Raw genomic sequence first — 225,000 nt, forward strand, 5'->3', positions numbered from 1 at the left:
ACCCCAGAACAGAAGCACCTAACCACTAAACTCAGAGACATGGAGGAGACAATCAAAGACTTCCAAAATCCTCTGGACATACCAGTGTGCTGGAAATAAAAGACAGTATCAAATTTATGAAATGCAAGAAGGCCGCGGGCAGTGACGGCATCCTGCCAGAGATGATCAAATTCAGTTCCCCAGATATACATGCAGCACTGGCAAAACTATTCACCCACATCCTGAGTGCTGGCTACTTCCCAAAAAGCTGGAATCAAGGTCTCATAACGCCCATCTACAAGAATGGAGACAGATATGATCCAGCAAACTACAGAGGAATATGTGTTAACAGCATTCTGGGAAAACTATTTAACAGCATTATTAACAAAAGGATCATCACCTTCCTCACCCAGCGGGACACCCTCAGCAGAAGCCAAGCTGGGTTCATGCCAAACCATCGCACCACGGATCACATCTACACCCTGCAAAGCCTCATCAAGACCCACATCCATAGAAAAAAAACAGGGGAAAATATTTGCATGTTTTGTGGACTTCAAGAAGGCCTTTGACTCAGTGTGGCACCCAGGTCTGTTCCTGAAACTCCTGGAGAGCGGAATAGGTGGCAGAACCTACGACATCATCAAGAGCTCATACGCTGAGAATCGGTGCAGCGTGAAGGTGAATGGAAAGAGGACGGCCTTCTTCCGGCAGTGCCGTGGGGTAAGACAGGGCTGCAGCCTGAGCCCAACTCTATTTAACATCTACATAAATGGACTGGCAGCGGCCCTGGAATCCTCCTCTGCCCCAGGTCTCAGCCTGCACGACCGAGAGGTGAAGATCCTGCTGTATGCAGACGACCTCCTGCTGCTTTCCCCAACCGAGAGAGGCCTCCAAGATAGCTTGGCCGTGCTGGAAACATTCAGCACCACATGGGTGCTGCCCATCAACCAAAAGAAGACCAAAGTCATGGTGTTTCAAAAGAGGAGTTCTAAAGAAACCTCCACTTCCTCCCTCACACTAAATGGTGCCACGCTAGAGAAGACAAGCAGCTATACCTACCTCGGTCTGGAGCTAAGCCAAACTGGGAGCCTCAAGCAAGCAGCAGAGACCCTGAAAGGGAAAGCATGCAGAACCTTCTATGCCATCAGAAGACAAATGTACCACCTCAAACCACCGGTGAGAGTCTGGCTCAAGATATTTGACAGCGTCATCACACCTATACTGCTATATGGCAGCGAGGTATGGGGTCCAGCAACCTATCCAGACCAGAAAAAGTGGGATTCCAGCCCAACCGAAGTCTTCCATCTGGAGTTCTGCAAATATCTCCTCCAGGTACATCGCAGCACCTCAAACATAGCCTGCCGGGCAGATTCCCCTTATGGCTCACTATAGTATGGCTCACTATACACAAGAGGGCGCTATCACACCAGGTGCATATACAGAACAGCAACCCCAGCTCCTACCATCATAAAGCCCTGCTGAGCCAGAGCCAAGAGCAAGCCAGGAACCTCGGCAGCCAGCTCAACCAAAGTCAGCAACACACCCTAACTAAAGCCCAAATAAAAGATCTCAGAGAGCTGCCAGATGCAATACATAGAGGGTTGGAAGAGTGAATTGGAGAACTCCCAGAAACTCACCATCTACCGGTCACTGCGGAGGGACTACACACTGGCTCCATACCTGGAAAGGCTACGCCACCCCAAAGACAGGCAGACCCTGAGTATATACAGATTAAGCGCCCACAACCTAGAGGTGGAAACAGGGCGGCACCGACAGACATACAAGCCACGAGAGAACAGACTGTGCCAGCACTGCCAGCAGGGGGCTCTGGAAGATGAGGTGCACTTCCTGCTGCACTGCAACAAATACTCAGCAGTGAGGGACTCCCACTTCCAGAAACTTACGACCCATACCCCAGACTTCCCATCCATGGACGAGGAGAGGAAACTCTGCATCCTACTGGGGGAAGAAGAATCAATGGTGGAGGTCGCTGCCCAATATGTCACCACATGTCATAAGATGAGAGGAACTAAAAACCTCCAAATGGACAATCACTCCCCAAATTTTGCCCCCAACACCCCATCCCCACTACCCTAATCCACTCCCCTGCCACACTTGTTTTCTTGCTTTGGCAACACTAATTGTATTTTGGTCCTGCCAATAAAGCCTATTTGAATTTGAGAAAGAGAGAGAAAGAGAGAGAAAGAGAAAGAGAGAAAGAGAAAGAGAAAGAGAAAGAGAGAGAGAGAAAGAGAGAAAGAGAGAGAAAGAAAGAGAGAGAGAAAGAGAGAAAGATTTTTTTTTTGTCCGGCACCCAGAAAGAATTTCGGGTTAAATCAGTGTCTGGAGGATCCGCCAGAGAAAAAAAACATTGCAAGCTCCGTTTTGAAATCTTTGAGGATGGTGACGGACAGCAACTTTTGGTGGATCCGCAAAAAAAAAACGGATGCAACGGACGGCAATCCGTCACAATCCGCCAATAATGGAAGTCAATGGGGAAAAAAACGGATCCTCAAAAGAATATTGCGAATCCGTTTTTTTTCAAAACCTGGCGGATTGTGACTGATTGTAAAAAACTGAAGTGTAAAAGAGGCCTTACAGTACCGGGCAGGTCACCCGGATTCGCCTTCTGGCCCCATCTGGGGCAGGTACCGTCGGGGGAGGCCAGCTATTTATGGGGGCTGCATGGGCGTCCCGGTGCTTCAAGGCCATTACGCATAATTGATTCACCAGAGCAAGCAGCATCGCCAGAGCACCCGGCGCAGCCCGGGCTCCCGTTTTCAGATTCAGGGAGCGACTCGGGGGAACGAAGATCAGATTCATCCCCTTCATCCTCCTCGTCCTCAGAGGCAAGAGCAGGTCGCCCATGTTTTCCATTTGACCAGATAAACCGGCTAGTGAAAGCGGTGAACACCACTATGGGGATCGAGGAGCCCCAGTCAAAGAGTTCCAAACAGGATCTTATGTTTAAAGGACTGGACAGGAAGTCTCATAGATCCTTCCCAGTTATTGATCAAATAAATTCCCTGATTTCGCAGGAGTGGAAATGACCTGAAAGAAAGGGTTCCTTACCGCCAGCATTTAAAAGGAAGTTCCCGTTCGAGGAAACAGCATCAGCCGCATGGGATAAAGCCCCAAAACTTGATGCGGCGGTGGCCAAGGCCTGAAAAAGAACCTCTCTACCATTCGAGGATTTGGGTAGTTTAAAAGATCCGCTAGACAGAAGGGCTGTGTCTCTTAAGGGTCTCGGGAAACTTCAGCGGGATCTCTTAGGCCAGCTATTGCAGCCACATGTACAGCCCGGTCTCTGATGGTGTGGCTAGATCGCCTAGAAGAGCAAGGTCCCTAGGGAAGAGATTCTATCCTCCCTCCCTATGATCCAGGGGGCAGGAGCGTTTCTTTCAGATGCATCAGCGGACTCTAAGGCTAGCGGCCAGATCAGCGGCCTTGTCTAATGCTGCCCGCAGAGCCATATGGCTGAAGTGTTGGCCAGGGGACATGCAGGCCAGGTCAAAGCTCTGCAACATCCCGTGTGAAGGTGGACACCTATTTGGCTCGGTGCTAGACGAGCTGTTGGAGAAAGCGGGCGACAGCAAAAAAACGGTTCCCTTACCTGGGAAGACCTTTTTACATGCGGGACTATAACAGAAGGTGGTTTGACCGAAGGTCAAATAGAGAGAGGAAAGGTAGAGGATATGTTTTCGTCTCGTGACCGCAGAAAGCTGCAATGACTGACGCACCAGGTCGGAGGCAGGCTTTTACACTTCTATCCGGCCTGGACAAATATTTTTGCAAATAGCCACTGGATCCGAAGCGTCATTTAGGCTATGTGCACACGCTGCGGATTTGGCCTCTGCGGATCTGCAGCAGTTCTGCAGACAATGTACAGTACAATGTAAGTCTATGTGATTTACATTCATTTGTGCACATGCTGCGGATTTTCAACTGCAGAAAAGCTGCAGTTTTGAATCCGCAGAAAGAAATGACTTGCCAATTCTTCCTGCGGATTCTGCTGCGGTTTGCCACCTATTCCATTGTCCAGGTGTCAAACCGCAGGGGGAAAACCGCTGGCCAATCCGCAGGTAAAACCGCAGGTCATTTTAGCTGCGGCTTTACCTGCGGATCCGCAGATACAAATCCGCGGGTGAATCCGCAGCGTGTGCACATAGCCTAAGACGGGGCTAAAATTTGAGTTCCGGGAAACGCCTATTAACCGATTTATTTTGACTCCCGTTCGTTCTTCTTCTGCAGAACAACCGGAGTTAGAGTCTGAGGTCCGGGAACTTCAGCAGACGGGTGTCCTGGTGAAAGTTCCAGAGGTACAAAGAGGTAAGGGATTTTACGCCCTCCCTCTTCTTGGTCAAAAAGCCTGATGGCTCCTTCCGTACCATCATAAACCTTAAAGGCCTCAATAAATTTATTTTCATTCGCACCTTCAAAATGGAGTCAGTTAAAACTGCCATAAAGCTGCTGTTTAACGGATGTTTCATGGTGGCTTTATACCTTAAAGACACTTATTATCACATCCCGATACACGTAGATCACCAGCGGTTTTTAAGAGTAGCGGTTTCATTGGGGGATTAGTAAGCCACTTCCAATTCAGAGCACTTCCCTTCGGGGTTGCTGTTGCACCACAAGTTTTCACCAAAATAATGGCGGAAGTTATGCCTCATTTACACGAACAGGATATTCTCATGCTCCTTTAATAAGATGACCTGCTAATTGTGGGACACTCAGAGTCACATTGCACCGCACAACTACGGAGGTAGTATCCAGCCTTCAAGAGTCGGGATGGATTATTAATTTAAAAAAAATCGCGGTTGCAACGCCTGGAAACGCAGCAGTTCCTCGGTCTTCTAATAGATTCCAGGTTACAGGAATGTCTGTTACGAGAAACAAAAGTGGACAGTATTCAGCGACAAACACTCAGGGCAATACAGAACCCTTCGGTCACTCTAAGGGGGGCACTGTCACTATTGGGCTCACTCCATGTATACCAGCGGTTCTTTGGGCCCAATACCACACCAGGTCCCTGCAGTGGGAAGTGTTACACACTTGTCGGCTAGAAGGCCAACTAGAGAAAAAATTTTTACTGTCCCACGAATCGGTACATTCTCTATGTTGTTGGACTCACATACCAAACCTGCGTAGAGGGGTTCCCTGGGTAAATCATATCTCCCGAGTCATAACCACAGATGCTATCCCCAAGGGTTGGGGTGCGCATATGGGGGAGATGTGGGTCCAGGGGGTATGGTCACCACAGGAGCAGGACTACTCATCTAATATAAAGGAATTACTAGCGGTAGAGCGGGCTTCAAGTGGTTTCCTTATGTCCCTACAGGGCCAACACGTCAGGCTTCTCTCAGACACTCAGTTAACCGTAGCCTATGTTAACCATCAAGGGGGAACGCGCTCCAGGGCATTAATGGAGGTGGCAAATCGTATCTTTCAGATAGCCGAGGTTCATCTTCTATCCCTTACAGCTCTCCACATAAAAGGGAAACAATATTACAGCTGATTTCCTAAGCCGCAACATGCTCAAACAAGGAGAGTGGGTACTAAACAGGGCCGTCTGAACAGATCAAGCGCATGTGGGGGGTCCCCAGAAATAGACCTGTTCGCCAACAGAAAGAACAGGCAGCTACATCAGTTTTGTTCGTTGGACCCCAGAGAAGACCCGCACGCAGTGGACGCTCTCCTGATCCGGTGGAACTTCGGCATGGCTTACGCCTTCCCCCCACTGAATCTAATACCGATAGTGCTGAGGAAGATTCGAGTAGACAAGGCCCGCATTATCCCGATTGCGCCATTCTAGCCCAGGAGACCGTGGTTTCCTTGGCTGAGGAAGGTCTGTGACCCAGCCATGGATTTTCCCAAATCTCCTCTCCCAGGGTCCAGTATTCCATCCGCATGTCTCCAATCTACATCTAGCAGCGTGGAATTTGAGGGGGCACTACTGAGTGGGAAGGGCTTCTCCCGGGGGTTAGTCAACACTACTGAAAAGCAGAAAACCTTCCACGACAAACATCTGTGTCAGAATTTGGAAAAAATTCTTGTCAGCCTCGGGGGCGGAGGTTGGTCAGAAAATCCGTATTAACCAGGTTTTGGAGTTCCTGCAGAAGGGGTTCGAGATGGGTCTAGCCACAAACACACAAAGTCCAGGTCTCAGCTCTAGGGTCACTATACAACTGTAACCTAGCGAGCAACTACTGGCTATCCAGATTCATAAAGGCAGTGGCTAGGTCCAGGCCAATCATTAAAAAGAAACTAATTCCCTGGGATCTGAACTTGGTGCCATCAGCTTTAACAGAGGCCCCGTTTGAGCCTATTGATTCTGCCCCTATTAGGATCCTATCCTTCAAAACTGCCCTACTGGTCCCACTGACATCTGCCAGGAGGGTTAGTGATCTACAGGCTCTCTCTAGACTTCCCCTGTATACGTAGTTTAGGGAAGACAGTCATACTAAAACCAGACCCCTTGTATCTGCCCAAGGTTGCTACAAAGTTTCATAGATTACAAGAGATAGTCCTTCCCTCCTTCTGCCTGAACCCTGTTAACCAGTCAGAGGAAAAACTTCACTCACTAGACGCAAGATGTCTCCTTACTTATATTAGGACCACAGACTCTTGGAAGAGGGACAAATCCCTATTCGTTTCGTTTCAGGGAGTTAGGAAAGGGCTTAGGGTGTCCTAAAACACTTTAGCCAGGTGGATTAGGGAGGCAATTTCTCTGGCTTATACAGCAGGTGGTGCAGAAGCTCCAGAAGGCGTAAGAGCACACTCCACTCGAGCTGCGGCGACATCATGGGCAGAATGCTCGGAGGTATCCATCGAGGACATTTTAAGGCAGCTATGTGGTCCTCTCCATCTACGTTCTTTAAACACTATAGGTTGGATTTGGGTGACTCCTCTGATCTCACGTTTGGGAGAAAGGTGCTTGGGGCAGCTGTCCCTCCATAGACTCTTTACATCTCTGTAATTCTCTTGTGGTGCTGTCGTGGCGACTAAAGAAATGCTTAGCTACTCACCGGTAGCGGTGTTTCTCAGGAGCACACGACAGCACCTTTCCATTCCCTCCCTTTCTTTGCTTTATCACATATGGATCAGCACCTTTTCTCGAGAGTTAGACCTTAGGCACGGTGTGGAGTATTTAGTTGGATGAATAGGTATATAAATTGCTACTAACCAGGGAGGTCTTCTCATGCTCTGTAATCCAACTGAAGCGAGGGAGAGGGCCGCCCTTTTTGTGTCTGTAGGTTTCCTGTCCCCGAAAGGGCAGATCCCCTCTCGTGGTGCTGTCGTGTGCTCCTGAAAAACACCGCTACTGGTAAGTAGCTAAGCATTTTTGTGCCCACAAAAATGATCATTTAGTCCCCAATTTTAAATTTTCCCAAGGGTAACAGGAGAGATTGGAGCACGAAAGTTGTTGTCCAAATTTGTCCTGAGTATGCTGGTACCCCATATGTGGGAAAACTCTTTAGGCACACATCAGGGCTAGGAAGGGAGTGACGTTTTGGAATGCAGACTTTGATGGAATGGTCTGCGGGTGTCATTTTCCGTTTGCAGAGCCCCTGATGTGCCTAAACAGTAAAAAAAAAAAAAAAAACAACCACACAAGTGACATTGTTTTGGAAACTAGACCCCCAAGGAACTTATCTAGATGTGCCCCAACTAATCTAATGTTTCCAGTAAAGTAATTTAGTAGTGCATTGAGGTGTGGTACAACTTAAAGCAATCCTTCATACACAGGCCAGGTTTTTCGGGGCAGGTGTCGCATGGATAAATGGTGTCCTTGCGTATTCCGTTTCTGTAACACACTCGCTCCTTCCAGAGTGCCAAACATCAAGGCGTTAACCACTACCTCCTGGAACTGAAGGTACGACTTATTGGTGTGGCATGCACATTGTGACAGCAGGAATGTGTTGAGCATTGCCATTTGGACGATGTGCACGGCCAGCTTTTTGTACCACACCTTGGCCTTTCTCAAAGCATTGTACGGTTGGAGAAGTTGATAGGAGAGATCAACGCCCCCCATGTTTTTATTGTAGTCCAGTACACAGGTTTGCTGACCTGTGCAGAGGTACCCCGTACAGTGCTGAGGGCGCTGCCATCACCGTGTATGGTGGTCAAGAGAAGGACATCCCTCTTGTACTTGACCACCAGCAGGGGGTCGCTACATGGGGCTCTGCTCTCACCTTTTTGGGGCATCTGCCCAAGTAGCGTCTTCGGGAGGCCTCTCTGATTTTTGCTGACAGTACCACAGGCTGTGGTACCTCGCGCAGAGAGGGATTTGTAGAGTGGGATGCTGGTATAAAAGTTATCCAGCAGTGGGTGCAACAAATCCCACACAATTTCCCCACTCACTCCCAGGACAGGACACTTAGGGCATTCAATCCTGGTGTCCTTTCCTTCGTACACTCTAAACCTGTGGGTGTACCCTGAGGTACTCACACAGCTTATAGTTTGATTCCGTACCTGGCCCTCTTACTGGGCAGGTATTCACGGAATCCGAGCCTGCCCTTAAAATGGACCAAGGACTCATCCACGCAGATGTCCCTTTGGGGCACGTACACGTCAAACTTTTTGTAGAAGTGTTCGATGACCGGCTGAACTTTGAACAGATGGTCAAAGTTGGGGTCATCTCGTGCGGGACACTGCATTATCGTTATAATGCAGGAATTTGTGGATGGCCTGAAAACGCGTCCAGACCATCACCATTCGGAACACTGGAGTGTTGTATAAAATATCAACACTCCAATATTGCCAAAGTTCGAGCTTCTTCAGGATACCCATGTGAAGGACCAGGCCTCAACTGCGTCTACAGGAGACCAGTTAGAATATGATGAACGCGGGTTTTGTTCCAAAAATTGCCAAGCGTACAAATTAGTTTGCTCCACCATGAGGTTAACAAAATCCTCAGAGAAAAAGACTTTGAAAAAGTCAGTTTTTGTGAGGCCGGTAGTGTCAAACTTGATTCCTGATTCTGCCACAAAATCAGGAATCAGTGGCTCGTAATTTTCAGGGGGCGAGGTCCACACAGGGCCTGTTGAATCAGCTGCGGGTATGGTGGGCGCTGCCTCATCATCTGTCCTGGAGCGTCTGTGTGGCGGTTCCGCAGGACCAGAGGAGGAAGATGAGGAGCGGGAAGAGGATGAAGAATCATAAAAATAAGGAAATGTGGGATCCTCTCCCTCACTATCAGTGTCAGGAGGCAAGGAGAGAATATGCCTCCTCCACTGAGTAGCGCTGTTGGGACGAACGTGATGAGCGGGACATTTTCTTTGTGCGAGTATGGTGCTTGGGTGTACTTTATTTATAACTGTATGTGGTGGGGGGGGGCTAGTGATTGGTGCAAACTATTTTGAAAAGGAAAAAGCTAAAAAGGAAGAAAGAGCAAATGGGGAGAAAAAAATACCTGTGGAAAAAAAGTCTAAAACAGTAAGCCCTAGCTCTGATAAGTGAACGGTGTCACTTATCAAAATTTAGTGGCTGCTGGATGTGTGCAAAGGGGTGGCGCAAAGGGGGGGTGAAACAGAAAAATGGAAAAGAGCCGGCACAAGCTTTGATAAGTGAATTGCATCACTTATCAAAATTCAGTGGCTGCTAAAGGTGCACACGGAGGCGGCGCAAAGGGGGGTAAAAAGAGGGGGATGGGGGGACTGGGGTGGATGAATAGAGATCGAGCAGGGATCAACAGTTAGGGTTGTAGTTAGGTGGCACAAAGGGGGTGAAAGATGAACGGCAGGCACAAGCTCTGATAAGTGACGCGCGTCACTTATCAAAGTTTTGCGGCTGCGGGATGTGTGCGCGGAGGTGTTGATCGGTGAACTGCGTCACTAATCAACGCTCGACGGCTGTGCTCGGAGGCGGCGAAAAAAAAGGGGGATTAGGGGCATGAAGATAGATTGGGCAGGGGATCAGTTAACACTTACAGTTGTAGTGTTCTTTTTTTCTCTCATTTTTCTGCAGGGATTGTGATGCTACAAGTTGTGGCACCACAATACCCAGCACAGGAGCTCTTGCTGTGTCTGACCTCTCTGCAGGAATCCTCAGCTAGAGTGAGGACCCCTGCAGAGACGTCAGACAGGTCACCTGCAGGTCAGTGACAGGTCACAGATCGGTCACATCACTGCTGTGACCTGTCATTAGTGGGATCGAATGATAACATCGATCCACCAATCCCTGCTCTGCCTGGTGACGATGGCAACTGCCTAGGATTGGAGCTCACAGCTGATGCAGGCCGGTACTGGCAGGGCACAGCAGCAATATTCCGCCACTGTGCCCTGCAATTGGCGCGATCGATTAGATCTGCGATCGCGCCAATCCGGGGGCTTTTCGGTACTCCATCCTAGCCTAGGACCTCGTTTCAGCCAATCTGATTGGCTGAAACAATGAGAAGCGTTGTGTTTGGCTGTTTGGAATTGAACAGCCAATCACAGCGCACAGGGGGGCTGGCCAGGGAGGAGACAGCCCAGGATGCTGAAGCCATCTACCCTAAGGTAAGATGGCGTCGGCATTTTAATGCAATCACAGCGACTTAAGTTAAAGGGCATGACGTACTATTCCGTCCATGGGACTTAGGTCCCAGGTCACATGGACGGAATAGTATGTCCCATGTAGGAAAGGTGTTAAAGCACCTTTATGTACACCAATTCGGTGTCGTCACTTTTTTCCTACACCCCTACTTAAAAATGACACCTACAACTTTTGTGCAATGTTCTATAGCTGAATATGGCTTTAACATTATTTGCATACATATTTATGCCCACTCTGACATGTAAAAATTGGTACAAAAGCCTTAATACATTTCTCACAAATGCCTAGGGTTAAAGAGGTGGTCCCTTTCATTAAAGGGGTTGTATGGTCCAGATCAGCAAATCTGCAGTCACTCTATATGTCTCCAGACTTATGAAACCCCCAGTGCACGCAGTTTCTGACTCAGGACCAGAGGATATATAGGAGTTCTCCATACTCCTGGCCATAGTCCATCTAGTGGGTGTGGCCTCGCACCATACACTTGTATTGAGCAAGGCCATAACCAGCCTACTGACGTGGCCATCCAATGGGCGTGGCTCACTAGAGGAAGCGGCCTCACTCCATACAAGTGTATGGAAGCTAGGCCATGTCCACTGGCCAGGAATATGTATAACTTATACATACCCTCCAGTCTCAGGTCAGAAATCGACAAAATCACCCCCAGCACTCAGCGGTGGACCGGAGAGGAGGCTTAAAACTTGTTTGTGTTGATAAACTGCGTCTGAGTATCATTCATTTCTGTAAAGGGACAACAAAATAAATAAAACTAAATTTGATAACACAAGTCTGCAAGATACTCTTTCTATATCCTTTTATAGGAAATGCTGGCAGAGAAAAGATTGCACGTGGACCAGATTCCAAGACATGGCACAGTTTTCTTGCAATGTGGGAGTACTGCAGAATATCTAATATGTATCAGAAAAGGCTACATACAACAGTGCTTAAAAGTAGTTTAATTTGTGCAGTAGAGTATACAGAAGCATTTCCCAATATGCAAATTCCCTTTAGATGCCAGACTCCAGACTTTGGAACAAGAATACTGATGACTGAATTAGAATAATGGCTCAAAGCTGAATGGAGTAAACTTGTATCCACTGCCAGTGTAGAACTTGTTCTGGAACTCCACCCTGCAGAAGAGCAAAAATAAAAAGATTTGTTTCACAGTATTATATACAAAAGGTATTGCCCAAACAATGCATTTATATATGAACGCATATTTGTTAAAAAAAAACAAACAGTTATCTATTCTACAGTATGTACAATAAGTAATATTTCTCTTTTGCGTCATTGGAGGACACAGGAAGCCATGGGTGTATGCTACCGCCACTAGGAGGTTGACACCATGCAAAAAAAAGGGTTAGCTCCTCCCCAGCAGTATACACCCACCAACTGGCAGACAGCTATTCAGTTTTAGCTTAGTGTCAGTAGGAGGTGGACAGGGGCTGCTCTCAGCCCCGTATCTACCTTTAGGTTTTGTTGTTTTTTATTAATGAGGTCTATTTTTCAGGTCCAGCTTGTGATTCGGGCGATGGGGTGTAACAGCTCACTCCGCTCTGCACTCTCCCCCCTTGAGACCGGAAGCACAGTGTGGGAATGCGTCACTACTGTACCCTCTCGTGTCTACCAGGCAGGACCCCATGCCTCATAACACTTCAAACGTGTTTGGGGCATCCGCAAGACTGAAGATACGGACTGGTCCTGGCTACTACCCCCCTACGCCACCTGCCCTCTATAGCCGGTCGCTCAGGGGAGGAAGACTGATTAGTTACCCGGCTACCGGAGATGCCCAGTGGCCCCGAGGTACACCACAGAATAGTCTTCCAGCTCTGCATCTGTGAAGAGGGATACATTTCCCGTCAGGACACGTATGAATGTGGCAGCGGGGGGCTCCTTTACAAAAAAAAAAAAAAGAAATATTATATATATATATATATATATATATATATATATATATATATATATATATATATATATATATATATATATATATATAAAATTTCTTTAAGAGAATATATCTCTATCTAAGTTTCCTGAGGTCTGGCCAAAGCTGGGAAGGTGTCCACAGGTTTCTCCTTTCCATATAGCCTCATTATGCTCCCTTTCCTGTCCCCTTCGGCTATCTGCAGCGCCTACCGCGCTTCCCCCTGCAGCCTCCTTTCACCAATTTTGTCCCTGGCGCCTACCGCGCTTCCCCCTGCAGCCTCCTTTCACCAATTTTGTCCCTGGCTTCACTTTGGGCCTACTTCAGCGCTAGGCCACGCCCCCGCCGCCTGGCCAATCACTGGCACCGACGCTCTGCCTGGCTCTGAAAACCTCTCCCAGCAGCTCTCTCTCCCCCACCTTCCCTGCAGCACTGCGCGCCTTCTCATTCTGCTGGTCATCTATGCGCGCCTCCCCTAGATTCCCCCCTCCATCCTGGCCTCAAATGAGCGCGACTTGTGTGCCCGATAGGCTCCGCCCACGAAACTGTGCCATTTCCTCTACGCTCCACAGCTCACTGCTCTGCAGCCCCTAAGCAGCAGCTCCTGGTCGCCACCTGCTCCAGCGTCACCTCTCATCGCTCTGCAGCCTCACAGCAGCAGCTCCTCTCATCGGATTGCTCCCGGCCAGGATCAAGGTCTGTAAGCTGTCACTGGGGGGGGGGGGGGGATGTCGTCTCTCATCCCTGGCAGATCTCCCCTGGCTCATAGCTTCTCTCCTTTCCATGTCTATCCTTAGGGAGCCTCTCTCCCGTCCTCCTCCCATTGTAGTACACTTTGCATGTTCGTCCTGTAACAAGAATTTTCCCTCTGGTCACACCTCATCCCTCTGCTCTAATTGCAGACAGACAATCTAAAAGGTCTTCCCAGGAGCCCCCCAATACTCGCACAGAGTGTACCCCCTCCCACGAGTGGGTGACATCTCTGTCTCAGTCGGTAGCTGACCTAACCAAGGTATCTCACACTTGGGTCTCGGATTTGAAACGGCTTCCTAATCCTGCAGCTGCTAGCGGGTCTCAACTACACCCCCTGATGCATCGGATGACAACCCCTCACATACCCAAAGGGTTTCCCCTCAGAGGAAGTCCAGCTCTTTGAGAAAGCGTGCCCGCATTGCCTTACCGTACAGCTCATCATCACCACCTTCCAAGGCACCAGTTTCCCCTCCGTCCCCTCCATCAGATGCTCCAGAGGCGCTAGAGTCAGACTCCCGTTCTGAGTCAGATTCTGATCTGGACTCAGCACAAGTTTCAAAACTGTGTGATAGTGAATAGTTTGAGTGTTGCTGTTAATGAGACTCTTGATATTAAAGACTCTGGGTCATCTCCTTCTGATCACACGGTCTTTCAGGAAAACAAAAGCACCCTACCCGTGTCTTTGCCAACCACGAGTTCAACAGGACCTTCGCTGTGGAATGGCAGCACCCAGACAAGTGCTTCCAGAGAAGACGCATGAACGGTCCTGTATCCTTTTCAGCCTGACCTGATTAAAAATTTTGTAGTGTCTCCTTCCGTGGACCATCCGGTCTCCCGGCTGGCCACAAAAACCATACTCCCTTTGTCTGACAGTTTCTCTCTAAAGGAACCCTCTGACAGACACATTGAGATTCTGGCTAAGTCCGTCTTCGAGGCCACAGGCTCTACCTTCTGCCTGTCCTTTGCCACCACCTGGGTGGCAAAAGGCAGTCTCCGCATGAGCGAAGCATCTCCGCCGAGGTATTGTCACCGAGGTTCAGGTCGACCACCTAGCTGATCTGGCAAACCAGATTGACCACACGGGTAAACATCTTGTGTCCGCGTTTCTGGATGCACCTGCCTGCTCAGCCATAGCAGCCGGCAACGTCGTCGCGATCCATATGGTCCTGTGGCTTAAGGCCTGGAACGCTGACTCTGCATCAAAAGAAGTCCCTCACAGGCCTTCCCTTCCACGGTTCTCGTCTATTTGGAGAAGAGCTGGACAAGATGATCTCCAACACTACGGAAGGGAAGAGTACGCTTCTACCACAGCAGAGGGTCAAGCCTATGCCACGTCACACTGTTCCTTTTCGGTCCTTTCGGAGGTTTCAACCACAGAACAACCCGCGACAAGACAGATTCCCTGTGCCTCAAAGGAATGGGCCCTCTTAAGCCGGCCCCGACCTGGTGCTCAAGACCTACCCAGCGCCGGCACCCCAGGTCAGGCACCAACAGGTTTTCGTCTGCATGACTGGGCGTCCCCACCTGGGAATCCTCTCAAGGTGGGCGGTCGCCTCCTTCAGTTTCGGGACGACTGGCTGTCAGTCGACGACGCCTGGGTACGGGACACAGTCTCCTACGGTTACAATAGAGTTTTCCGCTCTCCTTCGATCTCGCTTTTTCGAGTCCCGTCCACCAAGAGATACCTCTCTCATTCTGGGGTTTTTCAAGGCTATTGACTCCCTCTTCGAAGCCGGCATCAAAGTCTCCGTTCCCATACAAGAGCACTTTTCAGGTTTTTATTCCAACCGGTTTGTGGTTCCGAAAAAAAAAAACGGCTCAGTTCATCCCATTCTGGACCTCAAACTCCTGAACAGATACGTACGCCTGCGTCACTTCAAGATGTAGTCTCTTCCTTTTGTAATAGCCTCCATGGAACCAGGGGAATTACTCGGTTCGGTGGACATTCAAGATGCCTACCTACACATTCCCATCTTTCCCCCCACACAAGAGGTTTCGTCGTTTCACCATTCAGGGGGTTCACTTTCAATTCACGGCACTGCCGTTTGGCCTAGCCACCCCCCCAGGTTTTTACCAAGGTGATGGCGACAGCGATGGCCATTCTACGCAGCCGAGGCATTCTCGTCATTCCCTATTTAGACGACATCCTCATCAATGCCACATCCCCTGTAGCGTGTCAGGAGAGCCTGCAGATAACCCTGGACACTTACTCTGCTAGGCTGGATAGTAAACACCGAAAAAGTCCTCTCTGACCTCGGTCCAACGTCTTTTTTTCTAGGAATGCTCTACGACACTGCCCAAGCAAAGATCTTCGTACCCAAGGACAAATCCCTAGCCCTCATACACGGAGTTCGATCTCAGAGATTGCTCATCCCGCTTCCTCCTATTCTGCATGAGTGTGCTAGGCAAAATGGTTGCCGCAATGGAAGCAGTTCAATTTGCTCAAATTTCACACGCACCCTCTCCAACTCTTTCTTCTGGCGAGATGGTACAAGTCTGTTCGTTCCCTGGATCGGGTGGTCTCGATTCCACCACAGATAAAAACAGTCCCTGAAATGCTCGGCACACACTCAGTCGATCCATCTCGGGAGGTCCTTCCTCCCTATTCACTAGAAAATAGTCACGATAGATACCAGCCTTCTCTGCTGGGGAGCAGTCTTCCAGGATCTGACGGTCCAGGGTTGGTGGTCAGCTCAGGAATCCGCTCTCCCCATCAACATTCTGGAACTCTGAGCAGTATTCCTTTCCCTGGTACAATGGCAGGAACTTCTTCATGGATACCCGATTCGGGTTCAGTCCGACAACGCCACGGCGGTGGCGTACGTCAATCACCAAGGGGGACTCGAAGCCGGGCAGTGATGTCAGAGGTCGATCGGATCCTGTCTTGGGCCGAGCGGATGGAATGTTCCAGCGATCTCCGTGGTGCACATACCAGGGGCCGAAAACTGGGTGGCAGATTTTCTCAGCAGAGAAGGGCTGGTCACAGGTCGAATGGTCTCTGCACCAGTCAGTCTTCCGCAAAATTTGTCTCAGGTGGGGGGATTCCAAACGTCAACCTAATGGCGTCAAGACTCAACCACAAGGTTCCACAGATTGTGTCCAGATCTCGCAACTCACTGGCAATCGGTCGCTATGCACTAGCGATATCTTGGGCAGAGTTCTCCCTTCTGTACCTATTCCCACGTCTGTCGCTAATCCCCTGGGTAGCCAAAAAGATAAAAGCGGAAGGAATTCCCGTGATCCTCATCGCCCTGGATTCGCCTTGGAGACCCTGGTACGCAGAGTTAGTCAACCTCACAGTGGACACGCCATGGAGACTCCCGGATCGTCCGGACCTTTTGGCGCAGGGGCCGCTCTTCCACCAGAGTTATCCGTTTCTCAGTTTAACGGCATGGCTGTTGAAGCTGCGGTGCTGAGATCAGCTGGGTTCTCTGACCAGGTCATACAAACTATGATCAAGGCAAGGAAAGCCCTCGTCTTCCAAGATTTACCACCGAACCTGGAAAGCATATTTCTGCTGGTGTGAAGATCATCAAATCACTCCAATGGTGTTTCATCCTTTCTACAATCGGGTCTGGAATCCAGACTGTCTTAGTTCCATTAAGGGACAGATTTCAGCTCTCTCAGTGCTGTTCCAAAGGAATTTAGCCGTTCGCCGACTGCTTAAAACTTTTGTTCAGGGAGTGGGCCACTCCGTTCCCTCTTACCATCAACCAGTGGATCCCTGGGACATTAATTTGGTACTTGATGTTTTACAAGAGTCTCCATTTGAACCACTACATGACATCTCGTTCACATTCCTTTCCTGGAAGGTCGCCTTGCTGGTTGCGATCACTTCAGACGGGTTTCTGAGCTGCCGGCGCTCTCCTGTCGTTCTCCTCATCTGATTCTTCATTAGGATAAGGTGGTCCTGCGTCCAGTTCCTTCCTATCTCCCCAAGTTGGTTTCCAGCTTTCACATGAATGAGGACATCGTACTTTCATTTTGTCCATCTCCATCGAACCCCTGAGAGCGGTCATTGCATAAACTGGATCTTGTAAGCGCTATACAAGTTTATCTGTCCAGGACTGAGCCCTTTCAGCGCTCAGATTCTCTGTTCATTATCCCTGAGGGTCCTCGAAGGGGTCTTCCTGCGTCCCGGTCTACCATTGCTCGATGGATCCGTTCCACCGTTCTGGAAGCTTACCATCTAAGAGGTAGAGCACAGCCACTGAGGATTAATGCACACTCCACATGTTCGATGGGAGCCTCCTGGGCAGTTCGTCGTCAGGCATCGGCCTCGCAGCTCAGCATGGCTGCTACATGGGCCTCCATTCATACCTTTACTAAATTCTACAAGGTTCATACTCATGCTTCTTCTGATGCGAACCTTGGTAGAAAGGTCCTGCAAGCCACAGTGGCCTGAGCCCTGACTTTAGGGTATTATTCTTCCCACCCTTGGGACTGCTTTTGGACGTTCCATGGTTTCCTGTGTCCCCCAATGAAGCGAAAGAGAAAACTAAATTTTGGGTACTCACCGTAAAATCTGTTTCTCGGAGCCTTCCTTGGGGAACACAGTACCCACCCTTGTTTATGGTTTATTGTTTTTATCAGGTTCTGCTGTTATCTGTTACGTTCATTCTGTTATGCTCTTTGCTTCTCCTGCTTTCTCACTAACTGAATAGCTTTCTGCCAGCTGGTGGGTATATACTGCTGGGGAGGAGCTAACCCCTTTTTTTGTATAGTCTCAACCTCTTAGGCTATGTGCACACGTTGCAGATTCAGCTGTGGGTTTTTCCGTGCGGATCCGCAGGTAAAACCACAGGTAAAGTGACCTGCGGTTCACACCTCTACTATGTTAAAGGTGTGAAACCGCCCAAACAATTGACATGCTGCGGTTTGTAAACTGCAGCAAAACCGCGTGGAAAAAACCGCAGCGTGAGCACAGCGGTTTTGAAAAGCCATAGGGTTACATGGTACTGAACCATGTCAGCAGAACTGCTGCGTTTCCGCAGGGCCAAAACCGCTGCAGAAACACAGCAGAATCCGCAACGTGTGCACACAGCCTTAGTGGCAGCAGCATACACCCATGTTTCCTGTGTTCCCCAATGAAGGCTCCGAGAAACAAATTTTACGGTGAGTACCCAAAATCTAGTTTTATCACTCCTGCATGTTCCATGATCCTCATCTTTGGTTTACATTGGCTGTAGATGTCCCACTCTTCAAGTATTAACTGGTATAAAAACTGTCTCAGACGTGGCAGTTGCAGATCGTGTGTATTCTTTGCAAAGGGCGCTCAAAAGATAAGTCTTGTGGCTTGTGTTTCTCTGATCCTTCTTGCACCATCAGCGAAGCGTCTGTTTAGCTCGAAATTTTTTCTGCTTCAGGACAACAACCCCCAAATATATAACCAATGTGATTAAGAACCATCTTCATTATAAAAGGAGTCCTAGAAGTGATATGCCCTTATCTCCACAGTCTGTCTGGGATTGCATAAAGAGATAGAAGGATTTGCACAAGCCTACATCTACAGAAGATCTGTGGTCAGTGCTTAAAGAGGTTACAAACAACCTCCCTTCCAGTTTCTTCAAAACCTCTGTGCAAATGTAACTAGAAGATATTGTGCCATACAATAGTCATACTATCCTGCTATCTGAGTTACACAGTTCTGCCCTTAGGGGTTAGGCTGGTGTCAGAAGCAGCAGGACTATAGGAGAGTCATGCTTTCCCTGGAACACAGTGTCAACATAGATATTACTTGTATTCTTTCTACATTAGGTGCACTAACAGCATTACCACCAGGGCTGTGGAGTCGGTAAGCCAAACCTGCGACTCAGACTCCTCAATTTCCCTTACACCAACTCCGACTCCGGACTCCCACATATATTGCTTATATTTAAGTGAAAAATGTATTATAGTAAAATGTGAACATCAGACATTAAATCATGTGTATGATACAATAATCAGGATATTTAGATAGAACATAATTATTGGAATACAACTTTAGAACACAAAAAAACTAATAAATTGTAAATATGTAATACACTATATATATATATATATATATATATATATATATATATATATATATATATATATACACATACACACACATACACACACATACATACAACACAATGTAATGAACTATGTAAGTGGCAAAAAAACAGTTTTCAACAAAAACATACTAAATAACATTTGTGCAGTCTATGAATTTGTTCTAAGAAATAGAATTGCCTCCATTAGATCCTCCCTCATAGATGACCTCAAATCTGACCTAATAATTTTAAGGCTAGAGAACAACCTATCTACAATAACTTGGGTTGGAGGCAAAGCCGTAACCACACGGGCAACATCTCTAACAATTTCCGGGTATAAATTATTTGCCTCATGCACAGTCAGTTTTGATTAATGGTTGAATTTTTCTATTTCTTTGAGAGCAAGTGAAACATTTTGCTGAAATATGGTCAATCTGCTTGCTATAGGAGACTGAGTGAAATCTTTTTCCTTGCGGCAACGCTTTGCCTGCTCCATGTCATCCAAATACTTGTCAAAGTCAAACTCATCTGATGAGGATGAAGATATGGCAGCAGTAGCACTGTCAGGACCCGAGTCCTCTTGCGCCTGGCAGTCCTCCTGTAGGCCACTCATCCTAACTGCTACCTCAGTCAGAGCTTCTTTTCCTTTAGTAAGCTGTTGATCATCAAGCAATATACGATGATTTGGATCCACATAAATAGCTGCCAGAAAAATTTTATTTTCCAATAGCTGTGTCTCTCTCCATTTCATTGAAGTAGAAATGCCATCTGCGAGTAAACAGCAAAATAGCAAGTTCTTCCTCTCCCTGATGAAAATGCCAGAAGTTAAATCCTCAGCTTGTAATTTTTTTAGTCACAGTAAATGGGTGATTAAGCAATTCCTTCAATTCAGCCACCTGTGTCCATTGACCTTCATTTAGGGTTCCCTGAGGGTTCGCCATATCTATAAGAAACGGTTTTAGTTGATCAACAATTGCCCTTTCCCAGCACGTCTCTTCAAGATGGAATAAATTTTAGGGGTTCTGACGGCAATAACCAATTTCCTCACTTTTCCAATCAGATTTCCAGCATGTCCCTCTTGCAGACTATCTTATTGCCAGCTGCAGCGTGTGCACTAGGGTGACTGGATCTCATATGGGGGGGAAAAAAATGTCAGAATCTTGTTCGTCTGGACCCCACAAAATGATTCCCCTTTCCAGATATTGAGAGAGCCAAAATTTGAGCTCGATCAAACGACGTTAACCCGTGCCGCTCGTCGCTCAAAGTTTGAAAAAATCCAAATTGAGGTATTTTAAGATTTAGGTATTTTGCATAGTCTGTTAGACTATAAAGAATGTGACAACAACATTGCAGAAATAGCCCTGACCAAATTTTCGAACCATTTGTGGTATTTGAATGCAGAGTTGGTGGGATTATCGTTTTTTGATCCCACCATTACAGACAATGAAAAGTTGTTAATGGCTAATAAATTGCTCAGTAGCACAGATGAACCATCAGAGCACGCTAACCTACATGAGTTGATAATTTTACATAGTTATCTAATCTATTGTAGAGCTTTTGTTAAAGTAGTTTTTGAAACGTCAGAATATAATGCTCGGCATTTGCTTACAACTTGCAGGAAATATTGCTTTTGTTCTTCATCTTTTGTCAGAAGGTCGTTAAAGTCGGTTACTTCCTACCTCTTAATTTTTCTTTCCTAACTTTTGGATTTACAACCCTAGCATGCTCTGATGGTTCATCTGTGCTACTGAGCAATTTATTAGCCATTAACAACTTTTCATTGTCTGTAATGGTGGGATCAAAAAACGATAATCCCACCAACTCTGCATTCAAATACCACAAATGTTTCGAAAATTTGGTCAGGGCTACTTCTGCAATGTTGTTGTCACATTCTTTATAGTCTAACAGACTATGCAAAATACCTAAATCTTAAAATACCTCAATTTGGATTTTTTCAAACTTTGAGCGACGAGCGGCACGGGTTATCGTCGTTTGATCAAGCTCAAATTTTGGCTCTCTCAATATCTGGAAAGGGGAATCGTTTTGTGGGGTCCAGACGGACAAAACTCCGACATCGATTTTTTGCGGTCACCCTAGTGTGCACAACACAGCGCATGTGATGAATAGGAAAGTGTTTTGAAGTAGCTTCAAAAAGATCATCTTTTTCTACAGTATAATGTTGCTGTTCTTCTGTAGTAATAGCTGTTTGTTCCTCAGTTACATGAACAGCACTGTGTCCTTCCATCTCAAACATACTGAATCCTAAATGTTCCTCTAGCTGTTGTTCATTACTCTCATTCATCAGTGTAATTGTACTTATGTTTGAAGCATTATCCGAAGCATTGACCGTTACAATAGCAAGAACCTGTTCTTTTTTGAGTTCGTAATCTTGCAGAACTTTTTCCACTAAGGCCTGGAGAAACTGGCTGCTGTGATGAGCTTTAGTATCTTTTACTGCCAGCGTGTTGGTAGCAATTTTTGTTGTCACAAACATATCGAACATTGATGGCAAAATAGTTCACTCTGTGACGTGTGCAGGCATCCATTTTAAGAAACATGAAGCGTCTTTTGAGAGTTTTTAAGATCTTCCTTTTGGTTAAGGGCTTCTTCAATCACTAATTTTCTAATACTTTCTCTTTCCAGAGAAACACCAAGTTTGCGGCCATTTCTCCATTAAGAGCTGTAAAAGCTGGTCGTGCAAATAACGATAATGGTACACCGTCCTTCACAACAAGCTGTATGAGCTGTCTTTTAGACATATCTGCTGTCAGTTACAGTAACTTTGTCACTTACAAAATATCTTGTTAGTAATGTTTGAGACGCTCTTTCCTCCTCCTTTGCCAGGCAGAAAGTGCTAGTCTGTGTGCTACCCAGCTTTCATTCTTTTGGTACAGATACAATATGGATAGACAGATATGGATAAATGGATGGATAGAGCAGATTTCTAATCTGCTTTTGATATTGAAAACATTATCTATGAGCTCAAAAACCTTTCAGGTGATGCGGTTTTTTAAAAATCTGATCAGCTTTTGCAGCTGAAAAACGTATCCACAAAAAATGCAGCAAAAACGCTGTGTGTGAATGTAGCCTTAGATCAGGAATAGAACAGCCATTTATAGGACATTTCATAACTTTCCCAAATTCCTATGAAAAAATATTCAGCACATTCTGCATTGAACTACTGTACCCAATTTATTATATATTTTAGGAGTCGGAGTCAGTCCATTTTATACCGACTCCACAGCCCTGATTACCACTGTGAGATATGGTGTGTTACATAGGACTGCCGGTAGCATCTACCATATCTATTTTGTACTGAATATACATATTTATATATTTTTTATATTATACCTACACGTTAAAAAAAAACCATTGTGAATCACACAATACACAGCAAGTTAATTTTACAAGCTGTAAATTTTTCTTTTGTAAGGGCATGTGCACACATTAAGTATTCGCTGCAGACATTTCTGCATTAAAAAAAAAAAAAAAAAAAAGTCTCGACAGGAATAATGCCACATGAGAAAATATAAAATAAAGCAATTTTTTTACCCCCAGTCATTAGAATGGATAAAAAATGCTGAAAAAATTGATATGTTGTAGAATATGTTTAAATCTGCAAGAAAGAGATAAGCAATGTGTACACAATTTTAGAAATCTGATTCACTTTGCTGGGACATTAGAATGCCGTTTTTCTTGCACAGAAATAAACATGGTGTGTGCACATACCCTAGCACATGCAGATTTTGCTGAAGAGTTATGACAGCTTACCTGAAACCAAAATAAATGTAACAATAACTTACAAAAAAATAATTTTCTCCCACTTACCAATGTAGACGGAGCGCGTGTAGAAAAGCGGAGAGGCCTTCCATGACTAACAAGATGGCTACTGTCAGCACAGCAAAGAATGCAAAGACAGGTACTAGAACAATGCCCCATTTGTAACTTGACTCAATAAATCCAAAATGCATCACCATACTCCACAGCACTTCTGATAACTCTGCCGATGAAAGGAAAAAAAACAAAACAAAAAACTAAATATTAAGACCTGGTAATGATGCTGAACGTGTATTGATTTTCTACTGTAAACATGCATGGCTGGTTACTACACATGCCCCGACACCATAAACACTCCAATGGGAGCAAAGTAATGTAGGTTGCAGTTCTTTCACTTCATTCAATAAAAAAGTGTTAAAAGTGTAATAGAAGGCAGTGTCATCAGAAGGAGAAAGTCTGCAAGAAATAGATAAGCAACATGTACATGATTTTAGAAATCTATATGAGCCCAATACACTCATAACATGCGTTACTGACAGTAGCTTAGTGATTGACACTGTGGTCCTGGATTCAATCCCACCAAGGACAACATCTGCAAAGAGTGTGGGAGAAAACCCATAGAAGCACTGGGAGAATACACAACATACTGATGAGGACAATATCATTGTCCCCATTGAGGCTCACTATCTAATCTCTGTAAAGTGCTACAGAATAGGATTGTGCCATGTAAGCAAAATAAACACAACTAAAGTGAAATAGTAATTGATAATTTGGTAACATAGCCCTCTCGGTTGGCAGTATCCCAGAGGGAATTCATACTTTATGGATATTTATGTATTGTTTCTAACTAGCCCATTTTGTGTCATAAAACAGTGGAAGTGCTCTTTTCCGCCCAGAGCACTTGCAGAGAATTCCACTTTAGAAGTGATATGCAAACAAGTCCACAACAGATCAGTTTTTTTGTTAAAAAAAAAAAAAAAAAAGTTTGAATTCGCTTGTGTTCTTAAATATTGCACATTTAATCAGTTTGGAGGGGTCAGTACAAGGAGCTGACCGATTGGAAACCTGTTTTTTGAAAGTGGAAGACGAACAAGTGAATACTTGTTTAAAAAAGAAAAGATAGAATTAGTCTTACCGGTAATTCGGTTTCTAGGAACCTTCCACGACAACAGTTATCGGAGGAGGTCTCCCCGCCCTAATAGGTGACAGGAAACGCACAAGAGGTTAAATAACCCTCCCCTTCCTATTACCTCCAGTGTTTTTTCTGTACACACTAGCATGTATAGTTACCACCAAGGTGTAGGAATCATCCAGTAGAATATCAGGTAGGGAGGGAAATTAGTGCTGTCGTGGAAGGTTCCCAGAAACCAAATTACCAGTAAGACTAATTCTATTTTCTCTAGTCACCTTCCACGACAGCAGTTATCGGAGAAATACCAACAACTAATTTCTTAGGGAGGGACAACAGCCTGCCAAACGTTAAATCCCTGTTGAAATTTAGTCTATAGTGTCTGGTGAATGTGTGGACAGACGACCAGGTGGCAGCTCTGCATATCTGCTCTGTAGATGCATCCCCTCTTCCTGCCCACGATGTTGCTACAGAACGAGTAGAGTGGGCTTTTAATGATGTTGGAGGGGAAACATTCTGTGACGAGTAGGCGAGGCTGATCGCTTGCTTGATCCAATTGGCGATTGTATTCTTTGCCACCTTTTTACCTCTATTTCGGCCAGCAATTTGAACGAATAGGTTCTGATCAATCCTCCAACTTTCCATCTGCTGTAGGTAGAAGAGGACTATTCTGCGTACATCGAGGGTATGGAACCCTTCTTTCGCGTTGGAGGGATTTGGACAGAAGGAGGGTAACACGATGTCCTGGCTCCTGTGAAAGCTCGAGACTACCTTAGGCATAAAGGAAGGATCTAATCTTAGGATGATGCCATCTTCCATGATGGTTAAATATGGCTCCTGTATTGAAAGGGCCTGTAGCTCTCCTATGCGCCTTGCGGTAGTGATTGCTACCAGGAACACTGTTTTTAGTGTCAAGTTTTTCAACGTTGTGGAAGCCAGAGGTTCAAACGGTTCGGCCGTCAAGCTGTCAGGTTAGTGTCCCAAGGGGGAATCAGGCTACGGAGTCTGGGACAGATCCTAGACGCCGAGGTCATGAACCGTTTAATCCATCGACGACTCGCCAAGTCCTGATCATAGAATGAGCTAAGGGCTGACACTTGTACCTTTAAGGTACTTGGTGTGACTCAGATCTAGGCCGTCCTGGAGGAACTCTAAGATCTGTGTAATCTTGGGATGGAAAGGATCTGGAAGATTTGGGGAGCACCAGGACGAAAACTTCTTCCAAATTTTTCCGTGAATGGCGTTAGTCACTAGTTTTCTTTGTAGGGTTTGGATCACCCTGTCGGATAAACCCTTAGCTTTTAGAACTCCGGCTTCAGTAGCTAGGCCGCCAGGTTCAGTTTGCGCAGGTCTGGGTGCAGTAGAGGGCCCTGGCGAAGGAGGTTGTCCCTCTGGGGCAGGAGTATTGGACCATCCTGAGTCATGTTTTGCAGGGCTCCGTACCAGCTCCTTCCCGGCCACAAGGGAGCTATCAAAATTGTAGTGACTCGTTCTGCCCGTACCTTCTGTAGTGTTCTTGCTATCATGGGGATTGGAGGGAAGGCGTAGGCTAGGTTGAAGTGCCACGGGTGGGAGAAGGTGTCTATTTTCCATGCTCTGTCGGTGGGGCTGAGGGAGAAATATGTTTCTACCTTCGCATTCTGACCACTGGCGAACAGGTCCACCTTGGGATATCCCCATCTTGAGACCAGCGATGAAAAAATACTGCCTGGTCCAGGCTCCATTCCACGGGCTGAACGTCCCTCCTGCTGAGGAAGTCCGCTTCCACATTGTCCACTGCCCTTTGATGCACTGCTGATATGGACAGTAGATGTTTCACTGCCCAGGAGAAGATCCTTGCAGCCACCCGCTTCAGGTTGAAGAATTTTGTGCCTCCCTGGTGGCAGATGTAGGACACCATAGTCATTGTCTGAGTAGACACGTTCGTGATGGTTTTGGACGAGGGTCGCTGCTGCCTTTAGTGTCTCCTCTACAGCTATCAGTTCTCTTGTATTTGAGGAGCTGGAACTGACTTCTGGGCCCCAGAACCCCTGGAAGTGTGATTTTTCTACAGTCGCACCCCAGCCTCGCTGACTGGCATCCATGGTGATGATCTTTAGGGGCAGCTGATCCCAGCTGACCCCCTGCTGGAGGGTCTGGCGGTTCAACCACCATAGAAAGGAGGCCTTCACATGACCGGGAAGAGAAGTCTCTCAGGGTCGGTGCTCTTTGTTCCCTGAACTTGGAGATCCTCTGAACCAGGTCGAGTTGCCGTTCCCTGGGTAAAAAGGATGTTCGCCCTTCTGAGTCCAGGAGAATCCCTAGGAACTTTTTCCTTGTTGAGGGATGAAGGTTTGACTTCTCTAGGTTGGGGATCCAACCCAAGGATTTCAGAATCTCTAGAGATTTGTCTACGTCCTGGTTCAGGCGAAGCCTGGGTGGAGCTACTATTAGAAGGTCGTCCAGATATGGGACGATGCAGATCCCCTGTTGGCGAATGAAGATTATTGCCTCTGCCATCACCTTGGTAAATACCCGAGGGGCTGATGATACCCCAAACGGCAGGACGTTGAATTGGTAGTGTCTGACCTGGGACCCCTGAGATACCGCAAATCTGAGGAATCTTCGTGGTCTGGATGGATCGGGATGTGATAATAGGCATACCTTAGGTCTATTGTAGCCATCACCCAATTCTGTCCTATAAGAGGGATTGCAGTCTGGACCGACTCCATCTTGAATCGCCTGTATTTTACCACCTGGTTCAACGGTTTCAAGTTTATAATGACCCTGTGTTTCCCTGAGGGTTTTACCACCATGAAGAGGTGAGAGTAGTGGCCTTTGCCTATTTCTCATTGTGGAACCGGGGAGATTGCTCTTGCTTGCAGGAGTGTTTTTATATCTGGACAGCAAGGATCTTTGGAGGTGCGCTTGCAGAGAGGTTATTCTCAGGCATTGAGGAGGAGGACTCTCGAATTCCAATCTCAGTCCGTCACGAATAGTGCAGAGAACCCACTGGTTTGATGTTATGGATGGCCATTGCTCTATGAAATTCGAGTTGGCCCCCGATCGGAATACCGTCATTGCTTCTCTGTGTGGTTTTGTTATTGCTGGGACTGGGAGGCTAGAAAATTTCTGCCTCTTCCTCCCTTGGGATAGCTCCACCTGCCCGTTTTGCCTTTCCCTTTGAATTCTCTCTGGGAGGGTTGGTCACTGGGGGAAACGAAAAAATCGTCTTCTAGGTTTCCGCTGCTCCGGTAGCGACTTCTTTATCCGTGGCCTTCTCCAGGATATCATCCAGGGCTGGGCCAAATACGTACTTCCCCTGGAAGGGAATCGCACAGAGTTTTGACTTTGACGTGATGTCTCCTCCCCACGATTTCAGCCACAGCGTCCTTCTGGCTGAGTTGGAGAGGACTGCTGATTTTGATGCTACCCGAATGGACTCCGCAGAGGCATCGGCTAGGAACCCTGTTGCTTTTTGCAGTAGCGGCGAGGAATCGAGGATCTGTTCCCTGGAGGTTCCATGAGAGAGGTGGTCCTCCAGTGTACGCAGCCAGCTAAATAAAGGACCTCGCCACACGAGTAGAGGTTATATTAGCCTTGAGCAGGGTTGTGGTGGCATCCCATGATTTTCTAAGTAGGCTTTCTGTTTTACGATCCATAAGATCCATGAGTTGAGACGAGTCTTCGAAGGAAAGAGCCGTCCTTTTCGTCACTCTGGATACCTGCACGTCTACTTTGGGGGATCTCCCATAGGGAGCAATTCCCCTCCAAAGGAAATCTGTTCCTCATGTCTGATGGGGTAGTGAGCCTTTTTTCAGGAAAGGCTCATTCTTGCAGAACTAAATTTCGGATGTTCTCATGGATGGGGAACCCTTTTTGGTCTTTGGGTTTCAATCCCCCAAACATTTCATCCTGAACTGAGTATTCCATCTGTGTCTCCTCTAATCCCATGGTGCCCCTTACCATGCTAACTAAGTCCCCCATGTCTTCCAATGCAAAGTAATATTTTTTGTTATCGGGTCTGGGGGTAGAGGTGGAACTTTCGTTTTCCCATACATCCTCTGAGTCAGAGGCATCAATTTCGCCCGAATCTGAGTCCGACTCCGCCGGGGGCGCTTTTCTTTTCTTAGCTGGAGGGGGTTGTGGTGTGGGGGTTTGGGCACTCGTCATCCTAGAAGATTGCATTTCTTGCTTGATGAGGGATTTTATACTGTCCAGAAGGGAGGGTTGTTCTGCGCGGATTAGTTTTTTTTCTGTATGTTGAGGAGAGTTTGGTACCGCACACGCACTTGCGGCTTGGTTTCTTTATGGGGTCAGGGGCCTTGTCTCCCTAGAATAGAGAGAGAAGGCATACTAAGTCACCTCTTCATTTGGACAGAATAAAGGGGGACCGGTCCTGCTACTTACAGTAGGAGGGTGCACCCTGGGCTCCGCAGAAGCAGAACGAGAGGGCTTCTCACCGTCCATGGTCAGTCTGTCACAGTCACCAGTGCAGAAATGGCCTTACCTGGATGCCCTCTGCCAGGGTCTTAAATATCTGAGGCTCTGCAGCGTCTTCCGTGTTCCTCCTCCCCTGGTCCACAGGTGGGGGTAATCATGATCACCCCTCCTCACGTCCACTTCTCAGCTGTCCGAGGCCTGGGGACGCCGCCGCCTCAAACCCCCGGCCACTGCATCACCTTAGCCCCCTAGTGCCCATCCCTGGGGGGGGTGAACGGACGGCAAGTGACACGTCAGGCGGCGAGTGACTCAGGCGGGTGGGGGGGCGGGCAGAGTGCTGGGCGCGAGTTCTCTCGACTCTCCAGAGACGCCGCCCGCGTTCCCTGGTGGCCATGTTGGCCGCCGAAATCGGCAGTGCGGCGCCGCGTCACTTCCGGTGCGCGGATGCGACGTCGTGGGGAGGACAACGCCGGGGAGCTCTGTGAACACCCCGGCTGCACGTCACCGCCATGCTTTACCCCACGGAGGGGGGCAGGAAAGGCAGGAGAGGGGTCCCGAGTCGCGCCTGCAGGCGGAGACGGGAGCAGCCAGAACCGAGGAGGGAGGAAACGGACCATCTGCCACCCGGCTCCAGGTAAGAGATGAGGTGCTCCGGTCGCCGGCCACGGCAGCACCATCGGACATCTCATGCCCCCATAGGGGACAGGAAAAACACTGGAGGTAATAGGAAGGGGAGGGTTATTTAACCTCTTGTGCATTTCCTGTCCCCTATTAGGGCGGGGAGACATCCTCCGATAACTGCTGTCGTGGAAGGTGACCAGAGAAAAATCACAGCAGGTACTCATTCTCTCAGTTCTATTCTGACACCTGGAGGCTGCACCAATCTCTACATTTTCGCTGCAGTGGTGATGGAAGGACTCCAGTGCACATCACCACTGCAGCCAATCACTGAACTCAGTGGCTCTGTTGGAGGAGGTAGCATGAGCTGCTGGGCTCGTTGACTGGCTACAGTGGCGAAGAGTATTGTAGCTGCATCCATTCACAAATATCATGTGTATAATTATACCAGGTGAATTTTATGGCTTTTGATTATACAGGGGTTGGACAAAATAATGGAAACACCAAATTTGTGTTATGTGATATGTGTATGTAAATTAACTGTTTGTTTTGCAGAATTGTAAGAACATTGATGAGAACCTGATACCAATGGCAGACGTCTCGGATTTTCAAAGAGGCCAAATTGCTGGTGCTCGTATGGCAGGCGCTAGTGTAACAGAAAGTGCCCGAATGCTTGGCGTGTCAAGAGGTACTGTCTCCAAAGTAATGACTGCGTTTGAAAGAGAAGGAAAAACGTCCGCAGCAAAGCACAGGTCCGGCCGAAAGTCGAAGTAGACAGAGACCGTCGGACTCTAAAGAGAATTGTGAGAGAGGATCGCAAGACCACGGCTCCGAAAATCACCGCTGAGCTCAATGAATACCTACAGAACCCAGTTTCCACGAAAAATGTGCGTCGGGAGCTGCACAAATCTGGATTCCACGGAAGAGGTGCAATTAGAAAACCACTGCTCTCAATGACAAATGTTTCCAAGCGTTTAGAGTGGTGTAGAAAACTCACTCCAGAATTGGTCCCTCAAGCAGTGGAAACGTGATATTCTCAGACGAATCATCGTTTACGCTATTTCCGACCTCCGACCGGAGTGTACGTTTGGAGACAGCCGAAAGAAGCATTCCATCCAGACTGCCTTCTTCCAAATGTAAAACATCGCGGAGGTTCTGTGATGATCTGTGGTGCTATTTCGTGGAGATCCGCCGGGCCAATGATATCCCTTCATGGAAGAATTAACAGCCGCGATTATTTAAGCATTTTGGGCGACCAAGTGCATCCTATGGTTCAAGCACTTTTCCCGGAGGGGAACGCCATCTTTCAGGATGATAATGCACCAATTCATACAGCTAGAATCGTTAAATCATGGCACGAGGAACAATCTAATGAAGTTGAGCATCTCATCTGGCCCCGACAATCCCCAGACCTCAACATTGTTGAGCATTTATGGTCGATTTTAGAGATTCAAGTCAGACGTCGATTTCCGCCGCCATTGTCGCTCAAAGAACTGAAGGGTGTTTTTACTGAAGAATGGGCTAAAATTCCTTTGGAAACAATTCACTCCTTTTATGAATCCATACCTCGGAGAATTGAGGCTGCAATCTCCGCAAAAGGTGGACTTACACCATATTAAACTAACTTTTGTTGATGTTTCCATTATTTTGTCCAACCCCTGTACATTCTCCCTGCTGGGGATGCCACCTTCCAATGGGACTTTTTTTGTAATCCTTCATGGTCCAAAAAAAAAAAAAAAAAATTTTTAATAAAATATATATATATATATATATATATATACACACACATATATACATACATATATACATACATATATATATATGCATATATATATATATATATATATATATATATATATATATATATATATATATATATATATATATATATATATACACATACATACATACATATATATATACATATATATATATATATATATATATATATATATACATACATATATATGTATATATATACATATATACACACTCACTGGCCACTTTATTAGGTACACCTGTCCAACTGTGTGTTAAGACTTAATTTCTAATCAGCCAATCACATGGCGGCAACTCAGTGCATTTAGGCATGTAGACATGGTCAAGACAATCTCCTGCAGTTCAAACCGAGCATCAGTATGGGGAAGAAAGGTGATTTGAGTGCCTTTGAACGTGGCATGATTGTTGGTGCCAGAAGGGTTGGTCTGAGAATTTCAGAAACTGCTGATCTACTGGGATTTTCACGCACAACCATCTCTAGGGTTTACAGAGAATGGTCCGAAAAAGAAAAAAAATCCAGTGAGCGGCAGTTCTGTGGCCGGAAATGCCATGTTGATGCCAGAGGTCAGAGGAGAATGGGCAGACTGGTTCGAGCTGATAGAAAGGCAACAGTGACTCAAATTGCCACCCGTTACAACCAAGGTAGGCAGAAGAGCATCTCTGAACACACAGTGCGTCGAACTTTGAGGCAGATGGGCTACAGCAGCAGAAGACCACACTGGGTACCACTCCTCTCAGCTAAGAACAGGAAACTGAGGCTACAATTTGCACAAGCTCATCGAAATTGGACAGTAGAAGATTGGAAAAACGTTGCCTGGTCTGAGGAGTCTCGATTTCTGCTGCGACATTCGGATGGTAGGGTCAGAATTTGGTGTAAACAACATGAAAGCATGGATCCATCCTGCCTTGTATCAACGGTTCAGGCTGGTGGTGGTGGTGTCATGGTGTGGGGAATTTTTTCTGGGCACTCTTTGGGCCCCTTGGTACCAATTGAGCATCGTTGCAACGCCACAGCCTACCTGAGTATTGTTGCTGACCATGTCCATCCCTTTATGACCACAATGTACCCAACATCTGATGGCTACTTTCAGCAGGATAATGCGCCATGTCATAAAGCTCGAATCATCTCAGATTGGTTTCTTGAACATGACAATGAGTTTACTGTACTCAAATGGCCTCCTCAGTCACCAGATCTCAATCCAATAGAGCATCTTTGGGATGTGGTGGAACGGGAGATTCGCATCAGGGATGTGCAGCCGACAAATCTGCGCCAACTGTGTGATGCCATCATGTCAATATGGTCCAAAATCTCTGAGGAATGCTTCCAGCACCTTGTTGAATCTCTGCCACGAAGAATTGAGGCAGTTCTGAAGGCAAAAGGGGGTCCAACCCCTTACTAGCATGGTGTACCTAATAAAGTGGCCAGTGAGTGTATATTTGTGTTCTCATTTGTGGCTATGTCCTGTCACGCGGCGGCTGCCGCGCACTCCTCTCTTTGCCTCCTCCCGGCCGCAGCTTACCCATCCTCCGGTGTCCTGCTCCCCTCTGCGCCGGCGGCCGCGGTCTTCTCCGCGGTCCTCCCCGGCTCCTCTTCTCCGTCCGGCGGTCTCCGTCCGGTCTTCCGGACCGCGCCGGGTGCACGCTCCCGCCCCTCCTGCTCGGCGGGCGCGCGCACATACTGTGCCTGGGCACGCGCGCGCCTCCTCCTCCTCCTGAGGACGCGCGCCTGCTCCTCCTCCACTTTAGGTCACGACCCGGAAGTCCTCCTACTAGCCCCTATATCTGGCCGCCTCTTCCTGCCAGCGGTGCCTGAGTATCACTGCTTTTCCCTAGTGATTCTGGCCGCCCTCTATGCACGCTATCGCGTCCTGTCCATCCGTTGCTCGTTCACCTCTCCATTTTCCTTTCTCCTAGGTCCTGTGTCTCCTAGCCGTGCCCGCCTGTCCTGTGTCTCCAGGCCGTGCCCGCCTGTCCTGTGTCTCCAGGCCGTGCCCGTCCTGTGGTTCCCAGCCGGTACCGTCAGTCCTGTATCCCCAACTCGGCTCTAGCTGTCTGTCTGTCGTTACTTCCCAGGGTACCAGCTGCCGTGGTAATAGTTACCCGCGGGCTTGCCCCAAACGCTCCCTGTATAGGGGGTGGTCCACCTGGTCAGCTCGCCCCCGGGAGGTTCGTTGCCACGGTCTAGCGGGTCCACCCCAGGTGTACCTCACAGAATACTCAGGCCATGGATCCCGCTGGTACCCCGACCCCGACCCAAAAGGAACTTTTGTTCCTTCGTGAGAATCAGGCGAGGATCATGTCGTTCCTCAAGTCAATGGAGTCCAGACTTTCTTCTCTGCAAACCTCCGATCCGGGGATTGCCTCCCAAATCTCCGGCTTACAGCAGGAGCTTGCTCAGCAGCGCGACACCCAGGCCCATATTTTGAACTACATAGCCTCTGTAGATAACCGCCTTCTAGCTCTACAGACGGCGGCCGCTGTCCCTGCGCCAGCTTCTCAGTCCTCGCCCCGCTTGGCCAAACCCCCACGCTATAGTGGAGATCCCAAACTCTGTCGGGGGTTCATTAACCAGTGCCAGTTGCACTTCGAGCTGGCATCCCTGCAGTATCCCTCCGACCGGGCCAAGGTGGCCTTTATGATTTCCCACTTAGAGGGTGAGGCATTGGCTTGGGTGAATCCTTTGTGGGAGCGAGATGACCCGATAGTCTCCCAGCTCGCAACCTTCTTGGAGACATTTCGTAAGGTCTTTGATGAACCCGGCCGTCTGGTCTCCGCCACCGAGTCCTTATTTTGCCTTCGCCAGGGTGCTCTCTCTGTGGGACAGTACGCCATCCAGTTCCGTACGTTGTCTTCTGAACTAGGATGGAACAATGAGGCTCTAGTAGGGGCTTTTTGGGCTTGTCGCCTCGAATCAAAGATGAGTTGGCAGGCAGGGATACACCTACGTCTTTGGAAGATCTCATCTCGCTGGCAATGCGAATTGACCTGCGTTTCCGTGAGCGTTCCCGCGAGGTCGCCAGGGAGAGAAGACCCACTCGGTTTTCTCCTCCGACACGCAGTCCTCCCCGCTCTCGGCCTTCCACCTCGGCGTCAGCCCCTGAACCTATGCAGGTTGACCGACTCAGGCCCGCAGAGCTACGCCGCCAGGAGAGACTCACTCTTGGTCTTTGTCTCTATTGTGGCAGTGCTTCCCACCTTCTACGTTCCTGCCCTGTGAGGCCGGGAAACTCCTCCGCCTAGGACAGGTAAGAGAGGCCTCCCTAGGTGCCTTCGACACCTCTCTACCTTTGACCCTTTCTGTTTTGTTTATCCAGGGATCCAAACGTTTCTCGGAGTTAGCCTATATTGACTCAGGGGCTGCTGGTAATTTTATCCAACTCGAGGCGGTGAAGAGATTGGGGATACCTGTTAGGTCCTTGGAGGTTCCCCGGCAGTTAGCTTCAGTCGACGGCATTCCCTTGCGCGAGACCGTTACGCTGGTCACTGAAGAGCTGGAATTACAGATCGGGGTCCTGCACCGTGAGAGAATAGCCTTCTTCGTGCTGCCGTCTCTATCCCACACCTTGCTCCTGGGTCTTCCATGGTTGAGGATGCATGAACCTGTCCTGGATTGGCGGACCGGAGACATTCTTCGCTGGGGCTGCGTTTGCCAGACTAGATGTCTTCGTCCAGTACAACCCCTCAAATGCTCGTCTCCTGTCTCGGGCCCTGCGGATTTGCCTTCGGCCTATTGGGCTTTTTCGGATGTCTTTGATAAGAAAGAGGCAGAGGCTCTTCCACCGCACCGGCAATATGATTGCCCCATCGAGCTTGTACCCGGCTCGACTCCGCCCCGGGGGCGAATCTATGCGTTGAGTCCACTCGAGTCTCAGGCCATGTCTGAATATGTACAAGAGAATTTGGCCAAAGGCTTCATCCGAAAGTCATCTCCCGCTGGGGCTGGCTTTTTTTGTCAAGAAGAAGGACGGGTCTCTCCGCCCCTGTATTGACTATCGAGGTCTTAACCAGATTACCATCAAGAACAGATATCCTCTACCTCTCATCCCCGAGCTGTTCGACCGGCTACGAAGGGCGCGAATCTTTTCTAAATTGGATCTCCGTGGAGCCTATAATCTCGTCCGTATTCGCTCCGGAGATGAATGGAAGACCGCCTTCAACACCAGGGATGGACACTACGAGTACCTCGTCATGCCCTTCGGGTTGTGCAACGCCCCCGCAGTCTTTCAGGAATTTGTGAACGACATTTTCCGAGACCTTCTGTACTCCAGTGTGGTTGTGTACCTTGACGATATCCTGGTCTTCTCTCCCGATCTGTCCACCCACAGAAGAGATGTCCGCCGAGTACTGTTCCGATTGAGGGAGAATCGCCTGTACGCCAAATTGGAGAAGTGCGCCATTGAACAGTCCTCCCTTCCATTTCTGGGCTATATCATCTCCGACTCCGGCCTGCGTATGGATCCGGTGAAGGTCTCTGCCGTGCTCAACTGGCCACGTCCCCAAGGGGTGAAAGCCGTTCAGCGATTTCTCGGCTTCGCAAATTATCGGCAGTTCATCCCTCATTTTTCCTCATTGGCCGGCTCTATCTCATCTTTGATTCGTAAAGGAGCCAACCCGCACGTCTGGACCCCTGAAGCAGAGGAGGCCTTCCTATCTCTGAAACAAGCATTTGCCACGGCTCCCGTACTCCATCGTCCTGAGGTCAACAAACCGTTCGTCCTCGAAGTGGATGCATCAGCAACTGGAGCGGTTTTGTCTCAAAAATCTTCCTCCGGTAGGCTCGTTACGTGCGGCTTCTTTTCCAAGTCCTTCTCCACCCCAGAGCGGAATTATTCCATTGGGGACCGAGAACTGCTGGCCATCAAGTTAGCTCTAGAGGAGTGGAGATACTTATTGGAGGGCGCCGCACATCCCTTCACAATCTTCACAGACCATAAGAATCTAGCTTATCTTCGGTCTGCACAGAGACTCAACCCACGCCAGGCCAGGTGGTCTCTGTTCTTCGCTCGATTCGATTTTGATCTGCATTTTCGCCCAGGCAACAAGAACCTCAAAGCTGACGCCTTGTCCAGGTCCTTCCTTCCCGCAGATGTCGAAGAGGAACCCACGCATATTTTGGATCCATCCCGGCTCATCACGGTGGCACCACTTTCTCTTCTCTCACCTCCACCTGGCAAGACTTTTGTGCCGGAGAAGGACCGAGGACGAATCCTCCACTGGGGACATGCTTCGAAGCTGGCTGGCCATCTCGGGCTTAAGAAGACACTTCTCCTGGTGTCCCGCTACTACTGGTGGCCGACTCTTCCCCAGGATGTCCGGGATTTCGTCGCCTCCTGTCTCTCCTGTGCCAAGATCAAGGTGCCTAGGCAGCTGCCTTCTGGTCTTCTACACCCGCTTCTAGTACCCTCGTCCCCTTGGCAACACATTGCCATGGACTTTATTACGGACCTGCCCCACTCTGCCAACTGTACTGTCGTCCTAGTGGTGGTTGATAGGTTTTCTAAGATGGCACACTTCGTTCCTCTTTCCGGCTTGCCATCGGCCCCAGCCTTGGCGAAGATTTTCGTTCAGCACATCTTCCGTCTTCATGGACTGCCCCAACATATTGTTTCTGACAGAGGAGTCCAATTCACCTCTCGCTTCTGGAGAGCCCTATGCAGATCAATGGATATCACTCTCGACTTCTCCTCATCTTACCACCCCCAGTCCAACGGTCAGGCCGAACGGACAAATCAGTGCTTGGTGAACTACCTCCGGCATTTTTCCAATGTCCACCAGAACGACTGGGCTGAACTTCTCCCGTGGGCTGAGTTCGCCTATAATAACCACGTCAGTGAGTCTTCGGGCAAGTCCCCTTTCTTTGTAGTCTACGGGCAACATCCTGGTGTACCTCTTCCGGTTCCCCCTGCCTCGGGTGTACCGGCGGCTGACCTTCTGACCGGGGAATTCTCCAGGATCTGGCAGGAGACCAAGGCCGCTCTCGAGTTGGTACGTAACAGAGTTAAGAGACACGCCGACAAAAGACGCCTGGATGCTCCGCCATATCACCCTGGTGATCAAGTTTGGCTGGCCTCCAAGTTTATTCGCCTCAAGATCCCTTCCCATAAACTGGGTCCCCGTTATATTGGACCTTTTGAGGTCTTGTCCCGTATTAATGATGTCTCCTACAAACTACGGCTTCCTGCCTCTCTCCGTATCCCTAATGCCTTTCATGTGTCCTTGCTAAAACCAGTCATCTTCAATCGTTTCCTTTCTAAGGCCCCTCACTCGCCTCCGCCTGTCTCCGCAGACGATGTGTTTGAGGTTAAAGATATTTTGGCCATGAGGAAGCAAAAGGGGAGAACCTTTTTTTTGGTTGATTGGAAGGGCTTTGGTCCCGAGGAGAGGTCCTGGGAGCCCCAAGAGAACATCCAGGCCCCTCGAATCTTGGCTAAGTTTTTTTTCCGGACTGCGGAGGGAGGCGCGTAAGGAGGGGGGTACTGTCACGCGGCGGCTGCCGCGCACTCCTCTCTTTGCCTCCTCCCGGCCGCAGCTTACCCATCCTCCGGTGTCCTGCTCCCCTCTGCGCCGGCGGCCGCGGTCTTCTCCGCGGTCCTCCCCGGCTCCTCTTCTCCGTCCGGCGGTCTCCTCCGTCCGGTCTTCCGGACCGCGCCGGGTGCACGCTCCCGCCCCTCCTGCTCGGCGGGCGCGCGCACATACTGTGCCTGGGCACACGCGCGCGCCTCCTCCTCCTGAGGACGCGCGCCTGCTCCTCCTCCACTTTAGGTCACGACCCGGAAGTCCTCCTACTAGCCCCTATATCTGGCCGCCTCTTCCTGCCAGCGGTGCCTGAGTATCACTGCTTTTCCCTAGTGATTCTGGCCGCCCTCTATGCACGCTATCGCGTCCTGTCCATCCGTTGCTCGTTCACCTCTCCATTTTCCTCTCTCCTAGGTCCTGTGTCTCCTAGCCGTGCCCGCCTGTCCTGTGTCTCCTAGCCGTGCCCGCCTGTCCTGTGTCTCCCAGCCGTGCCCGCCTGTCCTGTGTCTCCCAGCCGTGCCCGCCTGTCCTGTGTCTCCAGGCCGTGCCCACCTGTCTCGCGTCTCTAAGCCGTGCCCGTCCTGTGGTTCCCAGCCGGTACCGTCAGTCCTGTATCCCCAACTCGGCTCTAGCTGTCTGTCTGTCGTTACTTCCCAGGGTACCAGCTGCCGTGGTAATAGTTACCTGCGGGCTTGCCCCAAACACTCCCTGTATAGGGGGTGGTCCACCTGGTCAGCTCGCCCCCGGGAGGTTCGTTGCCACGGTCTAGCGGGTCCACCCCAGGTGTACCTCACATGTCCCATGTCCTGGTTCCCATCTTGCGGCTTTTGTTATAAGTTGGTTTCCCCAACACATCCATTTACGCAATAAGGCTGTGTGCACACGTTGCATTTTTTTGTGTTTTCGCGTTTATCCGCTGCGGAATCGCCACAAAAACGCATCCCATGCAATCCTATGGGATTCCGCACATGCTGTGCTAATGCTGCGGATTTTTCCGCTGCGGAATCGCATAGCGGAAAAATCCGCAGCATGCCCATTCTTTGTGCGGAATCGCGGCGATTCCGCACCCATGGGAATGCATTAATCTGCCTACTTTACACATGTGGCTATGCCCACCATGCGCTAAGTAAGCGGATCATGTGCGGATGGTACCCAGGGCCTGGAGGAGAGGAGACACTACTCCAGGCCCTGGATACCATATCCCTGTAAAAAAATAAAAATTAAAAAAAAAAAAAAAAAAAAAATAGTGATATTCTCACCTTCCGGCAGCCCCCGGAGTCATTCCCGCCTCTCACCACATTCCCCACACCTTCCGGTCCCAGTAATGCTTTGCGCGAATGACAGCTGGTGACGTCACGCTCGCAACGTCATCTCCGGTCCTTCGCGCAAAGCATTACTGGGACCGGAAGATGTCGGGAGTGCCGCAGAGCAGATCGGGGCCCCATCAGAAGGTGAGAATATATATATATACACACACAGTCATGGCCAAAAGTATTGACACCCCTGCAATTCTGTCAATACTCAGTTTCTTCCTGAAAATGATTGCAAACACAAATTCTTTGGTGTTATTATCTTCATTTAATTTGTCTTAAATGAAAAAACACAAAAAGAATTGTCCTAAAGCCAAATTGGATATAATTCCACATCAAACATAAAAAAAGAGGGTGGACAAAAGTATTGGCACTGTTCGAAAAATCATGTGATGCTTCTCTAATTTGTGTAATTAACAGCACCTATAACTTACCTGTGGCACCTAACAGGTGTTGGCAATAACTAAATCACACTTGCAGCCAGTTGACATGGATTAAAGTTGACTCAACCTCTGTCCTGTGTCCTTGTGTGTACCACATTGAGCACGGGGAAAAGAAAGAAGACCAAAGAACTGTCTGAGGACTTGAGAAACCAAATTGTGAGGAAGCATGAGCAATCTCAAGGCTACAAGTCCATCTCCAAAGATCTGAATGTTCCTGTGTCTACCGTGTGCAGTGTCATCGAGAAGTTTAAAGCCCATGGCACTGTGGCTAACCTCCCTAGATGTGGACGGAAAAGAAAAATTGACAAGAGATTTCAACGCAAGATTGTGCAGATGTTGGATAAAGAACCTCCACTAACATCCAAACAAGTTCAAGCTGCCCTGCAGTCCGAGGGTACAACGGTGTCAATCCGTACTATCCGTCGGCATCTGAATGAAAAGGGACTGTATGGTAGGAGACCCAGGAAGACTCCACTTCTTACCCCGAGACATAAAAAAGCCAGGCTGGAGTTTGCCAAAACTTACCTGAAAAGGCCTAAAACATTTTGGAAGAATGTTCCCTGGTCAGATGAGACAAAAAGTAGAGCTTTTAGGGCAAAAGCATCAACATAGAGTTTACAGGAGAAAAAAAAAGGCATTCAAAGAAAAGTACACGGTCCCTACAGTCAAACATGGCGGAGGTTCCCTGATGTTTTGGGGTTGCTTTGCTGCCTCTGGCACTGGACTGCTTGACCTTGTGCATGGCATTATGAAGTCAAAAGACTACCAACAAATTTTGCAGCATAATTTAGGGCCCAGTGTGAGAAAGCTGGGTCTACCTCAGAGGTCATGGGTCTTCCAGCAGGACAATAACCCAAAGCACACTTCAAAAAGCACTAGAAAATGGTTTGAGAGAAAGCACTGGAGACTTCTAAGGTGGCCAGCAATGAGTTCAGACCTGAATCCCATAGAACACCTGTGGAGAGATCTAAAAATGGCAGTTTGGAGAAGGCACCCTTCAAATATCAGGGACCTGGAGTAGTTTGCCAAAGAAGAATGGTCTAAAATTCCAGCAGAGCATTGTAAGAAACTCATTGATCGTTACCAGAAGCGGTTGGTCGCAGTTATTTTGGCTAAAGGTTGTGCAACCAAGTATTAGGCTGAGGGTGCCAATACTTTTGTCCGGCCCATTTTTGGAGTTTTGTGTGAAATGATCAATGTTTTGCTTTTTGCTTCATTCTCTTTTGTGTTTTTTCATTTAAGACAAATTAAATGAAGATAATAATACCAAAGAATTTGTGTTTGCAATCATTTTCAGGAAGAAACTGAATATTATCTGACAGAATTGCAGGGGTGTCTATACTTTTGGCCATGACTGTATATATGTGTGTGTGTAAAAAATATATATATATAATAAAAAAAACTATTTCCAAGCGATACTAATCGCTTGGAATGCGCAAACATTCTGCAAGCGAAAAACGCTTGTTTTCAGCGGGAAAAACGCATGCGAATTCGTGGGTACATCGCCTAAAAGTAAGTAAAATGTAAAAGTAACAAATAGAAAAATATATTAATCATCATCAACATGTATCTATTATTTACAGAGTGGTAATATGACCTGCAATCAATACTCGGCATATGCCATGACAACTGCATTTAAAAGGAGGTTAAGGAAAAAGAAAAAAGCTACTCACGTGCATGAGCCAGGCTGAGCGCCCATAGTCGTAGGTAAGATGCAGTGTTGGAAATACAACCCAGGCAGTATTCTATGGTGTGAATCATCTGATGCATAAAAACCTCCCCTGCATCAAACTACAAAACAATGGATATTACAGATTATGTAAAAGCCTCGTGACTGGATACTTATGCGAGTGAACATCTATATATGGGCTACGCCTACAGTGTTATAAACAGTTGGGCTTCCCAATCTAACTTGTTAGGCTGCGTGCACACGCTGCGGATTCCGCTGCGTTTCCGCAGAGGTTTTGGCCGCTGCGGACCCGCAGCAGTTTTAGCTGCGGTGTACAGTACCATTCAAATGAATGGTATTAAAAAAACGCTGTGCCGACGCTGCGGAAAAATCCGCGCGGATTTGCTGCGGTTTTGAATCCGCAGAAAGAATTGCATGTCAATTCTTTCTGCGGAAACCGCTGCGGGTTCCTATCTCCACCATTGTGGAGATGGTGAATCCGCAGGACCAAACCGCAGTCAAAACCGCAGATAATCCGCAGGTCTTTTGACCTGCGGATTATCTGCGGTTTTTGCAAAATCCGTGCGGATTAATCCGCAGCGTGTGCACGTACCCTTAGGCTTCCTTTTCTGTAAGCGGAGAGCATATGCACAAGAGTATGGGACTAAATATTCATCTGTGGGTTGTGCTGCACCCATAACAAAACACAGGGCATGCTCATTAATATGGATTCTGTGGGGTCACATCACTCAAAAATGGAACTTAAAAGTAAAAATTTAAAGCCAGCTTTTTCTTTTAATTTTTTTTGCCTTAAATTTTTTTTTTTTTTTTTTTAAGTTCCTACTGATTAAATGTAAATGGTAAAAATACAAACATGCCTTGTGATTCATAGATCGCATGATTAAAGGATTCCTCTTAATATTACAAATAGTGCAGTCCTAAAAAGGTACATCATACAATACACATTTAATTGGCTTTTCAACCTCTGACTATTTCCTAATTAGCGGCACCCTCCCCTGGATGACTGACAGGTCATTAGCTCTGGCACATGGTCAATCAGGATAGGGTGCTACTTGGGAGGCAATACGACGAGACCGAGATGATAGAAGAACATTGTAATGACGTAATGCATTTCCAGACAACTATAAAAGACAATCGAGCCGTTCATGATCCAAAATAACTGCTTCTGTAGCAAAAAGTTGCATTTTGAGCTGTACAGTCACATAAATGATTTGGGAGGGAGGAGTTGGAGTGCTTTCTTTATGCAAACTAACATTTATGCAGCCTTTCCGGCCTTGGGGAATCCCCAGCGGTGGGTGGTGGGATTCCCTTGGCTTACCTTTACCGAATAATTAACAAACGACCGAAAATACGCACACTGTCTCCTACCCCAAGCAGTACAATATACAAAGTGTCCCCTTATTAAAACCTGCACTAAGATATACTGTGTCACCCAGCGTCGGACTGGAACACCTTGGGCCCACCAGAGAAAATCATTCTTGGGGCCCACTATGTAGCTACACAGAGATAAATACAAGACCACCAATTGTGTGGTAAAACACTCTAATATCAGGGTATAATATAAGGTAGTACACGTCTTAATTATGTAGCAGGGGTTGGGGTAGCCTCCCTCATAGAATATAAAGCAGCCCCCTCATAGAATATAATGTAGACCCCTCACAGAATATAATGTAGCCCCTCACAGAATATAATGCTGCCTCCCCTCATAGGGTATAATGCTGCTTCCTCATAGGGTATAATGCTGCTTCCTCATAGGGTACAATGCTGCCCCCCTCATAGGGTACAATGCTGCCCCCCTCATAGGGTACAATGCACCCCCTCATAGGGTACAATGCACCCCCTCATAGGGTACAATGCACCCCCTCATAGGGTACAACGCACCCCCTCATAGGGTACAACGCACCCCCTCATAGGGTACAACGCACCCCCTCATAGGGTACAACGCACCCCCTCATAGGGTACAACGCACCCCCTCATAGGGTACAACGCACCCCCTCATAGGGTACAACGCACCCCCTCATAGGGTACAACGCACCCCCTCATAGGGTACAACGCACCCCCTCATAGGGTACAACGCACCCCCTCATAGGGTACAACGCACCCCCTCATAGGGTACAACGCACCCCCTCATAGGGTACAACGCACCCCCTCATAGGGTACAACACTATTATATATATATATATATATATATATATATATATATAGAGATAGATAGATGATATAGAGATAGATAGATGATATAGAGATAGATAGATGATATAGAGATAGATAGATGATATAGAGATAGATAGATGATATAGAGATAGATAGATGATATAGAGATAGATAGAGGATATAGAGATAGATAGATGATATAGAGATAGATAGATGATATAGAGATAGATAGATGATATAGAGATAGATAGATGATATAGAGATAGATAGATGATATAGAGATAGATAGATGATATAGAGATAGAGAGATGATATAGAGATAGATAGATGATATAGAGATAGAGATAAGAGACAGATATAGAGAGACAGATATAGAGAGACAGATATAGAGAGACAGATATAGAGAGACAGATATAGAGAGACAGATATAGAGAGACAGATATAGAGAGACAGATATAGAGAGACAGATATAGAGAGACAGATATAGAGAGACAGATATAGAGAGACAGATATAGAGAGACAGATATAGAGAGACAGATATAGAGAGACAGATATAGAGAGACAGATATAGAGAGACAGATATAGAGAGACAGATATAGAGAGACAGATATAGAGAGACAGAGATAGACAGACAGATATAGACAGACAGATATAGAGAGACAGAGATAGACAGAGAGATAGACAGAGAGATAGACAGAGAGATAGACAGAGAGATAGACAGAGAGATAGACAGAGAGATAGACAGAGAGATAGACAGAGAGATAGACAGAGAGATAGACAGAGAGATAGACAGAGAGAGATATATATATATATATATATATATATATATATATATATATATATATATAGAGAGAGAGAGAGATATATATAGAGAGATAGATATAGAGATAATAGATAGATATGGAATAGATATGGGATAGATAGATATAGAGATAGATAGATATAGAGATAGATAGATAAACAGATATAGAGGTTGGTATGGGATAGATAGATGGAGGTAGATATAGAGATGGATAGATATAGATATAGAGATAGATAGATAAGGGATAGATAGATATAGAGATAGATATAGATAGATATGGGATAGATAGATATAGAGATAGATATAGAGATAGATATGGGATAGATAGATAGATAGATGGTGATGATGATTTGTACATTTTAGTGCCAATCTTTTACATTCTCAGGGTAACACCAAAAAGTAGCTTAAAATGGTGCCTAAATGTGGCCCCTGGGTCCCATATTTGACTTATGGCTGGATCATATGCACTTGCTAACAATGGTGGGGATCAGTCTGGGCCGTAAGTGACTCACGCGTCAGCATGGGGTGGTGAGTCACATAGGGACCCCACATCCCGATCACCTCTGCAAGAAGGAAACGCGGCCGCCGTCACCTAGCAACGGCCCAAGTCTGCATTCGGGCTCCGGACCCTCCCACGTGACGACAGCAGCGGGTGAGCAGCACTCCGGGCAGCAGGCACTGAGCGGTGAGCAGGCAGGTCCGGTGCACAAGACCATGGCACACACTGTCACTCTCAATGGCCCCTCTCCCCGAGGGTTCAGGCTGGTGGGAGGCAAGGACTTCAGCACTCCGTGCTCACCATCTCCTGGGTAAGTGCGCAGCTGTAGGAGCTGGAAACTTACAAGTAGAGGCTGTGGATGCCCAGCTGGCAGGGATCATTGTGCCGTCATGCCGTGCTCATCATCCTCCCTGGCATGGGCTCTGGGTCAGTTGAGGGCAGCGCCCTGATTTACGGCCGCATAGCAGCTTCCTGTGCTGGGGGGGCCGGGCCTCTGGGGGAGTGGAGACCATGAAATGATATTCACTGCTTCCCACGCCCATGTGGGAAGCAGTGAATATTCATTTCTCTTTAGCAGCGGGGACAGGGGCTCCTGCATCCTGTCACCCGCTGCTGCTCTGCTGGCACAGGGCCCCCACATCACTGGCTGGGGGCCCCTGGAACAGTGGGGGGCCCTAGGCAACTGCTGGCCCTTTATGCCAGCAGGTGCCAGGGCCCACCAAATGCCAGGGCCCACCGGAGAATCCTCCGGTTCTCCGGTGGGCCAGTCCGACACTGGTGTCACCTAAAAAACTAAAAGCCCACTCACCTGATCTTGGCTGCTACAGTGAGGGACTGAGTCCTGCCTGCTCTCTCTGCTGAATGACAGTGCAAGTATATCATTGCACGGCCAGTGTATTCTTAAAGAAGGAAGGGCCCCAAGCAAGCAGCAGGTTATGGTTTCTTGCGGCACCGCTACATTTATTTTTACTTGTGGTTTAAAGCCGTGGAGGCAATAGAAGAAATCAGTGGCGTTGCTATGAGCGGCTGCCAGTTTAGGACCTAGCGCTGCGTACATGCTACCATTTGTAACTTGGCGTATTGAGGCATCGCTTGGGCGTTTCAATAACATGCCAGGTTGTTGCAGCACCTTAACTTGGAAACACTGTATTGGAGCAATCTTGTGGCTCCTTTAAAGGGGTTGGCCACTACCTGGACAACCCCATCTCATTTCTAGCACTGATAAAATTAACATTATATATTATATTCACCTCTGGAGGCCAGCACTCGAGTTCCTGGTGCTCACGTTAGGTTGTTCTATTACGTGAGCCCTGCACTTAATCAGCGCCTGCTTCATTGACCCCCACCTTGATGTATTGAAAAATCAACAGGAAGTCAGGGCTGAGACAACTCTCAGACTTCCTCTTGATGTTAGATTTGTCCGAAGGAGGGGACAGTGATGCCAGCGCTGGTTGGGCCCAGGGCTCACGTGATATAACCTCACAAGAACCCTGGGAACGCGAGTGCCGACACTGGTGGAACAGCGCCAGAGGAGAGTACAAGCGTTTTCATTTTAACTGGGCCAAACATGAGGAATGAGAAGTAGTGGACTGACCCTTCAAATGTTCTCTTTTTGCTGAGAACTGGAAATATCACTCATGACATTAATACCTTCCAAAATAATAATGCCAAGCAGCATGCAAACAACTGGGGTAATCATCATCTATTCTGATGTAGGTGTGAGGGCATGGAGAATGTGCGACTAATAAAAAATTCTGCCTAGTTATATATGGTCCCTGTTGTCTGGTAGCCATTAGTCTCCCATCTTCTTCATTTATTAATTAACAAGTGCAGGACAGTAGAGGACTCGCAGCTTGTCATGTAAAATACTGAATCAAATGGAACAGAAATATACAACATAACATCGTATCAGTGGAATTTTAAGAACAGAATGGGTCCTGTGATGCCAAACACCTGGAAATCTGACAGGTCTACAAATACGGCTGAGCGAAAATAAAATTTAAGAAAGTTACCTTTTTACCATCATGTGTCCCATGTCCCCCATGTTCTGAATTCTCTACAGACTGCTCATCTTCTGCGAGTAAGCCGCTTTCGCCACCCTGAGATACATGAAGAAGCCATGGATACATGTTGCAATTTGTTTTTTCTCTTCCACACACTAAAAAGTAGTATTCTAAACTGTTATTTAACAGATCATACCTGCTCCCCATGGCTCTTGTTCTTTTTTCTGCGGTGTTTAATATAAAGACAAATTGGGTCACCTAGAAGAAGAACTGGAACACACAGCAGCGCGACAATCACAAGAAGCATTTGAACGATGTCCTAGAAAAATAAAAATATATATTTTAGGGATCCGACAATGGTATTACCAGGTAGGAACAGGTTTTGATGCATGGTGTAATTCTGGAAATGCGGACAATGTCACTGAAGACGTATTCTAGTCTCCATGTTGTCTTCTATTTAGTTTGTTTGGTGATAAGTTCTAATGATACCAGCTCAAGGGCGGAATTTGCATGAAGTTACATTCTCAAAAGAACATATAAGCCTGCTGTACCCTAGATTCCTTCATGAATGCTCACTGCATTCTGGCTTTCCAGAACAGGAGGTGATCTTCAGGGTTGGTTCCAAGTTGTCATTTCACTACATTAGCTACCCTAAGATTTCATCATTTACCGTAGACTCAAGAAAATTATTATTATTTTTTTCTTTTTACAGCATCCTCAGCCCAATTTATGCCACGGTTCTGTCCTTAATACCCACTTGTGTACACATGGGAGACATGTCACGCCCATGTAGTTTTACAGGTAAACTTACTTGTCCAGGGTAGAGATCTTTGTTAGTTGGATTCTTGGTGAACAGAAACATATCAATAAAGTGAATGAGAAGACTCGGTGCAGTCTGAGCATGTGTCACATCAAAGGCAAACCATTTGTAGAAAATCATGAATACTAAATATCCAAACAAGCACAGGAGGAACAAAAGCTCAGGAATGGAAATCACCAAAATGCGATATTTCTGTTTAAAATGTCTGAAAAAGACCAGATAATAGAATGGAAGATCTTTAAATAGGATGTCCGTACACAGATGTTAGGATCACCGACAAATAAAATAAATTAATAAAAATATTAAATATTCATTTTCACAAGACACATTGAATAGCCAAGCTTAACCAGTTCAGGACCAGGACATTTACCATTTTTCCTGACTGAAGCACATTTTACAGGTTTTTCATGGATGCAATTTAAAGGGAATCTGTCACCTATTTTTTGGCATATAAGCTGCAGCCACCGCCATCATGGGCTTATCTACAGCATTCTGTAATGCTGTAGATAAGCCCCCGATGTAACCTGAAAGAGAAGAAAAACTAGTTCTATTATACTCACCCAGGGGCGGTCCGGCGCCTCCCATCTTCTAGCAATGACATCCTCTTTGTTTCCCGTCGCACTGCTCTGCCCTGCTGAGGGCAGAGCAGAGTACTTCAGTGCGCAGGGAAAGGTCAGAGAGGCCCAGCGCCTGCGCACTGCAGTACTCTGCCCTCAACAGGAGCCACAACAAGAAGCAAGGAGGAGGACGTCATTGCTAGAAGATGGGAGGCGCCGGACCCGTACCGTGACACCCATCGGACCTGGACCGCCCCTGGGTGAGTATAATATAACATGGTTTTTCATCACTTTCAGGTTACATCAGGGGCTTATCTACAGCATTACAGAATGCTGTAGATAAGCCCCTGATGGCGGTGGCCACAGCTTATATGCCAAAAAATAGGTGAGATTCCCTTTAAAGAGCTGTAAAATGGCCTCTTGTTCAGATTCAGATATTAACCCCTTTCGTCTTCCCCAAGCCAAACTTCATGACTAGGCCAATTTTTACAATTCTGACCACTGTCCCTTTATGAGGTAATAACTCTGGAACGCTTCCATGGATCCCAGTGATTGATATTGTTTTCTCGTGACATATTGTACTTCATGATAGTGGTAAAATTGCCTCAATATGACTTGCGTTTGTTTGTGAAAAGATCAGAAATTTGGAGATTTTGAAACTTTAAAACTTATTTTTATGCCATTAAACCAGAGAGTAATGTTATAAGGGTTAAAAGTTGACCAGCGATCTCATTTTTTCAACAAAATTTACCAAAACACTTTTTCTTTTTTTTTTTTTTTTTAAGGACCACCTAACATTTGAAGTGACCGATTCGCCTATGCAACAGAAAATACCCAAAAGTGACATCATTCTAAAATCTGCACCCCTTAAGGTGCGCAAAACCACATTTAAGAAGTTTATTCCCTTTAGGTGAAAAAAATGAATACTTTACTTACAATTCTCCTCGAGTATGCAGATACCCCATATGTGGAGGAAAATTACTGTTTGGGCGCATGGCAGAGCTTGGAAGGTAAGGAGCGACAGTTTTGAATGCAGACTTATGGAATTATCTGCGGGCATCATATTGCATTTGCAGAGCCACTAATGTGACTAAACAGTGAAAACCCCTCACTAGTGACCCTATGTTGAAATTAATCTAGTGTTTCCTGGTGTATGATTATAATGTAGGTGCATACATGAGTAGTGTAGCGTGCTTCAGACTGGCATAAGTGAGAAACCCCCCCACAAGTGACCCTATATTGGAATTAACCTAGTGTTTTACTTGTATGTGAACTTCATGATGTGGTGGCATATACGTAAATTGTGTAGAGTGCATCATGTTGGCATGCATGAGTTGTGTAGTGTACGTCAGGTTGGCATACTTGAGTTGTGCAATTAAAAAATGAATTTAGTTCCTGAATGTGTGGTACAGTTTGAAGCATTCTTTTATATACAGGCCAGGTGTCGCATAGATAAGCACAATAGTTTGTTGTTTCCCTTCTATAACACACTTGGCACATTTTTGCAACCTTCCTTTCTTTGTGCTTTGAGGGACCTCACCTGGGAGAGGTTATCCTAGTACGATACGGGCACATTCAGTTCCGAAAGTACTGGAGTCTGCTCCTTCCTGAATTCCAAAGATTAGGGTCTTGATAACCTTCTGGATCTGAAGGTGCGTACAAGTCTGGCCCGCACATGATAGCTCGCAAGTGTTGTACATTGCCATCTGTACCATGTGCACTGCCAGTTGCTTGTACCACACCTTAGCTCTTTGCATGGCATTGTAGGGCTGGAAGACTTGATCAGAGAGATCAACTTCTCAATCTTCTTGTTGTACCCCAAGGGCAGTGTCTGGTTTGGGGACCTGTGTAGGAGGTACCTCATACAGTGGAGGGGGTGCTGCCATCACCATGTATGGTGGTCAAGAAAAGAACATCCCCTTGTCCTTGTACTCGGCCACCAGCATGTTGACGCTACATTGGGCTCTGCTGTCATCCCTTCTGAGCATCTGCCCAAGTAGTGTCTTAGGGAGGCCTCTCTAATTTTTGCAGACAGTATTGCAGGCTGTGGTAGCTCGCGCAGAGGGGGACTTGGCATGCTGGTATAAAAGTTATCTACGTAGAGGTGAAAACCCTGATCCAGTAGTATATGCACTGAACCACAGACAGGGACAAAAGAAAAAAGTCCTGGAAAACAGTGAGCAAGGGTGCGATCAGCGATTTGCGTCACTGATCAGCGCTCGGATACGAACATAGAAAGAATGGTCAAAAATTGAGCAATTAAGTACTGATCAGTGCTCGGAGACAGAAGGAGGGGTGGGGAAGGGGTTAGCAAAAGGCTAGGAACAGGTCTGGAACGTCATCTTTCTTCTTAAAGGAACAAGTACCAGGTTATGATCGGTGCTGTTACAGCACCGTTCTTTGGCTGTATATCAGCCAATCACAGCAATCACAGTTGCGAAGTGGGGGTGGTGGTGATGTCGGCACCACCCTTCTTGACAACTCCTGGTGCCCTGCTTCAAGATTCAGCAGGCACCTTAATGTGGTCGCAGTGCCACATTAAAGCTAGAACGTATCCATACGTTCAAGGTCAGCAAGTCCTCATCCAAGGCCGTAAAGGGATTAAAGTAACTTTTGCATTTTTTTTTTTTTTTCATGATACATGGCGCTTCATTTTTTGGGGTCCTTTTTTCTGCCGATAACAGGCAATCGGAAGGGAAATAAAAGGAAATACATGTGTTTTTCACGCTTTAGATTTTCTTCATGATCACTAAAATCCATTTTAAAATCTGCTGCCCCCAAAAAGTGCCACTGAAGTATGGATAAAATGAACTAAGATTCTGTTGGAAGGATACAGACATAACATACAATTGCACAGTGACAGGATTAGTTTTAAATTGTAGTAAAGCTTACATATAGTTGAAGATGCTTAGAAAAACTCCAAAGGACATGTGGCAAACCCCCAAAATGACAGACATTTTCATTTTAAAGGAGTTTAGGAATGTCAGGCGATTTGAAGCAAGACTCCAGATCTGAAATGAAGAGAGAAAAACACCATTAAAAATTAAGAATCTCTTTGGCTTATTATATGTACACTAGAAATTTCTAGTTCATGTGTCACCTATCGACCAGTCCAAAACTAGAACAACATGAACACAAACAGGGTAAACCATAACTCAGACTGCCCAGTTTTTTTATCGGTCTAACACTTGTTGTGGCAATACTACTTCTTAGGCCTCTTTCACACTTCAGTTTTTTTTACAATCAGTCACAATCCGCCAGGTTTTGAAAAAAACGGATCCTCAATTTTCTTTTGAGGATCCGTTTTTTTTTTTCCCCCATTGACTTCAATTAATGGCGGATTGCCGTCCGTTGCATCCGTTTTTTTTTGCGGATCCGCCAAAAGTTGCTGTCCGTCACCATCCTCAAAGATTTCAAAACGGAGCTTGCAACTTTTTTTTCTCTGGCGGATCCTCCAGACACTGATTTAACCCGAAATTCTTTCTGGGTGCCGGACAAAAAAAAAAAAAAAAAACACCTCTCTCTCTCGCGATTCCTTTAAAATTCTTCATTTGTCGGATCCGTCAAAAAAACGGACAGGTGGCATCCGTTGTCATCAGTACTAAAACGGATCCGCCATCCGTCCTTTTGGCGGATTTTGACTGATGAAAAAAACTGAAGTGTGAAAGAGGCCTTAGCTGAACACACTAAAGAGCCCAAACACCATAGACCAGGGATGGCAAACTCAAATACAGAGGGCCAAAATTAAAATCTTGGATAAAGTTATGAGCCAACCTTGATAATTATTCTAAAATAAAAAAAAGTCTACAATTGAGGAAGTTTTCCTCAACAAAAACAATGAATCTTTTTCATATGACACAAATGTAAAAAGGGGTTGTCCCAGGAACATTGTACATTTTAATTAATAGATCTTAAGAGTCCGATCACATGACCAGAGCATTGGGTATTTCCTAGTGAGTGTACATAGAAATCATGGGGCCCCCATAGCAAAAGTCCTAGTTGTCGTGCTTAAAAAAGGGAACCTTAACATTTGAACATCTCACAACTTTGCAGCCTTCGCAAAGTAATTTTTATCCCACTGAAGCGCCTAGATTGCCCCATAAAGTATGATTCCAACAAAAGTGTCCCCCAAACATGGTATGATACCCCCACAGTATGATGACCCTACTGTAACTCCCATTCAACCCCACCGGCAATGTATGATGCCCCAACTGTATGATTATAAAACCGATCCAGTAGTCAGATTTTAGCCAAACAAAAGAAGAGCAGGGAGAGAAAAAAATAATTGCACCTAAATCAGATTATGAAATCATTCAAGTCAATGGGAAACTGATTAGTTTGAAACAAATTCCAGTAAACAGAAAAAGGATCCATTTCAAGTGGATGATTACTGGACATGTGAGGGAGCCTTACATTAAAGGGTACGCTCGCATGGGCGTCAATTCGCTCTTGCAGAAGAATTGGGCCAATTATGCAAATGACACTCGGCTCAAACTCTGTCAGAGTTGGATCCGAGTGTCAGATTGTGATCAGATTCTCTTGCATGAGAAAAATCGCAGCACATGTGTGGAGGAGACGGAGAACGTAATTTCTCCATCTTCTCCATAGTCTCTGAGCGTACATCGGACTGCACTGGGATGTCATCCGAGTGCAGTCCGATGTTCCTCATGCACATGTAGACTTGTATGGGCGCCTGAGAGCCGAATATCGGAGCCACATGCAGCATGCTGCAATTGTTTTCTCATGCAGAATCAGCATGAGAAAATAATTGCAGATCTGCACAGACCCATAATATAACATTGGGCCGAATGCTATCCGATAAGACATCGCATAGCATTTGTTAAGAGTTATACGCTAGTGTGAGCGAGCCCTTACAGTGTTCTCTGGGGCAGAACTAATCTTCATTCACCATTCTTTTCAACATGCTCTAATAAGGTATTTAATAAGGGGCTATTTAAACCAAACAATAACAAAAACAGACTTCTAGTCCTTTCATGAGAGCATCCAAGCGCTGTAAATTTACTTTCTTTGGTCCTAGGCTTTAGCATATGCCATGGTAAAGGTTAACACCATGCTATAATCCAGCAGGAGCAGGACTATCCATCTGCTGTCAGACTCAAAAGTAGAGAAGTGGACCCTGGGGAGAAGTCAGAAGCTGTAACGAACAGCTTCTATCTTCTCTTTTGCCATCTACACAACAAAGTGAGGGCTATGCAGCGAACAGAAGCAAAGACCAGGTTTCTGCCAGCATATCAGAGCTGCAGTGTCCTAGCAGACCCAGATCAGGTGGTCCAGTGACACCTGGCAAAGCAGGATGCAGTTATCCCCTTTAACTAAGGTTTCTATGGATGCCCCAGTTACAGTGGGGATAAAAAAAAAAAATTACAGATATTCCCCAGAGACCTTATATGATTTCATGGAGTAATTTTATTAACACGTATATTTGCATAACAAAAACAAAAAACCCACACATCTATAAGAAAAGCCAAAACTAGCTGCAACCGGAAAGGGTTAAGGAAAATGTTCTCACCGGATCAATGCCAAAAGGGTATACTGCGTTGAATACACTGGTAATGTTGGGATCCAGAGGAGCAGGAGTGGATGTAGACAAGAATTCAATTCTGATTTAGAAAAAAAATAAGTTGTAACAAACAGCACAGACACTTGAAAGTGCTCAGAGCTAAAACAGCCTTACGTCCAGTTCTTCACATCCACCATTTTGGCCACATTCCAGGCTGAAGGGAAAATCACAGTGGCCCGGCTAAAGCACTCATTGTAAATAAATCCTGTGTATATAGATAACACTCCCATCAAGAGGACTAGGTAACGGCCACCAAAGCACATGGAAAAAATCTGGAAAGATAAGTTTATGACAAGTTGGAGGTCTCCTTTGCAAGACTTTGTCCACCCTACATGCTGAGGCTTCTTACCTCATTGTCAGAGTTTTTAAGCTTCGGGTTGTTCTCACCAAGAACCAACCAAAGGGCAAATAGGGCCATGAGGAGTCCATGGCCGACATCTCCAAACATCACAGCAAATAGGAATGGAAATGTTATAATTGTGTAGAGAGCTGAAATAAGAACACAAGCCTTCTTTAAGCAAATTCAGTTTCCATTTTTTGACTGATACTGGTTAGGTTTGGATTAGAAACCATTTTGTGACTATATTTCCTACTTGTGATATCTACAGACACCTATTATCTAGATAAACTAATTTAGACATTCTAAATCCATTGTGGTTCGGGCAGCATGCATCAGCTGTCAGTTTCCCTTTAAACACACAGTCCAACAAAGACTAAGTTTTTCTTGTTCACTCTCCCTCTGCCCTCCTTCGCACCCAGCCTCACAAACCAGTTTCTAGTTTAAGTTTCCTTTGCATCCTAAGACATCACATTTTGGACTGTGATAAGATTATCCACAAGGAAAGAATCAACAGAATTCCCTTTCTTCCCGTTATGTAATCTTGCAGATATTCTCCCGCATACATCCACAGGACAGTAGTAGCTGAGGACTTCTAATTCTGGAACTAGCATGTTAGACTCGATGCAGGCCAGTCAGATCACGGTCGATTCTCTTTTGCAAGTTTGAGACATTTCTGGAGTTGGGAGAGTCCATGCTATGATTAAATGGCAGATATTGCTGATACTGGCATATTGTACATACAGGTCTCGGGGGGGGGGGGGGGGGGGGGTGGAGCGGCTGGAGATGTCAACACTGTGGTCATACAGAAGTTATGGCTTCCGTAATGTGTGGGTGGTCAGATACCACTGTCTGATGTAGACAATTTAGTGGGGGATGTGAGGTAGGGTTATAAGCAGGGCTGTGGAGTCGGTAAGCCAAACCTCCGACTCCTCACTATCCATGACACAGACTTCTCAAACCTGGTTATAAGACTGTTTAGGAGATGATCCTAGTGGGGAATGGATGTTACTGGAGTTTAATCAATTAACAAGGGTGATTAATAAGCTGATTATTAATGTACAGGGCTTGACATTGATGAATATAGCAAGAGCTTATCTCACATGGGAGGTTTTTTTTTTCACTGAATAGTAAGTGAAAAAATGTATTCTATTAGGCTATTCATATTTTCTTTGCATACTCTGTACATATGGTCTGAACGTACACATGAAGAGGAAAAATAAACATGACATGTTGACCACAGCCATGAAATAATCACCTATCTGCTACATTGCAAGCCATTTGGTGGTCTTTAACGGCCCGCTTAGACCAGCTGACCACATTCCCATGTAAATAGAACAATCCATAATATGATCGTTCTGCTTGATCATAATGATGGGATGCTGCAAAATACTTAGATCGGAAAAAGAAAAAAAAAAAAACAAACCACAAAGCCTCATACTTTGCAAGAATGTCTATATAGTGGGTACAGAAAGTATTCAGGCCCCTTAAAATTCTCACTCTGTTTCATTGCAGCCACTTGCTAAATTCAAAAAAAAGTTCATTTCTCATTAATGTACACTCTACACCCCATCTTGACTGGAAAAAAAAAAAAAAAAAAACAAATGTAGAAATTTTTGCAAATTTATTAAAGAAAAACTGAAATATCACATGGTCATAAGTATTCAGACCCTTTGCGCAGGCACTCATATTTAAGTCACATGCTGTCCATTTCCTTGTGATCCTCCTTGAGATGGTTCTACTCCTGCATTGGAGTCCAGCTGTGTTTAAGAGCTTAATTAAACTGATAGGACTTGATTTGTAACGGCACACAGGTGTCTATATAAGACCTCACAGCTCACAGTGCATGTCAGAACAAATGAGAATCATGAGGTCAAAGGAACTGGCCAAGGAGCTCAGAGACAGAATTGTGGCAAGGCACAGGATCTGCCCAAGGCTATAAAAGAATTTCTGCAGTACTCAAGGTTCCTAAGAGCACAGTGGCCTCCATAATCCTTAAATGGAAGAAGTTTGGCATCACCAGAAGTCTTCCTAGACTTGGCTGTCCAGACAAACTGAGCAATCGTGGGAGAAGAGCCTTGGAGAGAGAGGTAAAGATCACTGTTGCTGAGCTCCACAGATGCAGTAGGGAGATGGGAGAAAGTTCCACAAAGTAAGCCATCACTGCAGCCCTCCACCAGTCTGGCCTTTATGGCAGAGTGGCCAGACAGAAGCCTCTCCTCAGTGCAAGACATACAAGAGGCAGCATAGTTTGCTTAAAAAAAAAAAAAAAAACACACACAAAGGACTATCAGACTATGATAAATACGATTCTCTGGTCTGATGAGACCAAGATAGAAACGTTTTGGTGATAATTCTAAGCGGTATGTGTGCAGAAAAACCAGGAACTGCTCATCACCTGCCCAATACAATCCCAACAGTGAAACAGGGTGGTGGCAGCATCATGTTATGGGGGTGTTTTTCAGCTGCAGGGACAGGACGACTGGTTGCAATTGAAGGAGACATGAATGCGGCCAAGTACAGAGATAGCCTGGATGAAAACCTATTCCAGAGTGCTCTGGACCTCAGACTTGGCCAAAGGTTCACCTTCCAACAAGGCAATGACCCTAAGCACACAGCTAAAATAACAAAGGAATGGCTTCAGAACAAGTCTGTGACCATTCTTGACTGACCCAGCCAGAGCCCTGACCTAAACCCAACTGAGCATCTCTGGAGAGACCTGAAAATGGCTGTCCACCAACGTTCCCCATCCAACTTGACGGAACTGGAGAGGATCTGCAAGGAAGAATGGCAGAGGATCCCCAAATCCAGGTGTGAAAAACTTGTTGCATCATTCCCAAGACGACTTATGGGTGTACTAGCGCAAAAGGGTGTTTCTATTCAATACTGAGCAAAGTGTCTGAATACTTATGACCATGTGATATTTCAGTTTTTCTTATCAAATTTGCAAAAATGTCTACATTTCTGGGGGTTTTTCAGTCAAGATGGGGTGCGGCGTGTACATTAATGAGAAAAAAAAATGAATTTTTTTGAATTTACCAAATGACTGCAATGAAACAGAGTAAAAAAATGTAAAGGGGTCCGAATACTTTCCGTACCCACTGTACCCCTGTTATCAGCCCTACCTCTTGAGTGTATGTACACACCAAATTCCCAAAACATATTCTGGACAGCTTAGATCTCATTTGCCAGTCCAAGAAGGAAGAAATGCACCAGCTCAAAGTATACCGAAACCACAGGAGGAAGAAAAGAGCCAAAGGTGTCCTGAAGATAAGTCAAATTTTTATTTTACAAATATTCATAGTATAAGTTATTATGACAATACACAGATCCCAGTGAAAAAGCAGAAAGGGAAAACTAACCCCAAGTGCCGCAATGCCTTGTAGGTAAGTAGAAAAGCATGACACATAATTATTGTGAACCTAATGAGCCATAGTAGCAAGTATTATCCAGTGAAAGAGCAACAGCCATGGCGCAATGCGCATCAGGCGTTATGTAGCAGCAAATAAAGGCTCAATATGTAATGATGCAAATAGTCCAGCTTACCAGGCAAGGACAGAGGGCACAAATAGGAGGGAGTGATGCTCCCCGACGCGCGTTTCGCGGCCTCAAAGAGCCCTTCCCCTTGAGGAAGGCATTGCGGCACTTGGGGTTAGTTTTCCCTTTCTGCTTTTTCACTGGGATCTGTGTATTGTCATAATAACTTATACTATGAATATTTGGAAAATAAAAATTTGACTTTTATCTTCAAGACACCTTTGGCTCTTTTCTTTCTCTTGAGTGTATGTGCCTGATGGTCAGCACAGATGAAGCCTGTACCTAGCCTTAAGCTGGAGTCACACATAGCGACTTACCAGTGATCCTGACAACGATATCAACGTTTCAGGATCGCTGGTAAGTCACTATGTGATCGCTGGTGAGCTGTCAAACAGACAGCTTCACCAGTGATGCCGAGCGCGCAGCATCGCTGTGTTCGATGCCATATTCATGTCAAAAATAGAATTAAAATAAAAAATATTGTTATAATTCTCACCTTCCGGCGTCCCGCGCAGCATTCCCGCCTCTCTCCATGCTCCGGTCCCAGTAATCCTTTGCGAGAATTACCGCGATGACGTCCGTTCTCGCGGGATCGCGAAGTCTCGCGGTCATTCTTGCAAAGAATTACTGGGACCGGAGCGTGGAGAGAGGTGGGAATGCTGCGCGGGACGCCGGAAGGTGAGAACAACAACATTTTTTTTTTTATTATTATTATTTTACAGCTGATCGCTGGTCTCCCGCCTGTCACACGCAGCAATGCGTGCTGGCCAGTGGGAGATCAGCGACAAAAAAAAAAAAAATGTCCAGAGGTTTCTTGCAGCGATCAGCGATACCGGCAGGGGGGCCGGTCGCTGATCGCTGTCACACACAGCGATCTTGCTGGTGAGATCGCTGTTGTGTCACAAAAGTTGTGACTCAGCAGCGATCGCTAGCGAGATCGCTATGTGTGACGGGGCCTTTAGAGAAAGTTCATATTTGCTGGGTTTTGGCACCTCCTGCACACGTTCACATCAGAAGCTACAATTGCTTCTTGTCGTGTGTTGCCCTTACATATTTATTTCAAGGACAAATGCATATAAATTTGTATATTGGTGAACAAAAGGGGGACATGTACTGGGATATAGATTGCTGTACAGTACAGAGACCATTGTAATTTTCTGTATTTTGCTTTTGTTTTTAGTTACAGCAGTTTATCACTATTAGGCCCTGATCACACGTTCAGTACTTGATCAGGTTTTCACATCATTGTAAGCCAAACGTGAAAACAAGGTCTCAGGCTAGTTTCACACATCTGTTTTTTTCTAATATGGGAAAAAAGGTCCTTTTTGAAAGCCAGATGATCGATCTATATGGCTGAGGGGCCACTTGGGTTCACACCACTGCAGACTGGCCGGAGACTTCACTGGCTGTGAATTCATTGTACATTGGTTAAGGGGTTGGGCGTAGAGTTGAGAGACTTGATGGGGGAGAGCAGTTGTGTCTGGGGATCTGAAGCGGAAAGAGCAGAGTTAAGGCCGCTCCTGGAACCCATGAATGGACTATCGAACTTGGAACTAAGTTCTCGGGCTTCGGTCGTGAGATCTATATTCCCCTAGGAATTATCCCATGGACTATTTTTACTGACTTGTTGCTGATCCCGTGGACTGGGGGCATTACATTGGGGTCATCTACCTGGACTTACTGAAATGCTTGTATGGATACAAATAAAACTTGTTGCATCGTTAACCTGCCTAGGTGATTACTAACACCCACAACTCTAGATCTTCCACGGCTCAATAGATAAATATATTCAAAGGTAAAAGGTGTCACCAAGAATAAGGGTGTATGAGGCATGTACTCTAATTTTTTCAAGTACTAGGTTAGCAGACCATATTTCAGAAGCAGAAATTTTTCGGCAGTCTTGAATGTTAAGAGTGAACTCGCACGCAGATGAGGAGCAGGTGCTCGGCAAACAACGATAGAAGCAAACTATGGAAGAACAGGAAAACACTCTACAGGTTCATCCTATGGCACTGGAGGGTGGATCCACTTACAACTGGAGAGTGAAGAGTGCTGCAGGGCTTCATTGGCAGCGAGATATTGGCAAAATGGGCAGATTTACTAATACTATGGTTACATCAGCACATATAAAATGTACATAATTATTAGACCGCATCACGAGTCTGGTAACAATCCTTTACATCTAACTAATAGGGGACACTCACCAGGGTTGACTTCTTGATAACTGGCTACACCATATGAATCCACGATTCCTTGAAATCCAGAGGTGAACTTATTGGTGCGAATTAAGGTGGGATGACTGACAGAACAGGGGATCCGGTGACAAAACGATTCTCCTCCACCACTATTATCCACCTAGAAGGGCATCAACATATACTTTCGTTTACCATGCAAAGGCCGTACATACCACCTAGACCTATGTCTACATTTTATGTGTTTCTTCATAAAATCATTAGACCTGGAGAGACCAAAAGAGTCAGATTTTACAGTGGAAAAAAATCACATCTTGCATTTGTCCCCTTATTAAGTAATAACTATGGAATACCTTAAATGGATATTCCCATCTCCAAGATCTGATGCCAATATGTAGTAGGAATAATATTTATTATTAATACACCTACTATACAAAGAGATCGGATCTTGGAGATTGGAATAACCATTCAACATTCGCTTTGGCTCGGAGTTTTTTTCAGGATACATTGTACGTTACGTAAATAGCAAATTTAGAACACGTTATGTTTAAAAAGGTCTTAAAAATTGATACTATTTTAACAATTTTTTTTCTTTTATTTTTACAGCATTTATTTTATCGGGACATGGTTGTTTGTACACAATATTTCCAACTTATTTGAGGGGGTCAATTGAGTTCAAGTTTTCTTAACTCCCACCCACCCTAACAAATCACACCAAGAATAAAATAAATCGTATTCCCAATCGTGTTTAGCAAGTTTGGCAATTTTAATTTAATGCAAAGTGGAATTAATTATTTTTTTTTTCCATTTAAATTTAGTTTTAGCTCCAAATTTTACATTTTCAAAAAGAAAAAGACACCATGATACAAGTATAATGTATTTGGAGTATAGAAATGCCCTATGTGATGTCATATACTACTGTTTGGGCACACAACAGGAGTCAGAAGGTGAGGAGCATCATTTAGAGCTTAATTATGTTGGAATGGATTCCTGTCACCATATTGCAGCGCACAAGGTATTTGTACAGAGGAATTACCCTAGAAATTACCCAATTTTTGGGAAACTATCCCTTCAAGGCATTTATCAAGAATAGTGACGGACACAAAAAAAATGAATATGCAGCAGATAGGAAAAAGTGAAAATGGTTTCCCTGCCCCAGTTAGAGGGCTGCCTATGTGACAAGTCATTAGTACCTTTCTTTGGTGGGTCAGTATGGTTAACAAAAGTAACAACTTTACATAGTTTTATTCATGTTTTCCTAGGTTTGCACTATATTCCTGGAAAAATGTCCTTTTAGCTTTTCAGCTGATTGAGCGCAGCAGTATGAAGACTTTTTCTTTTAATGAAGAACAAGGTGAAGTTTTTATTGGCATTACTGTGGTGTATGAACGATTCCATCTTTTGTGAGACAATGAAAAGCAATGAGACAGAAAAGAAAACCTTCACTAGGTAGGTTAACTAGTGTGCTCATGTTATAGTCTGGCTCCTTATGGACACGACAATACCGAAATATTTATAATTTATTCATTATGGAGGAAAAAACCCCACAAGTGTTGCCATATTTTAAGAGCCATGTTATTTTGTTGCTGGTGGGAGTATATGCTGTGCCTGTTTATGCAGCGACAAAATGTAATTTTGGACTGGTGACTTTTTGATTGCTCTTTATGTAACTATGATAAGGCTAAGTGGCCAAACATTGGCAATTCAGTTTGTTAACCCCTTAGGGACAGAGCCAATTTGGGATTTTATGACCAGGCCAATTTTTACAATTCTAACCACTGTCACTTTATGAGGTTATTACTCTGAAATGCTTGAACAGATACGCCTGATTCTGAGATTGTTTTTTTGTGACATATTTTACTTCTTGATAGGCCGGGGTCACTCTTGCGAGTGTGATGCGAGAAACACACGCGAGTCTCTCGCATCAATACCCAGCACTCATAGAAATACATGCAGCAGCACACTCCAGTTCCGAGTGCCGGCGCTGGGTGTTGATGGGAGAGTTTCTCGCAAGTGTGACCCCGGCCTTAGTGGTAAAATTTCCATCCATCCTTCACTCCTGCAAGATGGCTGGACCTTCATTGTAAATACACCATTGTAAATACACACCTGTACTCTGTATCTCCCTCACCTCATTGTAGATTGTACGCTCTCACGAGCAGGGTCGTCTTATTTCGTCTTATTTTGCTTTAATTATTGTATTGTTAGCGTTGTTACTTATGACTTGTGTTTTGAAACTGTTAAACTGTAAAGTGCTGCGGAATATGTTGGCGCTATATAAATAAAGATTATTATTAAAATTTCTTCGATATAACTTGAGTTTATGAAAAAAACAGAAATTTGGTAACAATTTTGAAAATTTTAATTTTTGTGCCATAGCATTTTATTTAAATATTTGTAAAAGAATATAAATGAACAACCATAAGACACAAACAAAGCACTCCTGAAAAAGGTGGTGCCATCATGCATGTAAATAAACTCAGCAGAGAATTATTTCATATATGTTATTTTAAAGCAGGCCCTATCAACATTATGACCTCTAACCAAATACCCCTACCTAGTCAAAGAAGAAAAAGGAAACCCGACTATTGCTAAACAAGTTTTAGCTAGAAAATAGTTCCAAGTCCAATACTTACATTAAAGATGGTAGGTGAATGTACCGGGGTAGAGTGTACATGTGCTGGCCCACCAGCCCCAATGCACATTTCACCCAAGGTTTTCATCAGGGGGCATGTATCATACAAGGAGAGAGAAATTAATTGGAAATCGGGACTTTTTTGCAACACTGGGGAAGGTAATAACCGACCCGAATCATGTTCTCCAGCGCCTCGGCAAACCCTGGTAGCAGAGACCCCGGAGATTCTCCGACGCTGGGGGGGGCGCTATAACCTTATTCCTCTCGGCGCTGAGGAATAAGTACCCTTAACTGCCGTCGTTAAGGGGTTAACTTTAGGTGAGAGACACACCATTACTCTTACACAGGGACAAACATCTCCGTTCTGGCCCTGCAGCCCATTTGCTCTTGCACATTTCCCTTCCTGTTTGCTGAATTCAAGGGGAGGAGTGGGATTTCGACAGACTCCATTTCAGATTTGATCGCAGCTGCAACAGTGAGCTTCTAAGTGAGTTTAAAAAAAAAACAAAAAAAAAAAACAACAAAACACACACAACAATCTAAGTCACAATCCAGCCTAATATGTCATGAGTTAAAGTGAGGGCTACATGTGTCTGTAGCAGTCATTCCAACCTCACTATGAATATTTGGTCAGTATTTTACCTCAGTAGTATTTGTAAGCCAAAACCTGGAGTGGTGATAAATCCAGAAGTGGTGACATGTTTCTGTTAGACTTTTCCTCTGATTGTTCCACTCCAGGTTTTGGCTTACAGATACTGAGGTAAAATACTGACCAAATACTGAACGTGTACATATGGCCTAACGTGTAATATTTTTGCCTGGCTCATGACTACGGCAAGAATCTAAGCTTCAGCACGAGCCCTGGATCACTGCTGAAGCTGAGCTATGGCCATTAGTCACCAGGACATATCGCCAATGCGTTTCTTACTGCAATGGACAGACTGGTGTACAAAACGCTAGTCTTAAAAGGAACTGCTGTATGGTTTCCGAAGTATGTAGTCACAATGTGACTGCAAACTTATGAAGACACTGGCCAGTTTAAGAGCAATAACAGGTAGTTTGAATTCAGATGCTCAAACCCTTCATTCTCCAGAGAGATGAGCCCCTGCCAGTGGTGTATGGCAGCTGCTTACACCGCTCGCCCATAAAGAGACATCGAGCCGAGCCAGGTTCATGTGCATGGACACCCGAAGGCTCCCTTGTATGGAGACAAGCTGTGGCGTTTCTTCGGCCAAGTTTGCTTGAGATCGATCATCTGGCTTTGAATCACACCTTTTTCTTCTTTGCATGCATTTGAAAAACTGCTTAGATTATTGTCTTTTAATATCTTGATATTTTGCCAGAATTAAGAAATACTCTTTATATCTCATCTCCTCCACCCAAAAAAAAAAGAAAAAATTAAGTTGCTCATCAAAATATAGTCTCACCGATGCTCGAGCGAGGGCTCCCTGGAGTACGGGTAAATCAGCCACTGGACACCACACTTCACCTATCAGACATCGTTCCCGCACACTGCATAAGTTCAGGATCTGATAGATGTGCTTCATTTTTCTCACAGAGACTTTCCAATGATGCAAAACTGAAGCAGCTCGGGTAAGGACTTGTGTCAGGAAGCCCTCTGTTTGGGACAGCACCTGTGGCAGAATGGAAAATGATAAGTATCTGACTGCTGAAGAGAAACATCTGCCCTGCTCATATCTAGCATATAAAGTAATCAGACAGTTCTTGCGTGTGGGACCGACTGAGCAATTCAACATCAGCAGTGTAAGTACAGCTGTGCAGGGTTTTATTGAATTCATTTCCCGATTATCCTGCTGTGTAAGCAGGTTGCTGATCACCCAAAGAACAAGAAAAACACTCGATCATTGGGTAAAACGAGCTTTTGCACAGCACAGACAATATTTAAGGCCCCGTCTCACTAAGCGATCTCGGTAGCAAGATCGCTGCCGAGTCACAACTTTTGTGACGTAACAGCGATCTCACCAGTGAGATCGCTATGTGTGACAGCGATCTGCGAGCGGCCCCCCTGCCGGTATCGCTGATCGCTGCAAGAAATCTCTGGACATTTCTTTGGTCGCTGGTCTCCCGCTGACCAGCACGCATCGCTGTGTGTGACAGGCGGGAGACCAGGGATCAGGTGTAAAAAATAATAAAAAAAATAAAAAATATAGTTATTCTCACCTTCCGACGTCCTGTTCAGCCATCCTGCCTCTCTCCACGCTCCGGTCCCAGTGATCCGTTGCACAAATGACCGCGAGACTTTCTTATTCCTCGAGACCGTGACATCTCGCGGTCATTCGTGCAAAGGATCACTGGGACCGGAGCGTGGAGAGAGGCAGGATGGCTGAACGGGACGTCGGAAGGTGAGAATAACAATATTTTTTATTTTGATTCTATTTTTTTCAGCGATGGCAAGCGCTCGGCATCGCTGTGCTGATCGCTGGTGAAGCTGTCTGTGTGACAGCTAACCAGCGATCACATAGCGACTTACTAGCGATCCTGACACCTTGATATCGGTGTCGGGATCGCTGGTATGTCGCTTAGTGTGACGGGGCCTTTAGTCTAAGCCAGAGGTCTCAAACTGTATTCCTCAAGGGCCGCTAACAGGTCATGTTTTCAGGATTTCCTTGTACTGCACAGGTGATAATTGAATCACCCGCACAGATAATGATTCCAGCACCTTGTGCAATACAAGGAAATCCTGAAAACATGACCTGTTTGCGGCCCTTCATGAACGCAGCTTGAGACCTCTGGTCTAAGCAGTGTAAAGAAGGACCTACACTACCGAGAGCTATGGCAGTCGGTGTACCGAGCGACAACAGAGATCATTCAGTGCACATCAATTACTGTAGTCTGCCTGTGTAACAGACATTTAAACAACCTCTGATCAGCAGTTGTATCGTGCGGCAGGTTGGCACTTTGTACCCTGGTCTAACACTGAGAAAAACAAAGTCCTCTAATAGGTCACTGGTGAGACACATGGAGACCAATTCATTATGGGATCTTGTGTTTGTACTTTTTGAACTTACGCCAAACTCTTCACGAACAATAAACTGAGTCTCTACTGTACCCAGTGCCGAGACAGTGGTATAGCACTGGCAAAGGAGCAACCTAATGTTATGAGACTATGAAATGTATTCTGCATTAGGGCAGCAGAAAAGACAGAACCATGTTGGCAGGCAACCAAAACATAAGATATCAACTAAAACCCCTACATTATCTATAATATAATGCTAGGAGCGTCACTCTGTCCGAAGCCTTTATAGACTGCGCAAGCACGACGTGCCTGTGCAGTCTGGACCCCACAGAGTAAGGGTACGTGCACATGCTGCGAATTGTAGTGCGGATTTGGCCGCGCGGATTTTGTAAAATCCGCAGGTAAAAAGACCTGCGGTTTTACCTGCGGATTGCTCTGCGGTTTTGCCCTGTGGTTTTTCCATCTCCTCAATGGAGGAGATGGCAAACCGCAGGGGAATCCGCAGAAAGAATTGACATGTCAATTCTTTGTGCGGTTTAAAAACCGCGCGGAAAAATCCGCACCGTCTGCCCTGCGTTTTTTTATTCCCATAGGGAATAATGGTACTGTACACCGCAGCAAAAACTGCTGCGGACCCGCAGCAGAATCCGCAGCGTGTGCACACACCCTAACGCATCTGGGGATGAGGAGTGTGGCCCAGGAGATCGCAGTATGCGTAAGCCCTGAACACATACCGTGATCTCCGGCACAACAACGTACAGATCTGGTATTGCACCACCCGACAGAATGGGGGCGCCGGATGGGAGCACCACCCGACAGAATGGGGGCGCCGGATGGGAGCACCACCCGACAGAATGGGGGCGCCGGATGGGAGCACCACCCGACAGAATGGGGGCGCCGGATGGGAGCACCACCCGACAGAATGGGGGCGCCGGATGGGAGCACCACCCGACAGAATGGGGGCGCCGGATGGGAGCACCACCCGACAGAATGGGGGCGCCGGATGGGAGCACCACCCGACAGAATGGGGGCGCCGGATGGGAGCAGCACATGACAGGATGACAACATGGAGGTGCACAAAACAGGATGAGGGCACAGGATGGGGCTGCACATGACAGGAAGGGGGCGCATTATGGGAGCAGCATATGACAGGATGGGGTCGCAAGATGGTAGCAGCACATGACAAGATTAGGGCACAGGATGGAAGCAGCACATACCAGGATGGAGACCATATACCAATATAAATGCTCACCACCCGGGCGTAGAACGGGTTCAATAGCTAGTTCAATATAATAGCTGGAGCCGCATTCTATAGGCAAATAAAAATGCCTGAGTGTCTTTAATCATGGTATAAACACTACACATTAACTTTCTAAAAAGCTTTATGTTTCAGTTACTGACAATATCTTGAAGGGCAGATTCTGTCCTATTAAGTCTGAGTTTTAACATATCAGAAATGCAGAACAGTTCACCGCTTGTACAGTATACAGTCTGGAATCTAAAGTGATACATTGTAGCAGGGTAGTACATTTAATAGTTAGCCTTCTGAGCTAGAGGACACGATGCTGGGGTCACACTTAGACAAGTGGAAAACATGGCCAAAAGTGACTGATGCAACTAGGACTTTGATCTGTTCCAAAAACGGACACAACGGAACCCAGAGAGTCCATAATAATCAATTGGGGTGAGAAATTGTACAATAAATGCATTTGAGCATGAAATAAAAAGGATCATTTTGGTAACAGAATTTATGTCCCAGGAGTCCTCAGTTTGTGTTAAAGCCTTTGTTACATAGGTAAGAATGGTATTCGAAATAGGGCTTAATGGCAGACCACCTTTAGCGACATGGCAGGTAACAAGGGAAACTAGCATTGTTGAAATGTAAGCAAACCTTAAAGGGAAATTGTGGCATTGTTATAGCAATAATAATAAGATTGATTGCTCACCTTCTGCATGTCTTGGATCCGCACCAAGAGATCCTTCAGTGTGTCAAGCCTGACCGTTTCTTCTTCCGCATAGGGGTAAACGTGACAGTGGAAACTAAAAGGAAAAAAAAAAAAAAAAAAAAAAAGGGGGGGATGAGAAACATGGGATTGCAGGAACCCACTCACAGGAACCTAGGAAAGGCTCTGTATGCATGCACACTCACCAGTTTGCAATCTTCTTAATCTTCTCTCCTATCTTTTCCCCCCAGTAGGAAATTAAGAATATAATCTGTGTTACACTCTCCCCCTGTACAAAACAGAATGACAGCTCAGCGTTTCATGCATGTTCATAATCGTGGACACATGCTTTTCTTCCCACAAAGTTATTGGTAATCATACTTGTCGGAGAACAATCTAAAACTAACATCTTGAAAGTTCAAACAATCAGGGACATTAGAATCAGACCATATGATTGAAATATCGAACCCTAAAAATATAGGACTTCCTTATAACAGGCTATAACCTGGGTATAAACATGAACTTGGCCACGGACAGTAAAAGGGTCACTTTCCACTAGCTGACGCTTGGAATGATCAGCCATCAGCATCTATTGGAGCTCGTGCATCTTTGGACGGAGGGTCAGTCATCTGATAAGCGCTGTATCATTCTTACACCCACTGTAACAGAATGGAAACATCTGCAGCAACTTACTGTTACAAGGTCCTCCATAGGTTCAGACATCTCCACAAAGTTGACAATGAGGTACCCTCGGCAGGCTCGCCACAACAGACGCTCAAAGGAATTCATGCGCCATGGGTGTATTACTCCGGCCATGAAGCTGAAAAGCAAGGGTTAAATATAGAATTGTATATACGAATTTAAGAAAAATAAAAGTCTTTAACTCCTTCAAACCACAGCCACTCCATGACATTTTTCCATCAATATAGCCATTAGCGCTTGTGTTTTTTTTTCTTTTGCAGGATTAGGAGTTTTAAAATAAAACATGCTCCATGTAATAAAAGAAAAAAATTCAATGTACAGTGAAATTTCAAAAAAAAAAAAAAAAAAAAAAAATCCAAACATAGTAATATTGTCATATTTTTGTTTCTGTGGCAATTATGACCTATAAACCTGATTCGTCTGGTCAGTGCAACTACATATAATCCCAAAACGGGGAAGAAATAAAGGCCAAATATAATAAAATCTACAAATCTTTATTGAAGAAATATTTAAAAATGTGAAAAGCACTTTAAATAGGGAGATAAGGGCAGAGAAGTAGCAGTTTCATTTTTGCTACAATTTTACAAAACCTGTTTCTTTGGGGACCTATTCAGATTTCTAAGGATCAAGAAAAAAAAAAAAACGTAACCCTTCACGTGCTACACAGAAATTAATGCAGAATGGAAAAAAAAAAAAAAAAACACATTTAAATTTAACCTATAAAATGTTTCTTTAGTACCCATTTTTTTCAATTTTGCAAGAGGCAACAAAAAGTGAGCCCCACAGTTTGTTATCCACTGTTCTATGAGCGCAGTGATACCCCACATGTAGTCAAAAAAGTTCTGTTTCGATAAATGTCAGGTCTCTGAGTGGAAGGAACTCAAATTGGATGAAATGGATTGTGTCGGGGAGGTTGTATCCTGGCGGCCATGTAAGTCAGATATGTGGAGCTGATCTCCCACTCCTCATCCTGGTAGTATACCACCATCAGCCTAAAGCGCAGTACACAGGAGATCCCAGTCCTGTGGGAAGGTGTCTGGTGCAGTTTGGCGGCAGGGTTGACGCGCAGTAAGGCTCAGAAGGAGAGGGACCACAACATCGCGGCATCCAAGGTGTAGTCTCCTCACAACAGCCCTGACCGTGTCAGGATGGTGGAGAAAGTGGCAGCTAAACTGGGGAGATACGCCTGTTGGGTTAATGTCTCCACTGATCACCTTACACGCGCAAACATCCAATATAGAAGAAAAAATTCGGCACTGCTGCAACCACTTTCCTACAGCACCATAGTGTGGTGCAAGTTCACACACCTGGCTACACGCCAGCTACCTACAGAACCGGTGCTCAATCCAGAAAAAATACAAGTGTCAGTATCATAGCAAAAGAACCAAAAGGATGGCACTCACCGTTCAGAAGTAGTGTACTTTATTGTGGGATAAAAAGCATAGGCTCGGGAGCGATGTAAAGACTGTGGACAACGGCCGTTTAATGCACATGCGCTTCAACGGGACCTGCAGGGGCTTATTGTAGGTATCCCACTGCTGCCACAATATGTCAAGAACTGCCGGGATTTATGTATATCCCACTTTCTAGCTCGGCTTTGGAACTTGCAGCTCTCCAGCACCCCCCGTACCCTCAGGTCAGTCAGGGAACTGCACCTAGGATAATTAGTCGCTGGACGGGCTACTTCTGCGCTGGCTATTAGGCACACTGCAGCGAGGGAATTATAAATACTTTGGCTGCAGCCACACAATCAGCTTATAAAACCCACTCAGTCACTGCCAGCGCTACCCACCTCGCCAAAACAAACTTCGATGCCACCAGCTTTCGATTTCTATATTAATATTTTTTTTTTTTTTACAATGCTTTACGTAAAGACTCACAATGAAATCCAGGTTAACATAATAATTGAAACCAGACAAGTAGACGAATACAAGCAATACAACTTAACTCCTGACCAAGACAATCGTCCACGAGTCCTTAACATCCGGGGACCCGGTAGTAGAGGTCAATTCAGAGCGTCTTTCATTTTTTAACTTTTAACAAACAGTATAGGAAAGAAAAGACAGAGCAGAGGAAGAAGGAGAGCAGTTGAAGCGAAATAAAGAGTGGGGGGAAATAAGTAATGTAGCCAAAAAAAAAAGGGGGGGGGGTAAGGGAAGGAGTACCCACCAGACCAAGTCCACCACTCAGCCTGATGTTTTCATTTAACCTCAGGGGGGTTTGCCTCCAGCATTAGATCATAATACTCACTAGAGCTTCAGTAAGGCGCTGTTCACAAGTTGCGTTTTTTTTTCGTGGATTTACATAAAAATCCACTCAAAAAACGCTTAAAAGAAGCTTCCCATTCATTTTAATGCATTTTGCACTTTTTGTGCATATTGATGCGCTTTTTCCCCCGCGAAAAAAAACGCAGCATGCTCATTAATTTTGCGGAAAATTCCACATTTCTGGCTATTTTCTATGTGTCTGGGGATGCGCATAAAAACGCGCGTTCTTTGCGCAAAAACCGCGCGGAAAAACACGTTTTCTGGGAAGGAAGCCTGTTTTTATGCAGAAATTATCTGCATACGTGTGCACATAGCCTTAACCTGGGGGGGGGGGGGTTGCCTCCAGCATTAGATCACAATACTTACTAGAACTTCGAAAATCCATCCATCCAAGCCAAGTAACCCAAAACTTTGGGTATGATTCATGTATGGATGAGGCGAGGTCCTCCATATACATAATTTAATTGACTTTTGCGATACACTGAGTTATGGTTGGAGGAGCGGGACTCTTCCATCAAGGAGGATTTATAGATCCGGAGAGGGATTTCATTATGTTGGAGTAGTATCAGTGCCGGAGTCAACTTTTCGGAACAGCCCGTAACCCGACAAATAATTTCCCACACCCCTATCCAAAATGATTGCAAAATGTCACATTGCCAGAAAATATGAAAAATCGTGCCCTCTGCCCTTCCAAACCTATAGCAGTTGGGGTCAATTTCCAGAAATAGGGTGTGCAACCTCGAGGGCACTCTGTACCATCTGGACAAAATCTTATAGCCAGCCTCTTGGAACCTAGAGCTAATCGAGGCACAGTGTACAAAGAAAAATTTGAGTTCTCTGATCTTCCGTAAAAGAAATATTTAAATCTCTCTCCCACTGTGCAAGGAAAGAAGGGGGCGACCGGCTCCATCAACAGAGTAGGTTTTAGCTAAGGTGTGTCTGATTGGGCCTGGGCTATTACATAAAAGCTCAAATTGGGTTTAGGGTCAAATAAATGAACTTTTAGAGGGAAGGTTGCTGAAAAAAGTGGGTAAGTTGAAAACACTTCCAACTGCCCAGGGTTATTGGATCCATTTTGGGAACAAGGTCACTCAGAGAAGGCCAGGAGGTTCTCTATCTCTAGTTTTCTACTCTATCCATCCCCGAATCTATCCACAGACGAAAAATGGAGTCAGAGCGGCTAGGGACAAATTTAGGATGACTCAACACCGGAGTGAGAGGAGAAGCCTCTGGGAGTAAATGTAAACAGACTAGTGCTGTATTGCAGTACTTTAAAGTGGATCCAATAATCGGATGGGATTTGATTTGCTCTGGGGCCGAAAGTAAAACCCATGGGAGGGTCTCCAATGGGGTCGGGCAAAAACTTTGTTCAATTTGAACCCATGCCTTATGGTGACCATTTTTGCACCAGTCTATCATTCTAAATTAATATTTTAAATTAATACAGGTGTTCCGAAGCCAACCCAAATTAGTAGCGCAATTAACTTTTAGGCACGTGAATTAGTCAGAGCATAGAGACGGAACTAATAATTTTATATTTTATTCCCAAAAGACAGGCAGCGTTTATAAAAGGTATAAAAATGTTTTACAATATGAGACAATTAAAATATGTACAATGCGAATGCAAATAAAAGGGAATTAAGAGAAGGAATAAAACTCACGCATTGCTTAGATCATCTTAGGCAGAACCATGCTGGTAGGGGGAGGGGTGACATCCCAATGTATCAGAAGGTCTGGTTACAGCAGCTCCCAGGCAAGAAGTGACTGCCTACTGAGGGAAAGTACCTTATACCTCTGGGCTTGTGACATCACTAAAGGGGCTATATCAAGAGAAAACTTGGCACTCAAGTTATTGAGTGCCAAGTTTTCTCTTGATATTACCCACGGGTTGGGATCCTACTTAGGCACCACTCACAGCAGTGCCACGTTATATCTTCTATCACCAAAGGGGCTGGCTTGTGGCGATCCTCCCCTAGCTCAGAGTTACAGATCTAGTTCTGAAAACTCAATCATATCTCGCAGAGGGTACTTCATATAGTAAAGCAGATAGTATCATCTTATTCAGCTTGTCGCTGGCATTCATTCAAAACCAAACACGCAGCCTCAGGCTGCCCCGGTTGCGCAGGTATCCACTTCTCGGATTCCGTTGAAGTTAGGACTGGGAAAACCACAGGCTAAATAGTCCTGTCAAAGAATGTTCCAAATATGTAGTTTTCATATTTCTAGCACAAGCTCACACCTTTTTATGACCAAATGATTAGATTCTCTTTATTGTCTATGGGAAGTTACGGCACATGAGAAGACAAAGAAGCCCCCTGCTGTGAGGCAGGAAATCATTCACTGGTATCTCAGGTTACTCTGAGTGTGTGTGCAGGCTGACGGGGTTGGACAGTGTCACAGGCTGTGAGTGAGCAGAAATTTGCAGCTGCTGGCAGGATAAGGAAAGGAAGGGGGTGGCGGGGGGTCAAGCCCTCACCACTGGCATAGCCGAGTTCAGTGTGTGAATAGAAGAGTCTTGACTGTTCCAGAAAATGTGATCATCAGGGAAATCTTACGTCATATTTTACATTCTCGTTACACCCCTCAATGTCCTCCTCCCCCCGCATCCCATTATTGTCCTCTCCCCCACCCCATTCATTGCCCTCTTCACCCCCTCCATTGCTTTCTCCACCACCACCCCCCATTATTGCCCTTTCCACCATGACCATCATGCCTTTTCCCCACCACCTCCATCATTGCTTTCTCCCCCACCACCATCATTGCCTCCTTCCTCACCACCCCATCATTACTTTCTCCATCACCCCATCATTGCCTTTCCCCCCCCACCCATCATGGTCCATTCCACCACCTCAAACATTTCCTCCTACCCACCACCCCCCCATCAGTGCCCTCTCCTCCACACACACACCATTCACCTCTCTGCACGTTTCCCCGCAGCGACACACACACACCTCTCTGCACGCTCTCCAACAGCATCACCATCGCCAGAAGCTTCTTCTCTCTGGCACAGCCACGGCACTGAATGATGACGTCATCCAGCCGCGCTGGTGTGCGAGAGACAGGCAAGCAGGGAGCAAGATGGATCGCTGCAGCTCCGCTCCACTGCCATTTTCTCTTGCAGGCAGCGGAGCTGCAGGGAGCTCTCCCTGCCTGCCGCAAATGAGGGCAATCTGGCCAGGGGTCCCCCAGAGCTGGATAAACAGGCCAGATTGCCCTCATTATTAGCAGTCATGCAGGGGCCCCCCCCCTCCAACTCCGGGTTCCGATGCAGCCGCACATGCGGCATGTCCACCCCTGCCCTCTGTGATCTCCTATAGGTTCAGCACACTGCTCTCCTGAAATACTCTGTCCTGTTGTCACCCTGCTCCTTCCCCCATGTATCTCCCTCGGTGACCCTGCAGGTGACTGTCTCTCCCATGTGTGCCCTCTATTCCCCGTGCCTGGTCTCCCTCCTATGCACTCCTCTCCCCCCCCCCCCCCCGCATCGCTCTCCCTCCTATGCCCTCCTCTCCCCATGAGTCGCTCTCCCCCCTATGCACTCCTTCCCCCTGCATGACTCTCCCTCCTATGCACTCCTTTCCCCCCTGAATGACTCTTCCCCATGGGTCGCTCTCCCTCTTATGCATGACTCTCTCCCCATGGGTCGCTCTCCCTTCTATGCACTCCCCCCCCCCCTGCATGACTCGCCCCATGAGTCGCTTTCCTTCATATGCAATCCTCTCCCCCCTCTATGTCTGTGTGATACAGCGAGCAGCACCAACTAACAGAATCGTTGCTGCCTGCCATCCTCGGTGACTGTCTACTTGTCAGTGTAACTTTGCAGTCACCAACAAAATGGCTCAGCACTGTGTTCCTAAATGTCATCCTCTTATCCCTTAGCAAACACCCTGAAGGGGAGGAGAGGCGTGACATCACACACGTTAGCAGATTCAGACTAAAATTACTACAGTGCAGTAATGTAAGCTAGTAGTACACTAGGTTTTTGTCAAATTTAAGTCGCAGTTCCGCCTAGTGTTTACAAATGGAAATATCAAACTTAAGAATTATTTTTCATATTTTACTAAATTATAAACAAATATTTAAGAAAATTTAAACATCAATTCTTTACATTTTTTTCAATTGCTGAAAAAAATTTTTTGGATGGCACCTTCCCTTTTTTAACAGCTGCAGCTCCACTATAGATGGTATCTGATTGCAAGTTGGTGAAATTAAAGAGGACAGCAATCATTTCAGACAGGATATGCATAAAATCAATGAGAGGATGGCAGAAATGGAGAAAAGGGTAGGTGTGGTGGAAGACATTGTTCCTGGCATGCAGAAAGAGAAAAAAAAAAGCAGAATATGAATATGCTTCTTAATAAGCTAGATGACCTCAAAAATAGGTCACGGTTGAACAACCTGTGCATTGTGGGGGTGCCTAAAAAGGAACAAGGGACAATACCCAGTCATTTATTTTGGCTAGAGAGCTGTGCCTCACTTTTTTGCCATACAGCACCACCTCGCTCTAATGAAACTCCTTCATTTTTGGAACAGAGACATGTTCCTACGCAAAGCAGGATACCACAAAACTTTAACCATCAGTGGAGATAGTGTGCCCATATATCCGGATTTTTCAGCAGAGGTGCAAAGGAGGAGAGAACAATTCATGGATATAAAAAGGAGACTGCGTGCAAAACAATTCCAATATTCTATGTTAAATCCAGCACATCTTCGAGTGGCGGCAGCAGGAAAAATCCAATTCTATGATAAACCTTAAGAGGCATTGGCTTGGATGGACACTAAGGAACGGACCCTGCACCACGATACTGGAAATGGAGGAGTTTCTTGAAGAATGGGACACCAATCACATTTCCACATACTTTGTTTTCTATAGTGACTCCTACGTAAAGATGTGGACAATTCAGATCTGGTCTGATGTACGGATCCCTTACAACTAGGGGGATTCGGGTTATGCTGGATGAGCTTGACCATGCGGTTTTCTAGATCTTGCGGAAAATGACATTGGTCATGCGTTCTAAACTCAAGCCAAGTAATAGCCCTGCCGTTCACTGGTTGGGAGGTTTAAGTTAAACTTTTTGTTGTTTTATATTGGTTATGGTTGTAAAAAGGGGGTTTATTTACCAGAGAAAGTACAAAATATAAGGAAAACATTGGAAATAGTGACATAACATACAGGAATGTTCGTTTGAGAGTTGGGAGTGATGTCAGGTACTGTCTCATTTATGGGAATCAGGGTGGATAAAAATCAATTTTTTTTTTTTATTTTTTTTAAATAATCGGATTTTTTGACTTAAATCGGATTTTTTTCAATAAACTGCTTTTTGAGGAAAATATTTTACCATCCAAAGGTTCTTCCATCATGAGATAAAGCTGAGTTGTTTAACTCAGTAAAATAAAGGCTGTATATGTGTAACATTCACAATGCCATGCTCTTCCAGAGGTTTCTGTAGGATTAGTGGGCAGTTTCTCTCCTATATTATCACAGACGCTCGCTTTACTTACGCAGTTCTCAAAACTGAATTTGACTCCGCAGAGGTCCCAGCCTCTTCTTCACAGCAAAAATGTTACAACATGAACAGTTGAGAAAAAGACCTTAATCCTATTGTTCTACAAACCTATCAATACAGAATCAACCCCTTCAGTGCCAAGTCCAAGAAGTTAGACAATATGTTTCTGATTGTTTGGAGTGGAATAGATCTGCACAACACAAGAAGAATGTGAATCTAAGTGTGAGGAGGAGGAAGGGCAAGCAGACAAGAAAATGAAAGTGAAACTTTGAGCACAATACTGCAGCATAGCCACAGACAGACAAGTCTGGATCTGTTTGTGTGTACGATCTGAGGTTTATTACATTCTTTCCTTATAATGGCAGCAGGCCGTAAAAGAGACCCAGTTTGGGAATATTTTAATGAAGCTCCTTCGCCTATCGGTAAGGCAGGCATGCGTGCAAAATGCAAACGATGCAACAAAGAGATGCAAGGCCTGGTGGCGCGAATGAGGCAACATCATGAGAAGTGCGGTGATGAAGATGACCAAAGAAACACTTCTGAACAGGCAGGATCTTCAGGTTGGTAAACATTTTTATTGAATCCTATTTCTAAAGACTGAACTGTCATGTGTGAGAAAAATTATATTTCTTATTATTACTGCATGTTACTGTCATTTGGTACAGTTATGAAGAAAAACAAATATTCCTTTTGGGGCAGGGGCAGTGATGTGTTGTGTACAATAAGCAGAAATTGTATAAACAATAAAATAACAGCATTGACTTTTTTTGTTTAGGGGAATTCATGGATTCTGGAAACTATCCACCTCCAAGATCACCATCATCCTGTTCTACAGTTTCAGAGTTATCCATCCAGGATAGTGCTTCATTAGCAGCAGCAGCATCATCAGACACCCACAGCCACATATCACCATCACCCAAAAGGAAGAAAAAACCTTTACCTCCTGGAACCACCATAGATAGGTTTGTGATAAGAACTAGCAGATTAGAAAGAGTTGATTGATGAAAAAATTGCCCAGTTTATTTATGCAACGAACTCTTCTTTCCGTCTGACTGAGAACCCACATTTCATTAATATGGTTCAGTCACTGAGACCAGGATACAGTCCACCCAGCAGAGCTGATGTTGCAGGGAAACTGCTGGATCAAGTGTATGACAGAGAAATGGAGCAATGTGCAACAGCTCTGGAGGGTAAAATTGTTAACCTAAGTATTGATGGGTGGAGTAATGTCCACAATGATCCTATTGTATGTGCTTGTATAACAACAGAAGAAGGTAAAGTCTTCCTTGCACAAACAACTGATACGTCAGGAAATGCACACACAGCAGAATACTTACAAGAAGTGGCAGTAAAAGCTATAACGACATGTGAACAAAAATTCAAATGTCTAGTAAGCAGTTTGGTCACTGACAATGCTGCAAACGTATCCAAGATAAGAGATTTAGAAGAGCAGGGAGGGAATACAAAGCTGCTAATAACATATGGTTGCAGTGCTCATTTGCTGCACCTCTTAGCCAAAGACTTAAGTGTTCCAGAAATAAAGGCTAATGTTGTTGAAATTGCTAAATACTTCCGTAATAATCGTTTTGCTGCAGCAGTTCTGAAAAGGATGGGTGGAACCAAGCTAACGCTCCCAAAAGATGTTAGATGAAACTCTGTGGTGGACTGTTTTGAGCAGTATATCAAAAACTGGCCTATTCTGATGACACTTTGTGAAGAAAATCGAGATAAAATAGATGGCACTGTCACGGCCAAAATCCTCAACATTGGGCTTAAGAGAAATGTTGAACATATGCTGAGCTTCCTGAAACCCATCTCTCAAGCTTTAAACAAAATACAGAAAAATAGCTGTTTTATTGCGGATGCTGTTGAAATTTGGAAGGAACTGAGTGAACACTTCAAAACAGAACTACACATGGACAGAATTAAATTACAAGCAGTAAACAAACGAATGGGACAAGCACTGACTCCAGCTCATTTTTTGGCAAATATTGTCAATATCCAATATCAGGGTCAAAACCTAAGTGCTGAGGAAGAGGAGTTAGCTATGACATGGGTATCCAGCAATCATCCATCTTTAATGCCAACTATAATAAACTTCAGAGCTAAGGGGGAACCATTCAAGAAATATAAGTTTGCTGAAGATATTTTAAAGAAGGTCACACCAGTAAACTGGTGGAAGTCACTTAAGCACTTGGATTTAGAGACTGTTCAAGTAATGATTTCACTTTTAACAGCAGTAGCTTCTTCTGCAGGCGTTGAAAGAATATTCTCTTCCTTTGGACTCATTCAATCTAAATTGAGAAATCGGTTGGGACCCAATAAAGCAGGAAAGCTTGTTTTTCTTTTCCAGATTATGAATAGGAACAAAGAAGATGATGATGAAGATGACGACAAGTGAGCTACAGAGGACAGCAGGGACAGTAGTATTTAAGTTTTTCATGTGTCGGCTGGGCTGACAGTCTAAGTTTCTTAAAATATATATATATATTTTGTTTAGCCAAATTAGTTAACAAACATGGATGTTTAAGCAAATAACTTATGCTGTAATGTTGTCATTGTTTCAGTTGAATAAATCTATTTAAATTGTTATTAAGGTCAGGATTATTTTTCTCCTTCCTAAGTACAACAGAACAGTGGTGTCCAAATATGAATGATTAACCCATTAAACTGGGGAGAAAAAAGTAATATAAAAAGTGATTCTAAAAATCTTCATCTACTTGCATGTTAAAGTAGCAAGAACTAGTTTAGGTAGAAACTTTGATTTAAATCACTGATTTAAATCAAGCCTTACTGACTAGTGATTTAAATCGTGATTTAAATCAGTTAGATTTAAATCAAATCCACCCTGATGGGAATGGCGAATATAGTTAAGATTGTAGCATGGAAGGTCAGGGGTTTGGGGGATGCGGTGAAAGGGGGGGGGGGGGGAGATGTTTGATTGGTTATGCCAATATCAGCCTGGTACATTCTGCATTTCAGAAACACATATGACAAAGGACAGATTTCATCTAATGAAGAGAGTATAAGTGGGGGAAGTGTTTCACTCAGCCTATTCGTCGCATGCCAGAGGAGTAAGTGCCCTAATACATAAGAATATTCCATTTATAAGGCAGGTGACGACAATAGATGGAAATGGCAGATATGCATATATTGCTTGTGAAATTTATCTAGTCTATTTATATAATTGCCTTGTAATGTTTATATTTCCTGTTCTGTCCAGATGTCACCGTATCCCAGAATTCCAAGCAGAGGAAGTTCACCGACCGCCATATTGGGACACCCAAGTGATGGGTGTCTCAATATGGAAACCGCTGCTGGTACCAACCTATTGCGCGGTACCACCAGCGCAACACCGTCGCACCACACACTCACGCAGCGTCTTGCGCGGTACCACCAGCGGAACACCGTCGCGAACACGCTGCCGCTGGGATCAGCCGAATGATTCACTGACTGCCGCCATCTTTATACAGGAGGAGCACATGCGCAGTTTTAATGTGACCGCCACTATCTGTCTGCAGAAAGATGGAGGTAGTCTGATTTACAGCACCTGCGTGAATTACGCGCAGGTGCAGCAAATCATTCGGCTGATCCCAGCAGCAGATGTGCGACGTGTCTACAGGCAGAGGAAGCCGGTCACATTAAAGGGGTTTTCCCACGAACGAAAGTTCATTTTAAAAATTGACTGTCTGACAGTGTACGGAGCATACCTCATCTCCTGGGCAGGGGAGGAAGCAAAAGACAATACTGACAATACAGCAGGGGATCACAGAGGATTCATTTTGTGAGGTAAAATATTTCACTGACTAAAATCAGTCAGTGAAATATTTTAATATTTTACCTCACAAAATGAATCCTCTGTGATCCCCTGCTGTGGTGTCAGTATTGTCTTTTGCCTCTTCCCCTGTACACAGTCAGACACAGACAATGAGAGGAGAAAACAGCAGATGGGGGAGAGAGAGAGACAGACCACGGGGGGGGGGGGGGGGTGTACAGCTCCAACGGGATGGCACATGAGGGGAGAACACAGCACAGAAAGGAGAGAGACCGCACACGAGGATAGCACACATGGGGTAGACAGGTCAAAGAAGAGCGCACAGATGGGAGAAGTCAGCACATGGGGAAAGAGAGAGTGGACAGGTGGGTGACCACATGGGGGGGTGGAGATTCTCAACGCTGCAAAGCCTGCACCCATCGTGACATTACCGCCTCCATCTAGTACCGTATATACCTGTGTATAAGCCAACCTCCCTAATTTTGCCACAAAAAAACTGGGAAAACTTATTGACTCGCGTATAAGCCTAGGGTGGAAAATGCAGCAGCTACTGGTAAATTTCAAAAATAAAAGATACCAATAAAAGTAAAATTAATTGAGACATCAGTAGGTTAAATGTTTTTGAATATCCATATTGAATCAGGAGCCCCATATAATGTTCCATACAAAATACACCCCATATAATGCTGCACAAAGGTTAATAATGGCCCCATAAGATGCTCCTCTGTCAGTGACTGTTCAGCCAGCAGAGGGCGCGGCGCGCACTAACCACGTCACCGCGCCCCCTGCTGGCTAAACATCACGGACACAGGAAGCAGCAGACGGCGGGGAGCAGTGTGGGAACAAGGATAGGTGAATATCGCTATACTCACCCGTCCTGGAACGTTTCTGCAGCCTCGCTTCTCCACTGTCTCCCTTCAGCGGTCACATGATACCGCTCATTACCACTCATGAATATGCGCATATTCATGAGTTTAATGAACGGTACCACGTGACCGATGAAGGCAGGAAGGGAAACCGTGGAGAAGCGAGGGGGCTGCAGAGACCACGCCAGGAGGGGTCAGTATGATCTTTGACACCCCCGCTCCCCCGCTGACCCCCAGGTGTATAAGTCGAGAGGGGGACTTTCAGCCCAAAAAAATGGGCTGAAAATCTCGGCTTATACTCGAGTATATACGGTAATACCATAACTAGAGTAGCAATTTATATCCTCCCTCCTTAGTGCTCGAAAGTTCTGAAATTATTCCTTTCCTTTACAGAAGATTACCCAGACTTTCCTGTAATAGTGGTGGGAGACTAACGCCTATCCACATCCGTTTCGGGAGAAGCACCATTCGGGTAATATAACACAATATGCTAGACCAACAGCTCTGCATTACCCATTATCAGAAACAGGATTGCTGAACTTGTAGTGCTTAGGTCATCCAGATGTCAAACAATATTCGTGTTATTCCTCGGCTAATCAGGTGTTATGTACAGATTTGCCTATAGTAAATGCAACCATTCTGAGACATATTAAAATCAGTAGAATTACTATCTAGAAATCTCACGGATCATTCACCGTTGTTGATTTAGGTACAGTTTGAGGGTATTCAGGTGAGGTGGCCTCTATGGCATCTATATTGGTTGCAGGCCATTGGGGGGGGGGGGGGGGGGGTCAGTGTCAGCCATGATTTTAGAATTTTTCTAAATTAACGAGGGGACAATACAGTATAGGCCTATGTGCAGGGCATTTGTATGAGGAACATAAAAACTAAAACCAGAGATCTCAGGAACTACAACAGAGATCTTATCATGGGAGGAGACTTATCTGGGAAATGTGTCTGACGACAATAAAATGCATGGGAGGTAGTCAAGAAAAACTTGGAATACCACTTACTAGTACATTCCTCACAGAGGCATAAGTTCCTAAAATAATTTAATTGAAGGGGGAGAGCGTTTGGCATTTGCGGTCTTTAAGGGCTTGTGTACAAAAAAAGAAATTGATCAATTTTTTTGCTAAATATCTCATTTTGAATACAGTTAGATGTTATGTGCAAATGCACTTTATGTTATGCGTTCTGACCTTGGCAACGCTGGCTTCTCTTTTCTTTTTTTGTACATTTGATATGTGGCTGACCACCACTGTTGCCGTGCGCGCTGGGTTATGTTCGCCATTTTTTCTGTGTTCACTGTGATGGATCTAGGCTGCTGTGCACACATACACAGCAGCCCCACCCTGCCCCAAGCTTTATTTAATTGTGCACCTGTATCTGAACCTGCATTGCCCTTCATCTATGCTTGCTGGTCAGGCAATGTATGGAGGCTAAACCTGACACGTCTGCATTCAGACATGGTTGGCCTTCATCCGCACTTGCCTTTTCTGGCATCATGGGAGCGATCCAGAAATGCTCAGGTACGGATTGCATTTAAAGTGGTCTTGCTTTTAATGTATCTAGGAGGCCGTAATGGCACAGTGTTTATTAAAAACGTAGAGTAGGACCCCCCACATGAGATTGCCTTGGCGCGGCGGGGTGGCTCAATTGAATTGGACAATTTTTTTGCTAAATATCTCATTTTGAATACAGTTAGATGTTATGTGCAAATGCACTTTATGTTATGCGTTCAGACCTTGGCAACGCTGGCTTCTCTTTTCTTTTTTTTGTACATTGGTATGTGGCTGACCACCACTGTTGCCGTGCGCGCTGGGTTGTGTTCGCCATTTTTTCTGTGTTCACTGTGATGCATCTAGGCTGCTGTGCACACATACACAGCAGCCCCACCCTGCCCCAAGCTTTATTTAATTGTGCACCTGTATCTGAACCTGCATTGCCCTTCATCTATGCTTGCTGGTCAGGCAATGTGTGGAGGCTAAACCTGACACGTCTGCATTCAGACCTGGTTGGCCTTCATCCGCACTTGCCTTTTCTGGCATCATGGGAGCGATCCAGAAATGCTCAGGTACGGATTGCATTTAAAGTGGTCTTGTTTTTAATGTATCTAGGAGGCCGTAATGGCACAGTGTTTATTAAAAACGTAGAGTAGGACCCCCCACATGAGATTGCCTTGGCGCGGCGGGGTGGCTCAATTAAATTGATCAATTTTTTTGCTAAATATCTCATTTTGAATACAGTTAGATGTTATGTGCAAATGCACCTTATGTTATGCGTTCAGACCTTGGCAACGCTGGCTTCTCTTTTCTTTTTTAAGGGCTTGTGCACACATGGCAGATTTGGTGCGTTTTTGCCATCAAAACCTGAAGCAATCCCGATGTCAGCAAAGTGAACGAGAAACCCGAAGTGTCGTGCACAAGTTTAGTATTTTTGACCTGCAGATTTGGTGCAGAAAATAATCTGCGACATGTCAATTCTCTGTGTGTTTTTCACCACTAACCTCACTCAAAAATACATTAAAAAATGCGCACTTTTGTAGCTGCGATTTTTCCTGCCAAGAGATGCAGACGTGGGGCACAAATTTTTCCATCCATTCACTTGTGTGCACTTAGCCTAATATTTAAGGCACAGAAGGGGTCATCGCATATAGTTAGACTTGTGTCGAGAGGGGAATGATACCTCCGACATGTTATCATTCAATATTACGGAGATATAAACACCATCAGATCTGCTGCATGAGGATATAATGACATACTTGGATGGGGTTAAAATACCAAAATCATCAGTATAAGCTAGCGATCGTCTAGACCAACCACTGACAGTGGAGGGACCGGAGGAGGCTCTTGGTAAACTCCAGAGTGATCTGACAGAAGGTCTTACCGAATAATTTAAGGAATACAGGAGATTTTGCTTCCTAAACTACTGAAGGAGCTGGAGGGAGTAACAGTAGGGAGTTTACCTACCTCAATGAATGAAACCATTACTATCGAGCTTATAAAAATTGGGAAAAAATTCTGAATGCCCCGATTCCTACAGACCAGTCTCTCTTCTTCCGGGAGACGTAAAATTATTTGCTAATGTACTAGCCATGAGGCTTAATAAAGGGATATTGGAATTGATACATGATGACCAAACAGGTTTTATGCCTAATAGGTCCATGGCTATTAACCCCTTAGTGACCAACCCAATTTTGACCTTAATGACCAGGCCAAATTTTACAATTGAGACAAGCCTTCCAGATTCAGTTTTGTGATGCAGCACACGTAGTTCAAAAAGAGTTATACACTTGAGTCATCATCTGCAAAATATACGAGCAGTCTAATGTCTAGAATATATCAACTACAGTAGTCCCTTCCAGTGGCCATAATTGGACAGTAAAACTAAAATGTGAAGTGGATGTGTGGCAAATGGAGCAGTGGAAGGAGTTGTTGGACCATAGTCTAGACCTAGACTGTCCCCAAGTGAATCTCAGACTCTCGCAGATATACCTCATTTATAGGGTGTAAAGAACGCCGAGCTTTCTTATTATTGGGGTTCGCTCAATTGCAGAATGCCCTAGATGTGGGGCGGAGGACGAACATTTAATGAACATGTTGTGGGAATGTAGGCGTTTGGGCTCATATTGGACAAATACCTTGGCACTAATACAAAGCGTTTTCAGGGTGCAACTTCAGGCATTATCCAAAATCTGTGTGTTGGGGTATCTGGGAGAGTCAAAGGATTTTGAATCCCCGTTAGCCATTGGATTATCACAAATACTACACCAAAATCGGCATAAATTAATAAATAGAATAAATGATAACAGATGGTTGGAAAAGTTGGTATATAGAAAGAGAAAAGCAATAAAGTTTTTTGAAAATATCTGAGGACCCTGGTTGAATGTTTCAGGCCAACCATCTAGTAGTGCATAGAATAGAATAGTAGAGTTGGAAGGGACCTCCTGGGCCATCTGGTCCAACCCCCTGCTCAAAGCTGGATTCGCTATATCATCCCAGTCATCCATTGAGAGAGATGGGTTGTAGCAGTTAGTGGTTCCAGGTTCGAAGGTTACAGTATTCCCGGGTAATGGTCAATCGGGTTGCTCAAGATCATAAAGTTCAGGGCCGACTCTTGAATGTTCGTTAATTCAGGATATATTCAGTATACTGAAATATGTACGTAGCTTGTTCTGGTATCTGGTGGTGCGGTAAGTTATCAGTTTATGTTTTTATAATGATTAATAAATAAGATAAAGGTGTTTATATAACTGGTTAGTATTCAAATTTAACAAATAACAATACTGTGATGGCCTATCACGTAATTATAAACATTATTAATTGGCTGGCCAGTAATACTGTTATGGCCCCGTCACACATAGCGACTCACCAGCGATCCCGACAACGATATCAACGTGTCAGGATTGCTGCTGAGTCGCTACATGATCGCTGGTGAGTCGTCAAACTGACAGCTTCACCAGCGTTCAGGACCAGCGACGCCGAGCGTGTACTTTAGTTACCAGCGCGCTGAGGCAGGGAGCTGGTAACTAAGGTACACATCGGGTTTCTAAGGGACGCGAGTCCCTTAGAAACCCGATGTGTACCTTAGTTACCAGCTCCCTGCCTCAGCGTGCTGGTAACTAAAGTACACAGAGGGTTTCTAAGCACAGCGCCATGCTTAGAAACCCTGCGTTTACCTTAGTTACAAGTTGATCGCTAGTCTCCCACCTGTCACACGGAGCGATGCGTGCTGGCGAGCGGGAGACCAGCGAACAAAAAAGATGTCCAGGGCTTTCCAACAGCTGAAATCTTGCTGGTGAGATCGCTGTTACGTCACAAAACTTGTGACTCAGCAGCGATCTCGCTAGCGAGATCGCTATGTGTGACGGGGCCCTTATATATTTTCTCTGATCAATAAAAAAAGCTCTGATTAAAAAATGCGGGTGACATGTCACATTTTCAGGGCCCCTAAGGTGCCTAAAGTGCAGAAATTCCTATCAAAATGAACTCATTTTGGAAACTACACCCCTCAAAGATATTACGCCAAGCCCAACCCTAATCCCAACCCCAAGGAGTGAAAAATAAAAATTAAATCTGACTAAGGGGATTTCATAGGAGGGGGGGGGGGGGCTGATTTACTAATTATTGGGCTTTTTAATCACTGTGATAGACCCTACCACAGGAACCAATAGGCCGGATGCACCCGCTATTTTCTTATTCATGTAGAGGAGGCGCAGGGCCGCGGGACAGAGCAGGGAAGCCCAGGGGATGGTGAGCATACTGAAGAGTTCTTAGGGACTGCATTTCTCTTGCCTCTGACAAGTTTTACTATGTCAGAGGAGAGAGAAATTATTTTTATAGCAGATACTTTTTTGGCGTGATCATTATTGAATAACGGCGATCACATGACTGCGGACAGGAAAAAATAGCCCCGATAGTGTTCCTCAGGATCTCAGCTAACCCGGGTAGCCAAGACCCCAGTGATTTTTGGACTGAGGTAATATACACTTACTCCCGATCAGAATAAGGCCCATTAGTGGCCACCATTTTAATGTGCATCGCCTGTCAAACAAAAAACAGGATTTTTGGGTTGCTTACCGTAAAATCTGTTTCTCGGAGCCTTCATTGGGGGGACACAGAGACCATTTTGTGTATGCTGCTGCCACTAGGAGGCTGACACTATGCACAAAAAAAAGGTTAGCTCCTCCTCCGCAGTATACACCCCACCAACCGGCAGAAATTTCCTCAGTTAGTGAGAAAGCAGTAGAAGTAACAGAATAGATTGAAACAGAACAGACAACTCAACTGTACATAACCAACAACATAAGAACAGGAGTTGTAGAACATGGGAGGGTGCTGTGTCCCCCAATGAAGGCTCCGAGAAACAGATTTTACGGTAAGCAACCCAAAAATCCTGTTTTCTCGTTCGCCTTATTGGGGGACAGAGACCATGGGACGTCCCAAAGCAGTCTCTGGGGTGGGAAACAAACTTCCATCAGGCCAGTGGACTCACCACCGCTGCCTGCAGGATCCTTCTACCTAGGCTAGCCTCCGCCGAAGCGTAGGTGTGGACCTTCTAGAATGTCACAAACGTGTGAACAGATGACCAGGTTGCAGCTTTGCAAAGTTGCAGCGCGGAAGCTCTGTGGTGCACCGCCCAGAAGGCACCCACTGCCCGGGTAGAGTGAGCTCTAATTCCCTGAGGGGCCACTCGATGCTTGATCCGGTAGGCCTCCAAAATTGCCGACCTGATCCAGCGAGCAATAGTAGCTTTGGAGGCTGGCTTACCTTTCCGCGCCCCATCTGGAATGATGAAAAGAGAGTCTGACTTCCTCAAACGAGTTGCTCTAGCTAGGTAGACCTTCTTTGCCCTGACCAAGTCCAGCTTGTTCAAGGAGCGCTCCCGAGGGTGAGTTGGACCCGGACAAGAGGACGGGAGAACAATATCCTCATCCAGGTGGAAAGTGGACACCACCTTAGGAAGGAAAGAAGGCAGAGTCCGTAGAACTACCTTGTCCTGGTGGAGCACCAAGAAAGGGGAACGACAAGAAATGGCCGCCAATTCCGACACGCGCCGGATGGAGGTGACGGTTACTAGGAAGGCTACTTTCCATGAAAGGATAGGGAAACTTCCCTGAGAGGCTCAAAGGGAGGACCTTGCAGAACCTCGAGAACCAGATTAAGATCCAATGGATGTACGGGCGCACGGTAGGAGCCGCATGAGCCACTCCCTGAAGGAAGGCCTTGACCTGAGGACGGGAGGCCAATGTCTTCTGGAACGAAATGGATAGCGCCGAGACTTGACCTTTTAAAGAGCTGAGGGCAAGGCCCGCATCAAGGCCTGCCTGAAGAAACGCCAGGACAGAAGGGGGAGAAAATGACATGGACGGAATGTTATTGGCCTCACACCAAGTGAAATAGGCTTTCTGGCCCAGATCATGGTATGAATAACCTGATCGTTTCAAAACCTTGGTCTCACTAGCCACGCCATCAAATTGAGCGGCCGAGAATTGAGGTGGCAAATCGGGCCCTGAGACCGCAGATCTGCCCTGTCTGGAACCTTCCAGGAGGAGTCCGCGAGAAGGTTGACGATGTCCGCGAACCAAGACCTTCTGAGCCATTTTGGGGCGATGAGGATGACTGGACTTCCTTCTGCTTTGATTTTCTTCAACAGCTTGGGCAGAAGGGGAAGGGGAGGGAACAGGTAGGGGAGCTCGAACTAAGACCAAGGAATGGTCAGAGCATCGGCGCCCCTGGCGAGAGGATCTCGAGCCCTGGATACAAACTGTGGGACTTTCCTGTTGAGGCGAGACGCCAGCAGGTCAACGTCCAGAGTTCCCGAACGACGACAAAGCTGATGAAATACATCCGGATGCAAGGACCACTCTCCCGCCGCGGGACTCCCGCGGCTGAGAATCGGCGGCCCAGTTGTCCATGCCGGGAATGTGCACCGCAGATATTGGTGGAACTGAAACCTCTGCCGAGTGAAGAATTTTGGACACTTCCGCTAGGGCTGAGGCACTCCGTGTCCCCCCCTGGTGGTTGATATCTGCCACCGCTGTGGCAGTCTGTCTGAATACGGATTGGCAGGCCCCTGAGAAGTCTCTCCCAGTGAACGAGAGACAGATAGATCGCCCGTATCTCGACGACGTTGATCGGCAGAGCTGTCTCTAGTCGACCACCGACCCTGAACAGTGCGATTGCGAAATATTGCCCCCCCAGCCGAGGAGGCTGGCATCCGTTGACACAATCTGCCAGTGAATGAGAAGGAATGACCGTCCTAGGGCAATGAGTGGTGACGTCCGCCACCAAATGAGGGACTGCCTGACCTGGTATGAAAGGCGAATTGGACGATCCAGGGAAAGAACAGACCTGTTCCACCGAGACAGGATGGCCTGTTGGAGGGGTCTGGAGTGAAATTGAGCAAAGGGAATCGCTTCTGTCAACGCCACCATCCTTCCTAGAACTTTCATGGTTGTCCGGAGAGATGGAAGTCGTGTGGTCTGCAGCAATCGTATATCTCGCTGCAGAGAAACTATCTTTTCCTCTGGGAGAAAAACCGATCGATCGACAAGTGTCGAACAATAGGCCCAGAAACACCAGACGTTGTGTCGGAACAAGGCAGGACTTCTTTTTGTTGACAAGCCACCCAAAATTCGACAGGGTGTAGAGGACGATGGTAAGATTTTGGCGAGCCTGGTGAAAAGACGGAGTTTTGATCAGAATGTCGTCGAGGTACGGAAAAAGAACGAGACCTCTCATCCTCAACAAGGCCATCAACGCCGCCATGATCTTTGTAAAAACTCTGGGTGCGGTGGCGAGACCGAAACGGCAGTGCAACGAACTGGTAGTGGTCCTGGTGAATTGCAAAACGCAGGAATCTCTGATCCCCGGGAAAGATGGGAACATGTAGATAGGCATCTTGAATGTCTATTGAACACATGAACTCCTGCGCCTCCATGGAAGCGATTACCGACCGAAGAGACTCCATCCTGAAATGACGCAATCGGACCCTGTTGTTCAGTAACTTGAGATCCAGGATGGGACGAACTGCACCATCTTTTTTCCACACTACAAACAGGTTTGAATAAAACCCTGTGAAACGTTCTGATTCGGGAGCGGGCAAAATCACCCCGGAACTGAGGAGAGAGGTGATGGATGCGAAGAAACCCGGACTAAGGCAGGGTCTTTTGGAAGGACTTGAAGAAACAAACTATTTTGTATCCTACAACTTCCCTGACCCAAGCGTCCTCTACTGAGGCAAGCCAGACGTCTCTGTAGAAAAGGAGTCGATCGCCCAGTTGGGAAGGACCCTCGGGACTTCCTTGATAGTCATGCTGATGTGGACCGACCAGATCTGGACCTGGAGGATCTGCCCTGGGATGAGTGAGATCGCCAGGAGGGAGTGGGCCTGAAGGAGACCTTCTTTCTATCCTGGCGTGCCTGCGGCCTCTGTTGATAGACCGAAAGGGCCGAAACTGACGCCTTAGCGGAGGCCTACAAGGCTTGGACTGAGGGAGGAGGGAACTTGTGCCTCCAGTGGTGTCCCTAATAATCTGGTCCAGCTGGGATCCAAAGAGACGCGCTCCCTGAAAAGGCAGATTGGTAAGGGACTTTTTGAAGACAAATCCGCCTGCCAAGCCTTGAGCCAAATTGTACGCCGGATTGTCATCACGTTGCTGGACGCCTGAGCCGCGTAAGACGCAGCATCCAAGGAGGCAGAGAGCAGATAATCCCCTGCATGGGAGATCTGGTTAGCCAGTTCGGCCGATTGCTCCGGTTGGGCTTTATCTAGGATGCCCTTGCGGAGATCCTCCACCCAAGTAGCTATGGCCTTTGCTACCCAAGATGAAGCAAAGGCTGGGCTTAGCGCCGCCGCAGCCGCTTCGAATACTGACTTTGCTAGGGATTCTATAATTCTGTCATTAGAATCCTTTAGCGACGCCACACCTGAAATCGGAAGGACCGTGTTGTTAAGATAGTCTGGACACGGGAGCGTCTACAGAGGGGGAAGCCGACCAGTTGTCGGTGAGGTCTTTTGAAAATGGATAGAGCACACCGAGACGCTTCCCTCTTTGAAAGCGTCTGGTCGGATTTTCTCTCTCTCCCTGGTAAGGATCTTGCCAAACTCAGAGTGGGAGGTGAAGACTCTGGAAGGTGTTACTGCCCGTCAGAACGAAACCTCCTGATCCGAGCGTTTCGCAGGGGAGTCTGTATTTCGAAGGTGTGGTTAATCGCAGCAATGAGGTTCTGTAGCGAAACCTTCATGTCCGCATCCTGGTCCGAATCCAGCTCTAAAATCTCTTCGGATGACGCATCCGAGAACGCTTCACCTGACTCTGGTGAGGAGGCACGGGAAGGCGACTGCTGGGAAGGACAATGTTGAGAGACCAGGCCAGGAGAGGATTCCGACCGGAGATCCTGCCTGGTTCTTTTGCGGCTTCTGCTGGCTGGCTCAGATGGAACCCCTTGCGACCTGCTGGACCTTGCGGAAGTGTCCAGGGGCAACTTATCAAGAAGGCCACTAGGGACTGAGACACCCTGGTGAGGTCCGCCACTGATTGTGATAGAGAAGAGGCCTAGCTAGGAATGGGGGGGTTCACACTCACGTGGCGCAATAGATGGTTCATGGACGGCATCGGGCTGAATGGGATTACTGCAGTCTAAACCGAGGGGAGTGGGAAAGTTCTCTGTGCTGGCGGACGGGCACGTTCCGGGAGAAAGAACCCCGAGGAGATGCCGGAAGGTTGAGGGAAAGAAGGCAGATGAGGGTGTCAGTCTGCAGTTGCAGAGCTACTCACAGTCCGGTGGCCCGAAAGGCGATGTGCCCAGCTCGTTTGAGATGCATGGCCGCAGTAGAGGATAACGAGGAACCCCTTTCCGCTGCCCGGTGTCATCAAAGGCGTCCGGCTGACAGGCTGCAAAGATGGCGGCAGCCTGAGGTAAAAGGAACGCGCAGTTCAGGAGAGAAAAAGGGCGGAGCTAGCCGCCTGACCCGGAGAGAAGACCGCCCGCTGCCCAGCTACAGACTAGGAGGGTGGGTGGTCCTAGAACGGGCGGGAGAGCAGCCCGCCTATAAGAGGGCGGGGGGCGTGGCCGCGACGGCCGAGTAGGCCCAAAATGAAGCCGGGGACTAAATTAGTATCGGCGGCCGCGCGGGGCGGCGCGGAAGTCCTGCATCGCTGCCACGGCCACCCAAGAAGAAACCGCCGCCCGAAAAAAGCCCTCAGGATAAGCCCGCATAAGAATGAGGGCGGCGGAACAAGGCCCGCGCCGCAGCCGGGGCCTGGCATGTGGCGCAACAGAAAGTGCGGCGGCTGCCGGGAGGCGCAGGCAGCTGAGGACCCTGCGGCACTGCCCTGTGCTCCGAAGAATCCTCCAGTGGTGTCTTCAATAAAGGTACCTTGTAAATCCAACGCTGTCTGAGTCTATTTTCCCAGTGTCCGCGCCTCGTCCGACCGACAGGCTCTGGTAGGCGAGTGGGTGGGAGGCGGGGGGCAAGGACCATCCGTATAGCTGGCACGCACCTGTGCAAAGCTCCTGGTCCTGCTGCGGAGAGCTATGAGGATACGGGGTGGCAGTACACGCCGTACTCATAGTCTCTTGTGGGACTACAGATGTGACTATTCACTCTGTATCCCTCCGGGACCCTGAAAAGGAACGACGCACACCGAGGTAGATATGGGTCTAATGAAAGACCCGTGTCCACCTCCTACTGACACCAAGCTAAACTGAGGAAATTCCTGCCGGTTGGTGGGGTGTATACTGCGGAGGACGAGCTAACCTTTTTTTTGTGCCTAGTGTCAGCCCCCTAGTGGCAGCAGCATACACCCATGGTCTCAGTGTCCCCCAATAAGGCGAACGAGAAATTTTGTTTCAATCTTTAGAGGACTTGTGCCTGCGATTATTTTTGCTGTATACCGTTTACATGTATTGCTATATACCATTATATAGTAATATTAAAGTATACTAAAAAAAAGCAGACTGTGTAATACGAAGCCCCTGGCTAGGATTCAAAGATGTACCAACATGGCAGCAATAAGGGCCTTCAGAAGGTACATCCCCTAGACTGCTCGTCGTAAATGGTGATGCCAAAGATTGACAGTGGCATTTAAAAAGTTAACAGCAGCAATCAGAGCTTAGCATCAGCATGTAAAAGTACCGATTAGAGCGGACTAACTAACAGCCGGCATCTGTTGCGTACGTATCAGTATACACCAGCAGCAATAATGTATTTATAATTTTACTAGCATGTGTATGGCACAGGTTTGCCTCGGAGACCAGAGAGAAGGAATAATTACACCCGAGTATCCAAAGAAATAAAGACTAAACTGAAACAATGCTTTCCCACATGACCAACATGTTGTACATCCTTTGAGCTGGGTAGATGACAAAGCACAGTTTGTACAAAAGTGTGGCAGTTAACAGGTTAAAGCTTAGAGTTTGTACCAACATTTTCAAATGCTTTAGGGGAGGGAAAGAAAAAAAAAAAAAAAAAAAAAAATTGATGAAGGCAAAAAAATTAATATACAAAATGCAGGGAGGGGGGCAGGTTAGCCAGATTTAAATAAACAATGCTCCTATGTCTAGAGATGTGGTGGAACCTTCACACTGACCCTTGTAGTAGGCTGCCATCACTCTACAGCCGACAAGAAGAATAAGGGATCATGTACACTTCTGTAATCTTGATCTGGTCACGGACTGGTGGTCTCCGACCCGAGCACGACACTGTCATAGAAATACATGAAGCCGTCATGCTCTCGTCGGGAGACCTGCAGCCAGGCAATGAGTTGGGGTTCATGATCAGACAAAGATCCACAGATGTCTGCATGAGCCCTCACATGCACTAAGGCCTGTTTCACACATCAGTTTTTCACAATCAGTCAAGATCCGTCGTTTTGTGAAAAAAAAAAAAGGATCCGCCATTTTCTTTGGCGGATCCTTTTTTTCCCCATTGACTTGCATTATCGGCGGATTTTGACTGAGACGTCCGTTGCATCCGTATGTCTGCGGATCCGCCAAAATTTTGGCGTCCGCCGACAACACTGAACGGACCATGCAACATTTTTTCTCTGTCCAGATCCGCATTTTGTGTTTATCTACAGATTTAACCCGCAATTCCTTCTGGCTGCTGGATCTCTCTCTCTCACCTGCTGATCGATCAGAATCCCGCGACGTGCCATGCCTGCCGATCGATCAGGATCACGCGACGCAACAAGCCTGCCGATCCGGATCACACGACGATGCCTGCCGATCCGGATCCCGCGACCATTCTCCTCACATTGTACTGACACGCGATGCCGCCCGCTCGTTCTCGGTCATGGAGTCACTCAGCTATTTCGCGCCACTCTCTCTGCACGGGTTCCTTTAAATTTTACCTTCGCCGGATCAGTACAGCCGCCGATCCGGTGACACCCGTTCCTGTCAGTCCGCCTGCGGATCCGTTTTCCGCTATTTTGGCGGATTTAGGACTGACCTGGAAAACTGATGTGTGAAACAGGCCTAAAACTTCTCACAACTAGAAAGGAGAAGACAAATTCTAGGTTCTAACTGGGCATCACATGATGACACATAGCAGCCGTCAGTAAGCTCCCCAACTAGTACGACAAACCACACAGTGACTGAGAAAAGTAGCGACTTTAGGCTACGGTCAGAGGAAGATAGAAGGCAAATTCAGCTCCATGATCCAATAACTCACCTAATTCGGAGGTCGTTCCTGGAGGTTACTGTAGGGTCAATCAGGTGGTCCGCATCAGAATTTTCTCTCCAGGACTCAGACTCAGGCTGCAGAAAAACCAAGAGTAGGATTAATAGCCATTCCACACAGCAGATGTGGAAAAAATGAATGACATATACTGTACATCTGCGTTCCTTACTGCCACATATTATCCAATACTGGACATTGAAGTGTCACTGTCTGTTCAGGTGAACGTGCAGCTCTATTTCTAGCTCCATAGAGGTTCATATGCAGCAACTCTCCTACCTCAGGATCCACTACACACACATTTTACCAGTCAGGAGAGCACAGAAAAGCTTTTTGTTTTATTCCTAATAATAAAGTTTCCTAACGAGAATGTGTTATCTGAAAATTACCTGTTTAACAGTACAGACATCTTTCTAATGAGTTTTTTACCCCTAGGCCTGAGACTGGGACAAGGGGGCATCCTCTACGTCTGGAGGACAGAAGGTTTACGCATAATCACAGACGCAGATTCTTTACTGTAAGAGCAGTGAGACTATGGAAATCTCTGCCATATGATGTTGTAATGAGTGATTCTCTAATAAAATTTAAGAACGGCCTGGATGCCTTTCCTGATTAATGTATTATTAACCCCTTTCTGCCATGAGACGTACTATTCCGTCCATGTGCCCTGGGACTTAATTACCATGGACGGGATAGTACGTCATAGCGATCAGCGGCGCCCACGTGGTGAGCGCCACTGATCGCGGCCGGGTGTCAGCTGATTATCACAGCTGACACCCGGCACAATGTGTCAAGGGCGGTCACGGACCGCCCCCGACACGTTAACCCCTTGTACAGCGCGATCAAACACGATCGCAGTGTACCGGGGGTTAAAGGAAAGCATCGGGGCTCCCTCCGTGCTTCCCTGAGCCCCCCACAGCAGCGCAATGTGCAGCGCTGCTGCGGGGGGCTCTTTCCCTACATGCCCACGGATCCAAGATGGCGACGGGGACTTTCGGGGGCCTGTAGGGAGCCGACTTCCTCACTGCCTGCAAAGCGCAGGCATGAGGAAGTCTGCAGCACTGCCTGTGTCAGATCTCTGATCTGTCACAGTGATCTGTGATGTGATAGATCAGCGATCTGTCACATGACAGTGATGTCCCACCTGGGACAATATAATAAAGGGGAGGGGGAAAAAAAAAAAAAAAAAAAAAAAAATAAAAAAAAAAAATCGCTAAATAAATTAGTAAAAAAAATATATATATATTACCCAATAAATTCATTTTTTGAAGAAAAAAAAAAAAAAAAAAAGGGCACATATTCTGTATCGCCGCGTCCGTAACGGCCCGCCCTATAAAACTGTCCCATTAGTTAACCCCTTTAGCGAACCCCTTAAAAAAAAATAAAAACCGAAGCAGAAAATAATGATTTATTATCATACCGCCGAACAAAAAGTGCAATAACGCGCGATCAAAAAGACGCATTTAAATATCCATGGTACCGCTGAAAACGCCAGATTGTCCCGCAAAAAACGAGCCGCCATACAGCATCATCCGCAAAAAAATAAAAAAGTTATAGGTCACAGAATAAAGCGATGCAAAAATAATTTTTTATATAAAATAGTTTTCATTGCATAAAACCGACAAAACATAAAAAAAGAGATAAATGAGGTATCGCTGTAACCGTACTGACCCGAAGAATAAAACCGCTTTATCAATTTTACCGCATGCGGAACGGAGTAAAACGCACCCCCCAAAAGAAATTCATGAAACGCTGGTTTTTGTTCATTCTGCGTCCCAAAAATCAGAATAAAAAGCGATCAGAAAAATGTCACGTGCCCGAAAATGGTACCAATAAAAACTTCAACTCGTCCCGCAAAAAATAAGACCTCACATGACTCGGTGGGTCAAAATACGAAAAAAATTATAGCTCTCAATATGTGGTGATGCAAAAACTATTTTTACAATAAAAAGCGTCTTTTAGCGTGTGACTGCTGCCAAACATAAAAACCGCCATAAATAGTAAATCAAACCCCCCGTTATCACCCCCTTAGTTAGGGAAAAATAATAAAACTAAAAGAAAATGTATTTATTTCTATTTTCCCATTAAGGTTAGGGCTGGAGTTAGAATTGGGGGTTTCCACTGTTTGGGCACATCAGGTGCTCTCCAAATGCAACATGGCGTCTGATCTCAATTCCAGCCAATTCTGCGTTGAAAAAGTCAAATGGTGCTCCTTCCCTTCCAAGCTCTGCCATGCGCCCAAACAGTGTTTTACCCCCACATATAGGGTATCAGCATACTCAGGACAAATTGCAAAACAACTTTTGGGGTCCAATTTATCCTGTTACCCTTAGGAAAATAAAAAATTGGGGGCAAAAATATCATTTTTGTGGAAAAAAAAAAATGATTTTTTTTATTTTCACGCCGAGGCGTTATAAACTTCTGTGAAGCACTTGGGGGTTCAAAGTGCTCACCACACATCTAGATAAGTTCCGTGGGGGGGTCTAGTTTCCAAAATGGGGTCACTTGTGGGGAGTTTCAATAGTTTAGGTACATCAGGGGCTGTCCAAACGCACATGACACCCGCAGACCATTCCATCAAAGTCTGCATTCCAAAACGTCACTACTTCCCTTCCGAGCCCCGACGTGTGTCCATACAGTAGTTTTCTCCCACATATGGGGTATCAGCATACTCAGGACAAATTGGACAACAACTTTTGGGGTCCAATTTCTCCTGATACCCTTGGGGAAAAAAAAAAAAAAAAAAAATGGTGACTAAAAGATCATGTTTGTGGAAAAAATACGATTTTTTTATTTTCACGCCCGGGCGTTATAAACTTCTGTGAAGCCCTTGGGGGTTCAAAGTGCTCACCACACAAGTTCCTTGGGGGGGGGGGGGGGGGTCTAATTTCCAAAATGGTGTCATTTGTGGGGGGTTTCCACTGTTTTGGTACATCAGGGGTTTTCCAATCGCGACATGGTGTCCGATCTCAATTCCAGCCAAAAACGTCAAATGGCGCTGCTTCCCTTCCGAGCTCTGCCATGCGCCCAAATAGTCATTTACACCCACATGTGGGGTATCAGCGTACTCAGGACAAATTGCACAATAACTTTTAGGGTCCCGTTACCCTTGGGAAAATAAAAATTGGGGGTGAAAAGATCATTTTTGTGGAAAAAAAATATGATTATTTAATTGTACCGCTGTACGTTATAAACTTCTGTGAAGCCCTTGTGGGTTCAAAGTTCTCACCACATATCTAGATAAGTTCCTTGGGGGGTCTAGTTTCCAAAATGGGGTCACTTGTGGGGGGTTTCCACTGTTTAGGTACATCAGGGGCTCTCCAAACGCGACATGGCGTCCGATCTGAATTCCAGCCAATTTTGCATTGAAAAAGTCAAACGGCGCTCCTTCCCTTCTGAGGTCTGCCATGCGCTGAAACAGTGGTTCCCCCCCCACATATCAGGTATCTGCGTACTCAGGACAAATTGCACAATAACTTTTGCAGTCCAATTTCTCCTGTTACCCTTGGTAAAATAAAAAAAAATTGAACCTGAAGATTTTTTTTTTTTTTTTTTTTTTAAATATTCAAAAAATTCCTGTGACGCACCTAAAGGGTTACTAAACTTCTTGAATGTGGTTTTGAGCATCTTAAGGGGTGCAGTTTTTAGAATGGTGTCACTTTTGGGTATTTTCTATCATATAGACCCCGCAAAGTGGCTTCAAATGTGATGTGGTCCGTAAAAATAAAATGGTGTTGCAAAAATGAGAAAATCGCTGGTCAATTTTTAACCCTTATAACTTCCTAAGAGAAAAAAAATTTTGGTTCCAAAATTGTGCTGATGTAAAGTAAACATGTGGGAAATGTTAGTTATCAAGTTTTTTGTGTGCCGTATCTCTGTGATTTAAGGGCGTAAAAATTCAAAGTTCGAAAATTTCTACATTTTCGCCAAATTTCCGTTTTTTTTTTACAAATAAACGCAAGTTATATGAATGAAATTTTACCACTAACATGAAGTACAATATGTCACGAGAAAACAGTGTCAGAATCACCGAGATCCATGGAAGCGTTTCAGAGTTATTACCTCATAAAGGTACAGTGGTCAGAATTGTAAAAATTGGCCCGGTCATGAACGTGCCAACCACCCTTGGGGCTTAAGGGGTTAAAGGCTATGGGTACCAGATTCGGTGAAAGGATACTGATCCAGGGAACTATCTGACTCCTGTATGTGGAGCCAGGAAGGAACTTTTCCCCTAATATGGAGCCATTTACACCTGTTCCATGGGATTTTTGCCTTCCTCTGGATCAACATGTTAGGTTATAGGTTGAACCCGATGGACTTATGTATACATTGAACCTTAAAATTCATGAAACTATGCAAGACAAACAATAGACATTTATCTGACGACACAATCCAACTTCATTTGCATTGTTGTGTTATAAAAAAATAAAAATTAAAATAACAGTCTCCTTAAATCAGCGGAGAAAACAACCTGCGGTGCAGAAGGCCACATGCAGCCTTAAGGTACCGTCACACTTAGCAATGCACCAGCAATCCCGACAATGATATGACCCGGTCAGGATCGCTGGTGCATCGCTAAATGGTCGCTAGTGAGCTGCCACACAGGCAGATCTCACAGCGACATAGCAGTGGTCGGGGGTCGCTACTTACCTGTCAGACAAGGCGATGAAGACGTCCAAACGTCGCCCCAGCAGGAAGCTGACGACGAGAAATGGTCCAGGACGTTCTTGCGCGATCAGCGATAATCAGTGGGGGAGCCGGTCGGAGGTAAGTATCAGACATAGCGATATCGTTAGCAATATCTCTGCTACGTCACAAAAACCAGTGCGTTATAGCGGTATTGCTAGCGATATCGCTTAGTGTGACGGGCCCTTAAGATGCCTTGAAAACACCTGACTGTCAGCGTCTCACAAACTACAATGGAGAAAGCTGAATCCATGGTCTCTTCCTTTCTGGGCTTATGAATGGGTGAGAAGAGGACCTCTATCCTCCTGATAATTTATTTCTAGCTTACCGCCAACATATCTGGACTGTAAAGTGCTATGGAATATGGGCAAGTCTTTAAAAAAAATGGAATTTACACTTATTAGATCGTTCTGTAATGCTTCTGACACATTGCAGCCCATGGGGTTTGTTACGCCCGTTTTAAATAAATACAAACATAGTATTGGGGAGGCTGAGGTTTACTAGATACAGTAAAGCCCCCCTACCCCACACACATTAAACTAAGGTCTGCCGAACCAGCCGATATGGACAGGATCAGCCAACTGATGGTCAGGAGATTCCGACTGCAAATGCTCGGCTGAAGCAGGAGTCAGATGACAGCCATCTAATGTGTATGGCCAGCCTAAGTGTCGGCGAGTGCTGAATACCAAGTGACCACAGAAAATGAGTAAGCAGTGGTGGAAACCTAGATGTAGGGTACAAAACAGTAGCACACTTGGGGTACTAACCAGGGGGCCCGTGAACCTCTGACTTTCCCGCAGTATATTGGCATACTCCCGCAGCTCCCGCAGACGTTCTCGCATGGTTTGTCTATTGCTGGAGACCTCTTTTAGCTCATTAGCCAGCTGCTCAGATTCCTCTTGTATCCTCAGAGCATCTTTAGGTAAAGGGGCAGAAGGCGATTCGGAGGAGTCCGGCACCTTCATACCAGCTTTGCGCAGTTCCTGTTCCAGGTACCCTGAGAGGAGGAGGATTACAACCGTGAGCCATCGCGTCCGAAATCTACCATATATGAAATTACGGGACAGTGACAGAAACTCACCAAATGTTGTCTCCATATCATCACATCGCCTGATCTCCGACACATAGCGACGCTGGAAGGCGTTAACGTTCTGATTGAGCTGAAGGCAGAAAAGCAACAGAATCATGGAACCTTACCTCAGTATTTCAGGAACCAGCAGATTCCCCTCGTAAAATACGCTCTGCTACCCAAGTCTCATGTAAACAGCTTCATCAGCGTGACCATCAAGTCTGAATTCAGATGTCTGACATGGACAAACATGGACCATAATGTACTGACAGGTTACAGGTTTCCTACCCAAACCCCTCAGCCCCATACTGTGGGTGCACTATGAGGTATCAAATTTGAGTCAAGAAACTTGTGGCCAGCCCATACTGCATGGCCCATAATTTACAGTGGGCCACAGACGCATGAATTCAACCTCATTTCTGTTTCACACTTTCCATTACATGATCTGGGAGTAGAGATGGGTTGGGGGAATATTAGTTACACGATTGATCCGGTTTTTAGGTTTCCTAAAACAGCATTCATTCGATCAGTTTTTTTTTAAAAAAAAAAGGGGACCATGCATATTTTTTTTACATGCCCAAAAAATACCCCAAATAGTGATAGCGATGCCCCAAACACTAGAGATGTTTAGAGATGGCTAACAGTAAGGCTGGTGCAGAGCCTACAGTACAGGGGGCCAAGAGGGTGTTCTTTCGGGCCACCGGCTGGCCGGCATGGGACTGCAAACCGTTTGATTGTACGGTAACGGCAGCAGATTCCTATACAGTGGATCTCATGGTCAGCAGATTCCTCTGCCTCCATCATGGCCAGCCACATACCACGAGACAGTGGGCACAACAGTGTGGCCCAAGCCTTTGCCCCTGCATTAATGGAGCAGTTAGTGACAATATATAACATTCTTACAGTGCCGTGGGCAAACTGTGCAGCTCAGCCAGTACCGGTCTCGCCTTAGGCGCACACAGGCGGCCATTGGAGCGGGATTGGCCCGCAGGGCTCTCCTGGCACTTCATGTATTCCTATGCTGCTGTTGGCCAGTCCGTGCACCGTGGTCCAAATTACAAGGCCGGCTGACTGCGCCCCTACAAAACTGTGAGGATCCTTTGTGCTGCAGGGCCACAGACATTACTGGTATTTAGTCAAGAGAAAAAAAGATAATCAGGACACAAGTGGTGGCACCCAGAGGGGAAGCTGTGTTTGCAAGGGTTAAATTACACGACAGGAAGAGTAACAAAGCAGCAGCCCAGACAAAGGCTTATATAGCAATCCCTGGATAAGGCATTATATGCACAGGTCTGCTGCAACCCTGCAAACAGATAGAGACTAAGGTGGGGAGGGCAGAGACCGGGGGGGGGGGGGGGGGGAGGGCAGAGACCGGAGAGGGGGGGGGGGAGGGCAGAGACCGGAGAGGGGGGGGGGGAGGGCAGAGACCGGAGGGGGGAGGGGGGGGGCAGAGACCGGAGGGGGGAGGGGGGGGGGCAGAGACCGGAGGAGGGCAGAGACCGGGGGGGGGGAGGAGGGCAGAGACCGGGGGGGGCAGAGACCGGGGGGGGGGGGGGGCAGAGACCGGGGGGGGGGGGGATTGGGCAGAGACCGGGGGGGGGGGGGATTGGGCAGAGACCGGGGGGGGGGGGGGCAGAGACCGGAGGGGAGGGGGGAGGGGGGGGCAGAGACTAGAGGGGGGGGGAGGGCAGAGACCGGAGAGGGGAGGGCAGAGGCCGGAGGGGGGAGGGGGGAGGGGGGGCAGAGACCGGAGGGGGGAGGGGGGGGCAGAGACCGGAGGAGGGCAGAGACCGGGGGGGGGGGAGGAGGGCAGAGACCGGGGGGGGGGGGGAGGGCAGAGACCGGGGGGGGGGGGGGGGGGGGGGGAGGGCAGAGACCGGAGGGGAGGGGGGAGGGGGGGGGCAGAGACCGGAGAGGGGGGGGGAGGGCAGAGACCGGAGAGGGGGGGGGAGGGCAGAGACCGGAGAGGGGGGGGGAGGGCAGAGACCGGAGAGGGGGGGGGAGGGCAGAGACCGGAGAGGGGGGGGGAGGGCAGAGACCGGAGAGGGGGGGGGAGGGCAGAGACCGGAGAGGGGGGGGGAGGGCAGAGACCGGAGAGGGGGGGGGAGGGCAGAGACCGGAGAGGGGGGGGGAGGGCAGAGACCGGAGAGGGGGGGGGAGGGCAGAGACCGGAGAGGGGGGGGGAGGGCAGAGACCGGAGAGGGGGGGGGAGGGCAGAGACCGGAGAGGGGGGGGGAGGGCAGAGACCGGAGAGGGGGGGGGAGGGCAGAGACCGGAGAGGGGGGGGGAGGGCAGAGACCGGAGAGGGGGGGGGAGGGCAGAGACCGGAGGGGGGGGGGGGCGGGCAGAGACCGGAGGGGGGGGGGGCGGGCAGAGACCGGAGGGGGGGGGGCGGGCAGAGACCGGAGGGGGGGGGGGCGGGCAGAGACCGGAGGGGGGGGGGAGGGCAGAGACCGGAGAGGGGGGGGGAGGGCAGAGACCGGAGAGGGGGGGGGAGGGCAGAGACCGGAGGGGGGGGGGGGCGGGCAGAGACCGGAGGGGGGGGGGGCGGGCAGAGACCGGAGGGGGGGGGGGGAGGGCAGAGACCGGAGGGGGGGGGGGGCGGGCAGAGACCGGAGGGGGGGGGGGCGGGCAGAGACCGGAGGGGGGGGGCGGGCAGAGGCCCCGCAGAGACCGGAGGGGGGCGGGCAGAGACCGGAGGGGGGGGGGGGGGCGGGCAGAGACCGGAGGGGGGGGGGGGGGCGGGCAGAGACCGGAGGGGGGGGGGGGCGGGCAGAGACCGGAGGGGGGGGGGGGCGGGCAGAGACCGGAGGGGGGGGGGGGGGCGGGCAGAGACCGGAGGGGGGGGGGGCGGGCAGAGACCGGAGGGGGGGGGGGCGGGCAGAGACCGGAGGGGGGGGGGGGCGGGCAGAGACCGGAGGGGGGGGGGGGCGGGCAGAGACCGGAGGGGGGGGGGGGGGGCGGGCAGAGACCGGAGGGGGGGGGGGGGGGGCGGGCAGAGACCGGAGGGGGGGGGGGGCGGGCAGAGACCGGAGGGGGGGGGGGCGGGCAGAGACCGGAGGGGGGGGGGGCGGGCAGAGACCGGAGGGGGGGGGGCGGGCAGAGACCGGAGGGGGGGGGGGCGGGCAGAGACCGGAGGGGGGGGGGCGGGCAGAGACCGGAGGGGGGGGGGCGCAGAGACCAGAGGGGGGGGGGCGGCAGAGACCGGGGGGGGGGGGGGGCGGCAGAGACCCGGGGGGGGGGGCAGGGTCAGGCGCAGGGACGGGGGGGCGTAGGCAGAGGCCTGGGGGAGGGGGCAGGCGGAGGCAGAGACGGGGGGGGGGGCAGAGGCCTGGGGGAGGGGGCAGAGACGGGGGGGGGGGGAGGCAGAGGCCTGGGGGAGGGGGCAGAGAAGGGGGGGGCAGAGACGAGGGGGAGGGGGTAGGCAGAGGCCTGGGGGGGGGGAGGGGGCTTGGGCAGAGGCGGCGGCGGGGGTGGGAGAGACCAGGCTGTGTGACCGGGGCGGGAGAGCAGAGGGCACCGGAGAGCCCCACTATGTACTCACGTCCCGGAACTCCACCAGCCCCAGCTCGCCCAGCTCACTGACACTCTGGTATTCACAGCCGGACTGCAGGAACAGCTGGGCCAGGCACATCTCCTCGCCGCGGAACATGGAGCCCATCTGGATGAAGGCGTTAGATGGCGGCTTATGAGCCGTGTGCACACAGCCGCCTAGCGTTCTGTAGGTCAGGCACCTGCGGGAGAAGAAGCACCGACACCAGGACGATGAGAACCAACGCTAGTTACCGGCAGCTGCGGGGTTTGCAAACAGCACAACTTCCTCCACTCAGTTTTCCCGCCCCGTGGGAGGAGACGAGGAGGGCAGAGGGGCGGAGAGCCGGGGGGAAAGGGCGCCATAGGCTCATTGCACGGAGCAGCAGGTGGGAATTCCCTGAGTGGGCAGAGCTCCAGCCAGGCTGGGACAGTGGGACCACTGAATGAGGAAGTTGTGTGGTTGGGAAAGGTCTCTAGTCACGAGGAGAGGCGGCCAGTGAGGAACTACAAGTCCCAGCACGCAACTATAGCAACGAAATGGGGTTTACAGAATCCAAATGTGAGGCCTCAGTCTGAAGAAAATCATCATCACCTGGGATGCTGCCAGGGTCCTAAACGATCTGGGGCCCAAGACCCAAAGTGCGCGTCTCCCCATATGATCCCATATGCAGGCGCACTGCTCTGCCCTGTTGAGGGCAGAGCAGAATTCTGCAGTGCGCAGGCGCCGGAGCCATTACAGGACGGGAGAAGAGGACGTCATCACATGAAGAAGGGAGGCGCTGGACCGCAACACCCATCGGACCGGACCGCCCACCTCAGTGAGTATAGTCTAAGGTGTTTTTCTTCTCTTTCACGTTACATCAGGGGGCTTATCTACAGCATTACAGAATGCTGTAGATAAGCCCCCGATGTCTATGCCGGCAGCTAATAGGGGCTAAAAAGGGTGACAGATTCCCTTTAAATAAAAGAGTGAGGGTGTGTGCACGTTGCGGATTCTGCTGTGGATCCACAGTGGATTTGGCCCTGCAGATCCACAGTACCATCAGTGGCGTAGCGTGGGGGGGCTGTCCGCCCCAGGCGGCACGTGTGTGGGGGCGGCGCACAGCAATTCCTAAATTGCCCTCGTGTAGCGGCGGCCAGGAAGCGATCCAAGCAGCTCCGCTGCCTGCAAGAGGGAATAGCAGGAGCGGAGCTGCAAGGACCCGTCCAGCTTCCTGCCCGCCGCCCGCGCTTCCTGTCTCTGACTGACGCAGAGAGGAGCGCTGCTGAATGATGTCATCATTCAGCGGCCGCTGCTGTGTCAGAGCGAGGAAGTGCGGGCAATGTTGCGGACAGGTGAGAGGAGAGAGGTGGTGTCTGTGTGTGTGTATATATAATGTGTGTATGTATGTCTGTCTGTGTGTATGTATGTCTGTCTCTGTGTGTGTATGTATGTGTGTGTGTGTGTTTGTCTGTGTTTGTGTAGGTGGAGCCTGGCCCTGGAGGAGATGGGGACATGAGAAGACCGTGATGGGGAGAGAAGGCCATGATGCCTGGGGTGATGGGAGAAGGCCATGATGGGGGTGATGGAGAGAAGGCATTGATGGGATTATGGGAGTGATGGGGAGAAGGCAATGATGGGAGTGATGGAGAGACAGCAGTGATGGGGTGATGGAGAAGGCAATGATGGGGAGAAGGGAGTGATGGGGTGAAGGCAGTGATGGGGGTGATGGAGCTGGCAAGGATGGGGGTGATGGAGAAGGCAATGATGGGGAGAAGGGAGTGATGGGGTGAAGGCAGTGATGGGGTGATGGAGAAGGCAATGATGGGGTGATGGAGCAGGCAATGATGGGGAGAAGGCAGTGATGGGGTGATGGAGCAGGCAGTTATGGGGAGAAGGCAGTGATGGGGTGATGGAGCAGGCAATGATGGGGTGACGGAGCAGGCAATGATGGGTGCTCTTCGGATGCTTCCGGATTATCAACGACCAAAGGGGCAGCAAATTTTTCGACCGTCCCGGGCGCAACAAACAGTTGCTACGCCACTGAGTACCATGTAAGGCTAGTTTCACACTTGCGCCTTTTTTCACAGCGTATCGAGCGCACATGAAACGCGTGTCAAAAGCGCATGCAAACGCTTGTAAACGCTGCGTTTTTTTGTAGCATTATTGTGCGCATTACGACAAACAATCGCAGCATTTTTATGCGTTTGTAAGCGTTTTTCATGCGTTTGCATTTTTTATGTGCAATGGGTGTCACTTCACAGGAGAAAAAATCCTTGAAAAATTCTTGCAACACACTCCACCAATGGGACAGCAGTGGGCGTGTCTTATGGAAATTCTTTATATAGCCCCTTTTTGCAGCTGAATTCTTCACATTTGCTTGCATTTGACTTGAGAACATGGATCTGCGCTGGAAGAGCTTTTACTTTGACTTGGATCTGGACATGAGGATGGCTCAGGCTTATGCCGTAGCTTGCCATGAACAGAGGGAGAGAGAGAGGCAGCGGCGGTGTTTGTGGATACATCCCATTATTGAACTCTGGGAGAGCCGTGGAGCGTACCACACCCTCTACAGCGAGCTCCAGGCAAACCCGGAGAAATTTACGGATTATACCCGGATGTCCCAAGAAACCTTTCACTATTTGCTTGGTCGGGTCCAAGAAGTCATCCGGAGACAGGACACGCAGCTCAGGCGTGCGATTACTCCTGAGGAACGGCTCCTGGTCACATTAAGGTACGTAGTTTTGCTAAACCAATGGCTGCTGAATTTTCTTGGTTGTGACATGTAATCTTCCAAATCTGGCATGTCGTTAACAAAAGGCTGCGGTAATTTTTTTATGGCATGTATTGAACAAAAGGCTGCAGATATTTTTTTTTTTTTTTATTGAATTTTAGGTGTGTACAAAAATCCCTATACACAAATATTAATTTTTGTTTTTTTCTTTGTGTCACAGATTCCTGGCTACTGGAGAGACCCTCTCTTCACTGCACTTCCAGTACCGGATTGGAATCTCCACGTTGTCTGGAATTGTAGCGGACACCTGCCGGGCTCTCTGGAACGTTCTCTGTCCAGAATTCATGCCCCTGCCAACCGCAGAAAAGTGGTTGGACATCGCCAAAACATTCTGGACTGTATGCAATTTCCCTAACTGTTTGGGAGCGGTGGATGGGAAACACATCTGGATTATCAAGCCCAAAAGAACTGGATCTGAGTACTACAACTATAAAAAGTACTTTTCTACTGTACTCATGGCCATTTCTGATGCAGACTGTGAGTTTATTGCAGTGGACATTGGGGCATTTGGCCGTGGGAATGACTCCCAGGCTTTTAAGAACTCTGACATGGGCAGGAGGTTGTATGGCAACCACTTCAATTTCCCCATGCCACGGCCTCTTCCCAACACCGAAGGTCCCCCACAGCCCTTTGTAATGGTTGGTGATGAAGCATTCCAGATGTGCCAAAACCTGCTCAAGCCCTACTCCAGCCGGGACTTGGACCACAACAAAAGAATTTTTAATTACAGGCTGACCAGGGCCCGAAGAACTGTGGAGTGTGCATTTGGAATACTTGTCTCCAGATGGCGCATTCTTGGCACAGCCATTAATCTGAAACTGGCGTGTGTGGTTCTACATAATTTTGTAATTGCTAGAGAGCACCCGAACTTAGATCTTGATGAAGTTGCTCCTAACCCATTGCCTGAATTTACTCAGCACCCTCTCCGGTCATCCGTTGAAGTTGGCCAAATGAGGGACCAATTTGCGGCCTACTTTAACTCAGATGTAGGACGGGTGGAATGGCAAGAGCAAATGGTGTAAAAAAATTGTCTTGTTGGTATGTGAATAAAAAACACTGTTTTGATACCTGTACTGAGTGCATTCTGTGTTTTTTCACTCCCAATACTATTAGCAAGTAGCCAGGTGTATCAGTGAATTTATGATGCTGTGTTTTGTGCATGATCAATTCACTAATACTCCTGAGTAGGTGACTATACATACACACAAGTTGTATTACGTTTAGAATCTCTAGCGACGGTGGCGATAATACAACTAATATTTGTGTCACATGGGCCGATTTTACAAATAGTGATTTTTGGATGCACTGGCATAATTCACTTTTTATGACACCGAAACATGTGACTATAAATATTATTTGCAGGAACACCACTGTGGCTTAGATTTTGAAAGCACACTGGTAAAATACCCAGGCCTGGTGTTATGCTGAAGTGACGAATACTTCACAAAGTTATCACAAATGGGCAGGAGAATACACATTAAACTGCAGCATCGCTACACTCGTCTTCAAATATACAGTTGTGGCCAAAAGTATTGACACCCCTGCAATTTTGTCAGATAATACTCAGTTTCTTCCTGAAAATGATTGCAAACACAAATTCTATGGTATTATTATCTTCATTTAATTTGTCTTAAATGAAAAAACACAAAACAGAATGAAGCAAAAAGCAAAACATTGATCATTTCACACAAAACTCCAAAAATGGGCCGGACAAAAGTATTGGCACCCTCAGCCTAATACTTGGTTGCACAACCTTTAGCCAAAATAACTGCGACCAACCGCTTCCGGTAACCATCAATGAGTTTCTTACAATGCTCTAGGGAGGTTAGCCACAGTGCCATGGGCTTTAACCCCTTCATGACCCAGCCTATTTTGACCTTAATGACCAGGCCATTTTTTGCAATTCTGACCAGTGTCCCTTTATGAGGTAATAACACTGGATCGCTTCAACGCATCCTAGCGATTCTGAGATTGTTTTTTCGTGACATATTGGGCTTCATGTTAGTGGTAAATTTAGGTCGATAATTTTTGCATTTATTTGTGAAAAAATCAGAAATTTGGCAAAAATTTTGAAAATTTTGCAATTTTCAAATTTTGAATTTTTATTCTGTTAAACTAGAGAGTTATGTGACACAAAATAGTTACTAAATAACATTTCCCACATGTCTACTTTACATCAGCGCAATTTTGGAAACAATTTTTTTTTGTTAGGAAGTTATAAGGGTTAAAAGTTGACCAGCAATTTCTCATTTTTACAACAAAATTTACAAAACCATTTTTTTTAGGGACCACCTCACATTTGAAGTCACTTTGAGGGGTCTATACGGCAGAAAATACCCAAAAGTGACACCATTCTAAAAACTGCACCCCTCAAGCTACTCAAAACTACATTCTAGAAGATTATTAACCCTTCAGGTGCTTCACAGGAACTAAAGCGACGTGGAAGGAAAAAATGGACATTTTAATTTTTCCAGCACAAATTTTCTTTTAGCATCATTTTTTTCATTTTCACATGGGCAACAGGATAAAATGGATCATAAAATTTGTTGGGAAATTTCTCCTGAGTACACCGATACCTCATATGCGGTCATAAACCACTGTTTCGGCGCACGGCAGGGCTCAGAAGGGAAGGAGCACATTTGACTTTTTGAATGGAAAATATGCTGGAATATTTAGTGCTTGCCATGTCACGTTTGGAGAGTCGCTGTGTGCGTAAACACTGGAGCTTCCCTACAAGTGACCCCATTTTGGAAACTAGACCCCCCAAGAAACTTATCTAGATGCATAGTGATCACTTTGAACCCCCAGGTGCTTCACAAATTGATCCGTAAAAAAAAGGACTTTTTTTTTCACAAAAATTATCTTTTAGCCTCAGTTTTTTTCATTTTCACATGGGCAACAGGAAAAATGGATCCTAAAATTTGTTGGGCAATTTCTCCTGAGCACACTAATACCTCATATGTGGTCATAAACCACTGTTTGGACGCACGGCAGGGTCCGGAAGGGAAGGAGCACCATTTAACTTTTTGAATGGAAAATTAGCTCCAATCGTTATTGGACACCATGTCTCGTTTGGAGAGCCCCTGTGTGCCTAAACATTGGAGCTCCCCCACAAGTGACACCATTTTGGAAACTAGACCCCTTAAGGAACTTATCTAGATGTGTAGTGAGCACTTTGAACCCCCAAGTGCTTCACAAAAGTTTATAACGTAGAGCAGTGAAAATAAAAAATCATTTTTTTTCCTCAAAAATGATTTTTTAGCACGCTATTTTTTATTTTCACAAGGGTAACAGGAGAAATTGGACCACAAAAGTTGTCCAGTTTGTCCTGAGTATGCTGGTACCCCATATGTGGGGGGGGACCACTGTTTGGGCGCACGGCAGGGCTCAGAAGGGAAAGAGCGCCATTTGACTTTAAAATTAAAATTAGCTCCAATTGTTAGCGGACACCATGTCGTGTTTGGAGATCTCCTGTGTGCCTAAACTTTGGAGCTCCCCCACAAATGACCCCATTTTGGAAACTAGACCCCCTAAGGAACTTATCTAGATGCATAGTGAGCACTTTGAACCCCCAGGTGCTTCACAGAAGTTTATAACGCAGAGCCGTGAAAATAAAAAATATTTTTTTTATCCTAAAAAAAATATTTTTTAGTCCGCAATTTTTTATTTTAACAAGGGTAACAGGAGAAATTGGACCCCAAAAGTTGTTGTACAGTTTGTCCTGAGTATGCTGGTACCCCATATGTGGGGGGGAATCACTGTTTGGGCACACGTCGGGGCTCAGCAGGGAAGTAGTGACATTTTGATGGCATGGTCTGCGGGCATCATGTTACATTTGCAGAGCCCCTGTGTGCCTAAACAGTAGAAACCCCCCACATGTGACCTCATTTTGGAAACTAGACCCCCCCATGGAACTTAACTAGATGTGTGGTAAGCACCTTGAACCCCCAAGTGCTTCACAGAAGTTTATAACGCAGAGCCGTGAAAATAAAAAATAATTTTTTTTCCTCAAAAATGATTTTTAGCCCGCAATTTTTTTCACATGGGTAACAGGATAAATTGGACCCCAAAGGTTGTTGTCCAGTTTGTCCTGAGTACGCTGGTACCCCATATGTGGGGGGGAACCATTGTTTGGGAACACGTCAGGGTTCGGAATGGAAGTAGCGACGTTTTGAAATGCAGACTTTGATGGAATAGTCTGCGGTCGTCATTACGTTTGCAGAGCCCCTGATGTGCCTAAACAGTGGAAACCCCCCACAAGTGACCCCATTTTGGAAACTAGACCTTCCAAGGAACTTATGTAGATGTGTTGTGAGCACTTTGAACCCCCAAGTGCTTCACAGAAGTTTATAATGCAGAGATGTGAAAATGAAAAAATCATTTTTTTTCCACAAAAATAATTTTTAGCCCCCAATTTTTTATTTTCCCAAGGGTAACAGGAGAAATTAGTCCCCAAAAGTTGTTGTGCAATTTTTCCTGAGTACGGTGATACCCCATATGTTGGGGAAAACCACTGTTTGGGCACACGTCGGGGCTTGGAAGGGACAGCACCGTTTGACTTTTTGAACGCAAAATTGGCTGGAATCAATGGTTGCACCATGTCGCATTTGGAGACCCCCTGATGTGCCTAAACAGTGGAAACCCATCAATTCTAACTTCAACCCTAACCCCAACACACCCCTAACCACAGCCCTAACCCCAACACATCCCTAACCCTAATCCCAACCCTAACCATAACCCCAACACACCCCTAATCCCAACCATAACCCTAACCACAACCCTAACCCTAATTCCAACCCTAATTCTAACCCTAATTCCAACCCTAACCCTAATTCCAACCCTAACCCTAATTCCACCCTAACCCTAATTCCAACCTTAACTCTAATTCCAACCCTAACCCTATTTCCAACCCTAACCCTCTTTCCAATCCTAACCCTCTTTCCAATCCTAACCCTCTTTGCAACCCTAACCCTCTTTCCAACCCTAACCCTAACCCTCTTTCCAACCCTAACCCTATTGGAAAAATAAAAATATTTTCTTTATTTTATTAATTGTGCCTACCTATTGGGGTAATAATCGGGGGGTTTATTTACTTTTTATTTCATTTTGATCACTGTGAGAGTGATCAAAATGAAAGAATAGAATCTGCAGCCGGCAGATTCGGGCGGGTGCACTGTGCATGCGCCCGCCATTTTCCAAGATGGCGGCTCCCATGAGCCGGACCCGCGGGACACCGGGAGCGACAGGAGGACTCAGAAGGTACCGGGGGGTGAGGGGGGGATCGGAAGCTGGCGGGGAGCGGAGGGAATGGGAGGGGGGGCAGATGATGACAGCGGCGGCAGATCGCCGCTGTCATTCAGTGGCGGGGGGGGGCCATCGCCGGTGGGGGGGTCGAATCGGTGTCTCCAGCCATGTCCGATGCTACTGCAGCATCGGCCATGGCTGGATTGTAATATTTCATCAATTTTCATTGATGAAATATTACTATCGCTCTGATTGCCTGTTTCACTTTTAACAGCCAATCAGAGCGTTCCTAACCACGTGGGTGCAAAGCCACCCCCTCTGGGCTTAACTGCATGTTGTCCTGTATCTGCGGGTCGGGTGACATTTCAATGACCCCGGTCACCCGACCCGCAGGAACGGTGGTTTTGCTCCAAGCAGGTGGTGCTGTGGCGGTGCTCCATACAGGAGCAGCACTTGCCATAGTGGTGGTGCCGGAGGAGTGTCCAGCAGCACTCAGACTTGTTGTGGTGTATTGGTGTCCAGTTTCGCTGAGAATGCTGGTGGCCGTGCAGTGGTATGCAGCAGAAGTCGGTAGGGAGGTGTAGCGAGTCAGCGGTGGCACTGTTGGAAATGACACCACTGACTGCTGCACATACCGATTCTGCTGCATAGCCTGCAAGTAAGCAGTGTTGCAGGCCTGTAACACACTCAGCTGTTGCTCAGGACTAAGGTGTTCCGCCATGCCCTGTTCAATTTTACTGAAAAAATGGTGCGCTGGTCTGTTGAGGTCGGCCTCCAGACGGTCAAGGCGCTGGTCAACAGAGTGGAAGCGGTGTTCCATGTGGTTAAAACCACATTCCATCAGGGAAAAACCGCTTTCTATTCTGGCGGACAGCACCTTGAGGCTGGCCTGAAAGGCCTCGCTCAAGTGCATGAACTCGGGCATGACTGGCCTGTCCAAGGCCCTCTGCCGCTGGCGGGTAGTGCCCGCATAACCAGTGACAGAGACCTGGGCCAGGGGAACACCTGATGGACCAGCTTCCTGGTCACCAGCTGTCTGTGTTGCTAACCTGCAAGATGCTTCCTGGCTGTCGGATGGCTGGGACGGGTCCAAGGTCGATCGATGAAGAACCGCTCCCGGGACAGGTTGCAGGGTGCTGCTCCAAGTGCTGTGGAAAGAAAGGGAAAACATTACTATCTTGCATTAACAAGAAGCATCAGCTGTGGAATAGAAAAGCACATAGTAAAAAAAAGAAAAATATATATATATATATATATATATATATATATATACACTTACGCTCTGCTGGCAAGGACCAGTCTCAGGAAATCCAACTCGAGATGATAGCGGTACTTTCTTCTGCGCCTTGCCGCTGAACCACTGCAAACCTGTCCCTCAGCCCGAACATCAGTGTTGAAGCAGTCCTTCATCGAGCGCCAACGTGTGCGGACTTTGTTCACTGTTGGGCAAAAAAAAGAAAAAAGACAATGCAATGAAGGCAACATAATTATCAGCACACACACCTGATAGAACTTTGCAAACAGTCAATGCTGCAGCCCAAAACAATTCTATACACAATGCAGTCTCTGTTGATCCTGAGGACACTGTTATGTGTCCTGCTAGAATATATGTATCAGCCAAAACAGCAGTATCATCCGGAGCAAGAGTGAAAACAGGATCAAGACAGCAGTTCAATACACAAAGCAATCACTGTTTTCCAGAAGGCATTGGTGTGTTTGATGCAAGAATATATCTTGCCACAAACACACCAGTACCATCAGGACCACAAATCAATGCAGCTTCAAGACAGCAGTTTAATACACAAAGCAATCACTGTTTTCCAGAAGGCATTGGTGTGTTTGATGCAAGAATATATCTTGCCACAAACACACCAGTACCATCTGGACCAAAAATGAATGCAGTATCACTGAGCATGTTTATACTTACTGAACGCCCTTTTTGAAGTTGGAGAGGCGCTGTCCCAGACATCCATCATCGCTGCGGCCACCTCATTCCAGAGCTGCCGGGTCACCACTGTGTCTTTGTACTGCTGGTCACGGCTGTCCCACAACGGGATACGCTCCTCAATAAGGCGGATCAGGTGCTCGTTGTCTATGTACACATCTTAGGCCTCTTTCACACATCAGGTTTTCGCCGTCAGGCGCGATCCGGCGCTTTTGACAGAAACCGGATCCGGCGAAATGCAATGCCGGATCCGGTTTCCCCCCCATTGACTTGCATTTGCGCCGGATCGCGCCGGATGGCCATGCGTTTCATCCGGTTTTCGCCGGATCCGGCAATGTGTCGCGATCCGGCGTCTGGAAAAAACGGCTACTGTAACGTTTTTTGTCTCCGGCGAAAAAGCCGGACACGCCGGATCCGGTGCGTCCGGCTTTTTCACACAATGAAAGCCTATGAGCGCCGCAATGCGCCGGATCCGGTTTTTTGGGCTGAGCATGCTCAGTAGCTCTGCCCACAAGACATATATAAAAGCAAGACAGTGGGACCCACAGCCACACCCAACATGCCACCCAAGAAAGCAACCAAGCGAAGCAGGAGAAGGCAGGAGACCACTGCAGCACCATCAGCACCACCACCACCCCAAATGGAGCAGCAAATGGAACATGCTGAGGAGGGGAGGCCAGCAGCAGATGAGAGACGGTAATTATCAAATCCCCCATTCCTCCAAACTAGGGCTATTGAATATCAAGATATTCATTGGCCCTTTGTTTCTCTTTATTCAACAGCCGCCCAATAGATGCAGCAGCAGCAGCAGCAATGGCAGCAGCTGGAACACCACCCACAGGCATGGAGTGTGGCCACCAGGAAGACAGCACATCATCGTCTGGGAGCCCTCCCTCGCATCGTCAGCGTTTGACGGTAAGTTTTTATTTCCAAAAATCCATCTTCTCTGTAATATATGTCTATTCATTGCCTTTTATTTCAAAACAGGATTCACAAGATGAAGAGGAGCTCCCAGAAGAAGAAGGAAGGGGTGGACAGACACCTGGAGTGGGCTCACAATTGGTAAGTTTTTTGCATCAAACGCAGAAACACAACATCACACTACACACAACACATAGAAAACAATGTTCTGCAGACCACACACAGCAAACAAATGCCTACATCCAAAGACATAACATTTTTTGTTTTCTTCTCTAGTCTTCCCAATCTGGTGCTCGGCCAAGAGGTCCTCGCAGTGCCTCCCAGGGTCGTCGGCGACAGCAACGCGGCGGTCACCAGCGTGTAAGTATAAATATTTTTGCTTTGTTTTTTTGCACTTTTTATTTCATTTCTTATGTGGAGGCTAATTATGTTATTTTTGTCTTTTTCTTTAACAGCCTTCACAGTGTGCTCCCGACTCTGACGGTGAGGATGGAGGACTCGATGTGGACCACCTCATCGATCTCGTCCGAGAAAGGGAGCCGCTCTGGAATATGGCTGACCGCCGCCACGCTGACCTTATCGTTACCCGACGACTCTGGGAGGAAATCTGTTCGCTCCTTGTGGGCCGCTGGGAGGACCTCGATGTTCGGGCCCAGATTACAGAGCGTAAGTATATACAGTACCGGTTGCTTGATGTAAACCAGTGTTTCCCGAACTCCAGTCCTTGTGGTCGCCACGGATCATGTGTTCAGGATTTCTATTTACTATGGAAATCCTGAAAACATGACCCCTGGGGACCATGAGGACTGGAGTTTGGGAAACACTGATGTTGTATACTAACCACTCCTTTCTCGTTTCAGGGAACAGAATTGTGAATCGGTGGCGGTCTGTGAGGGATCGTTTCAAGAAGGAGTTCAATAAAGAGATGCGGGCCCCGAGTGGATCTGGAGGACGCAGGAGCAAGTACAAGTACGCAGAAGCCCTGTCGTTCCTCCGGGAAACAATGGTCACCAGAAGGTAAATATTACACACCACATGTGAAAAAAAATGTTAGATGTAAATTTTTTTTTCAGCCAGGGCCATACCATGTCAGTATTTTAATTGTTTTTTTTTCTCTTTATTCCACAGCACGGTGAGCAGCACTCGGGAGCCTGCACGATTGGACCCTTCTGAGGCGATCCATGAGGAGACCGGCACCGAGGGACACTTCGACCGCCCCGGTACATCTGCACCTTCCCAGCCTTACCACACATTCGACCCATCTGTCCCATCCACCAGCACAGGAGCATCGTGGCCGCCTACATTACATGAAGCTGCTGGTGAGGAGATCGCTTTCCCTTTACCCCACCCTTCTGCCCCTGCCACCTCTAGTACACCTGCGGGTACTGGGCGGCAGCGGCAGAGGGGTCAGGAAAAGACTTATGCGCCAGAGTTCTTGCATCTGAATGCATCTTTCCAGAACTGTCTAAAAGTCTTGTCAGAGCAAATCTCCGCAGGCTATCAGCAGATCAACTCCAGCATTCTGGAGGTGAAGACACTTCTGCAAACCATGCATTCAGAAGCAAGAACTTCGCCAAACCACACCTTTTTCAGGTCTGTTGTGGAGCGCATGGAAACGCTCTCTCCTGCCCAGCAGATGCATGTAATGCATTCATGCCACGCTGCTCTCCAGCAAGTTACCTCCCAACCTCCTCCCACCACAGTAGTTCCTCCACCTGCACCCCCTCCAGCCACTTTCCATCCTCCCCCTCCTATTACATCTACACCCCCTCCAGCCACTTTCCATCCTCCCCCTCCTATTACATCTACACCCCCTCCAGCCACTTTCCATCCTCCCCCTCCTATTACATACCATCCACCTCCCCAGCACCATCCACCTCCCCAGCACCATCCACCTCCCCAGCACCATCCACCTCCCCAGCACCATCCACCTCCCCAGCACCAGCAACCTCCCCAGTACCAGCAACCTCCCCAGTACCAGCAACCTCCCCAGTACCAGCAACCTCCCCAGTACCAGCAACCTCCCCAGTACCTGCAAACTCCCCAGTACCAGCAACCTCACCAGTACCAGACATCTCCCCACTTCCAGCAACCTGCCCCGTACCAGACATCTCCCCACTTCCAGCAACCTGCCCCGTACCAGACATCTCCCCACTTCCAGCAACCTGCCCCGTACCAGACATCTCCCCACTTCCAGCAACCTGCCCCGTACCAAACTCCTTCCCCATACAACTTGCCATCAACATCATCTGCTCCTACAGTCCATGCCCAACCCTCCACTCCACCACCCACCACCTCTTCTGCTTCCCACATGTCCACCCATTCTGTAGTTTTTTCCACACCTTCACCTCTAACTGTTCCTTCCCCACCACGATCCCAGTCCTCTCTCCACACTCCCAGTGTCGAAGTGTCCCGCAGCCCCTACAGCAGTATTTCCACCACACACTACACAGATTTATAATGTGTGTATTTAAATAAAAATGACCAGTTTTATGGTTTCAGTTTTATAGTTTCAAAGTTTTATTAAACAAGTTTATTAAAATTTTAAAAAAGTTTACTAAAAAAAACATTTTTCAATAAAAGTTAAATTATTTTACACTGGTTGTCTGTCATTTCTTTCTGCGGCGAAAAAGGTTAAATACAGGGTATTTAAAAGGTGAAATGGTATTCAAAACTAGGTATATAGCTGTGGGTAAATTTTAGCTTTTTGCCACAGTTGTGTTCCTGGTTGTGTTTGAAGCAAAGTATTTCACCTAAAAAGTTGTGTTTATTGTTGGTGATTTCCTAACAATGTACACAACTTTTGTTAAAAGGTGAAATACTTTGCATAAAACACAACCAGGTACACACCTGTGGCCTAAAGCTAAAAATAGAGACCATGACAAGATAGCCAACTTTGGTTGGCAAAGGTATATACTGTTGGTACAGAAGGTACACAAGTTTGGTTGGGCACAAATCTTTCACACTCTGTCATCCTGCCAGTGTACTCTGCCTTGAGGTGACATAAAGTATAGTGCAAAATTGTCCCTCATTACTGAAACCGTCACAGAACTTCTAGTGGTAATGTCATGGTAATCTTGCAAGGTGGTTTCTTCAGAGGTGTCCTCAATGGAAATGGGTTCCTTGCAGATAACAAAATTGTGGAGTACCACGCACGCTTTGATCACCTCGTCCACAGTTTCTGTCTTGAGGTTGATCGCAGTCAATAGGACCCGCCATTTGGCTGTCAGAATACCAAAGGTACATTCAACCATTCTTCTTGCTCTTGTGAGGCGGTAATTAAAAATGCGTTTTGGTCTTGTCAATCCTCTGCTAGAGTACGGTTTCAAAAGGTGTTCTGACAGCTGGAAGGCTTCATCCCCTACACAGACAAATGGCATAGGTGGACCAGATGTTTGCGGCAGCGGTCTAGGTGGTGGGAACTGGAAGGTGTTTCCATACAGTTTACGCCCCATGGCAGACAGTTTGAAAACTTGAGAGTCATTGGAGCGGCCATAGGCCCCAATATCAACCGCAATAAATTTGTATTCCGCTTCAGCGATGGCCATGAGGACAATTGAAAAATATTTCTTGAAATTGAAATATTCCGATCCCGATCCAGCTGGCTTTACAATGCGGATATGTTTCCCGTCCACAGCGCCCAAGCAGTTTGGAAACTGACATATCTGTTGAAACTTGTCAGCAATTTCAATCCACCTCTCTGTTGTGGGCTCTGGTAAAAACTCTTCAGCTAAGGAGTCCCACAGTGCACGGCATGTGTACTTCACAATTCCAGATATGGTGGAAATCCCGAGTCTGTACTGGAAATGCAGTGACGAAAGGGATTCTCCAGTTGCAAGAAATCTGTGGGGAATTAAAAAACAATAAATTAGTTTTAAATCACAGCATTACATACCAAAACTGACCTATAACACTTGGAGATGCAAACTACCACCAACAAGATTGCAGTGAAAGTGTGCTCTGATGCGAGCATATCCAATAAATGTGGCTTACCTTAAAGTCACCATCAGACGCTCTGCGGGTGAAACAGAGAAGCGGCAATAGGTGTCCGCTTTTCTTATGAGGTGTGCAATGCGCTCCACCAAGTAATCAAAATTCTCCATTTTCATCCTAACATATCCAAAAAATTTATCCGGGTTTCGTCGAAGGTCCATGCATAGTGTAGAATAGACCCCACGCGTCATTCTCTTGGCTGTGATGGGGTGGATCCACAAACGTCGTCTACGATGCCTGATGCGCTGCTGTCTCGCTCTCTCCTTCTCCAGAACAATCACCCTCAAACGATTCGCCTCCGCTGTAAAATCCGCCAAATTCTTCAAAATATTTCCAATGACAACATCCATCTTTGCCAGTAACTTGCTCTTCTCTCCAACCTGCACTTTCTCCTCTACAACCTGTCAAAGAAGGGCTGTAGGAACATGCTATATATAGTTTTCCAGTAGCCAATCCCGTTCGGAAGGCCACAAGGGTCAATTTTAAAAACCGGATCCGGCGTAATCCGTCGAAAAACGGATAGAAAAACGGATGAGACGGATCCGGTTTTGTCTGTCAAGAAAAAGACGGATCCGGCAGAAAACCGGATCCGTCACATCCGGTTTTACGAAACATTTGCCGGATCCGGCGTTCCGGCACGACGCCGGATTGCGCCTGACGCCGAAAACCTGATGTGTGAAAGTAGCCTTAGTCATCCCGTTGTGGTACCTAGAAAAAAAATAAATATTAAAATCTTTGTAATTTTTGAGAATGAAAAAGATAGAAAAAGAAACAGAGAAAAAGCAAGAAAAAAGATGAAAATAAAGACAGAAAAAAAAACGGACAGATTATATACTAACATTGCGTCTCCTCGCCACGACTTGACTACGCTGCTCCCGTTCAGAATCCTCCCGCTCAGACTGCTCCCGCACAGACCGCTCCCGCTCAGACTGCTCCCGCACTTCAACTTCACTGGCCGTGTCCAATGTCTGTAAAGAAAAAAAAAATGATTACACATTTCTAGAGGCAGCTAAACTTACCCAAAGGCAGCAACATCCTCACCTCACGATCAGCTTGGGCCAGTTCTTGCCGAGATGGCGAATAGACCGATCCAGAAGAAGACATGCTGAAATTTAAACAAAAAATACATTAGTACATTATAAAATTGTACAGGACACACAGACATTATGTTGAAGAATACTCACATTTTGGCTTCTGAAGCTTGAATCCACAGTTGGAAGGCTCTTCTATTCTTGTCTGGTCTCTGCAAGGCTGTCTGTAGCGTATTGGTCTGGCCCTGAAGACACCTTTTATCTAGACTCCTCTCAAACAATGTTGCTTGTTTAGGGGGAGGTTTAGACAAGTGTCTAGACATTGTTTACTGAAATTGCGTGCGCGCACAAAACGCTGACGTGCGCGCATCTAAGCGCACGTCAGAGACCCTATAGACTGTAATGTTATTTTTGGGCGGTGTGCGCGCGCAATTTTTTTAACGATGTAGGCGGAACAAAAAATGCAACATGTAGTGTACGGCGCGTCTGGGCACACACCTATAAAATGCGCAGTGCACACTAAACGCTGATGAGCGCGCGTGCAATCGCAAGACCCTGTGACCACCATGTTAGAGATAGGGGAATATTGCGCATGCGCCCGATAGTGCACAATACGCTACGCGATAAAACGCTAGTGTGAAACCAGCCTAAGTCGATGAAAAATGAAAACTACGGTGCCCAATGTGCGGAATTTTCCGCGGTTTTAAATCCGCAGCATGTCACTTTTTTGTGCGGATTCCACAGCGGTTTGGCACCAGCTCCATGACAGGTGTCAAACCGCAGGCTAATCCGCAGTAAATCCGCAGATAAACCTCAGGCTAATCCACAGGTAAAACCACAGGTGATTTAGGCAATTCCACAGCAGAATCCGCAACGTGTGCACACACCCTTAGAAGAATATTGTGGAGAATGCTAATCTTGTTTTTCGCTGGTAATGTAATAAACCATATGCCTGTGGTAGAATTCATGAAAGAATATAAATTAACATCACATGTTTTTATAGACTGTGCAAAAGCCAATGATACAGCTCAGCTTGCAGCGCATCTAAAACGTTTGTATGCCTCAGAATCTGAAAAAAGAAGTAGCTTAGGGAAAGACACACTAGCGATTAAAAATCGGTCCGATTTTGATGCAAGAGAGTCGGACGAGTAATAGTAATAGTCTGCAATCACCTACTGACCTGCACCCATGACCTGTCAGACAAGTTACTTCACATAAGTCACACAGAGGCTTCGGCCTGATGAATTTCCCCAGATAGAAGCAGCCTACGATGTGCAGCCTGTGGCCGGATACACAGGAAGAGACGCTCCTCGTCACAGGCTGTGCCCAACATGTCAGCAGAGGGGTTAACGCCACAGACAAGTCGCCGTCTCCTCACACACTGGACACGACGCTGCATCTGGTGACGAACAAGCGCACATTGCGCAATGTTAGTCATGTCCCAGATGTTCAGCATGTAGAGGACCAAGGGTGGACCAAAAAAGTCCACAGGATTGGAACAGAAGCATGGGAAAATGGACGGCGGTCGGAGGGGCAGGGTTCATATAGGGGTCAGAGTAAGTAAATATATATATGCGGGCAGCGCACACATGCACAATCCTCAGGATGTTTAACTTTCAACTGGTCAAAACATTTCTCTCAGTAGGCTAAGAAAGAAATGTGGCAGGAATAAAGTACACCTCATAGTAACTTATGTGTGAGGCAGAGGTGACAAGACCCGCCATCTCGTGCCCACCTTACTAGAGGTGCCCACTGCCCACATATAACAAAGTTGATGGAAACAGATGACTTCCACTATGATGATTGGTTACCGGCCACCCGACCACACCCATTTCACAACTAGTCACACCCATCTCCACACCCATTTATCACTGCTGATCACACTGACTGGTACTGAGGGAACAGTGGCTGGTACTGTGGGCACACTGACTGGTACTGAGGAAAAGAAAGAACAGAGAGAGAGAAAAAGAAAGAATAAAAGAAAGAAACAGAAAGGAAGAAAGAACAGAGAAAGAAAGAGGGGACAGAAAAAAGAACAGAGAGAAAAAAAGGGGAAAGAAAGAAAACAGGGAGAGAGAAAGAAAGAGGAGAAAGAAAGAACAGAAAGAAAGAACAGAGAGGGAGAGAGAAAGAAAGAGGGGAAAGAAGGAACAAAGAGAAAGAAAGATTTGAAAGAAAGAACAAAGAGTGAAAAAAAGAAAGATAGGGGAAATAAAGAACAGAGAGGGAGAGAGAAAGAAAGAACAGAAAGTGAAAGAAAGAACAGAGAGAGAGAGAAAGAAAGACAAGGAAAGAGGGGAAAGAAAGATTCTATAAAGATACTATACCAGCCCGGCTCACATTGAAGTGCCCACCTGAGCCTCCTGGTGCAGGACATATCATGATCCACTCACATGGCCGACATCCCCAAGTCCAAGGCGATCCCGCTGTCCGTGCTGTTGGAAGAGGACATAGGACATGGTGATGATCTGAAGCATTCCCTGAAGTGCCTCCATGGTTCCATCACAATCTCCTCCGGTCAGCTTCCAGCACGTCACTTCCGATGGAAAGTAAGCTCCCGGTCGGGGCAGTGGGGCAGACTCTCAAAATCTGAGACGGTTGGGAGGTATGAATGCTCCACATCATACACCTTCTACACACATGGCTCAACACGCCTCATACACATGGTTCCACTTTGTATGCCTCGTACACACGGCTTCGCTCCGTACACCTCACACACACACGGCTCCACTCAGTACACACATGGCTCCACTCCGTAAACCCCGTACACATGCGGCTCTGCTCCGTACACCTCATACACACGTGGCCACGCTCCATACACCTCGTACACACGCAGCTCCGCTCCGTAAACACACGGCTCAGCTCTGTACACTTTGCACACACAGGGCTCCGCTCCGTACACCATGTACACACACGCGGCTTCGCTCTGTACACCTCGTACACACATGCGGCTTCGCTCCGTATACCTCGTACACACACACAGCTTCGCTCCGCACACCTCGCACACACACGGCTCCGCTCCGTACACCTCGCATGCGCGTGGCTCCGCTCCGTACACCTCTTACATGCGTAGCTCCGCTCCGTACACCTCTTACACGTGTAGCTCCGCTCCATAAACACACGGCTCAGCTCTGTACACACAGGGCTCCATTCCGTACACCTCGTACACATGCGGCTCCGCTCCATACACCCCACACACACGGTTTCGCTCCGTACACCTCGTACACACATGCGGCTTCGCTCCATACACCTCGTACACACACTCGTCTCCGCTCCTTACACGCGTGGCTCCGCTCCGTACACCTCTCACGCGCGCGGCTCCGCTCCGTATACCTCTTACACTCGCAGCTCCGCTCTGTACACCTCGTACACACGCGGCTCTGCTCCGTAAAAACACGGCTCAGCTCTGTACACACGCGGCTCCACTCCGTACACCTCGTACACACATGCGGCTTCGCTCCGTACACACACGCGGCTTCGAACCGTACACCTCGTACACACACGCGGCTTTGCTCCGTACACACATGCGGCTTCGCTCTGTACACCTCACACACGCATGCGGCTTCGCTCCGTACACCTCATACACACATGCAGCTTCGCTCCATATACCTTGCACACACACGTGGCTCCGCTCCATACACCTCGTACACACACGTGGCTCCACTCCGTACACCTCGTACACACACGGCTCCGCTCCATACACCGCTCACGCACGCATCTCTGCTCCGTACACCTCACACACGAGCAGCTCCGCTCCATACACCTCGCACATTCGCGGCTCTGCTCCATACACGTCGCACGCGCTCAGCTCCACTCTACACCTCGCACATTCGCGGCTCTGCTCCGCACACCTCGCACATTCGCGGCTCTGCTTCGTACACCTCGCACACATGCAGCTCTGCTCTGTACACCTCGCACACACACGCAGCTACATTCACTCTGTAAACCCCTCCTAAATATATATATAATATATACTGTATATACAGTGGCGTAACTACAAAGTTATGGGCCCCAGTGCAAACTTTCAAATGGGGCCCCCTCCACCCCGGGCTGCGACCAGGAATTTCGGGGCCCCATACTGGCAAAATTTTTGGGGCCCCTTGAGACCAGCCCAGGCTCCATCCCTCAAACTGTCCACAGCCCCACCTCCCCCATAACTCCGCCCCCACATAGAGAATGAAAGGAGCATGTGTCTGACTTGCTACACCATAGAATATAATGTCACCTCCCCCATATTATAACAGCCTCCCCCATAGAATATAATGTACCCTCCATGGTATATAACACAGCCTCATAGTATATAGTGTTGTGGATTTTTGATTGATATACTGTAGATTTATATTTCTGTGTGTGCTGTGGCCTGTCCTAATTAGACAGAGTCTTATTGAGCGCTCAAAGGAAAAGAGGAAGCTACACTTGGTTAGCAACAACTCATTCCGGCAGAGCTCTGCCAGTTTATTCACATTCATGGTTTTTTATCAGTTCGTACAAAGGAGTGGTTACTCATTAACATAAAGGCTGAACTTCTTGTCTAATTGGTCAGTTTAAATACATGAACATATATGGGTGTCCAACCTAAGGTGACCTAAGAATCAGATGATATACTGCCCCTTGTATTCCAATGTCAGCAAGACTCCAATATTGTCTGGGACAAATGTCACAAGACAATGCTCTGGCTTCATGGTTTAGGTCATCTTTAGCAACTGATTACAAAGTTCAGAACAGCTGTGAATATATCTCTAAGTGCGCATGTAGAAATATATACTTTAGAGTGTATATGGGTACATAAGTATATAGCATATAGCCGGCAAGTGAGACCTAGATGAAATACATATATATTTCCATAACAATAGCACAGCACCACATGGTATATAGCACAGCACCACATGGTATATAGCAGAGCATCACATGGTATATAGCACAGCACCACATGGTATATAGCACAGCATCACATGGTATAGAGCACAGCATCACATGGTATACAGCCCCCCATGGTATACAGCACAGCACCCCCCATGGTATACAGCACAGCATGGTATACAGCCCCCATGGTATACAACACAGCACCCCCATGGTATACAGCACAGCACCCCTTCTATGGTATACAGCACCCCATGGTATACAGCACAGCACCCTCCATGGTATATAGCAAAGCACCCCCCATGGTATACAGCCCCCCATGGTATACAGCACTGCACGGTATACAGCACATGGTATACAGCACCGCATGATATACAGCACAGCACCCCCATGGTATGCAGCACAGCACCCCTTCTATGGTATACAGCCCCCCATGGTATACAGCACAGCACGCCCCATGGTATATAGCACAGCACCCCCCATGGTATACAGCCCTCCATGGTATACAGCACAGCACCCCTTCCATGGTATACAGCCCCCACATGGTATACAGCACAGCACCCCCACGGTATACACCCCCCATGGTATACAGCACAGCAACCCCCATGGTATACACCCCCCATGGTATACAGCACAGCACCCCACCATGGAATACAGCACAGCACCCCCCATGATATACACCCCCCATGGTATACAGCACAGCACCCCCCCATGGTATACAGCACAGCACCCCTCCATTGTATACACCCCCCATTGTATACAGCACAGCACCCCCCATGGTATACAGCATCATGGAATACAGCCCTCCAGAGAATGGCAACACAGTCCTGGCTGTACTCACTGTTGCATAAAAAAACACTCTCCTCACCTTCTCCTCATGCCCGCACTGCTGGCTGCTACTGTCTCCTGCTCTGCCTGGCACACATGAGCGCGCAATGACATCATCACGCAACCACTGTGTCAGAAGCAGAGCGGGGAATGATGGGAGAGGGAGCGTCTGCAGACCCTCTCTCCATCATTGCATTGAACTGTGTTGGCGTCATAGACTCCGGTATAATTCAATGCGGCGGCGGGGGGAGTCGGCGCTGACATGGTGCATCTCTGACCCTCTCCTCCTGCACAGCCTGCCCCGCCGCTGGGGCCCCCTCTGCTCATAGGGGCTCAATACGCTAGTCAGGGCATTAATGCCCTTTCTGGCAGCCCTGGGGGCCCTGACTGGTCCAGCTGATATAATCAGGAGGAGCTGGGAGCTCTCAGTCTATCTCGTCTGCTGAGCTGGGAGCTGACACAGTAAGATTACATGGACTTCTTTGCTGTTATATAGGTTTATTTTGTAGTTAGCCTGCTATTGTTAGTTAGTGGCCAGACGGCCTTAGATGTTTTATTTCATGTTTGGCATGTGTAACATTGAATAACAAGTGTGCACAATAAATATGCCGTGTCCATATCCATGTGGAACTTGCTAGTCTGCTGAAGTGACTTCATAGCCACACGCTTGTGCCAAAGCAGGCGAGGCAGACCAGCTAGAGGATGTTTTAGAAATGCCTGATCTTGAGGTGGCCCGTGGTAAGTTCGGGACCGCTCAGCACCAGGATCCTACTCTAGCAAGGGCGTGGGAAAACATAAAGGTCTCCGAGGGAAGACCATTGTACCCAGGGGCTCAAAACGAGTTCCCACACGTGGCGGTGCAGCAGGATATGTTGTATCACATAGACAAGGTGCGAGGGGTGGTGGTAGAACAACTAGTGGTACCTAAGTCCTTTCGCCAGGTAGTTTTGGAGTTGGCACATAAACATTCCTTGGGAGGACACCTGGCGGTAGAAAAGACAAAACACCGTATTCTGCAACGTTTCTTTTGGCCGGGTCTAGTGGGAGACGTGACCCAGTACTGTCGGTCATGTCCTACGTGTCAATTGACCGCACCTATGTCACATTTTAGAAGCCCCTTAGTGCCCTTACCAATAATAGAGGTGCCCTTCGAGAGGATAGCAATGGATATAGTCTGTCCATTAGTTAAATCTGCCAGGGGTCATCAGTACATTTTGGTAGTATTGGATTACGCCACGCGTTATCCCGAAGCAGTACCCTTGCGGAATGCCAATGCGAAATCAATTTCAAAGGCGCTGGTTAATATGTTTTCCCGCAGCGGCATTCCGAAAGAGATACTTACGGATCAAGGGACCCCCTTTATGTCTCGTATACTTAAGGATTTATGTAAACTACTAAAAATCTCCCATTTGCGTACCTCAGTATATATCACCCTCAGACTGACGGTTTGGTGGAGCGTTTTAACAAAATCTTAAAGGGAATGTTGAAAAGGGTGGTGGATAAGGACGGGAGAGATTGGGATGCCCTACTACCATACCTCCTGTTCGCTATACGTGAGGTACCCCAATCCTCCACAGGCTTTTCACCTTTTGAGTTGGTTTATGGGCGGTGTCCTAGGGGCCTGTTAGATATTGCCAAGGAGACTTGGGAACAAGAGGTGACTCTTTATCGCAGTGTAATTGAACACATAACACTTATGCAGGACCGAATTGCAGCAGTTATGCCAATAGTTAAAGAGTGTTTAGAGCGTGCACAACATGCCCAAAGCACGGTATACAACCGAGCGGCAAAAAACACGAGTCTTTCAACCCGGAGACAGGGTGTTGGTATTGGTGCCTACCGTAGAGAATAAATTTCTTGCGAAATGGCAGGGACCATACGAAGTGCTGGAACAAATAGGTGAAGTAAATTATAAGATACACCAACCAGACAAGAGAAAGCCCGAACAAATATACCACATAAACTTGCTTAAGGCCTGGCGGGACAGGGAGAGTCTGGTGGCAGGAGCTGCCCTTGAGGATGGGCCTTGAGGGGCACCACCTTCTAAGGTAAAGGACCCCCAGGTAGCTCCGCCAGAAGTGGGTATTGCAGACACGCAATCCGAAAGCCAAAAACGAGAGACCAGGGAGTTCATACAGAGGAACGCAGATATTTTCTCGGAACTTCCTGGCCGGACTCACCTAATTAAACATGACATTGTTACTGATCCACAGGCGCGGGTACGGCTAAAACCATATCGAATTCCGGAGGCTCGGAGACAATCCATTGCCCAGGAAGTGAAGAAGATGTTAGAGCTCGGGGTCATTGAGGAGTCCCGGAGTGATTGGTCTAGCCCTATCGTACTGGTGCCCAAACCCGATGGGACTATCCGATTTTGTAACGATTTTCGGAAAGTAAATGAAGTATCGAAATTCGATGCCTACCCGATGCCAAGAGTCGATGAACTGATAGAGAGACTGGGTTCGGCCAGGTACATATCCACTATTGACTAAACAAAAGGTTATTGGCAGATTCCCCTCACGGAATCAGCCAAAGAGAAAACTGCCTTTGTTACGCCCCAGGGATTATTCCAGTACCGAGATATGCCATTTGGGTTGCATGGTGCCGCAGCCACCTTCCAACGTCTAATGGATATTGTCCTTAAACCCCATGGCCAGTATGCATCCGCGTACTTGGACGACATCATTATCTTTAGCGATGACTGGGACACGCATTTGTCAAAAGTACAAGCCGTCTTAGACTCCCTAAAAACAGCTGGGTTGACTGCCAATCCGAAGAAATGTACGTTGGGATTGGAAGAGGCTCGCTATCTGGGATATAGCATAGGGAGAGGCGTCGTGAAGCCTCAAGCCAATAAAGTGGACGCTATTCAAAATTGGCCACGACCGGTAACCAAAAAACAGGTTGGAGCTTTTTTAGGGATCGTTGGTTATTATAGGCGGTTCATCAAACATTTTGCGACCATCGCAGCTCCTCTCACAGATCTTACTAAGGGGTCGAAATCTGTCACAATAAAGTGGAACGCAGAAGCAGAGGAGGCCTTTCAGCGATTGAAAACAGTCCTCTGTGACCAACCAGTGTTGGTTGCACCAGACTTTAAACGGGAGTTTATTGTCCAAACGGACGCCTCTGGGGTGGGCCTCGGTACGGTTTTGTCTCAAGAAGTAAATGGCGAGGAACACCCAGTGGCCTATCTAAGCAGAAAGCTTACGAGAGCAGAAAAGAACTACAATGTAGTTGAGCGGGAAGCCCTGGCTGTGAAATGGGCCCTGTGCACCTTGCGCTATTATTTACTAGGTCGCCAGTTTAGACTAGTGACGGACCATTCGCCCCTAACGTGGATGTCCCGGGCAAAAGGAGGCAATGCGCGGGTGACACGCTGATTCTTAGCATTACAAGGGTTTAAATTTTCTGTTGAGCACAGGGCGGGCACAGCGCACAGAAATGCAGATGCGTTGTCTAGAACGCACTGCTTGGTGACTCGTCGTGTCCTACCCCAAGGGCTCAGAGGGGGGGGTGTGTGAGGTGCCAAGGGGAGAGGTACTAGAAAACAGGTATATTTCTCCCTGTTTCATTTCATATGTCTCCCTGTACTGATGATGAAGCCAGTTTATTTCACTGTAATCCAGTCCTGGTTTCCTTAGTGATCAGCATGGAAAGGACTGGTAGTTCCCCTCCACTTATTCAATCCAGGTTTTGGTTTCCTGACTGGTCCAGCTGATATAATCAGGAGGAGCTGGGAGCTCTCAGTCTATCTCGTCTGCTGAGCTGGGAGCTGACACAGTAAGATTACATGGACTTCTTTGCTGTTATATAGGTTTATTTTGTAGTTAGCCTGCTATTGTTAGTTAGTGGCCAGACGGCCTTAGATGTTTTATTTCATGTTTGGCATGTGTAACATTGAATAACAAGTGTGCACAATAAATATGCTGTGTCCATATCCATGTGGAACTTGCTAGTCTGCTGAAGTGACTTCATAGCCACACGCTTGTGCCAAAGCAAAGATCCCAGCTGAGCTATCTATTCCCCACAATATGTAATATTATATATATGTTATTGACATATATATCTTTAAATTGCAGATATAGATAGAAGATTATCTGTTAATTCATTTGTCAGCTTCTGTAAAATCAATGCAGAAGCCAACAGGATAGGAGACATGGTTTACATACAGTAAACCCTTGCAGAACAGTTTATTATTATTATTATTATTATTATTTATATAGCACCATTGATTCCATGGTGCTGTACAAGGAGTTACATACAAATTACAGATATCACTTACAGTAAACAAACTTAGGCTATGTACACACGGTGCGGGTCCACAGCAGATTTAGTTGCGTTGTACGGTACCATTGTTTTCAATGGTAAACTGAAAAATGCTGTGCACATGTTGCGGACTTTTCCGTGCAGATTTGCTGCGGGTTCAAATCTGCAGCATGTCAATTCTTTGTGCGGATTCCGCTGCGGTTTCACACCTTCTCCATTGTAGAGGTATGAAACCGCAGGGCTAAACCGCAGGCTAATCCACAGGTAAAGTGCAGGTCTTTTGACCTGAGAACTTACCTGCGGATTTTTCCAAATCCGCGCGGAAAAATCAGCAGGACCTAAATCTACGTGTGCACATAGCTTAACAATGACAGACTGATACAGAGGGGAGAGATCCCTGCCCTTCCGGGCTTACATGCTACAGGATGGTGGGGAAGGAGACAGTAGGTTCGTAGGTTGCAGCAGTTCCGTTGTTGGTTGAGGTGATATCTCCGGTAGTGGTGAGGAGGTAGTAGGGTCATTGCAGGCTGTAGGCTTTCTTGAAGAGGTGGGTTTTCAGGTTCCATCTGAAGGATCCAAATGTGGTTGATAGTCAGACATGTTGAGGCAAAGAATTCCAGAGGATGGGGCTATTCGGGAGAAGTCTTGGAGGCGGTTGGGTGAGGAGCGAATAAGTGTGGAGGAGAGAAGTAGGTCTTGGGATGACCAAAGATTACGTGATGGAAGGTATCGGGAGGTTAGTTCAGAGACATATGGGGGAGACAGGTTATAGATGGCCTTGTAGGTCAGTATTAGTAATTTGAACTGGATATGCTGAGGGAATGGAAGCCAGTGAAGAGATTTGCATTGGGGAGAAGCGGAGGAGTAGCGAGGAGAGAGATGAATTAGTCGGGCAGCAGAGTTAAGGATGGACTAGAGAGGTGCGAGGGTGTTAGCAGGGAGACCACAGAAAAGGATGTTGCAGTAGCCGAGACGGGAGATGATGAGGGAGTGCACAAGCATTTTAGTAGATTGAGGGTTGAGGAAAGGATGGATTCTGGAAATATTTTTGAGCTGGAGACGACAGCAGGTAGAAAGAGCTTGGATGTGCGGTTTGAAGGACAGGGCAGAGTTAAGGGTTACTCCGAGGCAGCAGACTTCCGGCACTGGGGAGTTAGATTTATATATGTCAGTTAGATTTATACAGTTGTGGCCAAAAGTGTTGATACCCCTGCAATTTTGTCAGATAATACTCAGTTTCTTCCTGAAAATTATTGCAAACACAAATTCTTTGGTATTATTATCTTCATTTAATTTGTCTTAAATGAAAAAACACAAAAAGAATTGTCCTAAAGCCAAATTGGATATAATTCCACACCAAACATAAAAAAGAGGGTGGACAAAAGTATTGGCACTGTTCGAAAAATCATGTGATGCTTCTCTAATTTGTGTAATTAACAGCACCTGTAACTTACCTGTGGCACCTAACAGCTGTTGGCAATAACTAAATCACACTTGCAGCCAGTTGACATGGATTAAAGTTGACTCAACCTCTGTCCTGTGTCCTTGTGTGTACCACATTGAGCATGGAGAAAAGAAAGAAGACCAAAGAACTGTCTGAGGACTTGAGAAACCAAATTGTGAGGAAGCATGAGCAATCTCAAGGCTACAAGTCCATCTCCAAAGACCTGAATGTTCCTGTGTCTACCGTGCGCACAGTGTCATCAAGAAGTTTAAAGCCCATGGCACTGTGGCTAACCTCCCTAGATGTGGACGGAAAAGAAAAATTGACAAGAGATTTCAACGCAAGATTGTGTGGATGTTGGATAAAGAACCTCAACTAACATCCAAACAAGTTCAAGCTGCCCTGCAGTCCGAGGGTACAACAGTGTCAACCCGTACTATCCGTCGGCGTTTGAATGAAAAGGGACTGTATGGTAGGAGACCCAGGAAGACCCCACTTCTTACCCCGAGACATAAAAAAGCCAGGTTGGAGTTTGCCAAAACTTACCTGAAAAAGCCTAAAACGTTTTGGAAGAATGTTCTCTGGTCAGATGAGACAAAAGTAGAGCTTTTTGGGCAAAGGCATCAACATAGAGTTTACAGGAGAAAAAAAGAGGCATTCAAAGAAAAAAACGGTCCCTACAGTCAAACATGGCGGAGCTTCCCTGATGTTTTGTGGTTGCTTTGCTGCCTCTGACACTGGACTGCTTGACCGTGTGCATGGCATATTATTATTATTATTATTATTATTATTATTTATTGTTATAGCGCCATTTATTCCATGGCGCTTTACATGTGAGGAGGGGTATACATAAAAACAAGTACAATAATCTTAAACAATACAAGTCATAACTGGTACAGGAGGAGAGAGGACCCTGCCCGCGAGGGCTCACAATCTTCAAGGGATGGGTGATAATACAGTAGGCGAGGGTAGAGCTGGTCGTGCAGCGGTTTGGTCGATCGGTGGTTACTGCAGGTTATAGGCTTGTCGGAAGAGGTGGGTCTTCAGGCTCTTTTTGAAGGTTTCGATGGTAGGTGAGAGTCTGATATGTTGTGGTAGAGAGTTCCAGAGTAGGGGTGATGCGCGAGAGAAATCTTGTATGCGATTGTGGGAAGAGGAGATAAGAGGGGAGTAGAGAAGGAGATCTTGTGAGGATCGGAGGTTGCGTGCAGGAAAGTACCGGGAGACGAGGTCACAGATGTATGGAGGAGACAAGTTGTGGATGGCTTTGTATGTCATGGTTAGGGTTTTGTAATGGAGTCTCTGGGCAATTGGGAGCCAGTGAAGGGATTGACAGAGGGGAGAAGCTGGGGAATAGCGGGGGGACAGGTGGATTAGTCGGGCAGCAGAGTTTAGAATAGATTGGAGGGGTGCGAGAGTGTTTGAGGGGAGGCCGCAGAGCATGAGGTTGCAGTAGTCAAGGCGAGAGATGATGAGGGCATGGACTAGGGTTTTTGCAGATTCTTGGGTGAGGAATGAACGGATGCGTGAAATATTTTTGAGTTGAAGTCGGCAGGAAGTGGAAAGGGTTTGGATATGTGGTTTGAAGGAGAGATCAGCGTCAAGGATTACTCCGAGGCAGCGAGCTTGTGGGACTGGGGAGAGTGGGCAGTCATTTACTGTAATTGATAGGTTCGTAGGGGGGGTCACGTGAGATGGGGGAAAGATGATGAATTCTGTTTTGTCCATGTTGAGTTTCAGATATCTAGTGGAGAAGAAGGATGAAATAGTGGACAGACATTGAGGGATTCTGGTTAGTAGGGAGGTGATATCTGGTCCAGAGATGTAGATCTGTGTGTCATCAGCATAAAGATGATACTGAAAGCCATGAGATTCTATGAGCTGTCCCAGGCCAAAGGTGTAAATAGAGAACAGCAGGGGCCCTAGGACTGAACCTTGTGGGACTCCGACAGATAGGGGGCGAGGTGAGGAGGTGGTGTGTGAGTGGGAGACGCTGAATGTCCGGTCTGTTAGGTATGATGAGATCCAGGAGAGGGCCAAGTCTGTGATGCCGAGGGATGAGAGGGTCTGTAATAATAGGGAATGGTCCACTGTGTCAAAGGCAGCCGACAGGTCCAGGAGGAGGAGGACAGAGTAGTGTCGCTTGCTCTTGGCAGTTAAGAGGTCATTGGTGACCTTAGTAAGGGCAGTTTCAGTGGAGTGGTGTGACCGGAAGCCAGATTGTAAGCGGTCGAAGAGGGAGCAAGAAGAGAGATGGGAGGACAGTTCAAGGTAGACGTGTTGTTCCAGTAGCTTGGAGGCGTATGGGAGAAGTGATATAGGGCGATAGCTAGATACAGAGGATGGGTCAAGAGAGGGCTTTTTGAGGATAGGTGTGATGGAGGCATGTTTAAAGCTTGAGGGGAAAACACCAGTTGTTAGTGATAGGTTGAAGAGATGGGTTAGGGTTGGGATGAAGACTGTGGTGAGGTTTGGGATGAAGTGGGATGGGATCGGGTCGAGTGCACAGGTGAAGGCATATGAAGGCATATGAAGTCTGAAGACTACCAACAAGTTTTGCAGCATAATGTAGGGCCCAGTGTGAGAAACCTGGGTCTCCCTCAGAGGTCATGGGTCTTCCAGCAGGAAAATGACCCAAAACACACTTCAAAAAGCACTAGAAAATGGTTTGAGAGAAAGCACTGGAGACTTCTAAGGTGGCCAGCAATGAGTCCAGACCTGAATCTCATAGAACACCTGTGGAGAGATCTAAAAATGGCAGTTTGGAGAAGGCACCCTTCTAATATCAGGTACCTGGAGCAGTTTGCCAAAGAAGAATGGTCTAAAATTCCAGCAGAGCATTGTAAGAAACTCATTGATGGTTACCGGAAGCGGTTGGTCGCAGTTATTTTGGCGAAAGGTTGTGCAACCAAGTATTAGGCTGAGGGTGCCAATACTTTTGTCTGGCCCATTTTTGGAGTTTTGTGTGAAATGATCAATGTTTTGCTTTTTGCTTCATTCTCTTTTGTGTTTTTTCATTTAAGACAAATTAAATGAAGATAACAATACCAAAGAATTTGTGTTTGCAATCATTTTCAGGAAGAAACTGAGTATTATCTGACAAAATTGCAGGGGTGACAATACTTTTGGCCACAACTGTATGTGTCAGTGTCTAATAGTGTTAGTAGTATATGTGTGTAAAATTTTGGACCTGTATGTATTTAATAAAAGATTCTTTTCTCGGAAAAAACTGGCGTGGGCTCCCGCGCAATTTTCTGCGCCAGAGAGGGAAAGCCAGTGACTGAGGACAGCTATTAATAGCCTAGGAAGGGACCATGGTTATTCCACCCCCCCAGCTAAAAATATCTGCCCCCAGCCACCCCAGAAAAGGCGCATTTGTAAGATGCACCAATTTCGGCACTTAGCCTCATTCTTCCCATTGCCCTGTAGCGGTGGCATATAGGGTAATAAAAGGTTCAGGGTTGGACTGGCCATCTGGCAATTCTGGCAAATGCCAGAAGGGCCTGTCTGGTTATGGGCTGCCTTGTCTGCTACGTTGTTAACAGAATCAGTGTTCTCAAGATACCTATACTGTTAAAGAATTGTGATGGAGCACAAAGTTGGTGACTCCGTCACTTACCCCAGCAGGCCACGGGTATCATTAGAAACATTGCTTTTGTAGTAAATCTTCCTTTCCTCCATCCAGGGTAAATTAATAATATATCCCTTCTGGTTCATGGGGACGGGAACAACATGGGCCTGTGTGATTTCAAATGCCAGGGCTGAATTTCAGCCCCAGTCCGTACCTGAAGGGGTTAATGCCACTTTTGTATTGTAAGGTGACATTAAGCCTGACTTAGTAATGGAGAGAAGTCAATAAGACATCTATCCATTACTAATCCTAAAGTTTGTAAAGGGTTAAATAAACACACACACAGAATAAAGTATTTTTTTTTAAATTAAAGAACACACAGTTTTCCAGTCTTTATTCTTCTGCTAATCCAAACGATGCCCTCGATCTGTAATAAATTAAAAATAAAAAATCAATAATTTATCATACCTCTCTGGCGTCCAGTCCCACATTGTAATCCATTTCTGAGGCCATATATAGTTTACAGCCAGGAGCGGTACTAATGCAACCGCCCCCAGCTGTAAACCACTGCTGAATGACTGAGATGATGCCATCACTTGCTTCAGAGACAATCTGCCCTCCCTGCCGGCCTGACCCGAGGTGAACTCTGCAGCATGGGAAAATGAACTGGCATTTTCCCAAGCTCAAGAGTTCACCGCGGGTCAAGCTGTGAGGCAGCGCAGCATCAGTGACTATTGGTGACGTCAGACTTAAGAAAGGTCCACATTTTTTTGGGAGCGAAACGTCGCCAGATGGGCAATTAAATTGCACTTGAAATGACTCCATTACGGTGTGCTACTTTCATTTTTGTATATATATATATATAGTAGGGATTCAACTCACTCAGGAGCCACGGGAGTAAATCAGGAGGCATGTTCCTTTTAAAAGTTCACAGGGTTTATTGCTTCATAACCCATAAGGCAGCACATAACACAAGGAATAGCCTTTAGCTTAGGCGAAAGCAAGCATAAGTGTCCATGATTTCAGGCTCAGTCCTGGAGCCTCAGCAAACACAGGTGGCTTATCCGTCCTCACATACAGCCAATATCCACAGGCCTCACCGGGTCAGCAGCCTCAACACGTGGTCTCCAGGAAGGTAGCACACCTTCCCCCACATAGGCCTGCCGGGACCTTCCACATGGCCCAATCAGATCCATGCGCTCTCTCTCATGTGACCGGACATCAGGTACCTTATATGGTCCATAACCACACCCATAGGTGATCACATGGCTATGACCTCACTAAAGGTCCTGGGTGGGTTTGTAGGTACCCAGGTCTGCCCATCTCTCTAGTTACCTGGAGACTTCTCCCTTATACATTGAAGCAACACCTCAGCAATATCATTGCTGAACAACACATAAGTCTCCATCCCAAAGCCACCCACTTTGGGATACATAACGGCCATTCCGTATTCTGCCATTCATCCTTTCTCCTGGGACATCCACACAGCGCCCCCTAGCGGACTCAGTGGTTACTACACCACTATATATATATATATATATATATATATATATATACAGTCATATGTAAAAGTTTGGGCACCCCTATTAATGTTAACCTTTTTTCTTTATAACAATTTTGGTTTTTGCAACAGCTATTTCAGTTTCATATATCTAATAACTGATGGACTCAGTTATATTTCTGGATTCAAATGAGGTTTATTGTACTAACAGAAAATGTGCAATCTGCATTTAAACAAAATTTGACCGGTGCAAAAGTATGGGCACCCTTATCATTTTCTTGATTTGAACACTCCTAACTACTTTTTACTGACTTCCTGAAGCACTAAATTGGTTTTGTAACCTCATTGAGCTTTGAACTTCATAGCCAGGTGTATCAAATCATGAGAAAAGGTATTTAAAGTGGCCACTTGCAAGTAGTTCTCCTATTTGATTCTCCTATGAAGAGTGGCATCATGGGCTCCTCAAAACAATTCTCAAATGATCTGAAAACAAAGATTATTCAACATAGCTTTTCAGGGGAAGGATACAAAAAGTTGTCTCAGAGATTTAACCTGTCAGTTTCCACTGTGAGGAACATAGTAAGGAAATGGAAGAACACAGGTACAGTTCTTGTTAAGCCCAGAAGTGGCAGGCCAAGAAAAATATCAGAAAGGCAGAGAAGAATAATGGTGAGACCAGTCAAGGACAATCCACAGACCACCTCCAAAGACCTGCAGCATCATCTTGCTGCAGATGGTGTCACTGTGCATCGGTAAACAATACAGCGCATGCATAACGCCTTTTTGTATGACCAAACAACTCAATCTTTGTTTCATCAGTTCACAGGACCTTCTTCCAAAATGTAACTGGCTTGTCCAAATGTGCTTTTGCATACCTCAGGCGACTCTGTTTGTGGCGTGCATGCAGAAACGGCTTCTTTCGCATCACTCTCCCATACAGCTTCTCCTTGTGCAAAGTGCGCTGTATTGTTGACCGATGCACAGTGACACCATCTGCAGCAAGATGATGCTGCAGGTCTTTGGAGGTGGTCTGTGGATTGTCCTTGACTGTTCTCACCATTCTTCTTCTCTGCCTTTCTGATATTTTTCTTGGCCTGCCACTTCTGGGCTTAACAAGAACTGTACCAGTGTTCTTCCATTTCCTTACTATGTTCCTCACAGTGGAAACTGACAGGTTAAATCTCTGAGACAACTTTTTGTATCCTTCCCCTGAAAAGCTATGTTGAATAATCTTTGTTTTCAGATCATTTGAGAGTTGTTTTGAGGAGCCCATGATGCCACTCTTCATAGGAGAATCAAATAGGAGAACTACTTGCAAGTGGCCACTTTAAATACCTTTTCTCATGATTTGATACACCTGGCTATGAAGTTCAAAGCTCAATGAGGTTACAATTTGGATGAATCTGTTCCTGCTGATACTGAGTTTAAATCAAGAGAATTGATGCTTTTTAAAACGAGTGATTTTGTACCTGTTATTAATGTTCCCGTCATTGATGCCTGCATTACCACAGTTAATAGGGATATTGATTATTTAAAACGTACATATGAGAAAAATTGTTTAGAAAACCTAATATGACACGTGATGAAAATCAGTCTATTGGAGTTGATTGGTGACAACGACATCACCATCAAATCTGCTGATAAGGGTGGTGGTGTCGTCATGGCTACATTTAAATATGAAGCCGAAATATTGCGCCAAGTAGCTGACAGGAATGTCTATAAAAAATTGTCATGTGATCCCAAATTTGAGATAGAAAAATTAAATTAGTGTTAGATGAAGCAAAGGATTGTAATATTATTGATGACAATCTTTACAAATATCTGATAGTGAACAAACCCATAACACCCGTAATATACAGTGGGGCAAAAAAGTATTTAGTCAGTCAGCAATAGTGCAAGTTCCACCACTTAAAAAGATGAGAGGCGTCCGTAATTTACATCATAGGTAGACCTCAACTATGGGAGACAAACTGAGAAAAAAAAATCCAGAAAATCACATTGTCTGTTTTTTTTTTCATTTTATTTGCATATTATGGTGGAAAATAAGTATTTGGTCAGAAACAAGCAATCAAGATTTCTGGCTCTCACAGACCTGTAACTTCTTCTTTAAGAGTCTCCTCTTTCCTCCACTCATTACCTGTAGTAATGGCACCTGTTTAAACTTGTTATCAGTATAAAAAGACACCTGTGCACACCCTCAAACAGTCTGACTCCAAACTCCACTATGGTGAAGACCAAAGAGCTGTCAAAGGACACCAGAAACAAAATTGTAGCCCTGCACCAGGCTGGGAAGACTGAATCTGCAATAGCCAACCAGCTTGGAGTGAAGAAATCAACTGTGGGAGCAATAATTAGAAAATGGAAGACATACAAGACCACTGATAATCTCCCTCGATCTGGTGCTCCACGCAAAATCCCACCCCGTGGGGTCAGAATGATCACAAGAACGGTGAGCAAAAATCCCAGAACCACGCGGGGGGACCTAGTGAATGAACTGCAGAGAGCTGAGACCAATGTAACAAGGCCTACCATAAGTAACACACTACGCAACCATGGACTCAGATCCTGCAGTGCCAGACGTGTCCCACTGCTTAAGCCTGTACATGTCCGGGCCCGTCTGAAGTTTGCTAGAGAGCATTTGGATGATCCAGAGGAGTTTTGGGAGAATGTCCTATGGTCTGATGAAACCAAACTGGAACTGTTTGGTAGAAACACAACTTGTCGTGTTTGGAGGAAAAAGAATACTGAGTTGCATCCTTCAAACACCATACCTACATGGTGGTGGAAACATCATGCTTTGGGGCTGTTTCTCTGCAAAGGGGCCAGGACGACTGATCCGGGTACATGAAAGAATGAATGGGGCCATGTATCATGAGATTTGGAGTGCAAACCTCCTTCCATCAGCAAGGGCATTGAAGATGAAACGTGGCTGGGTCTTTCAACATGACAATGATCCAAAGCACACCGCCAGGGCAACGAAGGAGTGGCTTCGTAAGAAGCATTTCAAGGTCCTGGAGTGGCCTAGCCAGTCTCCAGATCTCAACCCTATAGAAAACCTTTGGAGGGAGTTGAAAGTCCGTATTGCCAAGCGAAAAGCCAAAAACATCACTGCTCTAGAGGAGATCTGCATGGAGGAATGGGCCAACATACCAACAACAGTGTGTGGCAACCTTGTGAAGACTTACAGAAAACGTTTGACCTCTGTCATTGCCAACAAAGGATATATCACAAAGTATTGAGATGAAATTTTGTTTCTGACCAAATACTTATTTTCCACCATAATATGCAAATAAAATGAGAAAAAAACAGACAATGTGATTTTCTGGATTTTTTTTTCTCAGTTTGTCTCCCATAGTTGAGGTCTACCTATGATGTAAATTACAGACGCCTCTCATCTTTTTAAGTGGTGGAACTTGCACTATTGCTGACTGACTAAATACTTTTTTTCCCCACTGTATGTGCTACCTAAGATACATAAAACACTGATTGACCCACTGGGTCGACCCATTATTTCGGGTAGTGATTCTATTTTTAGTCTTTTCGGTATATTCTTGGACAAGGTGTTAGTGCCTCTATCGAGACAAACACAATCTTTTGTGGAAGATACAACTGATTTTTTGTGCAAATTGAATGGAGGTAATATTGAACATGATGTTATCTTGGCATCATTCCACGTTATTTCTTTATATATGTTTATTAATCACAACATAGGACTTGCGGCAGTCCGTAGAAAATTGCTCGGTACTGCATATACTCCAAAGGCTGTTGATTTTATTTTGCAGTGATTGGAGATTGTATTGAAGAACAATTCTTTTCTATTCAGGGATGAATTATTTTATGCAATTAAGAGGCACCTCAATGGGTGCCAATATTGCATCTGCATATTCAAATTTGGTGGCGCTGGCCATGGAGGAGGACCTTTTTTATGTATCCTACCACTCTGGCAATGTGCTGGAGTGGTGGAGGTACATAGATTGTTTGTTAAACCAACGGACAAAAACAATTTATTGAGATTTGAAAGTGCCCATCCTCGTAAGTTGGTAGAAGCCTTGCCCTATAGTCAGTATCTGAGGGTTAAGAAGATAGTGAGTGATGATACTGTACTGGAAACTTCAATTAATCAAATGATGCAAAAATTCAAGCAAAGAAACTATCCTAATAGAATCTTGAAAAGCTGTGAAGAGAAAGTAAAGAATATTGATAGAAATAGTATTTTGTTCAAAAGGGTAAAAAAAAAGTCTTGAACAGGAGGAAAGCATTGATGTTGTGGGGATAGTTAAAAAACATTGGTCCATGTTAGGCAAATGTCTACCTGATATTGAAGAGTTTAAACTACCACCCCTGATTTCTGATAAACGTTCCAATAATATTAAAGATAAATTGGTTCATTCGGATATGGGCCCAAAAAAATCAGATAAACAAATGTCGCTTACAGGAAAGAATAGGTTGCTTTCCCTGTTTGGGATGTATTAACTGCACTAATATGTTGAAAGGGGAGAATTTTCGACATCCAATTACCAATGAGTTGTTCTATATCAACCATTATTTGACATGTTCTAGTGACTATGTGACTTATTTGTTGGAGTGTCCGTGCAAGCTGTGGTATGTGGGTGAGACCACACGGGATTTTAAAACTCGGATAAATCACCACAGGTACACGATAAGAAAAAAGAAACTTGATCTACCTGTTCCAAAACATTTTTTGGAACAGGGTCACACAAAAAAAAAAAAACACTTAAAATTTCGTATTATTGATCATATCCCACCTTTGAGAAGGGGTGGTGACCGGGTGAAAATGTTAAAAATTAGAGAACTGTTTTGGATCCGAAAGCTGAATACACTAAAACCGTTTGGTTTGAATGTGGATTTCAAATTGCAAACAGTCCTGTGATGTATTGCTCTTCATGGTGTCACTCTTTTTATATTTTCAGTGATTTTTTCTTTTTCTTGGGATTGTGTCAATTATTATGTAACTTATTTATATTTCTTTTTATCTTTTAGATTGTGTGAAATGTGAACACAGTCAAGAATCGCAATCCACGACTTATCCCATTCTGAAGAATTGGCCTAAGAGTTTTTGCTTTCTTTTATTTTTTGATACAGAATTAATAAAAAATTGTTTTTGAAACAAAGGTTCTCTTGTAATTTGAGGACAGGTACCTCCCTTTATGATTAATATATGACATAAGAGAATTATGTTACCCATTAGAATTTGGGGTCGAGATTCTTTCCTCTAGCGAGGCTTGCGTCTCCCCCATCTTTATGTGGTGAGTTGCCAACCTCAGCTAATGGGAGGTGTTCTCACACTATTGGGTTTTACTCAGTCATTATTCATATAACTAATGGGGATGGGAATCCTCGTTTAAAGCTATATGCTTTATGATAAGAGTTCCTTTTTATTTTTATGCATGTCATGATTTATCCATACAGGTTTTTTGCTGATATAAGGCATATATTAGATCACAGCCCGTCAGCGCTAAAATTGACATGACATGCGTACTGAGAAATACAAGACGCTGACAGGCGCGCTATTTGTACATGGAATGGGGTAAGCCATTGCAGCGATTATTAAGGTTTTACAACTGTGTGATTATTGTTCAATTAAGACTAAATGTATATTGTACAAACCCCTTTTTTAATAACAGTAATGCACTGCACTTTATATAATGCACAATCTTTATATCACTGTTTGCACATCGTACATGTTCATTTATATTTGTAAACATGCTCTTATTATGCGGATTATTGTGAATGATTGTAATTGTATACACCCTATATATAATTGGCACTTTTTTATATTCACTGCTTGAGAAAGGTCCGTGCTGTTAGGACTGAAACGTCGCCTCTTTGGGCTTATTAAATAGCTCCACTTTCATCATGAACGGTGTGCTGCTTCTGATTCTTTTGGACTCCTATATATTAGATAGATAGATTAAAAGCCAGTAAATGATCTGCCGCGTACCGTAAAGAATAGAATAGGTTAGAATAGATTACATATATACACACAGAATAGGTGTGTATATTATATATATACAGTACAGACCAAAAGTTTGGACACACCTTCTCATTCAAAGAGTTTTCTTTATTTTCATGACTATGAAAATTGTAGATTCACTCTGAAGGCATCAAAACTATGAATTAACACATGTGGAATTATATAATTAACAAAAAAGTGTGAAACAACTGAAAATATGTCTTATATTCTAGGTTCTTCAAAGTAGCCACCTTTTGCTTTGATTTCTGCTTTGCACACTCTTGGCATTCTCTTGATGAGCTTCAAGAGGTAGTCACCAGAAATGGTCTTCCAACAGTCTTGAAGGAGTTCCCAGAGATGCTTAGCACTTGTTGGCCCTTTTGCCTTCACTCTGCGGTCCAGCTCATCCCAAACCATCTCGATTGGGTTCAGGTCTGGTGAATGTGGAGGCCAGGTCATCTGGCGTAGCACCCCATCACTCTCCTTCTTGGTCAAATAGCCCTTACACAGCCTGGAGTTGTGTTTGGGGTCATTGTCCTGTTGAAAAATAAATGATGGTCCAACTGGTCTAATGTCCATTCCTTGTGTTCTTTAGCCCAAACAAGTCTCTTCTGCTTGTTGCCTATCCTTAGCAGTGGTTTCCTAGCAATTATTTTACCATGAAGGCCTGCTGCACAAAGTATCCTCTTAACAGTTGTTGTAGAGATGTGTCTGCTGCCAGAACTCTGTGTGGCATTGACCTGGTCTCTAATTTGAGCTGCTGTTAACCTGCAATTCCTGAGGCTGATGACTCGGATGAACTTATCCTCTGCAGCAGAGGTGACTCTTGGTCTTCCTTTCCTGGGCCGGTCCTCATCTGAGCCAATTTCTTTGTAGCGCTTCATAGTTTTTGCCACTGCACTTGGGAACACTTTCAAAGTTTTCCCAATTTTTTGGACTGACTGACCTTCATTTCTTAAAGTAATGATGGCCACTCATTTTTCTTTACTTAGCTGCTTTTTTCTTGCCATAATACAAATTCTAACAGTCTATTCAGTAGGACTATCAGCTGTGTATCCACCAGACTTCTGCACAACACAACTGATGGTCCCAACCCTATTTATACAGTTGTGGCCAAAAGTATTGACACCCCTGCAATTTTGTCAGATAATACTCAGTTTCTTCCTGAAAATGATTGCAATCACAAATTCTTTGGTATTATTATCTTCATTTAATTTGTCTTAAATGAAAAAACACAAAAGAGAATGAAGCAAAAAGCAAAACATTGATCATTTCAAACAAAACTCCAAAAATGGGCCAGACAAAAGTATTGGCACCCTCAGCCTAATACTTGGTTGCACAACCTTTAGCCAAAATAACTGCGACCAACCGCTTCCGGTAACCATCAATGAGTTTCTTACAATGCTCTGCTGGAATTTTAGACCATTCTTCTTTGGCAAACTGCTCCAGGTACCTGATATTAGAAGGGTGCCTTCTCCAAACTGCCATTTTTAGATCTCTCCACAGGTGTTCTATGGGATTCAGGTCTGGACTCATTGCTGGCCACCTTAGAAGTCTCCAGTGCTTTCTCTCAAACCATTTTCTAGTGCTTTTTGAAGTGTGTTTTGGGTCATTGTCCTGCTGGAAGACCCATGACCTCTGAGGGAGACCCATCTTTCTCACACTGGGCCCTACATTATGCTGCACAATTTTTTGTTAGTCTTCTGACTTCATAATGCCATGCACACGGTCAAGCAGTCCAGTGCCAGAGGCAGCTAAGCAACCCCAAAACATCAGGGAACCTCCGCCATGTTTGACTGTAGGGACCGTGTTCTTTTCTTTGAATGCCTCTTTTTTCTCCTGTAAGCTCTATGTTGATGCCTTTGCGCAAAAATCTCTACTTTTGTCTTATCTGACCAGAGAACATTCTTCCAAAACGTTTTAGGCTTTTTCAGGTAAGTTTTGGCAAACTCCAGCCTGGCTTTTTTATGTCTCGGGGTAAGAAGTGGGGTCTTCCTGGGTCTCCTACCATACAGTCCCTTTTCATTCAGACGCCGACGGATAGTACGGGTTGACACTGTTGTACCATCGGACTGCAGAGCAGCTTGAACTTGTTTGGATGTTAGTCGAGGTTCTTTATCCAACATCCACACAATCTTGCGTTGAAATCTCTTGTCAATTTATCTTTTCCGTCCACATCTAGGGAGGTTAGCCACAGTGCCATGGGCTATAAACTTCTTGATGACACTGCGCACGGTAGACACAGATTCAGGTCTTTGGAGATGGACTTGTAGCCTTGAGCTTGCTCATGCTTCCTCACAATTTGGTTTCTCAAGTCCTCAGACAGTTCTTTGGTCTTCTTTCTTTTCTCCATGTTCAATGTGGTACACACAAGGACACAGGACAGAGGTTGAGTCAACTTTAATTCATGTCAACTGGCTGCAAGTGTGATTTAGTTATTGCCAACACCTGTTAGGTGCCACAGGTAAGTTACAGGTGTTGTTAATTACACAAATTAGAGAAGCATCACATGATTTTTCGAACAGTGCCAATATTTTTGTCCACCCTCTTTTTTATGTTTGGTGTGGAATTATATCCAATTAGGCTTTAGGACAATTCTTTTTGTGTTTTTTTCATTTAAGACAAATTAAATGAAGATAATAATAACAAAGAATTTGTGTTTGAAATAATTTTCAGGAAGAAACTGAGTATTATCTGACAAAATTGCAGGGGTGTCAATACTTTTGGCCACAACTGTAAGGCAAGAAATCCCACTTATTAAACCTGACAGGGCACATCTGTGAAGTGAAAACCATTTCCGTGACTACCTCTTGAAGCTCATCAAGAGAATGCCAAGAGTGGGCAAAGCAGTAATCAAAGCAAAAGGTGGCTACTTTGAAGAACCTAGAATATAAGACATATTTTCAGTTGTTTCACACATTTTTGTTAATTGTATAATTCCACATGTGCTAATTCATAGTTTTGATGCCTTCAGAGTGAATCTACCATTTTCATAGTCATGAAAATAAAGAAAACTCTTTGAATGAGGTGTGTCCAAACTTTTGGTCTCTACTGTATATGTTGACACATATATACACTCACTGGCCACTTTATTAGGTACACCTGTCCAACTGTGTGTTAAGACTTAATTTCTAATCAGCCAATCACATGGCGGCAACTCAGTGCATTTAGGCATGTAGACATGGTCAAGACAATCTCCTGCAGTTCAAACCGAGCATCAGTATGGGGAAGAAAGGTGATTTGAGTGCCTTTGAACGTGGCATGATTGTTGGTGCCAGAAGGGCTGGTCTGAGTATTTCAGAAACTGCTGATCTACTGGGATTTTCACGCACAACCATCTCTAGGGTTTACAGAGAATGGTCCGAAAAAGAAAAAAAATCCAGTGAGCGGCAGTTCTGTGGCCGGAAATGCCTTGTTGATGCCAGAGGTCAGAGGAGAATGGGCAGACTGGTTCGAGCTGATAGAAAGGCAACAGTGACTCAAATTGCCACCCGTTACAACCAAGGTAGGCAGAAGAGCATCTCTGAACGCACAGTGCGTTGAACTTTGAGGCAGATGGGCTACAGCAGCAGAAGACCACACCGGGTACCACTCCTCTCAGCTAAGAACAGGAAACTGAGGCTACAATTTGCACAAGCTCATCGAAATTGGACAGTAGAAGATTGGAAAAACGTAGCCTGGTCTGATGAGTCTCGATTTCTGCTGCGACATTCGGATGGTAGGGTCAGAATTTGGCGTAAACAACATGAAAGCATGGATCCATCCTGCCTTGTATCAACGGTTCAGGCTGGTGGTGGTGGTGTCATGGTGTGGGGAATTTTTTCTTGGCACTCTTTGGGCCCCTTGGTACCAATTGAGCATCGTTGCAACGCCACAGCCTACCTGAGTATTGTTGCTGACCATGTCCATCCCTTTATGACCACAATGTACCCAACATCTGATGGCTACTTTCAGCAGGATAATGCGCCATGTCATAAAGCTCGAATCATCTCAGATTGGTTTCTTGAACATGACAATGAGTTCACTGTACTCAAATGGCCTCCTCAGTCACCAGATCTCAATCCAATAGAGCATCTTTGGGATGTGGTGAAACGGGAGATTCGCATCAGGGATGTGCAGCCGACAAATCTGCGCCAACTGTGTGATGCCATCATGTCAATATGGTCCAAAATCTCTGAGGAATGCTTCCAGCACCTTGTTGAATCTCTGCCACGAAGAATTGAGGCAGTTCTGAAGGCAAAAGGGGGTCCAACCCGTTACTAGCATGGTGTACCTAATAAAGTGGCCAGTTAGTGTATATCTTTATATGTATAGAGATATAGATAGAAGATTAGCCATTAATTCATTTGTCGGCTTCTGTAAAATCAATGCAGGAGCCGACAGGATAGAAGACATGGTTTACATACAGTAAACCCATGCATAATAGTTTAATATATAGATGTCAGAGACCAATATATTTAGTATAGTGTGTGTGCAAATTATGGGACGTGTGTATTTAATAAAATAGTCTTTTCGGGGAAAAAATGGCGTGAGCTCCCACGCAATTTTCTGCACCAGAGAGGGAAAGCCAGCGACTGGGAGCAGATATTCATAGCCTAGGAAGGGACCATGGTTATTTGCCCCCCTCTGGCTACAAACATCTGCCCACAGCCGCCCCAGAAATGGCGCATCTCTAAGATGCGCCATTTCCGGCACTTAGCCTCTCTCTTCCCACTGTCCTATAGTGGTGGCATATGGGGTAATAGTTGGGGATTGATGCCACCTTTCTATTGTAAGGTGACATCATGCCTGGCTTATTAATGGAGAGGTGTCAATAAGACACCTATCCATTACTAATCCTAGAGTTGTTAAGTGATTAAAAAAAACACACAGCCAGAATAAAGTCTTTTAATGAAATAAACAATAAACACAGATTGCCATCTTTTTTGTTCTGCTAATCCAAGCGACGCCCTCGTTCTCCTGTAAGAAGTATAAAAAAACAAACAATATATCATACCTGTCCAGCATTCAGTCCCATGCCGTAATCCATATCTGGGGGCTATACATTTTACAACCAGGAGTGGTGCCAAATGCGACCATCCCAGCTGTAAACTACTGCTGAATGAATGAGATTATGCCAGCGCTTACTTCAAAGACAAAGGCTGACGTCACTGAGTCTCCCTCCCTGCCAGCCTGACCCGGGCTGAACTCAGGAGCATGGGAGAATGTGGCTGTGAAGCAGTGCAGCATCAGTGAATATCCAATTCATCAAAGGATCAAATTCATCATTTAGTTTTGCCCCTTTTTTGTCTAATTTTGTGTGTTTTGCTCCAGTTTTTGTTTGTGCCTGTTTTTTGTTGTCATATGAATCTTTTCTTTAGCACCTTTTTTAAAGTCACATTTATATGTCTATTGTCTTACGAGTATGGAGCTCCCGCCAGGGCCGTGGGGTACTCGGTACCGGGCAGTTCTTAAAGGGTAAGTGTCACGACAGCAGTGACCCTGTCCATGGCCCTGGGTGTCCAATGAAAGTGTTCTATAAAGTTTATAGGGGATGATTTAAAAGGGAATTAGTTCATGACGTCACCTGTGGTTTTCAGCAAATAAGGTGTTAGCCGACGCTGCTTCATAGTCCGCTGGAGCTGATGGTGATGCAGCAGAGTTGTTACAGCTCTCCACAGGTAGAGCTAGGCCCCAGGGCAACTGTATGTGTAAGTGATGAGATGATGATGTTGGTTGTAGTGCAGGGCAGATGGTATAGCAAACAAATCTGAGGACACAGTGGGGTTGTAGTTTCCTTTACCTTTACTGGATGTTTAGAGGTGCAGACCGGAGCACTGGTTACAGGTGACAATGGAGGTCCGAGCAACCCGAAGCAACTCAGGATCCACTTAGCCAGGTGGGTAGGAGGCCTCCGCACTGTACTGCTCTATTTGAGGTCCTTGCTGCCTAAAGCTCTGCTCAGTCCTCTGTTCCTCTCACTGTCTGTCAGAAAACGTTACCCGCATGGCAGGCAGCGTGAGCATTTCACAGGTGTCGCTCATGGCGTCTCCGAGCTCTAACCTGCTGCTGTGCCTTCAGGTGTGTGATGGGGGCCTGAAGACCTGCAATCTTCTGCCCTCCGGATTTAGCTGATGAGACCATAGTGCTCTGCAGCCACGGACTCCTGTGTCCAGTTCTAGAACTGAGCTCTGGGATGAGCATGGTCACAGCTCCTCTTCCCAAGCTTCCCTATACTTTTCTCTTCAGCTCCCCTGAAGTTGGGTTCAGAGCTCCCCCTGCTGGCCCGGAGCAGAAACTGTGTTGCATGCTGTGTATATCTGACCAGGGGATCCCTCCTTGCTTCATGCCTGACATCACCCCCTGTGAGGGAGGCAATGCCTTTGTGGCAACCGGACTCCTGGGGTGCCACATTCCCCCTAGTGAAATTCAGTACTCCCGGACTGAGGAAACATAAACAAACATATTAACAAATGAACAATTATAACTATTACAAGATTTCAGAAATGAAAAATTACAAAAACCATAGTTCAAAAATAGTCCTTGTGACGATTAGTCCATGCGCCATTGTCCATGATCCACTCCTGAGCAGGTTGGTAACTATATCCAAGTAAAGTCTGAGCCACACATAGTCCTGTGGCCCAATTGTCCATCAAACAAGTAAAATAAGATTGCTCAGCAGTTCTTACAAAGTCTCTGTAGTCTCAAATGCTTGAAAGTTACGTATTTACATTACATATTTACACATCTTTTCTTGCGCAATTTACTTACATGCGGAACCTTATGGGGGTTTTACCTTGGGTACTTTCGGATAGACATTCATAGCACTGGTACTGCTGGTAACCTAACCTGATTCACTGTGCTTGCGACCACTTGTGTAGTGCGCTCTTTTTCAGCTATGCTATGAGTGACTCTATGTAGTACATGTATACCTAATTTTCTATGACTGTTGATGCTCACCGTGGGCATGACAGATTCACCGCTGGCAGGGGTTACGTTTTCTTGCTCCTCTGCTGGTGTGGCATCTGCTGCTTGAGCCCGCTGGTCTTCAGGCTGGTCTTGAGTTGTATATCTTGGCACTACTGGCTGGGGAAAGATCAAGACGGGCACAACTATGGCCTCATTCAGTCATGTCCAATCTGGAAGGAACTCTCCAAGTACTGTGCTGATCTTTTGGGCTGAGGCTGATCATGGGCTGAGGAATGTCTGGGTCTTCAGTCCCTTCCTTTAGTTGTTCAGGGCACGACTTTAGATGATCTCTTGACACTGCCACTGAAGTTTCTCCTCCATCCTTACTAATGAGGCACACCTTGGTGTTATCAAAGTCTGAAGGTAAAACGGTGTATGGATCAGCCTCCCAATGGTCATCTAGTTTGTGCACTTGTCTCTTCCTTTTGAGTATCTGTTCTCCAGGTGACAAGGGAACTGCAGAGGCATGTTGATTGTAGTTTCTTTCCTGCTTCTGTCTTGCCTGGGACAAAGTTCGTTCCACATATTCTTGCACTTTGCGGTATTGCTGCTGCTGCTCTGTATCCCAGTCTGCCTCTAGTGGTGATGTCACCTCAGGTGTTAAAACCCCCATGTCCAAATTAATGGGTAACTTGCCAGGTCTTGCCCTCATCAGGTAGGCTGGTGTGCAGTTGGTAGAATTTACTGGAATATGGTTGTATAAATCTACCAGATCCGGCAACTTCTCTGGCCATAGGTTTTTCTCTTCCAGAGGCAAAGTCTTCAATAGGTCAATTACCACCTGGTTCATCTTCTCGCACATGCCATTTGTCTGTGGATGGTACGGTGTCATCCTGATCTTCTTGCAGCCGTACAGGTTACAGAAATCCTGGAACACTTCTGCCTCAAAGGCTGGGCCTTGGTCGGTGAGCACTTGTTCAGGGTAACCATGCGGTCGATAAAAGTATTCTTGAAATGCTTTGGCTGCTGTCTTTGCTGTTTGGTCTTTGACAGGCACGGCTACCAAGAACCTTGAGTAATGGTCGACAGGGCTAGCGTTAGAGCAGGCAGACCAGGCAGCTGCCTAGGGTCCCCGCTCCTCCAGGGGCCCCCAGCCAGCGGCACATCACACAGCCGCTATGGGGCCCCTGTGAGGCAGGGGGGCCTGCCTGTCCCCAGCGCCGACTCCCGCCACCACATTGAAGGAGGCAGTGATGGAGGAGAGAGCGTCAGCCGACGCTCCCTCTCCCATCATTCCCCGCTCTGCCTCTGACACAGAGGGGGCATGGTGACGTCATCGCGCTCTCACTGTGTGCCTGACAGAGCAGGAGGAGACAAAAGCAGGAGGAGACAGGAGCAGCCAGCAGCACAGGAGGTGAGGAGTTTGTTTTTTTTTAAATCAGTGTGAGTACTGGACTGTGGGGCCACTCTGGGGGGACTATATACCATGCTCGGCTGTATTACACCATTCTGGGGGCGCTATACAGTGGGGAAAAAAAGTATTTAGTTAGTCAGCAATAGTGCAAGTTCCACCACTTAAAAAGATGAGAGGCGTCTGTAATTTACATCATAGGTAGACCTCAACTATGGGAGACAAACTGAGAAAAAAAAATCCAGAAAATCACATTGTCTGTTTTTTTTTTCATTTTATTTGCATATTATGGTGGAAAATAAGTATTTGGTCAGAAACAAAATTACATCTCAATACTTTGTGATATATCCTTTGTTGGCAATGACAGAGGTCAAACGTTTTCTGTAAGTCTTCACAAGGTTGCCACACACTGTTGTTGGTATGTTGGCCCATTCCTCCATGCAGATCTCCTCTAGAGCAGTGATGTTTTTGGCTTTTCGCTTGGCAACACGGACTTTCAACTCCCTCCAAAGGTTTTCTATAGGGTTGAGATCTGGAGACTGGCTAGGCCACTCCAGGACCTTGAAATGCTTCTTACGAAGCCACTCCTTCGTTGCCCTGGCGGTGTGCTTTGGATCATTGTCATGTTGAAAGACCCAGCCACGTTTCATCTTCAATGCCCTTGCTGATGAAAGGAGGTTTGCACTCAAAATCTCACGATACATGGCCCCATTCATTCTTTCATGTACCCAGATCAGTCGTCCTGGCCCCTTTGCAGAGAAACAGCCCCAAAGCATGATGTTTCCACCACCATGCTTTACAGTAGGTATGGTGTTTGATGGATGCAACTCAGTATTCTTTTTCCTCCAAACACGACAAGTTGTGTTTCTACCAAACAGTTCCAGTTTGGTTTCATCAGACCATAGGACATTCTCCCAAAACTCCTCTGGATCATCCAAATGCTCTCTAGCAAACTTCAGACGGGCCCGGACATGTACAGGCTTAAGCAGTGGGACACGTCTGGCACTGCAGGATCTGAGTCCATGGTGGCGTAGTGTGTTACTTATGGTAGGCCTTGTTACATTGGTCCCAGCTCTCTGCAGTTCATTCACTAGGTCCCCCCGCGTGGTTCTGGGATTTTTGCTCACCGTTCTTGTGATCATTCTGACCCCACGGGGTGGGATTTTGCGTGGAGCACCAGATCGAGGGAGATTATCAGTGGTCTTGTATGTCTTCCATTTTCTAATTATTGCTCCCACAGTTGATTTCTTCACTCCAAGCTGGTTGGCTATTGCAGATTCAGTCTTCCCAGCCTGGTGCAGGGCTACAATTTTGTTTCTGGTGTCCTTTGACAGCTCTTTGGTCTTCACCATAGTGGAGTTTGGAGTCAGACTGTTTGAGGGTGTGCACAGGTGTCTTTTTATACTGATAACAAGTTTAAACAGGTGCCATTACTACAGGTAATGAGTGGAGGAAAGAGGAGACTCTTAAAGAAGAAGTTACAGGTCTGTGAGAGCCAGAAATCTTGATTGCTTGTTTCTGACCAAATACTTATTTTCCACCATAATATGCAAATAAAATGAAAAAAAAACAGACAATGTGATTTTCTGGATTTTTTTTTCTCAGTTTGTCTCCCATAGTTGAGGTCTACCTATGATGTAAATTAGAGACGCCTCTCATCTTTTTAAGTGGTGGAACTTGCACTATTGCTGACTGACTAAATACTTTTTTTCCCCACTGTATATTACGGGTGTTATGGGTTTGTTCACTATCAGATATTTGTAAAGATTGTCATCAATAATATTACAATCCTTTGCTTCATCTAACACTAGTTTAATTTTTCTATCTCAAATTTGGGATCACATGACAATTTTTTATAGACATTCCTGTCAGCTACTTGGCGCAATATTTCGGCTTCATATTTAAATGTAGCCATGACGATACCACCACCCTTATCAGCAGATTTGATGGTGATGTCGTTGTCACCAATCAACTCCAATAGAGACTGATTTTCATCACGTGTCATATTAGGTTTTCTAAACAATTTTTCTCATATGTACGTTTTAAATAATCAATATCCCTATTAACTGTGGTAATGTAGGCATCAATGACGGGAACATTAATAACAGGTACAAAATCACTTGTGTTAAAAAGCATCAATTCTCTTGATTTAAACTCAGTATCAGCAAGAACAGATTCATCCAAATTCTATGTCTCCCATAGTTGAGGTCTACCTATGATGTAAATTACAGACGCCTCTCATCTTTTTAAGTGGTGGAACTTGCACTATTGCTGACTGACTAAATACTTTTTTTCCCCACTGTATACCATGCTGGGGGGCTATATACCATGCTGGGTTGTATTACACCATTCTGGGGGTGCTATATACCATGCTGGGGGGGCTATATACCATGCTGGGTTGTATTACACCATTCTGGGGGGGCAATATACCATGCTGGGCTGTATTATACCATGCTCGGCTGTATCATACCATGCTGGGGGGGCTATATACCATGCTGGGCCGTATTATACCATGCTGGGCTGTATTACACCATTCTGGGGGGGCTATATACCATGCTGGGCTGTATTATACCATGCTCGGCTGTATCATACCATGCTGGGGGGGCTATATACCATGCTGGGCCGTATTATACCATGCTGGGCTGTATTACACCATTCTGGGGGGCTATATGCCATGCTGAGCTGTATTATACCATGCTGGACTGTAGTATACCATTCTGGGGGGGCTATATACCATGCTGGGCCGTATTATACCATGCTGGGCTGTATTACACCATTCTGGGGGGGCTATATACCATGCTGGGCTGTATTATACCATGCTCGGCTGTATCATACCATGCTGGGGGGGCTATATACCATGCTGGGCCGTATTATACCATGCTGGGCTGTATTACACCATTCTGGGGGGCTATATGCCATGCTGAGCTGTATTATACCATGCTGGACTGTAGTATACCATTCTGGGGGGGCTATATACCATGCTGGGCTGTATTATACCTTGCTGGGCTGTATTATACCATTCTGGAGGTTCTATATACCATGCTGGGCTGTATTATATTATTCTTGGGGGGCTATATACCATGCTGGGCTGTATTATACCAGTCTGGGGGGGCTATATACCATGCTGGGCTGTATTATACCATACTGGGGGGCTATATACCATGCTGGGCTGTATTATTCAATTCTGGGGGGCTATATACCATGCTGGGCTGTACTATACCATGCTGGGCTGTATTATACCATTCTGGGGGGGCTATATACCATGCTGGGCTGTATTATACCATGCTGGGCTGTATTATACCATGCTGGGGGGGGCTATATACCATGCTGGGCTGTATTATACCATACTGGACTGCATTATTTCATTCTGGGAGGGCTATATACCATGCTGGGTTGTATTATACCATGCTGGGCTGTATTATACCATTCTGGGGGGCTATATACCATGCTGGGCTGTATTATACCATTCTGTTGGGGCTATATACCATGCTGGGCTGTATTAGACCATGCTGGGCTGTATTATACCATTCTGGGGGTGGGCTATATACCATGCTGGGCTGTATTATACCTTGCTGGGCTGTATACCATGCTGGGGTGCATTATACCATGCTGGGCTGTATTATACAGCCCACCATGGTATACAGCCCAGCATGGTATACAGCCTGTATACCATGGTAGGCTGTATTATACTATTATATGTATTATATTATTCCGTGGAGTGGCTGCATTATTCTCTGGGGTAGCTGCATTATTCTTTAAGGGGTGGCTGCATTATACTATAACAGGGGGGCTGCATTATATTCTATGGGTGTTACATTATATTGTATGGCGGGGCTGCATTACTCTGTGGGGTGGCTGCATCATACTATATGTGGGCTGCATTATACTGTATCGAGGACTATGGGGAATACATTATATGAAGAACTATGGGGTACATTATGCTATGGGAAGTGAATTTTACTACATGGGTGACTATGGCGGTGCATTATACTATATGGAGAACTATGAGGAGTGTATTATACTATATGGAGGACTGAGCAGAGTATTTTACTATATGGAGGGCTATGAGGAGTGTATTATACTATATGGAGGACTCAGGAGTGTATTATACTATATGGAGGACTATGGGGCAGATTATATTATATGGAGGACTATGGGGTGTAAACTGTAGATGGGCTGCTGATAACATGATACTGTATGGTGATCTGTTAGGGTGTGTGCACACGTTGCGGATTAGTCTGCGGCTTTTTTTGCAGAGAATCCATATCTCTTGGCAGAAACCGCAGGGCAAAACACATGCATTTTTCCTGCGGATTCCTAGCATGTGCACAGTGGATTTGATGCAGGTTCTAGTGCGGTTTGGCAGTGCGGATGAGAGAGAGATTGATTGATTTGTATGACCCGGAACGTACACTGCAGCTGCGGTTCCGTAAAAAAGAAGTAACATGCTGCAGAAAATAAACCGCAGCAAATCTGCACGGAATTTTCCGCAGCATGTGCATGGCGGATTTGGTTTTCCATAGGTTTACATGGTACTGTAAACCGCATGGAAACTGCTGCGGATCTGCAGGACCAAATCCGATGCGAATCCGCAGCAAAAGCCACAATGTGTGCACACACCCTTAGTGATCCATTAGTGATCGTTCTGTTCCCATCATTCTTTCTCAGACGGTGGAAAGAGGCCGGGAAACAAGTGTTGAACGACTTCTTCCATTTTGTCGATCACACTCATTTAGCGGCCTGAACTCAGCGCATGTAACTACAATCTAAATGCTTCTGTGATGTGCAATATGTTAGCATTTGGGGCCCCATTTTAAACTTTGCCTAGGGCCCCACTTTGCCTAAAACCGGCCCTGATGATCGACGATGGTCAGAGCATAGGTGTAGCTATTCCTACTCGGAGTCAACTTCACATGATCCAAAGATACCAGTTCAAGCGGCTGTTTGGTGACTATGGGCTGTAATGGGGCTCGCTGGCTGTTGTGGTATTTCCTACGCAGGTTGCATGGGCCACATTCTCAGCACCACTTCTCAATAGCTCTTCTCATGCCACCCTAGTAGAATCTTTCACAAAGTAGGACCTCCAGCTTCTTCCACCCGACACCCAAAATGTCCTGCTCCATCGTGGTACGCTTCCAAGACCATTGGCGCATCTCGCTTCAGGACTACCACCTGCCAGACCAGTTCATGAGTGCGTGAGTTGATGTTCCTCTGACACAGCTTACCCTCATAGATGAACGGCTTGCCCTTCTCCTTCTACAACTGCTGCGCTTCCTGTGGAGCATCTGGACCAGGATGTGAGTCAGCTTGTGTCAGTAACTCCTTTAGTAGGCGGACTACTGGGTCACTATCCTGCATCTCTGCCCACTCATGGCGGGGCAATGGGCTTAACGTGGCCTCTTGCATGGTGTAGCACTTGTTTCTCACCACTTGGGAGCGTTGGGACGCAACTGGGCGGTGGAAAGCTGGTAACATAGTAACATAGTTATTAAGGTTGAAGGAAGACTTTAAGTCCATCTAGTTCAACCCATGTACTATCCTAACCTGCCCTAACATGTTGATCCAGAGGAAGACAAACAAAAACTCATGTGGCAAACAGTAAGCTTCACATTGGGGGAAAAAAATCCTTCCCGACTCCACATACGGCAATCAGACTAGCTCCCTGAATCAATGCAATATCAAGGAAACTAGTGTATATAACCTGCAATATTATACTTTTCAAGAAAGGCATCCAGGCCATTCTTAGATTTTAGTAGGGAATCACTCATTACAACATCATATGGCAGAGAGTTCCTTAGTCGCACTGTCTACAGTAAAGAATCTGCATCTGTGATTATGCGTAAACATTTTTTCCTCCAGACGTAGAGGATGCCCCCTGATCCCCGTCACAGGTCTAAGAGTAAAAAGATCATTAGAAAGGTCTTCGTACTGTCCCCTCATATATTTATACATTATAATAAGATCACTCCTAAGTCTTCGTTTTTCCAAACTAAATAACCCCAAGTATAATAACCTGTCTTGGTATTGCAGGTATTGCACCCTCCAGTTCAGCTATGTCTTTCTTACATACCGGAGACCAGAACTGTGCACAGTATTCTAAGTGTGGTCGCACTAGTGACTTGTATAGAGGTAGAACTATGTTCTCCTCAGGAGCATCTATACCTCTTTTAATGCATCCCATTATTTTATTTGCCTCTGCAGCAGCTGCCTGACACTGGCCACAAAATGTGAAATTGTCGTCCACCCATACACCCAGGTCTTTTTCAGTGACAGTTTTGCCCAGTGTTTTACAATTAAGCACATAATTATACATCTTGTTTGCTCTACCCAAGTGCATGACCTTACATTTATTCCAATTAAAGCTCATTTGCCATTTATCAGCCCAAGCTTCTAGTTTACATATATCGTCCTGTAATATAAAATTGTCCTCCTCTGTATTGATTACCCTGCAGAGTTTAGTGTCATCTGAAAATTTTGAAATTCTACTCTCTATGCCCCCTACAAGGTCATTAATAAATATGTTAAAAAGAAGTGGGCCCAATACTGACCCCTGTTGTACCCCACTGCTAACCATGACCCAGTCTGAGTGTGCTCCATTAATAACCACCCTTTGTTTCCTATCCCTGAGCCAGCTCTAAACCCACTTACACATATTTTCCCTATCCCCATTGTTCTCATTTTATGTATCAACCTTTTATGTGGGACCAGATCAAAAGCTTTTTAAAAGTCCATGTACATCATGTCCACTGCATATCCTTGGTCCAGTCCGGAACTTACCTCTTCATAGACGCTTATCAGTTTAGTCTGACAGGAACGGTCCCCCGTAAACCCATGTTGATATTGGGTCATGAGGTTATTCTTCTTCAGATACTCCAGTATAGCATCTCTTAGAAAACCCTCCAGGATTTTATCCACGGTAGAGGTTATTATTATTATTATTATTTATTATAGTGCCATTTATTCCATGGCGCTTTACATGTGAGGAGGGGTATACATAATACATACAAGTACAGTAATCTTAAACAATACAAGTCACGACCGGTACAGGATGAGAGAGGACCCTGCCTGCGAGGGCTCACAATCTACAAAGAATGGGTGAGGATACAGTAGGCGAGGGTAAGCTGGTCGTGCAGCGGTTTGGTGGATCGGTGGTTGCTGCAGGTTGTAGGCTTGTCGCTGGCCTATAATTTCAAAGTTCAGTTTTTGTCCCCTTTTTGAAAATTGGCACCACATTTGCTCTACGCCAGTCCTGTGGTACAGACCCTGTTATTATGGAATCTTTAAAGATTAAAAATAAAGGTCTATCTATGACTGTACTTAATTTTTGCAGTACTCGGGGGGGGGTGTCCTATCCGGGCCCGGGGATTTGTCAATTTTAGTGATTTTTAGACGCCACCGTACTTCCTGCTGGGTTAAGCAGGTGACAATTAATGGAGAATTTTTATCCCTGATCATGTTATCCGTCACAGGATTTTCTTGTGTAAATACTGTTGAAAAAAGTCATTTAGCATATTGGCTTTTTCCTCATCCTCATCCACCATTTTACCCAGACTATTTTTAAGGGGGCCAACACTATCATTTTTTAGCTTCTTACTATTTATGTAGCTAAAGAATATTTTGGGATTATTTTTACTTTCTCTGGCAGAGTCTCTCTGTCTCCATCTTTGCTGTCTTGATTTGCTTTTTACAGAATTTATTTAATTTTCTGAATTTATTTAATGCCTCATCACTACCTACTTGCTTTAATTCTCTAAATGCTTTCTTTTTGTCACTTATTGCGCCCCTTACAGCTCTGTTTAGCCATAGTAGTTTCCTCCTATTTCTAGTATGTTTATTCCCATATGGTATATAATGTGCACAGGTCCTATTCAGGATGCTAATAAACCATTTTGTTTGTGTACTATAATGTCTCAGTATAAATTGCACTAAGATCATCTCTCATCCGTTGGAAATTTGCCTTCCTGAAGTTTAGTGTCCTTGTAACCTCTCTACTACACATCTTATTAAAGGCCCTTCATGGGCAGCACGGTGGCTGAGTGGTTAGCCTTGCAGCGCTGGAGTCCTGGGTTCAAATCCCACCAAGGACAACATCTGCAAGGAGTTTGTATGTTCTCCCTGTGTTTGCTTGGACCTACTCCGGTACACTCCAGAGACATACTGATACGGAATTTAGTGTGCAACCTGTAAAGCGCTGCGTAATATGTTAGCGCTATATAAAAATAACGATTATTAAAGGATACATGAAAACTTATTATTTTGTGATCACTAATACCCAAGTGACCCTCAACCCTTATATTAGATACTTGGTCTGACCATTACTGGCAAAGATGGCAAGGTGTTCATCTGGGCTGCGAGTAATGTCTGAATCAGCCCAATACCGCTTAAAGAGGACATATGGCATCGTTGTCACCTTGGAGTCTGGTAGCCTTGTAGGCCTGGTCTTCTTACTCATGGGGGATGGCCCTCTGCCCCAGGGGTCGCTCGTTTAAATTGCAGAATCTTGTGATGTGCCCCGCTTTGTTGCAGTGGTGACAAATAGGCTGTCCATCCTTGTCATAGTGATCGGTCGGTGGGATCCACTTCTGTGTGGCCACGGAACTTTATCTGGACTAGAGGCCAGCTGGATCTTCTCCTTTGGGGACACTTGCATGGACAGCATGGTTTTGGTTAGTGCAGCCACAATTTTAGTCAGCGCCTGGACCTGGTGACGTAGGTCTGCAGAGGAGTCATTATCTTGGGTTGGCGCATCAGCCCCAACGGGGGTCTGAACAAAGGATGCTGCCTCCTGCTGGTATGTAATTGCTGGGCGCCTAGGGGGCGCTGTGCCGCTGGAATTTGGTTCACGCAGCCGCTATCTTTAAAGTGTAAATCCTACACAAACCACGGAGATATAATCCACAAGAAATACAGTGGGGAAAAAAAGTATTTAGTCAGTCAGCAATAGTGCAAGTTCCACCACTTAAAAAGATGAGAGGCGTCTGTAATTTACATCATAGGTAGACCTCCACTATGGGAGACAAACTGAGAAAAAAAAATCCAGAAAATCACATTGTCTGTTTTTTTTTCATTTTATTTGCATATTATGGTGGAAAATAAGTATTTGGTCAGAAACAAGCAATCAAATTTTCTGGCTCTCACAGACCTGTAACTTCTTCTTTAAGAGTCTCCTCTTTCCTCCACTCATTACCTGTAGTAATGGCACCTGTTTAAACTTGTTATCAGTATAAAAAGACACCTGTGCACACCCTCAAACAGTCTGACTCCAAACTCCACTATGGTGAAGACCAAAGAGCTGTCAAAGGACACCAGAAACAAAATTGTAGCCCTGCACCAGGCTGGGAAGACTGAATCTGCAATAGCCAACCAGCTTGGAGTGAAGAAATCAACTGTGGGAGCAATAATTAGAAAATGGAAGACATACAAGACCACTGATAATCTCCCTCGATCTGGTGCTCCACGCAAAATCCCACCCCGTGGGGTCAGAATGATCACAAGAACGGTGAGCAAAAATCCCAGAACCACGCGGGGGGACCTAGTGAATGAACTGCAGAGAGCTGGGACCAATGTAACAAGGCCTACCATAAGTAACACACTACGCCACCATGGACTCAGATCCTGCAGTGCCAGACGTGTCCCACTGCTTAAGCCTGTACATGTCCGGGCCCGTCTGAAGTTTGCTAGAGAGCATTTGGATGATCCAGAGGAGTTTTGGGAGAATGTCCTATGGTCTGATGAAACCAAACTGGAACTGTTTGGTAGAAACACAACTTGTCGTGTTTGGAGGAAAAAGAATACTGAGTTGCATCCATCAAACACCATACCTACTGTAAAGCATGGTGGTGGAAACATCATGCTTTGGGGCTGTTTCTCTGCAAAGGGGCCAGGACGACTGATCCGGGTACATGAAAGAATGAATGGGGCCATGTATCGTGAGATTTTGAGGGCAAACCTCCTTCCATCAGCAAGGGCATTGAAGATGAAACGTGGCTGGGTCTTTAAACATGACAATGATCCAAAGCACACTGCCAGGGCAACGAAGGAGTGGCTTCGTAAGAAGCATTTCAAGGTCCTGGAGTGGCCTAGCCAGTCTCCAGATCTCAACCCTATAGAAAACCTTTGGAGGGAGTTGAAAGTCCGTGTTGCCAAGCGAAAAGCCAAAAACATCACTGCTCTAGAGGAGATCTGCATGGAGGAATGGGCCAACATACCAACAACAGTGTGTGGCAACCTTGTGAAGACTTACAGAAAACGTTTGACCTCTGTCATTGCCAACAAAGGACATATCACAAAGTATTGAGATGAAATTTTGTTTCTGACCAAATACTTATTTTCCACCATAATATGCAAATAAAATGAAAAAAAAACAGACAATGTGATTTTCTGGATTTTTTTTTCTCAGTTTGTCTCCCATAGTTGAGGTCTACCTATGATGTAAATTACAGACGCCTCTCATCTTTTTAAGTGGTGGAACTTGCACTATTGCTGACTGACTAAATACTTTTTTTCCCCACTGTATATATGTATATAATAAAAATATTTTATTATTACAAATACATAAAGGCTAGTACAAAATACAGACAAATGACAAAAGTGCTCATACAAGGCTCACATGTGGTAACCGCTAGCAACACCCTATATAGCAGATTGGGTAATGAATATATGTGAAGCGATGAATCTCTATACTGCCAACATGTTCATATCATAACGGTATTATATATGCATAGTGCACAGATTCGTATCATAACGATATTGTATATGCATAATGCACAGGACACCATATAGAGAAACCAGCGCTAACACACTCCAAACAGTGATTAAATAAAACACAATGCAAAAGGTTAATATCATACCCATATGGTAACTGCAGGTGAACGCGGCACAAGACAGAGCAGCCCCGACGCGCGTTTCGCGTGGGCTTTCTCGGGGGGCTGTGTCTGTGTGTTGGACATATGGGTATTTTATGTAGGAGATCCAGGTGTACATGATTATCAGCGCCATTATCGGCGCATGCGCAGTGTCAAGCAAGACGCCACAAAGCAACGCCCACAGCCGCCCATGTGACCGGAAGGCAGAGGGAAATCCCTCATGACGTCAATAGCGCACTGCATTGATCGGATTGCACGAGAGGTGTTGCCACCGGTTGAACAGACGTCTGAACCTATGCAATGTGATAGAGTTTTGTCTGGGGCTCAACGTCAGGAGTTCAGAAGGCGTAATAAGCTGTGTTTTTTCTGTGGAGATGCCTCGCATATTATTTCTGTTTGTCCTAAACGAGAGAAACGCTTTGCACACACGTTTTCTGTTGGTGGTGTTCAACCTAAGTTTCTTCTGGCAATTACTCTGATCTGCTCCCTGTCCACATTTTCCGCCAAGGCTTTTGTGGATTCGGGAGCAGCGCTAAACCTAATGGACTTGGATTTTGCTAAACGTTGTGGATTTCCGATGACACCTCTGCAGACGCCTATCCCTTTGAGGGGGATTGATGCTACTCCTTTGGCGAAAAATAAACCTCAGTTTTGGACCCAGGTGGTCATGCGGGTTGCCCCAGACCATCAAGAAAATTGCAGATTTTTGGTGTTGCATGGTCTGCATGATGCCGTTCTGGGGATTCCCTGGTTGCAAATTCATAATCCAGTTTTGGATTGGAAATCTGTGTCTGTGGTGAGTTGGGGTTGTCGGTGTGCCTTTAGTGAGGCTCCGGTTTTTTCCACCTCTCCTCAGTCGCATGATGTTCCTGACTATTTGGCGGACTTTTATGATGTATTTAGTGAGAATGAGTCTGCATCTTTGCCTCCTCATAGGAGTTATGACTGTGCAATTGAACTGAGCCCGGGGTGTAAATTTCCCAAGGGTCGGCTCTTCAATTTATCTGTACCCGAGCACGAGGCTATGCGATCCTATATTAAGGAGGCGTTGGAGAAGGGTCATATTATACCATCCTCTTCACCTTTAGGTGCCAGGTTTTTTTTTGTGGCCAAAAAGGATGGTTCTTTAAGGCCTTGTATTGATTATCGTGCCCTCAACAAAATTACTATTAAATATCAGTATCCGTTACCCCTGATTTCGGATCTATTCTCTAGAGTTAGAGGTGCTTGCTGGTTTACCAAGCTTGACCTCAGGGGGGCGTATAATCTTATCCGCATTAAGCAGGGGGATGAATGGAAGACGGCGTTTAATACTCCGGAGGGACATTTTGAGTACCTGGTGATGCCTTTTGGGCTCACTAATGCCCCTTCTGTCTTCCAGTGCTTCATGAACGATATTTTCCGAGACTTTGTCGATACATTTTTGATTATCTATCTGGATGATATTTTGATCTTCTCCAAGGATTGGGATTCTCATGTGGAACATATTCGGACTGTGTTCCGGATCTTGAGGGAGAATTCCCTGTATGTCAAAGGATCGAAATGCCTTTTTGGAGTACAGAGGATTCCATTTTTGGGATTTATTTTGTCTCCGTCAACTATTGAAATGGACTCGGCCAAGGTACAGGCCATTTATGATTGGGTTCAGCCCACTTCTTTGAAGGCCCTCCAGAAGTTTTTGGGTTTTGCTAATTTTTATCGGAAATTTATAGCAAAATTTTCTAGTATTGCCAAGCCATTGACTGATCTGACTAAGAAGGGTGCTGATGTGTTGAATTGGTCTCCTGAGGCTGTTGCTTCCTTTCAGGAGCTGAAGCGAAGATTTACCTCAGCCCCGGTTTTGCGGCAACCTGATGTCTCACTCCCGTTCCAGGTAGAGGTGGATGCTTCTGAGATTGGTGCAGGAGCTGTTTTGTCCCAAAAGGATCCTGTAACATCTAAAATGAATCCCTGTGCTTTCTTTTCCCGAAAGTTCTCTCCATCTGAACGTAACTATGATGTGGGGAATCGGGATCTGTTGGCCATGAAATGGGCATTTGAGGAGTGGAGACATTGGTTGGAGGGAGCTAAACATCAAGTTGTGGTCCTCACTGACCACAAGAATTTGATTTACCTAGAGTCGGCTAAACGCTTGAACCCTAGACAGGCTAGGTGGGCCTTGTTTTTTACACGTTTTGATTTTGTGGTCTCTTTTCTTCCTGGAACTAAGAATGGCAAGGCAGACGCCCTCTCTAGGAGCTTCTTTCCTGATTCTCCTGTGGTGACCAAGCCTGCTACGATCTTAGGCGAAGGGGTAGTTCTTTCTGCCATCTCGCCCGATTTGAGACTTGCTCTGCAAGAGTTCCAGGAGGACAAACCTGAGCGTTGTCCCAGTGGAAAGTTGTATGTTCCTGACCAGTGGAAGAAGAGAGTGATGTCTGAAGTTCATTGCTCTGCATTAGCTGGTCATCCAGGTATTTTTGGTACTAGAGATCTGGTGAGTCGCTCTTTTTGGTGGCCCACCTTGTCTCATGATGTCAGGAATTTTGTGCAGTCCTGTGGGACTTGCTCCCGGTCTAAATCTTGTTCTCGCTCTAGTGGGTTGTTGATGCCTTTGCCGGTCCCCAGGAGGCCATGGACCCATATTTCAATGGATTTCATCTCTGATATGCCGGTCTCTCAAAGAATGACTGTGATATGGGTGATTTGTCATAGGTTCTCTAAGATGGTTCGTCTTCCTCTGAGTTGGTGCCCCTGTTTTTGCAACAGGTGGTTCGCTTGCACGGGATTCCTGAGAACATTGTATCTGACAGAGGAGTTCAGTTTGTGTCTAGATTTTGGAGGACTTTCTGTTCCAAGCTGGGAATTCAGTTGTCCTTCTCCTCTGCTTTTCACCCTCAGACCAATGGGCAGACAGAGAGAACAAACCAGACCTTGGAGTCGTATTTGAGATGTTTTATTTCCACTGATCAGGATGATTGGGTTTCATTTTTGCCCTTGGCTGAATTGGCTTTAAATAATAGAGCTAGTTCTGCCACTTTGATGTCACCTTTTTTTTGTAACTTTGGGTTTCATCATTTCTTCAGGGCAGGTGGAGCCTTCTGCCTGCCCAGGTGTTGACACTGTGGTGGAGAGAATGCACCAGATCTGGGACCAAGTGGTGGATAAGTTATCTCTCTCCCAGGAAAAGGCCCAGCGGTTTTCCAATCGACATAGGACCATTGGTCCCCAGTTTAAGATTGGTGATATGGTGTGGTTATCATCAAAAAATATTGCTATGAACGTGGCTTCTCCTAAGTTTAAGCCTAGATTTATTGGACCTTACAAGATTTTGGAGATTATTAATCCGGTCTCTTTTCGTTTGGCTCTTCCTGTCACATTTAAAATCCATAATGTGTTCCATAAGTCCTTGTTGAAGAGGTTTGTTGAACCAGTTGTTCCTGGGGTGGCACCTCCGGACCCTGTATTGGTTGAAGGTAACATGGAATATGAGGTAGAGAAAATACTGGATTCCCGTCTGGCTAGACGGAGACTCCAGTATTTGGTTAAGTGGAAGGGTTATGGTCAGGAGGATAATTCCTGGGTCTCTGCCTCTGATATTCATGCCAAAAGATTGGTGCGTGCCGTTCATCGGGCTCACCCTGATCGCCCTGGTGGGGTGGTTGAGGGTTCGGTGACCCCTCCTCAAGGGGGAGGTACTGTTGTGAGTTCATTTTCCCCTTCGTCACTGAGGTCTGGTGAACTCCCTATTCTGGTAAAGGAAGGTAATGAGCCTGATTATCAGGCACCTGAGCCTAATGATGATGACAGGCTGAGTGGAGTCACGGACTGGATATAAGGCTGCCGATGCCTTTCTGCCCTGCGGGTGATTTCTCTGTGGACTTCTTGGAGACCAGTCTGATTCCTGCTCCTCTAAATCTAAGTTTTCTGCTTTGCCTTTTTGCATTTATGTTTTGTTTTTGTTTGCCTTGCTTTTCTGGATTCTGCCATTCCCTGCTGGGGTGAGCTGAATCTCCTTTTGCCGGTTGCTCTGTCTTCAGAAGATTCCTGAGTACTGACATAGTCTTTTTGAAGCCTAGCGTCTTCAGGGCCTTTTTCACTGTCAGTCTGTTGGCTCTTATTTTCATAGGGTTTTTCACGGATTGCAGACAGCAGCTTTCCTATCCTGTCCTATCTAGTTAGCTTGGGCCCCATCTTTGCTCAGTCTATCTTTCTGTCTGTGTTAGTGTTCTTTCTTCTTGCTTCACCGTCATTATATGTTAGGGGCTGCATTTTGCTTTGGGGTCTGCTCTGGGGCAGTTTAGATTTCCCTTTCTGTCTTTAGGCTATATAGTCCTCCGGCTGTGATCGAGGGGTCTAGGGCATCGTAGGAACCCCCCACGGCTACTGCTAGTTGTGTTGATAGGTTCAGGGTTCTGCAATCCAATAGCTGCCAACTCTGGTTTTCTGGACTTAGCTAGCATTTCTGTTTTTGCCTCCTACGGTGACTCATTCATAACAGCTGCAGCTGCGTCCGCCGCTAGATCTCCACCTGAGTTGGATATGTTCCCCCCCCAGTGAACCTCAGTCAGGCTGTTGGTATCGTTACCATAATCAGCGGCTGGATGAACTCCTTCCGGTCTCCAAGTCTCCGGTCTTCCTGCTTTTTACCCGCTCACAACAGAGCGCGCCCTGAGCTTCACTTCGCGCTCTTCCTTCTGGGTTATGCCCACGACGGCACGCCCCTTCTGCTTCGTGCACGCCATGTGGCGCTGTAATGGCAGCAACTACACAGTTCAATAAAGTCTTTGGCACACAATACCTGGCGATGCCGGAGGCAAGTATCCTGTTCGTCATGCGAAAATGGAGTGCCCGCCAAGGCCTTGGCAGTTCTTAAAGAGGAACTGTCATGACAGCGGTGACCCGGTCTGTGGCCCTGGGCGTCCAATGAAAGTGTTCAATAAAATTTATAGGGGATGATTTAAAAGGGAATTAGTTTGTGTCGCCACCTGTGGTATTCGGCAAATAAGGTGTTAGCCGACGCTGCTTCAGAATCCGCTGGGGCTGATGGTGATGCAGCAGTGTTGTTACAGCTCTCTACAGGTACAGCTAGGCCCCTGGGTAACTGTATGTGTAGGTGATGAGATGATGGTTGTAGTGAGGGCAGATGGTATAGCAAACAAATCTGAGGACACAGCGGGGTTGTAGTTTCCTTTACTTTACTGGATGTATAGAGGTGCAGACCGGAGCACTGGTTACAGGTGACATTCCAATGGAGGTCCAGGCAGCCCGAAGCAACTCAGGATTCACTCAGCCGGGTGGGTTGGAGGCTTCCTTACTGCGCTGCTCTATTTGAGGTCTTTGCTGCCTAAAGCTCTTCTCAGTCCTCTGTTCCTCTCACTGTCTGTCAGACAACGTTACCCGCATGGCAGGTAGCTTGAGCCTTTCACAGGTGTCGCCGCTCGTGGCATCTTCGGGCTTTAACCTGCTGCTGTGCCTTCAGGTGTGTGAAGGGGGCCAGAAGACCTGCAATCTTCTGCCCTCAGGATTTAGCTGATAAGACCGTAGTGCTCTGCAGCCACGGACTCCAGTGTCCAATTCTAGCGCTGAGCTCTGGAATGAACATGGTCACAGCTTCTCTTCCCAAGCTTCTCTATACTATTCTCTTCCTCTCTGACTCAGAATGCACTCCAGTCTGGGGACAAGCTCCTCTCTCATCCAGTTCCCAGCACTGACTCTGTTAAAAATGCTTATTTTCATATATTTACTTATTCAGGACTTGTTACCAGATGTGATACTCTAAAATATGACAATGTTACTTATAAAAAAAAGTAGTGGTTTATTTGGATTCTTCCACCAAAAAAGATCATTATAGTGAAATATGAAAATAGGTGAAATAGTCATAAAGAGATTGTCCATTTGTTCATAGCAAAGCTTGTTCCACTTCTTTCCTGTGATCCAGCTTTTCATTCAACATAGTGTCAGCCTAAAGTCTCCCTCGAGTGTGTCTGATGGAAGTGACGAGCCCGACCCCCCCAGAGTAAGCCCCCCACCTTATATATACACATCTCTCAGAGCACGTGGTCTGTATACAGTGGCGGATTATAATGAGGTCAATCTGGGCGGTAGCCCAGGGCCCAGTGGTGTGGGGGGGCCCACCAGCCCAGGGTAAATTGCCCGATTATAATCCGCCACTGGCACCAGCGGTTAGTGAGAGGACACGCCGACCCGTCTGCTTCCTCCCCAGCAGCACCTGACACATTCACAAGCAGAGAGATGTACACACACATCACGTGACCAGCGCATCTGCCCTCTGCTCACCCCCCTCGCCCCCGCTCCTCCCCCTCCCAGTGACGTCACCCGTTTCCTGCACCCCGCAGATTGAGCCGACAGACGGCATGAGAGAGGTGGCTCTTGTGCAGCAGTAATGTCACGCCCCGTAGCCCGGGGGAGGGAGGAAGAGGGTGGCTGCCTGACACCGTGCCAGAACGGCAATGGCAATGGAACAAGAACTGGACTGCCGGAACTGCCAAGGTAACGAGCTCAGGAATGGTGCTGGAAGGTCAGAGGGACACCTGTCCACAGGTAAAAGTGAGGCCCCCACATGTCAGTGTGAGCAGGGCCCCGGAGGACAAGCTTCGCTCTGGTGCCACAAACTGTGCTGAACCTGCTGCCAGCCTTGTAGTGGTGCCAGGGGCGGTTGATGACCCAGGCAGTGCCAGTGCAGAGTGGGGGGCACAGAGGAGCATTGTGATGTGGTGCTGCCTGCCCCCTGTCCTGTGGAACCCTCTGCCCCCATGGGACCCCCTGTCTCCTGCCCCATGGGGCCACCTGCCCTTGTGATGCCCTGGTCCCCTGTCCTGTTGGACCCCCTGTCACTCTGATTCTCCTGCTCCCTGTCCTGTGGCACCCCCTGCCCCTGTGATGCTCCTGCTCTCTGTCCTGTGGCACCCCCTTCCCCTGTGATGCCCCTGCTCCCTGTCCTGTGGCACCCCCTTCCCCTGTGATGCCCCTGCTCCCTGTCCTGTGGCACCCCCTTCCCCTGTGATGCCCCTGCTCCCTGTCCTGTGGCACCCCCTTCCCCTGTGATGCCCCTGCTCCCTGTCCTGTGGCACCCCCTTCCCCTGTGATGCCCCTGCTCCATGTCCTGTGGCACCTCCTTCCCCTCTGATGCCCCTGCTCCGTCCTGTGGCACCCCCTTCCCCTGTGGTGCCCCTGCTCCCTGTCCTGTGGCACCCCCTGCCCCTGTTCCCTCTCCAGTGGGACCCCCTGCCCCTGTGATGCCCCTGCTCCCTGTCCTGTGGGGCCACATGCCCCTGTCATGTATGTTACCAGGCACTGATCTCCCGGGAGCTCAATGGTCTCTGGTTCTGGAGGAGATCCCCAGATCTATAGATTCATGCACATCGCTCATCCCCAATGCAAGTATGTGATGGCTTCTGGGGTGATGGGTTGATGGGCCAGCTGTATTCTCCATGTGGCTAGCAGATCTCGTCTGTGGCCACTGATTGTGACTCTGCTCACAGAGTTCCAGGCTTCAGTCATTGATTTGTCTGCTGGGGGAGTGAAGTGCCTCTTTGGTGTGGGGATTCCCTCTCCCATTCTCTTCTCCCTGCGATATTAATGACCTGGTGATGCAGCAGCCGCCTGGCAGAAGCGCGGCATTTTTCGGATTAGATGTCCATTTCTTCTGTGGCTATTGTGTGCCCGCGGCTTGTCCTCATTATGTAAGCCCTCTCTGGGCACTGACCTCCATGACCCCGTCACATGATCGGGGGGCCCACAGAGTCTGAACAGCCCGGGGCCCTGGCTACGTCTGAACAGCCCGGGGCCCTGGCTACCCTTAATCCACCCCTGTCTGTATATATGGGGTTTACATTTACCATGAGCTAAACTTACAGAAATAACATATGTAGTGTCAGCGAAAGGCAATGCGTTCAGTACAGAACTGAGTGTAATAAGAAACATAAATAATATTTAACAGACTCACTGAAACTCTAACTTCCTCCTCCTGACCAGAGAGAGCAGCTCCCCTGAAGTCGGGTTCAGCGCTCCCCCTGCTGGCCCAGAGCAGGAACTGTGTTGCATGCTGTGTATACCTGACCTGGGGATCCCTCCTTTCCTCAGGCCTGACATCACCCCCTGTAGGGGAGGCAATGCCATTGTGGCAACCGGACTCCTAGGGTGCCACAAGTACTCTATACAAGCCGTATGCTTTCTTTATGTGATTTTTTTTAATTGTTTTATCCTTTCAAGTTAATTGCTCCACGGACTTTATTTGCATATTTGTATTTCCCAGGGAGCATTGCACCTAGGATTTCACTGATTGAGCGCCTTTTCCGGCTGCCGCAGTGTTTTCTTTGACTGGTCTCCCTGAGGTCAGTGATTGTTTCGTGATGTTGGTCTACTAGGCATTTTTCCCCCCCTAGCCAGAATCCTACTCCACACTGATGAGGGGCAACACCCCGAAACAGCTGTCTGTGGATGGATACCTAGCCTTGGTATTTCCCTTGTCATATACTCGTAAAGAGCTGGATATTGACTTAAAGGGCCACTTAATATGGTGGTAATGGTGGTTTCCGAAAGGAGCCACCCCTTGGCTGGGTCCTTCCCTGGAGGAAGATCTGGCTAGTCCCGTGTTTGAGACTCTTAAGTGAGGCTACACGGACTTTATTTGCATATTTGTATTTCCCAGGGAGCATTGCACCTAGGATTTCACTGATTGAGTGCCTTTGCCGGCTGCCGCAGTGTTTTCTTTGACTGGTCTCCCTGAGGTCAGTGATTGTTTCGTGATGTTGGTCTACTAGGCATTCCCCCCCCCAGCCAGAATCCTACTCCACACTGATGAGGGGCAACACCCCAAAACAGCTGTCTGTGGATGGATACCTAGCCTTGGTATTTCCCTTGTCATATACTCGTAAAGAGCTGGATATTGACTTAAAGGGCCACTTACTATGGTGGTAATGGTGGTTTCCGAAAGGAGTCACCCCTTGGCTGGGTCCTTCCCTGGAGGAAGATCTGGCTAGTCCCGTGTTTGAAACTCTTAAATGAGGCTCCATGGACTTTATTTGCATATTTGTATTTCCCAGGGAGCATTGCACCTAGGATTTCACTGATTGAGCGCCTTTGCCGGCTGCCGCAGTGTTTTCTTTGACTGGTCTCCCTGAGGTCAGTGATTGTTTCGTGATGCTTTGAATGTTAGTGTAGGGACTTACAAGACAATGAGGACACTTGACATGGGATGCGAGCGTTCGTATTTTTGCCAAAATATCGACCAATATTTCATGTACTTTATATATATTTTTCAATTGTTTTGTTGCTCGTTTTTCATCTTTTGCAGGGTGCAGCCAGGCCCTTTAGTGTTCACTTGGGAAATCACCGGATCTGTCCTTGGGGGTGCACTTATATAGTGCTGGGAAACCCCCCTGATCTAATAGTATTTGTGTCACTAATAGGCTGTATGCTAGGCGCTGTGCACTACTTTTATGTGTGTGACTGGCACCCTATACAAGCCTTTTATAATGCTATGCAACCACCCCCTCCATGAATGTTGTTTCATAAGTGGTTGTTTCATTAGTACTTTGCACCTGTGCTGGCTCCGTCTTTATCATGGGGCCTGCTGCATTCTGCAGTGCATTAATATTGTGTCTTGTTACTGTAAAAAAGGCAGCCTTCTTTCTGAGGCTTTGGAACCATCATACTAAGGGTGGAGAGTTGTAGGGTATCAAACTGCGTGGGAGAGATGCATGACCATCATATTGTGTATACATAGGTTATGGAGATATAATATTGTATGTGGGGGAATTATACTATGTATGTTGGAGCTTTAGGGCATTATATTGTGTGTTGCTGGAGCTGTGGGATGTAATGCTGTGTGTTGGGAATATGGGACACCATACTGCTTCAATAGGGGTTACCTTGACGTGGTGGAGCAGCTTGGTGTACATTTTTTGCCCAAAAAAACATACTGACTAAATACCCTGTATTTGTTATCCAGCACGTGCTGATTACTGCCATTTTTTATTGCAGAGTATTTTTGCAAATCTGTCATTCTGTGTTTTCTTGTTGTATCTCAGTTAGTGGGTGGTGTGAACATTGTCTGATCGACATGTTCACATTTGTGCATGTCACATGTGTGTTTTTAATCCGTTTTTTTTTCCTTGCTTAGCATGGTTTGGGAGACCCCACCCCTTGCTTGTGTGACGTGCACATAAGAGCTGTCTCAGACCACAAGCCCATACTAGGGAGCGGCCTGTCTGAATCCTGTTCATATTAGACACTGTTCACATGTTCAGGTTTTTAACACATTAGATAGGGACTGCTTCAACAGGGGTTACCTTGACGTGGTGGAGCAGCTTGGTGTACATTTTTTTTGCGCAAAAAAAAGGATCGACTAAATACCCTCTATTTGTTATCCAGCACTTGCTGATTACTGCCATTTTTTATTGCAGAGTATTTTTGCAAATCTGTCATTCTGTGTTTTCTTGTTGTATCTAAGGGTGGAGAGTTGTAGGGTATCAAACTGCGTGGGAGAGATGCATGACCATCATATTGTGTATACATAGGTTATGGAGATATAATATTGTATGTGGGGGAATTATACTATGTATGTTGGAGCTTTAGGGCATTATATTGTGTGTTGCTGGAGCTGTGGGATGTAATGCTGTGTGTTGGGGATATGGGATATCATACTGTGTCTGTTGGAGCTGTGGGAGCATCATATTGTGTGTAGGGGGCTGTGGGAACCAACACACTGTATTGGGGCTGTGGGGAGCATAATACTGTCTGTGAAAACTTTGGGGACCATTATACTGTGTGTGTTTGTGGAGGAGGGAGGCTGTGAGTGCCATCATACTGTGTATGGGGAAATTCTGTGACAATCATACTGTGTGTGGAGGCTGTGGGTGCCATCAAACTGTGTATTGGAGAACTCTGGGATCATCATACTGCGTGAGAGGACTCTGGTGACGATCAGAATGTGTGTGGGAAGCTGTCGGGACATACTATGTGTGAGAGATTCTAGTGACATCATACTGTGTGGGGACATCATCCTGTTTTACGTGTCTGTGGGGACTTTCATGCTGTGCACGAGGAACTATGGGGGCTTCATACTGTGTGTGGTGGTACATCATACTGTGTATGTTATGCTGTGTGGGTTATCATACTGTGTATGGTGGGCTGTGGGGGAGTGTGGCGCCCCTGAGGCTCAGTCGCCACAGAGGTACTGCACCTTCTCCTAAGGTGTGGTGCCCCACCATCCAGGTAAGTTGGGGGCTCCTGACCACGCTCCAACACTCGCACCCCACACAATAGAGTAGTTCAGCAAAACCACATTGCGGCTCCTTGCTTAGAGAGAGGCAGAGCACCTTTGGTGGTTCCCTGCTTGGAATACTAGACGTGCTGGGTGGTGAGTGGTGTTGAGAATACATAAAAGAGCGGGATGGTTTAGGATTACAGGTCAGTCAGAAGGAGAGTAGGAGAGAGGAAGCCATTCGGGAGGAGTGGGGATCCCTGGAAGAAGGATGGAGGAAGGAGTGCTGCAGCTGCCTCAGTGATCTGAGCCAGCTGGCACGGGAAAGGAAAGAAGGAGAAAGACATTGAACTGAAGCCTGAGCTTCCAGAGGAGAGAAAGACAAGTACGGAATGTAGGAGTAAAAGGGAACACAGAGGACGTGGGTTAGAGGAAGAACCCTGCCTAGAAGTTCTAAGCGCAAGGCCGGGGCCCGGTCCCCGAGGTTGTATGGACACTATTGGTTCTGCAGCAGACACCGGTGGAGTAGTGGGCTGTAAATGCACTACTCCCATCTTTAACTTGAGGGCACAACAACAACACGGATAGAGAGCCAGGGCTTAGGAGTAGAGTCCCCGAAGCAGGCTACAGCTGTCTGCCATGCAAGTAGAGCTCTTGGGAACATCTGTCAGGAGGAACTCCAGTGTAACTCAGTGCTAGGAGATCTTCACACTTAAAGGCGCTATAGAGGAGACGTTCAGAAAAGGCACATAAGTTGGCGGAGTGTGGAAGGGAGCATTCCATCTTGCCTGGACACGGCACAGAAGCGGGCACTACAGACTGTGAGTAAAGCTTTGGAACTACATGCCCTGGTGTCCTCCATTCCTTCTTGCATCCGTCCGCCTGGCACTGCTACATCCCCTGCGCCAAACACTACACCATCTAAGTGTCTCCACATCTACACTGCCCTGGGACAACAGCCCTGCCTGTGGAGGGCTATAACATCATTGCTGCACCACACCATCTGTCCCAGAGGATCTGTCTACAGCGTCAGCTTAACACCTCCCTTGCCGAACACCACAGGTGGTGTCACGAACTATTCATCTAACTGCATTCCACCATTCACATCTCCCTTTTTACTTGGGCGCCCAGGGCCACGGTCCGGGTTACCGCTGCTGTGACACGTCCCACTGATACCTCCCCGGTACCGAGTACCCCACGGCCCTGGGAGGGCGACCCAGGAGCTATGGGAGTATCATACTGTGTATATGCAGCTATGAAAACATCATACTGCGCATGATGGAGCCATATAGGGAAGCTGTGGGGACCATCACATTGTGTAGGGAGCTGTGTGTACATAAAAGTGTATATAGGGGAGCTGCGGATGCCAACATACTGTGTGCAGGTCTGCGGGGACCATTATAATGTGGGGGGCAGGGCTGTGGAGTCGGAGTCGGAGTCGTGGAGTCGGAGTTAGTTTTGGTTGGAGTCGGAGTCGGTAGAAATGTACCGACTCCGACTCCAGCTTTAAAAAAAATGTATTAATATTTCATAATTGAACTTTCATATGAATTTTATAAATGTTACTCAAATATATATGTTCTATCAAACTATGAACAACAGTGATAAGCAGTTCTGCTGGAGATAGAGACATTTCTTACTTCTTGTGTGTCACTGTTCTCCACTGTCCTTATCTAATCTTATACTTGGTTAACCTCATGCTTCCCCAACCCCCCTACTTACAATGTATGAAACTGAAAGTGAAAATGTGCTGCAAATTCTTAGTAGTAAAGCTCCTCCTCTAGACTAGATCATACTAGGTGTGCGTCTTCCAAGCATCTCACAGCTGCCTGCTACTCAGAAGAGGAAGACTGTAAGAAGTATTATCCTTTCAACAAACTTTGCATCAGTTAACTGTGAGTACATGAGGAATAATAACAGTATTACTGACCACTATATCAGTTGTACGACCTGGCAATAATTTTGTACAATTGTTTTTAGGAAAAACAATTGTCATTTCAATTTGGATTGTGAATGCAGAATTAAAAACCTGAGAATGTCAAAGAAGCATCACATTAAATCAGCTGTATTTGAACATTTCACCATCACTCAAGATAGAAAACATTATGTCTGTCAGTGTATGACAAATGATCCAGACAAAAACAAATGCTGTGAAGCCAAGATGAGTGCATATTCAGGCAAAGATAAAAATGCTCCTACCAGAGCTTCTAATCTAAAGAGACATTTACAGCGCTTTCATCCAGAAGTACTGAAAGCAGTGGATGAGAAAGACTGCATCCAAACCAATGAACCAGTGCCCAGCTCTTCCAGCCAAAGGAGCAGAGAACTTTGCAGCCATCAGTTGCAAGATATTTTGTCAGTGACAAAGTTACTGTGACAATGACAGTAGATACATTTAAAAAACAGATCATAGAGCTTGTTGTAAAGGATAGTGTGCCTATTTCATTATTTTCACGACCAGCTTTTATGTGTCTGAATGGGGAAATGGCCCGCAAGCTTGGTGTTTCTCTGGAGAGAGAGAGTATTAGAAAATTAGTAATCGAAGAAGCTTTTAAACAAAAGGAAGAACTTAAAAAAACTCTCAAGGGACGCTTTCTGTTTCTTAAAATGGATGCCTGCACACGTCACAGAGTGAACTATTTTGCCATCAATGTCCGATTTGTTTGTGACAAAAATGAAATAGTTACCAAGACATTGGCAGTAAAAGACACCAAAGCTCATCACACCAGTGAGTTTCTCCAGGTCTTGGTGGAAAAGGTTCTGCAAGACTATGAACTTAAAAAAGAGCAAGTTCTTTCTGTCGTAACTGACAATGCTTCAAATATGATAAGTACTATTAAGCTAATGAATGAGAGTAATGATGGTGACCAGCAGCTAGAAGAACATTCTGGGTCCACAGACACAGAAATGTTTGAAATAGAGGAACACAGTATTGTAACTGAGGAGCAAACTGAAGTTGCTTCAGATGAACAGCAACATGATAGTTTAGATGATCTTGTTGAAACTGTGTCAATATGTTCTTTCATTCATCACATGCGCTGTGTTGTGCATACGCTACAGCTGGCTATAAGAGACAGTCTGCAAGAAGGACATGCTGCTGCACTGATTGGCAAGGTGAGAAAATTAGCTACTGTTGCCAGAACCCCTAAAGTTGACTCAATTTTGAAGAGACGTGCTGGAAAAGGGGCAATTATTGATCAAGCCACACGATGGGGCAGTACTTAGGCTGGTTTCACATTTGCGTTTTTTTGCGCTGGAAAAAAACGCATACGTGCGCATGCGTTTTTTCCCCTATATTTAACATGGGTGCGCATACCTGCGCGCTGGCATGCGCACATATGCGATTTTCATGTGCTGCGTTTTTTTGGGGTGTGCGTTGGTATTTTCCAGACGCAGCATGTTGCATTTTTTGGCCCTGCAAAAAAGCGCATGCGCACATAAGCGCACATTTTGCGCTAAAAATGGCCATTATAGCCTATGGGTGCGCATATGTGCGCATTGGCATGCTTATGTATGCGGTTTTTTGCACAAGCGTTTTTTTTTTTAAACCATGGAATTTAGGGGTTTGGGTTAGAGTTAGGGTTAGTTAAAGGGGTTTAGGGTTAGGGTTAGGGTCAGGGTCAGGGTTAGGGTTGGGGTTAGGGTCAGGGTTAGGGTTAAGTATGGTTTGGTTAAGGGTTAGGGTCAGGGTTAGGGTTAGGGTTAGGGTCAGGGTTAGGGTTAAGTATGGTTTGGTTAAGGGTTAGGGTCAGGGTTAGGGTCAGGGTTAGGGTTAGGGTTAGGGTTAGTTAGGGTTTAGGGTTTGTGTTAGGGTTAAGTATGGTTTGGTTAAGGGTTAGGGTTAGGGTTAGGGTTAGTTAGGGTTAGGGTTAGGGTTAGTTAGGGTTAGGGTTAGGGTTAGTTAGGGTTAGGGTTAGGGTTAGTTAGGGTTAGGGTTAGGGTCAGGGTTAGGGTTAGGGTTAGTTAGGGTTTAGGGTTTGGGTTAGGGTTAAGTATGGTTTGGTTAAGGGTTAGGGTCAGGGTTAGGGTTAGGGTTAGGGTTAGTTAGGGTTAGGGTTAGGGTCAGGGTTAGGGTTAGTAAAGTCATGGTTTGGGTTAGTGTGAGGGGCCACCTAATGTTGGAAAAAAATGCAAACGCGGTAAAAACGCACTAAAAACGCATACAAACGCATAAAAACGCTGCGTTTTTTTCATGCATGCTCATAAAAATGCTTGAAAAAAACGCAGCAGTTGTATGCTTTTGTATGCGTTTTTTTAATGCGTTTTTTTGCGGGAAAAACGCGCTGCAAAAAAAAGCAAGTGTGAAACTAGCCTTACTTAATGATTCAGCGCTTGGTTGAACTGAAAACCTTTCTTGTAGACATGGCTAACCCTCAACTGACGCTAAATGAAAGTCAGTGGAATCAGGTGACTGAGCTGGAAAAATTGCTAGAGCACCCATTTACAGTGACTAAAACATTACAAGCAGAGGACTTAACTTCAGGTATTTTCTTAAAGGAGTGGAAGAACCTGATGTTTCGCCTGTCCCAAAGAGGAGGGTTAATTGCAAGTGGCATTGCTACATCAATGAAACGGAGAGATGAGCTACTATTACAAAATAACATTCTTTTGGCAGCTGTTTATGTAGACCCAATGCATCGGATTCTTCTAGATGATCAACAGCTAAGTAAAGGAAAAGAAGCTCTGTTTGAAATAGCAGTAAGGATGAAAGGGTTGCAGAACAGTCAGGAGGAACAAGAAGAATTTGGTCGTCCTGCCACATCTTCACCCTCATCATCAACTGATGAAGAATTTAATTTCGAAAAATATTTGGATCACAAGGACCGTGCAAAGCGTTCCCGCATAGAAGAAGAGTCATCCCCATCAAGGAACACAGCCAGTACATTTCAGCAGAATTTTTCATGTGCACTAAAAGAAATTGAGAAATTTGACCGTTCATCAAAAATAACAGTGCAACAAGCGATTCCTCTGTATCCTGACATTGTCAGAGATGTTGCCCGAGTGGTTACTGCTTTGCCACCAACACAAGTTAGTGTAGAGAGGTTGTTCTCTACTCTCAAAATACTTAGATCAGATTTGAGGGCATCCATGAAGGAGGATCTGACAGAGGCAATACTTTTTCTGAGGACAAATTTATAGATTTCTTTTTATTAACTGCATAAAAGTGTTTATTGCATATTTACTTACAGTTTAGAAAAGTTTATAAAAGTTATTTGCTATATTCTAATTGTATTCTAATAAATGTAGTTTTTGCTCTAAGTGGTCTGATTACTTATATGATGGTGAGAAACTGAATAAGCACGATGTTTAATATTTTACAACAGTAAATTTGTTGTTATGAATTGGCCATTTATGAAGGAGTCGGAGCCGGAGCCGGAGTCGGAGCCTGATAAAATCCAGGAGTCGGAGTCGGAGTCGCAACTGTGGCTTACCGACTCCACAGCCCTGGTGGGGGGACTGTAGGATCACCCCTGACACTTGCCCTGCGCAACCCTAAGCTCCCTAGCATCCTTGGACAGGTTCTTTCACCTTGTGCGGTGATCACGTTCCTATCCCTATCTTACCCTGAGAACAACCCTGACTTGTACGTAGGGGATCAGGAAAGCTTGTCCTGATCTAACATAAAGACGCAAAGGGAAACAGACAAGGATAAAAGAAGCAGGAATCACTCAATTCACAGTAAGGGAAAGGACAAGGTGAGACAAACCAAGAGAGGTGAGTGGAGAAATCAGAACAGAACAGCTGTGATAACTCACGAAGATGAGCTCTACGAGACAAACAGCTGTTTACCTCTTGCAACAACAGAGTGTCACGTCGCCGTCAGACACAGGGACTGCTGTTCCTGCCTCGGCCACTGGGAGGCGCCGGACTGTCACGTCGCCGTCAGATACAGGGACTGCTGTTCTGGTCTCAACCACTTGGAGGCGCCGGGCGGTCACGTCGGGGACGGCTGTTCCTGCCTCAGCCACTAGGAGGCGCCGTGGTTTCCCCGTGGGTGGTGGTGACAGAGAAGGGGCTCCTGCGCAGGCATCTGGTGGGCGCAGGCTCCACTCCTCTGTCAGTCATGAAAGGGTTGGTGCATCACCATCTGGCCTGGTCCTGGGGGTGGTCCAAATGACATCAAACTGTGAACCTGTGAGGGATCGCCTGATCCTTCAAATACCTTGGGGCCTGTCTTGCAGGCCGCCAGATATAGTCTTGGTTTCCCCAGTGTGCTAGTTTGTTATTTGCTATCTTTGATTCTGACCTTTGTCTGGATTTCTGACTTTGCTCCTGCCTGACGATTTTGTACCTCTGCTGCCCTTCTGGTTTACGACTCTTACCTTGGCCTGCTTTTTGACGCTGTGACTGCCTAACGATTTTGTACCTCTGCCTCCCTCCCGGTTTATGACTCTGACCTTGGCCTGGATTTGACTCTGCTACTGTCTGCCGTTTTTGTACCTCTGCTGCCCGCCTGGTTTAGACTTGGATTCCTGACTACGCTTTTGGTCCCGTTTTTTAACCCCTTTCTGGCGACTGTCCTGCTCTGGTCCGCTGCTCTTATTCAGACAGCGCCTCCTGGGCTCTGCTGTAAATCCAGATCCCTGTATAGGGGTAAAGGGTATCGGGTTGCTCGGGGTGCTGTATTACTGCAGCCCAGACTCGCAGACGGACGTCACACAGAGCAAGGGATATCAGGACAGCTAACCGGATGGTAAAGCAGATCCAATCAGTGAAGGTACACATGCAGCCAGACGCATCGATCTTCTGACTTCTATCTGTCACGATGTCCCCATGACAGCACCCCCCTTCTGAAAGGGGACTCGGGACTCTCAGGACCAGATTTATCTGCATGTGGAGCATGAAACTTCTGAACCAACCTGATCGCATGAACATCAGATGCTGGTACCCACATTCTCTCCTCTGGACCACAACTTTTCCAATGTACCAGATATTGAAGAGACTGCCATACAAAGCTAGAATTGATAATCTTAGCTATCTGGAACTCCAGATTCCCATTAACAACAGGGGAATGTGGCAGTAGAGCCAGTTCTGAGGAAGCAATATATTTTTTTGGGAAGTGATAGTTGAAACACATCATGGATTTTGAAAGTAGGTGGCAAGCCAAGGCAAAGCGCTACCAGATTAATTATGGCAACTAACTGCTCACTTAATATTCTAAGTTGTAGGTTCACAGCGACAAGGACAAGTGACAGGAGTGTGTCCTTGGGCTTCTACGACCACCTTCTCAAGATCCAAACATATTGCAGCAATGACTACTCCTTTCTACAAAGTGGGAACAGGCCTCTCGCGACCACCTCCCCCCCCAGAAAATGACTGGACAATGCATAAGCTTTAATATTTTTATACTTCGGTCGATAAGTCACAAAAATTTAAATGTGGTGAAGAGCAAAGACCACCTTGCCTGTCTAGAAGTAAAAGTAATTTAGCCAATTCAAGATGTAATAAAAGTTTATGATCCGTGATTACCATGATCGCATAGATGTTCTGCCCCCTCCAAAAAATAATAGCATTCCTCATAAGCCACCTTTATTCCTAAAAGTTCCCTATTGCTGATATAATTCCTTTCGGTGGGTAACAATTTTTTTTACAGAAAAATGCAAATGGATGCCATTTACTTGGTGACGACACCAGTGACAACTATGACGACTCCTGGAGTGAACCCTGTGGGTCGTGGCACCAACCCTCCCAGGGCGAGCTGGCCTAGTGAGGACCACCATACAGGGAGTGTCAGGAGCAAGCCCCAGGGGATAAGGTACCACGACTGCTGGCACCAGGTGGCCGGCTCACAGGAGACGTGCGTGAGTGTGTCTGCAGGGGGGTGCAGGGTGTACTCGGGAACACAGGGTATGTACACGGGAGTGCGCTAGATACAGGATAGTGCAAGACGGGTACATGAGAGCACGTATGGCTTGCAGCGATTAGTACGTCTGGGGGTGACCAAAACAGGACGTGTGCAAGGAGCATGTCGGAGTACAGAGTGGGGCAGCAGGTGTGCCAGGAGGTGTAACAGAGTAAAGGGACAGAGTGTGTGCCAAGAGGCACAACTGAGCACATAGCAGAGAGCGAATTCAGAGCGTGTGCCAAGAGGCACAATAGAGTCCAAGACAGAGAGCAGGTTCAGAGCAAGTACAGAGAGGCACGGCTGAGAATAGGACAGGGCCTGAATACAGCGCACAGCCAGGCAGGGACACACCAGACCAAGCCAGGAAGCACAACAATAATCAGGCACCTCCCATAGGTGGAGGTAGCCTGTTATAGCACATGACCACTAAAGCTTCTGGGTCAAGTCCTCCATTACCATAGAGAGGATGGACCTGGAGACCGAACTGACTAGAGCGCGCAAGCGCATACCCAACATAGAGGAGGTGGGAGTCTGGGTACACGAAGTGCGCACGCGCATTCGACGGGACCCCTGGAGCGGTTGCGGCTCCAGGAGAGATGACGTCGGGACAAAAGTCCTGCCTCCAGATGAGCACGGCGTGACAACAACATAGCCTCTACCATTGCCTCTGATGCACCTCCACAATGAATGGTTAGCTAACATCAGGCTGTATGAGGATAGCAGTAGAAGCAAATCATTTCTTCAAAAAAGCAAAAGCTTCACTGGCTGGATTAGACTATCTTGAAAAGTCTGTCCTTTGCCTGGTCATATAAGTTAGTGATTTAGCCACTACCGAAAAGTCCTTGATGAGCCTGCGTTACTATGTGGCAAAACCTAGAAACTGTTGTAAAGCCTTCAAATTTTCAGGAAGATCCCAATCCAGTACCAGCAGGACTTTCACAGGATTCATATGAAAACCTGTGGATGATAATAGATACCCGAGAATGGAATCTCCTGAACAGCAAACATACATTTTTATGGCTTTACATAGAGTTTATTCTCTGAATTTTTTGGAGGATTTTTTTTCCTCTTTTTGAGGTTTTCATGTTAGAGTAGGGACTGACAAGTGTAAGGAACTTTGACGCAGTTTGTCAGCTTCCGTATTAAGGCCTTAATATCAACCAATACCTTACATATATTGCTATGTTTTTTGTGCACTTTTTATATTTTTTCCAGGGTGCAGTTGGGCCCAAATGGTTCTGCAAACTTGTGGCCTCTGTTCACACGGGATGCATTCTAGTTGGCACTGGGCAGCCCCCCTATATGGTGTTACTGAATTTTTTGGAGGATTTTTTTTTCCTCTTTTTGAGGTTTTCAAGCAACCATGGATATACAAGTGCTCATGCAGGTGTGGCGCCCCTGAGGGTTCAGTCGCCACAGAGGTACTGCACCTCGTTCTGAGGTGTAGTATAATAATAATGATAATAATAATACATTTTATTTCTATATCGCCAACATATTCCGCAGCACTTTACATTTCAGAGGGGACTTGTACAGACAATAGACATTACAGCATAACAATAATCACAGAGATCATAACAGATACCAAGAGGAATGAGGGCTCTGCTCGCAAGCTTACAATCTATGAGAAAAAAAAAAGAGACACGAAAGGTGGGTGGTAACAGTTGCCTTGATTGTATGGACCAGCCATAATGTTAAGTCTGTAACAGTACAGACACAGAGGGCTAATGGATGCATAAAGCATGTGGGAACATGATGCGGGGAACCTGGTTATGGTAAAAACTTTTGGCTGTGCCACGCAGGGATAGATTAGGTTAATGTGTTGAGGTGGTAGGCCAGTCTCAATAATTGAGTTTTCAGGGCATGCTTAAAATTGTGGGGATTGGGGACTAATTGTATTGACCTGGGAAGTGCATTCCAAAGAATTGGCGCAGCACGTGTATAGTTTTCGAGACGGGAGTAGGTGGTTCTGATTTTTGTGGATGCTAACCTCAGGTCATCAGCAGAACGGAGGGTGCGGGTAGGATGGTATACTGAAACAAGGGAGGAGATGTAGGGTGGTGCTGAGCCATGAAGAGCTTTGTGGGTGAGGGTAATTGTAATGTATAATAATTAGATCTGTCTCTTTAAGCAAGCCGGACTTATGGGACTTGGAGGGTGGAGACAAGAGGGATGAGAAGGGAAGTTTCAGTTTCACTTCTGGTAGCATGGGAATGCAAGTGTTATGCTGTGTGCTGGAGGACGAAGAATAAAACATATCTAAAGTTTAATACCTTGAATTCTTCATAACGTGTGGATATTACAACTGGCGACGAGGATGGGATATAATCACCTACTGCTGTGAGTACGGACTCTATTTTACCGCTTCACACGCCAGCACCACTGAGAGACTCTATCATGGCTGACTACTTGCACACATTCTCACAATTTGATATGACTGATGTCATTAATCTCTCCCATAACTGGAGAAAATGGCTAAACAGATTTGAGAATTTCCTAGAAGCCATGGACATAAAGGAGGAGAAAAGAAAGAGAGCTTTGCTCCTGCATTGTGCAGGCACAGGAGTCTATGACATATACAGTACGTTACCTGCAGCAGAAACAGACACATACAGCAACTGCACTAAAGCTCTCACTGGCTATTTCAACCCCAAACAGAATATCAGATATGAAAGATATAAATTCAGGATTGCCAAGCAGCTTCCAGAAGAGTCCATAGACACTTATGTCACACGGCTAAAAGAGTTAGCACATGGATGTGCCTTTACAGATGTAGATGATGAAATCCTAACTCAAATAATTGTCACCTGCTCGTCTAATAACCTAAGGCGTAAGGCTCTGCAGCAGGATATCTCTCTACATGATTTGCTCAAAATGGCCTGTGCTATAGAAATAGCAGATCATCAGGCTACCGTAATGGAGAATGGGGATAAATTACATGTGCATAATCTAAAACAGAAAAATTTACCAGACAAACAAGCCCAGAAACAGAAGAAATATTATAGATGTAGACAGGATTTCCCTCACCACCAGAACAAATGTCCAGCTATGGGACAAACCTGCAGTAAATGTGGAAAAGGGAATCATTTTGCAGCTGTTTGCAAATCAGCGCACTACAAGCCTCCGCTGCCTATGACAAAATCTGCAGATGTAAAAGTGATAAATCAGGACACAGAAGAAATGTCTGCGACTGAGAACTATGTGTTCACTACCTCTGTCACTGGTTCAGTACAGTCTCCCTGTGTTACACTCTCAATCTGCAACACTGACATTACCTTTACAATAGAACAGGAGCTTCAGTGGATATCATAGTTGGCACTACATATGAACAATTGAAAACAAGGCCAGTCTTACAACAAGTGCAGACTAAAATCTTTCCTTATGGATCTAAAACACCTCTAGCTATAATGGGACAATTTGATGCTGAAATTAGATATAAAGAAAACAGGCAGAAAACCACTTTCCACACATTACAAGGATCGGGAGGATGTCTTCTCAGCTATCACACTGCCTTGGAGCTAGGGCTCATCCAGATTATTCATACCATAACTGACCCTGCGGATATGGATGTACAAACTATGGTGAACAGTTTTCCCTCCCTATATAGTGGTTTGGGAAAACTAAAGGACTCTCAAGTACACCTTCATGTGGATGACAATGTTCGTCCAGTAGCCCAGCCTCACAGGCGTATTCCATTTCACCTGAGACAGAAGGTAGAAAAGGAACTCCAATTGCTCATGGATGAGGACGTTATTGAAACTGTTACTGGTGCCACTCCGTGGGTCTCTCCACTTGTGGTAGTTCCAAAACCAAAGACTCCTGATCAAGTGAGACTGTGTGTTGACATGCGCCTGCCCAACACCGCTATCCAGAGGGAAAGACATATCTCACCTACGATTGATGACATTATTCATTTATTAAATGGAGCCACCGTCTTTTCAAAGCTCGACCTCAATAAGGGATATCATCAATTAGAATTGAGTCCAGAGTCCCGATATTTGACCACATTTTCCACCCATGTGGGCCTCAGAAGATACAAAAGATTGACTTTTGGAGTCTGCTCAGCAGCAGAAATTTTTCAGGATGCAATAAGGAGTGTCATTCAACACATCCCAAATGCTTTTAATTACAGTGATGACATATTGGTTTTTGGTAAAACTCAAGCTGAGCATAATCGTGCTCTATATGCTATCTTCGAATGCCTGCTTTCTGCTGGACTCACTTTAAACAAAGAGAAGTGCGAGTTTGACAAGGGTTCATTAGAATTCTATGGTCACATCTTCTCGGCAAAAGGAGTACAACCAGACCCCAAGAAAGTGGAAGCTATCAGAACAGCCTCAATTCCACAGGATGCTAGTGAAGTGCATTCTTTCCTTGGAATGGCAAGTTACTGTGCTAGATATATTCCGAATTTTTCAACAATCAGCAATCCACTACGGGAACTTACAAAACAAAGTTGTATTTTTCAATGGTCTCAAGGCTGTCAGGCCTCTTTTGAAACAATTAAAAATGAACTCTGCTCGACAACCACTATGGCTTATTTTGATCCAGCTCTTCGAACTGAACTGATTGTGGATGCCAGTCCCGTGGGACTGGGTGCTATTCTAGCGCAATACAAGGATAACAATCAAAATCCTCACATCATTTCTTATGCAAGTAAGAGCTTAACAAACACTGAAAGAAAATATTCTCAACCTGAAAAAGAAAGCTTGGCAGTTGTCTGGGGATGTGAACACTTTCACTTATTTCTCTATGGAGCTCCCTTCACCATTGTCACAGATCATCAAGCACTTCTTACAATTTTTGGAAATCCCAGAGCTAAAATGCCTGCACGAATTGAACGATGGGGCCTACGTCTACAGGACTACAACTATAAAATTGTTCACAAACCTGGAAAATACAGCAATCCGGCTGATTATCTTTCAAGACATCCTACTAATGATGATATACCTGTGCATTCCTCCATTGAAGAATACCTACGTTTTGTTACAGATCATGCCGTGCCAAAAGCACTTTCTCTTGATCAATTTATAAATGAAACAACAAAAGACAAGACACTCTGTGCCCTAATACAAATCATCCAAAATCGAAGGTGGCATGAAATTCAAAAAGAAAAATTTCCTGATTCTGAGATTGATCTGAAAGAGTTAAAACTATTCTCAAACGTACGTGAGGAATTATCAGTCACTGAAGAACACCTCATTCTTCGAGGTACCAAACTAGTCGTACCTAAGACTTTGCGTAACTTAGTCATACAGATAGCACATGAAGGTCATTTAGGAATTGTTGGCACAAAGAAGTTACTCAGAGAAAAAGTGTGGTTCCCAAATATGGATCACTTGGTGGAAGAAAAGATTAGACGCTGTTCTACTTGTCAATTAATCACTCCATCATCAAACTTAGAGCCATTACAAATGTCTCCGTTACCCACTGCTGTCTGGGAGGAAGTGGCAGTCGATATATATGGACCATTGCCAAATGGCCAATACATTCTCGTAACAATTGATGAATATTCTCGATACCCTGTCATTTCATTTATCTCTTCAACATCTGCTAATAATGTCATACCAGAGCTGGACGACATTTTCTCGGCATATGGTATTCCAAAAGTGGTCAAAACAGACAATGGACCTCCATTCAATGGACATGTGTTTACACAATTTTCTGAATACTTGGGATTCACTCACAGGAAAATCACACCTTGCTGGCCGCAAGCCAATGGAATTGTGGAACGTTTTATGCGCACTCTGGGGAAACGTATCAAGGCAGCGAGTCTGGAGCACATCCCACTGAAACAGTCATACAAATTCATGTGTAATTACCGCAATACGCCACACTCCACTACTAATGCTGCTCCAGCTCATTTGATGTTCAGCAGAACCCTGCGTATACGTCTCCCTGATGTGACCAGCCATCCCCGACCGAGTGACTCCTCAGTGAGATCCACAGATTTCTCCAACAAACAAGCCATGAAACGTTATGCAGACAGAAGGCGAAGGACACAGTCAAGTGCCATCGAAAGAGGGGATGTCGTGGTGATACGTCAAAGACCAACCAACAAGACCTCACCTGTATATGGTCCTGCAAAATATTATGTTACCAAAAGGAAAGGCAGCATGATCACAGCTGAACGAGATGGACACTCCATAATGCGAAATTCTTCATATTTTAAAGTCATACCGCAGAATGATGACAATGAACTCTCTTTGGTGGAAGATTTGGTATCCGATGGTGGAGAGGACCAACAAGAGGTAGCTGGTCCATCAACAATGGACTCTCTCAATGAGCCCAGACGTTATCCTACACGAGAGAGAAGAGCTCCATCGAGGCTTATTGAAGAAGTGTAACTACAGTTTTGTTTGTTTTTTTTTGTTGTTTGTTTCTCTGGTTTTAGAATTGAACAAATAAGACAAAACGGACATATGATTTCTTTGGACGTTTTCATGTTGTTGCATTTATCAGTAATATAGATTATTTATAAAAAAAAAAAAAAAAAAGGGGATGATGTAATGTATAATAATTAGATCTGTCTCTTTAAGCAAGCCAGACTTATGGGACTTGGAGGGTGGAGACAAGAGGGATGAGAAGGGAAGTTTCAGTTTCACTTCTGGTAGCATGGGAATGCAAGTGTTATGCTGTGTGCTGGAGGACGAAGAATAAAACATATCTAAAGTTTAATACCTTGAATTCTTCATAACGTGTGGATATTACAGGTAATAAGTTTGTACTGCATTCTGGAGTGGATGGGTAGCCAGTGTAGTATCCCACTTCCCAGGTAAGATGGTAACACCTGACCAGACTCCAGCACCTACATACAGCACAGACACCTTAGAACAGCAGAGCACCCTTTATGGCAGTTGCTTTGGTTCATGAAGGGTGCTGGGTGGTGGGTGGAGCTTAGATTACACTAGAGGGGAAAGCTGACAGGAAGTTAGGTCAGTTCCCCACAGGGGGAAGCTGAGAGAGGACCTCTCTGCAGTCGGAATCACCATAGAAGGGGAGAAAGACAGTTCCCCACTGGGAAAGGAGGGAAAGGATGTGTTGCAGCAGCCTCCCGTTAGCTGTAGCTGCTGGCAAGGAAAGAGGAAGAAAGAAGGATCAGTTGTTCAGAAGGAATATAGATAAGAACGGAACGTGAGGAGGAGAGAGACTGGGGACTAGGGCTAGTGATAGCCCTTTACTAAGTTTAATGCACCAAGGCCAGGCGCCGGTATCCGAAGCTGTGTGTGATACTAATGATCCTACAGCAGAAACCGGAGGAATAGAAGTTGTGACCACTTTATTCCCACCTAATACTCGAAGACACAGCAGCAACGTGTGTGAGTCGGGACATGATTGCATGGAGTCCCCGAAGCAGGCTACAGCTGCCTGTCATGAGTGGAGTTATAAATAACATCAAGAAGGAGGAACTTGAGTGTAATTCAGAACTACAAGTACTTCAGATTATCACTAGAAAGGAGACGTTCAGAAAAGGCACACGAAAGGGAGTGCTGGAAGGGTTAATCCATCTGCCTGGGAGTTGGCTGAACCCCTGACCTGGAGGCTGCGGCACTGAAGCGGGCAACTTTCTGTGTCAGAAACGTGAGTAAAGGAATTGGAACTGCATTCTGCTGTGTCATTGCCTTCTTCCTGAGCCACTACATCATCTACCTTAACACCTACTACTACTGCCCTGGGACTACAGTTCTACCTGTGGAGAGCTATTCCATCTTTGCTGCCTTATACCATCTGTCCCACAGTGTCGGCTTAACACCTTCATTGCCGAGCACCACAGGTGGCGTCACGAATTATCTACCTATAAACTTTATGCAGCTTCATTCCACCTATTTTACATGGACACACAGGGCGAAGGACCAGGTCACTGCCACTGCAACACTTCCCCTTTACGACACCGGCCCGATACCGAGTAATCCCCACTAGCCCTGGGAGTGATCCAAAAGTTATTTAGACAGTAATTGCTCCTTCTGTCTATCAACTACAGAATTATGTAATGTCAAGGCAAGGAAGGTCAAGAACTACCAGGGAGGGCAAACCCTCTAACACATAACAATTGATGGATTCAGTGTGCATGGCCCCTATCTGAAGACGTATATCCTGAATGACCTTGTGCCTAATAGGATCTCAGCAGGCAGAAAGAATTGCGACCTACCAATGGAGGAGATATGTACACCCACTTTGCTATCCTCCATGCAACCTGGGCGGCTTAGTTTTCCGGCGGCTATTTGCGGTTACGTAATGAGGGGCAGGTACCTACAAAATAACCCTTATAACCACAAAAAAAACCTCTTTCTTTGCACCGAAACGCTGGTGAACCAGTGCAAAAAGCTGTCCCCCCAACTGCACAGGTTCCTCAGTGGACTCAGACCTAAGTTCATTTGGCATAAGATCCCCTGCAAATAGTGGTGTCTCCTTTTGTCTTTTTTGAAGATGGCAGTCCACAAAGATAGCTATAGACATGGCAGCCTCCAGAGAATCAAGGGACTTATACAGGACAAAAGTATATTTTACTCTCTCAGCAAGACTGTAACAAAATTGACTCCGGAGAGCCGGAGCATTCCAACTGGTGTCTGTGGACCATCTGGGGGACTCAGAGGAGAACTCCTCAGCTGAACAGTCTCCCTGCTAAAGCTGAACTCATGTGACGCTTTTGTTTTTGTCTGAATATGGTTTATATAGAGATGGAGGAATGTGAGGAAGGTACTGAAAAAGCAAAAAGCCATAGATGTCTCTATATTACATCTATGCTGTAGTTATGGATGGAAGAAGTGGTCATGATGGTCTAGGTAGGCTGTATGGAAAGGAAAAGGGGAAAATTAATGAGTACTTCCTGTGAGTATGATGAGTCTCTGTACAGTACACATGTATTGGATAAGGTCTACAAACGCTCTGGTATAAAACTGACCATCATATTGTCCCTGTATGCTGGTGATATCAGTCCTAGTACAATGGTTTTAGTTAACAACTTAGTGACCGAGACAATTTTGACCTTAACAACCAGGTCAAATTTTTCACATCTGACCAGAGTACTTTATGAGGTTATAACTCTGAAATGCTTCAACAGATCCTAGCGATACTGACTGTTTTTTCATGACATATTGTACTTCATGATAGTGGTAAAATTTGTTCGATATGGCTTGCATTTAATTGTGAAAATATTGGAAATTTGTCAAAAAATGTTAACATTTCACATTTTCAAACTTAATTCTGATTCTCTTAAACCAGAGAGTTTTGTCGCACAAAATAGTCAATAAATACATTTTCCATATGTCTATTTTACATCTACATCAATTTTAAATAAATATTTTTTTGTTAGGAAGTTTGAAGAGTTAAAAGTTTTTCCAACAAAATTTACAAAAAACATTTTTTAGAGACCACATCACATTGAAGTGACTTTTGGGGTCCTGTATGACAGAAATTACCCAAAGCTAAAAACTGAACCCTTCAAAGTCCTCAAATAATACACAGTCAAGAACCTTATTAACATTTCAGGTGCTTCACAGAATCCAAAGAAATGTGGAAGGAAAAAATAAAATTTTACTGTTTTAGACAAAAAATTTACTTTAGCCCCAAATTTTCCATTTTACTTTCACAAAAGTAACAAGAAAAAAATAGACCCCAAAAAATTTGTTGTGCAATTTTTCCTGAGTACACAGATACTCCATATGTGGGGGCAAACTACTATCTGTGTGCACGGCAGGGCTCAGAAGGGAAGTAGCATAGTTTGACTTTTTGAAAAATGGCAGGAATCGAATGCGGACACCATGTCGTTTAGAGAGCACCTGATGTGCCTAAACAGTGGAAATCGTCCACAAAAAAATTACCATATTTTGCAAATTAGACCCCTCAAAGAATTTATTTAGATGTGTGATGAGCACCTTGAACCCCAGATGCTTCACAGAAGTTTATAACATAGAACTGTGAAAATAAAAAATTAAATTTTTCCCACAAAAATGTCTTTTTTTAGCCCCAAATTTGTTTTTTTTTTCACAAGGGTAACAGGAGAAAATGGACCCTCAAATTTGTTGTGCAATTTGTCCTGAGTAGGCTGATACCCCATATGTGGGGGAAAACTACTGTTTGGGCACATGGCAGGGTTAAGAAGTGATGGAGCACAGTTTGACTTTTTGAACGCAAAAATGACTGAAATCAAGAGCGGATGCCATATCGCGTTTGCAAAGCCCCTGATGTGCCTAAACAGTGGAAACCCCCAACAAGTGACCCTATAATGGAAACTACACCCCTCAAGTATTTTGTCCAGGGATATAGTGAGCATTTTGAACCTACAGGTAACATAGTAACATAGTTATTATGGTTGAAGGAAGACTTTAAGTCCATCTAGTTCAACCCATATCCTATCCTAACTTGCCCTAACATGTTGATCCAGAGGAAGGCAAAAAAAACCCCATGTGGCAAACAGTAAGCTTCACATTGGGGAAAAAAATTCCTTCCCGAATTAGCATATGGCAATCAGACTAGCTCCCTAGATCAACGCAATATTAAGGAAACTAGTGTATATACCCTGTCATGTACTTTTCAAGAAAGGCATCCAGTCCCTTCTTAAATTTTATTTGGGAATCACTCATTACAACATCACATGGGAGAGAGTTCCATACACAAAATTTGATAACATTAGTGTCACAAGTGCTATCATCCTGCGTCAGGCCTCAGAAGGTCTTAGCGCCTGTCCATACAGACTGCTCCCTGAACAATCTGCCTCTAGGACCCAGCGTCGACCTCCTCCTGCCCTGAGAAGTTTGGATCTATTTAGTTAGTGGCTCAGCTGTGACCCAGTGCGGGTAATAGCTTCATTTCCACTTCTGCTCGCTAGAGTGTTGGACCTTCTCAGAATACTCCAGTTTGTTGTCTGGAATCCCTCTTCTGGTATCCGTATCTGGCTATCCAGCCAAGTGTTCCCCTGTTTGTCTCATCTTACCGTCTTTAGTTTAGCAGAGACTGCCTAGCGTGCATCTCCCTCCCGTTCCCTATTCAGGACTAGGCCCCAGGGAGATTCAGGGCCTCAGGTTCTGGCTCGACGATTGGTGAGGAACCAATATAGGGACTCGATAGGAGTTCTAGGGAGCATTTAGATCTAGCCTAGGGGTCTCCATATCCAGTGGCGTAACTACAAAGTTATAGGCCCCGGTGTGAACTTTCAAATGGGGCCCCCCTATGCCAAAATACAAGCACATCTCCGCTCCGTACACCTCGTACACACGCGGCTCCGCTCCGTACACCTCGTACACACATGGCTCTGCTCTGTACACCTTGTACACACGGCACCGCTCACCTCATACACATTGTACACATGTGGCTCCACGCCGTACACCTAGTACACACGCGGCTCCGCTCCGTACACTTCATACACACACGGCTCCGCTCCGTACACCTCATACACACGTGGCTTTGCTCAGTACACCTTGTACACACGCAGCTCCGCTCCATACACCTAATACACACACAGCTTGGCTCTGTACATCTCGTACACACACGGCTTCGCTCCGCACACCTCGTACACACACGGCTCTGCTCCGTACACACACGTCTCCACTCAATACACCTTGTACACACACGGCTTTGCTCACCTCGTACACACACGGCTCCACTCACCTCGTATACACACTCCTCTGCTCACCTCATATACACGTGGCTCCGCTTCGTACACCTCGTACACACAAGGCTCCGCACACCTCGTACACACACGGCTCCGCTCAGTACACCTCGTACACACACGGCTCCGCTCAGTACACCCCATACACGCACGTCTATGCTACATCCACCCTGTAAACTCCTCCTGAGTCCTGACCCCACAAATAAACTTTACCTCATCCAGCAGTGCACCATGACAACCAGGTCGACAGACTCCTGCATACTCGAGGCTCCTGATCATGTGACCCCTGACTCCTCACCCCTGTGACCTCATCACAGGTCCTGTGTGCAGCCATCGCACCACTCAAAGCAAGGAGCTGCACAGCCAATGAGCGGCTGCACTCCGTGATCGGGCCCCTAAACACTCCGGGCCTCGTCGCAACTGCGACAGCGGTAGTCCCGCCCCTGTCCATATCCCTTCCTTAGTGTCTGGGCCCCTTCCCCATTTCCCTTTATGTTACACTTGGTTTTCCCTCACCGTGCGTGACAATTAGGTCATCATATGGAAAATTTTCTTTTTTTTTCCACAAAAAATGTTTTAACCCCATATTTGAAATTTTCACAAGGGCGAATAGGAGAAAATGGACCCCGTAGTTTGCTACGCAATTTTTTTGAACGTGATGATGCCCCCTATGTGGTCAAAAACTTTTGTTTGTTTGCACATGGAGAGCCCCTGACATGCAGACCCCCCCCAAAAAAAGTTACCCTATTTTGGAAACTAGCCCCCTCAGGGAATTAATCTAGGGATGTGTGGCGCCCCTGAGGGTTCAGTCGCCACAGAGGTACTGCACCTCCTCCTGAGGTGTGGTACCCCACTATCCAGGTAAGGTGGAGATGCCTGACCACACTCCAACACCTGCACCCAGCACAGACACTTTAGAATAGTGGAGCACCCTGTAAGTCAGCTGCTTTGGTTCACAAAGGGTGCTGGAGAAGCGGGTGGAGCTTAGAATACACAAGAGAGGGAAGAAGGTTAGGAAGGGGGGAGTTAGAGAGAGAAGATCCCCGAGAGGGATGGAGTGAAAGCAAGTGCTGCAGCAGACTCCTGTGTTCTGGAGCTGTTGGCACGGGAAAGAGCAAGAGAAAGTCTAATTCTTCAGAAGAAAGATAGATTAGTACGGAACGTGGGGAGAAGAGAACTGAGGACAAGGGTGAGAGCAGAGCCCTTCCCTAAGTTAAAGCGCATGGTCCGACGTTCGGTCTCCAAGGTTGTATGGATACTGATGTTCCTGCAGCAGAAGCCGGAGGAATAGAAGTTGTCACCACTTTATTCCCACCTAAGATTCGGGGGCACAATAGCAACGTGTGTGAGCCAGGACCTGAGAGTAGGAACTCCCCGAAGCGGGCTATAGTTATCTTCCGTACGAGTGGAGTTCCAAGTAACATCTAGAAGGAGGAACTTGAGTTTAATTCACAACTACAAGTACTTCAGTTTAAACGCTAGTGAGGAGACGTTCAGGAAAGGCATATGTTGGAGGAGTGCTGGAAAGGTGTACTCTATCTTGCCTGGGAGTTGGCTGAGCCACTGACCAGGAGGACATGGCACTGAAGCGGGCATCTGTGTGCACCAGACTGTGAGTAAACCCTTGGAACTACATTCCACTGTGTTCTCCACTCATTTCTGCGCCACGTTACCTGCACTGGAGCATCCTTCGCTCTACACTACCTCACCATCTACCAACTCTCTTCATCTGCCCTGGGACTACAGCTCTACCTGTGGGGAGCTTCAACATCATTGCTGCACCACACGATCTGTCTCAGAGAAGCAACCCTGCAGCGCTGGTCAAACTGACCGGAACCACAGGTGGCATCACGAATCATCTCAATAACTTTATCCCCATCACTCTACCCCTTTTACATTGACTGCCTGAGGCCACGGACCGGGTCACTGCCACTGTGACATCTCCCATTGAAATCAACGGGCCCGGTACCGAGTACCCCACGGCCTCTGGGGGCAAGTCAGATGTACTGAGAATTTTTAACCTACAGGTTTGTCACCAAACTTTATAACATTTAGATTTGAGAACACATTTTTTATTTTTTTACACTCAAATATTGTTTTAGCACCAAATTTATAATTTACACAAGGGGGAGCAATTGGACCCCACAATTTGCTGTGAAATTTATCCCCAATGTGGCAGTGCCTCACATGTTGTTGTGCCCTATTGTTTGAGCACACATAGGAAGGAGCGCTACTTGGCTTTTAGACTTAGTTTGAATAGATTGTGGGCTCCATTAGCTGAGCCTCTGAGGTTCCAAAACAGCAGAACCCCCCCCCCCTCAGGTGACCCCACATTGAAAACTTCACTGCCTAAGGAATTAATCTAGGTGTGTGGTGAGTATTTAGAATCCATAGGTGCCTTACAGAATTTTATAACATTGAGATGTGGAAATATAACATTTTAGTGGTAAAAATGTAATTTTTGTATTTGCTGCAAATTTGTCAGGTACCCAAGTGTTAATATATGAAACTAGACCTCGTAATTTATTGCACAATTTCTCCCAAACTCAGTGCTGCCCTATATGTCATCAAAAATTACAACATTAGCGTTCCAAGTTTGAGAAGGAGTGCTATTTGGCTTTTGGAGAACATATTTTGCTAAAATAGTTTGTCGTCGACATTTGCAGATCTCCTAAGGTGCCAGAACAGTGGAAATCCCCCCAAAATGACCTCATTGTAGAAATTGCAGCCCTCAATTAATTTTGTAACATCCATGCCAGGCTTTTTTTCTGCAGAACTGAAATTATGCCAGTTTAGTGCAAATACATTGTGCCCAGCTTGTGCTTCTGGTTATACTGACCACATAAATTGTTAAGTGCATTTTCCTCACTGCAATAATGCCAAACATATGGCAGCTTACTATGGTATAAGTACCGTAGGGCATTTGGATTTGGGAGCTCAGAATCCACTGGATTTTATTTGAAGGAGCAGGAGCCATGTCACTTTTCCAGATTCTTTGTTCTATCAGTAGTGTGGGAACCCCCTATAGTTCCAGTGAGAAATGACGACGGATCTGAGTGGGGGCTGGTTTTGTGGGGGATAAATTAGGGGTTTTATTGGCAACATTTTGAAGTACATAACATCTTTTAATCGCTTTCAGAATAAGGATGGAATCACAATCTTGCGTTCTACGCTGAGCATTTACATCGGGATTTCCGTGTAAATCCCACAAAAATGCGATTGAGATGAAACCTCCAACGGAGCCCCACCCACCATAATGAGACAGATGTAGACACTTTGGACTCCATTTGGCGCCTGCTCCGGTGGTGTCCATCTTTTTAGGCGTGCACAGATCTGTGGTCGTCCACACTTGTGCAATAAAAAGACACCTAAAATGATGGGACACTGCTGGAACATAGACCAGACCAAAGTGACTCTATCTGCTTCATAAGTGAGTGGTTCCATCAGGAGTTTTGTCTGAATTGCAGTTTTGGGGAATTTACATGGAAACCCATACATAAGGATAAATGTGAGCAGATCCGTATTTCGATTTTTGGGAGGAAGAATGAACATATAGATAGCAGTTCTTATTTTTTATTTTTGTGTGGGTCACGTGCAGTATAAGTGATGAGGCGGATTTATTCTTTGGGTCGGTGCAATTACAACATTATCAGATTTACATAAATGCTTCTTTTTAGCTTTGCTGCTATCACACAGTAAAAACTTTTTTTTAATAAAAAGTATATTTTTCGTCACTATATTCTGAGAGTTGTAACTTTTATATTTTTTGTCGAACAGAGCTCTATGAGGGCTTATTTCTTGTGGGACGAGTTGCAGATTTTTTTGGTAACATTTTGTGGTACATAATTTTTTTTATCGCTTTTTGTTCAGATTTTTCAAACACAGAATGATCAAAAACCAGCAATTTCAGTTATTGTTTTTATTTTGTCCGTTGTTAATCCGTGCGGTAAAAGTGATAAGACTGATTTGTTCGTTTGCTAGGTCAGTACGATTACAGCGATATCACATCTTTATGCCTTGCTATTTTTATACAATAAAAACAATATTTTACAAAAAATGAATTTGGTTTTGCATCGTCATATTCTGAGAGCTGTAACTTTTAAATTTTTTTGCCGAATTAGCCATATTAGGGCTTGTTTTTGGTGGGACTTTTTGGCGTTTTCATTCATACTATTTTTTTTTTACATGTGACTTTTTGATTGCTTTTACTTATTTTTTTTTGTCAGTATGATAAAAAAGCAACATTTTTTAGACATTTTCTTATTATTTTGTTTACGGCGTCCGCTATATTCATTAACTAACATTACAGTGTTACAGTGCGGGTCATTCCGGGCACAGAGATTCCAACTACCATATGTGTACTTTTGTTTTTCTTTGTTGGGCCTGTGTGTTTTCAAATGCCACGGCTGCATTTCAGTCCAGTTCTGGCAGAGTAATAATCCAACTAAAATATTTTCCGTTCATTTCAAACATAAGGCAAGATCATTGCAATTTTATCAGTTCTTGGTGGTCAAGAGAAACATTGACAGAAAAACGAAGAATTAGGTGAGATAGTAATCTTTTTCAGCATAGCTATCTTTTAGAAGCTAAATACTTTACAAGCAATGAATTAAGGATAACAACATTTCCTAGGATAAAATTCAAATATTTTAACCAGGAACATTTTGGAATTATTTTTGTACTTATGGTTTTAAGAGCTCTAAAACATGTTCTCATTCGGTTACTCAACAAATGTTTGCTTTATCTCTCATGATATGTGGTATCAAACTTTTTTTTTTGGGGGGGGGGTTAGGGGCGCTGATATTGGATGAAAATGTTTTTAAAAAGGCAAATGCATGTCTAGCTTTCACTTTTTTAAAGCCTACAATGGGCTGCTAAAATATATTTTACATTGTTGTTATTTTTATATATAGGACATTTGATTTTTATTTTTTTTGGGGGGGAGGGTGTTGGGGCTGATGGTGGCTTTATTTTTTTATTATTATTATTATTATTTATTCTTTGCTGAGTCCGGAGCAAGAAAAGCTGCTAGCGCCTCCTGAACCATATACAGTACACAGTAGTTGTTCAGCTTAGCGTATATTGGTCCAGGAAAGCAGAGATTGTAACAATCTTTATGGGGAGTCGGGCTGTGTCTGATAGCCAGCTCCTGAAGGTGAACAATCTCGTGCAGCTGCTCAATCTGTACAATTAATGCTTAATCTCCTGTAAAGCTCAGGTAATCAGTTATAACAGGATGACAAGATGGCAGTTGTACCCTCATTTTTATCTGTCCATGATAGATGTTGGCATTAAGAACAGTCTCGGGGTACAATGGTACACACACTTCTTAACACTTGGATTAAAGGGATAATAGTAGTAAGGGGTCTGTATTACTCGTCAAAAAGAAATCTGACAGGTACCACGCCCCTATCAAAGTGCATCAAACACGCCCCTTTTATACAATTTGATATCAAATTGTTATAAAAGGCTTGTGTTTGATACACTTTTATATCAATTTGATATAATTTTGATATAAATGGTATCATAGGCCAAAATATTAATATGTCCAATTATTTTCTCTTTTATAGGCCTTTTTAATAAAGTAGAATAAAAGTAGAATAAAAGGATCGTGATTGAATCACTTTTATATCAATCGCTATTGTTTGATATAAAAGGATGTGCTTGATACGCTTTTATATGACCAATAATGGGTCCCTTTTATAGCATTTTTATACTTTAATTTGTATCGATTCATTGGGCATATTATGTATATGGCCAATATTTTAATTAAGGAAACAAATGGTTACCTTTTATAAACACTTTATACTTTATTTAGTATCAATTCATTGGTCATATTATTTATATGGCCAATATTTTAATAAAGGAAACATTTTATTCGAATTGTAAATAAAAATGAGAGACGCCATTTTTATGAAAAATATAATAGTGTTTATTGAACAACAATCAAATACGTTTTTAGAAAACATTACATTTGACATTTACACTGTCATGTTAGAAGTAGTACATTCAATTACATTTTATTTATCACACTGACCTGCAGTTAATCAAATCAAAATTATATATATATATATATATATATATATATAGATAATACACGACAGTATAAAGTGTTACAAAAAGCGTTACATTCATATATAACAATTTGTATATTTAATATTATAAATATATACATCATATTTCTTACATAATAATTTAATGCATTGCAATTGAACAGAACCAATGTTACATAGTGAGCCACATGGATTGTAGTAACGGAACAGTACTTTTTTTAGGCATCAGTGGACCTTGTGTGATACCTAATGGTGAGAAGTGTAAAGGACGGATCGCACGACTGGGGGTGGATAGGGTTCGAGGATTATACAAGCCATCAGTTTCATTCATGGGCATTTTTAATTTATCTAAATGGGCTCTAGTAGTGGAATTACCCACAACTGTGGATGGCATATTTAACTCGGCCATAGCGTGCATAAATGTATTCCAGCCCCTTGGTAAATTCCTACCGGTTAGGGCATGGCTCTGAGTTGTGTTACGCACCAAATCCAGCATATTAGAGCCGGGTATTACAGTTCCTTTGAAAATAAACTCGCTTTTATCATTCCACGATGTAATATTTGTGTTTTGCAACATCTTGTTTAGTAGAAGTTCTGCATTCTTTTTATATCGTGGATTTACATCAGCTTTAAAATATTATGGGGTAGAGTACATGTCACCTAGTGAACAACCAAACAAGAAAATACCGAAGAGGACCCGTGGACAAGAGAAAACCAGACAAGATATAATCTTAATAGATACCTTTATTAATAATACATAGATGGTGGTATAAAATACCATAAAATTAATATATAAAAGACACTAAGCACAAGTGGGACAATTTTACACAATATAAAAGAATTATTATATAGCTTGGACCAATTATATGGTATTTACATATGCATTCATATATATTTTAATATTCCTAAAAAATTTTTTTTATATTATTAAAATAAAAAAATAAAAAAATGAAAGAATGATAAATTCCTCTTAATAAAAATTGTATAATACTGTGAAAAAAATTCAGTGTTTTAAAGATCAATTAATATAGTGAAAATTTGTAACAAATAATGGTCACATGAACAGTGAATGGTGTAAAGTGAATCAACTTATATAAAAACACTGCTTACTAAAGTGCAGTGTGCCAGTGCAAAAAACAAAGGAGGAGAGGAAGAATTGCAAAGGATTGCTGTACAAAGCTGAAGTGATGTAGTATATAAAGTGCCGTGCACCAATATGAAGTTTAGATAAAACCACTGCTTGCTGAAGTGCAGTGTGCAACAAGGACTACACTACATTGCTGTGCAAATATCGCTAGGAATAAAAAATGCTTTGAATGAAAATGCAAAAATAATAAGTATACCTTAGAGGTCCAGCACGTCCCACAATTGAAGGATTAATTCCGAAACGTGCGTCGGGGAGCACAATTGTGGGACGTGCTGGACCTCTAAGGTATACTTATTATTTTTGCATTTTCATTCAAAGCATTTTTTATTCCTAGCGATATTTGCACAGCAATGTAGTGTAGTCCTTGTTGCACACTGCACTTCAGCAAGCAGTGGTTTTATCTAAACTTCATATTGGTGCACGGCACTTTATATACTACATCACTTCAGCTTTGTACAGCAATCCTTTGCAATTCTTCCTCTCCTCCTTTGTTTTTTGCACTGGCACACTGCACTTTAGTAAGCAGTGTTTTTATATAAGTTGATTCACTTTACACCATTCACTGTTCATGTGACCATTATTTGTTACAAATTTTCACTATATTAATTGATCTTTAAAACACTGAATTTTTTTCACAGTATTATACAATTTTTATTAAGAGGAATTTATCATTCTTTCATTTTTTTATTTTTTTATTTTAATAATATAAAAATTTTTTTTAGGAATATTAAAATATATATGAATGCATATGTAAATACCATATAATTGGTCCAAGCTATATAATAATTCTTTTATATTGTGTAAAATTGTCCCACTTGTGCTTAGTGTCTTTTATATATTAATTTTATGGTATTTTATACCACCATCTATGTATTATTAATAAAGGTATCTATTAAGATTATATCTTGTCTGGTTTTCTCTTGTCCACGGGTCCTCTTCAGTATTTTCTTGTTTGGTTGTTTACAACTAGTGGGTTCACCACTTACCTTCATTGAACACTGGTGGTAGTACATTTAAACAATATAGCATTTATTACTATGATTATTATTTAAATTGTGTAGATATATCCTAAATATTCAGTGTTCGTGTGTCTTCTCTCATGTCACCTAGTGAGAAAGGGGAATTCATGGAGTGGTATGAGAAACAGGAAAATACAACTTTTGACTTTAATTCTGAACTAAAGTCTTACTGTAAACAAGATGTTGAGATTCTGAGACACTCATGTGAACTTTACAGGGAGCGTGTCATGGAAATGACGCAGAAAAATGTTAAAATATACTGTAAGCGAGAAAAGAAAAAAATTGAAGTGTCCAGATGTGTTGATCCTTTTCAACTCGTAACCCTTGCATCTGTATGTATGTCAATGTACAGGTTTAAATTTCTTCCAAAAAAGACCATTGCCATTTTACCGGGTGATAATTATCACAAGACACAAAAACGCTTTTCATCACCCGCTATACAGTGGCTCATGTATGTATCCCACACAGAGAACATAGCAATCCAACATGCTTTAAGAGGGGTGAGAAACGAGTTGGGAAATATTTTTTAGACGGTTATGCCTATGTTAATGACAGACATATCGCATTCGAATTTCAGGGGTGTTTTTATCATGGGTGCCCAATCTGCTATAATGAATACGATTCAAATAAGGTCACAAACACCTCCTATGGTCAATTATATTATGCCTTTTTAGCTAAAAAACGTTTTCTGCAGTGGTGTGGCTACACAGTGAGAGTCATGTGGGAACATGAATGAAATGAAATGATTCAAAAAGATACTAATCTTCAATCATTTCTTCTCCAAATGGAATTCCCTACCCCTTTAGACCCCCGCGATGCTCTTTATGGGGGACGTACTAATGCCATTAAACTTTATCACCAACTGAAACCTGGGGAGACACTACATTACTATGATTTCACCAGCCTGTATCCATTTGTAAACAAGACTAAAACATATCCCGTTGGCCATCCATACATTATCTATGAGGGATTTGGGTTAATTAAAAATTACTTTGGCATTGCCAAAGTCAAGGTCTACCCTCCGAGGGATTTATTTTTTCCTGTTCTACCGGTAAAACTCAACAAAAAATTATTGTTTCCTCTATGCTACACATGCTCTGTAAATTCGCAGACAGAGGAATGTACACATAGTGATGAAGAGCGGGCTCTGACAGGTACATGGTGCACTATAGAGCTTGAGATGGCCATAGAGAAAGGCTATAGGATAGCCCACATCTATGAAATTTGGGATTTTCCTAAAACCAGTGATCGCCTGTTTTCTCGGTACATTAAATTACATCTTAGGGATAAGCAGGAGGCCTCAGGCTACCCCAGCTGGTGCACTGATGACAGTAAGAAACAACAGTACATTGATTCCTTTCTTGACAAAGAAGGGGTGCAATTACGCTCTGAAAATATAGGAGAGAACCCTGCTAAGAGACAGATCTCCAAACTTTTCTTAAATTCTTTATGGGGAAAGTTTGCCCAGAAATCTAATTTACCATGTACCAGCATTATTAGCGATCCTGATGAACTGTTTCAACATGTTTTTTTACCGTATTACGATGTTTCGATGTTGCATTTTATTGATGATGAAACCGCAACAATAGATTGGAAATATACAGAAGGGAACCACACCATCAACAAGAACACAAACATTTTTATAGCCTGTTTTACAACAGCGTATGCTAGACTAGAGCTTTACTCTCTGCTGGACAGGCTGCAGGAAAGGTGACTTTATCACGATACTGATTCTGTTATCTTTGTGCAGAGAGAAGGTGAGTGGAGTCCTCCTTTAGGTGATTACCTGGGGGAATTGACCAGTGAGATACCTGATGACACTTACATCACTGAGTTTGTATCTGCTGGCCCAAAGACCTACGGATACAAACTCAACACCGGTAAAACTGTCTTAAAAGTGAAGGGAATAACATTAAATGTTGGTAATGCTCAATCTATTAATTTCAGCAGTCTAAAAGATCTTGTTCTGGACTACCCGCGTAATTCCGGTTCTGAAACGCAAAAACGTATTATCGTTGAGCAGCCCGGCATTGTGAAAAATAAAAAGTTCTGGTCCGTTGAAACAAGACTTCTTCGAAAAACCCAAAAGTGTGTTTACACAAAGCGCAGACTATTAGACGATTTTACCACCGTGCCATTTGGATATTAATTGTGACTCGTGATGGACCCACGTTTGCAACATCCATTCTCGTGTATTCTAGCAGGCCTGTCTAATTCTGGAAAAAGTTACTTTGTAAAACAATTGTTACATAATATTGACACTCATTTTTCTCATAAACCTGATAATATTGTTTGGTTTTATTCCTGCTGGCAGAAACTATATGATGAAATCTCTCTTTCTTTTCCCTTCATCAGATTTGTGGAGGGTCTGCCGCATACATTCGTAGATGATGAATTATTCCCTCCTGAAAAGGTAAATTTGACTATTGTTGACGATCTCATGGAGAGTGCTAGTGATAACTGCGAAATAGAAAAAGCATTTACCAAGTATGTCCACCACAGAAATCTCAGCATTTTCTACCTGGTACAAAACATATTTTGTCAAGGAAAGAAAAGCCGCACGATAAATTTAAACACAAAGTACATGGTCCTTTTTAATAACCCTCGGGATAAATTGCAAATTGTAACACTAGCGCGACAAATGTATCCAGGAAAAACACGCTATTTCTTAGAAGCTTTTGAGGATGCCACGCGGGTGCCTTATGGGTATTTGTTGCTAGACTTAAGAGCGGATACCCCTGAGGACCTTCGCTTGAGGACGGGCCTGTTTCCTCCAGCGTTACCAGCTGTGTATGTTCAAAAGAAAAATACTTCTAAAAAGTGAATTTTAAACAAAATCAGACATTCTACACTGCGACCATAGTGTTGTAAAGATGTCGGAGAGAATACGGCGTAACTGGAAGCTCTTAAAAACACTGGTGAAGGCCCCGCCTTCTATCAGAAAATCTATTTTGTGCAATGCGAGTCATGATTTAATTACAGCTATAGGGGAGATTGCGTTAAACATCTTAAAAGGTCGAATCCCTCTGAAAGAGCGCCAAAAAAATATACTAAAAAAGTGGCGAAAAGCTATAAAAACCATGAGTAATAAATCTCACAGCATAAAGAAAAAGAAGCAGCTACTAAAGCAGACTGGTGGCTTTATAGGTCCTCTTTTAGGCTTTGCAATCCCAATAATAACAAGCCTGCTTACCGGCAAATAATGGAACATACCGAGAAAATGTATCTTGTTCCCAAGCAGGAGCTAATCAAACTTCGGCCCCCTATTACGGACATTCGCCAAAGCGTTATCCAACGTCTTGATGGTGAAATTAGTGAGATTTTACAGCGTCGTGACATGCCGGATGACGTGAAAATTAAAAAATATAGTGATGTACTGCAGAGATACTTGGTTCATGCTAAACAAGATGCTAAGGAACTATCAACTTTAAAGATCATTAACACTCCAGAATCTGATCACCAACAATTGTCAAATTCGCCCGTTGATAAAAGTCCCGCTGTCAATGAAATTGTAAGTCATGTAAATCCACGATATAAAAAGAATGCAGAACTTCTACTAAACAAGATGTTGCAAAACACAAATATTACATCGTGGAATGATAAAAGCGAGTTTATTTTCAAAGGAACTGTAATACCCGGCTCTAATATGCTGGATTTGGTGCGTAACACAACTCAGAGCCATGCCCTAACCGGTAGGAATTTACCAAGGGGCTGGAATACATTTATGCACGCTATGGCCGAGTTAAATATGCCATCCACAGTTGTGGGCAATTCCGCTACTAGAGCCCATTTAGATAAATTAAAAATGCCCATGAATGAAACTGATGGCTTGTATAATCCTCGAACCCTATCCACCCCCAGTCGTGCGATCCGTCCTTTACACTTCTCACCATTAGGTATCACACAAGGTACACTGATGCCTAAAAAAAGTACTGTTCCGTTACTACAATCCATGTGGCTCACTATGTAACATTGGTTCTGTTCAATTGTAATGCATTAAATTATTATGTAAGAAATATGATGTATATATTTATAATATTAAATATACAAATTGTTATATATGAATGTAACGCTTTTTGTAACACTTTATACTGTCCTGTATTATATATATATATATATATATATATATATATATATAATTTTGATTTGATTAACTGCAGGTCAGTGTGATAAATAAAATGTAATTAAATGTACTACTTCTAACATGACAGTGTAAATGTCAAATGTAATGTTTTCTAAAAACGTATTTGATTGTTGTTCAATAAACACTATTATATTTTTCATAAAAATGGCGTCTCTCATTTTTATTTACAATTCGAATAAAATGTTTCCTTTATTAAAATATTGGCAATATAAATAATATGACCAATGAATCGATACTAAATAAAGTATAAAGTGTCTATAAAAGGTAACCATTTGTTTCCTTAATTAAAATATTGGCCATATTCATAATATGCCCAATGAATCGATACAAATTAAAGTATAAAAATACTATAAAAGGGACCCATTATTGGTCATATAAAAGCGTATCAAGCACATCCTTTTATATCAAACAATAGCGATTGATATAAAAGTGATTCAATCACGATCCTTTTATTCTACTTTTATTCTACTTTATTAAAAAGGCCTATAAAAGAGAAAATAATTGGACATATTAATATTTTGGCCTATGATACCATTTATATCAAAATTATATCAAATTGATATAAAAGTGTATCAAACACAACCCTTTTATAACAATTTGATACAAATTGTATAAAAGGGGCGTGTTTGATACACTTTGATAGGGGCGTGGTACCTGTCAGATTTCTTTTTGACGAGTAATACAGCCCCCTTACTACTGATAATCATTATTCAAAGTTTGAAAATTGCTATTTTTTTACATTTTTGTCAAATTTCTGATATTCTTTATAAATAAACACAAAACATAATGACCTAAATTTACCATTATCATAAACTATAATGTGTCACGAAAAAAAAATTCTCAAAATCACTGGAATTTGTGAAAGTATTCCAGAGTTATTACCACATAAAGTGACTCTGGTCAGATTTTTAAAATGTAGCTCCGTCACTAAGGGGTTAATCTCTTTCCTCTTCTCACCCTGATAATTGTTGGGCAATAACTATTGCAGCTGACATTCATTGAGCAACATGACTTTTGTTTGTTTTTTTTTCTAGTAATTCTGACGTTAATTCCCCTCTACATCCCCTTTCTGTCACTTCCTTTTTGTTCTCTCTTCTTGTTTCTTTTTATCTTAATCATAAAGAACAGTTTGTATAGATATGTGACTGTTACATATACTGTAGATTCAAAGATACAAATACCCTGGGGTTTGGTGACCTTAAATGTTGCTATATCAAGTATGTTTTATACTTTTGAATGTATGCTACTTAATAGATTTTTTGGTCATATGATGCCTACTGCAAAACTATAACAAAAACTGTATTAAAAAAATGGACAGGTATGTGGACCTACCTACGTCATAACTTGGTGAAATCTGCTGAAACAGTAGGTCTAGGAGGTATCATGCCATAGAGTGAAACCTGCGAGGTATCAATCTAAGACAGAGAAAGAACACACAGTATGACAAACGTGCATGAATACTCTGTTGTAAAATATGTGTAACAGTAAGCAGCAAGTGCTAGTAAAAGATGTTAACAAAACCAGGGTACTTAGTTGATACGTTTTTTGCAAAAAATTTACGCTAAGCCACTCCACCACGTCACGGTAACCCTTTTCGGAGCAGTCCTATCTAATATATTTAAAACCTGATCATGTGAACAATACCTTCATGAGCAGGGTTCAGAAAGGTGCTGCCCGGTATGGACACACTGGGCAAAATGGCTTTTTATGTGCGTGTCCCAAAAGAGAGAGGCGGGGATCTCCCAAAGCTTGCATATGCAAGAAATCAGTAGATTCAGAACACATGAGACACGCACAAAAATGAACAGGTCAGTAAGACCCTGTTCACACCACCGAAAGACTAAGACACAGAAAGAACACACAGTATGACAAACGTGCATGAATACTCTGTTGTAAAATATATATAACAGTAAGGAGCAAGTGATAGTAAAAGATGTTAACAAAACCAGGGTATTGAGTTGATGCGTTTTTTCCAAAAAATGTATACCAAGCCACTCCACCACGTCACGGTAACCCTTTTCGGAGCAGTCCTATATAATACATTTAAAACCTGATCATGTGAACAATACTGTCATGTCGGACACTGTTCGCACCAGGGTGTCCGGCAGACAGCGGTAATACCCCATCCTACCACATGGTTCTCAGCGGCGCTGGTTGGTATTCTGATTCGGCTTGGATTGGGTTAACCAGGCTGTCATTCTGGCTGAGGGCTTAGCCACGCCCTCTGTCTTTAAATTGCCCTGTGTGACTATGGGTGTCGCCGACTATAGCTCTTGCCTTGTGCTAAGCGATACCGGTCTGGAGTGGTGGTCTAAGGAGCAAACGGTTTCTGGTGCAGCATATTCCATTGTTGCCATTTTGCCTCCCTGTGTTGTATTATTTGGTTGCCCTTGCACATTACTGTATTCCCCTGTGTGTACGCGGTGTGGTGCATTTCCGTTATCCCTGTCCATACTTATTTGTGGGGTCTGGTGCTTGGTCTCCTCACTGGGTGGAGGGTGGTGGGTTCAGCTTAGGGCTGGACAGGAGACAAGGACAGGGTGGAGGCCCAGGCAGGCACACCTTCAGTGTAAACCCTGGGTTGAGGGACAGACAGGGTTTCCCCTAGTCTGAGGGACACCGCAGGGGCCCCGGGGTTTCAGCCTAAAGTTACCTAGGCTTCCCATGACAAATACCTTCATGAGCAGGGTTCAGAAAGGTGCTGCCCGGTATGGGCACACTGGGCAAAATGGCTTTTTATGTGCGTGTCCCAAAAGAGAGAGGCAGGGTTCTCCCAAAGCCTGCATATGCAAGAAATCAGTAGATTCAGAACACATGAGACACACACAAAAATGAACAGGTCAGTAAGACCCTGTTCACAACACCCAAAGACTAAGACACAGAAAGAACACACAGTATGACAAACGTGCATGAATACTCTGTTGTAAAATATATATAACAGTAAGCAGCAAGTGCTAGTAAAAGATGTTAACAAAACCAGGATTGTTATGAGCTCATTTTCTCCTTCACCTTTGATGTCCGATGAACTCCCTCTGCTGGTGAAAGGAGGTAGTGAAATTGATTTGGATGCGAAAAACCTGTCATCTGATCAGGTGGAGTGTGATTGGACATCCGGAATCTCTGAGTGGATATAAGGCCGCCGACGCCCTGCTGGGTTGCTGGTGATCCTCTCTTCTCTGAGCTCTGGCCTCCAGTTTAGTCCTGTCTACTAAAGCTAAGTTTTTGCTCTGCTATTGTTCCATGAGATTTTGTCTGGTTTACTTAGTGTTTGTGTTCAGCCAGCGCTAGTTTGGACTGGCTGAACTCCATTTTTGTCTGATCAGTTGATCTCTTTGCTCTGTCTTCAGAATATACCTGAGTGCTGATATAGTGATTTTGAAGTCTAGTGACTTCAGGGCCTTTTCTATCAGACGTGTTGGACATTATTTTTGGTAGGGTTTTTGCGTGACTGCAGACAGTTGCTTTTCTTTCCTGTCCTATCTAGTTAGTGAGGCCCCCATCGTTTGCTCAGCCTGTCTTTCTGTCTGTGTTTGTGTTTTCATCTTTTTTCACCGTCAATACATGTTGGGGGCTGTCTATTGCTTTGGGGTCTGCTCTGGGGCAGTTTAGATTTCCCCTTTCTTTCTTTAGGTTTATTTAGTTCTCCGGCTGTGAACGAGGTGTCTAGGACCACCGTAGGAACACCCCACGGCTACTGTTAGTTGTTGTGAATAGGATCAGGGGTCTGCAATCCGCTAGCTACCAACCTCTCCGGTTTTCTGGACTTAGCTTGTATTTTTGTTTTTTCCTCCGGTGACTCATTCATAACACAGGATATTTAGTTGATACGTTTTATGCAAAAAATGTACACTAAGCCACTCCACGGTAACCCTTTTCGGAGGTATCAATCTAGTTTTAAAGTAGTTCACAATACATACATTCCAGAACTATCACACTTGTCTTGGCCCCAATGATTAGAATTTGCAGGTGTAAGGAAGTGAAATGTAATGTTTTCTTGTTTCCTTCCTCAGAGTTGTCCCTCCTATGTTACTATGTATATATTGCTGTATTATAATGTTTCTGATTAACGTCTTCAATACTGCTACATAGAAATATGTATTATCGCCAGTCTTTAATGGTATTGCCACATGTACGTGTTACCATTTTGTATTGTATAATATTATGTGTGTTAGGCATCAGATTTCTGTCGCTGCACAGCGAGAATCCTGAGCCTTACTTCCAGTGGTCTCCCATTCCTCTCCAGCCGCAGAGGAGGTTGCTCAGCAAACTTGTCGGTCCAGGCGCTCTGTCCAGACCAGCTCCGTGGGTTTGCTTGCTGCTGCCGCCTCTGGCACATCTATGGCAATACATGCTGCTCAGCAGCGAGATTCTCCAGGGACTAAGTCCCCATGTCAGGCCACTGAGCATGCCCGTGGAGTGATCTCCCATTGGAGATCGAAGGTCACGTGCTCAGGTCCTGCTCGTGTTCGGATTGGCCCATCCGAGAAGCCAGGAAGGTCCCGGATGCTCGCGGCTATAAAAGGTTTGCATGGCCGCTCGGCCATGCGCTAGGATAGACTGTATTTACAGACTATGTGGAGTGAGTGATGTATGCACGTATGAATGTCTCTGGTGAATGACTCATTAAGAAACCCCTACTCTTGGTACGCATGTGTTGTGCAGCCTAGCCTAGCCTGCTAGCGCCCAGGCTTAGGAGTAGGTAGGACAGAGGCATCAGTCCTCACCAGGGACTCGGCACGCCTCAGTGCACGTGCTCCACTTCATAGCCAGCGTCTATAGTGGCGCTCGCGGTAGCGACACTGCGCGCTCAGTGGGCCTAGAAGGACTCTAACCCCGTGTCCTTGGGGTAGAGTTCTGTGGCCGTACACTGTGCGCTCTTTTGGCCAGGCTCTATGAGCTAAACAGGCTCCGGCATCTTCGTTCAGCGGTTGTGCGACTCTGTGCATTAACAGAGTTCGCACCTATTCACATTGGGTGACGTAACCCACATGTGACTGTTTTTACGCCGCTCTATTCTTCCGCCATTACCTAGCAGCAGTGTACCACCTCTGCACGGTGGACCCCGGGCTGCAAAAGCACCTACTATTTTTTTTATAATTTGGTGCGTTCTGCCAGCCCTAACAATGTGTCTGTTGTCTATGTATAGTTAGGGTAAGCTAGTGCATCCTTCTTGGGACATTAGAGGAGGGTACTCTTAGTACATAGTTCCCCCATAGACCGAATAGATGTAATTATGTTGCGGACCACTAGATGGGGGCATACTAGTGGGGCCTGATAGGTTGTTTATAATGGGTTAATTGTAGGAGGGGTTGCTGGGAGTTAAGGTTAGTGCTGAAGAGCAGTTTAGTCAGATGGGGCCAGGGCGCCCAAGTGTCCACATGGGCTATAGGCCCTGACAGCTCAGCAGCCACGTAACGTTAAGTCGTTATAGCCCATGTTACCCACGGCCACTGCGTGTCTTAGCAGTTGGCCAGAACAGGAAAGTTAAGATGTGGCGTCTTATCGCCTGGACCAATGCTTTTAGAGCAGAAGTTGACTGGACTAAGGAGATGAAGGGAGTTGGAGCTTCGACGAGATCGGTACAGACGGATCGGATGCTTCACCAGGGGCCACCAAATGTAGTGACTGATGAATTTGTGTCTGGGGCGAAACAGGCTGCAGGAAATGTCATTATAGTGAGGTCAGGCCAGGAAGGAACTGGGAAGCAATCTAAGACGGTTCGGTCCGGATGTGTACTGCACAGAAGTGACAACGAGCAAGGGAAAGATGAGGAATCAAGCAAATGTTATGATTTACCAACTGTGGATGTAACGTGCAAAATCCTAAGTAAAGAAAGTGTTAAAGTTGTCTCGGACTGTGTCTCCATTGATGGGGGTCACCTAGAAGAGGGACCGTTATGGCCTGAGAAGTGCCTGGGTGAAGCTGAATCTGGAGATGCAGGTATGCTGAGGAGAAGAGTATTGTTTCATGTAGGGGAAGGACTGGACACAGCTGCTACAGTAATACAGGTCACGACTACAGTCCCGTCCCTCCCTTACACAATTACCTTTCACTATGGGCATACATAGAAATCAAGTTGCCCCATAGCAGAAGTTCCTTTTGCCCTCCTCTCCAAAAAAAACAAAAACAGAATAGTGTCACAGAAGAACATACTGTATCTCACAACTTCTCAGCCCTTACAAAGTAATTTTCCTCCTATTGAAATCACTAGATTGCCCTTCCATTGCCCCCATAAAGTATGATACCCCCACAGTAAATTCTTCCACACTAACCTCCACAAACAAGGTATGATGATCCTACTATACCCCTCTCTCCCTCCACCCTCCCCCAGCAAAGTATGGTGACCCCCAACACAGCTTGATGTCTCAACTGAGATCGACACACAACCGATAGTATGTTGGCCCCAACACAACCATCCACACTGTATAATGGCCCCCAGGAGCCCTCCAAACAATATAATGACCACCACCCAGCCCTCCTAAAAGCATATTGGCCCTACACAGCCCTCTACACAGTATGATGGACCCCACAAAAACATTCACATTGCTTTCATACAGTATAATGACCCCCACATAGCCCTCCAAACAATATGATGGCCCCCACATAGCCCTCCAAACAGCCTTTAAAATAGCATAATGCCCATCTATATATCCGTGTAAACAGTATAATGCCCCCCACATAACTCAAACAGTATAATGGCAACCACACATAGACCTGTAACCAGTATAATGGCCAACCACATAGTCCTGCAGATAGTATAATGGCCCCCACATAGTTGTGCAAACAGTATCTCCCCACATAGACCTGCAAATAGTATAATGACCAACATATAGTCCTGGAAACAGTATAACGGCCCCCACATAGCCCCTCCCCCTTAACCCTCTCCCGGTAAGTGTGAAGAACTCGTCGGCCTTTCAGCCAGGTAAGGTCCAAGCTGCAATTGTTTAGTCTATTGTTAGGGCTATTCAAGCCCACATAGGAACCGCTAGTTAGAATCTCTTCTGCACAGGAACCGACTGAGTCAGTTGCAGTTTTTTTGTGTTTTACCTATTTTCCCATGTGACTTGTTACACAATCATAACACATACAGTATTATGGGCTCCATATAGTCCTCCATACATTATTATGGGACCTACATAGTCCTCAATACAGTATTATGGGCCCCACTTAGTCCTCCACACAGTATTATAGACCCCACCTAGTCATCCATACATTATAATGGACCCCACATATTCCTCCATACAGTATTATGAGCCTCATATTGTCTTCCATACATTGTTATGGATCCCATGTAGTCTTCTATACCGTATTATGGGCCCCAAATAGTCCTCCATACATTATTATGGGTACTACATGGTCCTCCACATATTATTATAGTGTATATACCAGGATGTGGGCCATATACCAGAATAGGGAACACATATCAGGATGGGCTGTGTATTATTCTATGTGGAAGACTATGTACTCTGCATATACCGGTATGGGTGATATATATACCAGGATGATACCAAGGTAAGGTAGATATACCAGGATGAAGGGCATATACAGTATATATACCAGGATGGAAGACATATAAATCAGGGAGGGGGCTACGGTCCAAATTTTGCACTGGGGCCCATTAGACTCTAGATAAACAATTGGCATCCAGGACCCTGATACAGTTGAAAGTACGATGTCAGGAAAGGAGGTGATGTTGATGCTCACACTGGTAACCTCTGACTCACAGGCTCCATAACGGCCGCGTGGTCTGCTGCCATTGGAGGTATGTGTGACCCTGAGTCACTACTCACGGGCAAGCCATGAGATAGAGTAGTCAGAAGGTCCGAGGTTAGATACCAGGTGGGCTCGTAGTACAGATGGGTAAGTCAAAGGAGTGGTCAGGAAACAGTCCGAGGTCAAATGCCATGAGAGTACATCAAAACCAAGGAGTACAACAAACAGATACTGAGAGTCCAATTTCGCAGTCAGATATTTGAATTCAGAAAATGGATGGGAGAATCCACAAAAATAGTCTGGATAAATCCTAGGTCTGGCAACAGGTTCAGAAGAATGAGACACAGAGCTAAGCAAACACATCCAGCTTAAGTTGAGCTACAACTGGAACAGACTACTAGCAGCTAGCCAGATAAATACCTTGCAAATGATTAGGGATGGGAGGCACCTGAGGAAATGCCTACAGACTAAACTAGATTAAACAGCAGGGCAGTCAAACTGTTGAGAACCCAACACACCCCAGGATAAGTTTGGATAACTGGATTGTCACTCATAAAACTGACAGTCCAGCACACTCCAGATCCCAAAGGGTGGCAGAGCTGTCACTCACAGCGTTCCTTAAACACAGTCAATGTAGAAAGCGTGACAGTATACCACTGATACAGAGGAAAGAAGTGCACGCCCCCATTAAAGTTTCTTTGATAACACCCACTTAAAATAAAAATAAAATAACTAATTAGGGACCAAATACTTTGATTGCTAATATCTCTGCAGCAGAGAAGCGAAACTAAGAAAACAAAACAAAAAAAAAACCCAAAACCTTTTATGCCGCTCTGCAGCTACTATTACTTTCGGTGTCCAGTTCAACATGAAAAATTTGGTAAAAGGTCCTTTTAAGGTGAAAGAAAGAGCATAAACGATGTGAAAATGTTCCACTGAGGACATGATGAAGATACGTGGATGAGTCTCCAGAATTTCTATTTGATGTAAATAGTCAAGCACCTTGATACAGCAAAGCTGTAATATAGCAGATAGAAACCTTGATGTAGCAGCGTCAGATGTGTGGACAGCACCTTGAACTGGAGAGGAGAGTTTGGAGGCACACACTTTGTATAGTTGAGTCCGCCAATCAAGTAGCTAGCTCCATGAATGCATTGTGATAGCAGTGTGGAGTTGACTGAGCAAGCCTTAAAAAGCCTGGGAAAATGACATTAAAGATTTGTGCAGGGTTACAATGGAAAACCCATTTGAAGTAGTATAAAGGAAACTGGCCACCAGACATGGAGGAAGTAGAGCTTGGCGTAACAGCTGTGATAGGTGACTAACATGCAAGATGTCTCATTTTCCCCTGATGTCTACTGTGGGAATATATTAAGAATTTTGATTTCAACATGCATAATCCTTAGATGATTATTATTATTATTATTATTGTGCATTTATATATCGCCATTTATTCCATGGTGCTTTACATGTGAAAAGGGGAAATATAGACAGGTACAATTAACATGTGTAAGACAAGGGACACACAAGTACATAAGGAGAGGGGACCCTGCCCGCGAGGGCTCACAGTCTACAGGGATGGGTGAGGATACACTAGGAGAGGGTAGAGCAGGTCGTGCGGTGGTTCAGTAGACCGAGGATCATTGCAGGCTGTAGGCTTAGATCAGTCGAGATGTATGCAAATAGTGTTTACCTGCTACATTCTCCTCTCCTTATGGCAGTAAAATAGTACACCTCACCAAAAGATTTATTTTATTCAGCAGTGCAGGCAAAGTGGGGACCAGAACGCTATGCAAGGAAAATGTAGCTCTAAAATATGAATAAAAGCTGCTTAACCCCTTAATGACCCTTCTTTCCAGAGCCATAACTTTTTTATTTTTCCATCAGTATGGCCATGTTGGGGCTTATTTTTTGTGGGAAGAGTTGTACTTTTGAACGACACCATTGGTTTTACCCTGTCGTGTACTCGAAAATGGGAAAAAAAATCCAAGTGCGGTGAAATTGCAAAAAAAAGTGCAATCCCACACTTGTTTTTTGCTTGGCTTTTTTGCTAGGTTCACTAAATGCTAAAACTGACCTACTATTATGATTCTCCATGTTATTACGAGTTCATAGACACTAAACATGTCTATGTGCTGTTTTATCTAAGTGGTGAAAAAAAATTCCAAAGTTTGCTAAAAAAAAATAAAAATGTGCAATTTTCCAAGACCCGTAGCTTCTCCATTTTTCGTGATCTGGGGTTGGGTGAGGGCTTATTGTTTGAATGCCGGGCTGACGTTTTTAATGATACCACTTTTGTGCAAATACGTTCTTTTGATCGCCCGTTATTGCATTTTAATGCAATGTCGCGGCGACCAAAAAAAGTAATCCTGGCATTTTGAATTTTGTTCTCGCTACGCCGTTTAGCGATCGGGTTAATGCTTTTTTTTATTGATAGATCGGGCGATTCTGAACGAGGCGATACCAAATATGTGTATGTGTGAATTTTTTTATTCTTTTATTTTGACTGGGGAGAAGGGGGGGTGATTTGAACTTTTAGGTTCTTTTAATTTTTTTTTTTAATTTTTAAAACACTTTTTTTTTGTACTTTTGGCATGCTTCAATAGAGAGCAATAGAGGTCTCTATGAGACCTCTGGTTGTCAAGGCAATGCGTCGCTGACCCCCCGATCACGTGACGGGGTCGGCGATGCGCTCACTTCCGGCCCGGAAAGCACTGCAGCCTTGCAGCGCTGGAGTCCTGGGTTCAAATCCCACCAAGGACAACATCTGCAAGGAGTCTGTATGTTCTCCCGGTGTTTGTGTGGGTTTCCTCCGGGTACTCCGGTTTCCTCCCACATTCCAAAGACATACTGATAGGGATTTTAGATTGTGAGCCCCATCGGGGACAGTGATGATAATGTGTGCAAAACTGTAAAGCGCTGCGGAATATGTTAGCGCTATATAAAAATAAAGATTATTATTATTATTAATAGGTGCGGGCGGATCGCAATTCCGCTTGCGCCTATTGCGGCGCATGTCAGCGGTTTATAACAGCTGATATGTCGTGGCTTTGAGGTGGGCTCACCGCCAGATCGACAATACTGAAGTCGTTCAACACTTGTTTCTCTGCCTCTTTCCACCAACTGAGAAAGAATGATGGGGACAGAACAATCACTAATGGATCACTAACAAATCACCATACAGTATCATGTTATCAGCAGCACATATACAGTTTACACCCCATTGTCCTCCATATAGTATAATACACTCCTCATAGCCCTCCATATATTAAAATACACTGCCCAGTCCTCCATATAGTATAATACACTCCTCATACTGCTCCATATAGTATAATGCACCCCCATAGTCATCCATGTAGTACAATTCACTTCCCATAGTATAATGCACCCCATAGTTCTTCATATAATGTATTCCCCATAATCCTCGATACAGTATAATGCAGCCCACATATAGTACAATGCAACCACCCCATAGAGCATAATGCAGCCACCCCACAGAGTATAATGCAGCCTTGCCATACAATATTATGTAACCCCCATAGAATATAATGCAGCCCCCCTCTTATAGTATAATGCAGCCACCCCTTAGAGCATAATGCAGCTACCCCACAGAGTATAATGCAGCCACTCCACAGAATATAATGTAACCCCTCCATAGAATATAATGCAGCCCCCCTCATATAGTATAATGCAGCCCCTCCATAGAATATATGGCAGCCCCCTCATAGAGTATATTGCAGCCCCCCATAGAATATAATGCAGCCCCTTATATAGTATAAAGTAGCCACTCCACAGAATACAATGTAGCCCTCCTCATAGTATAATTGCAGCCACCATAAAATATAATGTAGCCCCCTCATAAAGTATAATGATGTCCCCATAGAATACAATGTAGCCCCCTCATAGAGTATGAGGCAATCACCCCCCATAGAATATAAATATAATACAGCTCCCCATAGCATATAATGTAGCCCCAAATAGAATATAATACAGCCCACCTCCCCATAAAATATAATGTAGCCCCCATATTATATAACACAGCCTCCCCATAGAATATAATGGAAAATGTACCCCCACATGGTATATAACACAGCCGCATAGTATATAGCTCAGCACCACGTGGTATATATAGCCCAGCACCACATGATATATACAGCCCAGCACCACAAGGTATATACAGCCCAGCGCCACATGGTATATACAGCCCAGCCACAAATGGTATATATAGCCCAGCACCTCATGGTATATACAGGCCAGCACCACATGGTATATACAGCCCAGCCACACATGGTATATGATTCCAGTAGTTCTACACCTTATTGCCATATCCCTGTGCCGAATGGCACATAGTGCCGATGTTTGCCACCACTAATCATAGATCAATCTGGGGCTGTGGTGACAAATCCTTCTCTTTCACGCGCTGATCGACATATATGGTTAGTTATGAGCAATCGACCAACTAAATCTCCGTGGAACAGGGTTATGCATTAGTCACTGCTCTGCACACCTCTATTCATCAGGAGCCAGAGCTGTTCTAGTGTCTGCCATTGCAGGACTTATGGTGCTACCACTATTTTCTGTGCTGCCACTGCTGTTCTTTATGTTCCAGTGTGCTTATCCTGCTGCCGCTGAGTGCATGACAATTGGGTATTCATGACTCTTGTGAGCTTCGACCCTGAGGCCTAAAACCCCCAAGCCATTACTACCCCCCAATCCTAATGCCGTGCCCCAATTAAATAAAGCCTCTCCACAATCACTTTTTGGATAAATTGGCCACAGCAGCCTTTTATTAACATTTTAAACATTAGCCAAAAAGGGGGGTGGTCCTCGAAGCCCCAAACTACAACAGCCTCTGTTCAATATCCGAACTTGACTCTAGGCCAAGTCTTGTCACTAGCCGCTAAGCACCAGCTCAGAGACACCAAAAACGACTCAACTGGCCAGTATCCACTACTGATAACATGGGTTCCATTTTGTACCTTCCATGGAATAATTACATTCCCGTCCATTTTTCCACCCAGGGGGAGTCCAGGACCTGTTGAGACCCCCCCTCCGAGCCGCTAATTACCAGCCACCAACTTCGAGGACCTGCCCCCCACGCCAACCAACATTAAGGTTCTAACCCCTCAAACATTTATGTCCCTTCACATCTTCAGGCCTTTTTAAATGCCCTCCTGCACCGCTAAACACCACATATCTAACCCGATCGCATTCAGAAAAATCCCGTCATTCCTCCAATAGTCACCTTCACCCGATTCCAAATCCATGTGACGCACTGCGATCACCCCATTCCTTACCATAAAGTGGGACACCGCTCTATTCACTTTAATCCTTGCTCTTTTTACACCTTGCACCGACCTTGCTCCATACCAAACCTTCGTGGGAATTATGTCAGACCACAGTACTAATAACCTGGGAAACAACAACTATAAGCATAACATATCAAATTTAATATCCTTAATTAAGCCCCTGCAAGGTCGCTTTGCCAGATCGATCCCCCCTGTATGAATCACCAGAACATCCGGAGCATGGTCCAAACTAACGAATCTGTGGAATTCCTGGCATTGTTTCTACACCATCCCCCGTTTTCCGATCCACCTCAAAACCGATAACTTCCTCGATATGTCCAGTTGCCGTCCGTCCGGACAGACCACTGCTCTCAGAGCAGCCCAAAAGACAAAGGAATCTCCCATGATCCATGCAAGCATCTGTCTCGACTCTGCAACGAAAGCAAACAACCAAATATAATCAAACCATTATAGAATTTTTACAGACTAACACCAAGGCCGGACGAACGTACGAACGGAATCTCACGTACTCCTAACGACCAATCCTTTTTACTACTTCTTCCCCCAAACCCCTCCTAGCTGCTTCCGTAGCCGCCCCAATACGAAATGAATGCCCACTATAGTTTTTTGAAGGAATTACACCCTTTTACAAGCATCTCTTAAATATTGTCACAAACTGGAAACATGACAAAAACGAGCAGTCTTCATGTAGCAACAACAGGACACTCACCGGTCCGCCACTCCTCAACAAAAAATTCCTCATATACTGGGCATAAAGGTGAACCATGCACTTCAAAAAGTACTACCTTACAACCCCGTCCCTCCACATCACCCTTGGAAGACCACATAAATATCACCAACCTGTCTCCGTTATATGTCCACATCTTGCCTCATTAGCCCCCCTTTCCAAGAACTGGATGGGCTGACCAATTCCCTCAAACGAAAAGCCCCAAAAAACGCCAGTGAGAAGACCAATTAAAATAGAACCAACTCCCCTGGAGATGAACAGACAACCTTTAACTTGTTGCCTAAAAGCAATAACATTTCGCAAGACACAGAGCGCATCCCATTCGACACTCTCCAGCCTTTTTTCCAACCCCTCACCGCTTGAAGAACCACGAAGGACTTTGTTAAATCCCGAAATCCCCTGAACTTAAAACTGAAGGCTAGATCAGACATAAAGTTGGTCAATTGAGGAATTGACCAACCAGCTTCCCAATTATGCCCAAGTAAAAATAATAACTTGCTCTCATCCCCAAATTCCCTTCCCAACCTCTCTTTCCAATCTGCCCAATTGCCCCACACCCTATTATAATGCTACCACTTCCCAGCCGATAAAGATCTGGATAACAGATCCCTTACTGCCCCAATAGAAGGCTCCACTATTCCTCTGGACACACCAGCTCTGTTGATTCCGCTTGTGGTGCCAACTCCTGCACGCGATCCCACTGTGAACGAGAAAGAACATCAAGAATGGAGAAGTTTACCTTAGGCCCAACCACCACCGTAACCCACAAGTTAAAACTCCACATCTCCTGGTGTGCTGGCCTTTCTCCTGGTAGCGCCGCCAGCCTCTGGATGCTACACTGACAGACACAGCAAACCTTTTTGCCACAGCTCGCATTGATGTGCCATCCTGGATGAGCTGCACTACCTGAGCCACTTGTATGGGTTGTAGAGTCCATTTCATGCTATCATGAGTGTGAAAGCATAACCAACATTCAAAAGTGACCAAAACATCAGCCAGAAAGCATTGGTACTGAGATGTGGTCTGTGATCCCCACCTGCAGAACCACGCCTTTATTGAGGGTGTCTTGATAATTGTCAATAATTTCCATCTGTTGTCTATTCCATTTGCACAACAGCATGTGAAATTGATTGTCAATCAGTGTTGCTTCCTAAGTGGACAGTTTGATTTCACAGAAGTTTGATTTACTTGGAGTTATATTCTGTTGTTTAAGTGTTCCCTTTATGTGTTTGAGCAGTGCATATATATGTCATTGAGACACATATATATATATAAATATATATTTATATTTCATAGAGTTCTAGATAGTATACTAGCCGCTAAATCAATTGCCGGCTTCTGTAAAATCATTACAGAACCCGACATGAAATGACACATAGTTTACATACAGTAAGCCATTTTATTTCATTTAGTTTTTTATATGTCTTGGACTAATAAATAGATTAGTGAATGTGTATAAAATTTTCAACATGTAGGTGTTAAATTAACGGGTAAATTCGTTGAAAAAATTGTGTGGGCTCCCGCGGTATTTTCTCCACCAGAGGGAAAGCCAGTGAGTGAGGACAGATATTAATAGCCTAGGAAGGAATCATGGTTATTGGCCCCCCTAGCTACAAACATCTGACCCCAGCCACCTCAGAAAAGGCACATCTGTAAGATGCGCCTTTTCCGGCACTTAGCCTCTCTATTCCCATTGCCTTTAGTGGTGGCTCATGGGTTAATAAGGGGTTAATGTCACCTTGCTATTGAAAGGTGACATTAAGCCGGGTTAATAATGGAGAGGTGTCAATAAGGATGATGGGTGCTGCCCCATAGATTAACATTGGGACGAGTGCTATGCGATTTTTTACTCCGGCCTAACAGCGAGACAGGGAAGGAACTTAAAAGACATGCTTGCATCCAGTCACTACAAAACTATCCCAAGATGTCTTACTTCCTCTATTCCACTACCTAAATAGGGTTGTGTGCCATGTGGCAATTGTGTTGCCTGCCCCAATATTGAACATGCTACCAACTTTTCTAACACGGCTGGAACAAGGAGCTACACTAGAATAGTGGGTACAGAAAGTATTCAGACCCACTTTAGATTTTTCACTCTTTGTTTCATTGCAGCCATTTGGTAAATGAGTGAGCAAAAGGTCTGAATACTTATGACCATGTGATATTTCAGCTTTTCTTTTTTAATAAATTTGCAAAAATTTCTACATTTCTGTTTTTTTCAGTCAAGATGGGGTGCGGAGTGTACATTAATGAGAAAAAACATGAACGTTTTTGAATTTACCAAATTGCTGCAATGAAACAAAATTTTGAGGGGTCTGAATATTTTCTGTACCCACTGTACACACAGTATTACCTGTTCTGTGCGTACCATCGTGTACTATGCTGTTTATCTATGCCCGAAGGTACAAGTGCTTCTCACAAAATTAGAATATCATCAAAAAGTAAATTTATTTCAATTTTTCAATACAAAAAGTGAAATTCATATATTATACAGAGTCATTACAAACAGAATGATCTATTTCAAGTGTTTATTTCTGTTAATGTCATGACCCAATATCAACATGGGTTTACGAGAGACCGTTCCTGTCAGACTAATCTGATAAGCTTTTATGAAGAGGTAAGTTCCGGACTGGACAAAGGGAATGCAGTGGACGTGGTGTACATGGACTTTTCAAAAGCTTTTGATACGGTGCCACACAAAAGGTTGATACATAAAATGAGAACAATGGGGATAGGGGAAAATATGTGTAGGTGGGTTAAGAGCTGGCTCAGGGATAGGAAAAAAAGGGTGGTTATTAATGGAGCACACTTGGACTGGGTCACGGTTAGCAGTGGGGTACCACAGGGGTCAGTATTGGGCCAGCTTCTTTTTAACATATTTATTAATGACTTTGTAATGGGCATAGAGAGTAGAATTTCAATATTTGCAGATGACACTAAACTCTGCAGGGTAATCAATACTGAGGAGGACAATTTTATATTACAGGAGGATTTATGTAAACTAGAAGCTTGGGCTGATAAATGGCAAATGAGCTTTACTGGGGATAAATGTAAGGTCATACACTTGGGTAGAACAAACAAGATGCTTAATTATGTGCTTAATTGTAAAACACTGGGCAAAACTATCACTGAAAAAGACCTGGGTGTATGGGTGGACGACAAACTCACATTTAGTGGCCAGTGTCAGGCAGCTGCTGCAAAGGCAAATAAAATAATGGGATGCATTAAAAGAGGCATAGATGCTCATGAGGAGAACATAATTTTACCTCTATATAAGTCACTAGTGCGACCACACTTAGAATACTGTGTACAGTTCTGTTCTCCGGTGTATAAGAAAGACATAGCTGAACTAGAGCGGGTGCAGAGAAGAGCGACCAAGGTTATTAGGGAACTAGGGGGTCTGCAATACCAAGACAGGTTATTACACTTGGGGTTATTTAGTTTGGAAAATCGAAAGCTTAGGGGTGATCTTATTACAATGTATAAATATATGCGGGGACAGTACAAAGACCTTTCTAATGATCTTTTTACTCTTAGACCTGTGATGGGGACAAGGGGGCATCCTCTACGTCTGGAGGAAAGAAGGTTTAAGCATACTCACAGACGCGGATTCTTTACTGTAAGAGCAGTGAGACTATGGAACTCTCTGCCATATGATGTTGTAATGAGTGATTCCCTACTAAAATTTAAGAAGGGACTGGATGCCTTTCTTGAAAAGTATAATATTACAGGGTATATACACTAGTTTCCTTAATATTGCGTTGATCCAGGGAGCTAGTCTGATTGCCGTATGTGGTGTCGGGAAGGAATTTTTTTCCCCAATGTGAAGCTTACTGATTGCCACATGGGTTTTTTTTGCCTTCCTCTGGATCAACATGTTAGGGCAGGTTAGGACAGGATATGGGTTGAACTAGATGGACTTAAAGTCTTTCTTCAACCTTAATAACTATGTTACTATGATTATGGCTTGCAGCCAATGAAAACCCAAAAGTCATTATCTCAGTAAATAACAATACTTTATAACACCAGCTTGAAAAATGATTTTAAAATACGAAATGTTGGCCTACTGAAATGTATGTACAGTAAATGCACTCAATACTTGGTCGGGGCTCCTTTTGCATCAATTACTGCATCAATGCCGCTTGGCATGGAGGCGATCAGCCTGTGGTACTGGTGAGGTGTTATGGAAGCCCAGGTTGCTTTTATAGCAGCCTTCAGCTCGTCTGCATTGTTGGGTCTGGTGTCTCTCATCTTCCTCTTGACAATACCCCATAGATTCTCTATGGGGTTAAGGTCAGGCGAGTTTGCTGGACAATCAAGCACAGTGATAGTGTTGTTTTTAAACCAGGTATTGGTAATTTTGGCAGTGTGGACAGGTGCCAAGTCCTGCTGGAGAATGAAATTTCCATCTTCAAAAAGCTTGTCGGCAGAGGAAAGCATGAAGTGCTCCAAAATTTCCTGGTAGACGGCTGAGCTGACTTTGGTCTTAATAAAACACAGTGGACCTACACCAGCAGGTGACATGGCTCCCCAAACCAATACTGATTGTGGAAACTTCACACTAGACCTCAAGCTGCTTTGATTTTGGGCCTCTCCAATCTCAACTCTTCCTCCAGACCTTGCTTTCCAAATAAAATGCAAAATTTACTTTCGTTGTGGAGTGTGTCAATGACTGCCTTCTGTCAAGTTGGAAGGAGTGTGAGAGGTGTTTGCAAGGTATAGTTTTATTTTGGGAGGGGGGGTGGAACAGGAGGTGGAGGGTTTGGCAGCTTGAGCATCGCGCATATCAAGATTGAAGGATGTTAACCGTTAAAGAGGGGGTTAGAAAACCACTCAAGTACTTAGCATTGTTTTTGTTTTGTGGTGTCATAGGTTTAATTTTTTTTGGGGGGGAGGTTTTTGAAATCCAAATATATCTGAACATACTTTTTCTTTTTCCTAACAGCGGATAACACATAAATCAGTATAATAAAAAGTGTATTTATACTTGCAGATTCTTTGAGTGACCCAGCCAGGCCACAAGTGACCCAGCCAGGTCCCAAGTTAAAGTATTGATGTAAGTATAAAGGCCAGAAAGCTTAATATATCCTTTGTATAGTAGCTAACAAGTGTCTTTATACTTGCAGATTCTTTGAGTGACCCAGCCAGGCCGCAAGTGACCCAGCCACGTCCCAAGTTAAAGTATTGATGTAAGTATAAAGGCCAGAAAGCTTAATATATCCTTTGTATAGTAGTTAACAAGTGTCTTTATACTTGCAGATTCTTTGAGTGACCCAGCCAGGCCGCAAGTGACCCAGCCAGGTCCCAAGTTAAAGTATTGATGTAATTATAAAGGCCAGAAAGCTTAATATATCCTTTGTATAGTAGCTAACAAGGTTCTTTATACTTGCAGATCCTTCAAGAACAGTACAATATCTTCTTCTGGGAGCCCCCCGTCACAGCGTTGGCGAACTGAGATAATAACATTTTTTTTGTAATGGTAACAGTTTTTGTAACCCTATATGCATTTATTCTGTTTTCACAGGAAGCTGAAGCAGAGGGGCTTCCAGAAGGAGACAGACAGGGTGGACAAATGCCAGGAGTGGGTGCGCAGAGTGTAAGTTTCACAGAGACAGATCCTCACATACATCACACTACACCCAACACAAACATTTATCACAGCACACACAATACATATACCGCCATCCAAGCACATAATTTTTTTTCTTTTCTATAGTCTTCACAATCCAGGGCTCTGCCTAAAGTTCCTCCAAGCACCTCCCATGGTCATCGACATGATCATCGTGGCGGTCAGCAAAGAGTAAGTACCCTTTTTTGTTTTGTGTTTAATTAGTTTTTAACTTCATGTAGATGAATTGTTAATTTTTTTTTTTTCACAGGCTTCACAGCGTGCTCCCGAACCGGATGTTCATGAGGGAGGAATAGACGTGGACAGCCTCATCAACAAGGTCCGAGATCGGCAGCACCGCACCGCCATGCTGACCAAGCAATCACCCGACACGAATGGGAGGAAGTTTGCTTTGTGATTTTTGACAACTGGGAGGAACTCGAACCTCGGGCCCAGGATAAAGCGCGTAAGTATTCACAGTTCAGTAAGTCATGTTGCAGGATGTAATGTGTTATATGCTAATCAATTTTTGCGTTCACTTTCCAGGTGACAGGGTTGTCACACGGTGGCGGTCACACAGGGATCGCTTCAAGAGGGAGTTCAACAAGGAGGTGCAGGCCCTGAGTGGATCGGGAGGACGCAGGAGCAGGTACAAGTACGCCAGAGCCCTGTCGTTCCTCCGGTCGACGATGGTGAGCAGAAGGTAAATATTCCAAAGACATGCTGATAGGGAATTTAGATTGTGGATCCCATCCGGGACAGTGATGATAATGTGTGCAAACTGTAAAGCGGAATATGTTAGCACTATATAAAAAAAAAGATTATTATTATTATAGTGGTTTGAAAAAAATCACTATATTGTAATCCGAACGCTGCTAACTTATTCTTCTTCTTCTTATTATTATTATTCAGTTGATTTTCCGCAATCAATGCGGCCCGAACCGCTACACGCACAGACTCCGTTGAGGTGTCATTTCGAAGCCAGCGTCCACGAGTGGTATGCTAAGTAATTTTCGTGTTGATCGGATTTATAGTTTTTGCACAATTTGCATTTGAAAAAAACATTTTCCTCAATGCATTTCAATGGGAAAATGTTGCCATAGAGAAAACATGCCCTGAGGCGATTCAAATGGCAGTTAAGCTCATTGATATGCGCAGGCACACTCAGTTACTATGCCAACGCCTACGAACTATACATGACCTCTCCAGGACAGAGTTTCTGGCAGATAATATCAGCTCTTAAAGCGAATCCCACAGCACAACAGCAAATCTAGCTTCATCACATGACGCATGCCCCTGAGAGAGAATGTGCGCCAAAGTGGATTTAGAAGCCCAGTGAGCCAAACTGGCTCTTAAAGGGCCGACGCGCCAAAGTGATTCTTAAAGGGCTGGCGCAGCGAAATGAGTCTTAAAGGGCCGGCGCGCCAAATCGAAAGCTGAGTGACCCCAGGCTCCAAATCGGAGGCTGAGCCACTCCGGCCTCCAAATCGGAGGCTGATCGACCCTGGCATACAAATTGGAGGCTGAGCCACCCTGGCCTCCAAATCAGACCCAGAGTGGCCCCGCCCACCCAATCGGACCCAGAGTGGCCCCCCCTCCAAATCGGACCCAGAGTGGCCCCGCCCACCAAATCGGACCCAGAGTGGCCCCGCCCACCAAATCGGACCCAGAGTGGCCCCGCCCACCAAATCGGACCCAGAGTGGCCCCGCCCACCAAATCAGACCCAGAGTGGTCCCGCTCAACAAATCAGACCCAGAGTGGCCCCGCCCAACAAATCGAACCCTGAGGTGCCCCGCCCACCAAATCTGACCCTGAGGGGCCCCGCCCACCAAATCGGACCCTGAGGGGCCCCAGCCACAAAATCGGACCCTGAGGGGGCCCGCCCACCAAATCCGACCCTGAGGGATCCCGGCCACCAATTCAAGCCCTGAGGAGCCCAGGCCACCGATTTGGATCCTGAGGGGCCCCACCCACCAAATCAGACCCTGAGGCCAAAGTGGCACCCACAGTTAAAACGGATCCTGAGTTGAAAGTCTTGCAGGGGCAGCAGGCAAGTCTCTCTTAATGGGGCAGCCCGGGCACCATTTCAAAGCACTATCTGTACTTCCTTCAGGAAATACACATCTAGTTTATTATTACAGTGCCTTGCGAAAGCATTCGGCCCCCTGGAACTTTTCAACCTTTTCCCACATATCATGCATCAAACATAAAGATACCAAATGTAAATTTTGGGTGAAGAATCAACAACAAGTGGGACACAATTGTGAAGTTGAAGGAAATGTATTGGTTATTTTAAATTTTTGTGGAAATGCAAAAGCTGAAAAGTGGGGTGTGCAATATTATTCGGCCCCTTTACCTTCACTGCAGCAAACTCACTCCAGAAGTTCATTGTGGATCTCTGAATGATCCAATGTTGTCCTAAATGACTAATGATGATAAATATAATCCACCTGAGTGTAATCAAGTCTCTGTATAAATGCACCTGCTCTGTGATAGTCTCAGGTTTCTGTTTGAAGCACAGAGAGCATCATGAAGACCAAGGAACTCAACAGGCAGGTCTGTGATGCTGTTGCGGAGAA

The 225,000-nt window shown here is 45.5% G+C and overlaps 1 protein-coding gene and 2 long non-coding RNA genes across 6 annotated transcripts; 2 read left to right on the forward strand and 1 right to left on the reverse strand.

Annotated features, from left to right (window-relative positions):
* Positions 1–11,448: 11,448 nt before the first annotated feature.
* On the reverse strand, positions 11,449–103,228 carry LOC141048581 (V-type proton ATPase 116 kDa subunit a 3-like). Of its 4 annotated transcripts, XM_073544299.1 has the most exons (20): positions 103,111–103,228; positions 102,529–102,718; positions 98,997–99,075; positions 98,683–98,912; positions 93,224–93,309; positions 67,621–67,747; positions 67,134–67,216; positions 66,931–67,024; positions 63,435–63,641; positions 59,385–59,535; positions 53,656–53,795; positions 53,421–53,578; positions 53,256–53,346; positions 50,618–50,736; positions 47,160–47,373; positions 46,545–46,667; positions 46,358–46,444; positions 40,874–40,991; positions 23,035–23,206; positions 11,449–11,642 (listed from the first exon to the last, which is right to left on the reverse strand). In XM_073544299.1, the coding sequence occupies exons 2-20, from the start codon at positions 102,643–102,645 to the stop codon at positions 11,567–11,569; spliced, it is 2,472 nt and encodes an 823-aa protein (XP_073400400.1). In that variant the 5' UTR covers positions 102,646–102,718; positions 103,111–103,228; the 3' UTR covers positions 11,449–11,566. The 4 variants fall into 4 exon arrangements, with proteins under 4 accessions (XP_073400400.1, XP_073400401.1, XP_073400398.1 ...); XM_073544300.1 differs by lacking the exons at positions 102,529–102,718; positions 103,111–103,228 and adding an exon at positions 102,771–102,896; XM_073544297.1 differs by lacking the exon at positions 103,111–103,228 and having other exon boundaries at positions 102,529–102,818.
* On the forward strand, positions 48,498–61,686 carry LOC141048582 (uncharacterized). Its single transcript, XR_012220091.1, has 2 exons — positions 48,498–48,735; positions 60,635–61,686. It is a non-coding gene; the product is annotated as an uncharacterized lncRNA (long non-coding RNA).
* On the forward strand, positions 103,209–140,031 carry LOC141048583 (uncharacterized). Its single transcript, XR_012220092.1, has 2 exons — positions 103,209–103,336; positions 139,901–140,031. It is a non-coding gene; the product is annotated as an uncharacterized lncRNA (long non-coding RNA).
* The last annotated feature ends 84,969 nt before the right edge of the window (positions 140,032–225,000 follow it).

The sequence above is a fragment of the Dendrobates tinctorius genome, unplaced genomic scaffold (assembly GCF_039654945.1).
Source record: "Dendrobates tinctorius isolate UK_male_01 unplaced genomic scaffold, ASM3965494v1 ptg000137l, whole genome shotgun sequence".
NCBI lineage: Eukaryota > Metazoa > Chordata > Amphibia > Anura > Dendrobatidae > Dendrobates > Dendrobates tinctorius.

Coding starts and splice junctions, on each gene's coding strand:
- LOC141048581 (XM_073544299.1), bottom strand. CDS start 102,645: ATGGGCTCCATGTTCCGCGGCGAGGAGATGTGCCTGGCCCAGCTGTTC. Junction 53,347..53,420: donor GTGGATGTGAAGAACTGGAC/GTAAGGCTGTTT, acceptor TTTCTAAATCAG/AATTGAATTCTTGTCTACAT. Junction 40,992..46,357: donor GGACACATGATGGTAAAAAG/GTAACTTTCTTA, acceptor ATTGTTTTGTAG/TTTGATGCAGGGGAGGTTTT.